This window comes from Giraffa tippelskirchi, chromosome 4, assembly GCF_054371585.1.
Source record: "Giraffa tippelskirchi isolate mGirTip1 chromosome 4, T2T-mGirTip1v1.2.pri, whole genome shotgun sequence".
NCBI lineage: Eukaryota > Metazoa > Chordata > Mammalia > Artiodactyla > Giraffidae > Giraffa > Giraffa tippelskirchi.
The window spans coordinates 140,001-383,204 of NC_137278.1; the positions used below are offsets into that span (position 1 = coordinate 140,001).

Consider the following 243,204-nt stretch of genomic DNA (forward strand, 5'->3'; position numbering starts at 1 on the left):
ATTGGCAGGTGGGTTCTTTACCACTAGCACCACCTGGGAAGCACCAAGCCACATGAACATCAGTGGATTTTGGGATCCACGGGGCATATACAGAACCATTCCTCAGAGAAAACTGAAGAAGGACTTTAACATCTCAAACAAAACATAAGTAGACGTGTTCACAACCTTGATGTAGCAAGGGTTTCTTCAATCTGACAAGTGCCATGGACCGATGAAGCACTATGTGAAGAATACTTCAAAGTCTATTTGGCAAACACAGCATAGGTTGGCTATATTTAGTCCTCAAGTGAATGAAAATGTCATTAATAGTGGTCATTTCAAATAGGTAGCGTGGGAAGCTGTTTACACTTATTGTGATTCGCGGTATACCACATTCACAAATTTCAGTGGCATTGGTGCAAAATCTATACATTTCTCAGTGTTAGCTTCTACATGGACTGTTGGGATCAGAGCTCTAACTCACACAGGCATACTTTTACTTTTAAAATGATCCTGCATGATAATCAAACAAAACACTGGATGAACACCTAGACAGTGTTTGAGCTCTGCACTAAATGATTTTAAAGCTAGTAGATGGAATGTACTGATGAGGAAGACTATGAACGAGTCATGTTCTTCAACTTGGTCAAACTGCTGATAGTCATACAAGTTAATGAAAAGTTAAGCCTGTTGTCATTAAATCGGTTCAAAAGAAATAGAATAATAAAACAAAGTAGTAAATCTTGTTTTCTTAATAAACATTGTATTATTTCTGGACAGCTTTGTTACTGGCATTAATAGAATACCTTAAATAATAACTTGTCACAGTGAAACGGATCCACATCTTTAATTGATGCCATTGCTATTTGATACTATTGCTTGAATGAACAGCATGATTCATACTGGCCAACAAACAGAAGCAATCTAAGTGTTCATAGCAGCCAATTCCATAGACAAACTGTGGTATACACACAATGGAATATGATTCATCCCTTCAAAGTCGGTCATTCTGACAATGCTACAATGTGGACAAACCTTATGGTCATTATATTAAGTGAAATAAACCAGACCAAAACGGGACAAACGTTCTGTGATTCCACTAGTATGAGATAGCCAAACAAGTCAAATCCAAAGCCAGAAAAAGCAGAAAGTGATTCCCAGGGATGGAAGACAGTTCATGTTTCATGGACCCCACCCAGTTTCCCTTGGGGAAACTGACTTCCCATGACATCGCCAAAACCAATTATACAAATAATTGGAAGCCACATCCAATCAAATGAATGTAGACATAATTTTACAGTGTACACCAACCTCACTCAAACTTCTCAATAGGCAAAAGCCAAAACTGTATCTATGGTAGTTCAGCTTTGCTTAAAACTGTATCTACAGTACCTCAGTTTTGCTTATGAAATTTAACAGCAAAAAAAACCACTAAAGTCTATCCAAAAAAGGATATAAAACATATATAACATGAACTTTAAAAAATTAGAAGTTTAAACTGTGAAAAACCTTATTCACAAAACTTAAACACAAACCACATAAAAATACATTTACAAAATACATATCTGATCAAGGATTGTACTCCAACTATAACAAAAAATCTGGAACAAACAACCTCATTAAAAATGTATAAATCTGAACACCTGGCCAAAGAAAATATACAGATAGTAAATAAGGATGTCAAAAATACTCAAAATCATATATCATTAGGAAATTACAAACTAAAGCAACAGTGAAGTAGCACTGCACATCTATTAGATGCAGTAAACTCAAAAAAGGGCTGGGGGGGCACTTCTCTGGTGGCTCAGTGGTAAGGAATCTGCCTGACAATGCAAGAGACTCAAGTTCGATCACTTACCCAGGAAGATCCCACAGGCCACAGAGAAACATAGCTGGATTTTTCCACAGCTAAACAAGGCTCACCTGTGACCCGAACACTACACATCTAGTACTTAGTAAACAGCTTTGAAAAAGGGTCCAGGCAAAAACTATCACACAATTATACACAACAGCTCTACTTGTAATAGCTAAAATCTTTCAAATATCACGATGTCTTCAGTAGATGACTGTGTCAACAAATGGGGATACTTCCAAAGTGAAGGGGGGCAAATGCTACCCCAAAATATACCGCTTCAGCATGAGAATTAGTTGGACCTAATTAACTTTTTTTTTTTAAGAGGACACATGATCATCTCTGAAACCGAAGTTCAAGACGGCTCTTCTGTGAGTCACATTTACCAGAGAAATCTCATTTCAAAGGAATCTTCTGTATATACCAGATAGAAGGATGACAGTCTGTGAAACTATTTTTTATCAATAGGGAAAGCTAAGACGTAAATCTGTACAACAACCAAACCCTTCCTTTCCTTTGGTTTTATTTTTTTAATATTTATTTGTTTTTTATTTGGCTATGCCAGGTCGACCTTCGTTGAGGCAAGCCAGATATTTAGCTACAGCATGCAAACTCTTTGTTGTGGCATGGGAGATCTAGTTCTCTGATCAGGGATTGAATCTGGGCCTCCTTCTTTGGGAGTGTCCAGTCTTAACCACTGGACCACCAGGAAGCCCCAGTTTTGTTTTTAGATGAAGATAGTACCTAAGGTGATATCTTGGGCCACTTCAGTCACTGGCTCAGTTTCCTCAGTTTCTCCAAAGCACACACAAGGTACACATTATTAAACTGGTTGGCAAAACAAGTAAAGGTAGTTCATACTACAACACTGTATGCTTACAAAGATCTAAATGGTAAATGGCATGTTATTTATTTTTAATTACTATGGGGAAAAAAGAATGCAGTATTCATACATGTTACAACATGAATAAACGTTAAAACCATCTTTAGTGGAAAAAAATCCATATAGAAAAGACCACCCAGATCCCATATTCACCATGTCTGCTTTAAATCCATCAAGTTTGTCCAAATAACTGAAAATCTCAGTAACACTCTAAAGAAAGAAAAAAGGATGAGGATGGAAAAAAAGATATACAATTGAACAATTGCTAACAGTGGAAGTGGGGTTGTGGAATACATTATAATGGAGAAACCACATGATTTCCTGATTTTGGAGGTTATGTGCTGGTTCTGCAAGAGAATGCACCCATTTTGGATAAAACACATGGAGTATTTTAGATGATGTGGCAAATGTGAGTACTTTTTCCCATTGCTAGGAATTTTCTGTACATTTTAAATTACTGGAAAGTAAACTATGTTTCAAAACAACCATGTCAATACCACAAAAGAAAATTAGATCAGAAAGGAATGAAACTTTCTTATACAGACCAAGACTTACCCAGAGGAGGTTCAAGGGAAGCTGTGATGCTCACTGCCATTGTAGGAGTCCACATGGAATGAAGAAGTACTGTGGAAAGTCTATTAGTAACCACTATGTCTTGGGTCCTCTGCATGACCTACTGCAGGAGAAACAGATTTTACAAATAAAATTTTCCACATAACTTCACAAAAAGTTGTTAGACTATATTCAGTAAAGCTGAATAATTTCGGATCAATTTACAATCATATAAAATATTAAAATTTACAATCCCAATCAATATGCAAACATCAGTTGCGTTTCTCTACACTAATAACAATCAGAAACAAAATTAGGAAAATCCCACTTATCATTGCATCAAACAGAATAAAACATCTAGCAACAAACTTAATCAAGGACATAAAAGACCAGTAGTCAGAAAACTAGAAAGCACTGATAAAGAAACCAAAGAAAACACAAATAAACAGAAAACTCTTCCATGCTCAATGCACTGCAACAATGAGGAATTAAAGTGTCCATTCCAGCCAAAGCCATCAACAAATACACTGACTGCAATCACAAAATAATATTCAATGGCATTTTTCACAGAAATAGAAATATGCCTAATATTAGGCTGCTAATATTGAACAGGACTTTAAACAGCCAACAAGACTGAGAAAAAAGAACACAGCTAGAGGCATCTTCCTCTCCGACTTCAAACTACCTCCCGGAGCTGTAGTAACCACCACAGTGAGGAACTGGCACGAACAGACACACGGACTCGAGGAAAGAACAGAGAGCCCAGGAGCGAACCCCCATGTACTGGTCAGTTCATGAAAATCAAACCAGGAACGAGCGAAGAGGAAAGGACAGTCTTCTCGAGAGACAGTGACAGGAAAACTGGCCACCTACACTAAAGAACATCACTGGTCATCCTCTAGATCATCTAACAGAAATCTAACTAAAAACCCACCATTTTGCACATGGAGCTCTTTCCCCCCTGAGTCCTCTGAGATGGACCTCCGGTCAGCGCTCAGCTGGACACAGGAAACGTCTACTTCATCCTCATTTTTCCCTCTTGCAGTGCGTCCGTGCTGGCGGGCACTGAGGCAACCCCACTCCTCTCAGCCTGGGCTCAGCCCCGTTATCCAGAAGCCTTAGCCCTGACGCCCCTGAGGAGACAAAGCTCCCACCAGTTGGTCACCAATCCGAGTCTGAAGGCAAGGCGTCCTGTGCCCGCGGGTCAGAGGGGCGTTTGGCGCCCCCCTGCGGGCCGCCAGAGAAGAGCGGGCAGCCCCGCGCTCACAGAGCCCAGAGGGCTCACCCAGAAGCAGCTCTGCTCTGAGCACTCAGACTGGAAGCCCAAACTGAAATGGAGCAGAAGAGCTCCATGACCCTCCTCAAAACATGGCTAAGGAACAGTTAGAGACTATATGGAATGCAGCCGTAAAAAGGAACACATTTGAGTCAATTCTAATGAAGTGGATGAACCTAGAGCGTATTAAACAGGCAAGGCAGTCAGAAAGAGAAAAACATGGAATCTAGAAGGATGGTACTGATGAGTCTGTTCACATGGCAGCAATGGAGATACAGACATAGAGAACAGACTGACGGACAAGGGTGGGGAACAAGAAGGAGAGGGTGAGATGAATGGAGAGAGCAGCATGGATGCCCGTGCACCAACATTTGTAAATAGACAACCAATGGGAATTTGCTGTATGACTTGGGGAACTCAAACTGAGGCTCCGTAATAACCTAGAGAGGTGGGAATGCATGGGACGTGGGAGGGAGATTCAAGAGCGAGGGGACACACGTACACCTATGGTTAATTCATGTCGATGTATGACAAATCAAACCAATATAGTAAAACAACGATCAATCAATAAAAATAAATAACCGTTAAAAAAAAAACATATGGAATGAAATGAACATATACACAAACTTTGCAACACTGTAATTCAATTTTAAAAACTATAAAAATTTTAGAAAACAACAAAAGACCTACGTGACCTTTGTTCTGGTGATGAGTTCTAACACAACAAAAAAGCCAACTTACCAAATTATTAACATAAATTACTTACAACATTGACTTTTACAATTTTATACATTTACTCTGTGAAGGACCTTACTCGAGAGAACCAAAAGACAAACTGTTAAACGAACCACTGACCACCCGCCCTTGCCAGGCCCCAGAGAAGAGAAAACACTTGCAGGAGTCGTCTTACAACAGGAGGTCCTGGTAAGGAGCCAGGAACTAACCAGCTACCACCAACCAGGACTCAGGAGAGGTCAAAAGGAGATGGGGGACTCCAGTCCAGAGGTCCTACCAACCTCCCAGGATCCTCCTCGCTGGAATCCTTCTCAGCTGAGGGATGCGTGTGCCCCCAGGAAGGATCTCAATTCAGAATGACGGGTAAGAGACAAACCAGACACTAACCCAATGACCATAAAACCTGAGACTGTGAGCCGCGTGGCAGAGCAGTTCTCTCCGTTTCCCTCGCCCTCCCGCCCTCCGCCCCGGCAGCCCTTCCCAATAAAGCCTCTCGCTTGGACAGCGCTCCGGCCTCGGACAACTCACTTCCAAGTGTCAGACAAGAACCCACTCTCAAGCCCCGGAAGGGGTCCCCTTTCCTTCATCAAAACCAATACCCAGGAGAAAATATCTTCAAAATGCTATCTTGTGGAGAAGGAAATAGCACCCCCTCCAGTATTCCGGCCTCACAAATCCCAGGGACAGAGGAGCTTGGTGGGCTACAGTCCAACAGCAGGGCATTTCTGAGGGGAGGAAACAGTCCCAGGAAAGTTGAGGCGCTCGCCAAAGGGCCCAGAGCTTTTGATAGCACAGCCAGAACTGTGCCTGAGGACTCCCAGCTGCCAGGCCTCTTGATCCTGGCCTCTTTCACCAGACACATGTGTGGAAAGCTAGAATCTAAAATATGCCCTGGTGGCTCTGTGGTCAAGAATCCGCCTGCCAGTGCTGGAGATGCAGGTGTGATCCCTGGTGTGGGAAGATCCCACATGCTATAGAGCAACTAAGCCCGTGTGCCACAACTGCTGAGCCTGTGCTCTAGATTCTGGAAGCCACAACGCCGAGCTCACATACTGCAACTACTGAAGCCCGTGAGCCTGTACCCCACAATAAGAGGAGCCACTGCAGTGAGGAGCCCTCACACCACTAGTTATAGCCCATGCTCACCAAAACTAGAGAAAAGCCCACACACAAAGACCCAACACAGCCAAAAATAAATAACATCGTTTTCCTAAAAAATGCATATCTGACAAAGAATCTGTACTCAAATTGTCCAAGAACACTAGAGCAAACAAGCCCATTCATAACTGGCAAAGACTGACATAGACACCTGGCCACTGAGGGTATACTGATAGTAAACTATCATACAAAAACACACTCAAGACACTGGTGGGATGCATGCACAGCCCCCTTTGGAAGACAGTCTGACAGTTTTTTCAGTAACCCCATGGGACAAGCACTGAATTCTATACATGACAAGTGGTGGAAGCCAGGTATCTTACCGTTGGAATGTGACGTTACAGATACACAAAAGGAAAGGTTACAATATCCATGTCATGGTGGATCAAGTTGGAGACATCATCACAAATTACCTTTAACTGAATATGTTCAAAGGTAAGCTGGAATACATGTATATATTTCCATGTATTGTCAGCCAAGCATATTTAGCTCCTACATGTATGTTTTAAATATCATTCTCTAATAAAAAGGAACAGGAAACGTCCCTGGTGGCCCGGTGGTAAAGAACCTGCCTACCAATGCAGGGAACACGGGTTCAATCCCTGGTCCTAGAAGATTCCACATGCCCAGGGGCAACTAAGCCCCCGTACAACTATTGAAGCTCGCATGCTCCAGAGCCCAAGTTCTGCAACCAGAGAAAGCACTGCAATGTGAAGTCATGGGACGGCAACGAGAGGGTAGCCTCTGCTCACTACAACTAGACATCTAGCAACACAGACCCAGCATAGTCAAAAATAATTTAATGTTAAAAAAAAAAAAAGGACAGAAGTTCTTTGAAGAAATGACTGAGACTAGGGGTGAGACAGTAAATATATAAGCCAGGGTAATCTTAAATTATGAGAAAGTAAAGAACGTAAAGACAACTATCAAGCTGTCCAAACTGATAAAAATGAATGATTACACAGTTCTCTCTGTATACACTAGCAAATAACAATCTGAAAAGGAATTTAAAAAAACAATTCCCTTTCAATAATATCAGCATTAATAAAATACTTTGCCACGGATGTAATGAGGATGACAAGACAGGCACACTGGAAATTATACAATCCAGGGCCAGTGACGAAGCTTGATTGCTCAGAGCTTTTGTGTCATAAGGTTTTATTAAAGTATAAAAGAGATAGAGAAAGCTGCTGACATAGACATCAGAAGGAGGCAGAAAGAGTACCCCCTGCTAGTCTTTAGCAAGATGTTATACGACCACTAGCAGTCTGCTAATTAAATAAAGACAATGTCTCAGAAAACGGCACCAGGCCCCTCACCCACAACATGCATGACATAACATTGGCAGCAGGTGAGTCATCCCGGGCCATAAAATGATTGACATGAATCTTGAAGAAAGGCAGATTTCCAGGAAAATATATAGTTTCATTAACGTAGATTAGGAGAACAAGGTATGAGTAAAACATACTGGTTTGTCAAGTCAGTTCTGAGCCTTTAGGAGGAACCAACTTGAAGACAGAGTCTAGGGTAAACACATAGCACATTAACATAGCTTAAGACAAACATTTCCATAAGAAAAATGCATTGCTTAGCTCAAGGTTTGAGAAAAGTTAAGTTCAGGTGGAGCCAGGAGTCATCATGGCAACACAGGTTTTTAAGAGAAATCTCCTTTTAAATTTGTATCAAGAAGGGGAAAAAATGTAACACTAGTTTGTTTCCTCCTGCCTCTTAAGAGAGAGAAAACGACCGACACTTGCAGCCTGTTCCCTCTGTCTGGAGACCCCTGGCCTTCCTGCCTGTTACCCTCTCGAGGCCTTTAGGAAGCAATACACAAGCTGATCCTAACATACACGTGGAGTGACAAGGGACTCCAAGGAGCCAAAACAATCACATGAGTCTGCAGTTCAAAGGGCCTCCGGTGTGCTGTGCTAAGTCGCCTCAGTCATGTCTGACTGTCAGAGCCCGCCAGGCTCCTCTGTCCAGGGGAATTTTCCAGGCAAGGATACTGGAGTGGGTTGTCGTGCCCTCCTCCAGGGGATCTTCCCAACCCAGGGATCGAATTCCTGCATTGGCAGGTAGGTTCTTTGCCACTAGCACCACCTGGGGCAAAAGTGCCTAAATGGAGATCAGGGAAACCCAGCTAGGAGATGAGAGGAGGCTCAGAGAAAAGCAAGTGAGGGAAGGAGACTCCTAGTCACATTCAGAGAAGCCCAGCAGGTAGTTCTCCAGGAGGTAGAGGAGGAGGAAGCAGGCTGGAGCTACGTAGAAGACGAAAGAGGGAACTAAAGCAGGGGCCCCCAACCTCTAGGATCTGATGCCTGATGATCTGAGGTGGCGCTGATGAAATAATAATAGAAACAAGTGTTCGCTCACTCAGCCAACCCTTTGTGACCCTATGGACTGTAGCCCACAAGACTCCTCAGTCCATTGAATTCTTCAGCCAGGAATACTGGAGTGGGCTGTCATTTCCTTCTCCAGGAGATCTTCCCGACCCAGGGATTGAACCCGGGTCTCCGCATTGCAGGCAGACTCTTTACCAACTGAGCCACCAGGGAACAGAAATAGAAACAGAGCGCACGGGAAACAGACGGCACTTGACACATGCTGGGGAGGAGGCTCCTTACAAACCCCGGAGCCAGGGTTCCAGGAAGGATATCCCATTCTCCCTTGGACCGTCCTCCGCCCTCTCTGGGTCTCAGTTTCCTCATCTGTAAAATCATGGACAACTGACTATAATTCATTCCTGGAACCCAAGCCTATTGAGAGGGATGGGATATATTACTCCAAGGCCGGGATGATAGACCAGATTTACAGAAAAATATGGCATTGCTGCTTTTCAAACAGACAAATACAATAAAGGAAGGAGTCCCTGGCCCTGCGGGATTTGCCTAGGGGTCTAGTCTGGGAAATTCTTACATATCAGGAGATGGCTCCGAGCTGGATTTCCATAAACAAGAACATCCATGCAAAGGACAAGCCTTCAGAGCTCTGTGCCCATCAGCCACAGGAAGAGACTGCCTCCTGACAGCCAGCAGCATTTATGAGTGACCTCCTAAGGCCTTCACCAAACTACAGGGGCACCTCTGGGTTTTCTGTTTCCCTCACTTTTCTGACTCTTTTCTGAAAAACACGCACATTTCTTCATAGAATGCCACAGTGGAAGGAAAATAGGCCTTCAATTTTTAGACCTCAATTTGCAAAAAACTTGGAGCTTTTGTGTTTTTTTAATTAAAGCACCACATAATTTAAAAATTTTACACGTTCTAATTATTCAGTTCCAAAACACCACACTTATTGCACAGGGTCCCCATGGAAAGGCCCCCCTCTCAGCAGGACAGCCACAGATGCCACCATGAAAGGGCAGCCAGGTGCCCTCCTCCCTTCTTTTCCGCCTGGGTGGCCGCCAGGCTTTTAAATCCATGCACCCTACTAACTTTCTAGGGTGCAATTCGTGGACCCCTCCCTTTCCCATCCCAGAAGGTGGTCAAGGGCCCGCTGGGCTGCAAACTGCCGGAAGCAGGGCTGGGCCAGCAGGCCAGCGGAAGGGTTGTGGAGTCCCAGCAGGTGAAATCACCAGGCAGGATAAATCCCTTGGACTTCCTGGGGACCTCGCTGCAGGCACTAGGCTGCTTGGGAAAACCACGTGGGTCTGAGCTTTAGGCGACGGGGTAAAGTGGTAAAGGCTTTGACCCCATTGGCGAGGCCTTTCTGCCACTGCCAGGTTAGGGGGCTCCGAGACTGTGCCAACAGACAGGGCGGAATACGTGGTTCCCTACTCCGCCCCGCGCCAGAGCCGCAGTTCCCTTACCTGTGGTCCGCACCCCTCCGCTCCGCTCACCGGATGTCGATCGATGCGGACCCAGGAGCCCACGAAATGGGCCTTCCCAGCCGCAATGGAGACCCCTGAGACCCGAGACACACAGCCTAGGAGCTCGGAGGAGGCGCGCTCCGCCCCCGACGCGGCCAGGTGTGCTCCGCCCAAACGCCCGCTCCCAGGAGAGGCCCGCGGGCCTCGCTACTGCCGCCAGGTGAAATCCATCAGCGAGCAAATCCACCCCACCGAGACAACCCGAGCTTTCTATCCGCTGATCTGTCTATAATTCAGGGATAAAACTATGACTACAGGAAGGAACGATGACCTGTCCTAGGATGGCCATGATATTCTATAGAACCAGAGAAAATTGGTTAAAATAAAAAAAAATTTCTTGGAAATTGTAAAGCTGGTTCTTTTGCATATGCAATTAAGAACAATTAGCTTGTTAAAAAGCCCTGCCTAGGGCAAAGCTTGAAGTTAATCCTTTCCTTGAAAAATACTGCCCACTTTGCCTGAGAACTCAGCCTTCGGCAAATGAGAACTTCAAGCCCCCCCCCCCCAAAAAAGAAGGTCAAAGAGATATTTTAAATCTTGGGCGGAAAACTAGAAGATCTCTGTCTGTCTGTCTGTGTGGTTTTATGTATGTCTCAGTGTGAGTCTTCTGTTTTTTGATAATATTGCTGAAGTTTTAAGTGAGTTCTTATTTAAATAATCTAAAGAAAAGAAAGCCCTTACAAATCAAACAGTTCTAAATACAAGAAAAAATTGACCTAAATGAATTTTAGATTCATGTGAATTGGGAAATAGTCAATATTAAATATCTACTATTTCTTTTTTTTCACTACTCTAATATAGACATGTCTAAGAGTCATTAACATTAAGTACAAAATTTTCATAGGGCCTAGGTTTATTATAAGTTAAATATTGCTATATTGTTATGTTTGTCACAAGCTTGTCAACAAAGAAAGTACCTCTAAAAACAAAGAAAAAAAACTCCTAAAAAAATGTAAATGCGATGAGCTTTTAGATGAACTATTAAAAATAATTATACTTTAAAATATCTGTCTATAAAAGTCTCAATTGAAGGCAGAAGAGAAGAGGACAACAGAGGATAAGATAGTTGGATGACATCATTGACTCGATGGACATGAGTTTGAGCAAGCCCCGGGAGTTGGTGATGGACAGGGAAGCCTGGCATCCTGCAGTCCATGGGGTCGCAAAGAGTCAGACATGACTGAGCAACTAACTGAACTGAACTTACAATAGTTTCTCCAGATTTTGGTTATCTGATTTCTATCGTTGTGCTAAACTATGTGATGACAGTGTATTGAATAGCTAGGTCATTTCCAAATAAATTAAAGTTCTGAAACATTCACTACTTGACAGGACCTTCCTCTTACACAGAAACTAAAAAGATGTTTGACTATCCATGAATAGTGTCTGGTGCCATCCTGAGATGTTCACTATAAGAAACCAAATTATTTTTTTAGATGCGATCACTGATACGTATGTTCACCAATCTATAGAATGTCAATTAAAAGTCAGTTCTTGGTTGCTTAAGGAAAATGTATGTCTTGTTATTACAGAAGGTATGAGGAATGAAATCACACTTTATGAAGGAAAAAGAAGTTCTGACTTACAGGTGGCAGTTTCAGGATGGGAGAAGCAAAGGAATAGGTACAGAAAGGGATAAGGAGGTTTTATGGAAGGTGGGCCCCTGGAAAAGAGCTTTGTGCCTAGAACAAGTTTTCCTGAGATGCTGAACTGCCTTTGCTAATGGATTTTAAGTTTCTTTACCTCTTAAGTGATCTGTTCTAGGTTTACCTTTGAAATCTTTTCTTAACTTTGGCTAAGTGGATAAGTATTGTTTCACAGTGACTTATGTGATCCTATCTGACTGTTATAAACCCTTTTGATATTTATGAACAAACCTTCCTAAATAATTGACTTCTAGCTAGCTTTGGGATGCTTCAGAGGGCCCCTGAGAACTCCCAAAGAGAGATATTGAACAACCTGAGTTCATTGGGCCTGTTAAACTGTATGGGAAGTGTTGTCAGAAGGAGTGATGAATCTTCTCAAGTTATATTGTATGGTTGATGATACCAATATAGATATCCTAGAAATTATGTGACATTCGTGAAAATCTGATATGTTCTGGTAAAATGCTGTCAGTTATAATTCTAGTTATCATATTAAAGTGTTTCAAGTCATAGCAATGACCAGATTACTTTGTCAATTTCAATTCAATCAGGTTTTAAACATGCCTTCTATGGTTTCACACTGATGCCTTTGCAAAAATACTGCTACTTCAAGATATATGGAAAAGACTTTTCTAAGCTTACCCGTAAACAATTTTTTTTGTTTGTTATCTGGTAAGCTGGTACCAGACTGGAATTTAGTCTACTCTCTAGGTTAAGAGAACACAGTTTTCTTAGAATGCAGCTTTTGATCACAATATGAATTTCTTTACCTTTCAGTGATTTATATTTGTTCTTATAATCTTTTTTTTACTTTGGTAAAGTAAATAAGCATTATTTAAGATTATGGTACATGTAGGATGGACCAAGCTTTCCCCACTCCTGCAAATTCCCTTAAGCCCTCAGATTCTTCTGATGGGACCAAGGTCTCCCTTCCCTCCAGAGGGACAATCCAAGCTTTATCAGCTGATCTACCCCTGATATCAGAGTCAATTTGAGCACTATTTGGTCTATAATTTAGGCATGAAACTATGACTGCATAAAGGAAAGATGACTTTTTGATGCAGAATGGCCATGATATTCCTTGGACTTCAGAGAAAATTGGTTAAAATGAAACTTTTTTTTTCTTGGAAACTGCAAAGCTGGTTCTCCTAGCATATGCAATTGGAAACATCTAGGTTGTTAGGACAGTTTTCATTCCAGTCCCAAAGAAAGGCAATGACAGAGAATGGTCAAACTGCCGCACAATTGCACTCATCTCACACGCTAGTAAAGTAATGCTCAAAATTCTCTAAGCCAGGCTTCAACAATACATGAACTGTAAAATTCCAGATGTTCAAGATGGACTTAGAAAAGGCAGAGGAACCAGAGATCAAATTGCCAACATCCGCTGGATTGAGGAAAAAGCAAGAGAGTTCCAGAAAAACATCTATTTCTGCTTTATTGACCATGCCAAAGCCTTTGACTGTGTGGATCACAATAAACTATGGAAAATTCTGAAGGAGATGGGAATACCACACCACCTGACCTGCCTCTTGAGAAATCTGTATGCAGGTCAGGAAGAAACAGTTAGAACTGGACATGGAACAACAGACTGGTTCCAAATAGGAAAAGAAATATGTCAAGGCTGTATATTGTCACCCTGCTTATTTAACTTATATGCAGAGTACATCGTGAGAAATGCTGGGCTGGATGAAGCACGAGCCGGAATCAAGTTTGCTGGGAGAAATATCAATAACCTCAGATATGCAGATGACACCACCCTTATGGCAGAAAGTGAAGAAGAACTAAAGAGTGTCTTGATGAAAGTGGAAGAGGAAAGTGTAAACGCTACCTTAAAGCTCAGCATTCAGAAAACTAAGATCATTGCATCTGGCCTCATCACCTCATGGCAAATAGATGGGAAAACAGTTGAAACAGCAGCAGACTTTATTTTGGGGGGCTTGGAAATCACTGCAGATGGTGACTGCAGCCATGAAGTTAAAAGACGCTTGCTGCTGCTGCTAAGTCACTTCAGTCATGTCCGACTCTGTGAGACCTCATAGACGGCAGCCCACCAGGCACCCCCGTCCCTGCGATTCTCCAGGCAAGAACACTGGAGTGGGTTGCCATTTCCTTCTCCAATGCATGAAAGTGAAAAGTGAAAGTGAAGTCGCTCAGTCGTGTCCAACTCTTAGTGACACCATGGACTGCAGCCTACCAGGCTCCTCCATCCATGGGATTTTCCAGGCAAGAGTACTGGAGTGGGTTGCCAGTGCCTTCTTCGAAAAGACACTTACAACTTGGAAAGAAAGTGATGACCAAACTAGACAGCATATTAAAAAGCAGAGACGTTACTTTGCCAACAAAGATCCATCTAGTCAAGGCTATGGTTTGTCCATGTGTCATGTATGGATGTGAAAGTTGGACTATAAAGAAAGTTGACCACCAAAGATTTGATGCTTTTGAACTGTGGTGTTGGAGAACACACTCGAAGGTCGCTTAGACTACAAGGAGACCCAACCACTCCATCCTAAAGGAAATCAGGCCTGAATATACATTGGAAGGATTAATACGAACCTGAAACTCCAATACTTTGGCCACTTGATGCGAAGAGCTGACTCATTTGGATGTCACTTGGATTTGCCTGTGAGTGTAGGAACCTAACCTAGGCGTAGGGCCTCAGGGGCTATTGCCAATGAATAATGACGTTAAAGCAAGCGAGCGTTCCACCCTGTGTGACTCTCAGCACGCAAGAGACTGGGAAAGCTATCTACCTTGGAGGAAGGAAAGGCAGGTGAGAGAATGTTTTCAAGGCTCTGCTCGCAGCAGGGGTTTGGCTCCTCAGAGGTCAGACCTCCAAGCCTGCTCCGAGGGCCACAATTCCCAAGTCAGGGCCATGTGTCACCCTGCACTTTCCGAGCCTTGCAAACACATTTCTAGGTCAGTGCAGTCCTGCCCATAGGGAAGGAGGCTGCGGGAGAGTGTCTGAGGGGTCCGGGTGCCATGCTGGGGTCATCTAGCCGAGGGAACCTGGCACCTCCCATGGGACCCCGGAGAGGAGTGGTGGGCCAGCCCTTGGCTTTCGAAAAACCGAAGTGGGGAGCAAAGGTAGCTCTGGCAGAAGGAAGCAAACAGCAACAGGATGCCTTTGCAAGCAGTTGCTGGGCTGCCCCGCGTTAGGGCTCCCTGGGAAAAAAATGCCAGTTTGGGCCCCTAGGCCCAGGATCTAGGTGGGTGCCCAGGGTGTTCTCCCCACAGGATCCGAGCACAGTGCAGACAGGCCTAGTCTCGCGAGCTCTCTCCTGCAGAGCAAACGTGACGGAACAGCCGTGTGGAGGTTGCCTTGACATTCCCTGGGAGTGTGGGAGCCCTCCCCGGGAGCGGGACCACTGAAAAATGACCTCCCAGCCAGTGCTTCCCAGCCGGGGGTGACTCAGCCCGAAGGCGGCTGGGAAGGCTATGTTCCTTGGAGGCAGGAAAGGCAGCCCCAGAGAGTGGGTTTTCAGGCCTCTATCGCGCAGCAAGTGTGGGGCTCCTCAGACGCCGGACCTCCGAGCCTGCTCCCAGGGCCTCAATTCCCAAGTCAGGGCCGTGTGTCTGCTCGCACTCTGGGAGCCTTGCAAACACGTTCCTAGGTCAGCGCGGTCCTGCCCATGAAGAAAGGGGCTGCAGGAGTGCATCTGAGGGGGCCGGGTGCCATGCTGGGGTCACCTGGCCTAGGGTACCTGGCACCTCCCATGGGCCCCCAGAGAGGGGTGGCGGGCTGGCCCTTAGCTTACCAAATGCCGAAGTGGGAGAGCAAAGCTAGCTCTGGCAGAAGGAAGCAAACAGCAACAGCATGCCTTTGCAAGCAGTTGCTGGGCCGCCCCACGTTAGGGCTCCCCGGGAGAAAAATGCAATTTTTTCCCCTAACCCTGACCCCGACCCTGACCCCAACCCTGACCCGAAACCCTGACCCGCAACCCGAAACCCTGAACATGAAACCCAAAACCCTAACCCTAACCCTGACCCTAACTCTAACCCTAACCTTAACCCTAACCCTAACCTTAACCCTGACCCTAAACCCTGATCCTCACCCTAAAACCCTAACCCTACACCCTGACCCTAAACCCTGACCCTAAACCCTGACCCTCACCCTGACCATCCGGTGTTCAACAGACAGTGGTGCAGGCGCAGGTGTCAGAGCCCCAAGCCCTGCACCCCTGGAAACCCCCTGGAGTCCACTAGACCCAAGCCAGAACGAGAAAGGAAGCCCCTTCTCCCTTCGGAAAACACCAATGCAAGTGTCCACCCTCCTCTCCACTCACTGGGGCAAAGGGCACATGGAACTGGAGAGGGACGGGGTTTTGGTGGGAAATGTGGGGTTTGGAGCCTAGAAAGGACGGTTTTCTGAGGACGATGAGGCCCCAAGGAGCAGAGGAGGCAGGAGGACATTCAGTGAGTGCCTGGCACTGGAGCATGTCCCTCCTCCCTCAAGCTGGCCCCCTCCCCAGAGGTCTAGGTCTATAAACACAGGGGCCCCTGGAAGGTGGTTTTCTGTCTGCCTGGCTCCCTGTGGTTGGATGCTTGTGGGGACATGGGCCAGTCTGGCAGCCCTGATGGAGACATCGCTCTCTCTGATGGAACGAGGTGAACACTTTGCCCTGTTCTCTAGGTGTCACGTCTCTTCTTAGGGGTGACTAGGGCTTTATCCCCACTCCGAGGGATACAGGATGGGAGGGATGGATTTGTTCTGGCCCAGCTGTGCCTGGGCTCTTGGGGAAGACCTGTCTGGCCCACAGAGTCACAGGCCTCGGTCACTACTGCACTCGCAACACCCTCCTCCAGGAACGAGGCATGAGGACTTACCCTGTAAAATGGGGCGCCTGGATCTGGGGGGCTAGTGGGTCACTTCTCAGATGGCCATGCTCAGGTCTGGGGTGGGATGGGGGTGGCCTGCAGGCACTTGCCAAGCTCATGGTCACCACTGTTGCTTCTTTCTGGGGTCTGAGATGCCCGGGGAATAGGCGGTAGGTAGCCATAACAGGGAAGAGTGGAACGGGGGTCCTGTACCTCAGGTTCCTCCCCAGGAAGAGTGGGGGTCACATCCAATGGGGGAGGCAGCCAGCGACAGTCCTGGGTCTCAACAAGCACAACATCCACCACCCCCGCTCCCACACAGGCTGGGTTTGGGATTCCTGTGGCCCCATCACAAAACCCCCGATGGGTGGGGGGATGTAGTGGGGGACACTGACCCTCAGGCCTGGAGCCCTAGACCCAGGTGGTGGGGGACCGCTCCCGCAGGCTCTCTGAGCGGTCAGTCCCGGGTCTCTCCCTGCCCCATCTGTCTCTGCTCTCACCTTGCCTTCTCCCCCATGAGGGCTGCTCCCCAGTCACACACAGGTCAGGGACCTCCTCTCAACCTGCACAGCTCTGCAGTGGCCCATCTACACAAAAAGCCCCATTCTGAGGTCCTGGGGAGTCCATCTTCCTAGGGCCTCTTGAGGTGACCAATCCTGTTGGTTGACACAGCTCATGGGGACATCTGGTGGGGGCTCCAAGGCTGGAATTCAGGAGCCTCATGGAGGAAGCAGTGTCCTGACTCAGGGAAGATGTGTGAACAGACAGGCAGAGGCAGGAGGGAGGCCGGGGGGGTGGGGGGGTTCACTCTTGCTCTCTGGGGAGTGAGCAGTCTCTAGAGGGGTGGGCAAGAGCTGGCAGGGCCAGGATGTCAGAGGCAGACAGCCGGGTCAGCAATGTGGGGGTCACATGATGGCAACCTTAACCCAGCCCCAGCACCCACACCAATTCCAGCCCTAATGCTAACCCTCCAAACCACCAACACCAAGCCAAATCTAATCAAATCACACAAGCACATCATAAAAAAACTAGATCAGCATACTTTTTAAATATGAACACAAGAATCCCCCACAAAATTGGAGCAACATGAAACCAAGCTACATGATGCCATAAGCAAGTATCTCGACACCAGAAATATCAGGTTGCTCCACATATTAAAACTAAGTAATGTATTGAATGACCAGAAAGTGTGAAGTAAAAATACATGATCAAGACAATTATTTCAGAAGCTGTAGTCAAAATCCAGGGCTATTTCATGATACAAGCACTTTAAAAAGTAGGAATAAAAGGAAACTCATTCATTATGAAAAGGAGCAGAATGCAAAGCCACGACAAACACCGTGTTACAACCTGAGATCAGGAGCAAGACCAGGAAGCTGGCCTTCACATCTGTTACTCGGCAGGGCACTACAAGTTCTACCCAGAGTTTTGAGGGAAGAAATAAAAGGCATCCATGTGTGCATGGAAAAATTAAAATTGTGTCTATTTACAGATCACATTATCTTATATATAAAATGTCTTATAACAAAAACTATTTGAGCTAGTCAACTAACTCAGCAAAGCTATAGGAAAAAATATCAATTCACAAAACTGTATCTTACATGTATACAGTAGCAATAAATAGGCTGAAAGCCCAAGAATTGATGCTTTTGAACCGTGGTGCTGGAGAGTACTCTCGAGAGTCCCTTGGACAGCAAGGAGATCAAACCAGTCAATCCCATGCTAAAGCCTTTGACTATGTAGATCACAACACAAACTGTGGAAAATTTTTAGAGATGGGAATTCCAGACCACCTTACCTGCCTCCTGAGAAACCTATATTCAGGTCAAGAAGCCACAGTTAGAACTGGACATGGAACAACAGACTGGTTCCAAATTGGGAAAAGAGTACATCAAGTCTGTATATTATTACCCTGCTTATTTAACTTATATGCAGAGTACATCATGTGAAATGCCAGGCTGGATGAAGCACAAGCAGGAATCAAGAATGCTGGGAGAAATCTTGATACCCGGTAAATCTATGACACTACTCTTATAGCAAAAAGCGAAGAGGAATTAAAGAGCCTGTTGATGAAAATGAATGAGGACAGTAAAAAGGCTGGCTTACAATTCAACTTCCAAAGAAACAAAGATCATGGCATCCATTCCCATCACTTCACGGCAAATAGATGGGGAAACAATAAAAACAGTGACAGACTTTATTTTCTTGGGCTCCAAAATTTTCTTGGATTTGATGGTGACTGCAGCCGTGAAACTGAAAGAAGAAAGGCAATGACAAGCCTAGCCAGCATATTAAAAAGCAGAGACATTATTTTGCCAACAAAGGTCTGTCTAGTCAAAGCTATGGGTTTTCCAATAGTCATATATGGACATGAGAGCTGGACAATAAAAAGGGCCGAGCACCAAAGAACTGATGCTTTCAAATCATGGTGCTGGAGAAGACACTTGAGAGTCCCTTGGACAGCAAGGAAATCAAACTAGTCCATCCTGAAGAAATCAACCCTGAATATTCATTGGAAGGACTGATGCTGAAGCTGAAGCTCCAGTACTTTGACCACCTGATAGGAAGAGCCGACTGAATGGAAAAGACCCTTGATGCTGGGACAGATTGAAGGCAGGAGGAGAAGGGGGCGACAGAGGATGAGCTGGTTGGATGGTGTCACTGACTCCAAGGACATGAGCTTGAGCAAACTCTGGGAGTTGGTGAAGGGCGGAGAAGCCTGGCATGCTGAAGTCCACGGGGTCAAAGAGAGTTCAACAAAACTGAGCAACTGAACGACAACAACGATACAAAGTTAATACACACAAATCAACTGCGTTTCTCAAGACTAATAATGAACCATTGGAAAGAGAAGAAAAAAAAAAAAAACCTATACACAATTGCATCAAAAAGGACAAAATACCTAAGAACAAATTTAACAAAAGACATGAAGGACCCGCAACCTGAAAATTTTAGGAGATTGATGAAGAAACTGAAGACACACATCACTGGGAAGATGCTTGTGCTCACGGGCGGCAAGAAGTACTGTTGCTAAAACGTCCATCCCACCCAGACACACATTTACCCAGGCTCCTCCCTCTCTTAAAACGAGCAGAGACTACTTGCTCAGTGAAGCAGTCGGAGGCTCAAGGGTTGCTCCACATCATGGAATCCAGGACTGGCAGCTCTCAGAGCTCCCCAAGACCAGGCAGCCTCAGCTAGATCTCCCCTGCGGAGGCACAGCTGCCCTCATGCCATCTTTGAGTTGTAATGAATATGAGTGTCAAAGTCTGTGACACCTGGCAGGCCAAAGGATTGCAGGACCGTGGTCTGCTGGACAGTTGTTGTGAACAAGGACACACAAATGTTTAGAGTGCTATTGCCTCTCTTGGCAGGCTACAAGGCTGTGAGAGGAAAACCCTTTTCTCAATCACCTGGATGTTGGTAACTGAAACACCCCGAGGGGTTGTCCACACTGCCCGGGTAGCTGTTCATTTGCCCAGAAGCACGGTCAGCTCGGTAACTGGCTACAGGGGCTTGACAGGGACCAGGATCGCTTGCGCTGGTGGACCGCAGATGACTGCCTGAACGGTCAGAGGTCAAGGGCTGTCCTGAGACTTGATGTCTATTGATGCCCACTCTAATGGGACAGGGGGTGCCTGTGGGCCCAGAAGGGCCCCACAAGCACTCAGGAGGCAGCACCTGAGGGTTGGTCAGTCGCTGCACCAAGTTCTGAATAAATACGCACATGACCATTGAGTGCCCTCAGTCAGGCCTGTGCTGGGCCTGGTGTTGTCCAGACAGAGTGGGGCAGGCACTGCCCTTCCCAGATCACATGGTGTGAGGGAACCCTGTGGACAATAACAACCTTCTGAGAAGAAAGGCAATGCCAAAGAATGCTCAAACTACCACACAATTGCACTCATCTCACATGCTAGTAAAGTAATGCTCAAAATTCTCCAAGCCAGGCTTCAGCAATATGTGAACCGAGAACTTCCAGATGTTCAAGCTGGTTTTAGAAAAGGCAGAGGAACCAGAGATCAAATTGCCAATATCCGCTGGATCATCAAAAAAGCAAGAGAGTTCCAGAAAAACATCTATTTCTGCTTTATTGACTATGCCAAAGCCTTTGACTGTGTGGATCACAATAAACTGTGGAAAATTCTGAAAGAGATGGGAATACCAGACCATCTGACCTGTCTCTTGAGAAACCTGTATGCAGGTCAGGAAGCAACAGTTCGAACTGGACATGGAACAACAGACTGGTTCCAAATAGGAAAAGGAGTCCGTCAAGGCTGTATATTGTCACCCTGTGTATTTAACTTATACACAGAGTACATCATGAGAAACGCTGGGCTAGAAGAAACACAAGCTGGAATCAAGACTGCCGGGAGGAATATCAATAACCTCAGATATGCGGATGACACCACCCTTATGGCAGAAAGTGAAGAAGAGCTAAAGAGCCTCTTGATGAAGGTGAAAGAGGAGAGTGAAAAAGTTGGCTTAAAGCTCAAGATTCAGAAAACTAAGATCATGGCATCTGGTCCCATCACTTCATGGGAAATAGATGGGGAAACAGTGGAAACAGTGTCAGACTTCATTTTTTTGGGCTCCAGAATCACTGCTGATGGTGACTGCAGCCATGAAATTAAAAGACGCTTACTCCTTGGAAGGAAGGTTATGGCCAACCTAGATAGCATGTTTAAAAGCAGAGACATTACTTTGCCAACAAAAGTCCGTCTAGTCAAGGCTATGGTTTTTCCAGTGGTCACATATGGTTGTGAGAGTTGGACGGCGAAGAAAGCTGAGCACTGAAGAATTGATGCTTTTGAACTGTGGTGTTGGAGAAGACTCTTGAAAGTCCCTTGGACTGCAAGGAGATCCAATCAATCCATCCGAAAAGAGATCAATCCTGGGTGTTCATTGGAAGGTCTGATGTTGAAGCTGAAACTCCAATACTTTGGCCACCTCATGCAAAGGGTTGACTCATTGGAAAAGACCCTAATGCTGGGTAGGATTGGGGGCGGGAGGAGAAGGGGACGACAGAGGATGAGATGGTTGGATGGCGTCACCGATTCGATGGACATGGGTTTGGGTGGACTCCGGGAGTTGGTGATGGACAGAGAGGCCTGGCGTGCTGCAATTCATGGGGTCTCAAAGAGTCGGACACGACTGAGCGACTGAACTGAACTGAATTGAACTGAGGCCCTACCAACCACTGACCGAGGCTGAGCTGGATTTGACACTGTCGGCGACCAGAAGAGACATTTCATTCTTCTGCCCCAGATTTCAAGACTCAGAAGATGAGCGCTCCAGGTCAATCCCACCCCCACGAGCAACCCAGGGAAAGTCCTGTTCACCCCAGAGGGCTCAGGGTTATGGGGGAGAGGGAAAGGGGGCATGGATCAGTTACGCTTAACCCCAGCATTATTACAGTAACTCAAACACCTAAATCTCTACCATTAACTCCCTAACACTAACCCTCTAAACCTACCCTCCTAACCTCTAAATCTAAACCTTAATACTCCTTAATCCCTTACCCCTAGATACTGGACTTAACCCCTAAACTCCAAACCCTGACCCTGACTCAGACCATCTAACCTAACCCCTGACCCTGACCCTCTAACCTGCATCCTTTGACTCTGGTTCCTCAAAACCTCATCCTCTTACTGTTCTAATTCTGTCCCTGATCTTCCAACCCTGACCCTGACCCTACCTTCTAACCTTGAGCACTGAGCCTGAATTTCTATCCTTAACCCTGATCCTCTAACTCTGAATCTTACAGTACTCCCTAACCCTAACCTCTGACCTGACCATTGTCCTACACCACCCTTGACTCTAAGCATAGGCCCATATCAGAACAGGCTAAAAATTTGAACCCTACTCCAATCCCTTTTTCCAGTATAATCAGAACCATAATGTTTATTTTTGCCTGAAACCTAACACTGTTCAATTATGTCTTTTCTAAATGAACTGTAAACTGAACAAAATCTTAGTTTTTACACCCACATAACCCTATATTGTTAGTGGTTATATGGATAAACCCTTTGCTTATACCTAATCCTAAGCCCTAATTCTTAACTCTAACTTACACCAACCTCAACCCCAAACCTAACTCTAATCTAACACTGTCACTCTGATCCCTAACCGCTAATGTAGCTAACAGTCACCCCAAACCTCAGCCAATGCCTGCTCACCCCCAACCTTAACCTGCCCACCACTATATTCCTAACCCTAAAAGACAACCACATCCCCTGTAAAGCCCTACCCTGGCTCCTCCAGCCACAGGTCTACCTTGATCCTCACCCCGAGGCTGAGCTAACCCTTGCATCTTAACCAGGCCCAGAGCAAGTTGAAGAGGTTCTCAGCCTCTTCCGAGCTCCGCTCACTGCGCACTCGGCCGCGTGCCCACGGAGACAGCTCACCCATCTGCCTCCACGCCCCCTGTATACATCACCCGGCAGCGTGGTAGGGTTTTGTTTTTGATTTTTTGCTAAGTTTTATTTTAATCCAAGGACTTTGCTTCATACAAAATGTCATTGTAGAAACAACAGCGGAATCCAAAGTTTGGCTGATAAATATTACTCAGGCAGCAAACTAGTCAATCACAGAATTTTTTTAAAAGTGAGTCCCAGTTGCGTTGCATGGTTGGGACTTCTCTTTTTTTTTTTTTTTTTTAACACTGTTCTTAAATATAAAGTTTTGCAACAAACCTTTGATTTATATCAAATATAATTAAAAATTAACAAATGAATACATTGTATCAAAAAGTACGAAGATATACATTTCATGCACATACTTGAATATATGTATATATGTATATATTTTACATGCACACATAACTTGTTCAAACTACAGCCACTGCTTGACTGGTTCCAGATGCAGACAACTGGTTGATGCATTTCAAATTTGGCAACTCACTATGAGATTTTGAGGGAAATATGATAGTTGAGAAGAGACAGCACAGAAACAAAACACAGAGTTGGGAAAACAAGACACAGTCTCTCCCTCACTCTCCGTAATTTTTCACCAATTCCAGTGTCTGGAAGGATCCAGACAAACTAGCAAGGCTGTGTGGGTCTAGCAAAGTGGCTTCTCTGCCCAATATGGTCTGGGGAAGCAGCTATGGTTCAGCACAGAATGAATACATTTAAAATAATATGGGCTGGGGGGACCAGAGACAAAACATCAGTACCAAGAAACACATCCTTCTGCTTTGCAACCGGAGCCAGTGGTCACATGCACAGTCGGCGATTCTCATTTTCGTTGTATCCTATTGGAGTAAAATACTCTGTTATCGGAAAGTTTCAGAGTGTTGTGCCTTCGAGTAAGGAAATTCTATAAAAAGGTTTGGTCACAATCATGCTGAAACCCTAGAACAGGTGGCGGTCTTGTGTGTTTTATTTCTGTTAAACGTGTGTCTTTTGTTGCATAGCCCTATGGGTTAACGGCATCCACTCACTGGGACACACAAGACACACACACACACATCACACACCAAGTTTCTTTAGGAGAATCATGGCGTAAAAGCCAATGGGCGCACTCAAATGATCCAGCAAAGAGATCATCTCACACTTCAAAATACGGAGCACACACCAGAACCGACTCATCTAGATGTTCCTGACGTTCACAGAACAAAGGGTCTCCCAGTGTTTTATGTGCCACACCCTAACTGCGGTCTCTCTGTTTTGAACATGGCCCTGAAGCTGGACTTCCCTTTGCTGCCTGCTTTCCCATGTCTTATGCCAGAGCCAGTGTGGGCTCAGACGCCCAGCACACGGCCACAGCCGAGCTGCTCCTGCATCCAATTTCTGGCCCCGGCTCAGTGTTTCCCAACTGCCCTCATCTGCTCAGACCTGGACACTTCTGTGCCCACCCCCCCCGTGCCATCTCCCCCTCTGCACCAGCCTCTCCCCGATGAGCCTTCTGTGGAAAGGGACTTGCACAACCACAGAGACCGCAGCCTCATCCCTGAGAATCGAGCGGAGAGCGGACTGACCGCCCCCACGGGCCGCTCTCCACACACCCTGCAGCCTCTCTGCTGGTCTGAGGAAAAGGGGCGACAGCCGCTTCCTCCCCGCTACGACCAATCCACTGGGTGTTTTCTGCACATTCTCCAGTACGTCCGCCTTCTACTCAGTTGCTGTTTGGAATAGTCTCCACAAAGCCCGCTTGCGGTGATGGGCCCCTGGGAGCCTGCGCGAGGGGCTCGGAGGTCAGGCACTTGGTCGAGAGCAGCAGGAGCTGGGTGGTCCTGTCGGCCGCTTGTACTGGACACAGAGCATCTCCTCGAGCAAGCCAGGAACACGCATCCTGAAAGGCTGAGATCCTCCTACAGGTTGGATGATTTACTGTTACGTCACTGTTCCCTTCCCCATTATTCTGGTTGTTTATTTTTTGATTGAGTACATAGAGTCGACAAAAGAGTGAAGGGTGTTGTGACTAAAAACCGAAACCAGCATCAAGTGTGCTGTGCAGGCTTGGTCCCTGTGAGGGCGGGCGTCTGGGAGGGGCCGTGTCTGCGTGTGTTTCTACCGCTCGTTTGCCGTTTCAGGCGTGACGGGCGCCCGGACTGTCGGGGTGAGGATGCTGACGAGACCTGCTCAGTTTACCACTGACTCTGTCCTGAGGTCTCACCTGCTCCTCTGTACCATACATTTGGATAAAAGATGATCCCTACAAGATTCAGACGTCCTACGGAACGTTCCCAGCACACACCCTGGATGCTGGGTTCTTCACCAGGTCCCCCTCAGCACACACTGCCGCCTCCTGTGTGCCGAGACTCAGGGAGGCAGCGTGGGAGGGGTGGAGAGGGAGCAACCTCCCTCCGCAAACTGCTCGTCCCGCTGGAGGAGGAGAGACGGGGCAGGCCCTCCTCCCAGGGCTGCTGCCCACCTCGGTGCCCCGAGCGCCCTCGGGGCCCAGCGTGGATGATAAAACTCATCACCTGGACGCGCCCGCCGGGCAGTGCGGCTAGCACCAGTGGTCTTGGTCAGGATGGTGGTAGCTGTGCCGTCCCCGGCCGCCCCCGCCCGAGCTGAGCCCCAGAGTGCAGTGGTAGCCGTTGGGCACCCGGCGGAGGGGGTGGGACTGGGAGGTCAGGGAGGACACGTAGGAAGTCCGGGAGGAGCGGCCCGAGTTGGTGGCCACAGCCTCCTCGAAGGTGAGCGTGTCCTCAGGCTGGGTGCGGGCCGCAGCCTCGCTGTCCAGACGCTGCCCCAGGTAAGGGTCGGAGCCAATCCGGGAGCTGGGGGCCAGGGGCTGGCTGAGGGGGTCTCTCTGGAGCAGGGCGTTGTGTTCTGAAAGGCCACGGCTAAGCCGGCCGGGGGAAAAGGCAGGGAGGCTGGTCTGAGCCCCGGCAAAGTGGACAGGCGAGGAGTTGGCCGTTTTATAGGTGATGCTGGGACGGGGGGTCAGTGGGGTCTGGGGGAGCTGCCTCCGCCCGCCGCGGCCAGGGGTGCTAGCACCAGATGTTGACAGCAGGGGGCTCCCGTTCACGGAGCCACTACCCTGCAAGAAAACGGAACAGAGCAAACCCAAATCAAAGGACGGGGTGCACAGAGGGAAGCCAGGGAGCGAAGGTAGGTGGGATGGATGCGGGCGGCCCCAGGAGGGTGGGAGGGCAGTGCCAGAAGGGGCTGGGCACAGGGCCAGGGAAGAGGGGAGCACCGCCCAGCCCATCTCAGGCGGGAAGGAGAGAAAGAAGGCTCTGGGGAGCAAGAGGGCCAAGGCCCCGCCAGGGAGGATGGACAGGCCAGGAAGCCAGGAGCGGGCTCTGGCCTGGGAACCAGGACAGGAGGAGGGCTCCCTCCCAGGGCCCGAGGGGGCGGGGGTGGGGGTGGGAGCACGGGGGGTTCCCGAGGCCCACGTACCTGTCTCGGGGGTCCTGGCTCCTGCCCAGCCGTAGGTGATGTGGGATGGCTGCTGAGAGAGGGCTTGGGCTGTGGGGGCTCACGGCCCCCAAAGCGGTCGCAGGAGTAGAAGCGCTGCTTCTCAGAGGAGGAGGAGGAGGGCTGCCTTCGCTCCTGGGACCGGCCCCGCTCCTGCCTGCGCTCCCGCCGGCAGCCTGCTGCCCCATCCCCTGGGGGTGGCGGGGGCCCCGGCCCCGCGGTGCTGTAGGGTGCTGGCCGGGGGAGAAGGGAAGGGAAGTCAGCCGAGTGGCTGGGGGTGGGGGTGGGGGGACACAGACCTCACCCAGGCATGGCTCCTCAGGGCCAGCAGGGATCCCAGGGAAGGGCTGGGAGGTGGTCCTGTCTCCACATTCAGGGTTGGCCGTGGGGTCATGAGTTACAGAAGGGAAGAAGGTCTCCCAGGGATTCTTGGACCCCAACTGGAGCCACCACCCCTCGAGAGCCCCCTCGCACGCACCGCCATCTGTGTCTGCAGACAGGCTGGGCCCCTTCTCCAGGGACTTCTGCTTCCGGTCCCTGCGGCGATGGCAGCGGTGGTGGTGGTGGGGGGCGGCCTGGCTGGCTGGAGCACGGTCCAGGGCCGCGTTGCAGAGATGAGCCACATGGGGCCTCTGGGGTGCCAGGGTGGAGATGGAGCGCTTCATGGGGCTGGCATCTGGGGGTGGCTGTGGGCGGGAACATGTGTGGGCTCACAGCCTGAGAGTGGGGTCCAGGGAGGCCCAGCAGCCATGCCGTGGGGACTGGCTGACCACAGGACACATCCCATCGGGAGGAATGGGCCTGGGGTTCCATTCCCAAAGCTGGTGTATCTCCCCAGACCGGGCAGGCTGAGTCCCCAGGAGGGTGGGGGCAAGGGGAAGGATGGTACCTAGGAGGGCCTTGCCTGGGGAGGACCACTGCGGGGCTGGGGTTCAGGGACCGCGAGGCCTTCTCTCTCCCTAGAATACTCTTCCCCACCTGAGATCCACCCTTTCTTCAAAAGCACCCTTTGCACAAGTTGCCATTTATGTGTCTGTCTCTCCCAGGCCAGGTGGAGCCCAGGTGGCCTCTGGGCCTCAAAGTCCTTACAGGACAGGGAAGGCGCTGGGAAGAGGGGCTGTAGGCCTGGCTGGAAGGGTCCCAAGTGGGTCCCAGAGCTGCCTTGGCAGCCGTGGTCGACCACTCTGCCAGGCCTCTGTCCATCCAGGACTGTGAAGCTGTTCCTCCAGGGCTGAAATCAAGACCCGTGGAAACGGGCTCACCTGTAGCCACCATCAAGGTCAAGCACCACGGAGGGAGAAGAGGTGCCAACATGGCACCAAGGGGAGGTGGCCGGGCCAGGAGGGCACTGAGCACAGTGGGCAGAGACGGGGCAGGGAGGGACTGGAAGAGGAGTGCTCTGCCTGGGGACTCAGCCCAGGAAACACACGTGCACAGCCCCAAACCAGGGGCTTCCTGCCAGGCTGTCAAGTGTCCCAGAGAAAGAACGGGGTCACCCCCTGGGCCTCTGAGAGGACACGAAAGGGGAAAGGGTGGCTGGAGGAGGCGTTGATTTCTCGGGGAGGGGCAGGGCTAGGGTGGGAGAGGTGTGTCCCAAAGAGAGGGAAAGGCTAGGTCGGGGACACGGGACCGCCTGTGGGCTGCAGGCCTTGGTGCCCAGACACGCGCTGAGCACAGTGGGCAGTGAAGACTCTAGATGGCCTGACAACACCTCCAGAGGGTTTCCAACAGGGCTGAAGGTGTCCTGGATACAGTGCATTTGGGAAGCTTCACCCCAGCAAAGCCCACCCGTGGGATACAAACTCCTCCTTGCCAGGTCTCCTCACCTCCAACCCCCTCCCACGACCCCAAGCCTCCCAGACCACCCACCTGAGTCTCTGCTGCCAGGCGGGGCATGGAGGCCGCTCGGCCCTGGCTCTCCAGCCCGGGTTGGGGCTCCCCGTCAGGGCCTCTCAGGGCCATGCTCTGCATCTGGACGTCCACAGCCTGGGGGCACAGCAGCCCCCCAGTCACACCCACCCCATCCCACTCTCACCCTCCCCCACATCCCAGCCTCATCCCCATGCTGCTCTCCGCCTCCCCCACCCACTCTCAGCCACCCCCACCTCGGCCCCCCAGCCCTGGGAGCCCTCACCGGTTTTCCTGTCTGCACCACTGGGATCTCTGTGGAATGGCCACGCTCCAGGGGTGTCCTCACCTCACAGGGTACCTCCTGGGTCCTCTGAGTGCCCCAGGAGACAGACTCCTTGATGCCGCCCTCCTGGGTTTGTCTATGGAGGACAGAGGATCATCCTGTTGGCCTGGAGGCCCATGGGACATAGAACCTGGCTCCCACCCAGAACCAGGCTCCACCTTGCCAGGAACCTCCACCTTGACCCTCTTCTAGGCTAGAAGGAGCCCAGAGGGATGAGACCCCTTGAGTGTGGCCACTCCCAAGCGGAGGTACAGCAATAGCCTCACCAGGAGGTACAGGTACAGTGGACCCCCTGCCATGGCCCAGAGTGGATAGGCAGAGAGGAGACCCTAATCCGGGGGCAGCTGGCCTACACAGGGGCTCACGTGTGTAGTGGAAGCAGAGATTGTCCACGACAAGGCCAGGGCCACACGTGCACATGCAGAGGCATCCAGCCTGTGCTGCAGCTCATCAGCCCTGACAACCAGAGCTCCTCCCTACTCCCCTGACCTGAGCCTTTCTGCCCTGAGGTCACCTTTGGAGAGACCACTTTTGGAGGCCCTCCCAGCACACGCAACCCACCCTCACCCTGTCAGTGTATTTTATTACGTCTCCCATATGGCCCAGCATTTGCCTGGGTTTCTGCTTGCTCTAGCGTCAATGAAGCATCACATACATTCTCCGACATCCAGACTGAGTGGTAACAATCACACTCTGAGCTTGGAGGTGAAGCCTGATGACCTCAGCTGGCCACACGAGTGACCTGACCCACCATCGCCGGGGTTTCTGAGAACACCCTCATCTTCCCAGGTTGCAAGCACCTCCCCTGTACTGTGCTGTCTGGAACTCCTGCAGCCTCGGGAAAGGCTGACCCTGAGGGGAGGCACAGCCAGGAGGACAGACACTGGCCCCAAGGCCTGGTCACCCCTGAGGTCACACCATGCTGAGGCCAGGCAGGCACTGATACCACCCGTCAGAGGGCTCAATAAACACCCCCACTGCCTGGTCCCAGTAGACTGGGCCCTCTCTCACATGCAACAAACAGTGGTGGTAACTGATTTGTGCAGACATATAACCACGAGAAAAAGTGATACTCATTCTCCTGAACTGAAAGCTCAGCTCAGATCAATCCACAAAGACACTTCCCTACCCCATCCCCTCCGACACACACAAGTACACTCAGAATCCACTGTTTAAGTGCACAAACAGGATCTTAACCAATATGGAGAAAGGCCAGTGTCCCTGGGGCCCACACTCTTCAGGAGCGTGGTTTTCCTGCAGGAGCATTCCCACTTGCGCTCAAGTTCTCCCAGTGCCCTATGGCATCTCTACCTCCGGACTTGGGCCTTGCAGTGCCACCGCCCACTCCCCATCACACCAGCTTGGGCCTGGGAAATGACTTGCTTTGGCCAATAGGGCACAGGGAGAGGCCTGAATGCCTGCACCCTGGACTTCCCCTCAGTTTGCTCTCTGGCCTCACAACACAGATGCACCCAGGACCCAAGCCGTCCTGACCCAGGACCAGGTCTGGAGCACTGCCAGGCGGGCTCCCTAAATACGGCAGTGTGTTACTCAGCAAAAGCTACTTGGCTAGCAGCCCATGAACCCAAACTCGGCTTCAAAACAAGTGTCTAAAACATACACAGGAGAGGAAGGAACCAGGAGCCCTAGCCATGCTTGCTGCCGACCTTGTTGCTCTCCAGGACAGCAGGTGGGTGCGAGGCCCATCCTCAGCCCCTGCCAGCGAGGCAGAGTGCATGTTGTTTGGGCTCAACAAATGAGTTGCTTTGGCCAACGGGATATTAGCAGATGTAGGACCCCTGGCCTGGAGGGTGTCTGAGAGAGTCCTGCCGTCTAGTGCAGTTCAACCTGGTACCACCTTCTGCCCCTCTGCCAGAGTCCCATGGTGATTGCTATTTTACATCACTTGGTTTTGGGGTCATTATCAAGAATTACCGAGGGTCAGTACCAAGAGTTACATGATATGGAAGGATCTTACCAATTTGGCTACAAAATGCAGATGTCAAATGGAGGGACTCCCCTGGTGGTCCAGTGGCTAAGACTCCGGGCTCCCAATGCAGAGGGCCCAAGTTCAATCCCTGGTGAGGGAGCTAGATCCCACAGGACACAACTAAAAGTTTGTTTGCTGCAGCTAAGACCCAGCGTGACTGTGTGCTCGGCTGCTCAGCTGTGTTTGACTCTTTGCCACCCTATGGACTTGGGGATCTTCCCGACCCAGGGATGGAACCCATGTCTCGTGCATTGGCAGGAGTCTTCACCACTACTCCACATGGGACACCGAAGACCTCGCACAGCCAAATATAACCAAAATGGAGATCTGAGGGGAAAAGTCTCATAAAGGAAGATAAAAACACTAAATGGCCATTACTAAAAAGCGGTGAGAAGCTGAGGTGGAAACAAAAGCTTCTTAATGGTCTGCAGGCAACAAAGGCCAATGAGAAAGCAGAGGGGAGGCTTCACCTGACAGAGAACAGGAGCACACAGCGGGGGCACAGGCCGGAGTAACAGCTGTCTAACTCAGGTGCCCCCATGCTATAAGGGCACCGTCTACGGATACAGGAGTGAGATTCAGATCAACCACAGAACCAGCTCTGGTGGCCGCCGGACCAGCTGGACCCACAGTAAAGCGACATGATGGCAGTGGGTGCAGGTGGGTGGCGATACGACCTGAGGGCTCCCCGTCCTGGAGCGCTGCCGGAAGGAGCCCCGGGTGCCCCCGGGTGGGCACCGGTGCGGCAGGGGTGAGAGCGGGTGGAGGCTTGGGAGCCCTGCCCTCCTCCCATCGCTGCCCCGCGCCCGCCAGCGGCACTCACACTGCCCCACCGTTGCTGAGGGAGGCCGAGCTCTTCTGCCGAAGGAAAACGCGGGCTCCTCGGAGCACAGCCGGCTGAGTCTGCTCCAGCGTGGCCTTCAGGGGGTGGAACAGGGACACGGGGCCCATCTGCAGAAGGGCACAGGGAGGGGTCTCTGAGGCCTGGGACGCACCGTGGACAAGGGCGCCGCCGTGTTCAGCCACCCGCCCAGACCCCCCAGCGTGGGATGGGGATCCCTGGGGCTGCCCTGTGCCCATCAGGAGCCCCTTCCCAACTGGGCCTGTAAGTGACTTCAGGAGAGTCCTTTCATTCCTTGGAACCTCAGATTCCTTCCTACACAATTTGGGGACTGGACCTCATCATCAACTTGGACTGCCTGGCCGAGACCACTAGAGTTGAAGGTTGAGAAGAATTTGGAGATTTCAGGGCTGGGGTGTGGGCGCCAGACACTTCACAAGCCAGGGGTGAATGTCCTGTAAGCTCTGGACACCAGACAACTTTAGAGATGAGGGTCTACACACGCTCATTCAAGGTCAGGGCTGTGATGAAGTCATCATCTTTGGAGGATGACCTCTGGAAGACAGGCCCCAACTCCCCCCACTCGGAGGCGTGAGTGGGACCCTCATGACACTGGGCTGTCGGGGGCCCTGCCTGTGTACCCCTCCCAGACGACCTCAAGTACTCTTCAAAGAAACAGCACTGCCTGCGGCCTCTGTTCTCAGCCCACATCTCTGCGCTGGACACGACTAGCTCTCCACACAAGGGGCTCCCTAACAGCAACAGGCAACCAGTCAACGGGAGCAAAGGCGGTGCGGGGTTTCCGACTTTGGGGCTGGGGAGGCAGCCACAGGAACCTCCCATCTTCCTCTTCCCAGTGCACTTTCTCCGAGAAGGGGCTGGGTCCCCTCTGCTGCCAAACAACAGAAGGCGCCAGAGTCTCAGGGTTACTGGTACCTGGGCCAGGCCTCCAGGAGCTTGGTGAATCTGGTCTCTGGTGGTTTTGTTCTGTTTGTAGAAGTCGAATATCATCAGAGCTGCGTACACCTTCCCCACCGTCATCTCGTCGGCTGGAGAGCACGACAGGCAAGGGAGGGAATACAGAGAAAGGGGACACGCGGTGGGGGGGGGGCTGGGTGAAGACTCCTGGGCTCAGGACAGGCGCTACACTGGCCCTTCCCCAGGCCCCGCCAGGCTCCACCCACCAACGTGCAGCTCAGTTTAACCCCAGACGTCACCCTGGCTGCTCCAGCTGTAGGAGTCTCCCTGCCATTTCCCTGGATTTTCTGCAGGGAAGTCCCCACACGAACAGTGTGGGTGACTCCGCTCGAGGGAATACGGCCTCGGTATCTCCTCCCACAGCCCCTGTGCACCCACTGTGGAGACCAGAGTTTTGGGCTATCAAGGAGGTGAGCCCTCCTCTCCAAGGTGACTCAACAGTCGCCCTCACCTAGGACTCTCGGCTCTGCCTCTGAGTGGGACATGAGAGGGGGCGGGCAGGGTGGGTTTCTCACCCTACTTACGTTTATGGGGTGGCACCAGTAAGTCCAGGGTCTTCTGGGGCAGATTGGCCCACACGGAGGAAATCTCCTTCCTCAGCTCTGCATCGCACTGATGCTGCTTCGTGCCAGCTGGGGCAGGACAGGGTGGGGAGGGGGGAAGGCCGTCAGGAGCCATCCCTTAGCCCACAGGGGAAAAGGCAGAGCTGGGTGGGGAGAGACCCGATCCTGGGGGCAAGCTGCTGGGTAAGAAACACTGCCGTGAGGGCTGGTCAGAGAGCTCCCAGTCAAAATGTGTCTCAAGAGGTGTAGTGCTGAGCGAGGGTGCGTGGGCAAGCAGGAGTGATGGGCAGGAGCGGGGAGGGGAAGGCCCGCCTCAGTGTTCCAGGCATTCATTCGTCATTCCATTAAGTGTACTGAGCACCTACCGCATGACAGGTGCTGTTCTAGGTGACAGAACAAAATCAAAAGAAATTGCCCTGAGCAATCACATGATTTTAATCTACAATACAGTAGCAGTAAGTTAAAAATCCAGTAAGTTGGATACAGGAAACACCAGGAGGGAGGGATGGGAACTCTCAGGAGGGGAACTCTCTGCCGTGTGGACAGAGTCAGGAAGGTGTTCACAGGACCCTGGAGACAGAGGAGGCCAGGGAGCCAGTAGGGCAAGGCCACGGCAGCAGGAGCAGAAGTGCAGGTGGGGGCCGCTGAGAGAGGGAGCCGCAGAAGGACCGAGCAGAGGGGTGATGTGCTCTGATGTAACTTTCTTCAAGCATCGTGGTGATGAAGATATGATTGTCTATAAGGACATTCTCCTTGTTAGTTCCTCCACTCTGTGAAGTGCATGCAGCTGTGGATTCACCACAGTTCAGGCAGGAGCACAGCACCCCTGCCTAACTCCCTCTGCACCCTTTGTGTTCCACCCTTCCAACCCCTTCCAGGGCCCTGGCATGACCAGTGTGTTTTCTGTCTCTACTATTTCAACTTCTCAGAACGTCACACAGATGGCATCACATAATATGCTGGCTGTCGAGTCTGACTTGCCACCCAGCACGCTGTGTCTGAGACCCACCCATGCCAACACATCAGCGACCTCTTTTTCAGTTGCTGAGTGAGAACTGTCTCATCACGAAGACACACCAATTTGCTTATCTGTCACCGCTTAGTTGACACCAGAGTTGTTTCCAGTTTGGGTTGATTATGAATAAAGCTGCAAACATCAGCGTAGAAGTTTGTATGTGTGTCTTTTCATGTCGTCACCCTTAGGCGCGGGGTGGCTGGGCCCCGTGATAAAGAACCACCAAACTTTTCATGTCGTCACCCTTAGGCGCGGGGTGGCTGGGCCCCGTGATAAAGAACCACCAAACTTTTCATGTCGTCACCCTTAGGCGCGGGGTGGCTGGGCCCCGTGATAAAGAACCACCAAACTTTTCCAAAGCAGCTGCACCGCTGTGTCCACACTAGGAACACAAGAAGATGAGTTTTCTGCATTTTCCTCAGTACTTAATATTGCCATTTTTTTTCTTGTTTCTCAAAATTGTTTTTGTCATTCAAGTTTGTTTGCTTTCTACATATATTTTAGGGTCAGTTTATAAATTTCATCTCAAAAAGCCTGCTAGGATTTTGATTGGGATGACATTGACTCTACTGATCAATAGGAGAAGAACTGACAATACTGAGTCTGCCAAGGCATGAAAATGGCTTATTTATTAAAGAAGATTCTTTTGGTCAATATTCTGAAATGTGCAGCATACATGCTAGCGTATATATTTTTAGAGTTAGCCAGCAATATAGAAATATTCGATGATTTTGGTGGAACATTTTTCAGTTTCAATAGCTAATCTATAGAAACATACTTGTTTTTTATATATTGACCTTGCTATACTCATGTTTCAGTTTTAGTCATTTCTTTTTACAGCTTTAAACAACAGAAATATACCATCTCAGTTCTGGAGGCCAGAGAATCAAGGTGTTAGCGAGGCTGTGATCACTCTGAAGGCTCCAATGAAGTGCCTTCTTGTCTCTTTCTAGGATTCGGTGGTTCCAGCAATGCTTCACGTTCCTAGGCATGTAGATGCTTCAGTTTTGTTAACTTTTTATTCTATTCTCTGAGATTTTCTACATAGATGATCAGGCAATTTTCTTTCGTCCTTTCCAACTGGTACACCTCTTGTCTCTTTTTCTTGACTTGTCACAATGGCTAGAACTTCAAGTACGATATTTCACAAAAATGGTGACAGCAGACATCCTTGCCTTGTTACTCATCTTAGGGGGAAAGGAGCCAGGCTTCTTTGTTAAGCATGTCATTAGCTGTAGGTTTGTCATAGATAACCTTGATCAGACTGTAGAAGTTTGCTTTAATTTCTAGTTTACAATAGAATTTGTGTATCATAAGCAGATGCTGAATTTTGTCAAAGCTTTTTCTGCATCTATTGAGATAATCATATAGTTTTTCTTCTTTGATATATTAAGTTGTATTGATTGAGCTCAAATTTGCATTTTTCATTCCTGGGATAAATCCTACTTTAGTCATCATATTCAGTTTGCAAACACTCACTGAAAATTTTATTGTCTTCATGAGGAATGTTGGTCTATCATTTTTGCTTGTAATGTCTTTGTCCAGTTTTGGTATCAGAGTAATGCTGGCCTCATAAAATAAATTGGGAACTATCTTCTCTTTTTCTATTGTCTAGAGGACTTTGTATACAATTATTTCCTCCTTACATGCTTGGTTGACTTCATCAATGGAGCCAACTGGACCCATGATTTTCTTTCTTAGAAGATTTTTAACTATGAATTTAACTCATTTAATACATACAGTATTACTCAGCTTATCTATTTCCTTTTTTCAGGTTATCTATTTTTGAAAGAGCCTCATAGTTTGTGTCAAGGCATTTTTCCATTTCATGTAAGTTACTGAAGTTACCCACATAGGGTTGTTCATAAAATTTCCTTGTTATCCATTTAATGTTAGCAGGATATATAGCGATACTCCCTCTTTCGTTCCTTATATTGATTACTTTTATCTTCTATTTTTTGTGATCAGGCTAGCTAGAGGTTTGTTAATGTTACTGGTTTGATTTTTAGCATGACCATTCTGGCTGCTGTGTTGAAGGGAGACTGAAAGAGGCAAGGGCAGAAGCAGACTAGTGAGAAGGCTACTGCAACAATCCAGTCAGGACCTGACAGAGAGTGACGTAGACCAAGAGGTGGCAGGAAGAGAGAGTAGACATTGATCATATTCTGGGTGTATTTTGAAGGTGGAGTCAGAAGATGTTGCAAGGGTTCAGAAATATGGATCAGAAATAGGATAAGAAAAAAGTAGGAGATTAAAATGATGCCCAAAATGTTGGCCTGAGTAACTCTAAGAGTGTTTCCACTGATGGAGACAGGGAGGAATCTGGGGAGTATCTGGAGCTCAAGGGTCAGCACGTGGATTCTAGATGCTTATTGGGCCTCCAAGCAGAGTTGGCAAATGATGTGTGCTATATCTATACATATATATATATATATATAGGCCTGGGGTTTCGGAGCAGGCCTGGACTAGAAATACAGAACTGGAATTCACACCATGTAAAGCCATGGGAAAAGGTGAGAATGTGTGTCTGAAGCACACAAGGACCTTCAGAGGCTGGGGAAAAAAAACAGATAAAAAAGGCACAAGGGGTTTTACACCAAAGGGAGGGACAACTACGGACAGGCTGTGGACAGGCCCACAGGGCAAGGGGAGGTCCCTGCAGAACTTGACAAGAGCGGTGCCAGCAAAGCTTTGTGTTGTGAGAGCTGGACTGCAGACTAGGAAAGGAGAAATCAGGGACAATGCAGACCCATTTCTCCTGTTGCTAGGAAGGAAAGAAGAAAAACAGAGAAGTTGATGGGGGGTGGGGAAAGAGAAGAACTTTGAAAAAATAGGAAAAATAACAGCACATTTACACATTGATAGAAATAACCCAGAAGAGAAAGTTGATAGGGCAAGAAATAGAAGATAGAATTTGGGGCATGACATCCTAGGGTAGATGATGAAAGTAGTACAGAATGTGCAAAGAGGGGAGACTGGCCTCAGCTCATCTGTTTACACAAGAGAGGGCCAAGCTCAAGGGCATGGATGCAGGGAGAAAGCGACATAGGGAGAGGGCCCTTCATTTTCTCTGCAAAGGGGAAGCAGTCACCACATGAGGCGGGCAGGAGAGGAGGACAAGCGGGAGGTCCATCTCCTCCCTGATCCGGTGGGGGCTTCGCGGTCCTGTCGGGAACCCAGGAGAGGTCCTGAGGTGGGGACTAGGCTCATGATGGGGAACGGGCACTCTTCACCTTGTAGGGGGCACTGGCTCATGTGATGCAGGCTCCAGCACTGCACGACTAGGGGTAATCTGGGGTCATTCAATTTCACTCCACCTCAGCTTCCTTACGTGAAATGGAGTCACTGCTGCGCTAACGTGCAGGATGGTTTCAGGAGACGAGGTCAGCGTGTGACAAGGAGCTGTCCAGACAGGCCCCTGTCCCGGCCCCGCAGAGCTGCCTGGGGTGGCTCCCGGGGGTGGGGGGGCGCGGTCACATGGCCCCGCTTTGTGCTCTCCCCTCCAGGCTGCCTGTCTCACCTGGAGCCAGCTTGATCTCCAGTGCAGTCCGGATGAGGGCCATCAGCGTGGATGTGAAGTGGACGGTCATGTCGTCATTGGAGATGGGCATGTTCATTCGAACCAGGCGCTGGGGATAAGGGGGCAAATCAGGCCAGGCTTCCCAGGGTTCCCAGGACCAGGAGACGTTGGGTGGATGGGAGTTTTGCCAGCATTCACACTATCCCTGGACCCCTACCCTCATCTGAGCTGAGGATTCCCTTGGCTACAGCAAGACAGCAGTCCAGGTAAATACTGTCCAATGGGGCCAGGCCAGAAGCCTGGATTCCTCTGAAAGAACAGGCTTGTCTCAGCCAGAGGGACCCCAGCCCACTGCCCGTGAGAGAACAAGGGTGTGGCCTAGGCGAAGAGGGGCCTGGGCTGCAGGACCCCTGGGACAGCCCACAGACAGGAGCATCAGGCGAGCGGTGGGGCAGCCAGAACTGCAAGCTCGGAGGTCAGTTCCCAGTGAGGAGACACAAGCCCCGGGACGGCCTCTGTGTCTCACCACCTAGCTAGGGGCTAGGGAAGGATGCTCAATGGCACCAGCCCAAGGCAACAAGGAAAGTCTTAGAGACCAGCTCCTTACAGGGGAAGGACCCAACAGATGTGACTGCAAGGGCCTCGGGCTCAGCCAGCTGCACAGGGGCCCAGAGTCATCCCACAAGGACACAAGCGCTCCACCAGACTGGGGGCCGTGCAAGCTTTTTCCCTGTTTCACCATTAGGTGAACAGCCCCCTTCCCTCACTTCCATTTTCTAGGACAGAACAGCTGGAAATAGGAGTGTGTCTGTACCAAAATCCCCTGGTAACAACCAGCAGCTGCCCAGAGCCTGAGGCTTTAAGAACTTAGGTGATCTCCAGAAGGAAAATGGTCTCAGATGTGTCTGGAATGTCCTGATCATGGGGTGGCCACCTTGCTGGCCAAGTGGAGCCCTTGGGGGCACTGTGACCCCCTGTCCTCTCCCAGCAGCCTCTTTATTCCTTATCAGGATGCGAGCTAGAGGTAGGGGTACAGGGCCCCTCCCTGGGGTATGCTGTCCTCTGCCAAGCCTGAACCCTGTGACAAGGCAGCCTCTCTGTCCCTTCTCTGGGTAGAGCCACTCTACTCCCAGCATTCTGGAACCAAATCCCAGTCTTCAGCCTGATGGAGGGCAGGTGGCTGGAGACAATACCCACACTCTGTCCCCTAATGCTGGCAAAGCCCCACTTGGCACCTCCAATCATGGTCCTAGGACCTCACTCATCACCTGTGTGACACACACACGGCTCCCAGAGCACAGTGTTCCTGCAGACCAGCACCAACAGCAGTGGGAGAGGCAGAGGGATTCCTCTCGAGGGGAGCCAGGGAGGCAGGGCCAGCATGAAGGAGGAACAAGCAGGTGTTTTCCCAGAGAGGAGAGCTCCGTCCAGGGCACCTTTACCAGAGCCCCCCATCTGCCTGCCCAGGCCCCAAAGGGCCAGGAGTCTGGGAGCAGAAGAGGGGCAAGACCAGGGTAGACAGACAGGCATCTCTGCCTGGGCCTAGACCCTCTGGCCTTGGCACTCTGTGCATCTCCTGGGCCCTCCCTAACTCACCAAGACCATCTACTCTCACTAAACTCAAGGCCTCCCCTGGTCTCTTCACACCCAGAACCTTGGAGTTGGCCAGAGCACCTAGGAAGGGACTCCAAAGGCTATCCCATCACGGCCTTCCCTGGCTACCCTGGTCCCGGGTGTCAGTGTGGACAGAGCTCTCCTTCTTGAGGACAGTGTTACAGCCTTGCATGCAGGGCCTCAAGGCAAGCTCGACATGCGTGCCGGGCAGGGGAGGACCAAGGAGTACACCAGAGGCATCACGTATGGCCCAAAGGAGCCGCTTAGCTCCCAGAGGCTGTGCTGAGCCAGGGGACAGATGCAAGCCCGAAATCAGAGCACAGAAACAGACAATGTGGACAGAACCAGAGAGATGAAAGCTCTGTGGGAAGCCTGCTCAGAAACAAGGAGATGGCAGCTAGGCTCCAGATTCACGCTGGCTGAGTCATGTGACCACCGGGGCTGCTGGAGGGTTCTCGGGCTGGGAGTGCTAGAGGGATGGAAAGCGCTTACTCACCAAGCGGCGTGACTGGGGATGCAGGGGCAGTTAGGAGCAGGCTTGGGAATGGGGCCATGTGGCCTGCTCAGTACCCGGGAAGAGGCCTGGTAGTGTCCTCAGTTTACCCCCTCTTTGCAGCTCAGCCCACTGGGCCCTCGGCAACAGAGGGGGAGGGACATGGGACCACTCAGGCCCCAGAGGTTGTTCTCACCCCACAGGACCCTCTGGAGGCCCAGGAATGAGGGCAGGATGCCTCTCTCCAGCACCCTTCCTTCTTGAGGCTCCATGGACTCATGAAGCTCTAGATAATACTCCCGCCCCAGCCCGGGAAGTTCAGCGCATGCAGAGATGGGTGTGGGTTCCACAGATGCACCCTGCAGAGGCCTTGCAGGGCTGGATAACTCTGCCCGCATCAGAGGCTTGGGGGACCGAGGAGCCGAATGTGGTCCTGAGCTCAGAACAAAAACAGTCTCTGTCAAAAAAGCTAGTTTGTCCCCTCCTTTCTGGGGAAGAGAAGGGAAGGAGAAAAGGCAGATGTTGGGCTCTGGCTCCATCTTCCGGAGTCTCTTGGGGGGCTCTCAGAGGGGGCAGCCCTATGGGACAAGGGGCCAGTGTAGAGACACTTCACAGTGTCTGTTTCCGTCTGTTTGGGAAGGAAGCAGAGAAGGTTGGGACAGAGAAAAGAAAGAAATAGAGGGACGGTAGAGCAGCAGACAGACAGACAGATAAGCCCCGGAAGAGATGGGAGCCCAGCACAGACAGCCTGTGGGGTGCAGGGGTGGGGTCTACCTTGTACGCAACGCGAGCAGGGCATTTCTTCCCCAGCCCCAGGGGCGGGGACATGTGTTTCAGCATCTCAAACATGTCATTGTAACTGATGCGCCCACTGGAGACCCGGCCCATAGGACAGAGGCAGAGTGGGGTCCACAGGAGGGGTACAGCAGGAGGGTGGGGGAGGAAGCAGACAAGAAAACAGAGCCAGTTAACCAGCGTCGGATTAAATGCCAGAAGTCAAAACAAGCAAAATGAGGGCTTTCTGTCGGGGGCTCAGTCCCCTCCTAGCCCCCCAGCCTCACCTCCACACTCTGGCCCCACGCAGGGAGTGAGCAGGGTACATCTGAGCTAATGAACATGGAGAGATGACAGAGGCTGCATCAGGGTGGCTTTGGGTTGTCAACTCTGATTTTATACTTTCAGAAGCCATGGATAATGCCAAATTGGAAAAGAGCTGTTTCACCATGCCAGCTGGGAGACAGCTGTCCAATGACCAAAGAAGCTGGCTGGAGAACCACGGCAGAAACATCAGCTTTCCTTCATGCCTAATTTGCTTCCAAGTGAGCCAAGAGGCTTAAAAATTGGAGAAAAGCCTAAAGCAGGCCAGAAAACTAGTGTGGGAGCCACACTGTTCTGCAGGGGGCCCTGAGGCTCTAGAGACAAAGTCTGTGGGGGCAAGCCCTGCTACAAGCCCAGAGACACCCAAGGCCTGCCCAGAGGAGGGTTGCTGCTGGGTCAGGGCTGGGCAGGAAACTGTGGTGTTGGGGTCGCTGCGGTGGGATGTGGCTTGGTGCCACTCTTGCAGCCTCCTGACAGCACACCAGAAGGGCTGGGACCAACGTAAGGGATAAGGCTCCAGATTCAGGTAGGTGTTTAGGGTTGATGGCTGTGACCTCCTTAGGCAGACTGGCCACCTCCACCCCTGGAGCAGCTGCTTGTGGGACCTGCTTGGGTTCCCAGAGATATGGTCAGGTTCACACCGCCCTAGAGAGAAGAGTGACAGCCTTCTCCAGGCAGGTGGATCCACCCCAGATGGTCCTGGGTCTGGTCCTCCTCCCAAGACTCCTGGGCTCAGCTGAGCGGATCAGTCCAGAGGTGAAGCAGGAGGACCTGTCTTTGGGTTCCCAGTGCATCTCCCCTCTCCTCTGCAGGAATCTGAAACCCTGGGTTGTTGGGGCCACTGCTCCTGGTCTACTTGTGCCCATACCCCCTCCTCTGGGGCCCCTGGCCTCTGGCCTGTGGGACCATCGGTCTGCCCTCAAGAGTCCAGAGGCAAATCTGGGTGAGACGGCTGCTTCCCTGGCATGGGGGGGACCTGGCCTCCGACTCCCACCAGCAGCTGGTCCTCATCCTCATGGCCCAGCAGAAAGCCCTGTGTGCACCGTTTCACAGGGCTGCCACCCCCAGCCAGCTGGAGGGCTCAGGAGTTAGATGAGAAACCAAAGTGTCCAGAGGCTTGGGGTGCGGGCAGGACAGGGCAGGAGGAGCAAGAGGGGTCGTCACTCCCACACTAGGCAGGGAGTGTGTGCTGTGTTTGTGTTTCGGGCGGGGAAGAGTGTGTCGGATGGAGGCTCTGAAATAGCAAACCTTGCAGATTAACCTAAGAGGGCAGTTCTTCCCTAAGCCAACGGCTGGCGCAATACAATGCAACCAACTGTGCATATCCTTATAACGAATCCGGCAACTGGAAAGGAAATGGCACAGGTTATGGCAACGGAGGCATGAGGAGCCCATCCCACCCACCCAGCCTTGCGCTGCCTGGAGGTGGATCCAGGGGAGGCTGGACAGGCAGTGCCCAGCTGGGGGCCCAGGGGTGGACAGATGGAGTACCCAGGAGACATGGCACCCCAACAGTTTCCAGAGCCCCCAGCAGGCAGGAGACACTCCGTGCAGACAGTGTCGGGCCAGAGTGTCCACTTCACACACAGCAGGGCCACTGGTCCGTCTACACTTGGGTCTCCTTCATCGGCTCTCTGACATCCCCTTCCCTTACTCCTTCGGTGCCTGAGGTCTCAGGGCCTCCTTGGTCCAGCTAAGGACCCCCTTGTCCCAGGGTGGGCACCCCAGCCAATGCCGTTGCTTCCCTTTCCTGCACCATGGCCCCCTCAGTCCAACTAGCTCCAAACTGTGTTGCATTTACTTCTGGAAAAGAGGAAATAAAGGGGAAGCCCCACTCTGGCCTCACCCAAGTGCTTGCTAACCTCATGGACCCAAAGGATGCCCACAAAGAGGCTGGAAGCCTGGCAAAGCCCTAGTCCCTCCAATGACCCCATTCCTCTCCTCTCTTCTGCTGTCAAGACCCTCAGATGCCACCAGAGGAAAAGTGCAGGCCTGATACTGTCACTCTGATTCAAAACTGTTCCTGCTGTCCATGAAACAAAGCCAAAGGCAAGTGTTTGACCCCAACGTCAAGGCCTTTCTCAGCCCATCACAGCCATCCCCCCAGCACCTGTACGGTGCGTCCTCCCCTCCAGACAGGCAGTCAGCTCCCCCTTCCCTCTGCCCCTGCCCTCCCCCGCAGCTCCACCCATCCCACCCCCTTAGTTCAGCTCAGCTGCCACCTCCTCTGACTCACCAGCCTCTCCCCGCTCAGACAGGCCCTGGCCTCACACTGCAGCTCCTCTGCCCACGGCCGGCTGGGCGGAGCAGAGCTGAGGGTGCAGGCCCCAGCGCACGGCCCAGGCTCAGGATGCTTACTGGACAGATGGACGAGTGTGAGGATGAGCAGACTCATCACTCAGGGGCTGGTCCTGACTCTCCATCAGAGTCTCTGCACTTCACCACGAAGTGTGGAGGCAGCAACACAAGGCAGGGTGGGGGAGGCGGCACCAGAAGGCAACAACTCCATGCTCCCTTCACCTTCCCACAGCGTGCGTGTGCACACACGCACACAACTACATGCCCATGCACACCTGCATTCACACACACATGCACACACACACACACACGCAAAGATGTGCTGCACTCCCATGCACGCAAAAGCACATACACACACACGTATGTGCCTGCCTGCACATAAACACACACACACTGGTGTACACAGATCTGTGCACAGAGAACACACATGCACACTCTTGTGCACACACACATAGTATACACACATACACACAAAAGCTTGAGAAATTTTCACAAAGCTCGTTTTTGTTTCAGGCTCCCCAAGAATAAGGAGACGGTAGATGGTCCCTGGGAAAAAAAGATGGTTGGGGCCCTGCATCGGTCACAGAGGCTAACGGAAGGCTCAAAGCATTCCCCGGCCTGCCCAGATGAGGGCTCCAAGCCTGGTCTGCTCAGCCATCTCCACCCACCGGAGCAGCAGGTCTGAGTGTCACCTGCAGGTCACGTCTGTGCTTCTTCCGGACCGCAGATCGTGTGTTACCTTGCATGGTGTTGTGCTCTGTGGTGAGGCTCACGTGTTGCTCCCTACTCTTCCATAAGCTCTTCACCATATTCCTGAATGCCCATGTCTTCCCGAGGCCCCAGGTCTAGAACTCTGGGCTTGGGAAACAGTCAGCACCTCTGTGCACAATCACAAAGCTGCAGCCTGGCCCAGGGCCTCTTCTTGCACGTCCTGAATCAGTTTTGGGCTGTTGGGGGAGGTGCTGGGTCTACAGTCTACAAAGATCTGACGGATGTCACTTCCCTCTGGCAGACCTGCACTGACCTTCCTTTGCCTGTTAGTCCAAGTCACATTCTACACAATCTCTCTGCTTTCTACAATACAAATCTCCTCTAGGAAAAAATATGCCCAGAAACAGCAGCATCTCTTTAGACCACAGTCAGGAGGATCCTCCTGGAATGAGCCTCAGTCCTGCCTCGACTGGACTCTCTCCTGCCCTTGGCTTGACGAGGACCAGGTCTCAGGTGCGATCAGTCTCTCATTCACTCTGACTGGGCCTTCCTGACCGGACAGTCCAGGAGCGCGTTTAAGCCTGTGAACTCCGGCACGTGCTATGGGCAAATGTGCCAAAAACGACAGGACTCTCTAAGACCATGAAAAGTCACATACAACATGAAACATAAACAACAGGCAGGCGTGTTCTGCACTGTGTGAAAACTGTAAATTCTTCATTGCAGTGAAAAACACTCAGAGATGCTCTAGGCCTAGAAGAGCCCCAGGGCCCTGGTGCTGCCCAGGCTGGAAAGGGCCTCACACAGCACCTTCTGTATCCTCACTGTGACGGGGTGGGAAATCGAAGAAGACTGGCTCAGAAGCAGCTACAGAAGCCCAGCCAAGCTCCCAGCCCTTTGGGGGTCTGGGGGATCAGAAAGCTCCTCAGTGCTCCCCTTGTTGAGCTTGGATTCATAGTCCCAGGGTCCTCCCACGAGGACACTGACCACCTCCTCCAGGCCTCTACCACACAAGGGGTGACCGAACGCAGAGTCATGAAACAGGGACGCAGGCAGGCTGGGGCGCCTGCGAGAAAGAAGGGGGAAGCACCCCAGTTCCACGCTCTTCTTGTCTCCCTGGAGCCCCCCTCCCCGGTACATATTCAATCCTGGGCTCACTGTGAGCAAGGCACTGAGCAGGCCTGGGTCTCACCCAGCAGCCGTGTCTCTCGGGCCTCCCTCCACATCCCGTGTTTTGCTGTAGAGGGCACGTCCTCAGTGACTCCTCAAGTCACAGCTCTGGAGGGTGCCTGAATGAATGGGCAAGGGAACGAGTACGTGACAAAGGACAGACAAACGGGCAAGGGACTGAACTCAACAAACGGACAGACAAATGGGCAGATGGCGGACCCAAACTGCTGTGCTGGGCCCAAGGACAAAATGTCACAGGTGTGCAGGACTCCCCCAAGAAACACACAGTCTTCACTGTCTTCTGACCCAGCCACACTCTTCAGGAGACCCTTGCTTTGTCTGGAAGCATTTGGCCCTCACTTATGAAACAGCAACGCATTAACAGTTTTGCACCGTGACCAAAGGGCCTCAAACACACTAGACCTTTTCTGGCAGTTCATCTGATTTCAATAAAAGTTTACTGAAAACCCTCTAGTCACAGCCTGGGCTGGTGACACAGAGGGGCACTGGCTCTTGTCCTCCAGGAGGTAGCAGGCAGACGGGCCCTGAGCCCATGGAGGAAAAGAACTAAGGCCTCACGTTGTTTCTGGCCACAGAGGCCTCAGAGCCTGATGAGAGAATGACGCCCTGTGACCTCTCACAACCCAGATGTGACATGCCTTGTGAGAAGACAGTGAGCTCCTGCCCAATAGGAACCTGAATGTCACAACCCCCTGAAGATCTTCCATGACCCCCAGGCAACTTCCTAAGGGCTGGACTGCAGGCCTGAGAAGAGGGTTTCTCAGCCCAGGGAGCTGTACACAGGGGCTTCATGAGTGTACCTCCCAGGAGGAAGCTCAGCAGCACCCCACGTGGATAGGGATGGAACCCCGACCCCCAACCAAAACCCAAAGAGGGTCGCTCACTCAAAACATGCCTGTAGCCACTCGGCCCTGTGCTGAGACCCGCGGGTGGTGTGTACCAACCCTGAGGACCACGCAGTACAGGGGCTTACTCACCACGCAGCTGGGTCGTACTCAGCCCAGACCCGGATGAATTCGTCCAGGTGGTGAGGCCCTAGGATGGAAGAGTCCCGCGTAAGGTACTCAAAATTGTCCATGATCACAGCCACAAAGAGGTTCAACATCTGCAGAACAGGAAGGAAAAGAGGTGAGGTCCAGAAACCTCAGCCTGCCCACTCCCCTCCCCCTTCCCTGCAGCAGAAGTCCCTGTGTGAAGCAGTTAGGGCAGCAGAGGTCACTGACTCAGGCAGAGCCTGCCCCAGCTGCCCCCCAACCATGACCTCTCAGAGGGCTTCCCAGGCCCCCTGCACATTGCCACCACCAACAGCAGCATCCTTCCCTGGTTCCAGGTCCCACAGGCCAACCTGAGCCCAGGACCTGGTCCTCTGAAGGCTTCAGTCTCTACGTCTCCTGCGCCATCCTCACTCAAGCCCGTCAACTTCTGCCCACCGTTTGTCCCGCCATCTGGGTTAATCTTCCCCATTGTGAGGTCCCCAGCTTTCCCTTTCTCACCTAAGCCTTCAAGAAAAGTGGAGACTTTGGACTTAATTACTTGATCTCTAGAGACCTAAAACTCAGGCATTTTGTTTTGTTTTTTTAAACTGAGTTGAAACGCACTTAAGATACAAGTCAGTCTACAGTTCCGCGGCATCCAGTGCATGCGCAATACTGTGAACCACCACTTCCCTAGTTTCACATTTTTTTCATACTCCTGAAGAATACATGGTACTAAGTAATCATTCCTTACACCTCTGTCCTCCCATTCCCTGGAAACCACCACTTTCCTTTCTGTATCTAGAAAGTTATCTGTTTTGGGTATTTCAAACAAAAGGATCCATACAACATATGACCTTTGTGTCAGGGTTCTTTCACTTAGTGTGATGTTTTTGAAGTTCATCCATACTGCAGCATTTTTCAGAACTTCATTCTTGTTTATGGCTTAATAATATTCCTTTGTAGGTCTGTACCACAACTTGTTTATGACATATGTGGTAGATGACACCACCCACCACCCTTATGGCATAAAGTGAAGAAGAACTAAAGAGCCTCTTGATGAAAGTGAAAGAGGAGACTGAAAAAGCTGGCTTAAAACTCAGCATTCAAAAACTGAAGATCATGGCATCTGGTCCCATCACTTCATGGCAAATAGATGGGGAAACAATGGAAACAGTGACAGACTTTATTTGGGGGGGGCTCCAAAATCACTGCAGATGGTGACTTCAGCCATGAAACTAAAAGACACTTGTTCCTTAGAAAAAAAGCTATGACCAGCCTAGACAGCATATTAAAAAAGCAGAGACATTACTTTGCCAACAAAGGTCCATCTAGTCAAAGCTACGGTTTTTCTAGTAGTCATGCCTAGATGTGAGAGTTGGACCATAAAGAAAGCTGAGCGCTGAAGAATCGATGCTTTTGAACTGTGGTGTTGGAGAAGACTCTTGAGAGTCCTTTGGACTACAAGGAGATCAAACCAGTCAATCGTAAAGGAGATCAACCCTGAATATTCATTAGAAGGACTGATGCTGAAGCTGAAACTCCAATACTTTGGCCATCTGATGTGAAGAACTGACTCACTGGAAAAGTCCCCAATGCTGGGAAAGATTGAGGGGAGGAGGAGAAGGGGATGACAGAGGATGAGATGGTTGGATGGTATCACCAACTCGATGGACATGAGTTTGAGCAAGCTCTGGGAGTTGGTGATGGACAGGCAACCCTGGCATGCTGCAGTCCATGGGGTCACAAAGAGTTGGACGTGACTGAGCGACTGAACTGAACCACAATTTGTTTATCCATTCATCTACTGATGGACATTTGGGCAGTGCCCAGAAGTAGAATTGTTGAGTCATACTATAATTCTACATTTAATATTTTAAGGAATCACCATACTGTTTTCCATGGTGGCTATACCATTTTACATTTCTATGTGCAGTACACAAGGGTGTCAATTTCTCCATATCCTCACAAAACTTGTTATTTTGTCTTGTTTTTTCAAATAGCAATACTAATAGGTATGAAGTGGTATCTCGTGGGTTTTGATTTGCTTTTCCCTAATGATTACTGATGTTGAGAGTATTTCTATGTACTTGTTGGCCATTTGTATAGTTTTGTTTTTTTTTTTTAGAGAAATGTCTCTTTAAGTACTTTGTCCATTTTTATATGGTTCTCTTTGTTGTTGAGATGCAGGAACTCTTTATATATTTTGGATATTAACCCCTTATCATATATATGATTTGCAAAACTTTTCTCCCATTCCTTGGGTTGCCTTTTCACTTTGTATAATAGTGTCCTCTGATGCACAAAAGTTTCAAATTTTCAATAGTCCATTTTTTCCTTTTGTTACTCAGGATTATGATGTCAAATCTAAGAATCCTTTGCCAAATCTGAGGTTATGAATCTGAGACTACAATGTTTTCTTCTAAGAGTTTTATAGTTTAACCTCTTGTATTTAGGTCTTTATCAATTTTGAGGTAATTTCTTTTCTTTTCTTTTTTCTCTTTTTCGGCCATGCCCCATAGCATATGGATCTTATTGCCCCAACTGTGCCTGCTACAGTGCAACTGTGGGGTCTTAAACACTGGACCACCAGGGAAGTCCCAAGCTAATGTTTACACATGGTGTAAAGTCAACTTCACTTTTCTTTGCATGTGGATATCCAGCATCATTTGTTGAAAAGTTTATCTGTCCTAACTAAGTGGTTTCAGCAGCAACGTGTGAGAAATCTTTTGACCATGCATGTGAGGATTTATTTCTAGTCTCAACTCTATTCCTTCAGTTTATATGTTTGGATTTATGCCAGTATAATACTGTTTTGATTATTGAAAGTTTGGTGTCAATTTTTAAATCACAAAGTATGAGGCCTCCTATCTTGTCATTGGGTTTTTTGTATTTAATTTTAAAAAGTTTTTCTTAAAGTATAGTTGATTGACGCTAAGTGTTCAGCAAAGTGTATGTATGGAAGGGAGTAGAGGCAGCCGAGAGATTGTTAGAACTCAGACTCTTGGGTCCCTCTCCCAAAGACTCCAGTATGTTAAGTCTTAGAAGGGACACAGGAATCTGAATTTCTAACAAGTGTTCAGGTGATGCTTAAGTCATGGATCTCTGGACCACACAGGGACCTAGAGGGCATCATCCAGCCTGATTGATACACCAGACACTAATGACAATGAATTCACATCTCCAGTCAGAGGCCCCCATATGCCTCTACTCCCTCCCTCCCTCTCTATCCCTACACCTGCAGCTCCCCACCCTTTCCACGGGGGCAGAATCATTCACTGCATCACCCCAGCAAACCCCAGAACACAGCTTTCTCTCCCCTTTTTCTCTCACGCCCATGTTCAGTCACCAACCATGTAAGCTCTGCCTGTACAGTGCGGCCCCATCCACACAGCTTCCTTCACACCCACCCTTCTCCAACCGTCACTTCCGGTCAGCTCCTGGCCACACACAGCCTCTCTTGACCAGAAGCAGATGATATCACTGTGCATAGTCTCCCAGAGGCTTCTGCTGACTTGTAATAAAATCCACTCACTGCGACGTGGCCCACTGACACCTCCAGCCTGACCCCATGAGTTTCCTGAACCCCCTCAGGGACAGGCAGGCTGGCTGCAGTGCTGCTGGTTGTATCCTGTCACCACCGTGCAAGTCCTTCTAGCTGAGAACTGAGGGGCAGTGCCCCACGGAAATGCACAACCCCTTCCACGCAAGTAAAGGTAGGCCCACAGGAGCTCATTACTGAGTGGGTCCTTTCAGGATTAACATGGTCCTCATCTCCAGGGAAACAAGGACCATCAACATCAAATCAGCTTTCATGCATCACAGGTCAAAATCAGATGTCAGCAAGAGAGCAGGGGGACTCAAGTTGGTCTGAGACAGGCAGATGTGTCAATGGGGTATGCACGGGGTCCAGGACTCACCAGAAAGGAGCAAAGGAAGATGAAGGAGACAAAGTAGAAGTAGGCAAAGTCACTCCCACACTCCGTGGCATTGGCGAGCTCGTCGCAGGCCCGGCTGCTGAGGCAGGACAGCATGATCTCATGCCAGGCCTCCCCGGTGGCACTCCTGAGAGGAGGGCAGAGCGTGAGGCCAGAAGGGAAGTCCCTGGACCGGCCGGGAAGGAAGCCCAGGGATTTAGGAGAACTGCGTTCCCTCCCATAGGGATCCTGCACAGATGTTAGGTCTGGGTAACAGATGCTGATTCTTAACAAGAAACCTCTGGCATTAGATTTTCAAGCTGATCCTAAGTGGGAAAGCACGGGTTACAGGAAAGAAATCATGGCACCGAGGTCAGCACCATGGTGAGCTCCCTCCGTGGCCTCTGATCTCCTCCCCAGTGTGTGACACCTAGTCCTCCCGGATTCAGGACACGGTGACTCCATCCCTCCCAGTGCTCGGCCACAGACACGGGAGCCATCCTTGCCTCCTGTTACCACATCTTGATGTGCCTTCAAAAACAGCCAGGCTCTTACCTCCCTGGGCGGAGCAACAACCACTTCTGAGCTGCAGCAACAGCTCCTTAACTGGATGCTCCCCCGCCCAGTAGCCCAGCAGATCAGATCACAGACCTCCCCAATGGCCCCCTACATGAGTGCTCAGAGCTCTGTGGGTCTGCAGCTGCCCTTTCCCTGACCTCACCCCCTACCACGGTCCGCACTCACTCTGCTGCAGCCACCCCAGCCTCTACTGTTCCTTGAACACATCAAGAACCCTCGGCTCCGAGCAGCTACTGCAGAAGCCCTCCTGTGTGGCCTTTTGTTCCTATGCATGAAGCCAGCACAGGGGCCAGATGTGCATCAGACTTGCAGGTGGGCCAGAGTGCCCCTGTGTGGTCAGTCCTGGGCAGAAGCTGGGTCCACTCCCCACTGACAATGGCTGGTTCAGCCTGTGCCAGGCCTGAATGATGAGGGTGCCCATGTGATGAGGAAGGGACAGAGATCTTTGAGATCAAAGGTTGAAAATCAAGGCTGCCTTCATACCTTTTGTGACACAAAGCAGGATATTAATAAACAAAGAAATAAAGTGGATGTAAGAGCTGAAGTCCAGAGAAATGACACTACTCGGGGAAGTGTCAGCCTAAGGATGCTGTTTATCTAATGCAAAGAGTAAGTCAGAAACTCTCTCCAGGCAGCTCAGTGAAGCAGGCCTGGGCTGAGCTTACCCTCCAAAAAATGAACTCCCACACCCCCCAAATGCATCTGTATAGGGTCAGCTGAGCTGGGTGGCCCCAAAGGTGGACATAGCAGGGAAACCTCAGGAAGGGGCCCAAGGTGGCGTCTGCTGATTTATTAATTAAACATTAATTTATTATGAGGCCCCTAATCATAAATTATTAGAGCACTTTCCCCCCTCCTCGAGGATCACAGTGAATGAAGGAGACACATTCGACCCTCTGGGCTCTACCCACGAGCACATTCTTTCAGCAGGGAGGCCTCTGAGCTGACACAAGTATGTGCTCCTCAAGGCCCTGCCCTGGTGCTCCCCTTGACTGCACCCTGGAGCCATGGGAACTGCAGCTCCTGTGAGCGACAGAGGCAGATGGAGCTGCCCTCAGACCCACATGTCTGGCCGGTTTGGTTCCTTGGGTCACTGGGCGGGTACACCCTGTCGACAGCAGCTCTCCGCTGCCCGCTCTTCCTGATCCTAGAGATCCATGAAATCACTGAGGCAAGCTGATGGGAAGCTTGGGGCTGACACACCAAGAAAGGCTCTTTAGACACCTGTCCTTCAAGACCTCGCTGGGCAGCAGAGACAAGGTAGGCAAACCAGCCCGGCCCAGGGCTCCAGGCTGACTGCCTCGGGGGCCTCCCTTCAGGCCCAGGAGCCATTAAGGAAGAACAAGCAGAAAGGGAGGAGAAACTGGAAAGGTCCACCATACAGTGGCCAGTATGACGAGGAGTGGAGGGTTGGGTCCATCTTGAATGAAGGAGTCCCTGAGCCTGGACCTCCCCGTACACAACACACTGAATGAGGGGCCTCTGAGTCTGGACCCACCTCTGCCTCCCAGAACACACCTGAAGAGCAGCATCAAGGCCTGAAGAAACGTCCGAAAGTTATTGTGACGGTTGATGCTGCTGTCGTCGTCCAGAGCGATGTTTCCAAACACCTGAAATGGGGAAGAAGGCGGACAGGGCTGCAGACCAGCACCGCTGGGTCTTTAGGGGCCGTGGCCAGGCACGAAACTGTGGGTGTGCGTGTGGGGACCCCACGGGCCAGGACTGCCCTCACCCAGAGACCCTGACCAAAGCTGCCACTACTGCTGCTGGGGCTGGAGGGTCAGGGTGTCTGGCTCCAGCAGCATCTGTGCATTTCTTCCCAGGGAAGAGAAAACCTCTGGGAAGTCTAACATGCCACTGTCCCACAGCCCAGTTCGCGCAGGCTCTGGCTCCGAGCCTGACCAGGATCGAATAGCATAACCAGTAAAAAGGGGGGCCCAGAGCTCAGTTTAGGTGGGCTCTGCTAGACAAAAGGAGGGAATCATTTTAAAAGCCACTCTCTTATCAATGACCCCCAAACAGTAATTATGCTGCTATTCTGACAGATCACTTGAAAGTTTTTTTTAACATTTTTGTGCAAACACCACAGTGGGCTTTCTATCCATTTTAATTTCTTTCTTTCAGGGTTACAAATGCAAATAAGTCCCTCACTCTAAGTAGCTTAAAATCTGGAATCCAGCTGAAAATTTATGAATTATCATATATCCATCAAAAACAAAGACCACTGGGCTATGTTTTCGTATGTCCATAGACCAAAGCAAGAAAAACATGTATTTGTTTTAAATAACATCAGATCTCAGTACATTTTAAGCAAGAGAATTTCAATCCCTGAAAATAGAGCTTAAAAATCAGTTTTCAGCTGACCTTTAAGACACTGTCTCCTCCCACCACAAATTAACATTTGACACCACTTCCCATCCCTACGTCCTTCAGAAGTGCTCCTGGGCTAAAGGCATGACCAGCTGCTGCGGCACAAGCCACATGGGCCATGCGGGTGTGCTCAAACACTCCACACTGTGTGGGCCCAGCACCCAAGCAATCGTGCCCACTGGCGCCCTGACACAGACCAGAGGGATTCCACACAAGAGCGGGGCCACGCATCTGCCCACAAAGGGTGGCAATGCTTGGCCTCAGCGACAGGACAGTCTTTCTAAGAATTAAGTTCACAAAGTGCTCAGACTGGCACCTGGCTCATAGAAACACTGCTAAGTGCCAAGCAGTCCCTGTCGTCCTGTGAAGGCCCTGCGCACACCCACCTGCATGCCGATGATAGCGTAGATGAAGAACAGCATGGCGATGAGCAGGCACACGTAGGGCAGGGCCTGCAGAGACACAGGGAGGGCAGTTCAGCACCAGGAGAGCCACCCACCTCCTTGCCTGCACCACATCTGGAGAGTACATGCTGGCTGGGTCTCTGGGCCGCATCAGCCTTAGCTGACTACAGACCCACTGACCACCAAGTCCCTTCACCAAGTACCCATCAACTTCATTTACAAACCAAGTCATAAAAGCCACCTCAGCCCTTTGTGAGCATAAACAAGATACTCTCCGTAAAACTGAAAGTGTCCTTAAAAACTATCACAGGAACAACGGAGGCCATGGGAGGGGTGGGCACCCACCCTGGTCCTCCCAAGGAGAGTGCTTGGGCGGTGGGGCAGAAGCTTCACCTCTGGCACAGCGAGGAAGCGGTCAGGCCCCGCCTGGCCCCGCCGGGCCTCACCTTGAAGGACTGGACGAAGGTCCAGAGCAGGATGCGGATGGTGTAGCCTTGGCGGAGCAGCTTGATGAGTCGGGCAGCGCGGAAGAGGCGGAGGAAGCTGAGGTTGATAAAGTTGTTCTGCAGGGAAAAGAGGTTGTGCTCTGACCTTCAGAAACCAGCCTCCCACAGGCACAGGGAGGCTGCTCCCCACCCACCTCCCCTAGTTACTGTGTCCCGAAGAAAAGCAGGTGAAGAGAGAGGCTGAAACAAAAAGTCACTGCTTCACAGTCTAAGCAGCAATCAGCCACCAGAAAATCTTCCAGAAGTAAAGCTTGTCATTGCAAACAACTTCTCATGCAGCAAATCAGAGACGCTCCCTCCACAGGGAGGGACAGAGACGTCCTGTGAAGCAGCTCCCTGCTGCCAGGTGGAACGGGAGGCTGCCCGTGGCCAGGCCTCCGACACTGATCGCCTCTCGCAGGACACGGCTGAGCAACCCAGGGACTGGGTGGGGCTGCCTCTTCTCAGACTCGGTGGCCACACCCTTGTCTCCCACACGCCAGCAAGGCCCTGCCACCCAGGGCCCAGCAGGGGGCAGACATGTCCTCTGGGGCCAGGCAGGGACCTGCAGACAAGTCCTGGCAGGAGGTGTAGGTGGTGGCAGCCCTGCTGCCACCCGAGAAGCCCCCTCTGTAGCCCCCAGAGAACCCAAGATGTCCCGCGGCACGCCCTTATCCAGAGGGTCCGAAGTCAGGCACAGAGCAAACCAATCATCTCTGGACTCCACAGATGACCCGGGAGTAAGGCTTCCACCCTGGCCCGGGGGCACCTGAATCCCTGGCACATCCCTTTCAGGGGACCCGGCTCTGGGCGGTGTCCCTGAGTAGAAAAGGTGCTCACAGGCACGGGGGCTTCCTGCCCTACCTGCTTAGAGACCAGGTGCCCTCTTCTGCCCACCCACACGCAGCCTCCTCACACGTTGCTGTTTTAAAATATGCAAGCAGCTCAGGCTAGACACATTGTGTTGCCGGATTCAGTGGTCAAACACAGAGAAAAGAGAGCAGGTGTTGAATGAGGCAGCAGCGGCGGTGAGCGCATGCAAGAGGTGGCAGGGCCTGGGCAGAGCAGCGTCCCACTCCAGGGCTGCCCATCTGATCTTGGCTGGGACGAAGCATCCATCGGGGAACGGGCCTCACTCCACCCCTTGCTTGCCTCATCTCAGGGGCTGGCTTCTTTACTTCCCACCCGGGACTCTGGACTGTCTGCTGGTGAGGGACATAAGCTACCCTGGGGGGTGGTGCCGAGTTTTAGACAATGCCACAGGGGGACAGGGCAGTTGGCAGGCACAGAAGGGCTGACTGTGGTCCAGATCAGCAAGAAGGCAGAGTGGACCTCGGGATGTGATCATGGAGGGTGTTCTCATTTGCCTGCAGCTCCCTCACTAGCTCGTGCTGGGGAAAGAGATCCTCAGGGCAGACAGGATGGATGAGATACATCCACACTCTCTATCTGAGGCCCCCGGGCCTTGAGGACTCAGGTGAGCCAGTGATCTCAGGAGGATGGAAGGGGGACTGTTGACGGCGTCAGGGAGCCCTCTGTACAAGACAAGGAAGCCCAGCAAGGGTGAGGGCTGCCTCCTCAGGCTTCTCCACCTTGAAACCACCTGCACGTGTGGATCTGGAGGGACCAAGACAAAAGCAATTTGCTCAGGCAACTGGCACAGACAGGATGATTTCCTGAAAATCCTGGGAGGAAATACAGTCTTCTGGGTAATAAAGAAGGGACGGATACCAGAGCAGAGGAAGGTGCTGTCCATTCAAGTCCCTGGATGCAGAGCTCAGCCACGTAACACTTCCCATTGATACCCAGGCCCCACCCATCCTCCCAGACTTCCTCCTCAGGGCTCCAGTGGGCACCTAGGAGAGGGTGGGAGTGCCAACAGACAGACAGCCCTAGAGAGTCATGAAGGAGGATGGTGAGGCAGCTACAGATGCCGCAAGCAGTGTGATGGCCTGAGTGCATCATGGCTGCACCCAGGGCACAAGCCGCCAGACACCACCATGTGGGCTGCATGCTGGACGGTGGGGGCAGCAAGCACATGGCGGCCTCCCCATGGCTGAGCACGGTCACCCCTGGCCTCAGCCAACCCCCTGGAGGTGGACACAACCTTGCCCATCCCCCAGAGTCCACGGTTTCTGTTGTACCCTGGAGTAGACATACCTGCTTTCAAGTCAGGTCCCCCCTTATCACCCCTGCCTCTGAGCCAGAAAAGTCAGCGCTGCACCCCTCAACGCGGCAGCTGCTTTATGCCGAGGGGACACTGGTCCCCAGCTCCACTGAGTGCCTGCTTCCTCCTCCCCATGATGGCGGTGTTAGGATGTCATGCCTGGGGGTGAGGAATCATTGAGAAAAGGAGCTTACAGTGCACGCAGCACTGAGATGGGAGCCACAAAGGCAAGTGGACCCCAGGCCAAGGCCCTCATCTCCTGTGTCCAAGCACATCACTGCGTCTGGGCAGACTCACAGCAGAATGAGGGGCTCCCCCTCAGACTGCGCACACGCCGGGGGCCCCACACGCGCTGGGGAGGAGGTGCAGCCGCATGGGAACAAGCTGCTTTCCTACTCAGCTTCGTCCTCAAGGGGACTGGTGATGGGGGAGACAGGAGGAGAGACAGAGAGAAAAGGAGCAAGCCCGAGGGGCCTGCTCAGGGGTGGCAGGAAAGGCTGAGCAGAGGCCTGATGACACCAGGGGAGCCTGTGCTAAAGACACAGCCTGGTACTTCTGCAGCTTAAACGCCTTTTTCTCAAAACTCAAGCGTCTCTGCTCCAATTGTGAAATGCTTTACCACATTCACTTTCTGTTCAGGAATCTGAAATATTTGCTCTTTGCATGAACTTCCAGCCGAGGCCTCGGCTCAGTCTGCTCCAGCATCCCCACTCTCCCTCAGATTTTCCTGAGACCCGGCAGGAGGCCCTGTCCACACCCCTTGCACCGGCTCCACACACGCTCACTGACCAGGGCACGTGGGAACCCGCGGTGCTGGATGGAGGCCAAGCTCTCTGCTGCCTCCTGGGGCAAAGGCCCTCTTCCTACTCAGTCCGGACAATCTTCCAAGGCTCTGCCCCCCAGCCAGGCCTCCACGGAAGGTCTGTCCAGGAAGGACCCAACAGGAGACTTCGTCAGAGGTGGACCCGAGCCCACCCGGTCTGCGGGCCAACAGAGGCAGAGCAGAAGGGAGATGACTATGCAGCAGAAACCGTGGACTTTATGGGGAGCAGGTCCAACCTCACATCCAGCAACCACCCCAATTCTGACCCAGTCTCAACACTTACCTGCCTCTCACTCAGAAGACCCTACCTCCTCTCTTGGCGCAAGGCCAGTTCCTGTGATCGAGTGGTCCCTGAGGGCCCTCAGAAGCCCCTGCTGGGCCCCGGGAGCCAGGGAGAGTGCATAGAGGCCAGAGGGGGCGGGTGCAGCTGGGCTCCGAGCGCAGGAGGGCGGTGGTGAGGGTGACAGGAAGCAGAGGAAAAGGGGAGCAGAGCAAGCAAAACAAAGAGCTCGAAGAACCGTATAAGTCACGAAACCAACCGTTTCCTATATGTGATGTTTTCATGGATGGATATTTGCGTGTTATTTACAAATTGGGATGTTTGAGCAGCAGGCGCGCAACATACAGACGGAGACATGGTTTTCGCATTGTATGTTGGTTGGGTGGCGTGAGTCAGCAGGTAGGTTAAGGTAAATCAAGAACAAAAACAGAAAACAAAAGAGAAAATGAGTCATCAACACAAGCAAAACTCAAACTCTGAATACTTCACTGGAAATTTTTAGGATTTTGGTAAACTGCATATTTAGCTTAAAATGAACCAAATCAAAACACATTTTTGAAATCTGTAGGTTACGCAGACAGAGGCATCATTTGCATTTCTGTTTGTAATGCAAATCCAAAGATGACTCACAGACACTTATTTTTTTATTCCAGGCAAAGAAATCAATGTCAGTTCCATGCTTGTTTGGAGCCCTCTCTCTACGCGACCCTGGTTATTAAGACTGCTGCTCTATGTGACTTTAAGCTGGGAGTGGGAACTGACACTCATATTTTTGCCTCAGGAAAAAAAAGTGCATCCACAAAGTAACAAATGAAGTGACTACAAATGGAGAAAGAAAAACAACACGGAAATCCACGGGGTGGCTTGCTTTCATCTTTCCTCCTCCAGGCAGAACAGCGAGAAGACTGCCCTCGGAAATCATTAGCAGCTGGGCAGCTGCGCTTTGAGACCAAGCAGATTCTGAACCCTCCCGCCAGACCTGCTGGGTGTGCAGCATTGAGGGAGGCTGCCCTGGAGGGTCTCAAACATCTGCAAGCTGCCCCTCAAGTGTCCAGCAGCTGAGGGGCCTCTCTCTGGAGAGGCATCCCTGGGAGACAGCACATCTATGACATAAGCCACCTGAGCCACCATCCACTGCTGACGAGGCACACACGTGCCCAGACCCCCAGGACTGTGCCCTTGCAGTTGGAAGCCCAGTGCTTGGATCCTTTTTTCCAGGGTAATAAAGATTCCTGTGTCCAGGGAAGCAGAGCACCCATCAGAAACCACACGGGGGAAGCCCGCAGGGAACGGGTAGCTCCCAGACTGTGCTGCAAGGCCAACGGCTGGTGCAACAAACAACCTTGATTTTTTTGTTAAAATGGCAGCTTTCAGCTTTCAGCCTGGATTACTCAAATCATTAACTTCTCAAAACCATGAAACATCTCATGTAAACAAAACAATATATGTAATTATATATACACACATGTATTTTAAATAAAGGTAATAAATCATCCATATATTCATCGCTCAGCTTAAACATTAGAATGTCACCATTACTCTGAAAGCCCTTCCTGTCTCTCTCTTCCCCAAATGTAGTTGTGCTTAGTCGCTCAGTTGTGTCTGACTCTTTGTGATCCCCATGGATTGTAGCCCACCAGGCTCCTCTGTCCCTGGGGATGCTCCAGGCAGGAATACTGAAGTAGGTTGCCATGCCCTCCTCCACCAGATGTAGTAACTACACTTAATCATTGTTAATAATTGCTTTTATTTACTGTTTTAGCTCAAACTCTTAAAATGCACTATACTTGTCTCTTCTTAACTCTGTGATGGGATTAGACTATATGTAGCCCTCTTGGGCCCAGGCGAACTTGTGCTCTGACTCAGCAAACATCGATTTGAGAGGCATCCTCTTGATGAAGATGTCATTCACTGTGTCAACAAACCACTTCTGCTGCTACTGCTGCTGCAGACACTGCCATGAACATCAGAGTAAAAAACATCTCAGAGTAAAAAACGTCTCCAGGCTCGTCTGCTCAGGACCCTGTGCACCTGTACCTCGGAGGGTGTAGCTACAGACATGCCCGATCTTCCCAGACACCCAGCAGCAGCGTCCACATCCTCACCCACTGTTGGCAACATCTCTCACCTACTGTTTTACAAACCAGTAGGTGTGAGATGGCATCTCAGTGCCATTTCACTTTGTATTTCTTTGATTACAAATAAGGTTGAGCATCTTTCCATGGCTATTTACGTCTTCTATTTTGTAAGATGCCCAACCATACCTTCGGCTCACAGAAGAGCCTTGCACACTTGGGACACTAACCTCCACTGGAGTCTGGAAGGCCTCTGCCCTCCAGCCTTGGTCACTACGTGTTGGCCTCACACTCTTTGCTCCTGTGGATCTCACACCATCTCATCTTACAGGCTCACAATTCCCAGCCTTACGTTATTGGCCTGAGTCTCCTCTGGCTGCCCATGGACGACTCCAGGGAGGGCGGCCGGACTGAACTCTAACATGGGTAAGGTGCAGCCAGACCGTCCTCAGAAAACCTATTCCTCGCAATTTTCTCCCTTTTCAATGAAAGACCGACCACTTCTCCAAGTGCTCAGATAAAAATTCTGATGCCATCCTTGCTTCATCTCTCAACACTCCCATCTGATTCATCTATAGCTCTACCTTGAAATTACACCCAGAACTTGACCATGTCTCACTGCACCCCAGCTCCCCTCCTGGCTCATGGCAGTAATGCTGGGCCACATACACATCTTCTGTGGCCCAATATCCAGTTGTCAGAGCTTATATCTTTGTTCCTGAAAGCTTTCCCAGGCCAGTACACAAGGCCTACAGCCTAACATCAATAAAGGGTGAGTTGTTATTCAATCACTAAGTCATATCCAAATCTTTGCCACCCCATGGACTGTAGCCTGCCAGGCTCCTCTGTCCATGGGACTTTCCAGGCAAAACTACGAGAGTCAGTTGCCATTTTCTTCTCCAGGGAATCTTCCTGGGATTGAACCCAGGTCTCCTTCATTGGCAGGTAGATTCTTTACCCCTGAGCCACCAGGGAAGCCCAATAAAGGGTGATTCTTTGGCCCGCTCTACCTGTGGCAGACAATGCCTGGTGGGGATGCCCAGGGATGTAACAGCAGCTGACCTGCCAGCACCTTCCACGAGCTGCCCAGCTTCCTTCCCACTCCCTCCCAGAGAACAACTTGAACCACATCCTTGTCTCGGGTCTGTTTCTAGGACCACCCAGCTAAAACAGCCTCCGCTTGAACCTGCACACGCTTCTCGACAAAGCCACCAGGGCTGTGGTCTTACAGGCCAGATCGTGTCACTTCTCCGCACAAAAACCTCCAAGTCCTCCCATCTCACTCAAAAGAAAAGCCAGGCTCTACTGACTGCAAGGCCTTCCCTGTGCGGCCACCATGCCCCCCCCCCCAGCCCTGAGAGGGCATCTGCCGCCCCCAGCCCTGAGAGGGCATCTGCCGCCCCCAGCCCTGAGAGGGCATCTGCCGCCCCCAGCCCTGAGAGGGCATCTGCTGCCCCCAGCCCTGACCGGCTGCACTCCTCACGAGCCCAGCTCCCGACCTGGGGCCTCAGTGACACACCATCAAAGCACCCAGTCCTCACACCCTCTGCTTTGTCTTCTCTCCAGTCACTAACCCTGTGTGTCCTGCCCACTAGGACAAAATAGGATTTTCATCTTTTGTCCCAGCACTTAGGACAGTGCTGAGCACATGACAGGCACTGCACAAACATTGTAACACATATACATGAAGGAACGTGATGTGACTATCCTTTCCCTGTTCATGGATTGGCATTCCTCCTTTTGATAAACAGAAACTATATTTTATACAATGTTTTCCAGTTATGGCTGGTACTTTACATATATTTTGCTTAACAAATCAGTCCCTATCTCAAGGTCTTAAAGAGAATCTCTTGTATTTTCTTCTAAGAGTTTTAAAGTTTTGTCTCTTACATGTAAGTTTTTTTATCCATTTGCCGTATTTTTGTGAATGGTATGAATCAAGATCCAATTTCTCTTTTCCCCTGTGTTGTTCATCAGTTACATCCACAGCGAGTCACACACCAAGTTTCCAAATACAAGTGAGTCTGTGTCCAGGCTCTTGAGCTATTCCTGTGCCAACACCACACTGTTTTAATTGCTACAACTTTCCAGGATGTCTCCTCACTGTCAGGAGCAGCCTCCCCACCACAGCCCCCCAGGAGCACCTTCTTCTCAAGTATCTTGGCCATTTGTGAGCCTTTCTCTTTCTTACAAATGTTCAAAACAATTTGCCAAATTCCATAAAAAGAGACAAACAAAAAGAAAAGCAAAATAATCGGTATTTTTATTGAAATTGCATTGAATCTATAGATCAATTGGGGAAAATTGTCATCTCTATGACATTGACACTACTTATCAACATTATGTACAACTCCATCTATTCAAGTCTTCTTTAATATCTGTCAATAAAGTTTAATAATTCTGCACAAAGAGATCTTACACGCATACCTTGTTAGGTTTATCATCAGGAGTGCTGATGTTGTAATGAAATACAATACACTCTCTTGAGTAATCTCAAATTTAGTTAGTTTTAGATTATTCTAGATCTTATCCACAGATGATGTGTCTTCTTTGACTAATGGCAGTTTACTTAGTCCTCTTCTGAAATTTAAATATTTACTTTATTTTTTCTGTTTTATTCATTCAGCAAGTATTTACGAATACCTGCAAACTGTCAGGCCCTATTTTAAGCACTGGAATCAGCAATGAGCAAAACAGACAAAAATCTGTTCTTATGAAGCTGGCATACAACTTACTGAACTGTTGATATATTGTTCAGTGTTGAAAAGAAGTAGTGGTTACAGACATCCCTGTCCTTTTCTGATTTTAAAGGGAATTGTTTCCAAATTTCACCACTGTAGAAATTTGCATAGGACTTTTTGGTAAATGCTCTTCAGGTTAACACATGCTAATAATTGTCATCATGAATAAACCTGACCTTTGTTGAGTATCTTTTCTGCATCTGTGACAGGCTCATTAACAGCGTCCTTTGACCTATTCATGTAAATTGCAGTGATTGACTTTCTGTGTGGAATCTGGTGCTCCTGGGATAAACCTGATTGCACTTCTTCCTGGACACTGCAGGATCTGGCTTGCTTACATGCTGTTTTGAATTCTGCATCTATGTTAATGAGTGAGTATGGATTATGATCTTCCTTTCTTACACTCTTTTTAAAATTTTTGATGTCAAGATTATACTAGCCTCATACAACTAGTTAGGAAATGTTCCCTCTTCTATTCTCTAGAACATATTTAGGATTGAAATGGTCTTTCCCCATGTTTTAGGTAGAAATCTAGTGTACAAGACTGTCATAATCCAGTGGTGTGAGCCATGCCCGAACATGGATCCCAAGGTTAAGAACAAGCTACTGATTGGACCTCACACCTCCTACTCTCGGAAGACTTCTGTGGGTCCTGGAGATAGCATGCACAGCTAAGGAAAGACTGCTGCGTCCCATTTATCAGGTGCCTCAAAGCTACCAGGTTCCAGAGCAAGAGAAGGCTCTCTAGCAGGTCCGCACTGCAGTGTCAGGAGCCTGCCACTCAGGCCATAAGCCCCAACGGGCCCCATGGTGCTAGGAGTATCTGTGGTAGATAAACACCTGTGTGGGGCCCTCAAAGCCCCCACAGGAAAGTCAATATAGTCACCTAGGCTCCCGGAGCAAAGATTCACGTCATCTGCAGAGATGTCATGCCTGGCTACAGGGTCCTACAGAGACTGTCTGACCATGAGACACCATATCTATGGCACCAAAGTTGCCCTCACGAGTCGTGTGCTGCAGGCCCAGCAACAGCCCAGGGTACAATGGACACGCCACATCTGGAGCCACACAGGAGCAAGTCTAGAGGCCATAGTCACGTGACAGGAAGGCCCAGCCCAGGCTCTTGCCTCTGTCACACCAGTCTCTTCTCAGGTCACCCTTTCCCAGCACATCATGGGGTGGTCACTAAAACTGGGCAGTAAAACTCAAAAACTCCTGGGATGGTTATGGAGCGACTGGCTTGATATACTAGTGCAGCCCTCATCGGAGCCCCAGGCAGGGTCACCCAAGAGACAGTGTGAGGCCGAGCTCTGGGTGGTGAGCCCAATCTACCACGGCATGTGTCCATGCATGCGCATGCTAGTGCACACGTGTCTGCATGTGTGTGTGCGCGTATGTGTGTAGGAAGAAGTTGTCTCTGATAAGGCAAGGACTCCAGCTTGCTCAGGCCTCTGGAGGGAACAAGGTTTGGGGCAGAGGCACCTGCTGGACCTGGGAATGGATACTATGTGTCATATGTCAACATCCACCCTGGCACCCACAGCCACAGAAGCACTAAAACCCCACACATCTTGGACATGCTGGCCGACAGATGTCAGCAGGCCTCCGCTCACACAGCAGACCCACAAAGGCAGGGACTGAGACGGCTGGGGGCAAGGCTGTGCCCAGGCCCAACGGCCAGGTTCCTCCTTAGCAAAGCTAATAGAGCCACGCACTCCTGAACGCCTGCCCGTTACAGGCAGAGGCCGCCTCCAGGCCTCGAAGGGGGGCCACACTGGGTGCTGCCACCAGTCTCTCTGTGGGGAACTTCCACCTGGAAACAGCAGAGACTGGTCACATCTCAGTCAGGCCTGCCTTGGCTGATGCACTAGCGTCAGAGATGCACCAGAACGAGATTCCACACGACATCCCCTTACAGGACAAAGGAGGCGCAATAGGGTGAGAGACCCAGGACCCACTGGCATGTCAGCCTCCACATCACTCGGGTGTCGGCCAGGTGAAATGCTGGGACAGCCTCTTGCAGGCAAAGAAAAGACGCTGGGGTGGTGGGGCTGTCCTTCAAGATGAACTGACGGCCAACAGACATACTGGATGCCCAACCCAAAAAAAAGGCATGGATTTAGGAAACAAGGAGCCAAAGTAGAGGTGGCCCCTGTCACCCACAGGAGCCCAGTGGGACTCTGCACCACCATCCCACAAACTCGAGTGAGGCACATCTAGGAGTCCGGACTCAAACAGGTGGAGACAGCTTCCTCTGTGGGACCCAGAAGGCCACTGTGGCTCCTGTTACTCTGGGCTCTTCACAGCCAAGGTGCAAAGGGCAGAGCCGCTCTTGAATAGGGAAGGGAGAAGTGTGTATGGAAATCAGGGGGCTCCCGGGGGCCTTTCTAGAAGTTTCTGGGACCAGTCTGAACTGTGCCTGCACCATCATGGCAGCCAGAGCCACCACACAGCACAGCAAGCAGGGCCTTGGCAGTATAGCATGAAGGCTGGCTCACTTGGTATGACCAGCAACCGGAGCAGCAGAGGGCTGGCCACAGCAAAAGGCCCCAAGATGACGTGGGTCCCCATGGCAACCGTAGGCGCCCTGTTCCTCCCATTAACTCCCTCCTCCCTGAGGTCATGACCAGCACCACCTGAAGCCGGAGACGGGGGCCGACATGAAGTGTGGGCAGAGCTGGGTGGGGCCAGGGCTGCAAGCAGATGCCCTGGCCCTGCATGTGGCCCTTAGGCCCAGCAGCACAGGCCGCTTTACCTGCCTCAGGGCACTCGAGTACCTGGGAATCCACACCCCAGGCAAGCCTTTAGCCGAGGCCTGGTGGGCACAGAACTCTGCAGCTCTGATCTGTGACCCACTCTGTCTCCACAGCCTCTGGGGGATGATCCAACTCACCCGACACGTGGCTGGAGCCTCGGCCCCTCTGGTTCTTCTCTCCCCACCCACCTCCCCAAAGCTCTCCTCACAGTTCTGCCTCAGAACATGTGCTAAAAAATAACTTTCACAAGAACTCTCACCTCAGTGTCTCTTCCTAGGGAATTCAACTTAAGAAACATAGATGTTTTTGCCTTTGATTCTATCAATCTGTTGTGCTTAAAGAACACAGCTTTATGACTCAGCTCTTTCAAATTTGTTAAGACATGTTCATGCTCTAGCACTCCGTGCACAAACACACACGTATGTAAAACAAGCCTGATATTTTAAAATACTCCCAATCCTTATTGGCTTTAGTTGTATCTTTTTGGAACCAGTTGTCAGGTGCCTACGGATCAGACACACACGAAATTACAAGATCCTTATCTTCCTGGTCCCTTACACTCCCAGGTGATTCTCAGGCCATCAGCCTGGAAGACCTTGTGGGAACCAATTTCTTATCCAAGATAAAGCATTTGCCTATAGGACACCCAGCCCCCAAACTCGCCTCTGGGGAGGAGCTTTGTGGGGAAGCGTCCTCTGAGGAGGAGCTAACCCCCCGGCCTGGAGGCATAGTGGGGAGACCGCTCAGGGCCTGCAGGGGCAGGAGAGCTACTCACCGCAATCTCTGTTACTAAAATATCAGTAATACTTCCCAACACAGTGACAAAGTCAAAGACATTCCAGGCGTCTCTGAAATAGTTCTGGAGAGAAAGAAGGGCAGTTAGTGCTGGGCTGGCGGGGGTGGGGAGGCTCTGCAGTCAAGCTGCAGGAGGTGGCCTCTCGTCAAGAAGGTAGCAGAGGATACATGTCCTCCCTCATGGGCAGGTGGGCGGAGCACAAGGCCGCACATCCCCTCCCCTCCAGGAACAGGGTGGGGGCAAAGGTGGGGCAGAACCCGGAAGTTGCTTCCCTGGGGCCTCTTCAGGGTCATATGTGCTCTGAGGGTTCAGGGAATCCCAGCTCCAAACAGTGAACACCCAAAGGTCCGCTACAGAGGGGTAGCCAGAACACAGATACCAAAAGGCCAGGAGGGGCTAAGGCACATACCAGCACTCCAAAGGCAATGATCTTCAGCACACACTCCATGGAGAACATGGATGTGAACACGATGTTCAGACACTTCAACATCAGCTCGTACTCGTAGGGTGCGTCGTAGAACTGCCCAAGGAAGAGGTGCTGTTGGCTATGGACTCAGCTGCCCCGACACACCCCACGGGGCTCACGAAGACCTCCCGTCACAGCATAGCGGGCAGGGACACCCCTCCCTGCTCCCCGTGTCTTCTAGAACCTTCTTACGATCTCAGCCCATGGATGACCAGGGAATCAGGATTGCATAGGCAACCCAAGCTGATCAGCACTCAGGGTGGTATCACTGCTGCTCACGCCCCAGGAGGAGGCGGGCTCTCCACCCGGCTGGAGTCGAGTCCCCATGTCCACGGGCGCCCGCAGTCCATCGTGCAGGCCTCACGCACCTTCATCATCAGCACCACTGTGTTGAGGGCTATCATGGCCATGATGAAATACTCAAAGGGTGGTGAGACCACGAACGTCCACGTCTTGTACTGGAACGACTGCTTGTTCTGGGGCATGTACCGCGTCAGGGGTTTGGCGCTAATGGCGAAGTCGATACAAGCCCTCTGCGAGGGAGAAAGGAGCAGTGAGAACTTGGACCCCTTGGAGCCCCTGCACACCCCCTCCCTCAGCCACACACAGAGCCCCGATGAGAGAAGGCCTTCTCCAGGCAGCCCTCTCCACCCCATACTGGCCAGGGGTCCCCACACAGAAAGGAGGCCCAAGGGCCCTGACCACATTGCCCACCAGGCAGCTGCTTGGAGATGGAAAGGCAGGGAATCAATCCTACCTCGTTCTTCTCCAAGCTGCACTCAGACATGACCTTGTCCCCCTGCTCCTGGAAGGTGATGATGATCAAGGCCACAAAGATGTTCACAAAGAAGAAGGGGAAGACCACGAAGTAGACCACATAGAAAATGGACAGTTCCATGCGGTACCCAGGGCTTGGGCCCTGCTCCTCATAGGTGGCGTCCACCGAGTGTTTCAGCACCCTGGGCCAAGAGCCAACACCAAACATTAGGGGAGCCCAGGAGGCCATGGTCCCGGGAAAGACGAGATCCACGTCACAGGAGGGCTTCTGTGGCTGAACCAGCGATGGTGCCATGCATGGCCAGGCCTGCTCCCCAGGAGAGCCGCGTCTCCCAGCAGCAGGCTGCCCCTCCCAAAGGGTTTATACTCAGGGCTGCTGGGGACCTCCAGGAGGAGGCCTTGGCTGCCTGAGGTCCTACCCCTACAAGGAGAGGCAGGAGAGGCCCAGCAGTCCTGTGCTGCCCGGCTCTCTCCCATCTCACACCAGGTCACCTACCCACAGCCTACTTCACCTGTTGTCAGGAAGCCCTGGGCTCAGCAGAGTCTCCTGGCAGAGCATCGATCCTACCTTCTGAGGGGTGGTCCTCTCAGCCCTAAAGGAAGCCCCTGCCATCCAGTGCAGCACAGAACACATGCGTCCCTCAGGCTCCCCTCAATGAGGCCAGCAGCTAGCTCAGGGCAATGCTGAAGGGATTCTCTTCCCTCCGGCGCCCTGCCACTGAGCAAAGATTTTTAGGAGCTCATGATACTGTGCTCTGGGCTTACTCTCCTCCTCCTCCAGGCTGCCCACTCCCAGAGGCAGGGCCTCCTCTCACCAATAAGCACAGAGCATAGGGCGTATCTGCTTAGTGACAGGTGCAGAGTCTGAGCTTCCCACCCCAGCTGCCCCCTCTCGCCTGAGCAGCCGTGACGAGCCGGGCAGCACTCACATGGGCCACCCTTCACCCGTGGACACAGTGAACAGAGTCAGCAGGGCCCAGAGCACATTGTCGTAGTGGAAGTCGTATTTCTTCCACTGGCGCGGCTGAGCTTCCACCTCCTCCTTCTCGTAGTCCAAATACTGGCCCCTGGGGGTGGGAACACAGAGGGAGCCAGAGGTCAAAGACAAAGGATCTAAACAAACCCCCGTGTCTGCAGTCAACGACTTTTGGAAAGGGTCGTCCATTCAGGGGAGAAAGACTGGTCTTTTCATCAGATGGTGCTGAAACCACTGGGTATCTACAGGCAAGAATATGAATGTGGACCCCATCTCACCCCATGTGTACAAATTAACTCAAATGGATCAAAGGCCTAAATGTAAGCAGTAACTCTATAAAACTCTCAGAAAAAAATATAGGGGGCCACAGAAAAAATAGATAAATTGGACTTCATCAAAATGGAAAGCTCTGTTTTTCAAAGGAAATCATCAACACTCAAAATGGGACTAAAGACGGAAAACCATCTGTCTGATAAGGGGCTTTCTATCAGCACTATACTAACAACTATTACAATCAGTTATAAAATGGATGAACATTTCAATTTAAAAAATGAGTAAAAGACCTGAATAGACATTTTTTTGCAAAAAAGACATACAAATTATCAATATGCACATGAAAAGAGGCTCTATATCATGAATCATCAAGGAAATGCAAATCAAACCACAATGAGATGCCACTTTATCCCCACTAAGATGGCTATAATTACATTTTTTAAAAGGAAAAGAACAGTGCTGGCAAGCCCGTGGAGAACTCGGAACTCTCAGACACTGTTGGTGGGAAACATTTTGGCAGCTCCTGAAACTGACAAAGAGAATCACCACGCAGCCCAGCAACCTCACCTCCAGGCTTATCCTTGAGAGAAATGAGAGCACCTGTGCACAGAAGCCCAAACGTGGGGACAACCCAAATGTCCACCAACAGGTAAGCGGATCCCTTCAGTGAGGTTTGACTACAGAAGGAACGACATCCAGCTGTCAGGGGAGGGAGGGCCGCTTGGGCCACAGCAGGAGCAACTGTGACGGCGGCAGCGGTGGCGGTCAGGTGCAGCAGACCACACAGACCACACGATTCCCTTTACGTGCAAAGTCCAGGACAGTGTTCACTCGGGCATCAGCCTTCCCCCGCCCCTCCCTGAGGGCACTTCTCTTGTCTGCTCAGCTGCGGCCCGAGGCCTCAGTGATGAGGAAGTGGCTTCAGCCCTGGGGCGGCCCCCTGACCTTAGGGCCCAGCCTGGATCTTGAGGGTTGACACAGCATCCAGCAGTGGCCGCACTGAGCTCCCTGAGGTGTGCGGGCAGGAAGGGCCCAGGCACAGCGCTGGGGACAGCGGAGGGGCCCGGTTTACCTGCAATCCCGCTCCAGCTCCTTGGACTCATCGGTGCAGTAGAAAAACTTCCCCTTGAAGAGCTGTACCGCGATGACAGCAAATATGAACATGAAGAGCATGTAGACGATCAGGATGTTGAGGACGTTCTTCAGGGAGTTCACCACACAGTCAAACACAGCCTGGGGAGGGGCAGGGCTGTGAGGGGGCGGGGCCAGCCCGGGACCTGGAAGGGTCTGGACCCAGGGACCAGGAGGGTCATCCTGGACCGGATGGGTGGGCAGGAGGTGCTAGCAGAGGTGGTGTGGTCAGGGGGCCAGACACCATGGAGAACTTGGGGCTGGGGCCAGCGCTAGGCCACTCAGCCAGGCCTCGGGCCAGCATGGAGGGAAGGCACAGGGCTACGCTCAGGACAGTGCTTGGCCTCTGGCCATCGGGGGCATTCGGGATAGGGGAGACAACCGGCGATGCCGAGCGCAGGTCAGGGCAGGACTTGGGGCACGTGCGTGAACCAGAGGGGACTCCCAGCTGTTCCCACGGCCCAGGCCGCCTGTTTTCCAGTGAACCTCTCCCTGCTGCCCTGGTCTGGTTGTTGCTGGCCGTGCACAGAGGCCAATCTGCAACTGGCTCTCAAGGCCCCGTGGGGCACACTCCACACACAGGCAGCTGCCTTAGCAGCCCTGCCCTGGTGCCTCAGTCATCCCTGAGCCGCCCCTTCAACATGGGCTCCAAGCAAACACCCCGAGAATCTCACATCGCTTAGTGTCTCCACGGCCTGCACGTCCAAGGTTCTCCTAACATTTTACTGCACAGTCTTGGAGGATGAAGTGAACTTAAGCGCAAGCTCAGCAACAATGAGACTGCAGCCCAACCCTAAAGCCACATCCCCCCACCCTGCTCTGCCGGCATCTCCCTGTGACCCTGACCCCTGCACTACAGCTACTGATGAAACACTTGGTCCCTTGGGCGCCCACGTGGAGGAAGAAGAGCCTCACAGGGCATGCGGAGAAGGAGCCCCCTCGGAGACGGTCCCAGAGCTGAGAGCCCACCCCCTGTATGCGGCGCAAGGCCTCCCTCGGGGGGCGTCCGCTCGGCTCTGCTCGTTCCCATCCCCACGGGAAGCTGCGGCGGGCCAGGCAAGATGCATGTGTGCGCCCACAGTGCACGCCTACATGTACGTGTGCACACACGCACACACGCGAGAAGTCTATATATGCACGTGTACACACATATGTACACGTGCACACACACAGCCCCCACCCCCCTCCAGGCCCCACTCCAGACTCTCACTTTGAGCTTGGGCAGCCGCTTGATGGTCTTGAGTGGCCTCAGCACACGCAGGACCCTCAGGGACTTGATGGTGCTGATGTCTTTCCCTTTGGAGCCTCTAGAAGGGAGAAGCCACCCATGTAGACAGGTAGGGTGCATACCTGTGCCCAGAGGACTGGGGACAGGGCAGCCTTGGTCCTGCAGACACCACAGGCCCGTGCATCTCCCCCAACAGGCTGCCTGAGTGGACAAGGGCTGGGGCCAGGTCAGCAGCACCTAGTGTCCAGGGAGAGCTGAGCTTCTGAGTGCGAAGAGTTCATTCCCCCAGAGCCCATCATTCAGCACTCCCACCCACCCCACACCAGAGTCGTCCAGACACCATGCCAAGACCCCAGGGGGAGTAAAGGTAGGTGGGCTCCAAGACGGCAGCCCCAGCCCAGGCAGCACGTGCAAGGCTATGAGCAGTGCAGACCCTGCCCATCACCATGGAGTCTTCTGGAAGGGCTGGCCTGCCTGCCTTTCCCCACTGATGGAGGGAGGGAGGGTTCACACCACCAGGACTGAGCCTGATGTCAGGGAAGCGCCCAGTTGACTGTCATGCAAAGGCAACAACAGCAGAATCTATCGAGGCTGTGGCACATGTGGGTGAAGTCCCTTCTTCTTCTGCCAAAAATGACCCTTCACTGCCTGCTGTCTGCCCTTGTAACATGGCAGCATCTGCTCCTGCCTCAGAAACATTAAAACGGACTAACGGTGGCTGTAAATTAAATAGCTGGCTGCCTGGTTCTTCCTGGCTCCATGGCAAACCCCACTGGTCTTTCACGTACCACAGGGCATCTAACATGACTCGAGTTATATAGACACATTGGTGGGGAGACTTCTACAAAACTGCAAAAATGGTATGTAGGATGACTATAATTGTTAAGACTATGTGTCTAAAATATTGCTGGTTTGTTAATGTTCTTCCAGATTTAAAGAAATCTTGTCCCTTAAGCTATCAACAATTTGGTAAGATATACCTCTGTGAACAGAGATGAAACATTTACTTTTTCTCCTTGATTCCTTCAGAATTCAGAGTATTTCAGTGAGTATTCTTACTTCCATGACAATATACTTATTCGCATAAGTTCAATAAGAACCTATTCTCCTTCTCCAGGACACAATTGGAAACACTGGCCATATGACCAAGGCTTTGACTGACAAGGGGCTGCAGGTAAAATCTGATGGCCATGTCCTTGGCTTGGTTTCCTGGCTTTGAAGGCTTTTGAAAGTTCAGTCTGAGACTCCTTATGAAAATTAGCAGCAACAAAGCCATCTTAAAAAGAACTTAAATGATCAGTCACTCTTCTTGCAGCACTTATATAAATAATCATACCAAATTTAATACAAACAAAATTACTTTTACTGTGATTATCTTTGATTTTTTTAGAAAGGGAGTATTGTAGAGAGAAAAAATATGTTTACCCCTCCATAGATATTAGATTCTAGTCCTAATAATTGTTGTTGAGGTTTTGCTACATACCTACAAACTTGTCTGGATCCTGAATTCTTCATTTCCTCAAATATCTGGCTCTGACTTACCAAACTCATGTTTCCAGTTTTATTCCACCCCTCTAATATGAGATCAATCAGAACAAAGACTCTGCCCCAAAATCTCCTTGGAAGAAACTGCACCAGGTCCCCCTCGCTACCCAGAGGGCAATGAACCTCAGGGACTTCAACCTTGGATAAATATTTCAAACCTGAAGAAGCCCCAGCATCCCCTTCTCTGGTCTGATCCCCTACAATGGTTTCTCAATTCCTGGGGCAAAGAGGGGCAGCAGGCCTCAGAGGGCCCCTGCGACAGTGTCCAGCAGGCCAGGCCCCTGCTGGTTTTAGCGGGCTCGTGCTGGAGCAATCCCAGATCCCCAGCCCCAAGGCTGGGGCTGCCTCATTCCTGTTGCTCTGCCCAGGGCTGATTCTGGTCTATCCCAACTGGGTAGATCTGATTTATCTCCACTCACTAGGAAACCCCACAGCAGTATCTGTCTTTGCAAGACATTTAGGGAGACTCCTTATTTCATGAGAGGAGATTCTCTTTCCAAATACATTAAAAACTAAGTGACCCCTGGCTTAAATGGGTAAACATAGCAAACCCTGTGAATAAGTCCATCACTTGGTTAGGAGCAAATATGCACAAGATATGATCAGAACCTCTCCTTAACTCTTGAAGACACTGCACGGTTCCCTGCTAAGACATCAGCTTCCCAAGAGACACCCTTAGACTCTGGCCGAGATTGGTCCTAATAACAGGATAGCCTTCAGTTATCTTTAGCGGAGCAATAAGTTGTCTGTGCTTTGGCCAACACCACCTACAGTACCTGGATTGACACTTCTGGGGAAGGTGAAGATCAGTTATATCAGATCATTGAGCCAGCTACTTGGCTCAAAACTGTGACTTCTTCATGGGATCTTTCTTTGATTGGTTTGGGACCATGACTCCAAAATACACTTCAAACATTAGAAATTATCCTGTTTAGAATGCCCCTGCTATGTTTGTCATAGTCGCTCAAAAACTTTAAATACATGTTTATAGCTGATAGCCACTAAGTAAGTGGTCTCCATTCTGACTGGAATGTCAGAAAAGAAGCAAAGAAAATGACCAACATAAGGATTATAAACCTAAAACTGTGATCTGTGTGAATGTCACGGGGATTAAGCAAATACATCATGACCTGTGGATACCATGTCTAAGATCAAAGCTGCAAAAACTACACAATGGGAGCTGAGTATGGTGCTAACATCTGTGAATAAAAAGTACTGCCTGCCATATCAGTAAACAAAGGATGCTGCCGCCATCAAGCCATCACATTACACCTGACAGTGAGCCCTGAGGAAATTTGGGATGAGGTAGGATGTCCCCCATCTACCAGTGAGCCAGCCCCCCTCAATGGGACACCTCGGGGAGACTCAGGAGGAGAAGTGCAGGACACTGTCCCCAGATAGCCGAGGTGCACATCAAAGAAATGACTTCAGTGAGCCCAGACTCTTGCATTTCCCATATATAGGAAAGCACTAAATTCCTTCAGATGCCTGCTGCTGCTGCTGCTAAGTCGCTTCAGTCGTGTCCAACTCTGTGCGACCCCATAGACGGCAGCCCACCAGGCTCTGCCATCCCTGGGATTCTCCAGGTAAGAATACTGGAGTGGGTTGCCATTTCCTTCTCCAGTGCATGAAAGGGAAAAGTGAAAGTGAAGTCGCCCAGTCGTGTCCGACTCTTAGCGACCCCATGGACTGTAGCCTACCAGGCTCCTCCGTCCATGGGATTTTCCAGGCAAGAGTACTGGAGTGGGGTGTCATTGCCTTGTTTTCTTTAATAGTAATCTTTTGATATTCTGACTACCGGGTCTCTGGTGCAAAAATTCCTACATATCGTGGCTCATGGCTTCCCCCTTGCCTCTTTGGTACAGTCTCTCAGAGTTATCTGAGATGTTGTGTCCCAGGCTTAAGTACTCAGTTTTGTCAGCCAAATACAAGGTAACTCTAAACTTACAGGTTGTAAATTTCTTTTCGGATGTCAAATACAAATTGGCACTTGTCATCTACCTCTACAAGGATTAAATCACATGCTGCTGTAGCTGCTGACTTTCAACATCCCCCTGAAAGGAATTCCAGGTGGAGAGCACAAATGAGGCCCTCGGTGCTCTAGGAAAAACTGGCAGAACAGCTCTTCAGACAGTTAGATATTTCCAGGAGCCGATTTTATGAGCCCAATTCTTGCATCTCCTCTTATCTAGAAAAGCACTAAAATCCTTCATGGCGAAGACTGCTCCTCATCACTAGCAGAAACCTTCTGCAAAATATATGTGCTTAATTGTATGTATTCCCCTTCACCAAAATCACATATTTACTGACCTTTCCCCCTACTTCTTTGGAGCAGTTTCTCAGAGCTATCTGAAATGCTATCTCCCATGATATAGTCCTCATTTTGGCCCAAATAAAATTTAACTTGCAACTCTCACATTGTGCTTTTTTTAAGTCAGCACAGTTGACACACCTAACATTTTTATCACATCTCTCAGTTGGGTTGACAGTTTGATCAGAAGGGGAGAACTGTTTAAAAAAAAAAAAAGAGGAGGGGAAGAGGGAGAGAAAGGAGAAAGAGGAAAATGAAGAAGGAGAAGAAGGAAAAATAAAAAGAAACAGGCCCAAAGTGGAGCCACTTGCCCCCAGGAGAGCAGACCAGGACCTAATTGCAGTTTTAACCTTTCCCAGGAATGAAATCTCTGGAATCACCTGGTGAGCACCATTGAGGTAACACTCCCTGAAGCAATCCTTTCTTTCCTCTTGTTAAAACCTTGTCTGGCTCCCTGTCTATAAAGGCCTTCCATTTTACACAACTTCCATCATGTACAGCCTTCCTAACTACTAGATGGGATGCTGCCTGTTCACGAATCACTGAATAAACCCAATCAGACCTTCAGATTCACTCAGTTGAATTTTGTTTTATAACAATGAGGGTCAAAGATGCTGGGCATTTCAGGGAAGTGTGGAAAGGAAAGAGCAAAGAAAGCCCTGTTTCCAGAGGAGACGAGTGGGAAAGTGTCTCAGGATGTCCAACATCCTGGCAGCTGGGGTCACACAGCTCCCACTCAGAGTGGGCACTGCCCTCCAGACCCAGGTGCCCAGCCTCCAGCGCTCAGTCAGGATGCCCTGCTCACCAAGGGGGGGCCATGCCCAGCCCCAGCCCCCAACCCAGCCCCCAGAGGTGAGGTGGGGACATGGGGCCGGAGTACATGGCTCCTGGCAGCATGCAGACCAGATGGTGGAGGAAATGAGCAGAGGTGAGGCATGGTGATGAAACGGCCCACGTGGGGTCGCAGCGTGCTGTGATGTGGGGCAGTGTGAGGGGGCAGAGGGGAAGGCATTACCCCATGAAGCTCCTACCGAGAGTCCAGCAACAGGAGACAAAGAGAAGAGAGTCAGTGAGGAGGCCTCCCTGTGGGCTCAGAGATGACCCCAACCCTCAGGATCGCTGTCCATTGAGGAGCTTACTTATGTCTTTGTCTAGGTAAGCAACCCCCTCCCCAGAATCTGCCCCCAGCTCCACCCAAGCCCCCACCCACCACCGTGCAGGGTCTGAGGGAGCCAATCTAGGCCCGGCCCCAACAGGGCTGAGTGTTGCTCACTAGGGAGCCACAGGAAACAGAGGAGCCCCCTAATAGGGGGGACATCCAGCCGCACCCACTTGCGCTGGCTGACCAAGCAGTGTAGCCTCCCCGGGGCACTGAGTTCTCTGCAGGATGCAAGAGGCAGACACCTTAGGCCAGAGCCTGCCTACCCAATCTCAGAACCACAGGGTGTGTCAGGGACGACGAGCCTGGAGGTCCTCCCAGCCCCACAGCCCGCCCCAGGCAGAGAGGGACTGACGAGACAGCGTGGTGGCTGTGGGGCCCCTTCCTCCCCCACCCCCACACTAATCATAGCTCTGGGGGGTGCAGTCCAGCAAGTCAGAGCAGACCCAGGTACTTACGAGAAGGCAAACGCCACCAGGGCCCCACTGACCACAATGAAGTCCAGAATGTTCCACAGATCCCGGAAGTAGGCACCAGGGTGCAGCAGCAGTCCCAAATCGATCATCTTTAGGGGAACAACAGACTTTAAGAAACAGACTATTTCGGAAAAGAAAGGCAGAGTCAGAGCCCAGAGACCAGCAGTTAGAGGAAGGATGCTGTTTCATGTTGTGTCCCACCAGCAGAGAGGACACAGTCCTGGTCGTGTCTCTCAAGGTGAGGAGCCACGGCCCAGGTCACGTCCCGTCGGGGGAGGGGCCACGGCCCAGGTCACGTCCCGTCGGGGGAGGGGTCACGGCCCAGGTCACGTCCTGTCAGGGGAGCGGACATGGCTCAGTTAATGGCCTCTTAAAGCCTCAGCTGGCATTTGGATTTCCACGCCCTTGACCCCAGTGACTTCGCATGGTCAAGACTGGCTGAGATCCTGCCAGGCCTCCAGCTCCTCTGGAGCCTGAGTCTCCTCCTCACTGGGCTGCAGGCACACCTACCCGGAACTCACCACCTGCAGACCCTCGGAGCGTCAGCCCCGCTGGGCAGGAGGAGGTGCTGTGGAACTGCCCCTTTGCAGCGGTGACTTCTGGAGGCGTATTACTGTTTCTGGGCCTCAGTGTCCTTGTTTGTAAATTGCAGTAACACCTCCCCCAGGAATTTGCGAGAGAAGCGAAGTGAGTGTGCTGGTGCACTCAGAAGCCACCCCGAGCCACCATGCGAGCACCCCCTCCCTCCTTGAGCTGCCCCTGTGGGGACGCGCACAGGCCCTCGGCAACGCCTAGAGAAGGGCCAGGGCCACACAGCAGTCAAACACCAGGGAGTCCTCTCCGCCCACCTGCTGCAATCTTTGAGCCTTGAGGCCACCGCCCTGTCCTCCTCGCTCTCCTTCCTCCAGCTGAGGTCCCGGCCTCCCTCTCTGCTGAGACAACCCCACGTGTGCTGGGCTCATACCACACAGGAGGGGAAGCCTGTCCGCCTCAGAGAGAAGGGTCTCTGCCAGCAGGTAGTGGAGACCAGGCCTAGCACTCATGAGCTCTCCTGAGACTGATATAACACTGTGGGGAATCCTTAGCAAATGTGACCTCATGTCTCCACAAAACACAACCTCTGCAGGTGGGCTCATCACCCACACACGTGTGCACACCCAAGGCACACTCGCCACATGCCTTCATCTCAGTCATGAGGGGGGATGAGCAAAGCCCCGCAGTCACCAAGGCAACCACATGTCTCACCTTTATCACCATCTCAAAGGTGAAGACACCTGTGAAGATGTAGTCCATGTACTTCAGCACCTGGAACCAAAAAGAGAGGCTTTTTTCAAGGGCAAGGCAGGAAGCTTGAGCTGGGGCCAGTTCAGCAACTCCAGGTCTTCTTCCAGGAGCCTGAACAGTTAACCCATCAGCCTGGGGCCTGTGGGCAAAGGTCATGGGGAAGTGAGGGAAGGCTTGGCCAGCATCCCATGGGAGGGGCCCCTGCAGTAACGGTCTTCACTGCATCCTGGACACGTTCCCAGACCTTCAGCCCCACACTCTGATGGGCAGACAGGGCCCTGACAGCACCAGCCCCTCCACAGCCCAACAGCAGCACTCACGTTGTTCCTGGGCGAGTCTGTCTGCACAGGATCCTCAGCGGCCAGGGCAATGCTACTCAGGGCAATGACCACGAGAATGACCATCTCGAAGTACCGCATGGTCACAATGTAGTGGCAGAAGCGGCGGAGCCTAGAAGGCAAAGCACAGGTCAACAAAGGCTTACGGAGGGCTTGCCTGGCCCCTCCCCGCAGAAAGAGCTGAGTTCTGCTAAATGTCCCTCTGTTCAGGTGACAGCAGCCAGGTGACTGATGGGGACTAAATTCCTGGGAGTGAACAGGAGTGGTGGAAGGCTGCAGAAACCCCAGGCAGGGCCAGCCACCACGGCTCACAGGTCAAGTTCGTCTGGCCCTTTTGCTACATTAAGTTCCACTGGGGCCCAGCCAGGCCTGCCTGTCTACCTGCTGTGGGGCTACCATGCCCTGGACAGGCTCCCAGCTCTGCTGTGGGTGGAGTAGAAGCCGAGCACCAACAGTCCCCGGGCAGCCCGCCTCGAACCCCAGTGCTGGGCATGGCACCCTCGTCTGAGCCCCCAGAGATGCGTGTGCACAGCTGCCCTTCAGTCGCCTGTCTGCCTCCACTCACTAGTCAGCGCCACTGACGACTATTCGGGTCTGTTCAGGTACATCCTGGACTGGGACACAGTGGCGACCAAGACACCAGTAAACAGTGTAGACAGAAATCGATAGAGGAGATGATCAGACATTGACAAATGCTACGACACAGCAGGGGACAGCGACCAGGAGACCAGCAAGGCCTCTCAGGGGGACAGTGAAGCCAAGCCTGGGTGACGAGCACACCAGACGTCACTTCTGCCGCCCCCAGAGACGTGCTCTCAGAGCCCCTCCTGCCTCCACGGGCTCGCCCTCCACCCGCCAGCCCCTGCCACCTCTCCTCTCACCGACACCGTGCTCCAAGGGACACCCGCGCCTCTGTCCCTTGCAGGGAACGGACCTCCTTCCCGTCGCCCCAGCAGCCCCCACCCCCCCAAGCTGCTCTTCCGAGACCCCGAGCGACCTGCTGGGACTTCTCCTTCCAAACTGAGACGCTTTCCTCCCCCCCACGATGCTCCATCTCAGGCTCTCGTCTACCCCAGCCCCTCTTTCCTTCAAAGCAACACTACCAGTCCATCTTGCGGCTGAGTTTCCACCCCTCCTCAGGCCCCCCAAGTTCTGCTGGCCACATGCCACCCACCAGCTTCCCCGGGCTCCGGGGCTCAGCCAGGCCTCCAGTCATCAAGCAGAAACCCTGGCTGTCATCCTTCACAACTCCACCCCCTTCCACCTCTATTTTGCCATCAAACCATGCAGATTCTGCCTCTAAAATTTCTCTCCAAGTACTTCACTCCCAAACCTCTCCACTCTGACCACCCTCATCCAATCTCCACGACCACCTTCCAACGGTCTCTCTGTGTCATCTCCATTCTCCCCACCTAAGGGCTCCGGTGCAGTCTGACCGAGACTCACCCCCACTGCTCACAGCCTCTTCAGCTTCTCTGGGTCCTCACATCACCCCGCTTCTCCTGTCTGCCTCTGTGCTTTTCCACCCAACTGTCTTCAGCTGTTCCGAGCCCGAGGTCTTTCACTTCGAGACCATCACAAGCTCTCTCCGCCCTCTAAGAACACTGTCTTCTCCCTCTTCACCTCGACTCTCACCCTTCAGGTTTCAGCCGAGATCTCTCCCTCCCTCCAGGAAGGTTCCCAGACACCAGACCTCCTGCGCTACCTTCCCATGCTGTCACGTGATGGACACACCAGTCAGTGCTGGAGGCATGGGCCATACCTGTCTCTACCGCCATCTCACTCCCAACCCCTAAAGAGTGCGCTCCCCACACTGGCATGCTGAGCAGGGGCACGAGGGGAGGGCGGGCAGCAAGAGCTGGTGGAGAGACTGCTACACGACCGAGGGCAGGGGGGCTGGCTGGACACGTGGGAAAGGGACGAGGCGGTGGTCCCTCAGATGCTGCTGCTCCGCCCCCGTGGAGAGTTCCGCATGTGATCTGCCTGCACCCCTGCCTGGCGGGCTCCCCTCTCCTTCCTCGTGCTCCGCTCTGATCCCACTGCACGGTGCAGCCCCACCGTGCACAGCTCCAGTCCCTGCTTTGCGCTTCCTCCCAGCCCTTCCCACCATGTAGTGACTTATGTCCCCGCCTGAGCGCCCTGTCTGCCGCCTGCCTCTCCACTTGCCCGTAGCTTAGAGGACAGACTCTCACCGGTGCTGCTCATCACTGTGGTTCCTAGCACCTAGAACACTGTCTGAACACTGGTCGTGCTAATGGAGCAGCTGGAGTGATGTGTGGATGAGTGACATGTGGGGGCTGCGTGACGTAAACAGAGGAGAGAGCTCTGGACAGACACGTGAGTGACTGCAACGCACGGCCATGGGCTCCAGCGGAAGGTGTCGATGCGGCATGAAACTGGGTGTGTGTATGCAGAGGTGACCTACGGCTGCAGTGGGGGTTAAAAGCAAGGCCCTGGGATGCCTGTCTGAGTTTAAACCCCAGCTCTGCCACTGAGATGGATGGGCTGTATGTCTGGACACCAGCGTTCCCTGTGGCTCCATGTCCTCATCTGCAAAGTGAGGCAACAGCAGAATGTGCTCTGTGGGAAGTTGCGATGATCTATCAAGATGTTAATACACGTAACGGGCTGGGTCATGTCTAGCACACCTGCTATCATATGCACATGGATCACAGGCCGTGGACTAGGAGACAGTGCAGGACATGGGCTGGTGGCCAGACTCACAGGTTGGTGGGGCTTAAGCAGAACATGGAGCTGTACGGGACAATGGGTCGGGGTCCGCTCCTCATCACGTCATCAGCTTCCACCTCCTTCTTTCCTTCTGCTTGGCTTTCCAGGTCCACGTTACCACCTACAAGCACAAAGGCCACCAAGTTGGGGGTGCAACTCATAAACCCACACCATGCAGGTCACCCCTGGGCAATACCCTCCGAGCTCCAGCCCCACAGGTTCATGGACCCATCCAGGGAAGGGCGTGAGGCCAAGAGCACAGCTTCACACAAGGCCCTGTCTAATCACAGCCAGATCACCACTGAGGTGGGTGATGCCAGGCTGAGCCAGCTCTGAGGATCTAGCTGTCTGCTGCAAAGACCCAGAGACCCTTCCTCGCCTCTGCCTCCACCGGGGCCTCTGGGGAGCAGCACCAAGCCTGCTGGGCGGCCCTGGCTGTGGACGCCTCTGCCTCCCTGCGTCTGGGCTGTGCTCAGTCGTGCCCGACTCTTTGCCACCCCATGGACTGCAACCCGCCAGGCCCCTCTGTCCATGGGGTTTCCCAGGCAAGAATACAGGAGCAGGTTGCCATTTCCTAGTCCAGGGGACCTTCCCAATCCAGGGATTAAACTCGAGTCTCTTGCATCTCCTGCATTAGCAGGTGGATCCTTTACCACTGCGCCACCTGGGAAGCCCTCTGTCTCCCTAGGGGCCATTAATCTAGATGTTCTAAGAATATCAAAGCCACCTTCAGCCCCAGACCAGGGCCAGTAGGCTCTCCCATCCCAGTTCATGGCTCACGCCTCAAGAAAAGGTATCCTGGGCTGCCCAGTGAAAGCTGCCTCTGCCCTGCAGGCGGCTCAGGCAAGGCCAGCAGGCAGCAAGGAGGGGGCCTGTCTGGCCTGCAGCCACTTTCCAGAACCTGCTGGTCGGGCCTGACTGCAGAGGACGCTGACCCAGGCAGGACGCAGCACTGCCCTCGTCTGCACCCTCGCTGGCGCCTCACTTGGCCCTCGTGCCCCACTCCTGGCTCCCCCATCCCGAAAGGGCATCCTCTGCACTCAGCACCCCTCCCCTACTTGGCAGCCATAAATCAAACTCCCCAGGGTTAAAATGGCTGTGACCACTGTGCTTTTTAAGTAGATTGTGCTCTTCATGCATAGTATGTTTCTCACAGCAGTGCTTCATTTTTAACTATCCTAAGGTATGTTTCAATTTTTCAAGTAATGGTTCCTGAAACCCCAGGGGCACCAGGGAGACAGTGCAGTGACTCAGAGCCAATGTCCACCATCCACCTCACTTTTAAGAAGCATAAAAGCAGAAATGAAGGTGATTCCCTCCAGTCTTCTTCCCCAACTGCTGGCCACTCTGAAGTCCTACAGAGACCGAATGGATGAGCCAGAGAAAACAGCCTTGGAGACTTTTGGATAGCAGCCATTCTGACTGGCGTGAAATGGTACCTCATTGTGGTTTTGATTTGGATTTCTCTAATGAGTGATGTTGAGCATCTTTTCATGTGTTTGTTAGCCATCTGTATGTCTTCTTTGGAGAAATGTCTGTTTAGTTCTTTGGCCCATTTTTTGATTGGGTCGTTTCTTTTTCTGGAATTTAGCTGCAGGCTATCCAAAAGTCTACAAGCAATAAAGGCTGGAGAGGGTGTGGAAAAAAGGGAACCCTCTTACACTATTGGTGGGAATGCAAACTAGTACAGCCACTATGGAGAACAGTGTGGAGATTCCTTAAGAAACTGGAAATAGAACTGCCATATGACCCAGCAATCCCACTGCTGGGCATACACACCCAGGAAACCAGAATTGAAAGAGACACGTATACCCCAATGTTCATCGCAGCACTGTTTATAACAGCCAGGACATGGAAGCAACCTAGATGTCCATCAACAGACGAATGGATAAAGAAGCTCTGGTACATATACACAATGGAATATTACTCAGCCATTAAAAAGAATACATTTGAATCACTTCTACTGAGATGGATGAAACTGGAGCCCATTATACAGAGTGAAGTAAGCCAGAAAGAAAAACATCAATACAGTAAACTAATGCATATATATGGAATTTGAAAGATGGTAACGATAACCCTATATGCGAGACAGAATAAGAGACACAGATGCATAGAACAGTCTTATGGACTCTGAGGGAGAAGGTGAGGGTGGGACGTTCTGGGAGAATAGCATTGAAACATGTATATTATCATATGTGAAACAGAACACCATTCCATGTTCAACGCATGAGACAAATGTTCAGGGCTGGGGCAATGGGATGACCCAGAGGGATGGGATGGGGAGGGAGGTGGGAGGGGGGTCCAGGAAGGGGAACACATGTAAACCCATGGCTGATTCATGTCAGTGTATGGCAAAAACCACTACAATATTGTAAAGTAATTAGCCCCCAACTAAAATAAATAAATTCATTGAAAAAAAAGAAAATAGCCTTGGGCTGAATGTGAAACCAGCTCCAGCCATAGCAGCTATAGTGCTTTGCGGACTGTCAGCTGCCACCACCCAGCACCATTCAATTCCTGGCTGAAGGCATAAATTATATAGTATCATCTTCTAAGAAAGCAACTGGGCAATACTTATTTAAAGTGCTAAAACAATTCTGTTTATTGATTTCATTTGTACAAAATTATATCCTAAGGAAATCAAGCACGTAAACATCTGTATTCACAAAGGTGTTTGTTATAAGTTCTTTTACAATAATAAAAACTATGAAACATATAACCACAGGAGATCAACTAAGTGTGCAACATTTACAGGAAGCATCACACTATGAACATTAAAAGTCCATACAAACAGCTTAAATGAGCAAAGAAGCTTATGATAAGGTAAAAAAAAAAAAAGACCGGCTAACACTTGTATGTACCAAATAGACTCAACTATGAAAAATAATATATACAAGCAGAGAAACAACACCAGAATAACAGGAACTGTGGTGATCTCTGAAAGCCTTTCCAGTAACAATTTTAATTCTCTCCACTATACTTTTAACATTAAAATATTTTTTTCTGTGATGAGCATGTATAACTTTTAAATTAAGAAAACATTTATAAATTTAAAATCACAGCTTTTCAGACTTCTAGAATAACAAGCAAGCAAACTGAAGGACAAGTAAACTGGGGAAAAGGAACCAATATACACTTAACGAAGATTTTTCTTCTGCTTAAAAGAAATGGAACAAAGATGCCAGAGCCTGGATGGAAATACTTCTCCTGAAATAAATTTACTACAACAACAAGAGAACTCATCAATAGATCAAAACAGACCAAGAAAACAAGGAGAGGATCAAAAGAAGAGCTACAACCAACGGTAACAAAAAATTAATTGAAACAGAAGACAATCAAGCCAGATGATCAGATATGGGTCTTTAGAGGGGTGGATAAAGAAAGGAGCAGGATGTTCACTGGAAACAACCATGTGCTGGCTGGCCCAGGTGCTTCCACCCTCACAACAGCACTTACCGGCCTGTGTTAGTACCTCCAGTTTTCAGATTAAGAAACTGAGGCTGAACTTAAGAATCACCCTGTGGGGACAAGACCGACCAAAGCTGGGTAAGGCCGGGAAAGTGAGGAACCACAATAAACTGCTCCCTCCTCCTCTGAAAGGAGTCCAGACAGGCAGTGCCCTGGGCTTCCGGGCAAGCATAGGTAAGTCAGCTCTGGCAAGAACATCCCCCATCTGCCCACAGAACCCCCACTGACCAAGGAAGCTGCTGCCAACTTGAAGAGAACGTAAGCCTAATGTCCCAAGGTGGCCACCATGTAGAAAGAATTTCTCTCCTAGAGTTTTGTACCATCCTCGGGAGAAGTGAAAAGCCAGCCAAACAATTCTTTTTCTATAGGGCTTAATTATCTCATAAAGTCCGACTCAGAAAGGGTGCTTTATGGTTAATCATATGTGAACTCATATCAACAAACACAAAAAGAAGTGAGGTAGGTGAAAGACAGCAGAAACTAGTAATAAATGTATAATCCCCAAGGGACTTCAGATACAAGTACCTTTAGATGAGGACTGTAAAAGAACTAAATATAAATATGCAAAGAAATTTAAAAATGAGTCTTTAAAAAATGAACAAGCAATAGAAGTCTATAAAATTGGCCCAGCATTTCCAGGCCTATGACAGAGAGGCTTACAAAGGACTCATCCTCCTACTACAGACAATTATAAAAGCAGAACAAAATGTGTAACTGCTTAAAGAACGCGAGAAGCTATAATCCCTGGGAGACGCCTGTGCCTGGGGGCCACTTCCCATTGGTAGAAGTGGAAAGCAGCACCCCGACTGGGAGGAGGCGTGGAAGACTGGAGGTGAGGATGATGGGATATCTGGGAATAAGGGGCAAAACCCCAGAGGGGAGAAAAGGACAGAAAAGCGAGTCCCCCAGTCAGCCCCGACAATTCCCCTCCAGTCTCTGCTGTACTGGTGCAAGGCAAGGCTGGTCTCTACTGGGAGCAAAGGGTCTCAAGGCAGAGGCAGGGCTGAAGGCTTGATACTGGGAACAAATGCAAACAGATTCAACTTAGCTATCATTTTGCATTCAGATTATTCTTGTTTTTATTAGTGTTCTGGTTAAAGAGTTGCCATACCTTGAATAATGTAATAAGGCCTATTATTTTCAATGCATGGCATTTTTAGAAATGCATGTATAATGTTATAGCAGGAAGGTCTATACTTTAGGAAGATAGAAAATGATATTAAAGGAAAGTCTGTAGGTAAGAAATCAGTAAATCTAAATACAGTCTCTATAAAGTTGTTGGGAAGGAAGAAAATTTTATTCTACATTCCTAGGTTCTTCTGACTGGTCTAAGAATTAAATTGAGACGAAACTAGTAACATGAAAAAATCAAATTTAACTTTGTACATACAGGAACCACACATCTGTGAGAGGTTCAGACAGAAAGGTAGAATGAGGTGTGTGTGTATATATATATATATATCACCCTAAGCTAAACAATGGGATGTGTGCCTCAGGCTTCTAAGGATATTCATAAGACAACATAAAACAGAGAAGATTTTTGGTTATTAGGTGCTTGCCCTTCCAAAGAGATGGGGCCACTTAGATAACACTTATCTCTGGTAATAACTCTTCCCTGGGAAAAATCTCCAATCTAAATGCTTCTAGGTGGTTAAGGCAGGAACCATTGTTTCTCTTGGACCGACAGGGTCTTGGTTGCCTTTAGCTCAAAAATAATTCTCATGCAAAAATGACACATTTGGGGGAGGCTTGTCTAGAACCCCTACAAAGTCCAAAGAATAATAAAATCTATTTTGCAGGCAAAAGAAGGACTAAAATGATGGATGCTAACAAGGAAGTTGGGAAAAATGTGATTGCAGTTGCTATTCTAAGGTCTTAGAACTTAATTTAAAAATAACTATAGATTTTGTTATGCGAGCATGATAGAATTAAAGGATAACTGCTAAAAAAAGAAAAAGAATTCATAGTTCATAAACTATTAGAGGGGAAAATGTGACACAAAAGCAATTATTCAGTACAAAAAAGGAAGGCCAACAAAGGTCTGTCTAGTCAAGGCTATGGATTTTCCAGTGGTCACGTATGGATGTGAGAGTTGGACTATAAAGAAAGCTGAGCACCAAAGAATTGATGCTTTTGAACTGTGGTGTTGGAGAAGACTCTTGAGAGTCCCTTGGACAGCAAGGAGATCCAACCAGTCCATCCTAAAGGAAATCAGTCCTGAGTGTTCATTAGAAGGACTGATGTTGAAGCTGAAACTCCAGTACTTTGGGTCACCTGATGCGAAGAGCTGACTCATCAGAAAAGACCCTGATGCTGGGAAAGATTGAGGGCAGGAGGAGAAGGGGACAACAGAGGATAAGATGGCTGGATGGCATCATCGACTCGATGGACATGGGTTTGGGTGGACTCAGGGAGTTGGTGATGGACAGGGAGGCCTGGTGTGCTGCGGTTCATGGGGTTGCAAAGAGTCAGACACGACTGAGCAATTGAACTGAACTGAACTGAAAAAGGAAGGAGAAGGAGGAAAAACAGGAAAAATTGGAACAAACATCACAAGTCCAAGTAAATTAATAATCACAATATATACAAGCAGATGTAACCTGGCTACTGACTGACAGAGATTATCCAGGTGACATTTTAAAAACTACAGTTATATGTAGTTTCCAAGAGACAGGCTTAAAACACAAGGCCACATAAAGGCTAGAAGTCATAAGATGAGGAAAGATACACTTGGCAAACATTCATTAAAAAAAAAAAAAAACCTCAGGTGTATGTTCACATCAGGAAAACACAATATAAGAAACCAACCCTGAGAGGACCACAAGGTGACAAACAGTGCAGCCCCAGAGTTGCTGTTCAGTCACTCGGTCAGGGCTGACTCTTTGAAACCCCACGGACTGCAGCCCACCAGGCTCCTCTGTCTGTGGAATTCTCCAGGCAAGAAGACTGGAGTGGGTAGCCATTCCCTTCTCCAGGGGATCTTCCCAACCCAGGGACTGAACTTGCATCTCCACATCTCCTGCACTGCAGGCAGATGCTTTACCATCTGAGCTACCAGGGAAGCCCATATATTCCTCTTGCATGCATGCATGCATGCTCAGTTGCTTCAGTCGTGTCCAACTCTTCATGACCCTATGGATGGTAGCCTCCCAGGCTCCTCTGTCCATGGGATTCTCCAGGCAAGCATACTGGAGTGGGTTGCCATGCCCTCCTCCAGGGTATCTTCCTGACCCAGGGATCGAACCACCGTCTCCTGCGGCTCCTGCATTGCAGGCAGATTCTTTACCACTGAGCCACCAGGGAAGCCCCATATTCTTCTTAAGCATACCTAAAACATTTACAAATGCTGACCACATGCTAAACCATAAAGCTGTCATCTCTTGTCTCAAAGATGACCCTACATGAAGGTCATCATCTCCAATCACAGTACAATTAGGTTTCAATTTAAGGTAGTAGTCAGAAACCAAAAGACAGATTAAGATTTAAATTTTACAATTGGAAGGTGAAAAGTATGCTTTAGTTAAGTCAAAAATTATATATCATAGGCAGTATAAACGTGTCTACATAGAAAACAGCAGAAAGATTATTTGGAATAAAAGAGTGGCAACTCTGGGTAGACACAAAATCAATGGACAAAAACTGCTTTTATTTCTATATGGCAGGAGCAAAAACACAATTTTTTAAACAATACTATTTTAAAAACCAAATAAGTAAAAAGACAAAAAGAAGGAATTTAGGGGCAGTGAAACTACTGTGTATGATACTGTAATGACACAGTTATACATTCGTCCAACATCATTAGAATATACACCACCAAGAGTGAGACCTACTGTAAACTATGGATTTTGGGTGAAAATGATGTGTTGCTAGGGGCTCACTGACTGTAACAAATGTACCACCAGGAGGGGGATACTGACTATGGGGGAGCCTGTGTGTGTAGGGGTAGGGAGTATACAGCAAATCTCTATACTTTCTACTTAATTTTTACCTTGAAACTAAAACTGCTCAAAAATAAATACAAATTTTTCAGGGTAACACAAAAGAGATACAAATATAAAATCTAAGTAGGTAGGTAAAAATCCTATAATCTTACATTTGAATTACAAATGCCAAAAGACTACATGGTACATTCTCTCTTAAAAAGAAAAAAAAAAAAGTCCCCAAAAGCCTGAAAGCAGTAAAAATGCAGGAGCAAAGATCATACGGGTAAATAAAACCATTTCTTACCAAAGGAACCGCAGCATCTCAGATCAGCATCTACAGAAGGAGACCATGAAATGAGGGTCCACAGGCAAGTGACTGAGGACAGACCCCCATAAGGAACTAGATGGGAGCAAGAAAGAGCAGGGCAGAGAGGAAGACCAAGAGAGGGCGCAGCTGCGGATGAGGTCCTGCCGTAGCATCAGTGCTTCTTCGGGGACCCTGGGGTCTGAACTAAGCTTTAGGGTTGTCAGACCTGAAGCCAGAGGGCTGGGTTTCCACCCTCCCACACCCCTTCCCCGGCGAGGGCCACCTGGGGGCATCAACCCTCAGAGAAGGACCCCCTCCAGTCCCCTAGGCGTTGAGACCACCTCTAGTGGTCCAGGGCAGCCCTCCAAAGAGGAGCTGAAGGTGAGGCCACTAGAGGCAGAATTACCCTGAAGGCAGGGAAGGGAGGTCTGGAGAAACAGCAGGTGTCCAGTACACAGGCCTCCTTGGAGAAATGGCCAATTCCATGTTTGGGCAAGAAAGGAACACAATGACCCTGGAATGAGTTGTCACAGATGAAAGCAGAAAGCTGTCAAAGACTACGATAGGCTGTGGGAGGGTAAAAAAGCCAACTTTAAAAAAACAAAAGTTAAAAAAAAATTTAATACATAAATAAAAATTTAAAAAGCCAACTTTAAGGGGAGCACTCTGTCCAGAGATGGAACAATTTGAGCATCAGAACTAACAGTGAGTCCAAAGGACTAAAACACAGCAAACATGTTAAAATCCAATGACTCATAAGGATAATTTTGTGAAAGCTCTCAATGACTGTATTTGGAGTTCCTAGGAACCAACTTGCTATTTTGAAAATTTATACATAAAGGGGCAGAATGAAGCATGTATCTTGCTATATACAAATACAAGTTGTATTTCAGGGTAACCAAAAAGTTGATGAAGAAAGTTTTTTCTTACAGAAAAAGTTGGAATAGTTGGAATAGAAAAAGTTGGAATAATTCAGAAAGCATGATGTAATTATAATTCACAACTGTACAATACCAAATAAAATCACAAATCTGGGTGACAATCATCAGTGCCTACCAGTTCACTAGGGGAAAAGCTGGTGGAGAACCTTACCCTGGACGGATCAGGCAATATCCACTGATCAATCTTAATGCCGCCCAAAGGGAAACAACAGATGCTATGTGGCTCCTGATGGGATGTGAGAGGAAGCACACAGCCACCTATGAAGCTTCCCTGGAGGTTTTACTCTGATCAGAATCAAGATCTGCGATTCACAGACAAGGGTGATTCCGCCTCCTAAGGAATACCTGGCAATGTCTAGAGACTGGTTTTTTGTGGGGTTTTTTTTTTTTTGGTTGTCATAACTATAGTATGTTACTGGCATCTAGAAGGGATGGATAGGTCAGGGACAGAGCTGAACATCTTAAAATGCACAAGACAGCCACCACCAACAAAATTTCAATAGTGCCAAGGTTCAAAAGGCCTGTTTTAGATCCAATTACCAGATAACAGGAATCCTAAGGATAGAGAAATGTGCTATAGGACACCATGAGGCAATCAACCAAATCCAGAATGTTTAAACAGGATAAATTCTACAGTATTTCAACAAATAAATGGCATGCATAAAATAATCACAGAGTAAAACAGACATAGACAGATTAAGCTAGGTCAAATGAGCAAATCTTGTTTGGATCCTGATTCAAACATACCAGCTGTAAAAAGCTATTTTTCAGATAACTGGTAAAATTTGAACTCAAGAAATCTGTATGTAGGTCAAGAAGCATCAGTTAGAACAGGACGTGGAACAACAGACTGGTTCCAAATTGGCAAAAGAGTATGTCAAAGCTGTATATTGTCATTCTGTTTATTTAACTTATATGCAGAGTACATCATGTGAAATGCCAGGCTTGATGAAGCACAAGCTGGAATCAAGATTGCCAGGAGAAATATCAATAACCTCAGATATGCAGATGACACAACCCTTACGGCAGAAAGCAACGAGGAACTGAAAAGCCTCTTGATGAAAGTGAAAGAGGAGAGTGAAAAAGCTGGCTTGAAACTCAATATTCAAAAAACTAAGATCATGACATCTGGTCCCATCCCTTCATGGCAAATAGATGGGGAAACAATGGAAACGGTGATAGACTATTTTCTTGGGCTCCAAAATCACTGCAGATGGTGACTGTGGCCATGAAATTGAAAGATGCTTGCTCCTTGGAAGAAAAACTATGACCAGCCTAGACAGCATATTAAAAAGCAGAGACATTAGTTTGTCAACAAAGGTCAAAGCTAGTCAAAGCTATGGTTTTTCCAGTAGTCATGTATGGATGTGAGGGTTGGACCATAAAGAAATCTGAGCACTGAAGAACTGATGCTTTTGAACTGTGGTGTTGGAGAAGATTCTTGAGAGTCCCTTGGACTGCAAGGAGATCAAACTAGTCAATCCTAAAGGTAATCAGTCCTGAATATTCATTGGAAGGACTGATGCTGAAGCTGAAGCTCCAATACTTTGGCCACCTGATGCAAAGAACTGACTCAATGGAAAAGACTCTGATGCTGGGAAAGATTGAAGGCGGGAGGAGAAGGAGACAACAGAGGATGAGATGGTTGGATGGCATCACTGACTCGATGGACATGAGTTTGAGCAAGCTCCGGGAGTTGGTAATGGACAGGGAGGCCTGGCACGCTGCAGTCCATGGGGTCACAAAGAGTCAGACACGACTGAACTGAAAAAATTATTATCAACTTTGTAGATGTAATAATGCTATTGTGATTGTTAAATCCTTAATTATTAGAGATGCTTACAGACACAGTTAAACCTAAAGTGATTAAAAGAAAAAAAAAAAAAGGAGATACACAAGTGAAACACAATTGGCAAAAACGTGGGTTATTACTTTGAGGGTGAGTGACAGCAAATGGGGCTTCATTATACTTGTGTCTCTACTTTCAGTGTTTTAATTTTCCATAATAAAAACGTTTTTATGTAAGCAGCCAAAGAGAGAAGACAGAGACATACTAAGGAACAACTTGGACTAACAATTAACTTCTCAACAGAAAACAGCAGGAAGCAGGAGACAGTGGAACAGTCTCAAAAGGCTGAGAGGAAATAACTAACCACCTAGAATTTCATACAAATTGAAACTACTTTCACAAACAATTTGAAAAGATGTTTCAGGAAAACTGAGAAAAAAATTGGGAAAGGAGTATGACAAGGCTATATATTATCTCCTGCTTATTTAGCTTATATGTAGAGTTCATTATTGTTCAGTCGCTCAGTCATGTCTGGACCTTTGAGACCCTATGGACTGCAGCACACCGGGCTTCCTTGTCCTTCACTATCTCCCAGAGTTTGCTCAAACTCATGTCTATTGAGTCAGTGATGGCATCCAACCATCTCATCCTCTGTCGCCCCCTTCTCCTCCTGCCCTCAATCTTTCTAAGCATCAGGGTCTTTTCCAGTGAGTAGGCTCTTCACATCAGGTGGCCAAAGTATTGGAGCTTCAGCTTCAGCATCAATCCTTCCAATGAATACTCAGGGTGGATTTCCTTTATGATTGACTAGTTTGAATACATCATGCAAAATGCTGGGCTGGATGAACCACAAGCTGGCATCAAGACTGCCCAGAGAAATTATCAATAATCTCAGATATGCAGATGATACCACTCTAAAGGCAGAAAGCAAAGAGGCACTAAAGAGCCTCTTGATGAGAGTAAAAGAGGAGAGTGAAAAAGCTGGCTTAAAATTCAACATTCAAAAAACAAAGATCATGGCATCTGGCCCCTTCACTTCATGGCAAATAGCAGCGGGGGGAAAGTGGAAGCAGTAATAGATTTTATTTTCTTGGGCTCCAAAATCACTGTGGACAGTTACTGCAGTCATGAAATTAAAAGACACTTACTCCTTGGAAGGAAAGCTATGACAAATCTAGACAGCATATTAAAAAGCAAAGACATCACTTTGCCAACAAAGGTCCATACAGTCAAAGCTATGATTTTTCCAGTAGTCAGGTATGGATGTGAAAGAAGGCTGAGCGCCAAAGAACTGATGCTTTCAAACTGTGGTGCTGGAGAAGATTCTTGAGAGTCCCTTGGACTGCAAGGAGATTGAACCAGTCAATCTTAAAGGAAATCAACCCAAATATTCATTGGAAGGACTGATGCTGAGGCTGAAGCTAAAATAGTCTGGCCACCTGATGCGAATAGCCGATTCACTGGAGAAGACCCTGATGCTGAGAAAGATTGAGAGCAGGAAGAAAAGGGAGCAACAGAAGATGAGATGGTTGGGTGACATTATTGACTCAATGGACATGAGTTTGAGCAAACTCCAGGAGATAGTTGAAGGACAAGGAAGGCTTGTGCGCTGCAGTCCATGGGGTCACAAAGAGTCAGACACGACTGAGCAACTGAACAGCAACAACCACCACCATCCAAGGGCTCAGTTGCTCAGTTGTGTCCGACTTTTTGCAGTCCCATGGACTGTGACCTGCTAGGCTCCTTTGCCCATGGGATTTTCCAGGCAAGAATACTGGAGAGAATTGCCATTTCCTACTCCAGGGGATCTTCCCGACCCAGGGATTGAACCTGCATTCCTTACACTGGCAGGCGGATTCTTTACCACTAGTGGCACCTGGGAAGCCCTTCACTGCCATGAGACCTTAGCAAAAGATATTAGAAAAAAATGCTCTTCATGCAGAAGGGAAAAACAAAAGCCAAATGGATGACCTGAAATACAAAGAGTGATAAAATACAAGAAAAAATAATGAAATCAACAGAAAAATTTTAAAGAAATCTCTGCTATTTGTAAATTCAAAACTGTACTTATAAATAACTAATGAATCAAATCATAATGAAACTTGGAAAAGATTTAGAAGTAAAAACTATGATGTTTCATAACTTGTAAAATAAAACTAAATTCTTCGAGTTGAAGCCTTAAACACCCTGGCAAAGTAGAAAAGCTTGTGTCACAGCAGAGTATTCAACTAATAAGTGGGGAAAGAAATCACAATAAAGACAACAAAAGCAGAAGAAAAGAAATAATAAATAAGAACATAAATTAATGACACAGAAAAAGATACAATAAAAAGGTTAAGAACACCAAAGTTGAGACTTTAGTAGCCTATTAAAATTGACAACCTCTAGGGAAAAAAAAAAGAGTTTATCAAGAGACGGAGAGAAGGAGTGAAGAAAGAAGGGAGGAAGGGAGCGAAGGATTGAAAGAAGAAAATGAAGAAAGAAAATTAGAAATGTAATATGGCCATAACTACAAATCCAGCAGAAACTAAAAAGATAAGAGGCTGGTTCCTGTTGATACTGACAGACTGTCACACTCAAATTTAAATTTCTCTCTACATGGTCCATAACACATATGGTTGATAAGGAGAGGTGATAAAATCATCCACAGTGCATGCCTCCAGCATACGGGAGATAAGGAAACTACAAACCTGAATTTACGTGTCAGTGGGAAAGCAAACTTTGACCTGCAGAATCAGGCAGAGACTGTGTGGAGAAGGGAGAGTGAGGTGGGTCCTAGTGATGCTGGACACAGAAACACCAACTTGCTCACTCACAGGAAACAAGCCCCACACCACCCTTTCCCTGCCCGGCAGGAAACACTGAGAACGGGACACCCGCTAGGTCAGGGTGTTGCTTCCGGGGACTTCAAAGGAAGGGCCTGGAAGGACACAGCACTGTAGGGGGCACACTTGAGAAGACGGTGAGAGATGCGAATTCAGTGGCTCAGTGATGGAAGGAAAGAAGAAACAAGTGTCCGAGATCCAGGGTCCTCCAGAGAAGGTCTAGAATTAGAATAGACAAACACCCCCCACTAGACGCCACTGAAAAAGAAAACGGGTTTCATTTTACCAACGTGAGAAGGTGTTCTTAACTAAGCTGCCTAAACCTCTCCCCTACTCTTCCCAAAATCACATGTAATTTCTGGTCCAAGAAATTGTAACATACTTCCTCATTATCAGAAAAATCAACCCAACATCCACACAAAGCTTCTACATAAGAACACAGAAAAGGAGGATGAAAACCTTTCAGGTAATAAAAACGCTCCACAAACACAACTGCCAAGCAGACAAAAACTTTCCAACATGAACTAAATATAGTTAAACAAACAGTTGTTGATAAGAAAAACACACCACAAATCAAATTCAAAAGCTCAAAATAAAAATGTGTGGACAATTAGATAATATGAGATGAGAGCTGAGCAAACTTAGGAGAGAAATTGAAAATGAAGACAAAATCATCTAAGAAATAAAGTTACAGGGAAAAAACAAAATCATCTCGGAAATTATGAGGAGGTAACAGATAAGTCCAAGGGAAAATACATATAACTGAAATTAATAGCAAGCAAAAAGGAATGTCAGAGTGAAATGAGCCAAGAGAAAAAATATGAAATAAGGAATGAGTTTTCAGATGGGTAAAAGAGAAATCCATACAGAGGACAGACAAAGGAGAGTCAACATTTAAATAACTGGAATGTCTGAAAAACAAAAATAAAACAATGTAATATAACTAACATTTAAAACTGTAATCCCAGAAATTTTTCCTGAAATGAAATAACATCTATAAACTGACTTTTGACAAAAGTGCCAAAATAATTCTACTGAAAAGGACTGCCTTTTCAACAAATGGTAGGGGAACAAACGGACATCAGTGGTGGTGCAGGGTGGGTAATAAAGAACCTCAACCCTTTCTTACCTCATGCCATATGTGAAAAGTAACTCCAAGACTTCCGCTTTCAGGAAGATGGACTAGGAGTACCTTCTTTCATTCATCCTCTGAGCACAACTAAAAACCCTGGACATCATATATAAGGCAAACCTAGAAGATTCTGAAAGGTGGAGAGAAGGAGGCAGGCTTGCTGGGAACCTGAAGAACAACCCAACAACAGGCCTTCTTTTCTGGGTTTTCTTTTAAGCCTCATAAACCCTTGGTTCTAGAGAAGCCAAGAACCCAGAAATGCCAGTAGGAAAGAGTTTTAAAGCTCTCCTAGTAACAGGACCAGGAAAGGTACAGCCTAACCAGGTGGGAAACTTACAGCCAAAACCACTCTACTAACACCACAGAAAAAAACTGCAGCCCTACCTCCACTAGTATTAATATGAGCGGAGGCCAGTGGGGAGCCTAGACCTCCACCCTCACCAGTCTATGAGGTACCCCAAAGCCAATGCTGAGGTGGCATCAGAGAGCGCCAAGTGGGTCTCAAGAGAGCCAAGTGAGCCAAGTGTGAAAGCGGGAACTTTCACAGCCACCCTGTGGTAATAATAAAACTTCCAAATCATGCAATGTCAGAAAAGATTATTACCCAAGTAGCCTGGACTTCAACTCCAGAGGTAAAAAGGATCCCCGTCCCTTTATTGGCTAGAGTGAATCTTTGTGAAAAATCGAGACTTTTACCACCACTCAGAGGTAACGAGGTCAACCCTTACTGTGTCAGTAGAGGCCATACTGGGAGCCATAACAAGGCCTCCCTTCTCTCTCAGACAAGATGGTATCAGTGGAGGCCCAGGGGTAACTAGGATTCCCAGAGAAGCCCAGCTGGGACAAGGAGCCCACTCCCACCAGGTGTCAATGGAGGTTGAGTGAGGAACTTGCATTTCACCCCTATTTGCCAATAATGGGGCAGTTCCCCAACCCTCTCCCTGCTGGAGGAGTGTCACAGCAGGCCAATCAAAACAGAAGATTTAAATAACACTCAGAGGCTCCTATCGGAGAAGGCAATGGCACCCCACTCCAGTACTCTTACTCTTGCCTGGAAAATCCCATGGACGGAGGAGCCTAGTAGGCTGCAGTCCATGGAGTCGCTAGGAGTCGGACACGACTGAGCGACTTCACTTTCACTTTTCACTTTCATGCATTGGAGAAGGAAATGGCAACCCACTCCAGTGTTCTTGCCTGGAGAATCCCAGGGACAGGGCAGCCTGGTGGGCTGCCGTCTATGGGGTCTCACAGAGTCGGACACGACTGAAGTGACTTCTTAGCAGCAGCAGCAGCAGCAGAGGCTCATATAATACCAAAATGTCTAGGTTTCAATAAAAAAAATCACTTGTCATACCAAGAACCAGGAAAATCTCAATCTGAATGAGAAAAAACAATCAATAAACACCAAGATAACACAAATGTTAAAGCATCCATCATAAAAATGCTTCAACAGATGTAAAAACACACTCAAAACAAATGAGAAAAAATCTCAGGAAAGAAACAGAAGATATACAGAACCAAACATAAATTTTAGAGGTGAAAAATACAGTAACTGAAATTAAAAACTTAATAGATGGGATAAACAGCAGAATGGAGGCCACAAATGAAGGAACTAGTGAACTGGACAGAACAATAGAAATCACTCAATCTGAGCAACAGAGAAAATAGACTGAAAAAAGTACACAGAGTCTCAGGGACCTTCGGGGCTATAACAAAAGATCTACCGTCCATGTCAACAGAGTCCTGGAAAGAAAAGAGGGAGCGGGCAGAGCTGCAGACGCGTTCAAAGACAGATGGATGAGAAATTTCCAAAATCAGCAAAAAGACAGAAACCTACAAATGTAAGAAGCTGAGTGAATCCCAAACAGGATAAACCTAAAGAAATTCATTCCAAAATACATCATAATCAAACTTCTGAAATATAAAGAAAAAAAATCTTGAAAGCAGCGAGAGAGAAACAACATCTTACCTATAGGAAGAAAACAATTCGAATGACAGTGGATTTCTCATCAGAAACCATGGAGGTCAGAAGGATGAGGCACACGTTTTTTCAACTGCTGAAAAAAAAAGAACTGTCAACCCAGAATTCTATACCCAGTGAAAATATCCTTCAGGAATGAAAGGAAAATCAAGACATTCTCAGATGAAGGAAAACTAAGAGAATTTTCACCTGTAGAACTACCCTAAAAGAATGGCTAAGGAAGGTCCTCCAAACAGAAAGTAAGCTATGAAAGAAGAAATATTGGAATATCAGGAAGGAAGAAATAAAGAACAATAGAAAGACTAAAAATACATCACACTTTCCTTTTCCTCTTGAGTTTTCTAAATTACATTTGACAGTGAAGCAAAAATTATAACATACATTGATGTACTTAAATATATGTGTAATTATACATGGGTAGGAAAAAGAGAGGCAAAATTTCTATACTTCATTCCAACTGATAAAAGGACAACCTTAGTGGATTGGAACAAGTTATATATATGTAATACTTAGAGGAACCATCAAAAAACCAATACCAAGAGACACACTCAAAAATACTATAGATAAATCAAAATGGAATTCTAAAATATGTACAAGTAACTCACATGAATGCAGGAAAAAGAAACCAGAGAAATAAAAAAAAAGAGCGAGAATAAACAGCATGCAACAGCATATGTAAGCTATAATATATATAATTACATTAAACATAAACTGTCTAAATATGCCTCCCCCAAAGAACTGACAAAGTGGATGAAAAATATGACCCAACAATATGCTGTCTACAAGAAACTAACTTAAATATAAATATATAGCTAGTTTAAAAGTAAAAACATGAAAAAGATATACATCTTATGTGGAAATATTAAGTTAAAAAACAAGAGTGGGTATATTTATATCAGATAAAGTAGACATCAAAGCAAAGACATTTATCAGGTACAGAGAGACACATCACACAATGATGAAAGGATCCAGTTTCTCAAGAAGACAAAGTTCTGAACGTGTCTATACTCAGCACCAGGGCTGGAAAACACGTGAAAACTAAATACACAAAAGCTGATAAAACTATATGGAGAGATAGTTATTTGATCTGGAAATTTTTAAAACCAAACTGAATGTAAATGTAAAGATGACATATCAAAATCTGTGAGACACAGCTAAAGCAATACTAAGAGGAAAATTTACAACACTAAATGTTTACCTTAGAAAGGGGGAAAATACTTAAATCAATCTAAGTTCCCACCTCAGGGTACTAATAAAGAACAAAATAAACCCAAAGCACACAGAAAGAATAAAATAATAGGGAGGAGAAATTGAATGCAACTGGAAAAAGAAAAACAATAGAGAAAAATGAATGGAACAAGAATCCATTTCTAGGACTTCCCTGGTGGTCTAGTGGCTAAGACTCCAAGCTCCAAATGCAGGGGGCCCAAGTTTGATCCCTGGGCAGAGAACTAGATGCCAAGTGCCACAACTAAGACCCGGTGCACCCAAATAAAAAAGTATATTTAGAAAAAAGAATCCATTTCTTTGAAAAGGTCAATAAAATAACAAAATTTTAATAAGACTAACAAAAAAGAGACAAGACACAAAGTACCAATGTCAAGAATGAGACAACAGCTGTCACTACAGATCATGATGACATCAAAAGATAATAAGGGAATACTACAAACAACTACTGGAGAAGGAAATGGCAACCCACTTCCGTATTCTTGCCTGGAAAATCCCATGGACAGAGGAGCCTGTCGGGCTACCGTCCATGGGGTCACGAAGAGTCAGACACGACTGAGTGAATAACACTTGACTAACACAAACAAAAAAGCTGAGCGCCGCAGAATTGATGCTTTTGAACTGTCGTGTTGGAGAAGACTCTTGAGAGTCCCCTGGACTGCAAGGAGATCCAACCAGTCCATCCTAAAGGTGATCAATCCTGGGTGTTCATTGGAAGGACTGATGTTGAAGCTGAAACTCCAATACTTTGGCCACCTGATGCGAAGAGCTGACTCATTGGAAAAGACCCTGATGCTGAGAAGGATTGAGGGCAGGAGGAGAAGGGGACGACAGAGGATGAGATGGTTGGATGGCATCACCGACTCGATGGACATGGGTTTGGGTAAACTCCAGGAGTTGGTGATGGACAGGGAGGCCTGGTGTGCTGCAGTTCATGGGGTTGCAAAGAGTCGGACATGACTGAGCAACTGAACTGAACTCAAACAACTATACATACATAAAATTCACAACCTAAACAAGATGGGCCAATTCATTCAAAAGCACAAGCTAATGCCACTCACCCAATATGATTGACTGACAGAGCCCTATTAAGGGTAATTTTTAAATTCTAATAGAAATGTTTCATCAGCAAATTTCTCCCAACATTCAAAGAATTAACACCAATTCTACACAATCTCCTCCAAAAAAATAATAAAAAATATTGTCCAATTCATTTTAAGAATTCAGTGTTATTCTGATACCAAAATCAGAAAGAGCACAAAAAAGAAAACTATAGAGCAATATCTCTCATAAATACAAAGGCCAAACTCTCTAACAAAATACTATCAAACAGAAATCAGCAATATATAAAATAATTATACACAAGTTTATCCCAGGGATGCAAGGCAGGTCAATACTTGAAAATCAATCAATGAAAAGTACCATGTTACAGAAGAAAAACCACACGATCACATCAACTGAGGCAGAAACTTTGATAAAATTCAACACTTTAATATAAAAACTTAGGGGAAAAAAGAGATAGAGGGGAATTTCCTCAACTTGAAAGAACATCTTAAAAACAGGAAACCTACAACGAATATTATACTTAGTGGTGAAAGGCTGAGTGCTCCCTCCTCCCACGAGATGGGAACAAGCACTGGAGGTGACATCCAGCGGCACGAAGAGGGGAAACAAAAGGCAGATGTATCAGAAAGTAAACAACAAACCTGCTCATTTGCACCTGATTCCTTATATAGTAAATATCCAGTCCACCCTAAAGGAAGTCAGTCCTGAACATTCATTGGAAGGACTCATGCTGAAGCTGAAACTCCAATACTTTGGTCACCTAATGTGAAGGACTGACTCACTAGAAAAGACCCTGATGCTGCGAAAGATTGAAGACAGGAGGAGAAGGGATGACAGAGGATGAGATGGCTGGATGGCATCACCGACTAAATGGACATGAGTTTGAGCAGCTCCGGGAGTTGGTGATGGACAGGGAGCCTGGTGTGCTGCAATGGGGTCGCAGAGAGTTGGACGGGACTGAGTGACTGAACTGAACTGAACTGAACTGAAGGAAACACTAAGGGGAAATACAAACTAAAATTGCATAATTCTTTTAAAATCTGGTGAAAAGGAAAACACCAAACATAGAATCTACAGGACACAATTAAATTAGTAATCAGAGGAAAATTCACAACCTTAAATAACCATATAATAAAAACTAAAGACTAAAATAAACTAAGCCTCCAACTGAAGCTAGAAAAGAATGACAAAGTAAAACAAAATGGCAGTAGGAGGGAAATAATGAGAATAAAATTAGAAAAAAATGATTAAAAACATAATATTAATAGAACGAATAAAGACTCTGGTTCTGTTTATAAAAATCCACAAAATTTATAAACTACTATTTTAATCAAGAAAAAGGAGAAAATATGAAATATACAGGATAAAAAATGAGAAGGGGGAAAAAAACACTGAACCAGAGGAAACTGTTTTAAAAACTTAAGCCACTTCTTTGTATCCATGTAAATACACTGGAAAACCTAAAATAAAAGGATCATTTCTAAGGAAATTATAATTTACCAAACTGATCTTAGGAGATAAAAATAAGTTTAAATAGACCAATATCTATTCAGAGGCAGATAAATTATCAAAGGACTGTCCAACAACAAAAACCAAACCCAGACGACTTCACAAAGGAATTACACTAAATCTTTAAAGATCAAGTAATCCTAATGCTACTTAAACTATCCCAGAAAAGAAATAGAATCAAACATTCTAATTGTTTTTACAGATCAATAATAGGTATATCCACAGAACATCTCCAGTAAAATTTGTCAACAGATCACCTCTTATTTTTATTGCTGTTGTTGTTTAGTCGCTAAGTTGTGTCCAACTCTTTTGTGATCCCATGAACTATAGGCTGCCAGGCACTTCCGTCCATTATTGGGTTGGCCAAAAAGTAAAGTCAATGGAAAAATTCAAATAAACTTTCTGGCCAACCCAATATAATACTCACACTTCAGGAGAATATATGTATCTCTCAATACAATGTTGCTGAGGTTTTCTTGACTGATGTTTATGTAGGAAAAATGTATAAATCCCCAGAATGCAAAACATTTTCTCTTAATGTGGGGGAGAACCCTCAGGCATGATTCCAAAGTCAGCTGGTTAGTTATCAGAGTCACGTGTGGATGTTTGGGGAAAGTGCGAGTCTCACTGAAGGAGGCATCCAGAGCTACGGCTTGCTAACAGCCATTTCAACTGTCATCAGCAGGAAACAATGCATTAAGTGTTTTATGTACTAATATGATAGTTTTTACTTTTTAGTGATCAACTGTGCTTGAGTTATATTTTAAGAAATTGGTTGGGGATTTTGAGTACAACCAATTATAATACATTACAGTTTTTATAGTACATTAAATTTTCCCACTTAAAATAATGGGAAATTGGACTCCAGTACAACATTTAATTTTTAGGAATGGATTAGTGAGGTTAAGCAAGAAATAACTATATAGCATTAATACCAAAACCTTGTGACACTTGAACATAATATAGGAAAGTTACAGAACACATCTCAATACCAACCCAGAAACCCTCCATAAAGTATAATCAAACAAAATACAGCATCACAAAAAAATTATTATGATAACCTAATGTAGTTTTTTGTAAGATTGCAAAGACAGTTCAAGATCTGAAAGCTTTTACTATAAATCCCCATATGTAAGCAGAAAATATATGATCTCTATGGATGCTGAAAAGGCTTTCAACAAAATTCAACATCTATTTCAGATAAAAGAATACTGACTGAAATAGACATTAATGAATACTATAACATGACTCCAGTGGTCACATACGGATGTGAGAGCTGGACGGTGAAGAAAGCTGAGCACCGAAGAATTGATGCTTTTGAACTGTGCTGTTGGAGAAGAGAGTCCCTTGGACTGCAAGGAGATCCAACCAGTCCATCCTAAAGGAGATCAGTCCTGGGTGTTCATTGGAAGGACTGATGTTGAAGCTGAAGCTCCAATACTTTGGCCACCTCATGCGAAGAGTTGACTCATTGGAAAAGACCCTAATGCTGGGTAGGATTGGGGGCGGGAGGAGAAGGGGACGACAGAGGATGAGATGGTTGGATGGCATCACTGACTGAATGGACCTGGGTTTGGGTAAACTCCGAGAGTTGGTGATGGACAGGGAGGCCTGGCGTGCTGTGATTCATGGGGTCACAAAGAGTCGGACACGACTGAGCAACTGAACTGAACTGAACTGATAACATGACTTTATACACACACACACACACACACACACACACACACCTCTCAAGCCCAAAACTATAATTTTACTTAGGTAGGCAAAAACAAGGTAAGGGGACCCACTAACTCCAATGTTAGGGTATTAGCTGGTGCAATCAGGCAGGAAAAAAGAAAGAAAAAGGAAGGAAGAAAACCTAAGATTTAGAAAGGAATAGTTAGAACTGTATTTCAAAGTTTTATATAATATACTTGGGGGGGAAAAAGACAATCAATGCTAAAACTAATGAACAATTTGAGGATTCAGGAAAGCAGTAAGACACAAAATTAACATATAAACGTCAATAGCCTAAAATTCTGCTTCTGGCAGAAGTACTAATAGGGACCAAATTAACCCTCCCATGAATAACAATCAAAAAAACCAAACATTTAGAAAATGAAAAGACAAGCCACAAACTGGGATAAAGTATTTGCAAATCACATATTTGAAAAAAGTCTTGTATTAAAATTATACAAAGAACTCTAAAAATTCAACAATTAGAAAACAAACAACCTAATTAAAAAGTGGGCAAAAAGTCTGTTTTCAGACCACAATGAAGTAAACTAGAAATTGATAACAGAAAGATAATTCTAAAAGTACACAAAAATTAAACAGCATACTTCTAGATAACATATGAGTCAAAGAAGAAATTCCAAGAGAAACTGTAAGATATTTATAACTAAATGAAAATGAAAACACAATTTTAACAAAGTTTGTTGGATAGAAGGAAATTTATAGCACTGAACACATACATTAGAAAATAAAGATCCAAAATCAATAATTTAGCTTCCACCTTAGGAAACTAGAAAAAGAAGAGGAACCTTAATCCAAAGGAAGCAGAAGAAAAGAAATAATGAGAATAGAGCAGAAATCCGGAGAAGGCGATGGCACCCCACTCCAGTACTTTTTCCTGGAAAACCCCATGGACGGAGCAGCCTGGTGGGCTGCAGTCGATGGGGTCGCAAAGAGTCAGACACGACTGAGTGACTTCACTTTCCCTTTTCACTTACATGCGTTGGAAAAGGAAATGGCAACCCACTCCAGTGTCATTGCCTGGAGAATCCCAGGGACGGCGGAGCCTGGTGGGCTGCCTGTGGGGTCGCACAGAGTCGGACATGACTGACGCGACTCAGCAGCAGCAGCAGCAGCAGGGCAGAAATCAATGAAATTGAAAGCAGCAGAGAGTATTAATGAAACCAAAAGCTGGTTCCTTGAAAGGATTAGTAACACTGATAAGCCTCTAGCCAGGCTAAGATAAAAGAGGGAAAACAAAAATTTCTAATATCGGAAATAAAAGAGGAGACATCACTACTGATCCCATGGACATTAAAAGGATAATAAATTAATACTGTGAACAACTCTATGCCCACAAATTTGATAAACTATGTGAAATGAGCCAATTCCTTGGAAGGATATGATCTGCCAAAACCCACACAAGAAAAAATAGATAATTTAAATATGTTTACAGCTATTAAAGTGAAAGAGCGAATCAATAATAACCTTCTAAAACAGAAAGCACCAGGCCCAGATGGGTTCACTGGTGAATTCTACCAAGTACCTAAGAAAGAAGTCATAGCCATTCTCTACAATATCTTTCAGAAGATAGAAGCAAATCTGAACAAATTCCAGGAGGCCAACATTTTACCCTAACACTAAAACCAGTCAAGACATCACAAGGAAACTATAGACCACTATCTCACATGAATATAGATTAAAAATTCTCAAACAAAACATTAGCACATCAAATCCAAAAAAGTATAAAAAGAATTATATACCACAACCAAGTGGGATTAATCCCAGGTATGAGAGACCGGTCCAAGAATCAAAAATCAATTGATATAATCTATCACATCAACAAACTAAAAAAGAAAAATCATACACTCATATCAACAGGTACAAAGAAAAAAAAAGGCATTTGACAAATTCAATACCTATTCATTATAAAAACTCTCAGTAAATTGGAATGGGGGAATTTCCTCAACTTTATAAAAAATATGTACCAAAAACCCTACAGCTAGCATCATACTTAATAGTGAGAAACTCAAAGCTGTCTTGCAAAGATCACATACAAGGAAAAGATGTCCCCTCTCACCAATCCTTTTCAACGCCATACCGGAAGTCCTCACTAATGCAATAAGGCAAAAAAAAAAAAGGAAATAAAAAGTTTACAGATTGGTAAGACTGAAAAAAAAAAAACCTGTATTTGTTAGCAGATGACTTGATCATCTATTTAGAAAATATGAAAGAATCAAAAAAATTCCTGGAACTAATAATTGACTTAGCAAGTTTGCAGGATACAAGTTTAACATACAAAAGTCAATTGCTTTCCTATATACCAACAATGAACAAGTGACATTTAAAATTAAAAACACAACACTATGCACATTAGCATCCTCTCAGACGAAATACTTAGGTATAAATCTAACAAAATATGTACAAGTTTTCCCCTATGAGGAAAACTATAAACTCCAATGAATTAAATAAAAGAACTAAATAAATGGAGAGGCATTCCTTGTTCATGGATGGAAGGATTCAACATTGTCAAGTTGTCAGTTCTTTCCAACTTGATCTATAGATTCAAGGCAATCTCAATAAAAATCCCAACAAGTTGTTTCCTGGATATCAGCAAAGTGATTTTCGAGTTTTATAAGGTGATATAAAAGACTCAGAATAGCCAACAGTTTGATATCAAAGAAGACCAAAGTTAGAGGATCACCATTATCCAACTTCAAGACTTACTACACAGCTATGGTAATCAAAACAGTGTGGTCCTCATGAAAGAATGAGCAAACAGATCAACAGAATAGAAAAGGGAGTCAAGAAATAGACTCCCACAAATTACAGTCGATACAATGGAACAAAGTCTCTTCAACAAGTGGTGCTGGAACAACTGGACATCCACATGCAAGAAAAAAAAAAAGAATCTAGAGAGATTTTTCCACCCTTCACAAAAATTAACCCAAAATGGCTTATAGGCCTAAACACAAAATGCAAAATTATAACACTCCTATTGCTGTTCAGTCGCTAAATCATGTCTGACTCTTTACAACCCCATCACTGATTCACTAGACATGAGTTTCAGCAAACTCACAGGCTTCCCATGGACTGCAGACCTCACTATCTCCTGGAGTCAGTGATGCCATCCAATCATCTCATCCTCTGTTGCCCCCTTGTCCTCTTGCCCTCACTCTTTCCTAGCATCAGGATATTTTCCAATAACATTCCTAGGAGATAATTAACAACTTCTGCTCTATGAAAGACATCAACAGAATGAGAAGACAAGCAACAAATTGAGAGAAAATGTTTGCAAAAGACACATCAGATAAAAGACTGTTACTCAAAATATACAAAGAACTCCTAAAACTCCTAACATAAAAATAACTACCTGAATAAAATATGGGCAAAAGACCTTAACAGACATCTCACAAAAGAAGATATACAGAGGGTAAATAAGCATATGAAGATGTTCCACGCAAATGATATCAAGGAAATGAAAATTAACACAATCTGATACCATTGCACACCAATTAGAATGGCCAAATTCTGGAACACTAGCAATACCAAATGCTGTCAAAGTGTGGAGCAACAGAAATTCTCATTCACTGCTGGTGGGAATGCAAAATGGTACAGCCAGTTTTGTGGTTTCTTCAAAACTAAATATATTCTTGCCATATGAACCAACCATCGTTCTCTTTAGTACTTACCCAAAGGAGCTGAAAATTTATGTCCACACAAAAATGTGCACACAAATGTTTATAGCAGCTTTATTCATATTGCCAAAATTTGGAGGCACCCAAGATGTTCTCAAGTAGTTGAATGGATAAACTAAGGTGCACCCAGATAATGGAATGTTGAAATGAAGTGAAAGTCGCTCAGTCGTGTCTGACTCTTTGCGACCCCGTGGACTATACAGTCCATGGGGTTCTCCAGGCCAGAATACTGCAGTGGGAAGCCATTCCCTTCTCCAGGGGATCTTCCCAACCCAGGGTTGAACCCAGATCTCCCACATTGCAGGAGAATTCTTCACCAGCTGAGCCACCAGGGAAGCCCTGGATAATAACATAATGGAATGTTATTCGGCACTAAAAAAAAAAAAAAAAAAAAAAAGAGCTATCAAGCCATGAAAAGACATAGAGAAACCTTAAATTGCATGTTGGTAAGTGAAAGAAGTCAATCTGAAGAGGCTACACACTGTATGATTCCAACTATATGGCATCCTGGAAGGCAAAACGATGAGGACAATGAAAAGATCAGCGGTGGGCGTCACAGCGGGATGAACGGGCAGAGCACAGAGAGTTTTTAGGGTTCTGAAAATATTCTGTCATGTTACAGTGAGCGATATGTATTATCATACATTTGTCCAAACCCACAGAATGTACAATACCAAGAGTGAACTCTAATGTAACCTATAGACTTTGAGTGATTATGATGTGTCAATGTAGGTTCATCTTTGGTAAAAAAAAAAAGCACCATTCTGATGAGCACGCATGGGGGCCGAAAGCATATGGAAATCTTGGTACCTTCCTCCCAATTTTGTTCTGAAACTTAAACTGCTCTTTAAAAAATTAAGTCTCTACAATTTTTTTCAAATAAAATACTTAAAAGTGGGCAAAAGATATTAATAGGCACCTAACCAAAGAAGATATACAGATATCAAATCAGCATATTAAAAGAAGCTCAACATCATACATTATTAAGGAATTATAAGCTAAAAAATGAAATATCATTACACACTTATTAGAATGGTGAAAATTCAAAACATGGGCACTACCAACTGTTGGAGAGGAATGTGAACCAATAGGAATTCTCATTTATTTCTGGTGGGAATGTAAAGTGATGCAGCCAATTTGTTAGACCAGGTTCTTAAAAAGATAAATGTAGTTTCACCATATAGTCCAAAAATCACACTCTTACATATTTACCCAAATGAGTTGGAAATGTATGCCCACACAAAAACCTGAACATGAATGCTTATTCATGAACATGAATGCTTTATTCATAATTGCCAAAATTTTCCAAACAACCAAGGTGTCCTTCAACAGATAGATGGATAAATAAACTGTGGTCCACGCCAACAACCATATATTATTCAGCACGAAAAAGAAATGAGCTATCAAGTCATGAAAAGACACGGAGGAATCTTAAATGAACACGGTAAGTGAAAGAAGCCAATATGAAGAGGCTACATACTATGCAATTCCAACTCTATGACATTCTGGAAAAGGCAAATGACAGAGAGAGTAAAAAAGATCAGTGGTTGTCGGGGTTAGGGAGGAGAGGCCACATCTAGATTTCTGTGGACAAAAGCCAGGTGGGACCCTCAAGCTAATCCAGAAAGAATCATACCCAGGGGCTCATTTTGGGAGTCTGGAAAAACAGACACACCACCACCTTGGGAGGTGAAACAACACAAGGGACCAGGGGAAGCTTCTTCCAAGGAGGCAAAGAGGAAGGGAAGGCTCAGCAGCCAGAGCATCCACCTGCACTGTCACGCCTGGCACAGCGCACGGGTCCATCGGCCCGTGAGAGCACCCCAGGTAAGAGAACAGGTGTGTGCTTGCATCTGTGTGGACAGGTCTGCACACGCGCAGGCGGGTGGCAGCACCGGGGTCTGCCTGAGACTAACCCTCCCTCTGGAATTCCACGTCACCTCTGCCCCGGGAACGTTTTCTCTACTCCTGGTGCTCACGGAACACCCGTGCACTAGCGCACAGTGTGAGGGGCTAGTCTTTGAGACCAGGAGGTTGGCATTTTTATCATCCTGTGCCCTCAGTGCCTGCACAAGGGCAGTTGTGGAACCACCGTTCCTTCAGGACCTCAAGCAAAGGCCTGGGAGGAATCGCAGAGCAGGGACCATGCAGCATGGAAGACCACCACCCTGAGACCCTCCTCCTCTCCCCTACTAACTCCCAACCTCAGTCTGGTCTGTGGCCATAGTTCCTGGCAGCATTGGTACGACTGTGAAGAGCTGTAACCATGTTGTGCTCTGTCTTCCTGACAAGACTCTGAGCCCCACGAGGACAGCCAGTCATGCTCCCTCCTGCTGGGCCTCTGCACTCTAACACCATGCCTGGCACTTACCTGGGAACTTGCAAATATTTTTGGAAGAGAGGCTTAAGTGACATGTAACAGTGACAGTGCTCCTCTGGGGCCCTGGAAAGCAAAGGGACATGGAGGCACAGATGCCGACAACAAAGACTCTCCAGCTGAGAACAATTCAGAGGCAAGCTCTATCGCCAGGTGGCTGCTGTGGAGCAGGAGGGGAAGAAGGAGCACAAACTGGGCCCACACAAGGGGGGCCCTGCCTAGCAGCTGTGGGGAGATACTCACTGGGAACATCCGTTGTCTCCCCGGGAGGCCCGGTCAGCGTCACTGGAATATGCACAGTGGTGCTCAGATCTGAGGGCTGACTGCCCATGCGAGTAACATTCCGCTGATTGTCTGCATCCTCTGGCTGTTCTTCCACCTTCTCTAGACAAGTGCTGGGCAGGGCATGCACAGGGCCCACACCAATTACCACACTGGCCTCCAGGTCACAGTGCGACTCCCTGCAACCAATAATGCACATCAGAGTGATGTAGCCCCAAACTCCTAGTCTGTCTGCAAAACCCAGCTTCTTAAACCCCTATCCAGATCAAATAAATCCCTGACCACCTCCTGTGTTCTGATTTTTATCACCCTACACATGCTGTGTTTTGGGGTCTGAAAAGTAGAGTTGCAGCTGACTCACCTGTTTTTCCCTGGCAAAAGGCCAAGCATGGCTGACATCACATTATGTGTATGTAACAGAACTGTTGGCAGAATGAAGAAGCCTGGAAGAGGGTGTTACCCTAAGCCACCCTGCCTGGGGCCCCACCAGGGCCAAGCACAGAGCTCTGCAAACAAAGACAGTGCCTAGGTGGAGGTGATCCTGAGCTGCAGCCTCTGACTGTGAGAGTTGTGGGTGGTCTGTGACCTGTTGGCAAGCGTGGAGATCGCTGGTCTCAGCCCAGCAGCCCCTGTTACCCCCAGGCTCTCACAGTCATCGTGGGATCCTGTCCCAGCCGGGGGCCAGGCTGGCTGGCCTGGGGAGGGAATAGGCCCGGGTCCTTTCTGTCACAGGCACACAGCCCGGCCCCCGGCCCTTCCAGCACTTGGTCTGGAGGCCTCCTCGGGGCCCCCCAGGCTCTCCTGACCCCGCCTCCTTCACAGCGTTCCCCAGTTTTCCCTTCTCTCTGGGTCACCTTGTTCTTTCCACGTCTTCCTGTTTCAAACCGGTCCCGACGACTTTGCCCTAAGCCTCCCTTCCGCCGGGCGCCTTAGGCGCGGCTAACACGCCCTGAGCCAAGCTCCCCAGCACGCGGGTGAAAGCGTTTCTCCCACAGCCCCGCCCAGGGCCGTCCCCCGGCCCGCGCCCCGCGCCGGCTCACCTGGGCTGGTGGTTTCGGGGCTCCCTGTCCCTGTCCTCCGCCTCGGCCTCCTTCTCCGCCTCCTCGTGTGCGGGCGGCGCCTTGTGTCGCGCTCGGTGCCGCCGGGCGGGCTCCTCGCCGCTCTCGGCCTCCCGGGGCCCGGCCCGGGCGCCGCCGCGGTGCCGCGCTCGCCGCTCGCCCTTGCTGCCGGGCGCCCCCTCCCGGCTCGGCTCCGGCGCGTGCCGGTGCGCGCGGTGGCGCCGGGGCTCGCGCTCCGTGGCCTCCTCCGGGGAGCCCCGCCGGTGGTGGCGCCGGCCGCCGTCCGCGCCCAGCCCGCGGCCTCGCTCGCTCCTGGCCTCCCGGGGGCCCGCGGCCTCCTTGCTGTGGCTGCGGCGCGGGCGCGCCCGCTCCTCCCGGGCCCCCGGGTCCCCGCCCTCCGCCTTCGGGGCGTCCGCCCTGTCCGGCTCCCCCGCCGGGGCCGCGGCCTTGTCCCTGTCCCTGTCGCGGTGCCGGTGGTGCCTGCGCGGCGGGTCGGCACCCTCGCCGGCCTCCCCGCCCTCGGGCCGGGCCTTGCCCCCCGCGGGCCCCCGCGCGCCATCCCGGCCTGGCTCCACCACCAGCGGCCGGTCCAGGTGCGTCTTCATGTCGGGCCGCAGGTGGCGGGAAGTGGCGAAGCGCAGCCGCTCCTCGGGGTCCATCTCGCTATACAGAGCTTCACAGCTGGCCCGCAGGTTCTGCAGCCGCAGCTGGCTGGCCCGCTGCTCCCACACCGAGCGCGCCTTGGCCGAGTTCTGCTGCCTGCTGTGGGGAGACCGCCCCTGTGAGCCCCCTGCGCTGCCTCCCACCTCTCTGCTTCGCAGGGGAAGCCACTGATGGACACAGAGCGATGGACGGATGGCAGAGGACGCAGGGCGAGAGGAGGGAGGAAGGCGGCAGGAGTCCTGGCCAGCCCAGCAGAGTGGGCGGGCTGAGCCGGCGGCAGATACCCCGGGGAACAGACCTCGTCCCTACGCCCCTTTGGGGAGCCCACAGGCTGTGAGAGCCTCACCTGAGGTGGGGGCCCCAAGCCGGAGAGCACAAGGGGTGCAGGGCAGTGGGAACGGCAGGCACTAGCATGAGGTGGTGGGCAGGCTTCTCGGGCAGGTGGGCCACCTGCTAGGAAGGCCGAAATGGGGCAAGGAGGGGGGCAGCGTCCAAATGGAGTGGGACTGGAGGGGGGGCGGGCTGCCCAAGGAGGGGCTTCTCCATCTCTGCCTCCAGGAGGAAAGCCACTGGCCAGAAGGACACAGAGGGTGTTTGAGAGGGAACTCAAGAAGAGGCGGGTCCTCAGGAGCAGAGGCGGGAGCGGCCCAGGGAGTGAGGGCCCTGGGACAGCTGGCCCTCTTAGGAGTCGGGCAGGCACTCTCCCTGAGCTGGTCAGACCCATTTAGGCAGCTGCCACTCAGCTCAATGACCATTTGCTGAGTGCCCAGGAGCCCAGCGTCAGGTCTGGGGCTGGACACCCCCTCTTGTGGTCACCAGTACTCCCTCTCTCCTGGCTCCACAGGGGCTGAGAGCTCTCCGGCACCAGGAATGGCCCGTGGCCCAGGCTCAGCCCTCACAGCACAGGCTTCTGAAGGCCCTGACTGCCGCCCACCAAGCTCACCCCCCTGGTCACGGGGCGTCCACAGCCCAGGGTGCATGGAAGCCCTTTGCATTCTTCAGTTTTCACTAGACAAGACCCCAGAGTTGGTGACCCCAACACCGCCTTGGCCAAGTTGAAACTGCCTCAGAGGCCAGTCTTGTCCTTCCCCTCTGGAGGTTCCTGGAACCCCCTGGGGCAGCAGTGGCAGCATAAGGACGAGGATGGCTGTGGCATCTGGATCAATGGGCACCTCCTCCAGCCCTCACGCCCACCTCTTGTCCCCACGGCACACTGAGCACAGAGCTGTGACCCACAGGGTCCACAGCAAGTCACTGACGGAGCCAGGACCGGACGCATGCAAGGAAGAGAGCGTCTAAAGGAGACATGAGGCCTTGGCCTGACTCCAGCTGCACTGACAGCACAGCCAAGAGCCACAACCCAAGGGCCCTGAGGGCCGAGGCTGGACAGGCCCCCACCCCCGGCTCTGGGCTGCGGCCACTGAGCACCACGCTGAGTCCTGTCCATTTGTAGGGTTAATCCAGGCTCAGGGTGGGGAGCCATCTCCAGGGGAGCACCTCGGAAGTATGAGAGCAGAAGAGCCTGATGTCTGTCCCTGGGGGCCCAGCAGGAGGGCAGGCAGGAGACACATGAGGGACAACTGCTGGCCTCTCCGGCCATCTGTTGACCCACATCTTTAGCTGCCACCCCAAGTCCTGCCCCGTTCCCAAGGTCACCTCCCAACAGACCCACCTTATCTTTCTTTGGCTTCAACCCAGAGCCCCAGGGGACCTCCCCATCCCCAGCTGGCATCAAAACAAAGGGTCGGACTCTGAACAAGGCTGAGCCTTGTACAGTGGACAACAGCCACCAGGGGGCGTTCCCCAGGTGCGGGAGCCCACGAGAGCTGAGAGCCGGCCTCTGGTCAGGCCTCCTCATCAGCCCAGCAGCCGGAGAGGGACTGAGCCATGTGGGCAGCAGGTGGTGGCCTGCTCAGACACAGCCATGAGCCCTGGGACCTGTGCTGTCAGAACACAGGCAGGCAGGCAGTGAAGACGATGGGGACACGCGGTGGCTCAGGAGGAACGGCCCTGTCCTCACCCTTCCCCTCAGACACAGCTCTGTCCCACCCAGGAACCAGCTCAAGTCCACGAAGAGACTAAAGAGTGCGTCCAGGCTCCCTGCATAACTTCCCAGCCCCGCTCCTGCTGGACGGCTGCCACTCTGGGCCTCCACCCCCTGGGACTATCTGTGCCCACCCAGCATGCAGCATGGCTGCCTCTTTGGACGTGTCTCTGGGTCTGAGCCTTGCAGAGGTGCACCCGCCCGTGGGCCGCGCTGTGCCAGCTCTGCCCGGCACGTGGCGCCCCGTGGCCAGTGCTCGCCTCCCACCTCGTGCCTCTCCACCGAGCTCCCAAGCAACTCAGGGCATGCGAGAATGGCAGGCGGCTCAGACCCAGGCAAAGGCCTCACTGAAGGAGGCCCAGGGAGGAGCCGCCCCACCACGTTCCAGCCCGGCTTGCCTGCAGAGCTGGGTTCAGCCACATGCTGACAGGACTCAGAAGGAGCCTCCATGGCATGGCCCTTCTTTGAGGTCTCTGCGCTGAAAAAGCCATCACCCCTCAGTCACCCCTAGCTGTGACAAGCAGAAGCTGCCCAGGTACAACACTGTTGGTACCTACGATGCATCATTTTCTGCCAGCCTGGAGTCAATCATTTGGGACCCAGCCTTCTTACCCTGGGGACATCAGGGGCCCAACAACCAGCAGCTCTGCATCCTTGTGGCCGCACCAAGCCCAGCTCTGTGCTGGCCCAGCAACAGGGGGATGGGGCTCAGGGGCCGCAGGAGCGCCAGTCAGCACCAGGACGCAGAGAGGGCACCCGGCCATCCCCAGGGACTTCTCACCTGCAGGAAGAAGCCCCTGGGGACAGTCAGACTGGTGTCAACCCCCTAGCAGGGCCACTCCGGTGTTCCTATGGCCCCACCTCAGGCTTTGCCTGTCTCTGCAGCCTTGCAAACAGGCAGCAGCTCTGCTGTCGCTAGAACAAGACTTCCTAAGGATCACAGAGACGTCCTCTCCCAGGTAAGGCAGGCTGCAGCAGGAGGGCCCCACAAATGCCCTGAGCCCCTGAGGACCCTCTACTTCACAGGAGCTGCAAGGAGACAGCCCAGCGGCTCCCCGTGGTGGTCACCTCGGGAGAAGCAGACCTGCTCAAGATGCCAGAGGACAGCACAAGGACAGACAGCAGAGAGAACAGAGACCAGGAGAGGAGGAGGGGCTGAGCTCAGAGAGCCTGATCCCAAGAGCAGGCTGAGCAGGATGTGAGGGCACCAGGAAGTGTGCCTGTGTCCCCAGCGGGGCAGCGGGAGGTGGTCCTGGAGCTGCCCCCTGAAGCGAATGACTTGAAGTGGGAAAGCAGAGTTAGGGGCGAAGGTGCTGGCGTGTAGTTATCATGAAGCCACAGATGGAAATTGTAGCAGAGAGACTCACGGTGAGTTTACGCTGGAGACAGATGAGCTGCGAGATACAGTACCTCGAGTTTGCTTTACCAAACTGCACATGCAAAAAACAGAACAGAACAAGAGTGAGAACCCGAGAGCTCTACGAGACGCCAGAGCGCGCGTGAGCCGCGTCGGGTCAGGACAGAGGCTCAGCACGCACCCAGGCTGGAGGCCAGGGAGGCTTCTGTCAGAACACCAGCCGAGACCTCGGGGTAAAGGAGACGCTGGGAGAGAGCGCACGTCCAGCAGAGCGGCAACCCCCATGGCTGGAGGGCAGGAAGGTTACCTTGAGCTGACCAACCCAGCTCTGTGTCCACTGCCCCTGGAAGGGCAGCAGAGTTGGAAAGAGCAGGCACCTCTCGCCCTGCAATTCTCAACAGCCCTCCTCTGTCGGACCCGGTGCCTCCATCCCCCGACGCTGGGGACCACTAACCCCTTCAAGACGGAGCAATGATGGCTGACACAGGTGCCTTACCTGCTTGCGGCCTTGCCTGGGCCCTGCTTCCTGACCACCGTGCTTGGCCCCCGGCCAAGGCTGCCCAGGCTCTAAGTCATTGCCTCCCACTCACCACCACCCTTCCCAGGGGCAAACAGGTTCCATCACCAGCCCATCTTCCCTTGAGTGTCTTTCTGGAAGCTTTTCCAAAATCAATAGAAACCAGAGATCTCTTTACAGTCATTTCCCTTCAAGGCAGCTTCCCCAGGGGAGGACCAGGTGGGTACCCAACGCTCCCTTGTCAAGGCTGAGTCGACAAACACATGAGAAGCTCACAACTACTCACCTGCCTGCTGACCCTGCATGCAAAGAGGCACGTGTGTCCAAGAGAGTGAGCAAAGCAGTGTGTATGACCCAGTGTGTGAACTGGTGAGTGTGTGTGTGTGACTGAGACTGTGAACATCAAGAGTGGGTGTGAGTGTGAACATGTGTGTAGGAGGGGCCACGGGCACCAGCGCTCCTAAGGCTGATGCAGCTGAGAACTCGGAAGACCGCATCGGCCTGAGTGTCCCCCCTCCAAGGAGCCCGAGAGGACTGTTCCCTGTGGCCACGCACACTGGGGTCCCCAAGGGGGCTCCAGGGACTCAGGCGCATCGGCCTGAGTGTCCTCCCTCCAAGGAGCCTGACAGGACTGTCCCCTGCGGCCACGCACACTGGGGTCCCCATGGAGGCTCCAGGGACTCGGGCACATTGGCCTGAGTGTCCCCCCTCCAAGGGGCCTGAGAGGACCGTCCCCCATGGCCAAGCACACTGGGGTCCCCAAGGGGGCTCTAGGGACTTGGGCACCCCCCTCAGGAGGGGCCGGCGCAGAGTCTCGGGCAAGATCCACAGAGCCCCTCAAACATCAGAGACACTAAAACTGCCCCGAGCATCTGAGGCCCACAGAGCACCTCTCGGCAGGCCCTGTTTCACAAGCCACACGGCACAGCTCCGGGAGCAGGTCTGGGCGGGGACACCCTGTCCCCTTCCTCAGCAGTTCAGACAGAGAAGTGACCGTGCGAGGCTGGTGCTGCCAGCAGAGCAGGGAGCTGGGCAGATGGACAGACGGACACGGGAGCAGCCGTCTCAGGGAGGCCCCACCCTCAGACGCCTCAGCTGATGGAGGAAAGTGAACAGCCACGCACAGTGGCCTCACCCCGAACCCCGTGTCTGGGGCCAGACCTCCTCCAGGAAATGGGACCTCGAGGGATCACATCAGAGCCCCTGCACATGCATCAGACCTGGGCCGAGGACCCAGAGCTGCATCCTGGGCGAGGCTGCAGGACCCACAGGAGGACCCAGGGACCAGCACCGGGACACACCCCAGGTTGGCCGCGGCGTGGACAGGTTGTCACCAAGCTCAGGGCCTGCTGTGAGGGGAGCACCAAGTGTCCCCCAGGCCCTGGGGACGTAGGTCCACAGCCTGGTTCCTGCGCAGCAGCGTCCTGAACAGGGCAAGGGTGGAGAAATAGGAAGAGCGTCCAGCCCTCCCTTCCTGGTGTCTGGACAAGCTCCCTGTGGCTGTGCCGGAGGCCCTTCCCCTCTGGGGTCTCTGCTCAGGTGGGGGTGGACGCCCTGCAGCACATCGCCAAGGAGCGGGCAGCCCTGGCCAGCAGCAGGGGACACAGGGCATCGCACTCCCCTCCAGAACAGCAGAAACCACACGAGGTCCACGTGAATAACCTGGTCCGCCACCACCACACCCCCCGTTGCAGACTGCCAGCAGCTTACACAGTTCGGGAGAAGAGGCTGTGACAGGAAGTCACCGGGGTCACTGTAAGCCCAGGACCGAGCAGACAGAGCAGGTGCACTGGCCAGACAAGACTCCAGGACGACCGGGCATCAAGGCCCCAGCAGCCGGTGGAGTGATGGCAGCTGTGTCCTGCCTGGCTCCCTGCAGGCCCCTGCCCCCACACCGTCACCCCCAGGGCCTGGGGCCTCCCTTTGCTTCTTCTCCCCCACAGGCTACCACTTTCTGGTCACCTTAGAGACAGGACCTCTGCAAATGCCCTCCTAGAAAACAGGCCATGGCCCTGTGGCTTCCAGGCGAGACCGAGCTGCTAAGATGACCCTCACCCATGCATGTACACACTTCCACAGACTTATCCCCCACCAGAGCACTCCGCACTGACGCCTGCATCACCACAGAAGGGCCTGAGGCTGTTCCTGGCGCTCTGACCTCAGTCAGCACAGCAGAGGGGCGCAGCTACCGAGCGAGGGCCCGTGGCTCAGCACGGGCAGCCGGAGGGGTCGTGGGGTGGTGAGCGTGGGGCCAGAGGCAAGGCCGGCAGCTCCAGGCGGCTCGGTCTGGCCCCGAGCCCCTCTGTGCTCTCTTGCAGTCACCCAGTGACTGGACCCTGGGCCAGGCCTTCCCACCTCCTTCCCAGGGGCCGACCTCCCCCAGCCACTGCAGTTTTTGGCCCTGGGCTGGGTGCTTTGCCCCGACTCTGAAGTCCATAGCGCACCAGCGGTGCTCCTGCAATGTGCCTGGAGGCTCCACAGAAGTCTCACCCCCACCTGACCTCCTCTCATCAGAGAGGCCACCTCTTGACCTCTGTCCCAACACCAAAAACTCAAAGATACTTTCGGAAACTGCGTTAAGACTCTTGGGCTGCTGAAGTACCCTGTTGAATCTTTCGCCTCACAAAACACACTTCTGAAAAAGCGAGCCTAAGTCAGACATACTAATTCCTTGGAGCCGCCCGAGACTGCACGGGGGAGTCTGAAGGGGGACCGCCTTGAGCAGGCCGCTCCCACCCACAGCACCGCTGCACCTCACTCACCCAGCGGGGAGAAGCCAGAGGCTCTACCCAGTGGCCTCTCTGCTCAAAGGCCCCTGCCGGGGAGGAGAACCGCTGCCCCCATCTCGGCTCCTGGGGAGGGCTGTGTCCTGAGAGGCTCCAGGCAAGGCAAGGGCTCCTCCCTAGAAGCCCCAGGAGGAGCCGGGCTCTGCCACAGCCCTGCCACCACCCCCTCACCCACTCCTAGAGCCTTACGCAGCAATGGAGATGTTCGCGGCAGACATGGGGCTGACTTCAGCCACTTCTTTGGCCTTTTGCAGGGCAAGCTTCTGATTGGCTGCTTCTTCCATCTCCTCTTCGTCCTGTTTGGACAGACAGCAAAGCATAGCTAGACTGAGAGTGCTGTGTCCACTCTGAGGCTCCACAGAAGCCTCGGCCCCCCTGACCTCCTCTCGTGCCACCAGCTCTTCATCCCAGAGCCTCTGAGTCCTTCCTGCCCCTTGAGCCCCAGGCCGGGCAGCTGGCTCCTGCCTCAGCACAACCCACCCAGGCTCCAGACTCCCCCGCTACGCCCATCTCTGCAGGCGACAGTCCCCAGTCAGCACCCTTCCCAGCGTGCTCGCCGCTGATAGTACTGCTCTGGAGCTCCAGCCCAGGAACACATTCCTGCCTGTCAGTCTCATTCTGTTGAAATGCAAACCCACCTCTCTATTCCCCCGCTCCCCCTCCTGCCTCCCCCCAGCAGCTGTCACACTGGAACGAAGTCCGTCTCTGCCCCAGAGCAGTGAGCCAGCGCGAGGAGCGGTTGGCTGCCCTGAGCCCAGGTGCCCCGCAGCACCGCCCACGGGAGCCATCCCTGGGAGTGTGTCTAGCAGGGCCACCTCAGGACCTCAGAGCTTCTCCGCCTGGACCTGCTGGGTCACATCCGACCACCTGTCCCCGGCGGTGACTGTGCCTAGCCATGGGCTCCATTCCTCACTGAGCTCCTGGAGAAGAGAGGCTCTCTGCCTCCGGGCCGGCATGTGACGCCTGAGCAGACACCTTGCCCCACCTCTGCCCAATCCACGCGGAGGAGGATGGACCCTCCAGCCCCGAGCCCACGTCACCAGGCAAAACCAGAATGCTCCGCTCCTCAGATCTAGATAAAGAGCTCTTGGCTGAGTCTACAGGCCCACCAGTCTCCATGTGGTCCAGCTACATCACTGGGACCACCCTTATTTCCCCGATTACCCCAACCCCAGGCCTACCTGGCTTCTCTGGAAGCTGGCATTCCCCACATCCCAAACATCCTTGAATTTGCTTTTAGGGGCACAGTAATGGCAACTAAGCCCCTGTGAGTTGTCTGTACATTTCCCACCATAGAGGAGAGGGCTTCCAGCTTCAGGCCCCAGAGGGCAGCAGAACTAGACCTACCACGAAGTCCCCAAGGGACGCCCTTCCTCCAGCCCCGGGCTCCATCCTGCTTTATGGCCCTCAAGTCATTCCAGTGGGTGTTCTACAAATTTGACGTGAGTTTATTTCCACTTCAAAAAACAAATGACACGACTGTGTATTAGCGGGAGCATAAGGGAGGGAGCATCAAGCCCCACTTTTTGGGACCCTCGGCCAGCCCAGGGGTGCCTCAGAGCCTGACACAAACAGGTCTCCACTTCCACCTCCAAAAGGGAGGCAATCCCTGAATTAGGGCAGTTTGTCCAAAGGGGCCACCACCCAGGGTGTCTGTGCATGGAGACAGGGCCCCAAGACATGGCTTGTCATTATGTCCTCCCACTGACAACCTTGAAGGAGCAGTGAGAGCTTTGACCCCAAACTCAGAACAGCTGGTGCCAGATCACCAAGGCTACTGGGCCCCCCTGGTTCACGTGGTTCCAGAAATCCTGACACCAGAAGTGTTCTGTGGCTGCACCGGTCCCCCCAGCCAAGGGCTTGGGCCACTCTCCAGCCGCTCCTGGATTGTGAGATTCAGTCCTGCAACTGACTGACAGCAGTAATAGGCAGGCCAGGGGGATTCCCAACCTTCAGAGGAAGGGAGGAACCCAGACCCACAGGCACAGCCCAGCCCAGTCGAGCGGAGGCAGAGGCGGGCGCACCGCACCAGCCCCGGGGGGAACATTCTTCCCAGGGGGCCAGGTGGGGAGGCAGGGCCCCTGCACAGCATGCGCCACCAGGAGCACATGGACACCAGAGTCTCTGCAGCCTGCAGAGACGTCCAGAATCCACCTTCCCCAGGGGAGACCCAAGTCAAGCCCCAGAGCAGGGATAGTGTTAAGAGTCTTGGGACGTGCAGGACTGAGAGGGTGCAACACAAGCGGAAGGCTGTCAGGGACAGTGGGGGCGAGCACGCAGACACAGACACACAGGTGTGCACCCAGGCACACGCGCAGACAGCATGTGCGTGCCTGCAAGGGTCAGAGCATCCTCAGACCTCTGGACCACAGCCCCTCCACGCCAGCAGCCAGGCTTCTCAAAGCACCAGCCCGAGGCTGAAACGGCGGGCGGCCTGCACCGTCCAGGACAGACAGCGTGAGAGTAACCAAGCAGGGGGCTGCGTCATCCGGAGTGACGCCATGGGGAGACATGTGTGATCATGTCCCCCACAGGCTCAGGGATGAGAGATGACAGTTAGCTGGCTCCCGCGGGGCACAGCCTGGAGAGAAAGCCATCCCACTGGGTGCGGACGTGCTGGGAACAGACACCAGCTGCTCCTCCAGCCACCAGCCTGGCCCAGAATCCGAGGGCAGCACCACACAAGGGCCACTGGAGCTCAGCCATCCACACAGGAGACCAAACACAGGGGTCCCCCACCTCCCAAAGAGGATCACAGGGTCCCCTCACCATCTGCGGATGAACACAGGGGACCCTCCCCTCCTGGGGATGACCACAGGGTGCCCTCACCACCTAGCGATGACCACAGGTCCCCTCGCTGCCCTTTAGGGTGTTCAGACCAGATGTTCCCGAGGGCCCACCTCACGATGGCTCTCTCTCCGAGAGGACATGGCCCCCACTTCACACGCTGAAGCCACAGTGCCCTTCAGTCCTGAGAACAGGGCAGCCCACACCCCCATCAGCCGGGTCTGCCTCTGGGCTGCGTCTCCTGTGGGCCACCTCCTGCTCCCACACTGCCTCCTGTTTTCCTGGTCATCCTTCCCAGGTCTTGACTTCCCAGAAGTGGCCCTCATGGTCACCCCCCTTCCTGGCATGGCGCCCCTGTCTCTTCAGTGCCCCCACACCCCTGCCCGTCCAGAACTTGAGATCCCCTGGACAGCAGCCACACGTTCCTAAAGCAGGACCCGGCCCTCCTCACGATGCCGCAGCCTCTCCAGAGCGACACAGATTGACCCCCATCCACCCATCCCTGGGCTGCGGGTGTGTCCCCACCCACGTACCTTGGTCAGCTCCTGAGCGTTGGCGAGGTTGTCCACGGCGATGGCCAGGAAGACATTCAGCAGGGTGTCTGGTGGCTCCAGGTAAGGAAGGACGTCTATGCCCCAGCCTCCCCAGGGTCAGGCCATAGCTTCCTCCATGCAACACAGGGGCCCATCTCCCCAGGTCCTGGCCAGCCTTGCCTCCTTCCTTGGTGTACCCCGATCCCCCAACCCTCCAGCCCTGTCAGCCCCCATCAGACACAGCCCATCCCAGCTGCTGGGCGGCGGCCCCCAGCCTCCTTGACGCAATCTCTGGGTAGGTGACCTGTAGCTCAGGCCCCACTGTCTGGCAAGGAGGTATTACTACCCTGGGACTCGGGGGGAACCGCACCCCAGGGTTCTGCCTCAAGGATGACGTTCTGCAAGGATGAACCTATGCAGGGCTGCAGCAGGCCCAGAGACAGCACTACGAGGTCAGCTGCTGCCTCCTGGCACTGACCACAGCCACGGGCGACCCAGAGGCCTCGCCCTGCCCAGAGAGCAGGATCAAGGTCGTGCCCCTCAGGGTCCAGCCACAGGGAAACACTCCAGTCAGGCAGGATGGGGGCACCCGCTGCAGAGCCTCCCCAGCTGGGCTTGCCCTGACCCTGCAGAGCCCCCACCCAACTCCAGACACAAGCCTGAGGAGCGTCCTCCCCACAAGACCTTCCCTTGTGCTTCCCTGCAGATTCATTTCTACCAGGGGGACGTTTTTTAAAAGCTTGGTGCCAAAACCTGATCATTAATTTAAATTAAAGTGAAAACAAAACAAACAGCTGCCCTCAGGGTCAAAGCCCACGTCTTTCCCCAAGTCCTCCCTCCCCACCCTGCCGGGGTGGGGGAGGAAGACAGGGAGCCAGGAGGCACCTACCCCCTCGCCCAGCCCACAGAGGATACAGTTCCCAAACAGCGTCAGAACAATGAAGTACACAGACGAGAACATGCCTTTGCTGACTCCACCCTGCGATTCAATCCCATGGTACATCACTGCGTTCCAGTCCTCCCCGGTCAGGATCTGCGGAGGGAGGGAGGGAGAGCACCCAGGCACATCCCACAGCCACCGGCGCCCACACGCATGCCCAGGGAGAGACGGCTGAGCCCAGGGCACACATGTGTGCACACGCAGGCTCCTGGATGACACTCAAGGCAGCAGCCCAGGGGCCTCCAAAGAAACTTCCAGAAGGGCCATGGCTGCTGGGCTGAGTCTCTGCCAAGAATGGAAAGGGAGCTTTTGGGAGAGAAGGCAAGCAAAGGTGAGGAGACCAGCACTGGGCTGTGTGGGGTCCGCCCAGTGGGCTCCCCGCGTCCCCAGCTGCCAGGTCACTGCCACACAGGTGAGGAACCCAGGGCTCAGGGCGGCGTGAGCTCTCAAGGCCAGGCAGCAGCTGCAGCCTCTGACCCTCCAATTTGCTACCTCCCTCAGTCCAGTGGGCCCAGGCTATAAGGGCGGCTACACGTGATCCTTGCCCCATCAGGAAACGGGTCTCGTTTTCATTTGTATTTTGGAAAAGTGCAAGGGGTAAGATAACAAACTTTCATGCGTCCACCACTCAAGATGGAGACTGCTGACATTTTGTCATATTTGCATCAGGTCCCACCACCCATGATCACCCTTGACAGGCAACCACAATTACAAATCTGGGGCTCATTCCCATCTACACAACACACATGTACACACACAAAATATGCCACGTGTGCTCTGAACGCGCAGAGAAAGGTGTCAGACTACACACACTATTCTGTTCACTCGCTGTTGCATCCCTGAAGTTGGTCCATGTGGACACACAAGCCCACTGCTCCTGGAAAGCGCTGCACAGGCCCCTCCACACGGTCACCCCTCTTCCTGACCGGCACGTCGGGGTTTCGCCAGTGTGCCCTGTGCACATGAGCTCTGTCTAGGACTGGGCCTGCTGGATCACAGGTTCTGCACGCTCTTGACTTATCTAGATGTTTCCAAAGCGCTTATCCCGAATTACTGTCCCATCAGCAACTCAGGCTGTGTCTTCCTCACACCCTCGTCCCTAACTGAGCACCGTCACACCCATTGATAGCTCCCAGCCTGCAGGGTGAAGAGGCAGCCGGTCGGGTGGGACGTCTGCTCAGACCTGCTTTCTGTGGCCCTTTCAACTCTTTGGTTTATATTTCTCGTGACTCATCTTTTCTTACTGACTTCTATATGTATATTCTTCTTTTCCAATTAAAATAAATAAATTAATTTAAAAAACAAATAAAGTGAGTCTTGTATACACTAGTCCTCTATCTCCAATGTCTGCTGGAAAAATCTGCTTGTGTCCTTTTGCTTTTAACTAACTTCTTGAATTATTAAAAAGTTTAATGAAGTCAAATATATCACTCTTTCCCTTATGGTTTCTGCTTTCTGCCTCTTAAAAAGTCCCTCTCCATCCCAAGGTCATGACGAATTTTCCTACATTTTCTTTGAATCATTTTAAAATTTGGTTTTTAGATCTCTAATCCAACTGGAGTTTGTGGTTATGTTCTGTCTACCATGGGGATGAAGATCGACTTTTCTCCCACACAGAAGGCTCATTTTTTGACCATTCCACCCTTACCTCCCACCCCACCCATCCCCCATTGATTTAAATGCCATCTTTTTCGTATGACCAACTTCCTACAAAAGCCTGGGCATGTTTCTGGGCTTCCTAGTCTGTTCTCTGATACTTTGTCTTTAGACGTCAAAACGTTCATTATGGTAGCTTTATAGTAAGTCTTGATACGCAGTGGGGCAAATCACTCCACGTTGAATTGTCTTTGCTATTCTTGGATATTTACTGTCCCATAGAATCAACATGCTGAATTCCAAGAGAAGTTCTGTTGGGATTTGAATCACTGATTAAATTAGGGAGAATTAATCCCTGTTACAACAGTAAGGCTTCCCATTTAAAAACATTTGTTTTCAGCTCTTCAGGTCTTTTAATAACAAGATATCATTTCACATGTAAAAGTCTTGCATACTTCTTGTGGATTTATTTCTGGGTAACTCATAGCTTTTGTACCTACTGTAAATGAAATCTTTCATTTTAATTGAATATTCTAATTTAGCGACACAGGTATACAGAAAAGCTCTATCTTTCGAATGCTCCTCTTGTGCTCAGTAGTACTGGTGAATCCTCTTATTATTTCTAACTGATTCTCTGGCTTTCTATGTAATCACATCATTTGTCTACTCCTTTCCAGTCCTCCTATCTCTTCCTTTTTCTTATTACATTGACTTCAACTGCCTGAATACTAGCTACCCTTGGTTTTTCTCTAGTCATAATGCTTTCAACCTGTATTAGTCTGAGTTCTCCAGAGAAACAGAAGCAACAGGAGATGTCTGGATATATCTTATCTTGTGATTATGGAAGGTAAGTCCCAAGACCCACAGCTGACTGGGAGAGATGACAGTGTAAGTTTCAGCCCAAATCTGAGTCCAAGGGCAAGAGAAACCGAATGTCCAGCTCCAACATATCTGGGCAGCGAGAGTGGACTCTCCCTTACTCAGCCCTTTGCTCCACTCAAGCCCTCAGTGGACTAGATGAGGCTCCCACATCTGCTTTCTCAGTCCTCCAAGTCAAATGTTCTTGTCATCCAGAAACACCGCCACAGACACACCCAGAAACAGTGTTCAATCTAGGCATCCCACGGTTCAGTCAAGTTGCACATGAAATTCACCATCAACAATCTTTTATCTGCAATGTTTGCTATGGTCTTTCTAAAATAACAGTTTTATTTAGATATAGTTTATTCAGTCGCTCAGTCGTGTTCAACTCTTCGCAACCCCTTGGACTGCAGCCTCCCTGTCCGTCACCAACTCCTGGAGCTCACTCAAACTCATGTCCATCGAGTTGGTGATGCCATCCAACCATCTCATCCACGGTATCCCCTTCTCCTCCCACCTTCAATCTTTCCCAGCACCAGGGTCTTTACCAACGAGTCACTTCTTCACATCAGGTGGCCAAAGTATTGGAGCTTCAGCTTCAGTCCTTCCAATGAACATTCAGGATTGATTTTCTTTAGGATGGACTGGTTGGATCTCCCTGAAGTCCAAGGGACTCTCAAGAGTCTTCTCCAACACCACAGTTAAAAAGCATCAATTCTTCAGCACTCAGCCTTCTTTACAGTCCAACTCTTATATACATACAGGACTACTGGAAAAACCATAGCTTTGACTAGATGAACCTTTGTCAGCAAGGTAATATCGCTGCTTTTTAATATGCTGTCTAGGTTGATTATAGCTTTTCTTCCAAGGAGCAAGCGTCTTTTAATTTCATGGCTTTAGTCACAGTCTGCAATGATTTTGGAGTACAAGAAAATAAAGTCTGTCACTGTTGCCATTGTTTCACCATCTATTTGCCATGAAGTGATGGGACCGGATGCCATGATCTTTGTTTTCTGAATGTTGAGTTTTAAGCCAACTTTTTCACTCTCCTCTTTCACTTTCATCAAGAGGCTCTTTAGCTCTTCTTCACTTTCTGCCATGAGGGTGGGGTCATCTGCATATCTGCTGCTGCTGCTGCTAAGTTGCTTCAGTCGTGTCCGACTCTGTGCGACCCCATAGACGGCAGCCCACCGGGCTCCGCCATCCCTGGGATTCTCCAGGCAAGAATACTGGAGTGGGTTGCCATTTCATTCTCCAGTGCATGAAAGGGAAAAGTGAAAGTGAAGTCGCTCAGTCGTGTCCGACTCTTAGCGACCCCAGGGACTGTGGCCTACCAAGCTCCTCCATTATTGATATTTCTCCCAGCAATCTTGATTCCAGCTGGTGCTTCATCCAGCCCAGCGTTTCTCATTATGTGCTCTGCATATACGTTAAATAAGCAGAGTAACAACATACAGCCCTGATGTATTTCTTTCCCAATTTGGAACCAGTCTGTTGTTCCATGTCCATTTCTAACTGTTGCTCCTTGACCTGCATACAGATTTCTTAGGAGGCAGGTAAGCCAGTCTGGTATTCCCATCTCTTGAAGAATGTTCCAGTTTCTTGTGATCCACACAGTCAAAGGCTTTGATGTAGTCAAGAAAGCAGAAGTAGATGTTTTTCTGGAATTCTGCTTTTTCGATGATCCAATGGATATTGGCAATTCGATCTCTGGTTTGTCTGCCTTTTCTAAATTCAGCTTGAACATCTGGAAGTTCACGGTTCACATACTATTGAAGCCTCGCTGGGAGAATTCTGAGCATTACTTTGCTAATGTATGAGATGAGCGCAATTGTCTGATAGAACATTCTTCGGCATTGCCTTTCTTTGGGATTGGAACGAAAACTGACCTTTTTCAGTCCTGTGGACACTGATGAGTTTTCCAAATTTGCTGGCATATTGAGTGCAGCACTTTAAAAGCATCATCTCTTAGGACTTTGAATAGTTCAGCTGGAATTCTACCACTTCCACTAGCTTTGTTCGTAGTGATGCTTCCTAAGGCCCAGTTGACTTTGGACTCCAGGATGTCTGGCTCTAGGTGAGTGATCACACCATCATGGTTATCTGGGTCATGAAGATATTTTTGTATAGTTCTTCTTTGTATTCCTGCCACCTCTTCTTAATATATTCTGCTTCTGTTAGGTCCATACCATTTCTGTCCTTTATTGTGCCTATCTTTGCATGAAATGTTCCCATGGTATCTCTGATTTTCTTGAGGAGATCTCTAGTCTTTCCCATTCTATTGTTTTCCTCTATTTTTTTGCATTGACCACTGAGGAAGGCCTTCTTATTTCTCCTTGCTATTCTTTGGAACTCTGCATTCAGATGAATATATCTTTCCTTTTCTCCTTTGCCTTTTACTTCTCTTCTTTTCTCAGTTATTTGTAAGGCCTCCTCAGACAACCATTTTGCCTTTTTGCATTTCTTTTTCTTGGGGATGATCTTGATCACGGACGGCTTCCTATACAACATCACGAACCTCTGTCCAAGGTTCTTCAGGCACTCTATCAGATCTAATCCCTTGAATCTATTTGTCACTTCCACTTTGATTTAGGTCATACATGAATAGTCTAGTGGTTTTCCCTACTTTCTTGAATTTAAGTCTGAATTGGGCAATAAGGAGTTCATGATCTATACCACAGTCATCTCCCAGTCTTGTTTTTGCTGACTGTATAGAGTTTCTCCATCTTTGGCTGCGAAGAATATAATCAATCTGATTTCGGTGTTGGCCATCTGCTGATGTCCACGTGTAGAGTTATCTCTTGTGTTGTTGGAAGAAGGTGTTTGCTGTGACCAGTGTGTTCTCTTGGCAAAACTCTGTTAGCCTTTGTCCTGCTTCATTTTGTACTCCAAGGCCAAACTTGCCTGTAACTCCAGGTATCTCTTGACTTCCTACTTTTGCATTCCAGGCCCCTATGATGAAAAGGACATCTTTTATTGGTGTTAGTTCTAGAAGGTCTTGTAGGTCATCATAGAAATGTTCAACTTCAGCTTCTTCAGCATTAGGGATTGGGCATAGACTTGGATTACTGTGATATTGAATGGTTTGCCTTGGAAATGAACAGAGATCATTCTGGCATTTTTGAGATAGCACCCAAGTACTGCATTTTGGACCCTTTTATTGACTATTAGGGCTACTTCATTTCTTCTCAGGGATTCTTAGAAGAAATTAAGAGATATAGTTCAGTTCAGTTCAGTTCAGTCGCTCAGTCGTGTCCGACTCTTTGCGACCCCATGAATCGCATCACACCAGGCCTCTCTGTCCATCACCAACTCCCAGAGTCTACCCAAACCCATGTCCATCGAGTTGGTGATGCCATCCAACCATCTCATCCTCTGTCGTCCCCTTCTCCTCCTGCCCCCAATCCTACCCAGCATTAGGGTCTTTTCCAATGAGTCAACCCCTCACATGAGGTGGCCAAAGTATTGGAGTTTCAGCTTCAACATCAGACCTTCCAATGAACACCCAGGATTGATCTCTTTTAGGATGGATTGATTGGATCTCCTTGCAGTCGAAGGTACTCTCAAGAGTCTTCTCCAACACCACAGTTCAAAAGCATCAATTCTTCGGCGCTCAGCTTTCTTCACCGTCCAACTCTCACATCCATACATGACCACTGGAAAAACCATAGCCTTGACTAGACGTACTTTTGTTGGCAAAGTAATGTCTCTGCTTTTAAACATGCTATCTAGGTTGGCCATAACCTTCCTTCCAAGGAGTAAGCGTCTTTTAGTTTCATGGCTGCAATCACCATCAGCAGTGATTTTGGAGCCCAAAAAAATAAAGTCTGACACTGTTTCCACTGTTTCCCCATCTATTTCCCATGAAGTGATGGGACAAGATGCCATGATCTTAGTTTTCTGAACGTTGAGCTTTAAGCCAACTTTTTCACTCTCCTCTTTCACCTTCATCAAGAGGCTCTTTAGTTCTTCTTCACTTTCTGCCATAAGGGTGGTGTCATCTGCATATCTGAGGTTATTGATATTCCTCCCGGCAATCTTGATTCCAGCTTGTGTTTCTTCCAGCCCAGCATTTCTCATGATGTACTCTGCATATAAGTTAAATAAGCAGGGTGACAATATACAGCCTTGACGTACTCCTTTTCCTATTTGGAACCAGTCTGTTGTTCCATGTCCAGTTCGAACTGTTGCTTCCTGACCTGCATACAGGTTTCTCAAGAGACAGGTCAGATGGTCTGGTATTCCTATCTCTTTCAGAATTTTCCACAGTTTATTGTGATCCATACAGTCAAAGGCTTTGGCATAGTCAATAAAGCAGAAATAGATGTTTTTCTGGAACTCTCTTGCTTTTTCGATGATCCAGCGGATATTGGCAATTTGATCTCTGGTTTCTCTGCCTTTTCTAAAACCAGCTTGAACATCTGGAAGTTCACGGTTCACATATTGCTGAAGCCTGGCTTGGAGAATTTTGAGCATTACTTTACTAGCATGTGAGATGAGTGCAACTGTGCAGTAGTTTGAGCATTCTTTGCCTTTCTTTGGGATTGGAATGAAGACTGACCTCTTCCAGTCCTGTGGCCACTGCTGAGTTTTCCAAATTTGCTGGCATATCGAGTGCAGCACTTTCACAGCATCCTCTTTTAGGATTTGAAATAGCTCAACTGGAATTCCATCACCTCCAGTAGCTTTGTTTGTAGTGATGCTTTCTAAGGCCCACTTGACTTCACATTCCAGGATGTCTGGCTCCAGGTGAGTGATCACACCATCATGATTATCTGGGTCATGAAGATCTTTTTTGTACAGTTCTGTGTATTCTTGCCACCTCTTCTTAATATCTTCTGCTTCTGTTAGGTCCATACCATTTCTGTCCTTTATCGAGCCCATCTTTGCATGAAATGTTCCTTTGGTATCTCTAATTTTCTTGAGGAGATCTCTAGTCTTTCCCAATCTGTTGTTTTCCTCTATTTCTTTGCACTGATTGCTGAGGAAGGCTTTCTTATCTCTCCTTGCTATTCTTTGGAACTCTGCATTCAGATGGGAATATCTTTCCTTTTCTCCTTTGCTTTTCACTTCTCTTCTCTTCCCAGCTATCTGTAAGGCCTCCTCAGACAGCCATTTTGCTTTTTTGCATTTCTTTTCCATGGGGATTTTCTTGATCCCTGTCTCCTGGACAATGTCACGAACCTCTGTCCATAGTTCATCAGGCACTCTGTCTATCAGGTCTAGACCCTTAAATCTATTTGTCACTTCCACTGTATACTCATAAGGGATTTGATCTAGGTCATACCTGAACGGTCTAGTGGTTTTCCCTACTTTCTTCAATTTAAGTCTGAATTTGGCAATAAGCAGATATAGTTATAGAGATATAACTATGTAACTATAGAGATATAGTTAACATACCATATAAATCATTCATTTAAAGTGTACAGTTCAATGGTTTTTAGTACATTCACACATATATACAACCACTACCACAGTCAATTTTAGAACATTTCTGTCCCTTCAAAAAGGAAGCTCATCCATATTAGCTATCCCACCTAGCTGTGGGTTTGTTTTGGGTTGCTTTTTTGTTTTTGAGTCCTCAGTATTTTAAGTTCTTTGTATAACATGTTTCTCATCATCATGTCAATGTTTTATCTTTCTACATCTATTGATATGCTTATTTTTCTCTTTAACATGTAGAGATCAGGAAATTATATTGACAAATAACTATATTACCAAGATAAGTGCAGTTTAGCTATGAGGTTCTATTTTATACAGAACTGGATTTGGTTTTTGAGTCCTTTATTTCAGACTACTTGCCTCTGCCTTCACTGAGCAAACAGAGTGCCTGCTGTGTGTCAGGCAACCTTCAGGCACTTACGATCATCAGTGGACACAGCAAAGCCCCTGCCTCACAGAGCAGTGGAGGGAGAGATCTGCGAGCCAGGAGGCTCGCATGGAATCTGACCTTCTGATCAATTACTGTCCTAACACAGGCCTCCAGGACACCTGTCACACACTCAAGACACCTGGAGACCCCAACCCAGAAATGCCTGGTGGTGCCACCCCTGAAGGATACGCATCTGTACACATCTGTACCCCTCAGAGGGCTACAGTCCAACAGGTCGCAAAGAGTCAGACATGACTGAATGCCCATGCCCTTACTGATAATTAACTTTTTATGATTTTGTTATCTTGGTACATCAGTTTTCTGTGTCACTAACATCTGCTCTTAGCATTATTTTTTTCCTGCTTTCAGTTTCTCTTTGGTTTACTCTATTATTCTTTTTTTTATTTTTAAGATGAGTATTTAACATATTTATTTTCAGCCATTCTCTTATTTTTAGTCATTTTCTTATTTTCATAGTTGATTCTGAGATTCTAAATTTTTCTCTAAGCGTTGCTTCAAACTCATCCTGTAAGTTTTGCTAATTATTACTCAGTTCTAAGTATTCTGTAGTATCCACTATGATGTCTCCTTCAACGCAACCCCTCAGCTTTCAAATATGGGGACGATTTTATGTGATTGTTTACTGGTAGTTTCTATTTATTTAAGTGATACCAAGGATGTGCTCTGGGACTTCCCTGGTGGTCCAGTGGTTAAGACGCCACGTTCCAATGCAGGGGGTGCAGATTTGATCCCTGGACAGGGAAATAAGATCCCACATGTCACAGAGTGTGGCCAAATTTTAAATAAATAAAATTTGTTTTTTATAAAAAGAATGTTCACTGTAGGAGAGCAATTCTTTAACACTTGTAGGAATTTCCTGAGTGACTTAACAAGTGGTCAATTTCTGGAGAAGTCCTCCATGCCCCCAAATGAGTGTTTTATCCACTATCAGTTGTGCAAGTTCTTGTACGCATCAGCTGATTTCTGATCCTTTCTAATCTCTTAGCAGCTTCATCCTTCAGTTTGATGGAATTATATATCTCTGAGAAGAGAATGGACTTTTATTTCTCTTTGTAATTCTGTCAGTTTTTGCTTTTGGGGGCCGTGTTCTTACACTGCATCTTCCCTTTATTGTTATACAATGTAGTTTCCTCTTTTTACTAAAGCTTTTTTTCACCTTCTATTTCGGCTGATGTTATTATTACACCAGCTTTCTCTTGGTTAATGTTAACTTAGTTTATCTTTTTGTATTCATTTAATTTTAAAAGTATGTATGATTTCAAACACTCAGAAAGGTACAATGAATAATATTTAAAGCTCTACTCCCAGCTTAAGAAATAAAACATTAAAATGTAGCTGAAGGGGAAGGGGATTCAAGAGGGAGGGGACATACCTACACGATGGCTAATTCACGCTGAGGGACGGCAGAAATCAAACCAATATTGTAAAGCAATTAGCCTTCAATTAAAAATAAACAAATTTTTAAAAATACAAAAAAAGTTTAAAAAAAAAATAAAAGCATTCAGTATTTGCTTTGAGTCACCTCATGGCTAACAGCGATGTATAAGGAATATGAGAAAATGTGCCTGAAGGTCCTTGAGGAGAACCCCCAGCCTCATTTCTCCTCTCCCTGCACCCGCCCAGCCCTGACTTTGGCGTTAATCGTTCCCATGCGGGCTTTTATACTTCTACTTGTACATATACCATAAATAATATTGTTACACAGTGTTTGGAAACAAGATGTTTTCATCCTTATTTAAATAGTATCATATGCTAAACCAGAATGAAAAAAAGAATATATATATATATGTATAACTGAGTCACTTTGCTATACAGCAGAAATTAACATAACACTGTAAATCAACTCTACTTCAATTTTTGAAGTTAATTAAATAGTATCATATGATCTGCATTATTCTGAATCTTGCTTTTTTTAGATTAACACTGCTTCTGATCCATGTTAATATAGGTAATTCCAGGTCATTCATTCATGACCCTGCTGCCCAGACAGAACACACTCTTCTCATCACTCTCCTGAGGATGAACAGTGAAGAGGTTTCCAGGGTTTCGCTACCATATGTGATGCTGCCTCGATGGTCTCACAGGTCTCTGTGCATTTGGCCAGGGATCTTCCAGGGCATGTACCCACAACAGGAACTACTTTCATGTGAGTGCCAGTGGGTTAGATACCGTGACATTAGTTTCCAAAGCGGTTCTATCAACCCATCAATACCACAAGGGAATCCTCATTTCTCCACATCCTCTCTAAAACTTGAGGCTTCCCTTGTGGCTCAGCTGGTAAAGAATCCACCTGCAATGTGGGAGACCTGGGTTCGATCCCTGGGTTGGGAAGATCCCCTGGAGAAGGGAAAGGCTACCCACACCAGTGTTCTGGCCTGGAGAATTCTATGGACTGTATAGTCCATGCGGGTCACAAAGAGTTGGACGACTGAGTGACCTTCACTTTCACTTTCTCTAAAACTTGAGACTGTTAGGTTTCTTAATTTCAGCTAAACTGAGAGGTGGGTTTAATTTGCATTTCCCTGACTACGAGTAATAGATGATGGTTTTATAGGTCTGCTCTTCAGCCCACTTTCTTATCCTGAGTTCCCTCTTGCACACTTTGCCCTTTCCTGCTACATCTTCCTGCTGCTGTTTTCCCTTTTGGATTTGTGGAAGGTTTTATTTATTCTGATTGCCCTCCTCAGCTGTTCAGTCATGTCTGACGTTTTGCAGCCCTGCGGACTGTAGCCCGCCACACTCCTCTGCCCATGGAATTTTCCAGCAAGAATATTGAAGTGGGTTGTCTCCTACTCCAGGAGATGTTTCCAACCCACAGATGGAAACTTTGTCTCTTGAGTCTCCTGCATTGACAGGTGGATTTTTTACCACTAGCGCCACCTGGGAAGCCCTCGTTCTGGTTGCTGGTTATTTATTCTGGTCGCTGTTTATTGGCTGATGTTGTGGAAATGTCTGCTCCAGCCTATGACTTATTTGACATTCTATGGTGATTTTTGGATGCAGAAATTTGTATTTCAATAGTCAAATTTGCCAAAGGTTTCATTTATGATCTGTGCATTTTTATCTCTTCCTTAAGAAGGCCTTCAGTTAGTAACAGTACTCTCCTGTACGTTCTAAAATTTGAAATTTGCTTTTCACATTTATGTTTTAATTCATCTGAGCTGATTTTCAAATCTGCTACGAGGTGGAAATCCAACTTCCTTTTTTTCTCTATGGATAACCAAACTGTCCCACACCATCTGCAGTGACAACACAAGTGTTCTGAGTACATAAATATTTCATCTGTGAATAATGACATTTTTCTTTCCTCCTTGGCAATCCTGAGAATTTTTATTTCATCTTTTTCTTATTCTACTGCACTAAGACCACTGATACCGGCATAGTCTGCTAGGAGCTTCTGTCTGGAAGAGAGCTGGGTTTCATCAAACACACGCAGAGTACAGGGTGTGATGCACCCCCACACACTCATCACCCCGCTTCCACAATTAACACAGTTTGCTCATCTCATTCCGTCTGCTTCTCACTCTGGTGTTTGGTTGTGCTTTTGCTGGAGCTCAGATGCTCTTTCTGATGGTTCCCTCCTCTCCCTCTTCAGTCTGTTGAGATGATGAGCTACAGTAATAGACTTTCTAATGTTTAGTCATCTTGCATTTCTAGGGTAAATTTTTCATTTCTAGGGTAAATTCAAGTTGATCATAAAGATGATCTTTAAGTACATCCAGGTTGGATTGGTTCTTATTTCCCTCAGGATGTCTTGTCTCTCTCTGTGTGACGGTAATAAATATTTTTCTTCTCTCATATTGTCTTTGTCTGGCATTTTCATATCAAGATTAGTCCACTTTCATAAAGGGTGGCTATTTCCTTTTTATCTTCTCTGGAGTCATCTATATAAAATTGGAGTAACCGTTCCTAAACAGTTGGCAGAACTCACTTGTTAAACTGTCAGCGTGGTGGCCAGCATAGGTAGATTTTTCAATTACTTTTCATAAATTATTCCATTTCTGAAACCGTCTGGGTTTTCTGCTTCTTCCTGGGTCACTGCCTCTCCCCCACCTCCGCCGCCCTCGGCGCACCCGCACGGCGCCCGCAGGGCGTTCAGCACTCGGCCATGACCCCCCCACCCCCGGGCGTTTGCGTCTGGGTGTGTCTACCCCACCTCAGGTCGCGCTCTCTCTTCCAGAACAACAGGGACTGCCCTTCAGCACCTTATTCACTTCTCCCCAACCTCCTGCCCTCAGACTGGCACTCTTCACAGGAAATCCTTCTTGCTGCAACAGATTTTAAGATTTTCTCTTTACTGTCTCAGCTCTTTCTGGAGGGTCGCTGGCACCTTCTCTGCACCTCTGAGCCACAGTGGGCTCCATGCCTGCCAGCTCCCCCACTCTCACGAGGATCACATCAGTGTAGGGTTCACCCTCTATCTGTTTATTGAAATAGCTATATTTTTACTGCCAGGATTGTTAGTTATCTTTCACATTAACCCGATATTCTTGGTTCTGAGGTGCCCCTCCTCCTTTAAGCTTCAGCCATCTGAGGGTTGACGGCACCTGCATTCGCCTGCTGTTTCTGTGTCTTAGGAGTGGCTCCCCTCCACCTGTGGGCATGGTCGGCCCTCTTCCCCAGGGGCAGCCTCACTGGGAGCGGAGTGCAAGCTGTCCTCCCACTCCACCCCAGCCCCATCGCATGCCTTCCTGTGCCCTCTCCAACCCCATTCAGAAGCAGGGGATCCACCCTGGGCTCTCAGGGCATCGGCCCAGTGTCATCCTGAGGGCGTTATATGCCTGTCCCTGGCGATCTACTCAGCCTCGTCCAGCCCTAACTACTGTCTCAGCCTCCTTAAAAGACCAGACACTGCTCTGAGTCACCTGTGGACGCCTTGACAAAGATGGTAAGAAGGGCAGTGCACTCACGGGCACCCCAACCCTTCGAGCTCAGAGGAGGAGAAGCCATAGGACTTGAGGTGGGGTCAGGTGGGAAGCGGGCGGCGACACTGCAGGGTCTGGGGTGCTGCCAGGCCGGCAGCGGATGACCCCCTGGAAGGAAAGGACTCTACCCACTGTCCCTGGGGGCGGAGGAGCTGCAGGACTCCCCCAGGCTGGGAGGGCTCAGGGGGTGAGATCACCAGACTGACTCACTCCGTCAGCAAGTGGTCCAAACGGTTGGCCACAAAGTCCCCTTCCTCTGAGAGAGGGGCTCCAAGGTCCCCGCTCCTCACACTCGTCGCGGCTCCGGCAGTGGCTGAGGGTAGGCAGGGCCCTGGCCAGAGTGCCTGTGGTGTGGGGGATTCTCTAAGCTCCATCATGGGCACCCACCCCTGCCCTGGCCCTGCTTGGTCTCAGACGTGGCCAAGGGCACTGCGTGGGACACAGATGTGTGCCTTATCACACGGGGGAGGCCCGTCGTGGAGGCACAAGGGAGCCATAGCTCTGTGATGGGGAGAGCGCTCAACCTAGAGAGTTCTCAGGAGGGAACACAGATGCCACCAAGAATGGGGCCCCTGACCTACGTGCCCCCAGGGGCCGTGGGAGTGAGTATCCAGATACCAGGAGAGCCGAGGGGCTGCTGGGCCAAGCCCCTGGAGGGTGAAGCCTGGGGACAGCTTTCCGCTGTGTTTGCCAAGGACAAAGACAGCCGTAATCAGTTCCAGGTCTCTGGCAGAGCGCTAAGCGACGACCTGAAGCCAGGGCCTCCCGGGGCCTCCACCTGCTCCTGGCAGGCTCGCTCCCAACCTGGGGCCTCACATCAGAGGCCTGCTGTGCCTGTGTCCTGGCGGGCACTGAGGGGCTGACAGCAGGCTGCCTCCCCCACGCCCACAAAGCCCCGCGGCCACAACTTAGTCCAGAGCCGGGAGCCTTACCTGGAAGACAGTGAGGATGGCGGCAGGGAAGGTGTCAAAGTTGGTTGTCGGAGTCTCATCCTGGAAGTTGAACCTGAAAAGAACAAGGGCTTTGGACAGACAGAGGCAGGTCCACTGGGCCCAGGAGGGCTGGCACCTGGAGGCTGCGTCTGGGCCAGCAGCCCTCCTCGGGGCCTTTGTGGGGGAAGCAGAGTGGGAGCCCAGCAGCACTGTCCCCTGAGCCCTCCCCTCGGGGGCCCGGCCTCACTTACTGTCCCCCGAAGAGCTGCATGCCCAGCAGAGCAAAGACCACGATGAAGAGGAACAGCAGGAAGAGCAGGCTGATGATGGACTTCATGGAGTTGAGCAAGGACACCACCAGGTTCCGCAGGGAGCTCCAGTACCTGTGGGGGAGGCCTGGTCCGAGCGCGCCAGGACACCGGGACCCCGAGGGCCACACCTGCGGCTTCCGGCACCTCCTGCCCTGAGGGCCCCACACTCACTTTCTCCAGGGGCCCACACCCCATCTGCACTGCAGCCCACCACCCGGCCCAGGGTGACGGCAGAGACTGCACGTTCAGAGCTGCGCTCACGCGCACCTCCCACCGGCTCTCCGGTCTCCCTCCTGCGGCCACACCTGCTTGCATCCCTCAACTCCCCTAGGCCAGCACGCGGGAAGTGAGGGCCACAGCTGTTAGCTGGGCAGAGGGGCTGCACTGGAGCGTCCGTTGGCACCACCACCCTCAGCGAGCAGGTTCGCATGCAGGGTCTCAGCGAAGCAGGCCGGGCTCGGGTTCCCCCAGGGCGCGAGCCACGTAGCACGGAGCAGCCCTCCAGGCTCAACACCCCTCCGGCCCACCCCTCAAACGCTCCTAGGGGCCAGAGACCATGGCCCTCTCATTCAGCTGAACCCCTGTGGCTCACAGGCCCCCTGCAGTCTGCGGATAGTCTTGCTGTGGGCTTGTTAGGTAACGGGTCCCTCCAGCTGCAACACCAGGACAGCCCAAGCCCCAGGGAGGCAGGCCACGTGCTTCTCTGCCTTAGCACTTGCTGTCCTCCGCCCTAGCCTGGGGAGAGGCCTGGGACATCCCTGAGACCTCGTACCCAGGGCTGTGTCACAGAGAACCACTACTCTCTTCCTGGGTGCGTGACAGTTAATAAGAGATGGACTAGAAGACTCCAGAAAGCCTTCTCCTGACGGGCAGGATCTAGGTCAGGACAAGAGCCACCCACTTTCCAGGAGGAAATGGAGCTGCTAAGACGCCAGGCCCACAGCCAAGGCGCGGGCAGCACCGCACCACCTCGTGGAGCCCTGCCCCTGCAGAAGCAGCGGAGGACGCAGGGCAAGTGTCTGTGGGCCAAGCCAGACGGGAGTCCTGTCCAAAACTCCTCCTCGTTACACCATCCTGACTTTGAATGGCCTCAGGTATGGATTTAAAACAGACTAGAAAAGATCTAGTCCAGCCTCCCCAGGAGGCTGAGGAAGTCACTGCAGGTGCTTGGAAGCAGGCCACCTGCGTAGGCTTGATCTGGACCATCCCGCAGCCATCACGAGCTGGGCATGTGTGGCCCACATGCTCCAGGCACCCCGGGCTGGGAGCCTCAGAGCCTCAGGGTGGCTCGGGACCCACCGTGGAGTCACTAGGCCCACAGCCAGCAGGGTGAGGGCAGCTCTGCTGCTGCCATGACAGCTGTGCACAGGAGCAGCCCCCTCCCACCACCGCTCCGGCAGAGAGGGGGAGGTTCAGCCCCCTCACGGGCAGAAGGGAGCAACCTTTGTTCAGGGCTGTGGAGCCAAGTAGGATGAACCTGACACACGGTCAGGGCCGCATCCTATCACGGAGGCCAGCCGGCAGGGTCAGCCCTGAGTGGAAAAGGCAGGCCTGGGAGTTCAGGTCAGAAGGTCAGAGTCCCGCTGGGGCCAGGACAGGGGCTGCAAGGCAGGGAAGCAAACTTGGAGGCAGAAAGATAGGAAACCTCTATCTGATAACCTCTGTTTTCTACATTAACTAGGGAACAGACATCCTTCGAGGTTGAAAGATGGGCTTGTGGCTTTCAAGACAGGAGCCAGTGTGAAACTGTGGGGAACAAGCTAATAAGAAAACCAGAAATGCTGGGGCAGTGCTGAGGCTGAAAACAGCCCCGCGGGTAGACAGGCCACCAGGGCCCAGACAGAACCACACTGCGCCGCCAGCCTCGCACTCGCTGCTTTGTGGCTGTCGTCTGTGTTTACCCAGTTAAAAGCCACATGAAGCGATTCCGCACGGCTGAGCACAACACCCCTGCTGCACATCCGTGTGCTCCAGGAGTGGGGTGGGAGTTCCTCGTCCATGTGCTCTGGGGCTGGGGGCACAGGCAGCGTGGGAGCTGGGCCAACACAGGTGCTGCTCCTGGGGCGAGCTCCACCACCCTCACGGCACGAGGAGGAGGAACTCCTCCCTATAGCCTGAGCACAGGGAATCCCCCCCCACGCCCCGGAGAACAGGGACAACAGGAATCCCCCCCCACGCCCCGGAGCACACGGACAACAGGAACCCCACACACACAGATGACAGGAATCCCCAACACCCCGGAGCACACGGACAACAGGAACCACCGCCCCCACCAGCACACAGACGACATACTTGGTGACTTTGAAGATTCTCAGCAGCCGCAGTGCCCGCAGCACACTGATCCCGAAGGACGTTCCTGGCTTGATGGCCGCCCAGACCACTTCGAAAATGCTCCCCACAATGACCTGCAACAGAGATGGGGTCGGCCCTGGGCACGGTGTGGCCACGGCTCTCTGTAAGCATCGGCCCTGGCTCCACGTGAGGCAGGGGCCTCACACGGAGCTCCTGCAACCTCTGGGAACCACAGATGGTGCCTGTCCTTCCCCAGACACACCAGGAGGACACAGGACACGGAGCGGGTCTGGCCTGCAGGTTTCTCGGTGAATCTTCAAGACTCTTTGTGCAGTGCCTCCCCTGCGGCTTATCACAGCCAGGTGACCCCTCCGGGCCAGCAAACCACCTCCGACAGCCGTGACTGTCAGGCTGTGTCCACGCAGACCAGCAGACTCAGCTTCCTCGTAACATCCCGTTTGGTCTTGTCCCCTCCGAGATGTTCCAGTTCATAACTGTATATTGTCTTCCCCTGAATACTAGGAGCCAGAAAGTGCCACCAGGGACAGACGATAACTAGCCTGCCCTCTTGTTTCACCAAGGGTCATCCTGAGCACTGACCACACTGGTGGACTGGGACTTGCAGGCAGGAGGCCTGCCCCCGCTCCCAGTCACTCCCAGCATCGGTGTGTCTGGTGCGAGGCCCTCAGAAGGACAGAGCGGTGGGGCTGGAGCACAGCGGATGCCTTGCCAACGGCGCCCAAATGGAGTTCCCTCGCTGGCACTGCCCTGGCTGGGCACACCCGATCAGCGTGAGTGCTGTGTGTGGCCAACCCTTACTCCTGCTGACCTGGCTTCCGCAGCTGGTGTGGAGAACCCCCCGCGAAGATCAGTCTCCCAAACTCCACTCTGCCGTGTGGCTCACTCACCACCCAGGTTTCAGTCACTTCCACCCATTTCATACCAACTGCAAACACAATCGGCCTGACATCAACATCCTCGCCAAGCCTGACAAGCGGTGGCTACCGGGGCAGTGGCTTCTGCAGGCTGATGCTGGTCCACGCCCTGCACGCCTGCTGAGCTGGCTGCACCAGCTCCACGTCACCAAACGCACAGCCTTCCGCTGCCGGCCTCCCCAGCCTGGACACAGCAAAGAACTCAGAGGGCTTCAGACCTGCCCATAGCTGCCACGTCCACTTCACCCCTACAGAGCAGCAAATGGGATGAGCTTGGCATGTTTGCCCTTGGCACCCCAACCGTCACCACCAATTTTTCTCAGCATCACACATCCCCAGGGTCCAACGCTGTCATTGTCTAAATCCACTTTCTTCCCATTGTCAGTCTCCCAACGTATCTTCTATTTTCCATTAATCCTCAAAATTTGCTCACATTGGTTTATAATGTAGGTGGCCTTTCAGATAGTCCCCAGTGACCCCACTGCCTGGGGTTCACCCCCTTGTCCACCCCTGTCCCCTGGAAGGTAGGTTGGACCTAGTGAGCTGCTTTAAGCAAATAGAACCCAACAAACATGATGGGATGGCACCTCCGAGAGGAGTCACAAGAAGACCGGGGCTTTGCCTTGGCGCCCTCAGCCCTCTGAGGACAGGGGGGCAGCCTGAGCAGAGGCCCACGCGACCAGCAGCCACCAGAGTGGGCCTCGAGAATGCCTTCCCGAGGTCTGTCAGCAGCCACGAGCACAAGCTTGGAAGGGGCTCTCACTGAACCTCGTGAGGGACCCAGTGAGCCACAGCCCCACTGCCAACCCGCCAGAATGAGAGGACAGACGCTGGCTGCTTTAAGCCACTAAACCCTGGGGTAAACTGAAACCCAGAAAGGGAAGTCAGCATCAACTTTGGAAGCAGGCACACACACAGTGCTGCTAAACTAGAAAGCCCGATGTAGGAGTGGCTCTAGGGTCAGGGAGCGGCGCCGAGTAGCACGCTGAACACATTCGCCCACCCTGAACACATTCCTTCAAGGATTCTGGACTCTGAAGATTCCGCAGGTAAGGTCTGCAGCAGGGTGAGGGGAGTCATGGGAGACTACAGAGGGGAGAAGGCAGAGAGCCCCATGGGGCCCACGGACACACAGACGGCAGGAAACGTGCCTCCCGAGCTGGAGCTCTGGCCGGGATACATCCATGCAGTGCGTGCCTGCTGCTGCCCGGTGTCTCCGCTGCTCCTGGTCCATCCAGCCAAGAGGAGGGGGAACCTGAGGGAAGTGCTGTTAAGTAAAGAGAGGCCACAAGTGGCTAGTCTGGAAAATGCTCAACTTCTCCAGAGCAAATGAGGCCATGTTTAGAGATGGCATGCCATTTCAGTCAGTGCTAATGAGGTGGATGAATCGAGAGCCTATTATACGGAATGAAGTAAGTCAGAGAGAGAAAGAAAAACGTCATACATTGACACATGCATATATAGAATCTAGAAAGATGGTACTGATGAACATATCTGCAGGGCAGCAGTGGAGATGGAGACAGAGAGAACAGACTGAAGGACACTGTGTCATCTGTATATCTGAGGTTATTGATCTTTCTCCCGGTAATCTTCATTCCAGCTTGTGATTCAACCAGCCCAGCATTTTGCACGATGTACTCTACACATATGGAGAAGGAAATGGCAACCCACTCCAGTATTCTTGCCTGGGAAATCCCATGGACAGAGGAGCCTGGTGGGCTACAGTCCATGGAGTTGCAAGAGTCGGACAAGACTTCGTGACTAAACCACCACCACCACCCCTCTGAATATAAGTTAAATAAGCAGAGTAACAATATACAGCCTTGATGTATTCCTTTCCCAATTTTGAAACAGTCCATTTTTCCATGTCTGATTCTAACTGTTGCTTCTTGATCTGCATACAGAATTCTCAGGAGGCAGGTAAAGTGATCTGACATTCCCATCTCTTTAAGAATTTTCCACAGTTTGTTGTGATCCACACAGTCAAAGGCTTTACCATAGTCAATGACCAACCTAGACAGCATATTATAAAGCAGAACCATTACTTTGCCAACAAAGGTCTGTCTAGTCAAAGCTATGGTTTTTCCAGTAGTCATGTGAGAGTGTGGGTGTGAGAGTTGGACCATAAAGAAAGCTGAGCGCCGATGAATTGATGCTTTTGAACTGTGGTGTTGGAGAAGACTCTTGAGAGCTCCTTGGTTCTGCAAGGAGATCCAACCAGTCCATCCTAAAGGAAATCAGCCCTGAATATTCACTGGAAGGACTGATGCTGAAGCTGAAACTTTGGCCAACTGAAGCTAGCCAGCTGAAACTGAAGCTCCAATACTTTGGCCACTTGATGTGAAGAACTGACTCATTGGAAAAGACCCTGATGCTGGGAAAGATTGATGGCAGGAGGAGAAGGGGATGACAGAGGATGAGATGGTTGGATGGCATCACCAACTCTATGGACATGAGTTTGAGTAAGCTCCAGGAATTGGTGAAGGACAGGGAAGCCTGGCGTGCTGCAGTCCGTGGGGTTGCAAAGAGGCAGACACAACGGAGAAACTGAACTAAACTGAACTGATAGTCAATGAGGCAGATATTTTTCTGACCCAGTGGATGTTGCCAATTTGCTCTCTGGTTCCTCCGCCCGTTCTAAATTCAGCTTGTACATTTAGAAGTTCTTGGTTCACATACTGTTGAAGCCTAGCTTGAAGGATCTTGAGCATTATCTTGTTAGCATGTGAAATGAGCACAAATGACAGAAAGTGAAGAGGAACTAAAGAGCCTCTTGATGAAAGTGAAAGAGGGGAGCGAAAAAAACTGTCTTAAAACTCAACATTAAAAAAGCAAAGATCATGGCATCCAGTCCCATCACTTCATGGCAAATAGATGCGGAAAAAAATGCAAACAGTGACAGACTTTTTTTCTTGGGCTCCAAAATCACTGCAGATGGTGGAAGTCAAAGTCACTCAGTTGTGCCCGACTCTTTGCAACCCCATGGACTATACAGTCCATGGAATTCTCTAAGCCAGAATATGGAGTGGGTAACCTTTCCCTTCTTCAGGGGATCTTCCAAACCCAGGGCTCAAACCCAGGTTTCCCGCATTGCAGGCAGATTCTTTACCAGCTGAGTCACAAGGGAAGCCCAAGAAAGCTGGAACGAGTAGCCTACCCCTTCTCCAGCAGATCTCCCCAACCCAGAAATCAAACCAGGGACTCCTGCATTGCAGATGGATTCTTTACTAACTGAGCGATCAGGGAAGTCCTGCAGATGGTGACTGCAGCCATTAAATTAAAAGATGCTTGTTCCCTGGAAGAAAAGCTATGACAAACCTAAACAGCATATTAAAAAGTAGATGCATCACTTGCCAACAAACCCAAAGCTATGGTTTTTCCAGTAGTCATGTATGGATGTGAGAGTTCAACCATAAAGAAGGCTGAGCTCTGAATAATTGATGCTTTTCAACTGTGGTGCTGGAGAATACTCTTGAGAGCCCCTTGGACAGCAAGGAGATCAAACCAGTCAATCCTAAAGGAAATGAATATTCCAATGAATATTCATTGGAAGGACTGATGCTGAAGCTGAAGCTTCAATACTTTGGCCACCTGATGTGAAGAGCTGAATCACTGGAAAAGATCCTGATTCTGGAAAGATCAAGGGCAGAAGGCGGGAACAGAGGATGAGATGGTTGGATGTTATCATCAACTCAATGGACATGAGTTTGAGAAAACTCCGGGAGATAGTGAAGGACAGGGAAGCCTGGTGTGCTGTAGTCCACGGGGTCACAAAGAGTCGGACACGACTGAGTGAACACCAACATGGACAGGGGGCAGGAGAGCGGGGAGGAGAGAACGTCATGAACGGAGAGAGCGGCATGGAAACATATACGTGACCGCATGCGAAAGAGATAGCCATGGGAATTTGCTATGTGACTCAGAGAACTCAAACTGGGGCTCTATGACAAGCAGGGCGGTGGGACAGGATGGGAGGTGCAAGAGGAAGGGGACATATGTATACTTACGGCTGATTCGTGTTGATGTGTGGAAGAAACAAGCACAACATTGTAAAGCAATTATCCTTCAATTAAAAATAAATAAACTTTTTAAAAAGAGAGAGATGACATGGTCTAAAAATGAAGCCAAGGTACGCAAGATCCCAAAAGATGAAAGGTGGGTCTCAGAGCACATTCCACGGCTTTCTAGCCTTTCAAAGAGATGTAAAGTAAGCCTCCAAATGGGCCCCACAAGTCCTTTCCTCTCCAGGACGTGGAAGGGTGTTGACCTTAGCCATCTCAGCAGCAGCTCAGGCCAAGGAGGCTGATCTCTAAGAGAGTTGTGGGTACGGCTTCCATCCAACAGAGGGAAACACAGGAAGACACACCACATTACGCTCTAAACGATTATATGTGCACAAACACCACTAGCTTGGGTCAAAATGCAGAGAACAGAGTGAAGCTTTTGGATTCCCCAAATTCCACTAAATATGAAGTGGGTCAAGAAAACCTCAGCTAGAATGTTTACCACTTTTAAGGAAAGAAGACCAGGGGACTCCCAGACCTAGAACTAAGAAAGGAGACTCAGAAGGCTCCCAGACCAGGAAGTAGGAAAGAGGCCCCAGGGGGTTCCTAGACCTGAGAACTAATCAGGGATTTCCCCAACGTTTGCTGGACTCCAACCAGCCCTCCCATATGCCCAGTGGCCCCATTTTGAACAAGAAGGTGTAGAACAGCTACCCCTGCCCACCCTCCACCATATGCTGGGTGTGGGGCTGGATAGCTTGTCTCCCTCGTTTCATGGCTCTAAGATCTAGAGAAACTGTGGAGCCTCAACCAGACCTGGGTCCCATTTGGATGATGAGATTCTGTCTTTGAGCTGATGCTGCAGTAGGGTGAGTCAGAGAGCGGGGAGTGCACGTGAGTGTATCTTACACGAGAAGAAGCTGGATCAGCAGACCGTGGCAGGCAGCCCCAAGGATGGCCCCCACAGACCCCTGGATCCTGGTAACATTCTCCCCCTTGAAAGGTGGGCTGGCCCGCTGACTCCCTCCTGACAGATACAATAGCAAAGCTGACAGCTCTTTCCCCTGGGACTGCTTTCTGCAGCCTCTGTCTGGTACTCACGTCATGAGTTACGGCATGGTGAGGACACTCAAGCAGCCCATGGAGAGGCCGTGGAACTGGGAGGCAAGGCCAGTCACCGAGCACAAGCCAGTCTTTTCAACAGTCTCTAATGGGCCTGAACGTAATCCTCCAGTCCTAATCAAGCCTCAGGCTGGCTGCACCCCTGGCTTCAGCTGGACTGTGACCTCGTGAGGGACCCCAGGCCACAGGTACTCTGTCAAGCCACACCTGGACACCTGACTCTTAGGAATTGTGAGACAATAGATAGTTGTTTAAAGCCAATAAGTTCTGGAGTAATTGTTAGCTTATATGCAATTATTCCCTGTCCTGGGACCTAGCTGGTTCCCAGATGACCATCACTCTGAAGTCTGCTCCCCGACTGGGTCCCTTCTGCCCACATAAGCCAAGCTTTCTCTTTTCCTTTGTGACCAAGAAGGCAAAGGAGCAGAAGCGTTGGCTTGCTCCCAACCGTCCACAAAAGTCACACGTGTCCACGTGTCCCAGAGAGCACTGAGGCAGTCATTGCCTTCCCCGCCAAAGCGCAGGCAGTGTGGCAGGTGTACGACCAGCACCCTGGGCTCCAGTGCGGACTGTCCTGCATACGAGCTGGGCAGCCCTGGGCCCATCACACAATGTCCCCCGTCACTCAGGTGTGAAGTGAGTCACCGTGAGGACCTGACAAAGTCACAGACTACGTCTGTCGGCTGCGCTGCATCGTGGAGAGGAAAAGGTAAACTCCACTTCAGGTCGAAGCTTCCCTTGGACCAAGGTCCAGCCTCCCTGCCTGGCTAGTGAGTAGTCTGCAGAAGTGCAAGGCCTCCTTGGGCTGTGGCATGGCCGCTTCTCACTCGGGCCCTCCACCAGCTCAGAACCCAGCTGTGTGCAGCTGGGTTCAACAGTGCCCATCCTCGGGCTCTGGGGTCAGCACAGGGCAGCATCCTGCACAACTTCGGGGCACAGGGAAGGGGCTTTCGTGCTGCCCAGGACCTGTGCTCGTCCACGGTGAGCCTCAGAAGCACCTGCCTTCCAGGCCTCCCTCACTGCAGACTGGTGAAGGGATCTGGGCCCACTGCTCCCCTCTGGCTTCCCCAGGAAAATCTGGTACACGTGTCCAGGCCTGCCCAGGCCAGACCTGCAGGATGAGGTCAGGACCACAGCCTCCTTGAGCCTCCACGGGATAGCAGCAGCACATTTAAGATCATCTACCATGCACGGAGGAGGCCACAGAGGCTTGAGCTGATCTTGAGACTACAGACAGGTCAGGACGGAAACGAGGCTGCCCCGTGGCCAACACCCGCACCGGTAAGGACCTGACCAGGATGGGCCTCCCATGTCTGCAGGCTGCCTTTCTGACCCAGGGGGATCAGTCCCCCAACCCATGGACTCTGCTCCAGACCGCAGCTCACACTGGGTATGGCATCGTGGGAGGGGGTTCTCAGGCCAGGACACGGTGGGCCCACCTGGACCCACAGTAGGCATCCCTGACGAGGCGGCTTACTCACCCCAAAATCAAAGCAGTTGAAGGAGGACCGGAAGTAGCTCCTGGGCCCCAGGCCATACATCTTCAGGGACATCTCTGTGAGGAAGAGACCCAGGAAAACAAACTCTGCAAAGTCTAGGAGAAGCCGGAGAAGAGGGGGATTAGCTCGCGGCCTCCTCCCGCCTGGCTCAGTCCAGACCGGAGGGCACCAGACCTCTGGGCCGATCCAGAGGGCAGCTTCCAGGCCTGGTCTGCGGCTCTGAGTTCCAGCCTCAGCCCAGGACAAAGCAGCGAGCAGAGAGGACGTGACGCAGAGAGGTGCTCCTTCCAGCCTGCAAGGCGAGTGCGCAGTGCCCTGGGGTACGGAGGCAAGCTCCCAGGACCAGGTTCAGGAGTGAGGACTTAGGTGGTCAGGCAGGGGGCGCCCAACCCCCCGGAGACGCTGGACGGCCTTGGACCCTCCCTTCCCCCTTCAGTCTCATTCCCTGATCCACACACCGACTGCAACTGGGGTCCCTCTGCCAGGACCCTGGGCCAGAACCCCAGTTTCTCTGCAGGGATCTCCCTGACCCCCTTGGACTCACAGCACCATGTTTGGTTTTAACTCTGTTCTCAGGCTCACCCCACTAAAGGCAAGCATCCTTACCACCTAATACCCCCCGATCCCCACAGTACAAGTCTCCAGGAGGTGCCCACACTTGCTAGGGGCCCTGGGGAGCCACAGAGAGACCCCTGTGGGTGTGCTGCCTTCAGCTTCCCGCAGGCTGGGCCTGGCAGGCAGCAGTGGTGAGCAGGGCCTGCTTCAGCCCAGGGATCCTGCCACTGGCAGTGCCGACACTGCTGCAGGACTGAAGGGAGGCCACACTGGCCCTGGGGGCCATCCTGGGAATTCAGGGCAAAGAGACACTACCCCAGCCCAGCCTGAGCAGAAGGCAGGGTCAGAACAAGAAGAACAGTCCAGAAGCTGTACGAGACCACAGACTTCAGGAGACACAGCCGAGCTTAGCCCCTGACTGGCTGGCCAAACCAGGAATTCTAGGCATCAGAACAAGGCCGCTGTTTTTGATCCTCCTCTCAAAGCTGGAATCCATGTATCATTTCAGACAGTGAGCCAAAGGCACTGTGGCCTCTGGCCCCAGAGCATGGGGCCAGGGAAGCAGTGGAGCATGAAGGGCAGAGCCCCCACAGAGGGCCAGAGACACAGGGGGTCCAGTCACCAGGCAGTCACTGCCCAGTGGCCCCAGGGTCTCTGGCATCCAGACTGGTTGGGAGACTGGCCCTCAAGCAGCTTCTGCTCAAACAGATGGTGGAAGAGAGGGTCACACACTTCCTGCCCTCCGTGTGTACCCTGAAACCGTTCTCCTCCATGTGCCGCACCAGGCAGCTCTGCAGCAGCTGAGACCCCAGATGAGCGGCGACACCAGTTCCACTGCCCACTGGGCAGCTTGCCTCACAGACGTGTGATGGTTCATATGGCTCAAGAAGGTCTCGGGTAGGCGACCCAGGTACATGGACAATCAGCACCTGCCTGGCCTCTGAAGCCAGTCCAAATGCTTGCAGGGCACCCGAGCCGTGCCCAGGATGAGTAAGGTGATGGCACAGTAGCCCTCCTGGAGCAGCCACGTAAGGCTGTGCCCCGAGTCTAGCTCGGAACATGAGCCCCTCAGCCCCTGCACGCCAGGACCCCACGAGGGGGGCTCAGGTCTTGGGAGGAGAGACCACAGAGACGGGGCCCCCAGCCGCCCCACCCAGACCTTGAAGCTGAAGCTGCCCAGTGGCCCGTCTTGCTCCCAGGAGATCAAAGCGGGAACCCTTTATAGGAACAAGCCAGGAAGTGCTGAAAGGGAAGCTTTCCAAGAAAGGGGGCACCTGGAACAGAGCCTCCACAACATGCCCACTCCTTCCCTCTCCCAAGGAAGAGACCCTAAACTTCATGTGCTCAGCACCCCCTTCAGAGCCCAAGAAAGGGCGTCCACACGTCCCTTCCTAAAGTACTCATTCAGCTTGCAGACCCTTGCGCTGCCCTGAGCTGGCCCCAGAGACAGCGGCCCCCTCCCTCCAGGAGATCACAGGCTAGGGGAGCAGAGCAGCTACATCCCAGTGTCTGCGTTATAACAGGGAGACAGCAAGCTGTGGGGACAGAGGGACAGAGGACAGGGTGCTCAGGTCCATCCTGTCAGGCCCAGGGGTTCACGGCATGACAGCCTCCACTCCCATGCCCCCTTCACCATCTGAGCACGTCTCGGGGTCCTTAGTGCCTTGGGGGTGGTGCATTTGACGGGCAGAGAGCGAGGTGCATGGCCAGCCTCAGGCCAGGGCCCCATGGTGAGCTCTGAGGAAGCTGGTCCTGAAGGGAGTCCCCACTTCTGCCTCTACCTCCCGCAAGGGCTTCCCTCCTGTGCTGAGTCAGCCCGCCTCAGCTCCAGCCCAGCTGTGAAGGGCAGAGCCCCAGGCACTGAGCAGATGCCTCCAGACCCAGCAGAGGCCACCCCTCCCTCCAAACATTTTCCCTGGGGGATGCTGATGAACACAGAAGTTTCCAGGAAACCACAGAGAAGATAAGGCAGTGAGGGGGCAGCCAAGGACGCCTGCGGCCCGGCCAGTACCTAGGCACTTCCAGCCTCGTGCTCCTAACATCAGACATGCGACCAGGCCGTGTAGGCCCCTCCAGCCCACTCATTGAGCGAATCTCCAGGAAAAAGGAGCGACCACAAGACAGACTCAGTACCACCGGCCTCTTCTAGGAAGAAAAGGCCTAGCTAGGAAGCCCCAGGGAGCAGCCACACCATTGGCCGCGTAAGGAGGAAGCCCTGTCTCCCCAGCCCCTAGCCCATCCCCCAAGGGTGGGATACCGCAGCCCGAGGACTCAAGGAGACACTGAATTCAGTCCCAAGCCATGTCCCACACCAAACCACGGGCCCAGGACACGTGAATCGGGGCAGGGCGCCCGGCTCAGTGCACACACTTTGGTTCCTTAGCCCACCCTCCCCACCCGGGAGCCAGCCAGGGCCCCTCCTGCTTCTCCTCTCTCTGCCCTTTCCCATCATGCCAGCAATGGATTGCAGTCGAAGTCTGGGAAACAGCCTGGAGCCAGCCCCAACACAGCCCTTCCCACTCACATTTTCAAGTGACCTTGGGAGCCGTCCATCCAGAGCCCAAAAGAACCCAGCAGCAGCAGCCCAGGCTCCTGGTCAGAGCTGCGTAGGCTCCGTGTGGCTGGCCCATTGGGGGCCAGAACTAGGAGCCAGGAGGGTTCTCTGGAGAAAGGCTTTCTTGGGCATCTAGGTGGCTGCACGCATGCAGGGAGAGGGAGACGGAAAGGAAGAGAGGGAGGCATGTGTGGAAGCCTAGAGCAGGCTGTTTTCAGATCAGCCACTAACACGCGCAGGCTGAAGGCGGCTGACCCCGGGGAAGGGGCAGGAGGGAGCCCTGACCACAGGACAGAAACCATTCACACAGTGTCTTTGAAGCTCTCGTGAGCAAAACAAACAGGCAAGACCTTTCGTTGCACATGCCCTGCAGGGCCCTTGGGTGTGAAGGAACCTGGTCCCTGGGAAGGGGTCTCAGCTCTCTGCCTCCTTGGAGCCGTAACCAGGGCTGGACGGGTCACGACCCAGAGCCCCTGCCGTGTCCTGAGGCTCGTGGACACGTGTGCAAGGGACCCCTGGTCACGGATACCTCCAGACCCGGCCAACCAAGACGAAAAGCAGAAACGACTAGAAGAGCCCTGGGAGACCCCCGGGAGCCAAGACTCTTTCCCCTCAGGAACCCAGGGCAGACGGATCCCTCCGGCAGGAGACATCATCCCAGGTGCCCAGACCCCTCACTCGCTTCCCACTACACAGACGGATGGGGTCGAACCAGATCAGCCGGCTTCCTGGAACCTGGGCCCAGGCCTGGGCACAGTCAGGCCTCCGGCAGAGACCCCAGGGCACTTTGGTCAGCACAGGGGTCCTACCCAGGGCACCCCAACACAACAGGCTGTGGACAGGAAGTGGTCAGGAGAGGGGGGCCAGGGGAGGGCCGGGCCCAGCTACGTACACAGCGCCGTGGTGAGCCGCTGGGGCTGGTTGTAGTGCACCATGGCCACGCACAGGGTGTTCAGGGCCACCACGCACAGCACCGCCCAGTAGAAGCTCTGCGCCTTCACCAGGCGCCGGATGAAGAACCGAAACATCTTCTCCTTCCGGCGGAAGTACGACGAGCTCTCCGTCTTCCCACTCTTGAGGCTGGCTCGGGCGAAGGGGGACCCTGCAGGAACAGGGGCTCGCTGAGGGTGTGGGGGGCCAGCGGGCCCCAGGACACCCTCTCCCTGCGCCAGTGTGAGCCCTGCAGACGCGCCCTCCGGGACACGTGCCCTCCACCCCACAAGGACACGTGCCCTGGCCCGGCCTGGCTCAAGGCACCAGCTTCCATCACAGGCGCCAGCTGTGTCAGATCCACCACCAACATTGTTCTAAAGGCCCCTGCGCCCCCTGGGGCGGGTCCTGGCCACACCCTTGCTTCACAAATGAGGGAACCAAGAGCCTGGGTGGTCTCCACAGCTGCTGGGCTCTGGTCAGGAGGCCTGCGTTGAAACAGGCCTCTGGTCCCCAGCGCCCCAGCCACCTTACATGAGGGCAGCCCGCACGCTCTCAGGCCACTCTGACTCCTCACGCGACCTGGGGAGTCCTGCTGCTTCTGGCCCTTCCTCCCTCCGTAGCTCCGGGGCCAAAAGCCACTGACCGCCTGCTTTTCTAGGAGTTGTCCTGGAACACAGCCAAGCTTCTTCATTTGTGTCTGGCCTGGCTGCAGACTGTGGCCCACAGAGCCCAGAAAGTCTGCCCAGGAAGCTGCTCCTCTGCTCCGACTCACCCGCCAGTCCCAACCGCCCTCTCCCGCTCCCATGCCCACGGCCCCCGCACTGCCCCCCAAGGGGAGTGCCTTCCCACCGGCTCCTTCTCAGCTCCAAGGCCACCCTTCTCTAGGCTCCAGTAACAGGCCTCAGTGCCCCAACAATCACACCCTTGCACCAACTGCACTGCGTGGGCTTGTCAGTCTGTTCTGTACCCGAGCCCCAGATCAGACTGAGCTCCGGGGCGCAGGGCCTCCCTCTGCACCCCCAACCCCTTGTGCCACGTGACAATTGCGCAAGTGGACTTCGTGAGGGCCTGGAGGCTCTGAGTGCCCCCGAGCCCTCAAACATAGGTGGGCCTGAACACCTGGCCTGCGATACACGATGGCGGGCGTGTTTGCACAGGGGTGTGTGCGTGTGCGGACTTGCCCGCACAAGAGCATTTTCAGGCTGCTGTCTTCTTGGATTCACCAAACGAAGATGGGCCGAGATGCCACATCACACAGAGATGCTGCACACCAGACACAAGACAGGTCCTGAGGAGCGCCTGTCAGTCAGCCCCGGGCGGGGTGTGCAGCAGGGCCCTCGAGGGGAATTCCCAGCACTCTAGATGCCACACCCACACCCCATCCACACCTGCGGAAGACACTGTTCCATCACAGCCTCCGGCTAAGCCAGGACACAGCTCCCAGTCCATGACCTGACACCAGCCAATGCCGAGTGCTGGTGACTGGTCATTCAACAAAACCTCTTGGCCAGCCTTGCCAAGGGTTGCAAAATGCCAAGGCCACAGCCAGACACACCCACTCCCTCCTCCAAGACAGCCATGGGGCGAAGAGGGAAGACAGGGAACCAATACAGACAAGGAGAGGCCTGCACACAGGCAGAGCCCACAGACCCATCAGGGAGCCCACACATGCAAAATCCCCAGACACTGTCATTGAGAAACAGTCATACACACATGCTGCACAGCACACCCCGATGCTGACCACACCCCCAAAGACACACACAGATTCACGCAGGTGCACACCAGCGATCACACACAGGCCCACTCTGGGAGGGAAGGTCAAGAGAACATGTGACTCATGAAAGGCACTTTGTGCACACGTGTGGCCAGTGAGACAAGAACACATTCTCCAGGGAGACTCCCTGCTGGGCAAGCCCCGTGAGGCCAGCTGGCCCGAGCCAAAGAGGGCCTCAGGGCTGCTGTCCTCTCACACCCCCAGACCCTGGGGACTCAGGGTGTCCTGGGCTGGGTCCCTGAGGACAGGCGGCATTTCCCACGAGCAGCGCCTGTGTGCTCACAGCAGCTCTTTGGTGAAAGGAGGGGTTTGCAGTAGAAGTGAAAATGTGTCACAGTCAGAATCCCTGCTTTGGGTGGAAACGTGCAACGTCAGGACTTCTAGGCTTTGTGCACTTTCCAGGTTCCACTTAATCAGCACATGTTCTTCATGATAAAAAGGCTTATTTCACAAAAAATACACATCTTCAAGCTAGGGGGCAGTCAAGAATGAATGAACTGTGAATGACAACAGAATTAAGCCCCAGTTGGAATGACATGGGTGCCTGTGCACCTGTGGGGTCTTCACACCGTGCCCAGGCAGGGTCTCATTAGTCAGCATAATGTCTACGTCAGCCCTGCTTAGCGTCAACCCTTCAACAACTGCCCTGAGTGGGGCACAGACACAGGGTAACCATGACCTGCCTCTGTCCCCGCCATCCTATCAGGGCACAGGGCACAGATCACAGGTGACAGGCAGGAAGTGCAAGGCCCCTTCCTGCTTAGCAGCTGCATTCCTCGGTATGGGAGGCAGAAGTGATGTGGACTGGACACCAGGCATGTGGATATGAACCCTGTCCACCCAACGGGCACATGGCTAGTACATCCTCACAGCTGAAGAGTCCTCACTGGAAACAGATATGGGGTCTCATGGGGTTCTGGGGGTTAAGGGAAACCATGCAGGCTGGCCCATCAGGCCTCAACCAGCAGCGAGCATGGAGCTGGGGGCACCCAGGAGGTGCCGGGCCCTCTATCCATACCCGAGGGAAGCAGACCGCCTGCAGAGCCTGAGGCCCCAAGTGCAAGGAGACCCTTGGTCTCTGCTGGGGACTTGGCGCAAAGTCTACAGGGTCCCGGATATGGCACAGAGCCAAAACAACCAGAACAAAACCAAGAGAGAAAATAAAACTCCTCCCAAATCATTCCGCAGTTGAAAGGAAAGAAGTTCACTCTTAAAAACCCAAACTAGGAGCCTGAAGAGGCAGCAAAGCAGTGTCTCAGATAAACACTTACAGGAAGTATAAGCGGGGAGAAATCAGAGGAAAAGGCTGAGAGGCACAAAGGGGCCAAGGAAGAAGTGACACAAAGTAACAGGAATTCCAGGAGCAAAAAGAAAAAGGAAAGGAGGTTAAATAACTGAACAAATGGAAAAAAACATTCCTCGAGTAGGAATACTTGAGCTGCAGGCCGAGAGGCCCCCTGGGCTTCAGACCCCAGGCAGAGGGCATTCCAGGCGGGGCCGTATCTGCAACCAGGACACTAGGAACAGGACAGTGACCCCCGCAGAACAAGACAGAACAACCACAGCAACAACAGCTCTCTTGTCAGGAGAACAACAAAGAACGCCTGAGCATGTGCAGAAGCCAGTCACTCACACGCCGTCCAAGCGGAACCCTGAGAGACAGCGGAGCCAAGAAGGAGCAAAGCCCTTGTGGGACACAGTGACTGCAGAGGAGAGAGCACCCACGTGGCCGGTCAATGGAAGGGCCAAGGCAGGCCTACGCCTGCCCGGGGTGACCACAGGGACTAGTGACACCGAGAACTAAACAAGACATCTCCCCCCAGGAGTGGGGAACAAGGAGGGAAATACTGCAAACACTTACTGGGTTGAGGGTGCGGCAGAGAAATGGGAAATACAGCGATTCAGTTACGGAAATACTGCATCTTGGTGGTAAAGAGGGTATAAAAACACGAAAATAGTAAAGAAAATGTTTCTAATTCTTGGAGCAGGGATGGCAGGTCATCATTTGTGCAACAGAAGCAGGAAGAATCAGAAATTAGCAGAGGGGAGAGCATGAACAGCAACCTGGTCAAAGAGCAAAGCAGGAAAGACAGAGACCACAGTATCAAACATCAACACCAAATATCAAAGGAGGAGGAAGAAGTCACGGATGCCGACCCTTACACTAAGCAGGGACAGGCTGGACTCCCCCGTTAGGAACAGAGACCCTAAGACTTGGTTAAAAAAAAAAGTAAAACCCAGCTAAATGTTGTTTGTAAGAAGAACGTTTAAAATACTTAACACGATAAAGAGTTGAAAATGAAAGGAAAAGCAAAGATACCAAGCAATGCGAACTAAAACCCCAAAATAATGGTAGTAATGAAAAGTAAGACATTTGCTATCAGACAAGGAATCGTCCAATGGAGGAAGTAAACGGATAAAGAAGGTATTGTGTGATGATGAAACACACGATTCACAAAGAAGATGTAACAGTTATAGAAGCATATAGCGGCCAAATATATAAACAAAAGCCATGAGAAATACAGAAGGAAGCATCGAGAAAATGCAAATCACAACCATAAGATTTATCACCTCACACTTGTCAGGGTGGCTACTTCCAAAAAGACAAAAGACACTTTTATTGAGAACATGCAGAAATTGGACCTTTGTGCTCTGTTGATGGGAACGTAAATGGGGAACAGTACTGTGGCCCCTCAAAGGTGAAAAATAAAACTGCCTGATGGCCCAGCAATCCTGCTGCTGGGGGGACTCTCTCTCTCTCTATCTCTCTGTCTCTTTCTTGGGCTCCACAGGTGGCAGTAGTGGTAAAGGATCCACCTGCCAACGCAGGGGACATAAGAGATGCGGATTCAATCTCTAGGTTGGGAAGATCCCCTGGAGAAGGGCAGGCAACCCACTCCAATATTCTTGCCTAGAGAATCCCATGGACAGACGAGCCTTGTGGGCTACAGTCCACAGGGTAACAACCACTCGGACACACCTGAGTGAGCACAGCATGTCTATGTATCTATGTCTGCATCTAGAGAGAGAGAGAGAGGTCTCCAAAATAACTGAGACCAGAATCTTGAAGAGCTCTGAGCTCTCCCATGTTGACCGCAGCACAATTCACCACAGATAAGGCATGGAAACAAGCCAGTGTCCACTGACGGTTGAATGGGTAGAGCAAATGTGTTCTGTACATCCCACAGAGTACTGCTCAGCCTAATAAAGAAGGACATTCTGCAGTATGTACCCACACGGATGGGCCTTGAGGATGTCATGCCGAGTGAGATGAGCTACATTCAGAAAGACAAATACTTCATGAATGACTGCGTGCAGATGAGGGATCTAAAGTACTGAAATCCACTAAACCAGAGACAGGACAGCGGTGACCAGGGGCTGCTGGGGGGGGCCGGGGAAGTGTGCTCAGGAACAGAGTCCCAGTGAAGGAGGGTGGACAGGCTCTGCAGACCCGCCGCCCAGTGCAGCGCCTGCGGTCAGCAGTGACCCACCGCACACCTGAAATGTAAGAGGAAGGGTCTCACGATGTGTTCCAATCATACACACATACACAATTTTAAGAAAAAAATACAAAAGAAACTTATTAACAAAAAATGAAGTGGGAATGTTCCAAACACCTCTTTCAGAACTGAACAGATCTAGACGATAAAACTCAAAGACCTAAAGAACTGGAAAACACAATCAACAGACTCGGCTGTGAGAGACACACATATAACCTGGTAACTCTCAATAGCAGTGTGATCACAGAGCATGCTTCTGTCACTGAAGCTTCTTACAGTCAGTCATGGGGTCAGAATCTGAAAACTTCTAAATGTAGCGATTTACTGGCCACATTTCCCAATCATTGTCTGATAAAATTAGACATAATAAAAAGATGGTCAAAATATTGCTACTTATAACTCAGAAGCACATTCCCAGATAACCTTTGCCTCAAGAGGAAATTCTCTGGAAACCAGTACAGAGGGGACATCATCATAGCAAAGTTCTGTGCAGAGGAAAATATGCAGCCTTAACTGCTTTCGCTGTTAAAGAAGAAAGAAAAAAGAGCAAGTTATACATTTTAAGAAGTTACAAAAATAATAATAAAATAAATCAAAATAATGTAGAAAGATAAACCTAAAAATGACTAAAAATAACAAAAATGAAAACAAAAAATATAAGGTAATCTAGAATCTGTTTATTTTAAATGATCATTAATACATACTAACCTTACATGATCCTAATTAAGAAATTAGAAATCAAAGATAAATATACTGACAACCAGAAAAAAGCAAAACCCAACTCTACACAATCTACTCAGTCTCAGAGCTTTAAATACCTTCTGCAGCCTGAATGCCAGCCCCTAACACATAAAGTGCCAACCTGACACCCCAATGCATCTCCAACATGCATCTCAGACTCAGCACATCTGAACCAAATTCTAGTCATTGTCCCCCAAAATGCACGGGTTTCGGGCCCCATCCTCTCGGGCAGGGCTCCTCTGTGGACACTCCCTGCAGAGCTGTCCTTGATGTCCCTCTTTGTCTCACCTCCACGTCCGACTGGTCAGAAATCCTATGGGCTTGTCCTCAAAACAGATCTAGAATCCAGCTACTCAGTACCCCCGCCCCCAGCGCTGGGGTCCTCACAGCAGCCCCTGACCTGGTCCTGCCCTGCCCTCTCTGTGTAGCGGGCTGTCTTCAGCGCCCCCCTGCACCCAGATGCCACCCTCCTCTGCAAGCCACCATGGCTGGCAGAGTCCTTGCTGGCTCCAGCCCCCCGGCACTCATTTCCTCTCCTGCTGCCCTAGCCCTCCACTCTGCTCCAGCCGCACTGGTCTCCTTGGACTCTCCTGTCTCGGGGATGCTCTGTGCCCTGGTAAGTTCACCTGCTCAATTCTTCATCTTTTTACTCAAAGACGACCTTCCCAGGGCCTGTTGTAGCCACTCTGTTTAAAATCCCTACACCCCCAGACCCTTCAAGCCCCCTCCTTCTCTACTTTTTTCCTTTTCACACCTAGCACTGGAATGGAAATTCCAAAGATGAAGGCCGCTGCATCTTCCTCAATGCTGTAGCCCAATGCCTCGGGCACTTCCCAACACATCTGGGCACTCAGTATCTGTTGAGTGAATGGACCAGCAAAGAACTGAATGAAGGAGAGATGAGAAGAATACAAGAGAACTCTACAGGCAGTTCTATAGAAACAAGCTTGAAAGGCAACAAAATGGAATATTTCCTAACAAAATATAACACTGGTTCATACTCTTTTCCCTGGTGGCTCAGACAGTAAAGAATCTGCCTGCAATGTGGAAGACCGAGGTTCAATCCCTGGGTTGGGAAGATCCCCTTGAGGAGGGAATGTTTATCCACTCTAGTATTCTTGCCTGGAGAATTCCATGGACAGAGGAGCCTGGTGGGCTACAGTCCATGGGGTCACAAAGAGTCGGACATGACTGAGTGACTAACACATTCTTTTCATTTCTTAACTAGATGGGTTCACATTTTTATCTTACCTTTAAAGAACAGGTAATTTAGGTGTTATTTATACTATTCCAAGCTACAGGGAAAGATTTTTTTACCTCCCTAATTCATTTTACAAAGTTACAACAGAAACTTTTTTAAAAAAATCTTTAGGTAAAATAAGAATAGAGGGACCATTTAAATATTAACACTCATGATAAATTTGAAAAAAATTAAGATTCAGATCCACAATATACATTGGTCTCCTATTAACAAACCCAAACAGCCCAGCAGAGAAACATACAGGGCACCTTCAAGGTCACCAACACCCACATTCAAACGGGAAACAAACATTTAAAAAGAGGTTCAAAATCACTAGTAGTGAGTGAAATGAGAATTAAAAGTGCCACAAAATATCACTTTATAATCATCAAATTCCCCTCAAACTGGGGAAAGTCAAGAGGAGCTGCAACCTCCAGGCAGAAGGAGAACAGAGGTGTTTCTGCGCCGGGGTGAATGTGTGGTCACAGACCCTGTGGATAGCAGCGTGCCGGCCGCCCTGGGAGGTGCTGGCGCACCCTCACTGCAGCTGCCCTGCTCCTGGGACCCAGCCCATGGGGGCAAAAGCTCTGCTGAGGAAGGACAGATGTTTAAGCAGCTGACTACCGGACAGTGGACACCACACCATGGACACCATACAGGAGCAAGCTCTAATTAGACCAGTTGATCAGGGTGGGGGGTGTTCCAAGAGGCACTGATGAGAAAATTTTGTATGAAACTATTTCTGTAATATGAAAAGACTTCAAAAGTCTACAATACGTATGTGTGCATGTGTGTCATGTGTATCTGTGTGTGGAGGGGGGGCGGGTATGAGTGTTATCTGAGATGAGCATCTAGAAACAGGAAGGAGAAACTCCAAACCATTGACATGGGTTTACTGAGGACAGAGAATGGGAAGTATAAATAGATACACAAATAAACAAATGACTTATTAGAGAGCTCAGTCTTACAAATGTAACAATATAACGGGAAGCAGCTCGTTCAGCTCAAGTCCACTCGGGACCACTGGAGAGCAAGGAGGTGCAGCCTGGACCTGACTTGGGGCCTGTGATGCAACGCGGTCACTGCCAAGTGCACCCCTCCCCATGCTGCCAAAGGTGGGGGCCCAGGGCCGAGTCCTCCTTTGCCACAGAACGCACAACCTCAGGGCACCCAGCGGGAAAGGCCCAGGCACTTCGGGTGCCAGGCTTCGGGTACCAGGCTAAGAGGAAGGGAACTAGAAAGATCAAAGAACCAGGTTTCGCTTTCACTCTCTGAGAAGCACGGGATGAAGTCAAGGCCTCAGAGGCAGCAGACCCAGCAGAGACCCAAGGAGTACGGGAGATACACAGAGCTTACAAGAGAGACCTAAGAAACTTGCAGTCCCTACAGCAGAGACACAGCGGTCCCGGCCTCGGGATGGGCCAGAGGTCTCCAGTCCGCGCGGGACAGCAGAGCCAAGAGGAGCCGGGGACCGGCAGTGCACTGAACTGGAGCAGCGAGAGGTGTGAGCAAAGAACTGCAGGAGCTGCGCACGCAGCCCGCCTCAAGGCCTGGCCCCAGGAAGACATCCGCTCACCGGGCGGGCGCTGTGCCTCCTCCTGTCCGGCAGACACACCACCCTGGGGCTGGCTGAGCTGGGGGTGGGGGAGGTGGGGGAGGAAGGAAGCCGGGGCAGCAGGGAGGGAGCGGGTGCGCACTCCGCACGTCGTCCCACAGACTCACCCACAGCACAGAGGTCTGCAAAGCGGTCCTCTCCCTCCTCCGCGTGGATCAGGTCGTTTCGGCTCTTCTTGGTGGCTGCTCTCTTCAGCACTGCTTTAAACAAAGGGTGGGCAGGCGGCATGAGTGCAGCCCGGCTGGCCGACCGGCCTCAGGGCTGGGCCGTCTCTCAGTCGCCCACTCCCTAATCTCCAGGAACCAGCAGCCTCTCCAGATTCCCTCTCCTGAAGCCAAGGCTGCTGGCTTGAAGGACGATGCCTGGCCCCCATGGCCCCTCTTGGTCCTCAGAGCAAAAGGGACAAGGGATTTTTGAGGTCCTGCTTGTCCTTCTCTCCGTGATGATGTCTGTGGGGAAAGCCTGGCTACCATGGAGACCAGGAAGCTTCCAAGTAGGGCAAGGCCAGGGCTGTAGCCGGCTGCCCCAGCAGCCTGCACTCCAAGGCCAGGTGAGACAAGAGAGATGAGCTCAAGGCTGCAGAGGAACCAGCGAGACCTGCTCAGGCCCCAGGAGTGGGCCCCACGAGACCATGGCAGGCGTGGCACCCTGTCTGGTCCTGTCCCGCACGAAGATGGCAGCCTTCCTTCCTGCCACTGGGGCTGTGCTCGCCCCTGTCCCTGCTCTGGGGCCCCACGTTGCATTAGGGGTCTCCTACGGCAAGCTGGGGTCAGCACCATCCTGAGCCCTGGGGACAGACACGGCTTGGTTTAAACCTGCAGCCTTCTAGAAGCAGTGCGGTGCCACAGAACTTTCTAGGATGATTTGAAACGAGCTGAGGAAGACTAAGGGACTGGATTTTCACTCCTGTTTCACTGTAACAGGGGCACCTGCAAACTCACACAGTCACGAGCCCGCCACCATGCTGGACAACACGGCTCTCAGCCTGTGCTGTGAGCACAGGCTCCTGAGACCCCGGGCTGAGCCCACTGCCGGCTACACCCACTCTGCTCGTGGCCCACAGCTCCTCAGGAGCATCCGGCTGACCACCAAGTGCTGCTGACCCATGCAGAGCCTGCCTCCAACAGGCAGGCTCCCAGCAGAGCAGAAGGCATCGTGCATCACATGCAAGCGCGCACACGTGCCACTGCCCGCTGGCCCCCAAAGCCCTGTGACCAGGCAAGGAATGCTGACAGCAGCCACCTACCATCCAGAGGGGACTTCTCCTCCGCGTTCTTGTCCTCCTCAGCCAGCATGACCTCCTCTGCGAGCAAGACACAGCCTCAGGCCGGAGCCTACCATGCCCACCCCTGACTAGGGCTCGTCCCCCAGAAACACAGCAGAACGGAGGCGAGGCCCTGCCTGCTTGGCCTTCCCACTTCCAGAAGCCACTGTGGCCACGGCTGAGCTCGTCCCACTGAGTCAGAGCCCTTGGTGTGTCCCACAGACAGAGCGCCGTCAAGAGGGCCTGGCTCGCTCCTCCTCACGTGGCCCTCCTGCGAGCAGCCCCCACCCCAGGGGAGCTCATTCCTGGAGGGCCCTGGTGGGGGGGCAGGGAGCCAGCAGAGCCCAGGCCAGGAGCACCGCACACCCTGTCCTCACCGGCCTTGAAGATCCACTCCAGGTACCCGTTGAGCTCCCGCTCGATCTGCTGCTGCCGGCGGAGCTTCAGAAAGGCCCGGCGGTTCTCCACCCGCTCACGCTCTTTGGCAAACTCTCTGTGATGGGCAAAGCCAGGGCAGGAGGCAGATCAGGTGGGTATAAGCTCACCTACAGGCCCCACCTATACAGCCAGAGGCACCAGGAACCAGGAAGAGGCCGGGACAGGGCAGCGGGCCACGGGCCACCCCGCCCGATGGCTCCCACCACCCTGGCCTCTGCCCACCTGAGCACTGACAAGGCCCAGGCAAACGCTCCCCCCTCAGGCCCCTGCGGTACACAGGGACAGCACCCCAGCACCCAGAGAGGGGCTCCACCGCCCCCCAGCCGAGGGCAGGTCTGGACGCACGCCCTCTGAGGGCGGGGCCCCGTCCCCTGGACAGAGACGCACAGGGACCTTATGGACAAGAACCCTCCAGAGGTCTTTCACCTTTTCTCTTCGGCTGGTTCAGACCCTCGGCCATGCTAGAAGGAGGGGCACGGAGGAACCAGATCAGCTCAGGGCGGCCAGAGACAGGGAGACACTCTAGCGTCTCGAGGCCCCTCTGCCACCCGGGGCCCTCAGCAGCTGCTCCACTTCAGCTGAGCTTCTAGGCTCAGAGGTCCAGAAGGAAGCCCTGCGCGCACACACCACACACACACCACACGTGCACACACCTGAGCTCAGGCGCCCCAAGTGCAGGCAGGCAGGCAGGCTCCCAGGGCGAAAGAGCATGCCCGTTCTCCCTGAGGAGCAGCAGCTTCTGGGCTCGACAGAGGGGCAGGCCCGGCAGGCCAGACTCCTCTCACGGCCCTGGCAAGGGAGAGCGCTTGGCTCTGACCAGGATGGACCCCGAGCCTGAGACCACCGTCTAGCAGGGCCTGAGCCACCTCAGCCCTGGCCATGAGAGGTGATGGCTCCCTCCTGGACGTCTCACCCCGCCCAAGCCCTGACTAAAGAGATGGAGGGCCCCTCACGGTCTCCCCACCAGGCCAGCCCCCTTGGCCACACCTGAGTGCAGAGGCCTGAGGGCAGGATGAGACCACACTGCCCGGGTGGCCTGAGAGTCACCAGCAGGAACTACCTGCAGTGACTGACCCAGCCGCCAGGCACCCACTGCTTGGGGGCAGCTGGCTGTGAGCCTCCCCTCCCCAGGCTTCTGCCCCTCCGGGAGGGAGGACTGTGAGAGGAACGATCCATTCTGCTTCTCTGGGCACTGGGAGGGTGAGAGCCCGAGGCGTGGACAGGAGCGAAAGCTGAACCACCTCCAAGCTGGCCCGTCCAGCAGCCCTCATGCAGCCGTGGCAGAGTCACACGTGTGGTGATCACCAGCCTAAGCGGCCGTGCGGTCTCCAGCCTTTCTAGGGCTGGAGGAGAACCCTGGGCCCTGCTGAGACTGATTAGGAAAACCAGCACCCGCAGGTGGGGGAAGGGCTGAGAAACACAGAGTCCATGGGCCTCCCTCAGGCTCCACTGGCAGCCCCGTTCCTCCTCCCGTCCTCCAGAGCAATCCTGAGCAGGGCCCACTTGTGTCCTGCCAGCCTCCCCACCTCCTCACAAGCCTGGCGGCTCCAGCTCTCGGCTCCCTGCATCGCAGGCCCCACCCTCTCTGCACCGCCACCCCAGCAGCTCTCCGCCTGCAAGACCTTCCTCCCTCCTTGCCAAGCTGGGCCCCCTGCGTCTCAGTTGAGCTGCCCCTTCCCCAGATGCTCCTCTGAGCCCAGGCCTCCCTTGGCTTCCCCATCCCAGCTCAGACTGCAGCTTCCACCTGACGGGGAGCTCCCACCATCACCGGCGCTGCTCTGGGTAGAGATGCTCAGAAAGGCATGCTCCTGACAGAGCCTCACAGGAGGGAGCGAGGCGGGAGCACACATCAGAGCCAAGCAGAGCGAGGGGCCCAGATGCTGCCCTCTCAGCGGCGGCACCTTCTCAGATGACAGGACAGCTGCCCACGGGTCCCCCAGGCTCCCCCCGGGCTTCCTCAGGCCAGTCTGAGGGGGATGGTGACATTCCCCTCCAGCTTTACAGGGATCTGATGCCCAGGTGGGGGCAGGGTGGCAGGCCAGGCCAGACGCCCTCTAACTCTGTCCCCCACACTGCCTCCTCAGCCCCAGAGAAGGGTGGAAGCCCCAGATACTAGCCCCGGTGGTTTCCTAAAGCCAACGGCACTTCTTCAGCCTCAGCCTCATGTAGGCCAGGAGGGCGCTGTGGGCCACAGGTTGCTGCACCTCTCTCCCAGGGAGGGTCAGGGTCCCTTTCTCCAGGAGGGACCCTTGCCCTGCGCCCTCTCTTGTCCTCTCCTTGAGGTCAGCAGGGACAGGCGCCCAGAGAGGAGGGTAAGCCAGGGGTCGGGGCTGGGGTGCAGACCCAGGGCTGCGCCATTCCTTCTCCAGTGTCGCAGCAGAGGGCTCTCTGGCCCCCAGGGCTGCTCCTGCAGAAACCCCACCACGAATGCAGGTAACAGGCAACAGCAGCCCCTCCCGACTCAGAGGCCGGGGTGAAGGCCAAGAGTGAGAGGTAAGGAGGCCAGGGGACTGCCCAGGGAGAGGTCAGATGGCAGCCCAAGGACAGGCTGGCTAGAGCTCAGGGCTCTAGGAGCAGCCACCCCAGGGCCAGGCCGGGCCCTGCCTCCCCCATATCACACAGGCCACGTCCAGTCCCATCACCCAGCCCTGGCCTGCAAACATAGAGGCACGCGCAGCCGCAAGGCCCCTTACCCTGAGAGCACGCCCAGCACCAGGTTGAGCATGAAGAAGGAGCCGATGATAATCAGGGGCAGGAAGTAGAGCCAGTTCCAGGTGTTGCCGGCCGCATCGTTGGTCTGGAAGCAAGAGCGGATGAGCAGGACGGTGGGCAGGAAAGCTCCCTGGTCTCACACACCAGCAGAGTCAGGCACAGGCGGGGCCGGACAGGAAATCCAGACCATGCCTGCCTGCCCTTGCCTCCTCTAGGACTGGGGCCCCCGAAGGACCAAGGAGCTTCGCACTCCTGGCCTGCCCAGCAGCGCCGAGAAGCCAAGGGCTTCACCACCCAGGTGCCCCACCTGGACACCTCCCCTCCACTTCCCAGGCTGCTGGACACACCAGGCAGCTTCAGAGACAGTCCTCCTTCGTGAAGCCCATGGACCCCAAGGTCCAAGTCTGATCTGTCTCCTGCCACTCCCACAGCACCGTGCAGGGAGCCTGGGCCACACCCCATCAACAAGCAGGCAACTCACCGTTGTTGCCCCCAGGGAGGAGCTAAGCTGACAGAACCCCGCACTCGGGCCGGGTCTAAATAACCCAATGCAGGGGGGCCTTTCCCCAAGCCTTCTGACTTTTAGAGCACAGCCCACAAAGGGATAAGGCCCTCTCCATCCAATTCTTTTCCACTGTTGTTTTGTTTCCAGGGGCCCCTGTAGGCCCCTGACTGGGGTAGACCTCTTTCTCCACACGAGTCTGCTGCTAGAAGTGAACCAAGAGGGGTGGGCATTGTGGGCAGGCAACCACCTGTCCCCTCTGCTCCTCCGTTCAGGGGCGGCTCATGAGCCAAGGGCCAGGCCTGAGCAGGACAGAGGCAGAAGGATGTCCTGGCCCTGCCCTGAGGCTGGACTGACGTCCAGGGGCTGCTGCTGGGACTCCTGCCCTCCAGTGCCCGCTGGCCCGGGCAGAACTGCAGACTCTACCCCTGCAAGTCCTGAGTCCCCCTGCCTGCCGGCTGCCTGCGGCTTCTGATTCCTGGACATTGATTCCAGGCTGGCCGCCGAGAACCCCAGGCCTTGACCAAAATAGACACTCAGACATCTGACTTTGCTTGCTGCCCCTATTCCCTGACCAACCTCTGCCAGCTCCAAACAGAGCTCCAACCTATGGGCTACAATGACCGCCAAAGCCGCCAGCCTCCCTGAAGGGCATCCTCAGAACCAGCTTCCTTCTGGGAAGAAGGAGAGATGTGCCGCCGCCTCGGCTCCTCCCACCCACTTGTCAGGGGTTTGGCCCCGCAATGATGCCCCCTGATGGGCCGTTCCCACCAGCGGAGGCCGGAGCGCTCTATTCTCCTCTTAGGAAACAAGCAAGGACTTGCACTTCTGGGAAGACGGAGCAGACGTCCTCGCTCCTATTTCTCCCACCGAGTACAATTAGTAACCTGAACATTACATCTAGAGCAAATATACATTTCACGGAAGACTCTAAAAAGTGGAGAAAAGAAAGCAGATCCGCTGGGACCTCTGGACACATGATGAGTTCCCTGTGTTTTTGTTTAGTTTTCCCCTCATATATCCCAGACCTGGGGCTCTTAAAACCTACAACCTGGAAATGCCAAGAAACAGACAAAAAATACAGCACCAAAAGCCAATGCCCTCTCTCTCTCACCAAAGGGCCAGGAAGGGGGCCACCTAGTAAGACAGACGATGACTGCACTACTCCAGCCAAACAGGGCAGAAAAAACATGATGCCACCTCCACCCTGGTCAGCAAAGACCAAGGAGGAGCCTAGACAACACCCTCCCCAGACTGTAACAGGTAACCAACCTCCCCACACCCCTGAACCATGGACATGTCAGACAAAGACAAGCAGGGAGGTGGACATCTTCCCAAGGCCCCCACCCTACCCTCCCTCTGCGGTATCAGTGGAGACCACACGAAGAGCCCGGACTTCCACCCCAGGCGGCAGTAATGAGACACATTACCCGCTCCCTACTGAGGTGCTGCTGCCAGAGGGGCCCTAGGGGAAAGTCAGACGTTCACCGTCACCCAGCAATGAGGCCACACACAGCCCACCCACACAACGTGCAGGGACCACGTGGTGAGCACAAACGGGGCACACCTGACCCTCCCAACCAGGGAAGCATCCTAGAGGCACCGTGAGAGCCAGAATTGGCACTCCGCCAAGCAGAATGCGTCCGTGGAGGCCAGGGGAGAACTAGCCTTCTATGCCCACCTCGCAATAGCAAGGCAGCAGCCCCTGCTTCTCCTGGCAGAAGGCAGAGGAGGTCGGCTAAAACAGAGGGTTTAAATAAGGTCCAGGGTCTTGGAACAGGATGCCAAAAGTGTTCATCTTTCAGTTGACACTCATTTGCCAAAACAAGAACCAGGAAGAGCATAAACTGAATTAAAAAAAAAAAAAAAAAGAATAGATGCTGTGAAATAAATAAAGAATAAAAAGCAAACAAAATATTAGATGTTGTGATGATTAATTTTACGTGTCAAATTGACTGGGCCGTGGGGTGCCCAGATGTTTAGTCAAACATTCTGGATGGTTCTCCAAGTGTGTTTTTGGATGAAATTAACATTTAAATTGATACAGCAGATTGTTCTCCATAATGTGGTGGGCCTCGTCCAATCAACTGAAGGACAGAATCGAACAAAAAACTGACCCTCTTTGAAGAGAAGATTCTCCAGAAGAGAATGCAGACTTTATCTGCACCATTGGCACTACTGGGTCTCCAGCTGCTTTCAGACTGGAACTGCAGCACAGGCTCTCCTGGGCCATGAGCCTGCCAGCCTACACTTACTGCACATTTGGACCTGACAGCCTTCATAATCACATGGGCCAGTTGCTAATTATAGAGATCTTTCTTTCTCTCTGTCTCACACACACACACATACACACATATGTCTTGTTCGTTTCCTTTCTCTGGAGAATCCCCAGAGATCACCAACACTAAGATGACAGAGATGATAGACGCATCTGACAAAGATTTTAAAGCAGCCGTTGTAAAACTATTTCAAAGGGTAATTGTATACACATTTGAAACACATGAAAAAAATAGAAAGTCTCAACAAAGAAACAGTATCATCAAATAAATAAAAGATACAATGAAGACTCAAATGGAAAATTTAGAACTGAAAAATACAGTAATCAAAATTAAGATCTCAATGGAAAGGCACAACAATAAAGACAACAAAGGAAAGAATCAATAGGCAGTAAAACAGAAGAAGAGAAATTACTCAATATAAACAGAGGGAGAAACAGACTTTAAAAACTCAAACCAGAAGAATCGGAGCAGAGCTTCAAGGACCCGAGTGACAGTGACAGACGCCTGACACTCACACATCAGGGCAGCGGGCACAGGAGAGAGCAGGGGACGCTGACAGTGTGCAGAGAGACACTGGCTGAAAACCCCCTCACTCGGCAGAAACACTCACACATCAGGGCAGCGGGCACAGGAGAGGGCAGGGGACGCTGACAGTGCGCAGAGAGACACTGGCTGAGAACCCCCTCACTCGGCAGAAACACTCACACATCAGGGCAGCGGGCACAGGAGAGGGCAGGGGATGCTGACAGTGCGCAGAGAGACACTGGCTGAAAACCCCCTCATTCGGCAGAAACACTCACACATCAGGGCAGCGGGCACAGGAGAGAGCAGGGGACGCTGACAGTGTGCAGAGAGACACTGGCTGAAAACCCCCTCACTCGGCAGAAGACATAAACCTACAGATTCAAGAAGCCGAGTGCAAACCCAGCAGAACGGACCCAAAGAAATCCACAAGATATTTCATTGTCAAACCAAGAAAAACTAAGCACACATGAAAAATCTTCAAAGTGGCAAGAGATAAACGGCACCTTACTCATGGAGGGAGACAATTCACAGGCTTTCTCATCACTAACTACTGACAGAATGAAGGGGCACACTGCTCTCCAGGTGGTCAGAGAAAGAGACCGCCCACAAACACCCACGCCCATCAAACACACCCTGCAGGGGTGAAGGGAACATCAAGACATTCTCTGCATAAAAGCAGGGTAACTGGGAGAATTTGTCTCCAGCATATCTACCCTAAGAGAATGACTAACGAAACTCTCTAAGCAGAAAGGAATGATTTAAAAAGGAATTCTTGACCATTAAGAAGGAAGAAAAAACAATGAAAAGAGTAAAAATAAGGGTAGACGGATTTTATTTGTCCTTTTGAGTTTCCTAAATTATGTTTTGACAGTGGAAGCAAAAATTGTAACGCACTATGATGTGGTTATAAATATATGCAGAGGAAGTGTTTAAGATAATTGTATTATAAATAGGGGAGGATAAAGAAATGTAAAGAAGATAAGGTGTTCATATGTCACTTGAATTGATACTATTATGACACCAGTAGATTAGAATAAGATATAGAGCAACTGACGTTGACAATGACAACATGACATTGTACAGGAGACAGGCAGCAAGACCATCCCCAAGAAAAAGAAATGCAAAAAAGCAAAATGGCTGTCTGAGGAGGCCTTACAAACAGCTGGGAAAAGAAGGGAAGCAAAAAACAAAGGAGAAAAGGAAAGATATTCCCATCTGAATGCAGAGTTCCAAAGAACAGCAAGGAGAGATAATAAAGCCTTCCTCAGTGATCAGTGCAAAGAAATAGAGGAAAATAACAGAATGGGAAAGACTAGAGATCTCTTCAAGAAAACTGGAGATACCAAGGGAACATTTCAGGCAAAGATGGGCTCAATAAAGGGACAGAAATGGTATGGACCTAACAGAAGCAGAATATATGAAGAAGAGGTGGCAAGAATATGAACTATACAAAAAAGATCTTCATGACCCAGATGATCATGATGGTGTGATCACTCACCTAGAGCCACACATCCTGGAATGTGAAGTCAAGTGGGCCTTAGGAAGCATCACTACGAACAAAGCTAGTGGAGGTGATGGAATTCCAGTTGAGCTATTTCAAATGCTAAAAGAGGATGCTGTGAAAGTGCTGCACTCAATATGCCAGCAAATTTGGAAAACTCAGCAGTGGCCATGGGACCGGAAAAGGTCAGTTTTCATTCCAATCCCAAAGAAAGGCAATGCCAAAGAATGCTCAAACTACCACACAATTGCACTCATCTCACACGCTAGCAAAGTAATGCTCAAAATTCTCCAACCTTCAACTCCAGGCTTCAACAGTACATGAACCGTGAAATTCCAGATGTTCAAGCTGGATTTACAAAAGGCAGAGGAACCAGAGATCAAATTGCCAACATCCACTGGATCATCGAAAAAGCAAGAGAATTCCAGAAAAACATCTATTTCTGCTTTATTGACTATGCCAAAGCCTTTGACTGTGGGGGTCACAATAAACTGTGGAACATTCTGAAAGAGATGGGAATACCAGACCACCTGACCTGCCTCTTGAGAAATCTGTATGCAGGTCAGGAAGCAACAGTTAGAACTGGACATGGAACAACAGACTGGTTCCAAATAGGAAAAGGAGTCCGTCAAGGCTGCATACTGTCACCCTGCTTATTTAACTTATATGCAGAGTACATCATGAGAAACGCTGGGCTGGATGAAGCACCAGCTGGAATCAAGATTACTGGGAGAAATATCAATAACTTCGGATATGTAGATGACACCACCCTTATGGCAGAAAGTGGAGAAGAACTAAAGAGCCTCTTGATGAAAGTGAAAGAGGAGAGTGAAAAAGTTGGCTTAAAGCTCAACATTCAGAAAACTAAGATCATGGCATCCGGTCCCATCACTTCATGGCAGATAAATGGGGAAACAGTGGAAACAGTGGCTGACTTTATTTTTCTGGGCTCCAAAGTCACTGCAGATGGTGACTGCAGCCATGAAATTAAAAGACATTTACTCCTTGGAAGGAAAGTTATGACCAACCTAGACAGCACATTAAAAAGCAGAGACATTACTTTGCCAACAAAGGTCCGTCTAGTCAAGGCTATGGTTTTTCCAGTGGTCATGTATGGATGTGAGAGTTGGACTATAAAGAAAGCTGAGCGCCGAAGAATTGAGGCTTTTGAACTGTGGTGTTGGAGAAGACTCTTGAGAGTTCCTTGGACTGCAAGGAGAGCCAACCAGTCCATCCTAAAGGAGATCAGTCCTGGGTGTTCATTGGAAGGACTGATGTTGAAGCTGAAACTCCAATCCTTTGGCCACCTCATGCGAAGAGCTGACTCATTGGAAAAGACCCTAATCCTGGGAAAGATTGAGGGCAGGAGGAAAAGGGGACGACGGAGGATGAGATGGTTGGATGGCATCAGCGACTCAATGGACATGGGTTTGAGTAAACTCCGGGAGTTGGTGATGGACAGGGAGGCCTGGCGTGCTGCAGTCCATGGGGTCGCAAAGAGTGGGGCACGACTGAGCGAATGAACTGAACTGAACTGATAGAGCAACTACTAAGAGAGCAGAGACACACTGAAAAACAGCCGGACAAATGGAAATGGAATTTTTTCCAAGAAAGCAGGAAAAAGAAAACAAGCAAAAAGCCAAAACAAACTACAAACAAAAATAAATAAATAAAATGGCAGATGTGAGCTTTAACATATCAATAATTACATTATATGTTAATGGTCTGGATATACGAATTAAAAGACAAAGATTAGCTACTGAATTTAAAAACATGACCCAACTATGTTTTGTCTACAAGAAACTCATTTCAAATATAACAATTTAGGCAGGTAGTTCAGCTGGTGAAGAATCCACCTGTAATGCAGGAGACCCCGGTTCGATTCCTGCGTCAGGAAGATCCTCTGGAGAAGAGATAGGCTATCTACTCCAGGGTTCTTGGGCTTCTCTGGTGGCTCAGATGGTAAAGAATCCACGTGCAATGAGGGAGAGCAAACCTGGGTTCGATCCCTGGGTTGTGAAGATCCCCTGGAGAAGGGAACAGCTACCCACTCCAGTATTCTGGCCTGGAAAATTCCATGGACAGAGGAGCCTGGCAGGCTACAGTTCATGGGGTTGCAAAGAGTCGGACACGACTGAGCAACTTTCACGTGATAGATAGGCAGGTTGAAAGTGAAATATGGAAAAAGAAATATCATATAATCATGTATCAAATGAAAACTGTAGTGGCTATATTAATATTAGATAGAGCAGACATTAGAACAAAAAAATTTCTCCAGAGACACAGAAACACATACAGGTTTCCCCCATGATCCGAAAGCAGTGCATTCCTATGAACCTTTCCTAAGCCACAATGGTATTAAGCAAAGAAACAATCAATCACCACAGGATACATGTGCTAATAGATACAGAAAATAAACTGAGGTAAAGCACAGATGCTCATGGACCTGACAGTCATGGGCTGTCCGAGCCCGAGATGCCAGTGTGGTTCCCAGGGATGAGCTGGCAGGGCTGCTCTCGCTGCGTGGGGTGCGCCCTGACACGATGATAGCTGGCTGCAAAACAAACGCTGAATGCTATTTCCTCTTTTCACCTATTTTCATAAAAGCGTAAATCCTCCACAGGTTTCTTTTGGTTAGTGGGAACAGGTACGAATGTAGGTCTTTCATAAAAGTGAAGTGGCATTAAGAGAACTTTTGAAAATCGGGGGATATATTATAATGATGAAATGGTCAGTTCATCAGAAGACATAGCAATTCTAAATGTGTACATACCTAACAAATGAACCATACGCACGTGAAGCAAAAACTGACAGAACTGAAAGGAGAAACAGACAAATGCACAATTACAGTTGAAAACTTCAACACCTCTCTCTCAAAAATTGATAAGGCATCTAGACAGAAAATCAGCAAGCATATAAAAGAACTCACCATCAACCAACAGGATTTAATTGACATTTATACACACAGTTCACAATAACATGTTACAAACATTCTTTTCAAGTATACCTGACACATATATGAAGACAGACCATATCCTGAGCCATAAAACAGGTCTCAATAAATTTAAAAGAATTGAAAAATTTTTCAAATTTAGTATATTCTCTAACCCTAATAAAATCAAACAAGAGACAAATAACAGAAAGATGATAGGAAACTCTCCAAACACAAAATAAACAAACAATTCTAAATGATGTATGTATCAAAGAGGAATTCTCAAGGAAATTTTAAAATATGGAACTGAATGAAAATGAAAATATAAGACATCAGATTTGAAGGACATGGCTAAAGCAGTTGTAAGAAGGAATTTATATTACTAATTACTTTACAAAAGAAGGAAAAGTCTCAAATCAATAATCTAAGCTTCCACTTGAAGCATTTAGAAAAAGAAGTGCAAAACAAACCCAAATCAAGTAGAAGAAAGTAAATAACAAGGATGAAAACAGAAATCAACAAAGTTGAAAATACAAACAATAGAGAAAATCAATTTTTGAAAATGTTTGCTTTTTGAAAACACAAATTGACATACCTCTGGCAATACTGACCAAGAAAAAGAGAAGATATAAATTATCAATATCAATAATGAAACAGGGTATCGCACTACAGACCCAAGAAACATTAAAAGTAAACATAATTAAGGAATACTACAGACAACTCTAAATGCATTAGACAACATGGATGAAATAGATTAATTTTTCCAAAAACACAAATTACTACAACTCACCCAATATAAAATATAGTCCAATAACTATTAAGGAAAGTGATATTGTCATTTTAAAACTTCCCCTAGAAAAGGACAGACATACTGATCAATGAAATAGAATTGACGATCCAGAAATAAACCCTTATATTTATGATGTAAATTTTTTTAGAATAAGTATGCCAAGGCAATTCAATGGGGAAAGTATACTCTTTCCAACAAATGGTGCTGGGACATGTGGCTATCCACAGACAAAAAAAATAAAATTGGACCCTACCACACATCAAAAATGAAGTCAAAATGGATCACAGACCTAAATACATGAGCCAAAACTAGAAAACACAGGAGTAAATTTTCATGACTTTGGATTAGGTAAAGGATTCTTAGATATGACACCAAAAGTGCAAAGAAAAACAGGAAAATTGGACTTCATCAAAACAAGTCTTTTTTACTTCAAGTAACACCATCAGAATAGTGAAAAGATACCTCACAAAATGTAAGAAAACATTTGCAAATCATCTGAAATATCTGGTAAGGGTCGACTGTTCATAATGTATAAAGAAATCTTACAGGCCAATAATAAAATGACAAATAACCTAATATTTAAGTGGGCAAAGGATCTGAATACACATTTCTCCAAAGAAGATATAAAATGGTATAATAATCATGTAAAAGATGCTCAACATCATAAGTCATTAGGAAAATACAAATCAAAGCTAAAATGAAACCGCTTCACTTCATGGTTGGCTGGTTAAATTTAAAAATACATTTTACTGGGATGATCACAGTTAAAAAGATAGACAAGTGTTGGTGATGTGTATGTGTGTGCTCAGTCACCATGTCTGACTCTTGGCAGCCCCATGAACTGCAGCCCACCAGGCCCCTCTGCCTACGGCATTTTCCAGGCGAGAATCCTGGAGTGGGGTGTCATTGCCTTCTCCAGGGGATCTTCCCAACCCAGGGATTGAACCCTCGCCTCCTGCACTGACAGGCGGATCCTTTACTACTAGCGCCACCTGGGAAGCCCAAGGGTTAGTGAGGATGTGGACAGTTTGGAATATTTGTACAGTCTTGGTGGGAATGTAAAATGTTGCAACCACTTTGGAAACCAATCTGGCAGTTCTTCAAAAGGTTGAATATGGAGTTACCATATGACCTAGAAATTCCACTCCTAGGTGTACATGTAAGAGAAATGAAAACATGTTCCACACAAAAATTGGTACACAAATGTCCATAGCAGCATTATTCATAATGTAAAACAGTGGAAACAACCCAAAAATGTCCAACTGATGAAATCTAAACAAAAGGTGGTGCATCCACACAATGGAATCATCTTTGACAATAAAAGCAATGAAATACTGATACTTGCTATAACATGGAAGCACCTTAAAAACACAAAATTCCACATCTTGTAGGAGTCCATTTGTATGAACTGTCTGGAACAGACTAATATAAAGAGACAGAATATATTAGCGTTTGCCAGAGGCTGGGGGAATGGAGGAATGGGAAGTGACTACTAATAGATACAGGGTTTCTTTTTTAGTTGACGAAAATCTTCAAAAGTTAGTAATGATACTGGCTGCACAATTTTGTGGACATACAAAATGCACTGAACCATTTACCACTTTGATGAATTTCATAGTAGTTGAATAAAAATAAAATCATTATTTGAAAAAATAAAAATAAATCTCTAGGCCCAGAAGCTCCAATACTTTGGCCACCTGATGCGAAGAGCTGACTCATTGGAAAAGACCCTGATGCTGGAAAAGACTGAAGGCAGAAGGAGAAGGGGTGACAGAGGACGAGATGGCTGGATGGCATCACCAATGCAGTGAACATGAACTTGGGCAAACTCTGGAAGATGGTGAGGGCCAGAGAAACTTGGCGCGCAGCAGTCCATGGGGCTGGGAAAAGTCGGACTCAACCAGGTGACTGCACAACAACAGGCCCAGATTATAGAATTCCACCAAACATTTTGTTTCTTTCTGCAATCTTTTTTTATATTTTATTTTTAATTGTAGGGTAATTATACTATTGTGATGGTTTTTGCCGTACATCAACAAGAAACGGCCATGGGCACACATATGTCCCCTCCCTCTTATACCCCCCACCACCCTCCCTGTCCCAACCTTCCAGGTTGTCAACAGAGCATCTTCTTTGGGTTCCCTGCGTCATACAGCAAACTCCTGCTGGCTATCTATTTTACATATGGTTGTTAAAAATTAACACCACTTATATGCAATCTCTTCTAGGAAAATAGAACAGGAAGAATTACTTCCCAATTCATTTTATAAAACTTGTATTATCCTTATTTAAAAAAACAGGCAAAAATAGAAGAAAGAAAGAAAGAAAACTAAGTATGATCAAAAGTCATCATCAATATAGATACAGGAAATGATGTGACAGATAAGGGCTTAATCTCCAAAATATACAAACAGCTCATACAACTCAACAATAAAAAAACAAACAGCCCAGTCAAAAATGGACAAAAGACCTTAATAGACATTTCTCCAAGGAAGATATACAGATGGCCAGTAGGCACATGAAAAGAAGCTCAACATCAATAATTATTAGAGAAATGCAAATCAAAACTACAATGAGGCGCCGCCTCACACCAGTCAGAATGGCCATCGTAGAAAAGTCTACAAATAACAAATGTTGGAGAGGGTATGGAAAAAAGGGAGCCCTCCTTCACTGTTGGTGAGAATGTTAGTTAGTACAGCCGCTATGGAAAACAGTACGGAGGTTCCTCAGAAAACTAAAAATAGAATCACCATAAGATCTAGCAATCCCACTCCTGGGCATGTATCCAGCCAAAACGCTAATTCAAAAAGATACAAGCACCCGGATGTTCACAGCCGCACTGTTTACAACACTTGGGAACAACCTGTATGTCCAACAACAGAGGAACGGGTAAAGAAGATGTGGCACATCCATACAATGGAACACTACACAGCCATAAAAGGAATGAAATGATGCATTTGCAGCAACACAGAGGCACCTAGAGTTGATCACACTAAGTGAAGTAAGTCAGAAAGAGAAAAACAAGTATCATATGATACCCCTTACACATGGGACCTAAGCCATGGAACAAATGACCCAATCTGCTAGATAGAGGTCTCTGCGAGAAAACTGAAGGTGCCAGGGGAACATTTCATGCAAAGATAGGCACAATAAGGGACCAAAATGGCAAGGACCTAACAAGAACAGAAGAGACTAAGAAGATGTAGCAAGAAAACACAGAAGAACTGTACAAAAAAGCTCTTAACGTTCCAGATAACCACAATGGTGTGATCACTCACCTAGCACCAAACATCCTGGAGTGTGAAGTCAAGAGGGCCTTAAGAAGCATTACTACAAAGAAAGATAGTGGAGGTGGCTCAGCTGGATGAGCGAAGTAGCTCAGCTGGATGCAGCTGAGCTACTTCAAATCCTAAAAGATGATGCTGTGAAAGTGTTGCACTCAATATGCCAGCAAATTTGGAAAACTCAGCAGAGGCCACAGGACTGGAAAAGGCCAGTTTTCATTCCAATCCCAAAGAAGGGCAATGCCAAAGAATGTTCAAATTACCATACAATTGCACTCTTTTCACATGCTAGACTATGCTCAAAATCCTCCAAGCTAGGTTTCAGCCAACAAAGGTGTTGTGTTCTTTTTCCAACAAAGGTCCATCTAGTCAAAGCTATGGTTTTCCCAGTAGTCATGTATGAATGTGAGAGTTGGACCATAAAGAAAGCTGAGCACCAACAAATTGATGCTTTTGAATTGTGGTGTTGGAGAAGACTCTTGAGAGTCCCTTGGACTGCAAAGAGATCCAGCCAGTCCATCCTAAAGGAAATCAGTCCTGAATATTCATTGGAAGGACTGATGCTGAAGCTGAAACTCCAATATTTTGGCCACCTGATGTGAAGAATTGACTCATTTGAAAAGACCCTGATGCTGGGAAAGATTGAAGGCGGAAGGAGAAGGGGACAACAGAGGATGAGATGGTTGGATGGCATCACCGACTCTATGGACATGAGTTTGAGTAAGCTCCAGAAGTTGGTGATGGACAGGGAAGGCTGGCATGCTGCAGCCCATGGGGTTGCAAAGAGTTGGACATGACTGAGCGACTGAACTGAACTGACTGAGGTTTCAGCAGTTCGTGAACCGAGAACTTCCAGATGTACAAGCTGGATGTAGAAAAGGCAGAGGAACCAGAGATCAAATTGCCAGCATCCACTGGATTATAGAAAAATCAAGGGAATTCCAGAAAAAAGAATCTACTTCTGCTTCACTGACTACACTAAAGCCTTTGACTGTGCGGATCACAACAAACTGTGGAATATTCTTAAAGAGACGGGAATACCAGACCACCTGACCTGTCTCCTGAGAAACCTGTGTGCAGGACAAAAAGCAGCAGCTAGAACTGGACTTGGAACAACGGACTGCTTCCAAATTGGGAAAGGAGTATGTCAAGGCTGTATATTGTCACCCGGCTTATTTAACTTATATGCAGAGTATATCATGCAAAATGCCGGGCTGGATGACTCAGAAGCCCGAGTTAAAATTGCCAGGAGAAATATCAACAACCTCAGATATGCAGATGGCATCACCCTTATGGCAGAAAGTGAAGAGGAACTAAACAACCTCTTGATGAAAGTGAAAGAGGAGAGTGAAAAAGCTGGCTTAAAACTCAACACTCAAAAAAACGAAGATGATGGCATCCGGTCCCATCATGTCACGGCAAATAGATGGGGGAAAAGTGGAAACAGTGTCAGATCATTTTCTTAGGCTTCAAAATCACTGCGGACAGTGACTGCAGCCACAAAATTAAAAGACACTTGCTCTTTGGAAGAAAAGTTATGACAAACCTAGACAGTGTATTAAAAAGTCAGAGACATTACTTGCCAACAAAAGTCCATATAGTCAAAGCTATGGTTTTTCCAGAAGTCATGTATGGATATGAGAGTTGAGCCATAAAGAAGGTTGGGCACCAAAGAATTGATGTTTTTGAATTAAGGTGCTAGAGAAGACTCTTGAGAGTCCCTTGGACAGCAAGGAGATGAAACCAGTCAATCCTAAAGGAAATCAACCCAGAATATTTATCGGAAGGACTGCTGCTGAAGCTCCAATACTTTGGTCATCTGATGCAAAGAACCAACTCATTAAAAAAGACCCTGATGCCAGGAAAGATTGAGGGCAAGAGGAGAAAGGGGCGACAGAGGATAAGATGGTTGGATGGCATCACTGACTAGATGGACATAAGTCTGAGCAAACTCAGGGAGACAGTGAAGGAAGGGGAAGTCTAGTGTGCTTCAGTTCATGGATCGCAGAGAGTCAGACGTAACTTAGCAACTGAACAGCAACAACAAAACCAAAACAGACTCACAGACACAGAGACCTGTGGTTGTAAGCAAGAGGGGGAGGGAGAGGGGTATACTGGGAAGAGGGGGCTGGTAGGTAAAACCATAAGGGTTAGAATGGATAAACAATGAGGTCCTAAAGCATAGTACAGGAAACTATATTCAATATACTGTGATAAATCGTAATGGAAAAGAATATAAAAAAGAATGTATATATGTATAATAATTGAGTCATTTTGCTATATAGCAGAGATTGGCACAACATTGTAAATACATATATATGCAGGCTTCCTTGATAAAATATTAGCAAAGAGAATTAAGCAGTATATAAAAGAACTGTATACCATGACCTTATGGGTTTATTCCAGGAATGCAATGTTGGTTCAATATTCAAAAGTCAATCAGTGTAATCCGCCATTAACAGGCTAAAGGGAAAAAAATCACATAATCATGCCAATGCAGAAAAAGTATTGTACAAAAGTCAACACCCATTTATGATAAAAACTCTCAGAAAAATAGGAATCCAAGAACTGACTCAGCTTGATAAAAAGCATCTGCAAAAAAACTGACAGCTAACATTGTACCTTAGCAGTGAAAACTGAATGCTTTCCCCCTGAGATTGGGAGCATGAAAAGTATGTCGGCTCTCACTACTCTAAATTAATTCCTGCGAAGTGGACGTTTTAGCCACTGAAATCAGGCAAGAGCCAGAAAATAAAAGGCATACAGGGGAACTTTCCTGGTGGTCCAGTGGTTAAGCCTTCACCTTCCAATGTAGGGGGTACAGGTTTTATTTCTGCTTAGGGAACTAGACCCCACATGTCTCATGGCCAAAAAAAAAAAAAAAAACCATGAAATGGAAGCAATACTGTAACAAATTCAGTAAAGACTTTAAAAAATTAAAACATAAAAGGCATACAGGTCAGAAAAAAATAAACCATTCCTATTTGCAAATGACACGTCTACCTATACAGGAAATCCCAAGGAATCTCCAAAAAATCTCCTAGAACTAATAAGTGAGCTCAGAAAGGTCAGGAATATAAGATCAACTTACAAAAACCAGCTGTATTTCTATATATGTTTGTGTGCTCAGTCATATCTGACTCTTTGCAACTCTGTGGACTGTAGCCCACCAGGCTCCTCCGTCCATGGAAATTTCCAGGCAAGAATACTGAGTGGGTTGCCATTTCCTCCTCCAGGGGATCTTCCCAACCCAGGGATCAAACCCTCCACTCTTGTGCCTCCTGCTTTAGCAGGTGGATTCTTTACCCCGGGCCACCTCTGAAAACCATATTTCTGCATACTAATGATGAAAATACAGACATCAAGATTTACAGTACCATTTACAATCTAACAAACATATACAGGACTTGTATGCTGAGGACTATAAAATTCTGATTGAAGAAATCAAAGACAATCTAAATAAAGGGAGAGATATACCATGTCATGGATTGAAAGACCCAACTCAGTAAAGATGTCAATTCTCCCAAACTGAATAAAATGGGAGGAGTCGGTCTATCTGGTTTAAAAGATTTATTGTATAGCTACAGTACTGAGGACTGTGTGACACTGGCAGAGGGACAGACACAGAGATCAGTGGGACAGAAATGGACCCACGCAAGTATGCCCAACGGGCTCTTTGCAAAGATGCAAAAGCAACTCAGTGGAGGAAATACAGCATTTCAACAAGTGTTGCTGGAGCAACTGGATGTCAAAAGCCAGAGAAAGGAAGAAAGAAGGGAGGCGAGAGAAATGCAGAAAAAGAAAAAGGAAAGGAGGGAGGGAGGGGGCATCCACACTTCACACTTTATACAAAAATTAATGCAAGATGGATCACAGACTTACATGTAAAATAATAAAAATGTTAGAAAAAATACAGGAAAAATATCTGATTTAGGACTAGGCAAAGAGTTATTAGATTTTATGCCAAAAGCCCAGTCCACAAAAGAAAAAAACTGCTAAACAGGACTTTATCCAAATTAAATATGCGTGTTCTTTCACAGGTGAGGTGAGGAGCATGAAAAGAGAAGCTACGGACTCAGAGAACATCTGCAAACCATACATCTGACCAACAATTCGTATCTAGAATATGTATATAAACTCTATAGCAAAAGAACAATCCAGACCATGAGCTAAAGATAGGAACAGAGCTTTCACTGAAGAAGCTGCACAAACAGCAAATAAGTATGAGAAGATACTCGGCGTTCTCGGCCACTAGGAGATCCAGGCTGACACACGTCTGCACGGTCAGAATGGCTAAACTTAAAAACCCCAAACATCAGTAAGGCGACAGAAAAACTAGATGATTCATACACTGCTGGTGGATGCAAAAGAATACAGGTCTCTAAAAGGTGTTAGTTTCCTAAAAAATTAAACATACAACCCAGAAATTGCACTCTTGAGCACTTAACCCAGAGAAATGAAAACTTTCATTTGAATAAAAACCTGCCCACAGGACTTCCCTGGTGGCTCAGTGGTAAAGAATCTGCCTGCCAATGCAGGAGACACGAGTTCGATCTCTGATCCTGGAAGATTCCAAGCAACTATTGAGCCTGTGCTCTAGAGCCCGGGAGCTGCAACTACTGAGCCCGCTCGCCACGACCACTGAGCCCGTTCGTCATGACCACTGAGCCAGTTCGCCACGACCACTGAGCCCGCTCGCCACGACCACTGAGTGTGCTCGCCACAAGTACTGAGCCCGCTGGCCACAACTACTAAGCCCGCTCGCCACAAGTACTTAGCCCACTCGCCCCACCTACTGAGGCCCGCACACCCTAGAGCCCACGCTCCACAACAAGAGAAGCTACCACAACAAGAAACCTACGCACCGCAACTAGAGAATCAACCCCAACGAAGACCCAGCACAGCCAAAAATAAATAAAATTTTCAAAAAAAATCTGCCCACAAACATGCAGAGCAACTTTATTCACAATAACCCCAAACAGAGACAACACAAATGTCCTTTAACTGACAGGTGAGTATTAAACACTGTGGTCCACCCTCACCTGCAGGACCACTCAGCAAAAAAAAAAAAAATGAAGAAACTGCTCACATGCAATGATCCAGATGTGTCCCCACAGAATTGTGGTGAGGGAAAAATAGCCAATACCCAAAAGTCACACAGGGTACGGTTTCCTCTACATAACGTCCTTGAAAAGGCAGAACTATCGATGTGGCAAGGAGGCAAGTGGTGACGAGGGGTGAGGGCGAGAGAGAGGCGGGCGTGGCCATCAGAGGGCAGCGGGGCCCCTGCCGACGGGACGTTCTGTCTCCGCTGCAGCAGGGTCACCGTCCTGGTTCTGGGAGGCGCCTGTTGTGCAGGCGGTTGGAGGAAGCAGCCAAGCATACAAGGGCTCTCTCTGTATTAATTCTGACAACTGCATGTGAACCTACCTTCACCACAGACAAAAAGTTTCATTTAAAAAAAGAGCCAATTCCCACACGTCCCTGCAGGTGCCTCGCGGCCCTGCCATCTCAGCTTCAACCGTCCCCCTTTAACCTGTGCGATCCGAGGCTCCACCCCCACTAAACGCCCGGCTCCCGGGCCTTCTCGGCGACAACTGACCTGGTCGATCCCTCTGGAAATGCTTGCTCTGCTTCCAGGGCTCGGCACACCTGTGGGGCTTCCGGCTCCCCTCAGGCCCCGCCTGGCGCTCTTCTCTGGCTCCTTCTTTCCTACTTGGCTTCTGAATGTTGGAAGTCTCCTGACAGCCAAAGGCTCACACAAGCTCCATTTTTAGCCATCTTGCTTCTAGCTCCACACATTCACACTGGGCAATGTCATCCTGTCTTGTAATTTTGAACATCACCCTAATTTTGACTTCACACACGCACCCTCAGCCCTGCTGTCCACCCAAACCCCCTTCTCATACACTCAACTGTACACTCAGCACCTCCACTTGGATGAAATAGTGTGTTCCGCCTCCTAGGGCCAAAGCAGAGTTCTCAGTGTCCACCACAACATTCTGCTGAAACAAAATTCCACAATCACCTTTCTCCCCTTCTCAGTAGAAGGCACCACCCTTCCGAATGGCCCAAGTCACAACATCTTTGATCCCTCTTTCTTTCACATTAAACATCACACTGAACCAATGAACAAGTTCTGTCTGTACTAACTTCAAAATGGAGCTTTGCACCTACATATCTGAAGGCCCCTTCCTCAGACCTTCACAAAACTAGTGCAATGAACAGATGCAAAACCACATGTATGTAACCATAAACCCACATTATTTACCTCCTATGGTCCCTCTGAACATAGTCACAGCCCGGGATGAAAATGTGGATAGGTCCTGTGGCAGTTCTGATAACTGGGTAATAGATTCTACAATCAATGCAAGTAGAAAACACAGGCTCAACTCAGTAATTAAGCGTCCCGTCCCAGCTGACGTGCTTCTCACTGAGATCATCGTCCCTCCTCCACAGGCCTGCACAGCTGGCTGCTTTCAGAGGGAAAGGACAGCGTGGCCCTCTCTGCCCACCACGTCTCGCATGTTCCTCCTTCCAGGGCCTCTGACCCCAGCGCTATTGATGCAGCGGAGGTGGGGGGACAGGCAAGTCCTCCTCGCACGGGGCCCACTGTCCTGAGATAACCCACCTCTCTGGCCTGGCAAGAACTCCCAGCTGACTCATCCCTCACAAGACACTTGTGTGGGCTTTCAGGACCCATCTGACCACACTCCTCAGAACCCAGAGGGCCATCTCTCCTCAAGATGGAGACCCGCCTGCCACCACCGCCAGCGCCTCAGCAGCCAGTCTCCGTGAGGCGCCCCCACGCCTCCCGGGCCGGGCGGCCTGGTCTCCCCAGGCGGCACAGGCGCTTACCACCCCCCAGCCCAAGGTGCAGGCCTGAGGCTCCGCCCCTCGAAGGCTCCATCAAGGAGCATATGTCCGAGGCAACCACAAACGCCCCATCCCCGGGCTGTGGGAAGAGGCAGCCTCTTCCGCCAAAGAACACTCTTCAAATGTCCTGTCTGGGGACGTTCCTGGCAGTGCAGTGGTTAGGACTCTGCACTCCCACTGCCAAGGACCTGGGCTGCACCCCTGGCGCGGCCAGAAGAGAGCAAAGTCCTGTCTGATCTCCAGCAACTGGCCCTGTAACCCTTCCGTGAGGAGCGGACCCAGCGTTCTCGGCCACCGGCTCCGGGCACCAGGCTCATGGCCCACGCCCTGCACGGCATGCCGGTGCCCTGCAGACTCCCCAGCGCTGTCCCGCAGGCTCTGCATGTCTGGCTTCCGGACCCTGCAGATCTTGCTTTCCCAGCGCCCCCAGCCTGTTACCCCTGCCCCTCATCCTCCTGCTCCCTTCACAGAACTTGCTGTTACTGACTGGCGTTATGTATTGAAAGCCTCCTGCCACCACTGTGCCTGCAGTGTCTGCACCCGGTGTGTCCCCTGGAAACATGTGTCAGGGGAGCCTCTGTGGCCCTTCCTGACCAGCGCCTCCCACCGACCCCTCCCCTGGGGGCACAGGCCCACCAGGCAGAGTCACCTGGGCTGTGGCCAAGTCCCACGGCTCAGACAGCGCCCTGCTCTGTGGGGCTGGCAGGGATGTGGGCATCTCCAGTTATGTTTAGGGTTTGTCTTTGTGGAAATTGTTCCTGGATGGCTGCAGGGAGAGAACCACCAAGCTCCTCATCACCGCCCTTGTCTCTGTTTCTCCCTTGATCAAACCAAGCCTGTCATCAGACACGACTCCATCTCCAAGGAGGGCTCTGGCTCGGTGGACCTCGGGCCCGCTTTTCCATAACTCACCCTCGGCCACCTTCCTGCCCAGCCAGCACTTACCAAGCACTGCCCGATATCCAGCCCTGAGACCCATCAAGTCTCCATGAACTCTAAGATGAGTCGCAGAGCAGAGGGTGCCAGCCTGTCCCCCCCGTCCTTGTTCGTGCCGGAAGTACGTGGCTACTCCAGAGGCTGGCGGCCCAAGCCCCATCCCCAGCACACAAGTGACAAGTTCAAAGTGAAGTCCTCGCACTCCACCAAGTCGCCTCCACAGCTCCCAGGCACAGCGTACCCTCTAGCGACCAAAACACAGCCATCCAGCAGCCGGACCTTCCAAAACCCCTGTTTCAAATGCACTTTCTCCACTTCCTCTAACTTAACCGTTCTCGTGCCCACGATCACAGAACTCTAGAGGGCAGAAGGTAGCTCTGTGGGGGTGGAGGGGCCGTCACATAAAAAGACAGAGAGAGCTACCCAGGAGTCCCCAGGAAGAGCCTCAGAGGGAGGGGAGGCAGGCATGGGAGGGGTCATCAGGAAGCCCCAGAGGGCCTTACACCCAGCTTCTGTCCCCAGGCACCAGCCCCCAGACCACTCTACACTGCTGGGCTGGACTGGAGTCCTAACGACAGGGAAGACGGGGACGGCGGGCAGCAGAGCACGAGGGAGACTCAGAAGGAAGCCAGCAAAGGTATACAATGCAGTTCCCACCCCCGGGATCTCCCCAGACCCCACTTCCCACCCCCAGGTCCCTGGCCCAATCAGTGCATCTTCCCTGCACCTCAGCCCTGCTCCTCCCATTCACGAGGCAGCAGCCTGCTGCCTCAAGCCCAGAATGAGTTAACTAGCTTCTCCAAGCCTCACTCCCACGTCTGCATGCAGGGCTCTTGTCACCAGCAGTGGCAGGTCCAGCTTCTCTGGAATTTTCTTTTCTAACCTGCACCACCCAGCCCTCACCTTCACTTTAAAAACAGAAGTTGCCTGGAGACTCCAGAACCCAGGTCAGCAGCCCTGCAGGGGAGCTGCCCGGAGGAGCCTGTGTTCCCTCCTGGGGGGAGGAGGGAGCCAGAGGCTAGACAGGAGCCTTGCCCCAAGGGGGCCCGAGGAGCCCCTGGACCAAGACGCAACTCACGTTGTAGAGGATGTCGGTCCAGCCCTCCATGGTGATGCACTGGAAGACAGTCAGGATGGCGAACAAGATGTTGTCGAAGTTGGTGATGCCGAAGTTGGGGCCCGCCCAGTACTCCCGGCACTCGGTGTCGCCCTCACACAGCCGGGCTGGGGCCTCCCTGCCGCACGGGAAGTCGCCTACCGGCTCTGCGTCTGCGAGGAGAAGGAGCAGGCAGGGCTGAGCTGAGACACAGGGAGCTCTCCACCCCTGCTGGGACTGCGGCCCCGGAGACCTCATCACGGGAGAAAGGGGTCAGGCATCAAGGGAAACCGCCTCCTGCCACCCCCGCGCCTGCCCCGCCTCCATCCAGATCCACCCTCAGAGCCACCCTCTCAGGAACAGCTGGTCCACCTCTCCTTCCGCACAGAAACTGCCCATCACTATGTAAACACGCTGAGAACTCATTCACCTTAAAATCAACAACAATCAACTCCTAACCTCCTACTCTTTCTATCACCACCACCCTGACTGTCCCATAGCCGAACCTCCACCAAGACTTCCCGGACGTGAAGGTCTGCCTGTCACTCTGGAGCCAGAACCAGGCTAGACGGAGCGCTGAGCTCTGGTGCTCTTCAGGCAGGTTGACCAACACAGGCCCAGAGCATGGCCGGGCCTCAGCGCCCAATCCTCCTGGCACTGGCCCCAGCAAAGGGGACACGCTCTTGCTGGCAGCCAGGAGCCACAAAAAGAGATGGAATAAGGGGGTAGGCAGCTCATGCTGATCCTTCCACTCCCAAAACCTAAAGAAAAAACTATTCTTAAAAAATGCCTAACAACACATGGAAAAGCTCTCCTATCGGGATAGGGGAAATTTTTAGGAATAGCTAGGATGGGAAGCAAATATTCCCAGATTTAGAAGGCAAAACTGATCACACAAGTTTATTCCTTTCCTTCCAACTGTCTTAATAAATGATCATAAAAAAACCAGGAAGTCATTGTTTGTCTATTTGTAGACAATTGTATTCTCTGTGAATAATGAGCTTTATTTCCTCCTTTCATATTCTTCTTAGAGTTTTTGTTCTTTTTCTTGCCTCTCATCACTGGCCACGACCACCAAGGCTACATGGACCAGAAGTCCATGTGTGCCTTTATCTCATGTTTGACTTTAAAGGATAAGCTCTCAAGACTGATGACAAAGTATGACGTCTGAAGGGAATTTTAGGAAGTTTAAGAAAATTCCCCTTATTTCCAGTTTGATTAAGAGGGTTTTTTAAATTATGAATGATTTAAACTTTAATAAAGACTTTTCCTGCATCTATTGAGATGATCATACAGGTTTTCTCCTTTAATGTGTTTGTAGCTCAATACACAAACCTTTGAGTCACCCTTATCTCTTCGCTTTCTCTTACTCCACATACAATTGCCCAGAAAACCCAGTTGGCCCAGTAGGCCTCACTGCAAAATATACCCAGAAACTGACAGATTCTAAGAGCCAAACAGCTTCCCAGGTGCTCAGTGATAAAGAATGCGCCTGCCAGTGTGGGAGACTTGGTTTCAATCCCTAGTCTGGGAAGATCCCCTAAAGAAGGAAATGGCAACCCACTCCAGTATTCTTGCCTGGGAAATCCCACGGACAGAGGAGGCTGGAAGGCTACAGTTCTTGGGGTCACAAAGAGTCAGACACAACTTAGTGACTAAAACAATACCAACTGCCAAACAGCCTCGCCCCAGCCTCCATCCATCTCTCCTGGACCGAGATTTGACTCTCTGACTCTCCCCTGTTTGATCTGCCTCCCCAGAGCAGCCAGAACAATCAGAGGGTACCAGCGCTCACTCAAGGCCCCACTGTCCTCCCACGTCTCCAGGAATCAGATTCAGAGTCCTACCATGGCCTGAACCCACATGACGCCCCTGCACTCACTGCTTCTCACTCTGGCCTTTCTCACTTCCTATTCTTTGTAACCGGAGCTTCTGGCAGGCTGCTGAAAGGGCTCCCTCTCACCACACTCAGGTCGCTGTCCAGCTGTCACCCCAACAGAGAGGCCTCCCCAGGCTACTCTCTGTGGAACAGGCCCCCAGATCATTCTATTTCAGATACGTTTCTTGTTTCCCTCCTAGAAGTTACTACAGTAACTTCTGTAATTACTTCATGCGCCTGTGTTTATCAGATTCTTGCCTGTGTCCACTTCCTTTGTCTAGCACCTAGAAGGCCCCCTCAGGGCCCAGAACAGTGAATCTCTCCGGGACGAATGAGTCTGTGGTCCTCCTCTGGGTCCAACGGGTACTTCAAGGCCTCACCTGTGCTGTTGGGGAAACAAGCCTTGTGGAATTTGCCCATGTAGAACTCGAGGCCAATGATGGCGAACATGAGGATGGCGAAAAAGAGAAGCAGCCCAATCTGCAGGAGCGGAACCATGGCCTTCATGATGGACTTGAGCACCACCTGCAAACCTGGGCAGGGCAGGTGAAGCAGGCAGGTCAGGAGCACAGTGGGCAGAGCAGGGAGTGGACTGGGGTGTGGACAGAACAGCAAGAGCCTGGGTGGGCAGGGCTGAGAGTCCTGGGCAAAGTGTGGAGCAATGAGTGTTCATGAGGCCAAAGGACAGAGCTGGGCCCTCAAAGCGGGGGACAGAGAGAGGGTGGTGGGGAAGCAGGACGGAACAGTGAGTGCCTACACGGGGTAGGGCTGAGCGTCCTTGAGGTGAGGGACAAAGCACAGGGGTCTCATGGGGGACTGGACTGAGCAGAGTCCCCGTTAGAGGGAGGAACGGTGTGTGGGGGTATCAGTACGAAGTACTGACGAGAACCCTGAGTCTGTGGAGGGCTCAGGGTGAAGCAAAAGCAGAGAGTCCTGAGAGGAAAGAGGAGGGACTTCTGGGAGCTGAAAGCAGGGGATCCTGGGAACTAAGAACGGGGAATGCTGGGAATGAAGAACAGGGGATGCTGGAAGGGAAGAGCAGGGGATCCTGGGAACGAAGAGTAAGGAATGCTGGGAATGAAAAACAAGGGTTCCTGACAGACCCACTCCTGAGGGAAAGGAAATCAGGGGGCCTACTCCTAAGGAGGGTTTTACCACTGACTGCAGGGCATAAGTATGCCCAGGCCAGAGGAACCGGGCAGAGGGTATGAAGCCCACAGTCCCCACTTCCAGCCTTGAACTCACTCCTGGGTACAGGCCTGAACCTCTTCCTGGCAGGGTCTTGGGGCAGTACAGGGGGCCGACCAGCAGTCTTCCCTGAAGTGGGCTCAGGTGACACAGCTCTGGGCCTGCCACCCAGGCCCTGAAGGAAACCCAAACTTCCACTGGCCTGGAGGAACATGGGCCCAGGCGGTCACCACTCTCAAGGCAGCCTGGCCACCCTCTGCCCTCACATGGCCTCTTAAGCCACCCAGTGCTAGAGCACGTCTTAACCAGGTCACAGGTCTTGACAACCCTGCGTAGCCTGAGCCAGGACAGAGGGCCCTCTGCAGCCTCTGAATGTGTTCCCTGCCCCACCACCTTGGTTCATCTCTCATCCGCCCGTTAACCCCAGGAAAAGAAGCAAAGAGCTGGGAACACAGCCAAGGGTGTGAGGAGGAGCAAAGCTTCCATGTAGGAAGCCAGGTTACCCTCTAGTCTTTAAAGGAGATGGGAGAGACTGGAGAAGGGCCGTTTCTCCCTTCTTCGAGCCTGGTTCCCTGGGGCTAAGGGTGGCAAGCTGAGTCACCAGAGGGTCCAGAGGTCAGGGCCTAACTGCGGCTGTGACGGGGATAGGGGAAAGGGTCAGTATCCAGGTAGGCTGGGCCTGATTGCTTTCGCCAGACTCACTTGGAATCCCAGACACCAGCTTCAGGGGCCTCAGCACACGCACAGCCCGCAGGGTTCGCAGGTCAAAGTCAGTGCCAGCTGTGGCGAGGATCCTGGCAGGAACAAAGACAAGGGGGAAGTAAGGGCTTCTGCATGGTGTTAGGAAGAGGGCACGCCCCACCCACCACCCATGTCCTGTCCTCCAAGAGTGGTGACATCCTCATGCCTGTGTCCCCCGCTGTCCGAGTACCAGGCAGGGGAGGCCAGGAACTGAATTCAGACATCCTCGCCAGTAATGTTAGTGATGGCTTTTACCAGCATGACCATCCCTCCGGGCATCACCCCTGCAAGAACATCTGGTCTCTGGTCCCTGGCCCGGCCTTGAATCTGTCCTTGAATTGAGTCCTAGCCTGAACCATGTCCCCAAGCAACCCCAGCTGCACTCCAAGTTGCCTCTTGAGAGGTGGTGATAGTGAGAGCAGAAGAATGAGCTTGAGGGACTTCTGAACAGATGCCACAGGGCCCTTTCCCCACTTTACCACAGGAGAACACGGGAATGAAGAGTGGAGAAGGTGAACAGAGGGTTCAGAAAACCCCACTAGCATAAAAGCATACCCCAGTGTCTCCCATCTTAAAACAAAACAGAAAATTCCGTATCTGCCTCCTACCCCAGCAACCTTCTCTGCTCCCTTCACTCCAAAACTCATTGAAAGTGTCAATCCTTGGTCTCCCACTGTTAACTCTTCAGCCTCTCTTCAGCTTTGTCCAACTACATTCTCACTCCCACCATTCCACTAAAGTGATTTGTCAAGCCTTCTTGCCAATATCAATAGTTAAGTCTCCTATAAATGGTTCCTTCTCTTGCCCATTGGTCAACTCTCTCATTTTCTTCTTGACACCCTGGGAGCCCCTTTGTCAGCTTTGCCTCCTCTACCACACTGAAAAGTTGAATGCATCAGGGCTCAAACCATACAGAATCCACCCAATAGCTTTGAATACCACTGAAAGTTCATTCCTCCCTAATTTATATCTTTAACTCAAATCTGGAACTCTGGGTTCGTATGTCCATCCATTTGCCTTTTTTAAAATTTCCACTTGGATAGCAAAAATAGCATATCAAACATTAATAAAACTAAAGAATACTTTTAAAACTTTAATGTAAATATTAAAGCATGTATTATGTTTAAGTTCAGAGTTGTTACATGATGGTGACCAGAGAACTTTTTACTCTTTCTCCCAACCTTGCTTCTCCCACAGTGTTCCCCGTCTCTGTGAACAGCAGTAATCAACTGTTACATAAGCCAGAACCAAGGCTCCCTACCTGACCCCTCTCTTCCTCACACCCCACGTCCAATTCACTAACAATTCTGTTGGCTCTACCTTTAAAAAGTCCTGGACTCTCAGTGAAAAAGCATTGTTGCCTGCCCCTGCCCCCAACTCTCGAGACACAGCAGTAAGGAATAACATTTGAGAAGCAGCTGGGGTAAAACAAGATGAAACGGGATGCAGCTGGGGTAAAACAAGATGAAATGGCAGGGGAAAGAAAAGGGCAACAAGAAAATCTGTTCAAACCGAAATCCCACAGCACATGAGAAAACCCAGTACTAAGAGGGATATTCAACTGCTGGAAGATAGCTAGAACTTTTGGAAAAAACAAATATTTATTTAAATAATATGAATGATAATCATACTCTAAGCTGGAGACATAGTTGGAGAGTACTAATGGTTTAGGAAACAGTACTAAGGAATCACTCACAAACATCAGAAAGACAAAGAAAAAAATGGAAGAAATGAAATGATATGGAGGTTAGACCATATACCTAACACACATCACATGTGGGTTCCAGAAAAAGAGAATAAAGGGAACATGGTGAAGAAGCAACATGTGAAGAGACAACAGATGAGAAATTTCCAGAGTTAAAGACTTGATTTCTCAAATTTAAAGTGTATTAGGAGTACAACCAGATAGATGAAAGACATCCAACTAGAAATGGTGTGAGTAACTACAAAATATCAAGCGTAAAAAGAAAGCATTAAAGGCTACCAAAAAGAAAGATGAAATACCTAGGGGAGAAAAATGATAGTTAAAAGGGGAGAAAATGTCACCTCAGGAAAAAAAAAAGAGAGAGAGAGAAAAAATATGCTAGAAGACAATTAACTAACACCTTCAAAGAGCAGCAGGAAAATAATTGACATCTTGGAACCTTATGTCCAGCTACTGAAGAGTGATGGCAAACACACATATTTTCACAGATACAGTGAGTCATCACTCCAGACCCTCAGTAAAGCAACACGGGAACCGAACCCAAGGGAAAGCACAGTATACAGGGGCAGCGGTGGGCACAGAAAGCAATCGTTAAGTGATTAATTGCTCGTTGATTTTTAAAATTATGATGTCCAATTTTCCACTATTTTTTACACACAAAACTAACAACCTAGGCAATAACAAAGCTATTTACAGAAGGGGTTGTTCCGTGTAGAATCGCATCAGACTGTGTTGTGGAGGTTAAATCGCTCTTCACTGCGTTAGGCCAGAGGGTGGCAAACATTTTCTGAAAAGGGCCAGTAGTAAATATTTAGACTTTGTGAGTCATAAGATCTCTACTACAACCACTCAAATCTGCCATGTAGCATAAGAGATAATATGTAAATGAATGGACAAGACTGTGTTCCAGTAAAATTTCAATTATAAGCACAGGTTGCCAGGCAGTTGGGCTATAACCGTCTGTCCTCAACGTTAGACAAATGTGTGTGTGCGTGCATGCTCAGCCGTTCAGTCATGTCTGACTCTTTGCAACCCTACGAACTGTAGCCCACCAGGCCCCTCTGTCCATGGGATTTTCCAGGCAAGAATACTGGAATGGTTTGCCATTTCCCCCTCCAGGGGATCTGCCCAGCCTGGGGATTGAACCTGTGTCTCCTTCTCGGCAGGTGGATTCCACCACCGAGCCACCTGGGAGGCGCAGACAAACGTATAGTTATGAATCCATCTTTGAAATGTTGGGGGACCTTCCCGGCAGCCCAGTGGTTAAGACCCCAACTTCCGATGCAGAGGGTGCAGGTTTGATCCCCGGTCAGGGAGCGAAGATCTTTGCGGCCAAAACACCAAAACATAAAGCAGAAGCCACATTGTAACAAATTCAGTAAAGACTAAAAGATGGTCCACATCAAAAAAATGTAATAATAAATTAAAAAATTAAGTGTTAAGGATATCTAACAAATGGATAGAAATACAGTCTATTTCAGAACCAGCGGGAAGGGAGAAGGTGTGTAGGGAACAGGTAATACAGAACATTTAGTCAAATTACAGAAATCAGACAAAGACGCCTCAAAAAAGGCTAAGAAGCAATATGAAAAGAAAACATAAAATAAGACATTAGAATTAAGTCCAAATATATCATAAGATATATAAATGAATTTTAATTTCCTATTAAATCATAGATTACTAGATTGGGGCTTTTAAAAGTCCAAACATATGCTACTTACAAAAGACATACCTGAAAACAATACAGGAATGTTGAAAATAAGCAGATTTTTGCATTTATATTCATCAGTGATATTGGCCTGTAGTTTTCTTTTTTTGTGGCATCTTTGTCAGGTTTTGGTATTAGGCTGATGGTGGCCTCATAGAATGAGTTTGGAAGTTTACCTTCCTCTGCAATTTTCTGGAAGAGTTTGAGTAGGACAGGTGTTAGCTCTTCTCTAAATTTTTGGTAGAATTCAGCTGTGAAGCCATCTGGTCCTGGGCTTTTGTTTGTTGGAAGATTTCTGATTACAGTTTCAATTTCCGTGCTTGTGATGGGTCTGTTGAGATTTTTCTATTTCTTCCTGGTTCAGTTTTGGAAAGTCGTACTTTTCTAAGAATTTATCTATTTCTTCCAAGTTGTCCATTTTATTTGCATATAGTTGCTGATAATAGTCTCTTATGATCCTTTGTATTTCTGTGTTGTCTGTTGTGATCTCTCTGTTTTCATTTCTAATTTTGTTGATTTGATTCTTCTCCCTTTGTTTCTTGATGAGTCTGGCTAATGGCTTGTCAATTTTATTTATCTTCTCAAAGAACCAGCTTTTGGCTTTGATTTTTGCTATGGTCTCTTTTGTTTCTTTTGCATTTATTTCTGCCCTAATTTTTAAGATTTCTTTCCTTCTACTAACCCTGGGGTTCTTCATTTTTTCCTTTTCTAATTGCTTTAGGTGTAGAGTTAGGTTATTTATTTGACTTTTTTCTTGTTTCTTGAGGTGAGCCTGTATTGCTATGAATCTTCCCCTTAGCACTGCTTTTACAGTGTCCCATAGGTTTTGGGTTCTTGTGTTTTCATTTTCATTCGTTTCTATGCATATTTTGATTTCTTTTTTGATTTCTTCTGTGATTTGTTGGTTATTCAGCAGCATGTTGTTCAGCCTCCATATGTTTGAATTTTTAATAGTTTTTCTCCTGTAATTGACATCTAATCTTACTGAATTGTGGTCAGAAAAGATGCTTGGAATGATTTCAATTTTTTTGAATTTACCAAGACTAGATTTATGGCCCAGGATGTGATCTATTCTGGAGAAGGTTCCATGTGCACTTGAGAAAAAGGTGAAATTCATTGTTTTGGGGTGAAATGTCCCATAGATATCAATTAGGTCTAACTGGTATATTGTGTCATTTAAAGTTTGTGTTTCCTTGTTAATTTTCTGTTTAGTTGATCTGTCCATAAGTGTGAGTGGAGTATTAAAGTCTCCCACTATTACTGTGTTATTGTTAATTTCCCCTTTCATACTTGTTAGCATTTGCCTTACATATTGCGGTGCTCCTATGTTGGGTGCATATATATTTATAATTGTTATATCTTCTTCTTGGATTGATCCTTTGATCATTATGTAGTGTCCATCTTTGTCTCTTTTCACAGCCTTTGTTTTAAAGTCTATTTTATCTGATATGAGTATTGCTACTCCTGCTTTCTTTTGGTCTCTATTTGCATGAAATATCTTTTTCCAGCCCTTCACTTTCAGTCTGTATGTGTCCCTTGTTTCGAGGTGAGTCTCCTGTAGACAACATATATATAGGGGTCTTGGTTTTGTATCCATTCAGCCAGTCTTTGTCTTTTGGTTGGGGCATTCAACCCATTTACATTTAAGGTAATTATTGATAAGTATGATCCCGTTGCCATTTACTTTATTGTTTTGGGTTCGAGATTATACACCCTTTCTGTGTTTCCTGTCTAGAGAAGATCATTTAGCATTTGTTGGAGAGCTGGTTTGGTGGTGCTGAATTCTCTCAGCTTTTGCTTGTCTGTAAAGCTTTTGATTTCTTCTTATTTGAATGAGATCCTTGCTGGATACAGTAATCTGGGCTGTAGATTATTTGCCTTCATCATTTTAAGTATGTCCTGCCATTCCCTTCTGGCCTGAAGAGTTTCTATTGAAAGATCAGCTGTTATCCTTATGGGGATCCCCTTGTGTGTTATTTGTTGTTTTTCCCTCGCTGCTTTTAATATTTGTTCTTTGTGTTTGATCTTTGTTAATTTGATTACTATGTGTCTTGGGGTGTTTCGCCTTGGGTTTATCCTGTTTGGGACTCTCTGGGTTTCTTGGACTAGATGCCCATCAGCAGACGAATGGAAAAGGAAGCTGTGGTACATACACACAATGGAATATTACTCACCCATTAAAAAGAATACATTCGAATCAGCTCTAATGAGGTGGATGAAACTGGAGCCTATTATACAGAGTGAAGTAAGCCAGAAAGATAAACACCAATACAGTACACTAACACATATATATGGAATTTAGTAAATCGGTAAAGATAACCCTGTATGCGACACAGCAAAAGAGACACAGATATATAGAACAGTATTGTGGACTCTATGGGAGAGGGTGAGGGTGGGATGATATGGGAGAATGGCATTGAAGCATGTAAATTATCATATGTAAAACGAATCGCGAATCCAGGTTCGATGCATGATACAGGGTGCTCGGGGCTGGTGCACTGGGATGACCCGGAGGGATGGGACGGGGAGGGAGGTGGGAGGGGGGTTCTGGAAGGGGAACACGTGTATAGCCATGGTGGATTTGTGTCAATGTATGGCAAAACCAATACAATATTGTAAAGTTAAAAAATAGATAAATAAACTAATTTAATAAAAAAAAGAAAACAAGCAGATTTTAGAAAGAATATACTAAGTAAATGCTACAGGAAATGAAGCTGATATGTATTACTAAAGACAAAATATAATTTAAAGCAAAAACAATACTAAGGCTAAAGAGAGATATATAATAATGAAAACAAAATTACACCAATGAATGCAATCATCATTAATTTTTATGCATCTAACATCATAAAATTAAAACAGAGAAAGAAAAAAATGAAAATTCCTCCAACTTAATGGAAGATTCTTGCAAAGCTCTCAACAGAATCTGAAGGACTAAACACCAAAATGCAGTAATGCTGTGCACAATTACAACAGAATCAGCCCCTTGATCATTTTATTGTTTTGTCTTCTGTATCTTCCATATATTTCTTTACCTGTCTATCTACCTATCATCTACAATCTATCTACTTTTCTATCAAAATGTGTTCCTAAAAAATAGAAAATACATATTTTTAGAGTACACAGGAATAGCTTTGAAAATATTCTACATCACAAAAGAAGCCTCAGCAAATTTCAAAAAATTAGTGACTTTTATTATTGCACCTCTGCAATTAAACTAATGCAATTAAATAAGAATACAACAAATGCAAAGTGAACAATACAAAGAAATAGAGGAAAACACTAGAGTGGAAAAGACTAGTGATCTCTTCAAGAGAATTAGTGATACCTAGGGAACATTTCATGCAAAGATGGGTACAATAAAGGACAGAAACGAATGGGCCTAGCAGAAGCAGAAGGTACGAAGAAGAGGTGGCAAGAATACACAGAAGAACTATACAAAAAAAGATCTAATGACCCAGATAACCACAATGGTGTGATCACTCATCTAGGGCCAGACATTCTGGAGTGTGAAGTCAAGTGGGCCTTAGGAAGCATCACTACGAACAAAGCTAGTGGAGGTGATGGAATTCCAGCTGAGCTATTTCAAATCCTCAAAGATGATGCTGTGAAAGAGCTGCACTCGATATGCCAGCAAATTTGGAAAACTCAGCAGTGACCACAGGACTAAAAAAGGTCAGTTTTCATTCTAATCCCAAAGAAATGCGATGCTTAAGAATGCTCAAACTACCGCACAATTGCACTCATTTCACACACTAGTAAAGTAATGCTCAACATTCTCCAAGGCAGGCTTCAACAGTATACGAACCAAGAACTCCCAGATGTTCAAGGTGGATTTAGAAAAGGCAGAGGAACCAGAGATCAAATTGCCAACATCCGATGGATCACAGAGAAAACAAGAGAGTTCCAGAAAAACATCTACTTCTGCTTCACTGACTACACTGAAGCCTTGTGGATCACAACAAACTGGAATATTCTTAAAGAGACAGGAATACCAGACCACATTACCAGCCTCCTAAGAAACCTGTATGCAGGTCAAGAAGCAACAGTTAGAACAGGACATGGAACGACAGAATGGTTCAAAATTGGGAAGGGAGTACATCAAGGCTGTATATTGTCACCCTGCTTATTTAACTTACATACAGAGTACATCATGTGAAATGCAGGGCTGGATGAAGCACAAGCTGGAATAAAGATTGCTGAGAGAAATATCAATAACCTCAAATATGCAGATGACACCACCCTTACGGCAGAAAGCACAGAGGAACTAAAGAGCCTCTTGATGAAATTGAAAGAGGAGCGTGAAGAAGCTGGCTTAAAACTCAACATTCAAAAATTTAAGATCATGGCATCTGGTCCCATCACTTCAAGGCAAAGAGATGAGGAAACAATGACAACTTTATTTTGGGGAGCTCCAAAATCACTGCAGATAGTGACTACAGCCATGAAATTAAAAAGACGCTTGCTCCTTAGAAAAGCTAAGCAAACCTAGCCAGCATATTAAAAAGCAGAGACATTACTTTGCCAACAAAGGTCCATCTTGTCAAAGCTATGGTTTTTCCAGTGGTCATGTATGGATGTGAGGAGTTGGACCATAAAGAAGGCTGAGCAATGAAGAACAGATGCCTTTGAACTGTGGTGTGGAAAAGACTCTTGAGAGTCCCTTGGACTGCAAGGAGACCAAACCAGTCAATCCTAAAGGAGATCAACCCTGAATATTCAAATATTGGAAGGACTGATGTTGAAGCTGAAGCTCCAATACTTTGGCCACATGATACGAAGAGCCGACTCATTAGAAAAGACCTTGATGCTAGGAAAGATTGAAGGCAGGAGGAGACGGGGAGGACAGAGGATGAGGTGGTTGGATGGAAAGACTAACTCAATGCACATGAGTTTAAGCAAGCTCCAGGAGATGGTGAAGGACAGGGAAGGCTGGCATGCTGCAGTCCATGGGGTCCCAAAGAGTCAGACACAACTGAGTGACTGAACAACAACAACAGAGAGTGCTACTATAAAAACACATTTTAAAAGAAACCTTGCATTACAGAAAGCTTCAAAATGCACAACTAAATAACTCATTAATGAAAGAAGTAACAGTAGACATTACCAAATATTTAGACTCATCAACAACTAAAGCACTACATATTAAACATGTAGGGTTCAAGCAAAGTGATGCCTTAGGGGAAACTGATAACCTTAATGGATTTTATTTTTCAAATATTAAAAATTAATAAACCAAGTATTGCTATGTCTCAACAGTCTTAGAAAAGAATAGCAGAGTAAATTTAGAAAAAGCAGAAAAATGGAAATAATAGACATGGTGAAAAGAAAAAATAGAGAAATAATAGAAGGCTGAGTCCTTGAAAGTTTGATAAAATGAACAGGCTTCTGGCAAGAATAACCAAGAAAAAGAGAGTGCACAGGCATACATACACAGCTACACACACACAAACGCACACAGTGTACGCGTGTGTGCATATGAATATAGATACACACACATGGAACACAACTACAGACAGGAGAGGTTTTAAGAATCACAAGAGAATATGACTAACGATTTTATGCCAGTAGATGCTAAAACTTGGATGAAATGGATATATCTCCCTGAAAAGCAAAGCAAATTACCAAAAATAATTGGAGTAGATAAATCTGAAGAAATCATGAACAATTATATTACTTTTCTATTCTGTAAAAACTTTTCCCAAATCTAGTGATTTGGAACAGCACCCCTTCATCAGCTCACAGTTCTGTGAGCCAGAAGTCAGGCACATGTGGCTAAATTCTCTGCCTTGGGCCTCACGAGGCTGAGGTCAAGGGCATGGCCAGCTGCGTCCTCATCGGGAGGCTCAACTAGGGAAAGGGGTGCTTTCCAGCCCCTTCAGCAGGAACAGAGGTCCTTGCCTTGGTGTCACCCAGGCACATTTCTTAGCCTTTGGAGGCCACTCTCAGGTCCTTGCCACTTGCCTCCTCAACGGTCCCTCTCACACTTCTAAACACTCTGACTCTAGGAAGAACCCAGTCTCTTTAAAGGAATCACCTGATAAGGCCAGTCCCACCCAAATAATCTCCCTTTTGGTTAACTCAGAGGCAAACCTAGTCATAACCTAATCACAGGAGTGATATCTCATCATACCCACAGGATCTACCCGCATTCTAAAGGAGATGACTGTGCAGGGGGGCACACAGGGACCAGAGGCTTGGAGTTATCTTAGAATTTTTGCCTTCCAAAACCATTTACCAAGAATTTACTTTGGATTCATGTTTCCTCGTCAGAATATCAGATCTAGACAATTTTACAAGTGTGTCCCTATAAACATTCAGAGAAGAGATGATTCTACATTATACAAACTGTTTCAAGAACAAAAATACAAGAAAAGCTCCCAGTTCATTTTATGATAAAGGTATTATCTTGATATCAAGACTGGGACTATAATCCAAACAGATACACGCACCCCAATGTTCACAAGCAGCCAAGATGTGGGAACAGCCTAAGTGTCCATTGACAGATGAGTGGATAAAGAAGATTTATATATTTACACAATATAATATTACTCAGCCAAGACGTGGGAGCAGCCTAAGTGTCCATTGACAGATGAGTGGATAAAGAAGATTTATATATTCACACAATATAATATTACTCAGCTATAAAAAGAATGAAATAATTCCATTCATAGCAACATGGATGGACCTAGAGATTATTGTACTAAGTGAAGTAAACTAAATAGAGAAATACAAATATCATATGATGTCACTTAGACGTGGAATCCTTAAAAAGGATACAAAGGAACTTTTATGCAAAGCAGAAACAGACTCACATAGAAAACAAACTTATGGTTACCGAAGGGGAAAGAAGGGGGAGGGAAAAATTAGGAGTTTGGGATTAACATATATACACGATTACACATAAAATAGATAAGCAACGAAGACCTACTGGTTAGTGCAGCACACTACGCTTAGCCTTTTTAATAACCTATAAGGGAAAAGGCTCTGAAAACAACAGACATACCTGTATGTGTAACTGAGTCACTTTGCCACACATCTGAAACTAACACGACATTGTAAATCAACTAAGCTTCAATTAAAAAAAAATAAAAATTTTTAAAAGACTAGAAAAGGACAAGAAAAATTTATACACATCTCAGTTATGAACACAAATTTTAAATATCAGAGTAAATAAAATCCAAAGGCACATATTTTAAGAGCGTATAATGACCAAATGAGCTGTCATAAGAATAACTCAACAGTAGAATACCTATTAATGTAATCCACCACACTAAAACTAAAAATCATACAATCACGTCAAAATTTTCAGAAAAATTATTGATAAAATTTCAGTATCATAACAGAGGGAGCTCAGCCTGGTGCTCTGTGACAAGGCAGAGGGGAGAGATGGGAGTGGGTGGGAGGGAGACTAGAGAGGGAGGGATAGATGTTTGCTTATGACTGATTCACGACATTGTATGGCAGAAATCAACACAACGCTGTTAAGCACTTATCTTCCAATTAAAATTGTTGTAAATACTAAAAAATTCCAGTATCATTCATGATAAAAAGAATTACAATTAGAAAATTCCTTAAAATGACAACGTGTGCTGTGCTGAGTCGCTCAGTCGTGTCCCACTCTTTGCAACCACATGGATTGCAGCCCACCAGGCTCCTCTGTCCGTTTTGGATTCTCCAATCAAGAATACTTGAGTGGGTTGCCATGCCCTCCAACAGGAGATCTTCCTGACCCAGGGATCAAACCCAGGTCTCCCACATTGCAGGTGGATTCTTTATCCACTGAGCCATCAGGAAAGCCCAAAATGACAATAGGTATCTGATAAAAACCATGAGGAGGATTTCTGCTTACGTTCACGGATAACACAAAAATATCATTTATATTATACGGAGGCCCTAGCCAAGGTAAAAAGACACAAAACAGAAATAAAATATATAACTTTAGAAAGGAGGAGACAAACTGTCTTATTCACAGATATTGTGATTTCTACATAGAAAATCTAAGAGCATATACTGCACAGAAAAACTATTAGAACCTAATATTTAGGAGGGTTATGAAATACCAAATACATATACAAAAATAAATTATTTTCATTAACAATTAGAAAATAAAAATTTTAAAAGCTCTTATTCCAATGGATGTGGGACTCCTTTCTGGGTAACATAACTGCTCTAAAATTAGCGGTGAGGTTGTCCACCTCTATGACTATACTGAGAATCACTGAATCGTATACATTAAAAGTATGAATTTTATGGCATGTGAAGTACATTGCAATAAAGCTGCCATAAAAATATTGTTTAAAATAGCAACAAAATCTATAAAGTATCTAGGAATAAGCTCAATAAAATAAATGTAATATCTGGATAATAAAAGTCCTAAAACATTCTTGAAGAACAAAGAGATAATAGAGATGAACCATATTAATAGATGAGACAATTTGACATCTTTAGATATCCCTTTCCCAAAATTAATCTACAAATTCAATGAAATCCCCCAAAAAATCTCACAAGATTTTATGTGTAGAAAATCATACTTTGTAGAAAATCCACCAAAAATTACCAGAACTAAGAACTCAGCAAAGTTTTAAGATATGAAGTCAACACAAAAAATAGGTTGTATGCTGTACACTTAAAATGAACAACTTCAAAAGGAAATTTTTTTTAAATCCATTTACAACAGCACCAAAAAGAATAAATACTTAGGAATAAAATTAACTAAGGAGGTGAAAGACTTGTATACACTAAGAACTACAAAACAATGGTGAAGAAAATTAAAGAACACTAAACAAAGACATCCCATATTCATCAGGACTTCCTGGTGATCAGCTTCCAATGCAGGGGACTCGAGTTCAATCCCCGGTCGGGGAACTAAGATCCCACTGAGCCCGCACACTCTGGAGCCGACACACCACAACTGGAGAAGCCTGCGCCGTAACAAAGGGCCTGCGAGCAGCCACAGAGGTGCCTGCAGGCCCCGACGAACATCCTGCAGCAGCGACCAAGCCCCGATGCTGCCACATAAGCAAATGTATTTTTAAAAAGGAAAAAATACACCCCCTGTTCATAAATTGGAAAACAATATTGTTAAGATGTCAATACCCAAAGCAACGTATAGTAAACCCTATCAAAGTTCCAACTTCTGCAAAGTTCCTTTGCAGAAACAAAAAAACTCATCCTAGAATTTATATGGACTCTCAAGGGACTCTGGGTAGCCAAAACAATGGAATAATAACCCAAAAACGAATCCTCATATATACAGTCAATTGATTTTCAAAAAGAATGCCAGGACCATTCAGTCTGGAAAAAACAAGTCTCTTCACCAAACTGTGCTGGATATCCTCCTGCAAAAAATTAAGTTGGACCTGTATCTTATGCAATATATAAAAAGCAACTCAAAATGGATCAAAGATCTAAATGTAATACCTTAATCTATAACACTCAGAAGAAAATACAGGAGAAAATCTTTATGACGTTGAATTTGGCAATGATTTCTTGGAAATGACACCAAAAGCCCAAGCAATTAAAAAAATACAAAAATTGGACTTCATAAAATTTAAAACTTTTGTACAACAAAGTAGTGAAAAGACAAGCTACAGAATGGGGTACAATATTCACAAGTCATTTATCTAATCAGAGATTAATATCCAGAATATATTAAGAACTCCTACAACTCAACAACAAAAAAATACCCAATTTTAAAATAGGCAAAGGACTTGAATGGCTATTTCTTCAAAAAAAAGATATACAAATGGCCATTAAGCACATGAAAAGGTGCTTAACATCACTAGTTATTAGGAAAGTGCAAATCAAAACTATAATAAGATACCAATTACACCCATTAGGATGACTACTACTTAAAAAAATAAAAAGACAACAGTGTTGGGTACGATGTGCAGAAACTAGAACCCTTGTGAATTATTGATGGAAATGTAAAATGGTGCAGCCACTGTGGAAAACACTGTGTTGATTCCTCAAATAGAAAACAGAATTACCACATGATCCAGCAGTTCCACTCCGGGGTATAATCCAAAAGAACTGAAACAGGGTCTTAAAGGGATTTATTTGTTACACCCAGAATCACAACAGCATTATTCACAGGAGCTGAAACATGGAAGGAACTCACGTCCTCAATGGATGAATGGAGAAGCAAATGTGTTATATATATATATATGCTGGAATATTACTCAGCCTTAAAAAGGAAGGAAATTCTAACACATAATGCAACTTAGGTGAACCTTGAAGCTATTATGCTGAGGGAAACAAGCCAGTCACAAAAAGACAAATACTGCAGGACCCCACCTTAATGAGATACTCAGAGTAGTGAAGATCATAGAGACAGAAGGTAGAGTCGTGGCTGCAGGGTCTGCAGGGAGGGAGAGATGGGGCTTGTTCAGTGACGACAGAGCCTCACGTTCCCAAGATGAAACGAGCTCTGGAGATGGAGGGAGGTTATAGCTGCTCAGTAATATGAATAAGCTTAATACCACTGAACTACACACTTACAAATGAATAATATGGTCAATTTTATGTTATGTGTATTTTGTCATGATTTCTTAAATTGTCAAATAAAAGTAGGCCTAAGTGCAAAAGGCAAACTTTAAAACTTTGGAAAAACAAAAAAAATCATGTGGTAACATTTGTACAGCTGTGAGGTGGGGAAGGGTCTCTAAGGAGCACATAACAATGGCAACCCACAAAGCGGCACACCGATAAATCTACAATAAACTTTATATGACAGAAGAGACAGAGACAATGTCTGCAATGAAAACAACTGACAGAGGACTGGTTTCTGAAATACATAAAGAATTCCTATAAATTCATATGAAAAATACAGATCAGCTATGAGAAAAATAAGCAAACTACAAAAGAGAAAAGATGTTCAAAACCACTGCCTGTCAGGGGAATGCAAATTAAACTAACAGAGATATCATTTCACATCCTCCACTTAGCAAACAGTGTTAAGCTGGTGATGCCAAGCAACAGCTCAGCTGGCAGAAGAGAAAGCTGTAGAATCATTAGGAAGAGCATGTGGCCACTTCTAGATAATTTTTAAATGAACACACAGACTAGACTTGCCACACAAATGTTTGCAGAAACGTATGCAGGCATGTTCGTTGCAGCGCTTGTCTGTAATAATGAAAAATGGGCATCACCTACTGCTCATCACATGAAGACAGAAAACACTGGTGATAGAGCATGACTGTGGTCAAATGCGATGAGCACATAAAATTAAGTGAACTACACGTATTAACATGAAAATGCCTAAAGCAACGTGAAGGGGTAAAAAGGCAAGCTGTGAAACAATTATATATCTATGCATAAACACATATATACACTCATACAATTAAAACCACACAAACAAGACTGCATGTTGTTTATGGATATGTACATATTTAGTAAAAGCTGGAATTCCCCCTGCAATCCACACACACACATGCACTGGATAATGAACACAGAGCAGTTGTTTCCATCGGAAGGTAAAAGGAAGGACAGATAAAGAGAAGACAATTTGGTTGAGGGATTGTAATCAGAAGACTTCAGTTGTATCTGCAATGCTTTATTTCTCTAAGAGAAATCTCTGAAGCTAGGTGCCAACTTACAGGCAGATGCAAAGGAGGGGAACACATACTTTAAAACAACACACGGGCAAGCTACCCTCAAAAGACATAAACAATCTGCCAGAAAAGGGCAGTGGAGCAGCTCCATTCCATGCCATCCCAGGAGCAAATAAGCCACACAGAAGGAAAAGCCATCTCTCCTTGGCCTGTGGCTTCCTGTCTCCCAAGCATCAGGACACTCGGAGTCATCACAACCCAGACGAGTCAGAAAAATGACCTGAGAAGTCACGCTGCTGGGACACGTGCGACGCAGAGACTGGCTTTGCCACGTCAGTTTCATGGGCCTGTGAGGCAGGAAAACAACTCTTTGTTCTTTAAGAACTCTACGATTTTCAGACCCAGGCAAGAATGTCCACGATCTGAAGAAACACAAGAACACAAAATCTACACAAATGATGTAACCACCTCCATAAACCACAACCCGACTGCAGCCTGGGGGCCTGCCTTGGGCTGCGGGGCTAGGGAAGGGTCCATCCTCAACCACCAGGGAAGTTCTCTGCAAAGGCAACAGGGCCACAGGGCATGGAAACTCAGCCTTGTTCCTTCTGAGATGACAGCTTCCTCAGTGGATCCGCAATGAGGAACTCCCAGGGAGAATCAGAATCAAACACAGAAATGTTCATGAAAATCAAACTTTCTGCATTATTATTACAGTTCAGTTCAGTTCAGTTGCTCAGTCGTGTCTGACTCTTTGCAACCTCATGAACTGCAGCACACCAGGCCTCCCTGTCCATCACCAACTCCCGGAGTTTACCCAAATCCATGTCCATCGAGTCGGTGATGCCATCCAGCCATCTCATCCTGTCGTCCCCTTCTCCTCCTGCCCCCAATCCTTCCCAGCATTAGGGTCTTTTCCAATGAGTCAACTCTTCACATGAGGTGGCCAAAGTATTGGAGTTTCAGCTTCAACATCAGTCCTTCCAATGAACACCCAGGACTGATCTCCTTTAGGATGGACTGGTTGGCTCTCCTTGCAGTCCAAGGGACTCTCAAGAGTCTTCTTCAACACCACAGTTCAAAAGCATCAATTCTTCGGCGCTCAGCTTTCTTCACCGTCCAACTCTCACATCCATACATGACTACTGGAAAAACCATAGCCTTGACTAGACGGACCTTTGTTGGCAAAGTAGTCTCTGCTTTTAAATATGCTATCAAGGTTGGTCATAACCTTCCTTCAAAGGAGTAACCGTCTTTTAATTTCATGGCTGCAATCACCATCTGCAGTGATTTTTGAGCCCAAGAAAATAAATTCTGACACTGTTTTCCACTGTTTCCCCATCTATTTCCCATGAAGTGATGGGACCAGATGCCATGATCTTAGTTTTCTGAATGCTGAGCTTTAAGCCAACTTTTTCACTGTCCTCTTTCACTCTCATCGAGAGGCTCTTTAGTTCTTCTTCACTTTCTGCCATAAGGGTGGTGTCATCTGCATATCAGAGGTTATTGATATTTCTCCCGGCAATCTCGATTCCAGCTTGTGCTTCCTCCAGCCCAGCGTTTCTCATGATTGTTACAGCAGTGGGATTAAGAGAACTTATCAGAGGACACACACGCTAAACAGGGTGAGTGCAGCACCGCGTTAGCGTGGGATTCCAGTCTGTTAAGTGTGATGGGAAAATTGATTTAGATGTGTGATTTCAAGTTGAAAACTTCATAAGTTTCTAAAAAGTATTGACACATTTAAGTAAATGTATGATTCACCATATTTACAGTCTAATATGCTGGGTATACAATACTTAGGAAGATCAAGTTACAATAAATTTATAAATGAAATATTAAATGTTTTACATTAACTAAGCATATGAAATGGAATAGAAAGCCCATTTAGAGTCTCCTTGAAAGTGATTGTTAAAAATTGCAAAATGTGTCATTTGTGTTTCCTTATTAATTTTCTGTTTTGATGATCTGTCCATTGGTGTAAATGGGTTAAGAAAAGTCTCCTACTATTATTGTGTTACTGTCAACTTCTTTTATGTCTATTAGTGTTTGTCTTATATACTGAGGTGTTCCTATGTGAAGTGCATAGATATTTACAATTGTTACGTCTTCCTCTCGGATTGATCCCTTGATCATTATGTAGTGTCCCTCTTTCTCTCTTCTAATATTTTTTATTTTAAGGTCTATTTTGTCTGATATGAGGATTACTACTCCAGCTTCCTTTTGATTTCCAATTGCATGGAATACATTTTTCCATCCTCTCACTTTCAGTCTACATGTGTCTTTAGGTCGAAAGTCAGTTTCTCGTAGACAGCATATACATGGGTCCTGTTTTTTTATCCATTCAGCCAATCTGTGTCTGTTGGTTGGAGCATTTAATTCATTTATGTGTAAAGTAATTATTGATAAAGATGCTCCTGTTGCCATTTTCTTGCCCTCAGTCAACAAAAGAGTCTGAGCTGCAGTCCTTGGTGTGACCTCAAACTGACAGGATGTCCTTGCGCGCGACCTCAAACTGACAGGATGTCCTTGGGCGCGACCTCAAACTGACAGGATGTCCTTGGGCGCGACCTCAAACTGACAGGATGTCCTTGGGCGCGACCTCAAACTGACAGGATGTCCTTGGGCGCGACCTCAAACTGACAGGATGTCCTTGGGCGCGACCTCAAACTGACAGGATGTCCTTGGGCGCGACCTCAAACTGACAGGATGTCCTTGGGCGCGACCTCAAAACTGACAGGATGTCCTTGGGCGCGACCTCAAACTGTCAGGATGTCCTTGGGCGCGACCTCAAACTGACAGGATGTCCTTGGGCGCGACCTCAAACTGTCAGGATGTCCTTGGGCGCGACCTCAAACTGACAGGATGTCCTTGGGCGCGACCTCAAACTGACAGGATGTCCTTGGGCGCGACCTCAAAACTGACAGGATGTCCTTGGGCGCGACCTCAAAATGACAGGATGTCCTTGGGCGCGACCTCAAACTGACAGGATGTCCTTGGGCGCGACCTCAAACTGACAGGATGTCCTTGGGCGCGACCTCAAAATGACAGGATGTCCTTGGTGTGACCTCAAAATGACAGGATGTCCTTAGGTGCGACCTCAAAATGACAGGATGAGCGCTGTTCATTTCCAAGGCAAACTATTCAATATCGCAGAAACCCAAGTCTACGCCCCAAACACTAATGCAAACAAGATGAAGTTGAATGTTCTATGAAGATCTAAAAGACCTAGAATTAATACCAAAGAAAGATGTTCTTTTCATCATACGACACTGGAATGCAAAAGTAGGAAGTCAAGAGATACCTGGAGTAACAGGCAAGTTTTGTCTTGGAGTACAAAATGAAGTAAGGCAAATGCTAACAGAATTTTGCCAAGAGAACACACTGGTTATAGCAAACACCCTCTTCCAACAACACAAGAAAATACTCTACACATGGACATCACCAGATAGTCAATATCGGAATGAAACTGATTATATTCTTTGCAGCCAAAGATAGAGAAGCTCTACACAGTCAGGAAAAACAAGGCTGAGAGCTGGCTCAGATCATGAACTCCTTATTGCCAAATGCAGAATTAAATTGAAAAAAGTAGGAAAAACCACTAGACTATTCAGGTATGACCTAAATCAAATCCCTTACAATTATACAGTGGAAGTGACAAGAGATTCAAGGGATTAGATCTGATAGACAGAGTGCCTGAAGAACTATGGATGGAGGTTTGTGACACTGTAGAGGGGGTGGTGATCAAAACCATCCCCAAGAAAAAGAAATGCCAAAAGGCAAAATGGTTGTCTGAGGAGGTCTTATGAATAGCTGAGAAAAGAAGAGAAGTGAAAGTAAAAGGAGAAAAGGAAAGATATGTCCATCTGAATGCAGAGTTGCAAAGAACAGCAAGGAGAAATAAGACAGCCTTCCTCAGTGATCAATCCAAAGAAATAAAGGATAACAATAGAATGGGAAAGACTAGAGATCTCTTCAAGAAAATTAGAGATACCAAGGGAACATTTCATGCAAAGATGGGCACAATAAGGACAGAAACGGTATGGACCTAATAGAAGCAAAAGATATTAAGAAGAGGTGGCAAGAATAAACAGAAGAACTATACAAAAAAAGATCTTCACGATCCAAATAGCCATGATGGTGTGATCACTCATCTAGATACAGACATTCTGGAGTGCAAAGTCAAGCGGGCCTTAGGAAGAATCACTAATAACAAAGCTAGTGGAGGTGATGGAATTCCAGCTGAGCTGTTTCAAATCCTAAAAGAGGATGCTGTGAAAGTGTTGCACTCAATATGCCGCCAAATTTGGAAAACTCAGCAAAGGCCACAGGACTAAAAAAGGTCTGTTTTCATTCCAATCTCAAAGAGAGGCAATGCCAAAGAATGCTCAAACTACCACACAATTGCCCTCGTCTCACACACTAGAAAGTAATGCTCAAAATTCTCCAAGCCAGGCTTCAACAGTAGTTGAACTGAGAACACCCAGATGTTCAAGCTGGATTTAGAAAAGGCAGAGGAACCAGAGATCAGATTGCCAACATCAGTTAGATGATAGAATGGCAAGAGAATTCCAGAAAAACATCTACTTCTGCTTTACTGACTACGTTAAACCCTTTGACTGTGTGGATCACAACAAACTGTGGAACATTCTGAAAGAGATGGGAATATCAGACCACTTTACCTGCCTCCTGAGAAATCTGTATGCAGGTCAAGAAGCAACAGTTAGAACCAGACATGGAACAACAGACTAGTTCCAAATTGAGAAAGGAATACATCAAGGCTGTATGTTGTCACCCTGCTTATTTAACTTATATGCAGAGCACATCAAGCAAAATGCTGGGCCGAATGAAGCATCAGCTGGAATCAAGATTGCTGGGAGAAATATCAAAAACCTTAGATATGCAGATGACACCACCCTTAAGGCAGAAAGCAAAGAGGCACTAAAGAGCCTCTTGATGAAAGTGAAAGAGGAGAGTGAAAAGTTGGCTTAAAACTCAACACTCAAAAAACAAAGATCATGGCACCTGGTCCCATGGGGAAACAATGCAAACAGTGAGACTTTATTTCAGGGTGGGGGGGGCGCCAACATCACTGCAGATGGTGACTGCAGCCATGAAATTAAAAGACGCTTGCTCCTTGGAAGAAAGCTATGACCAACCTAGACAGTGTATCAAAAAGCAGAGACATTACTTTGCCAACAAAGGTCCATCTAGTCAAAGCTATGGTTTTTCCAGTAGTCCTGTGTGGATGTGAGAGTTGGACTATAAAGAAAGCTAAGCACTGAAGAACTGATGCTTTTGAACTGTGGTGTTGGAGAAGACTGTTGAGAGCCCCTTGGACTGCAAGGAGATCCAACCAGTCCATCCTAAAGGAGATCAGTCGTGAATATTCATTGGAAGGACTGATGCTGAAACTGAAACTCCAATACTTTGGCCACCTGATGTGAAAAACTGACTCATTGATAAAGACCCTGATGCTGGGAAAGATTGAGGGCAGGAGAAGGGGACAACAGAGGATTAGGTGGTTGGGTGGCATCACGATTCAATGGACATGAGTTGGAGCAAGCTCTGGGAATTGGTGAAGGACAGGGAAGAGCGGTGTGCTGCAGTCCACGGGGTCGCAAAGAGGCCGACACGACTGAGTGACTGAACTGAACTGAAAGGGAATTGCCACTTTCTTAATTGTTTGGCATTTGTTTTTGAATATTTTTTTCTTCTCTTGCATTTACTACTATATAAAAGTCCCTTTAAGATTTGTTTTAAAGCTGGTTTGGTGGTACTAAATTCTCTTTACTTTTGCTTGTCTGCAAAGCTTTTGATATCTCCAACAATTTTGAATGAGATCCTTGCCAGGTAGAGTAATCTTGGTTGTAGATTTTTCCTTTTCAGTACTTTAAATATATCCTGCCATTCCCTTCTGGCCTGCAGTTTCTGCTAAAAGATCAGCTGTTAAACATATGGGGTTTCCCTTGTATATTACTTGTTGCTTTTCCCTTGCTGCTTTTAACATCTTCAGACATTCCATCCGAATGCAGAAGAATACACTTTCTTCTCAAGTGCACACGGAACTTTCTCCAGGATAGACCACATCTTGGGTCATAAATGAAACCTCAGTAAATGTAAGAAAACTGAAACCGTATCAAGCACCTTTCTGGCCACAGCGCTATGAGACACATGGAGATTAAACAATGAACAGGTTACTGAAAAAATCAGAAGAGAAATAAAAAATTCCTAGAAACAAATGACAATGAAAACACGACAACTCTAACCCTAAGGGATGCAGCAAAAGCTGTCCTCAGAGGGAAGTTTTCAGCAACACATCCCTCCTCAAGAAACAAGAGAAACACTGAATAGACAACCTGACTTTACACCTAAAACAGCTGGAGAAAGAAGAGCGAAAGAACCCCAAAGTTAACAGAAGAAAAGAAATTTAAAGATTAGAGCAGAAATAATTGAAAAAGAAATGAAAGAAACATGGTAAAGATTAATACAACTAAAAGCTGGTTCTTTGAGAAGGTAAAGAAAATTGACAAACCTTTAGCCAGATTCATCAAGAAAAAAGAGGGAAGGATCAAATCAACAAAATTAGAAATGAAAAAGGAGAGGCTACAGCAGACAGTGCAGAAATACAAAGGATTATAGGACACTATTATGAGCAACTATATGGCAATAAAATGGACAACCTGAAAGAAATGGACAGATTCTTAGAAAAGTTCAATCTTCCAAGATTGAACCAAGAAGAAATATAAATTATAAACAACCCAACTGCAAGCACTGAAATCGAAACTGTGATCAAATATCTCCCAAAATACAAAAGCCCAGGGCCAGAAGGCTTCACAGGTGAATTCTATCAAACATTTAGAGACACACTAATGCCTATCCTTCTAAAACGCTTTCAAAAAACTGCAGATAAAGGAACACTTCCAAACTCATTCTTCGAGGCCACCATTACTCTGATACCAAAACCAGGCAAAAACAACACAAAAAAAGAAAATTGCAAGCATCCTCAGCTAAATTCTAGCAAACAGAATTCAACCACACATTAAAAAGCTCATACACTATGATCAAGTTCCATTTATTCCAGGGATGCGAGGATTCTTCAGTATACACAAATCAATCAATGTGATACACCATATTAACAAATTGAAAGATAAAAACCACATGATCATCTCAATAGATGCACAAAAAGCCTTTGACAAAATTCAGCACCCATATACGATAAAAAAAACTCCTCAAAAAATGGGCATAGAAGGACCTACCTCAACATAATAAAAGCCATATATGATAAGCCCACAGCAAACATTATTCTCAGTGGTGAAAAACTGAAAGCATTCCCTCTAAGATCAGGAACAAGACAAGGGTGTCCACCTTCACCACTATTATTCAACATAGTTTTGGAAGTCCTAGCTACAGCAATCAGAGAAGAAAAAGAAATAAAAGGAATTCAGATCAAAAAAGAAGCAAAACTCTCACCGTTTGCAGATGACATGATACTATATATGTAGAAAACCCTAAAAAGGCTATCAGAAAATTACTAGAGCTGATCAATGAATTTAGCAAAGTCGCAGGATACAAAATTAATACACAGAAATCACTTGCATCCCTATATACTAACAATGAAAAATCAAAAAGAGAAATTAAGAAATCAATCCCATTCACCATTGCAAAAAAAAGAATAAAATATCTAAGGAGACAGAACTGTATACAGAAAATTGTAAGACACTGATGAAAGAAATCAAAGATGACATAAACAGATGGAGAAATATTCCATGTTCCTAGGTTGAAAGAATCAATATTGTGAAAATGACTATACTACCAAATGCAATCTACAGGTTCAATGTGATCCCTACCAAATTACCAATGGCATTTTTCACAGAACTAGAATTCAAAAAATTCACAATTCACATGTAAACACAAAAGACCCTGAATAGCCAAAGCAGTCTTAAGAAAGAAGAATGGAGCTGGAGGAATCAACCTTCCTGATTTCAGACTATACTGCAAAGCTACAGTCATCAAGACAGTATGGTACCGGCACAAAAACAGAAATATAGACCAATGGAAAAAAATGCAGAGTCCAGAGATAAACCCATGCACCTATGGTTACCTTATTTTTGACAAAGGAGACAAGAATATACAGTGGGGCAAAGACAGCCTCTTCAGTAAATAGTGCTGGGAAAACAGGACAGCTACATGCAAAACAATGAAACTAGCACCCTTCCTAACACCATACACGGAGATAAACTGAAAGTGGATTAAAGACCTAAATGTAAGACCAGAAACTATAAAACTCTTAGAAGAAAACATAGGCAGAACACTCGATGACATAAATCAAAGCAAGATCCTCTATGACCCACCTCCTAGTGTAATGGAAATAAAAGCAAAAATAACAAGAGGGACCTAATTAAACTTAAAAGCTTCTGCACAGCAAAAGACACTATAAACAAGGTGAAGAGACAACCCTCAGAATGGGAGAAAATGATAGCAAATGAAACAACAGACAAAAGATTAATTTTCAAAATGTACAAGCAGATCATACAACTTAATAACAGAAAAACAAACAATCCAATCAAAAAGAGGAAAAAAGACCTAAACAGACATTTCTCCAAAGAGGACACAGAGATGGCTAACAAACACATGAAAAGATGCTCAACATCACTCATTATTAGAGAAATGCAAATCAAAACTACAATGAGATATCACCTCACAGCAGTCAGAATGGCCATCACCAAAAAGTCTACAGACAATAAATGCTGGAGAGGGTGTGGAGAAAAGGGAACCCTCTTGTACTGTTGATGGGAATGCAAATGGATAGAGCCACTATGGAAGACAGCATGGTGATTCCCTAAGAAAACTAGGAATAAAACCACTATACGACCCAGCAATCCCACTACTAGGCATATACACCTTGTGGAGATCAAAACTGAAAAAGACACGTGTATCACGATGGTGTGATCACTCACCTAGAGACAGACACCCTGGAATGTGAAGTCAAGTGGGCCTTAGGAAGCGTCACTACGAACAAAGCTAGTGGAGGTGATGGAATTCCAGTTGAGCTATTTCAAATCCTGAAAGATGATGCTGTGAAAGTGCTGCACTCGATATGCCAGCAAATATGGAAAACTCAGGAGTGGCCACAGGACTGGAAAAGGTCAGTTTTCATTCCAATCCCAAAGAAAGACAATGCCAAAGAACGCTCAAACTACCACACAATTGCACTCATCTCACACGCTAGTAAAGTAATGCTTAAAATTCTCCAAGCCAGGCTTCAGCAATACGTGAACCGTGAACTTCCAGATGTTCAAGCTGGTTTTAGAAAAGGCAGAGAACCAGATCCTCTGGATGTTGGACCAGATCCAACATCCGCTGGATCATCAAAAAAGCAAGAGAGTTCCAGAAAAACATCTATTTCTGCTTTATTGACTATGCCAAAGCCTTTGACTGTGTGGATCACAATAAACTGTGGAAAATTCTGAAAGAGATGGGAATACCAGACCACCTGACCTGCCTCTTGAGAAACCTGTATGCAGATCAGGAAGCAACAGTTAGAACTGGACATGGAACAACAGACTGGTTCCAAATAGGAAAAGGAGTACATCAAGGCTGTATATTGTCACCCTGCTTATTTAACTTACATGCAGAGTACATCATGAGAAACGCTGGGCTGGAGGAAGCACAAGCTGGAATCAAGATTGCTGGGAGAAATATCAATAACCTCAGATATGCAGATGACACCACCCTTATGGCAGAAAGTGAAGAAGAACTAAAGAGCCTCTCGATGAAAGTGAAAGAGGAGAGTGAAAAAGTTGGCTTAAAGCTCAACGTTCAGAAAACTAAGATCATGACATCCCGTCCCATCACTTCGTGGCAGATAGATGGGGAAACAGTGGAAACAGTGGCTGACTTTATTTTTCTGGGCTCCAAAATCACTGCAGATGGTGACTGCAGCCATGAAATTAAAAGATGCTTACTCCTTGGAAGGAAAGTTATGACCAATCTGGACAGCATATTAAAAAGCAGAGACATTACTTTGCCAACAAAGGTCCATTTAGTCAAGGCTATGCTTTTTCCAGTGGTCATGTATGGATGTGAGAGTTGGATGGTGAAGAAAGCTGAGCACCGAAGAACTGATGCTTTTGAACTGTGGTGTTGGAGAAGACTCTTGAGAGTCCCTTGGACTGCAAGGAGATCCAACCAGTCCATCCTAAAGGAGATCGGTCCTGGGTGTTCACTGGAAGGACTGATGTTGAAGCTGGAACTCCAATACTTTGGCCACCTGATGCAAAGAGCTGACTCGTTGGAAAAGACCCCGATGCTGGGAAAGATTGAAGGTGGGAGGAGAAGGGGATAACAGAGGATAAGATGGCTGGATGGCATCACTGACTCGATGGACATGGGTTTGGGTGGACTCGGGGAGTTGGTGATGGACACGGAGGCCTGGCATGCAGTGGTTCATGGGGTCGCAAAGAGTCGGACATGACTGAGCAACTGAACTGAACTGAACTCCAATGTTCATTGCGGCACTATTTACAATAGCTAGAACATGGAAGCAACTTAGATGTCCATCAACAGATGAATGGATAAAGAAGCTGTGGTACATATATGCAGTGGGATATTACTCAGCCATAGAAAGGAACACATTTGAGTCAGTTCTAATGAGGTGAACGAACCTAGAGCCTATTATACAGAGTGAAGTGAGTCAGAAAGAAAATGATAAATATCATATACTAATGCATGTATACAGAATCTAGAAAAATGGTACTGATGAATTTATTTGCAGGGCAGCAATGGAGAAACAGACTCAGAGAACAGACTTATGGACACAGCAGGGGCGGGGGGAGGAAGGAGAGGGTAAGATGTATGGGAGAGTAACACAGAAACTTACATTGCCATAGGTAGAATAGATAGTCCATGGGAATTTCCTGTATGACTCGGGGAATTCAAACAAGGGCTGTGTAACAACCTAGAGGGGTGGGACGGGGTGGGAGATGGGAGGGAGTTTCAGAGGGAGGGGAAATATGTATACTCATATCTGATTCATGTTGATATTTGGGAGAAAACAAAATTCTGTAAAGCAACTATCCTTCAATGAAAAAACAAATAAAATTTTTTAAAAGTGCAAAATGTATATATACAAATTTTCATCAGCTGAATCTTAAAAATGTTAATATTTTTGCAGTTTTATTGAAAAATAATTGACATACATCACTATGAAAGTTTAAGGCATATAGAAGAGTGGTTTGATTTCCATATATTGTGAAGTTATTACCTCAATAGGCTTAGTTAATATCCATCATCTCATGTAGATACAATGAGAAAGAGAAAAAAATTCTCTCTCAGGATCTACTGTCTCAAGAGCCTTCTTCAGTTCAGTTCAAGTTCAGTGGCTCAGTCGTGTCTGACTGTTTGTAACACCATGAATTGCAGCACGCCAGGCCTCCCTGTCCATCACTAACTTCCAGAGTCCACCCAAACTCATGTCCATGGAGTCGGTGATGCCATCCAACCATCTCATCCTCTGTCGCCCCCTTCTCCTCCTGCCTTCAATCTTTCCCAGCATCAGGGTCTTTACCAATGAGTAGGTTCTTCACATCAGGTGGCCAAAGCATTGGAGCTTCAGCTTCAGCATCAGTCCTTCCAATGAATATTCAGGAGTGATCTCCTTTAGGATGGACTAGTTGGATCTCCTTGCAGTCCAAGGGACTCTCAAGAGTCTTCTCCAACACCACAGTTCAAAAGCATCAATTCTCCAGCACTCAGCTTTCTTTATAGTCCAGCTCTCACATCCATACATGACCACTGGAAAGACCATAGCTTTGACTAGACGGACCTTTGTAGGCAAAGTAACACCTCTTCTTTTTAATACACTATCTAGGTTGGTCATCATTTTTCTTCCAAGGAGTAAGCATCTTTTAATTTCATGGCTGCAGTCACCATCTGCAGTGATTTTGGAGCCCCTCAAAATAAATTCTGTCATTGTTGCCATTGTTTCCTCATCTATTTGTCATGAAGTGATGGGACCAGATGCCATGATCTTAGTTTTATGAATGTTGAGTTTTAAGCCAGTTTTTTCACTGTCCTCTTTCACTTTCATCAAGAGGCTCTTTAGTTCTTCTTCACTTTCTGCCATAAGGGTGGTGTCATCTGCATAGCTGAGGTCATTGATATTTCTCCTGGCAATCTTGATTCCAGCTTGTGCTTCATCCAGCCCTTCATTTCGCATGATGTACTCTGCATATAAGTTAAATAAGCAGGGTGACAATATACAGCCTTGATATGCTTCTTTCCCAAATTTGAACCAATCCATTGTTCCATGTCCAGTTCTAACTGTTGCTTCTTGACCTGCATACAGATTTCTCAGGAGGCAGGTCAGATGGTCTGGTATTCCCATCTCTTTCAGAATGTTCCACAGTTTGTTGTGATCCACACAGTCAAAGGCTTTGGCATAGTCAATAAAGCAGAAATAGATGTTTTTCTGGAACTCTCTTGCTTTCTCGATGATCCAGTGGATGTTGGCAATTTGATCTCTGGTTCCTCTGCCTTTTCTGAATCCAGCTTGAACATCTGGAAGTTCATGGTTCACATACTGTTGAAGCCTGGCTTGGAGAATTTTGAGCATTACTTTGCTAGCGTGTGAGATGAGTGCGATCGTGCGATAGTTTGAGCATTCTTGGCATTGCCTTTCTTTGGGATTGGAATGAAAACTGACCTTTCCCAGTCCTGTGGCCACTGCTGAGTTTTCCAAATTTGCTGGCATATTGAGTGCAGCACTTTCACAGCATCCTCTTTAAGGATTTGAAATAGCTCAGCTGGAATTCTATCACCTCCACTAGCTTTGTTCGCAGTGATGTTTCCTAAGGCCCACTTGACTTCACATTCCAGGATGTCTGGCTTTAGGTGAGTGATCACAGCTTTCTTACAGATAATATACTCATGTGAGCCGAGGTCACCACTCTGTACATCAACTCCCCAGGCTTTATTTATCTCATACCTGTTATCTGTACTTTACAACAATAACAACTCCAATTCCCCTGCCCCCCTCTCTCATTCTGGGAACCACAGATATGACCTCTTTTTCTATAAGTTTGGGGTGCGTTTGTTTTTAGATTCCACACATAAGTACAGTATTTGTCTTTCTCTGTCTGACTCATTTCGCTTAACATAATGCTTTCAAGATCCATCCATGTTGTCACAAATTGAACCTAACATTTCTTTAAAAGAATTGCAATTTTGGATTTGTCACTTTAACAAATAGAATCCTGATTTTTAGAAATTAAAAGTTTTCTATGCATAAAATCCACTCTCAAGAGTACCAAAAAACCCTCATGTATCATGAAGGATTTCCTTTTAAATCAGATAATAAAATAAGAATAATTGCCATAAATCTCACTGAATCTTATTTCAGGAGTTCTGGCTAACAGAGCAGAATGTGAATAAGACATAAGGAAAAGAATAGATAGAGTGATTATTTCTGGATGACACGGACAAAACTCCCAGGAAGTTGGTTGAGAGCAGTTTCTCAAAGGTGACCTAAATGACAAGGAAAAACAAGGAAGAGGGGATCGATGCATATGTGTGGCTGATGCAGCAGGAAGTACCATGACGCTGCAAAGCAACTACACTCCAACTTAAGACGTATACATAAATATATATATATATATAGAGAGAGAGAGAGAGCCAGGCCCCGACACCGGCAGTGTCAGCGCCCCGGGAAACGGCATCGGCGGTGAACTCTGGGCCGCTGGACCTCAGGGGGTGGGCCCAGCACCAAGACCGCAGGAAACGCTGCAGGCAACTCTAACGCACACTCACGTTGTGCGGATGCTGGGCAGGAGCATCGCCTTGAATCCCTTCCTGCAGGTTTGCAAATCCCACTCCCCACCCCCAGCTTCCAGAGGACAGAAAGTAACACAAAGCCTTGAAAGAAAAATGCAGCACGGAGCAGTTATAGGAAAAAAAAAAAAAACAGGCACAGAAAAGCAATCTTTAGATGCTGTCATCAGAGTGCTGAGAAAGCTAGGCCGAAAAAATCACAACCTGGCTGCAAGCCCACAGTCCATCAGCAAATAGAGACCAGCTCAGCTCCCCTCAGCAAACCGTAGGGACCAAGCCCAGGACCAGGACAAGAGCACAAATTCCCCAAAGCTGATGTGGCACCAACATGACTGGTCCGAAACCTAATGAAACAAAACTCCTCAACCACAAGGACTCACACACAAACCACTGAGGAATAACTCCAAAATGTGAATGACCTACACCAATAGAACTGCAGGATCTTATCTACCAGGAATTGAACACATACTAAGACACACGCTACTCCTGCATAGACAGACAACATGTGGGTTTTTAAAACCTGATTCTCCACAAATCAACTCCGAGATTCTCAATAGTTGAAACAACCTCCCAAAAGGAATTCTTTGGACTACAATAACATGATTTCAAAATTATCTAGAAACTTAAATAGGTAAAATATTAAACAAATATTCAGAAAAGAGAGAAGGTCCTGTTTCATGAGCTACTGAGATATTACTTTGAGCTCAACTCCTGGACCGCAGGCCAGATGGGTTCGAACCCAAACAGAAGCAGCATGGGTAAGCGCAAGACCACTTCAGGGCGTGATAAAGGAAGCACCACCAAGTGACGCGAAAGTTACCCACAGAGGAAATAAACTGCCACCCAGCTTCTAGGCATTTGTCTCGAGGAAACAGGCAGCGTGTGGCACAGATGCAGCTGTGCTTTTTGGTCCTGTCTATAAAAGAAGCTTTGAAATAATTTAAATGGTCAACAAGAGGGAGATGACTGTGGTCGGTCCACATGGCAGAAGAACCGTGTCTTCAGCACATACTCAGCGGTGGGGGTGCCCAGACGGCCCCTGGGGATCTCGTGCAGCCCTGCACAAGCCGGCCTGCCCGTGACAGCAGCAGAGTGCCCTCTGCCCCCAGAGTAGGACCCCAGCTGTGTGTTTCAAAAGCCTACACATAGAGAAGGTTCAGGATGAAAAAGCTCAAAATATTAACAGTGGTTATCTCAGGGTGGTGGGACTGTGGGTCATTTTTATTCTTTCCAATAGGAGCATTTTCAAGTGAGAAAATCAATATTTTTATTTACATGGCAAAGAAGAATGTGTACCCTACACTGAAACTGTTTAAAATAATAAAATAACTTTGAGGCACTTTAATTAAAAATGATATATTAACAACAATAACAGAAGGGTGATTATAGCATATATCTTTGTATTCAACACGCATTTTCTGTGTGCCTATGATTCCCAAAGTCTTAGGCTCTAGGAGATGCTGGAGAGCAAGGCAGGTGGTCAGCCTGGGGAAGGGGAGCAGGACTGGCTTGGAGCTGGAGGCCTTCCTTCTGGGTTCACCCCCAGCCTCCTGGTAGGAAACACGTGCTCAGTGTTAGTGAAGAAGCCCCGAAGTTCCCAAAAGGAAACAGCCGAGAATCCACACACACAACTCACAAAAGAAAACATAATGCAGTAACATGCAAACACGTCCAAACCATCAGTCATGGAAACAAAAGATAAAACAGCAACAAGGCAAGGCCTTACACCCAAAAATCATCAAAAGGGTTTAGAAACATAACACCCAGGAGTGGCAACGCAGATGTTAAATTTAACGGAATTAGTAGGAATGTTGGAGGAGGCATGGCAGCCCGCTCCAGTATTCTTGCCTGGAGGACTCCATGGATAGAGGAGCCTGGCGGGCTCTAGTCCACGGGGCACAAAGAGTCAGACACAGCTGATCAGCTAACACACACACGTAGTAGGTGTTGCGGTCTTTTACAGACCGGGACCTGGGGACCGGAGTCAGCAAAAAGAAAGAGAGAGAGAGAGCAGGGTCTCTCGGGTTACGTGGGAAACCAACAAAGCCCACGCACAGGACTTGCACCGCTCACAAAGGCACAGGGCGTCCTCTCAAGGGGGTCTTGAAAGCCCGGGTGAGAAAGTGAGCTCGGTGGGCTTCCACGCGCCGAAGAGAATGAGGACAGAAAGGAGGGCGCGGGGGACCCAGGCCTCTAGTGGAGCAAGGGTATTTTATTAGCAGAAATGCAGGCTTATATACCTTCAGTAAAATGATTACTCAGCCATTACAAAGAATGACATTCCATCAGTTGCAACAAAATGGACCATCTAATACCTGCAAGGCCGCTGAAGAGAGTCGCTGAGGGGAGTCACTGAAAGGGATCCAGGCGCCCTTCCCCGTGATCTCAGTGCCGAGACCTGCGTGCAGCTCTGCTCACTCCTGGACTAGGGACGGATAAGGGACAGAGGGTCCCTGAGAAATGGCACAAAGGAAGAAACTGAGACACACTGGATTCCTGGAAGCTGAACGTCCCCTGACAGTAGGAATGTACAGTAATGCATCACACTTGTAAAACAACTTGCAAAATAAAATGCCGTAAAATGCTTAAGACTTCCAATTAGTCCACTCTGGGAATCTGCCCCATTGAAATAATGGGGAAAAAAAAAAAAGAAACCAAAGTTGAAAGATCCACATCACACTATTGAGATTAAAAGAGTTGGACCATAAAGAAGGCTGAGTGCCGAAGAATTGATGCTTTGGAATTGTGCTGGAGAAGACTCTTGAGAGTCTCCTGGACAGCAACGAGATCAAGCCAGTCCATCCTAAAGGAAACCAACCTGGAATATTCACTGGAAGGACTGATGCTGAGGCTGAAGCTCCAATATTTTGGCCCCTGATTCGAACAGCCAACTCACTGGAAAAGACCCTGATGCTGGGAAAGACTGAGGGCAGGAAGAGAAGGGGGAGGCAGAGGATGAGATGGTTGGATGGCATCGCCAACTCAATGGACATGAGTTTGAGCAAACTCCTGGAGATAGTGAAGGGCAGGGAAGACTGGCGTGCTGCAGTCCATGGGGTCGCAAAGATTTGGACATGACTTAGTGACTGAACAACAACAACCATCTTTGTGTTCAATGACAGTGGAAGCCTGGGTGCTCATCACAAATAACGCATCAGACCTAATGTGTTTGTGAAATAATGTTAAAGGAAACAGATGAACTGATCCCTGGGTGAACCTTCGAAATACTGCACTAAGTGAAAGGAGCCAGATACAACGGGCCACGCAGTGTGTGGCGGCACCCGGAGTCACTGTCCAGACAGACGCGGCCCCACAGACAAACCCGAGGTGAGCGATTCCTGGGGCCGGCGGGGAGGGCATCAGGGAGTGACCACAACGGGAAGGGGCTCCCTTCTCGGGAACACGGACGGCTCTAAAATCAGAACGTACTGAAAACTGCTGAATTGTACACTATAAAAGGATGAATGTTACGCTACGTGGATTTACCTCGATATGCTGCTATACACAGAAAGGTAAAAGGCAATTTTTATGCAAACTATGATGACAACTAGATAAAACACGCAGAGACTCGGGCCCTGAGCGCACACTCGCCAGCTGTGACCACTGCAGCCCGAGCCCCAGGCCTGCCACCTCGCACACAGAACGGCAGGGCATGGAGACAAGGCGTGGACGTGGGGACACACAGGCGTGAGGCACATGCTCAGACACACAGCCCCACAGGTACACAAGCAGCCATTGTGGACAGCAGGAGCCACGGACACACTGGACCGTGATCATCCATGGAGCCGGGACCACGGATGGTCAGCAGGGACCAGAAACACACGGTGAGGACACACCAGCCAGTCCCTGCCTGGGGTCCCACCCACAGGCCCCCGAGGCGGGGGCTCCCAGCCATGGAGAAACACGGGACCGCTCGGTACAGTGTTGGCCTGGGACCCGACCCTGACCCAAGCACCCCCAACCCAGATTCTGGGGTCCCCAGCTGGGTCTTTGTAGCTGCATATTCAACATACTGGCTCTGTAGGGTCACCCTGCCTTTCCACATCTGTTTTATGATGCAGGATCACCTCTGCCCCTCCACAGGCCGAGCTGGGAGCGCTCCCTGAGGCCTCCCGTCCATCAAGTCCGACAAAGAGAGCAGAGATGCCCACGACAGCCTCAGTCTGGGCTGCCAGCCCCACACAGTCGCTATGGGCATCTCTCTGACTCTCAAAACATAGCAGTTTGGAGAACAATTCAGCAAGAAGGGTCTGGCGTGCGGCCTCCTTGGAATTGTTACTGCTGTCATGGGGGAGGGGTGGGGCGGGACTCCAGGGAAAGCCAGGAGCAGATTGTCTGGGGGAGGCTTGCACCTGCTCGCCCCAGCCTTGGCTCACCCTGGGTGAGTACACGGTCTCCAGGTCAGGCCACCACCCAGGGAGACACGAAGCTGAGGGCAGACATGTGGCAGGGGCAGCACCATCCCCAGGAACTTCTTTGTCACCGACTTTCCAGATGCTGATTCTTGCCTAGGAGGCTGAGGCAGTTGCCATGGATACAGCCTCTTGGTCTCAGCCAAAGATGCCTCAGGCTCCACCGTGCTCCCCACTCCAGCCCCGCCCTGGGCTGCACATAAAGCACTGGGCCCTGCACTAGAGGCCCTGAGCCGGCTCCAAACCCTCAAGACCCCAGGCAAGGCTGAAGAAGGGCCAGCCCTGCAAAGTGCAGGCCCCCAAGCCAGAGAATATGACATTCACAACTCATTCAAATAAAAACATCACTGCTGTCTACCTCATACCAAGGACACTCGGAGGTCAGCACCATTAGTCCCATTATACAGAAGAAGAAACTGAGGTTCAGGTGACACATCCAAGTGTCCAAGTGCACGATCCAAGAACAGGAGGAGCTGGGGCATGCCCAGAGCCCAGGAAAGTCCAGCCAAATGCTCTCACCTCCCCAACCACTCCTCTAGGGCTAGAGGGCAGGCAGGGACCACACAGAGTGGACATCAGGGGCACCAGGCCCCCAGCGTCTTTGGGGCATGGTGGTGACCACTGTAGAGATGCTCTACAGTCCCTCCCTGACCACCACCCAGCTGGACACTGGCCCCATGTGGACACCGCATCCTTAGACTGGCTGAAGGGTCCTGTCCAGCTTGAAAGAGGCCTACTACTTTTGTCCACTACAGCAAAGCTCTGACCAGGGAGGTCAGTATGACCCACTGCAGCCATGGAAACCTTGGGAGTGGATGCCTTCACGTCACTGTCATCAGACCCTTCATTTCAGGGGAAACAGTACTCCTACACTCCTAAGGGGCGGGGTGGCTGGTGGCTACGAGCTGGGACTTTGGCTTAGTCTAGCTGGAATCTGCACTGGTTCCTGCAAAATGTCTGAGCTTCTCTCAGTTTCCAGTCTGTAAAGTAAGAGTGTCGCCTCCTCCCTGTAAAGATGAGGGGCTCTGCCAACGATGGTTGAGCCTGGAACCTGAACTTCTACTCCATGCAGAAGTGGCAAACCAGAAAACCCTGTCTCCTTACTGAGAAGGATCAGAGACCCAGCTAAAACAGGGTTAATAAGAACCAGAGTCTCAGAAAAACATGTGGAGATGTCCAGGTTTCAATCATATCTCATTCATCAAAAAGCCAGGAAGATCTCAAACTGAATGAAAAAAGACAATCATAGATTCTGACACTTGAGATAACACAGGTGCTAAAATTTTCTGACAAAGATTTTGCAGCAGTTATGATAAAGTCTTTCCACAGACAACCACACAGAAGAAAGTATCCTGAACAATATAAAGAAGAATTAAATGGAAAATTGCAATAGCCAATGCGAAAAGCTGAGGACGGGCTCAACTGTAGCAGAGAGGGAACGCGGGGAAGAGCCAAGGGGCTGAGGGCAGGAAGGCCCGAGACATCAGGCCCAAAGCCGCAGCCGGGCCGTCCGGGAGCCGCGGGAAGAAGAGCCGGGGGAGGGGTGCCGCGGCCCTAAAAGTCGGTCGGAATCCCAGGCAAGGGGAAAGAAGACGAGCCTCCAACAAACCCTAATCTTTCAGGAGGGTCTGAAATATTCCAAAAACTAAAGAATCATGACACAGAGACAGAAACAGAGCCAACACTTTTGAAAAAACGGTGCTAATGGACTTGCTCAAAGCAGGGTCACCACAAGCCTCCAAGTTTAAAAAATGCAATAAAGTGAAGCTCAACAAATGATGTGTGCCTGTATGTACTCAACAATGGAGCCACAAAATATGTGAAGTAAAAACCAATAGACGCGTAAGGAAGAATAGACAAAAGCACTACTATAAATGGAGACCTCAGACAGAACAATCAGACAGAAAACCAGCGAGGATACAGAAGACTTATTAACACCTTCAACAGAATCTAATCCACATTTATAGAACATGCCACACAAAAACAGCCATATACACATTCTCGCCAAGTGCCCATGAAACATAAACAAAGACAGACCATATCTTGAGCCTAAAATAAACCTTACCAAATTTAAAATACTCAAAATCATACAGAGTGTGTTCTCTGACCACATGGAATCAAGCTAGAAATCAGTAACAGAAAGATACTGGAATATTTCCAAACATTTAGAAACTAAACAACACATTTCTAAACAATCTATAATCGAAGAAAAGTCTAGAGAAAATTCAGGAACACTTGACACTGAATTAAACTGAAACACAACATACTGACATGTGTGAGACACAGCTCAAGTGTCCTGAGAGGCCAATTTAACACAGCATGCACACACACCAGGAAAGAAAGAATGTCTCAAACCACCGACCTAAGCTCTCACCACAAGAACTGAGAAAAGGAGGAGTAAAACAAACTCAAAGCAAACAGAATGCAGAAAATAATAAACATAAGGGCAGAAAAAGTAAAATTGAAAAAAAGAAATTAAAAAATTATTGAAACTAAGAGTTATTTCCTTGAAAAGATCAATAAAACTGACAAACTTCTAGCAAGACTAATCCAAACCTCCCAAAAGAGAGATATTAAGAGAGAAGACATAAATTACCAAAATAAGAAACGAAACAAGGGCTGTCACTACAGATGCTGCAGACATCATAAGAAAAATAAGGGACTACTGTGAACAACTGTATACACACAATCTTGCCAATTTAGACTTAATGGACTATGTCCTCAAAAAAATACAGACTACCTCAACTTACCCAATAGGAAATAGATAATTCAAATATCCCTTTCACTATTAAGGAAATTGAATCCATAAGATTAAAACTCCCTAAAAAGAAATCTCTAGGCCAACTGGATTCACTGTCGAATTTTACCAAATATTTAAAGAAGAATTCACAGCACTTTTACACAATGGCTTCCAGAAAATAGAATGGGGAAGGAACACTTCCAATTCCATTTTTGGAAGCCTGTATTATCCTGATATCAAAGCCATACAAAGACAGTACCGAAAAAAAAAGAACAAAACAAAGCGAAAAAAAAAAAAAAAACTGACAGATCAACAGCCTTCATGAATACAGATGCAAACATCCCTAAAAGATATTAGCAAATGCAATTCAGCAGTATATAAAAAGGAATTACATACCATACCATGTTCTTTCCAGGAAGTAAGTCCGGTTCAATACTCAAAAATCAATCATTGTAGTTCACCGTATTAATAGGCAGAGGAAGAAACGGTCATGTGAGCATATCGGTGTAGAAAGAACATTCGATAAAATCTGACACTGACAAGAGGAAAGCTGATTCATGACAAAAACTCTCAAGAAAAAAAGGAATAGAGAAGAACTGCCTCAATAAACAGCATCTACAAAACCGACAGCAAAGTGAAAGTGAAAGTTGCTCAGTCATGTCCGACTCTTTGCGACCCCATGGACTATACAGTCCATGGGCTTCTCCAGGCCAGGATACTGGAGTGGGTAGCCTATCCCTTCTCCAGCAGATCTTCCCAACCCAGGAATCCAACTGAGGTCTCCCGCACTGCAGGCGGATTCTTCACCGGCTGAGCTAGGGGGAACAAAAATCTACAGCAGACATTATCCTTAACGGGAGGAGTTCGACTGTTTTCCTCCCAAGAATGCTTTCCTCCTTGGAAACAAGGCAAAGGTGTCTACTCTCTCTCTCAGTGTAGCACTAGAAGTCCTCGTTGATGTAATAAGAGAAAAAAAGGAATGAGAAGGTAGAAAGACATAAAACTGTTCCATTTGCAAATGACATACTTGTCTACATAGACAACTCCAAAGAATCTTTTTTAAAAAATCTCCTGAAACTAATAAGTGCATTCAGCAAAGTTATAGAAATAAAGATAAATACAATATAAAAAAATGTATTGCTTTTCTACATAGCAATAGCAATGGACATTTGGATACTGAAATTTTAAATATTATACCATTTGTACACACATAAAAATAAAAGAAAAACTTTTAGATGTAAATCTAACAAAACATGCACAGCTCTTGAATCCCAAAAACTACAAACTACAGAGGAAAGAAATCAATAAGGTCTACATAAATGAAGAGACATATCATGTTCATAGATTGGGAGACTCAACATAGGAAAGATATTAATTCTCTGCAAGTTAACAAACCGACTTTACGCAACTCCTATGAAGATTCTGTATATATATTGACGAGATTATTCCAAAAGTTATGTGGAAATAAAGAAACTAGAATAGCCACACAGCTTTTAAAACAGAATAAAGTGGGAGGAATGAGTGTGGCCAATTCTGAGACTTAAATAGTTCTAGTAATCAATACAGTGTGAAACTGGTAGAGAGACGGACACAGATCAACGGAACAGCAGCAGACCCACATGCACGCGGCCAAGCGACTTCCGACAGAGGGACAAACCCTGCAGCGGTGGAGACACGCTCCAGCCTTTTCAGCCAGTGCTGCAGGGGCACCGGGACACCCACATGCAGGCAGAAAGCTAACAAAACAGAATCTCAACGGAAAGACGCCTCGCTCCTGAGACAAACGCTACCTCAGAACGGATCCCAGACTCACATGTAAAACACAGAACGATAAAACTTTCATGGGAAAATCGTAGGCGAAAATCTTTATGACGTAGGTCTGGCAAAGAGTTCTTAGACTCAAAACCACAAGCCCCATCTATAAAAGGGAAAACTGATTAACTGGACTTCATTGTGATTTAAAGCTTTTGCTCTGCAAAAGTCCCCGTCACAAGGGTGAAAAAAAATTAACTACAGATTGGGAGAAAATCAACTAGTATCTAACAATCCAATTAGAACCTGAAGAGAATACATGAACTGACATTTCACCAAAATGGAGATACAGACGGCAGACAAGCCCATGAAGAGATGTCCAGTATCAGTGGCCATTAGGGGAATGCAAATCAAAACCACCATGATATATCACTGCATACCCACCGGAATAGCTAAAATAAGAAACAGTGACAACAGCAAACGCTGGTAAGGATATGGAGAAACTAGATCACTCATACATTGCTGGTGGGAATGTAAAAAAGTGTAAAGTGGTACAGACACTTCAGGTAACCGTTTGGTAATATCTTAAACAGTGAAGCGTGCACTACAGTACGGCCCCGTAATTGCGCCCCTAGGCTTTCATCCAGGGAACTTCTGTTGCGCCCAGACGTGCACAGCAGTCTTGTGGGTGACATTTCAAAAGCTAGAAACAAATCACGTGTCCTTCAACAGGTGAACAGTTAAAGAGACAATGGGCAGTAAAGAGAAACAAAGTACAGACATGTGCAACAATGTGACTCAGCCAGCCTCAGGGAGACATCCTGGCCAACAGAGCCAGTCCCAAAGGCACGAGTCCATTAACCAATATTTAATGCCCGTGAAGTAACAAAGTGATGGACATGGCTGCCGGATTATGGTCATCAGGGATTAAGGGGCAGTGAGGCTGGAGGAAAGTGGAAGCAGGTACAGAAGGGCAACAGTGGGGTCCTGGTGGGGATGGAGTTTCTGTGTCTTGACAGTGCTGGGGTCAACACTCTGGTTGTGAAACCATGCTATAGCCTCACTGGCAGCACCCTCGGCACCCTCTATGCATACTGCAAATCTGTGATGAGCTCAAGAGAAGATATTTAAGTTTTTACAAGGGGATGTTAATAATAGCATCCAGCCCAGGAGAAGAAGAGCAGCCAATACCCAGGAGACTTCACAGAAGAGCCAGCTTCTAGCTTTCGCTCTCCCTTCTTGGTCTAGCCCCACCTGCTTGGTGTTTCACCAGAGGGCTCTGCACCCACGCTGCCCACTTGCCAGGCCAGGGACCCAGAGAAGCACAGGAGTGAGCACACCACCCCAGGGGGCCTCAGCCCAGGGAAGGAGCCACTCACGGAGACCAAAGCCTGGCCACCCGGGGGCCTCGCGCGTGCCCCTGCTGTGCCCCTGCGTCAGGGTGTTGCAGGGCTGGACAGTGAAACACCAGGCCCCAGGACTGACCAGGAGATGGGAAGAAGGACGCTCTCGCTTCCTGCCCATTCCCTGCCCCCACGCTGCATTCACAGAACCAGGGCCCAAGACAGCAGGTGTGGGGAGGGGCTCACAGGCAGAGGGGGCGGGTGGTGCTGGAGGCCCCCTCGGGGATGCTCACCCTCAGACAGGAGGCTGCAGGACATCCAGGACACCCCCGACCTCCCATGGGCTCAGCAGTGCCCTCCCCAGCCCCCGCCCCAGTCCAGGCTGCAGAGGGTCTGGGGGAGTGGGCAGCCCTGCCTTCAGCCACATCAGTCCGCAGTCCCTGCTGTCAGACCCGGGAGGCTGATGACCGACCGCGAGGAATGAGAAAGGACCTACAGACAACTAACCCGGGCCAGCACACCGCAGACACCGCAGACCCAGACTGGTAGCCACGCGGACACCTGGGATCAGTCACGAGCCACCTGGGCCCATGGCGGCCGAGGGGGGTCCCCGCTCCCCTGCTGGATTTCAGTCCCACAACACTCGCTGCACACTGGGAACTGCGGCACCGAGGCGAGGGGCAACAGAGGCCCACCAAGGAGCCTGGGGTCTGGGCACAGCCTTTGCAGACTGACCTGTGTCCCCCCAAATTCCTCTGTTGAAGCTCTGACTTCCAATGGGACTGTATCTGGAGATGGGATTCTTGGTAGGTAAATGGTTAAGCGAGGTCCTGCGGATGGGCTTTAATTTAAAGGATTAATAGAACAGGAAGAGACAGCAGAGACCTGTGTCGGCACACAGAGAAGCAGGCCCGGGAAGACACAGCGGGGAGGAAGCCGCCTACCGGCAGGAAGAAGCCTCACCTAAGGCAACCCCACGGGTGCCTTGATCTTGGACACCCAGCCTCCAAACTGAGACAGCAAGCACCTGCTGTTTCGGCCTCTGACCCCCATCTCAGGCATCTATGCGGCGCCCGAGCTAAGGAGAAGGTTCTGCAGGGGAAAGTCCATCTGAGGAGCCGGCCAGGAGGGAAGCCCCTAGGACAAGGGCAGAAAGGCTGTCAGGCAGAGAAACACAGGCCCACATCCCATCCTGCTGGAAGCAGCGGCCCCGTGATGCATGGGCTCTTGTACTTTGGGAGCAGAGAGGGAGCCACCAGCTGGAGCGATGAGGGCTCCAAGAGGAGCTCCCCAGAGAGGCTGAGACCTGGAGAAAGCGGGGCACAGTGGGGCGGCCAGCCGGGTGAAGACAGGACACCCAGAGGCCTGTGCAGGCGGCCTGCGGGGGTCCGCAGATTCCAGGTCTCTGCGACTCAGATGGGCTGTGGGCGGGGGGGGGGGGGGGAAGCGGCCCATCCCGGCGGCCCCCCACTGTTCAGCCAAGGAGGACCTGCTCTCCAGCCTTTCCCCGTCCAGGGACTGGGGCTGGCATTGGCTCCAGGCCTGGCAACACGAGAGGACACTAGCAACCATGCTCACCTCCACGTGAATTTGCCGCTCTGGGCTCCCCAGCAGGAGATGGGGTGAGGGAGGCACCTGGAGTTGAACAGGAAGGCAGACTCCAGCCCAGCTGCCCCGCCCGCCCGGACAGCTGCAGGTATATCCACCAGTCACAGGTAAACACTGCCACTCCCACCAGACATGAACTCGACCTCCTGTGACCTCTGCAGGTACACCAGGCACAAGACACATGGATAGATGAGCAGCTGCCCACGCCCCCCACCTCTGCAGAAGGTGGGCTTCCCTGGGGGCTCAGATGGTAAAGAATCTGCCTGCAATGCAGGAGACACAGGTTCAATCCCTGGGTCGGGAAGATCCCCTGGAGAAGGAAATGGCAACCCACTCCAGTATTCCTGCTTGGAGAATTTCAAGGACAGAGGAGCCTGCAGGCTACAGTCCATGGGGTTGCAAAGAGTCGGACACAACTGAGCGACTACCGCACCTCTACAGAGGCTACCGGGCTCAGCATCCTGCGGGCACCAGCTGCAACAGCCCCAGGGGGCCCAGCACTCAGGACCCCGCAGTGCAGCACAGCAGAGCTCCGGGCCTGAGACCGGCAGCCTGCACCCCCTGTCCTGCCAGGATCCCCAGGCCCTTAGAGCTGGGCGAAGGGGGCTCTCCTTCAACACATGGGGTGGCAGCTGCAGCAGCAGCCAGGAGGGGCCCGGCTCTGGCTCCCCACAGCCCTCCAGGAGGGAGTGAAGAATCCTAAATCATAGAAGAAGGGGGAGGGGAACTAGGAGGGCAGACACTGAGAGGCGGGCAGTGGAGTGAGCCGCCCTCAGCGGACACCTAGCTGGCAGGGGTGCAGACACAGGGAGGCGGGGAACCCCCTACCCCCGCCTCTGGCGCCAGCACGTGGCTGGCAGCCCAGTGGGGCCACTGTCAGGAGGCAGGCACCTAGGAGCCAGGCAGACACAGCGGCCAAGCCTGTTCTGAATTATCAGCGATGCCTTGGGGATGCTGCCTGGGGAGAGTTTAAAGATGGGGTCCCCAACAGCCTCCCTCTGCTACTCCAGGGGCCACTGGACAGAACTCAGGCCCCTCCCCTGTCCCAGCGATTCCCAGCCTCGGGTGGGGATACAAGAGAAGGTCCAGCAAACCCTCAACCTGAGCAGGCATCAGAGACCCCGCCTGCAGGACCACATCACAGGACAGAGGAAGAGCCCACACGGGTGGCTCCGGCCCCAAACATGAGCTCTAGGGCCCGAGGTCGCAAGCTAAGGTCAGTCCACCTCCAGACCCAGTGTCCCTGGTCTCATAGTGTCTCTGGTCACCTGTGGCTAGGCACGGTGTCCTTGGCTCCCACACGTGGGCACAGGTTCACTGCTCACCTTGGCTTCACCTGCTGGACCCCTCGTCATCGAAGGCGGTGTCCCCAGGGCCCAGCCTCCCGGGACCACATTCCCACGCCCTCTGCCTGCGGTCCCAGCCAGGCCCCCAGTGCTCGGGAGGCAGGGCGTGGACAGAGACGTCCCTCCCTAGGCAACGCGGGAGGCTCAGACCAGCGACAGGAGACCCTGAGTTCTAATTACATGTCCTGGAAAGAAATCCCAGCTTAATTTGGAGTAATATGAGACGCTGTGGTTAGAACTGTCCGCAGGGAGCTACCTGCTCAAGCTGGGACAGACCTCTCCTCCCCCTAAGGGAAGCTCCAGGCTGGGCCATAACTGGGGGGGCCGGGGGGGACTCTGGGCTCAAGTCCCCATGGTCTGAGAGGACTCTGCCCCGATTCCCAGCTGCAATCAACCCCTCGGGACCAAAGGCTGGTATGGGGGCTCCCTTGGGGATGATGAGGGCAAAGGTGCAAGGTGGGCACAGCAGCAGTTAGGACAGGAAGGCAACATAGGTGCCACACTCGGGGTGCCAGCAAGCTTCCTGAGGACAACCAGACAGCAGTGCTTCCCACAGCCCAGCCCATCCAAGCCCATCACTTCCTCCTGGGCACTGCTCCCCATGGTCAGCACCCCACCTAGGTCAGCCCCTGCACCCAGAGCCCCAAGCAGTCCCCACGGCCTCCCAGCATCTTTGCCCCCGCCCCCTTCCAGGTTTAGGACGCCCAACCCCCTCCCACCTGCTGCTCTGCTCCAGGTCCTCCTTAGGGACCTTCCCTAAACCCCATGAAGGGGAATTTCACCCCCCGCCGCCCGGCTTCCTGCTAGTCACTGCACTTCACACCCATGTGGACAGGCTGTTTGTCGCCTGTGTCCCCAGGAAATGCAGCCTCCATGTCCACTGCTGTGTCCCCAGCAACCAGGGCATTTGACAGATATTTTCTACACGAACGAGGGGATGGGCAGTCAGCCAGAGGGTCAACGGGTAGAGAAGGGAAGGTGACCAGCCAGGGGAGCCCAGGAGAAGGCGAGAGGCCGGGCTGCAGCATCCTCACTCACTCTGCCCACAAGCCCATCCCTCCATCGTACACCACCTGCTTCCCATGCCAGCCTCAGCTGACGGGCACGCAGAGCACCAGAGGATGGCTCTCGCCCCATCCCTGCTTTTTCATCTGACAACCCAGCACCCGCACCCAGCTCGACCTCGGGTGTACTGAAGTCACAGAGAGATGAGCGTGGGCTCCAGGGTCCCGGCCGCCCTCATCCACCCAGACGTCACTCCAGTGCACTGGCTGCACCGCCGCTGTCCTGCCTCCTGGGCCAGGCTGTGGCCTCCGCCTGATAAAACCCTCTGCCCCTCCTCTCCCTCCCACCACTGCCCAGTTCTCTGCCTGGCTTTGCTGAAAAACTCCCCCGAAGGTGGAAGAGCTGCCCTGGGTGCTCACCACAGACCCTCCGTGCCTGCAGGAGCCTCCGTGCAGGCCATCTGTGAGGACCTTTCACCTGCAGGCTGCCTGTCTCTGCGCTCAGCGATCCATCCTTCCCACACTCCTGCTCAAGAAGGACACGTTCTTCCTCCCTAAAACACCATCCCCAGCCACCTCACTAGCCAGCCCCAACCTGCCAGCTCTGGAGTCCCCAGGCTCACCCACAGGCAGCTTCTTCTCCAGACCCCATCCCTGGGGGTCCTGTCTGATCTCGAGCTCTAAAGGCCATGGAGACACCCGTGTTCTGGTACTGACGCCGTCAGACACGGCCTCTCACCAAATATCTAGATGGCTCAGCCCCTTACTACTGAGCCTACACCAAGCAGCCGCTTTCCAGACCACACCGTGTTCTCCTTAACCCCTTTCCTACATGGGAAAACGAATGCATCACACACTATCAGTGAGGCATGGTCTCCACAGCACACGAACTCCCAGGCCCCACGATGCAGCCATGACCTCCCCTGCTGAGCCTCTGGGCACCTAGAGGAAATGGGGCAGGGTCAGGGAGACCAAGTCCCCAGGGAACACAGCCCGCAGGGCAGGGACCAGGGGGCCTTGTTCACTGCTGTGTCCTAAGCACCGATTCTGAACAAATAGCAATCAACGGATGACCAGTGGGCGGAGCAGCACCAGACGAGGGCAGCTCAAGTGGCTAGAAATGTGCAGACAGGGGACTTCAGATAGGACAGCCCCTCCCCCACTCAGTGGGCAGGACTGGGTGCTATATCGCTCTCCCCCCGCAATGCCAAGGGTGTGCCCAGACATAGTTTACAGGTGAGTGTACGAGGTTAAGAGGCTTCCCCGACGCAGGGTAGGGCCGCAGTCCCATCCAGGGCACCTCCCACGCCCCGCATGCCAGCCCTAGAAGCAGAAGCAAGCCCAGCTGGCCTCGGGGACAAGTCAGGCTTCACCAGGCAACAGGGCCTTCCCTGTTCACCATGGGGCTTCCAGTCCTCTGAGTATCAATTAAGTAAACTCTAATTAAAAACAACAAAGTGATGAGAAACAATGCCCCCATGGCTACCCACAGGCACCTCAGCTCAGGAGGATTAGGGTTCTTCTCTGGATTCCCCAGGCCCAGCACTCACCCCAAAAACAGACAAGGCCTCCTTCTATCATGCACCACACATACACATATGTACACAAACATGCATACACACATACATGTGGGTGCTCAGGTGCATGTGTGCACACATACATGTGTGCACAGAATCACATATACACATGTGCACATGCGTGTCTGGATACACACATGCACACATACAAGTGCGTGCACACATGTTTACATGTGTATGCACAAATGCATGCACATGCATGCACACATACGTGCATGAACTGATGTGCAGTGCACACATACATGTGTGCACAGGTGCACACATATGAGCACACACATGCACATGTATGCACCGCTGCACGCATGTGTGCATATACATGTACACACGTCGCCAGTCCCCAGGTGCTGCAAGCAAGAGCAGCAGAGCAACTCCCCACATGACTCTGGGCAGCATGTGAGCCCCCATGGCACCCAGACCACCTTCCCCATCTGGGGGCTTCCCTCCCAACCCAGAACCATCCCTGCGGACAAGGTGCAGAGAGAGGGAGCCTGGAAACCATCAGTGCCAACTCCCAGCCCTCCTCTCACAGACAGTGAGAGCAGAGACTTCATGACCCATACAAGAGGCACAGAACAAACAGAAAGAGAAAAGCAAAGAAAGAATAAGAGAGAGAAAGCAAAAAACAGAGAAGGAGAAACATCGAGAGGTAAAGAAATAGAGAAGATGAAGACAAGATAAAAAAGCAGAGATGCAGAGAAGCTTAGAAATGGGGAGACAAAGACCAAGAGATTAAGACAGGGAGAGAGGGAGAGAGACAGAGACACAGAGGGAGGGTGGGGCGGGACAGAGGCCCACGTGAAGGTAGGAGAGAGGAGATGGAGAGACAGATGGACTGAGGGCAGGATCTCCGAGGCCAGGCTGGGGGCAGAGTTATGGTCTTGGGACCCTTGGGATTCCCCCTGCTGGAGCTCCAGGAAGGTGAGCCGTCCTATTCTCTCCTGTGCCCAGGAGTGTGGTCAACAGGCAAGAGAAAGCAGCCGCCCTTGGAGGCCTCTCAGCCCTCACGGGGGGACCGGGCTCCCTGAACCTGGAATCAGGATATGTTTGTTGGAAGACTCGAGGGTCCTGCCAAAGGGTTGGTGTGGACCTCCCTGCCTTGCTCCCAGCAGCCCAAATAGCACCATGGACAGCATCCCCAGAGGTCGGTCCCACCACCCTCACCAGCTCCCAGGTGGCTCAGGCACAGAGCACCCGAGCTTCAATAGCCCATTAATTCAGCAGACACTCCCTGACCCTCCTGGGGGCCTGCCCCAAGCTACGCTCTAGGGATACTCTGAAAAATAAGATGTTCACATCCTCAGGGACACAGGTCTAGAGGGAGAGAGACGTGAACAGCCAGTGACACTTCTCAACAGCCCACGCAGTGCCCAATGGACTGCGAGGCGTACCCTGCCCTCCAAGGGGCCACACTCGCCACCACACGCCATCAATGGGACCTCAGAGGGCTCTCTGTACAAACCCACACACCCCACCCCCAATCCCACCCCCCCACCCCGCCCCGCAACCACCTGCCCTCAGGCAGCGGATGGGTGTGGACGATGAGCGCCACACAGCAGGATGGCACACCTCCCAACAGAAGCCTCCCTGCTCCCTTCCCTCCTTGGTCATTAGGAAAAATGGAACAGATTAGAAAGTTGCCCAGCCTATTATATCGAATTTCAGTGGTGCCCATCCCATCAGAGCCGGTGACAGGCTGGTGCCACAAGAGCAAAGACCGGGAGGGGAGCTGAGGCATGAGGCCCACGGGCCCCTCGGTCATCTCCAGGGAGAGACACTCTGAAAGCGAGGCACCTCGATTCTGGCCCGTGGTGGGCACCGCTGGAGCCACCACCAGCAGCGCAAGCAGGCAGAGAGCCAGCCTCCGAGGATGGGGCAGGGGACTGAGGGGGGCTTGCACAGAGGGCCTCATCTGGGAGGCCAGAGGCCTTGTAGCCAAGTCTGTTTATCCTTACATGTAGCACAGGTGCCCTGGGCACAGCCACCTGTCCCTTGGAAGGAGAGTTCTGGGCCACAGTGGGGCGCCAAGCCTCCCTGGGACCACAGGCTCCAGAAGGAGTGGCTGCAGCCCCCGGGGTTGGGGGGGGGTGCTCTGGAACCTGGGCTGTGCAAACAGGTTTCTGGAGCAAACCCCAGGCACTTACCCCTACCCAGCTGGGGGCAGAGGGAAGCTCAGAGCTGGGGCAATGGCAGCTCAACCTCAGAACAGGGCAGAGGCCTTGAACACCTCAGGCAGGTGGAGAGACTGAGGCCCCGAAGGCTGGAGGCCTGTGATGAGGAGGCTTTGTCCACTCTCCTCCCCCTCCCCGGCCCAGCCTCAGGCGACTTTCTGGATCCGCTGGATTGTTTGGGAACCACAAGCTGGTGATTATTAGAGTCTATTTGAGAAGGAAAGTGGGGGATGGGACACTGATTAAGCACCTTCCTGGAACCAGAAGCTGTGACTACAGAGTCACAGCCTCACCAAAGCACAGCTCCAGGAGCACATGCCCACGAACCCTTCAGGCAGGAGACTCGGACACGCACATGTGCCCCCAGGTCATGGGGTGAAAGAGGCCAGGCTGCAGCCCAGGATTTACAAAATCAGGCCCAGTGCCCTTCCTGCCCTGCGGACCTGACCACAGCACCAGCAGCTCTGGAAGCAAGCTCTGCCTAAGACAAATCTCCTCGATGGCCCCTCAGCCAAGCTCACCGCCCAGGCTCTTCCCGGGGAAGAACAATGCCTATCCACCAGCATCCACCCGTGAGGACCACCACGAAGCCGGGGCCCTAGAGTGGACACTGCGGCTCATGCAGAAGGCACCTCAGGCCCAGCACCCACCCATGAAGACCACCAAGAAGCACCAGCCCCCAGTGTGGACGCTGCCGTCTGAACCCGCTGCATGCAGAGGGCACCCCAGGCCCAGCACCTACCCTGTAAGGACCACCACGAAGTCCATGACGTTCCAGCCATTCCGCAGGTAGGAGCCCTTGTGCAGGACAAAGCCCAGCGCGATGATCTTGATCCCAGCCTCAAAGCAGAAGATGCCGATGAAGTAGGGCTCTGTGTCGTCCTGAGGAGAAGCACAGAGCAAGGTCACCACCGCCCGGACGCGGCCAGCAAGGACCCCTAGCCCTGCCATGACACCCACCGATGGTCCTTTCAGCACGGGCCTGGGTGCTCTCTGCCAGGCTCCCCTAACACAGCAGGTGGCCCTGTCCCCACGGCCAGTGACACCCAGTCACATGAGGAGGGGCTCCCACCCCCGACACCCTGCCAGAGTGAGCAATAGTGCCAATAACAACATGTGAGGGCTTCCTGCAATCACCAGGGCAACCCTCTTACACCATCCCACAGGTACGGAGCACGATCATCCCCATCCGAGGGGGAGCTGAGGCACACAGAGGTCAAGGAACTGGGCCAGAGCCTCACAGCTTGTTAGAGGCAGAGCCAGATTCCAAGCCAGAGGTGACCTGGGTCCGACCCTGGTCAGGGACCCACGGCAGGGACCACACCCAGCTCCCTGGAGCATAGCCCAGGACCCACCCGCTCACTCAGGACACACCTGCTGGATATTCACACCACGCACGCTCTGGTGCGATCAAGCACGGCGGGCCTCAGGGAGCCCCTGGAGGGCGAGGCGTCCAGCTGGGCGGCCGAGACAGGAGTTCCGCGTGGGGACGACAGAGACAGAACCGGGACAGGGGAGCACGGAACCCCGACGGCCCGGGCCCGCCTGGTGCCAGCACGTGGCGACGGGCTGTGGGGACTCGGGGAGCACTGGGCCATCACACGCTGGGGGCAGGGGGCAGACAGGCCCTCTGTGCACGTGAGCCCAGGAGCTGGACCAAGTGGGCACTGGAGGAGGAGGAGGGTCAGCAAGGGAAGCAGCCTGAGCTCAGACCACGGACACAGAAGAGGATGCAGCGGAGGCGGGCAGGTCCTGCTCTCAGGACTGTGGGACCTGTGACCCGGAGCCTGCTCTGCCAGGGGGAGGCCTGGCCCCAGGGCCCAGGGAGGGGAGAGCCAGGCTGACTCCTGCGGGGGCTGCTCATTCCCACTGCGGCCCAGCAGCCTGTGCCTTCCTCCCGCAAGGAGCCTGGCCTCCAGGGCTCTCCCGTCTGACCTGGAGCACCCTCAGCCTGGCCTCCTGGCCCACGGCTGCGGGTAGCAGCGTGCAGCAGAGGCTGCTGCCCCCAGGGACCAGGCAGTAGAGCGTCCATCGCTGCCCAGCTCCCCCATCCTACCGTCCTGACGCTGACTCACGAGATATTCCCTCCCCAACGCTTCTGGTCTGGTTCAGTGAGAGGGTCCCCTTTCCCCAAGAGAAGAGGCTGCCGACCACCTATCCTGAATAAACACAGGGCCCCAGCAAATATGTCCAGAGAAACCCTGGGTTCGCAGGAGAAGAGCCGGCCAACGCAAGGAGATGGGGTGGGGCCCCTTCTCAGACCCTTTGCTCCCAGCCCCACCCTTGACCACACTCGGCACGGGCTGGCTCGGGAGAGGGGTGAGACTGCGAGCTGGGGGCTCCAGCTAAAGGCCATGTGGGAAGTCGACAGGTGGATGGAGGCAGAGCTGTGGGGGCCCCGCCCCAGGGCAGGCTGCCTCTGCACCACGAAGCCCCTCCCAGCCTCTGGCAGCAGCACCAGCCTCCAGACCTGATCCTGGACCACCACTGCGCCTGCTCCCCAGGCCCTCTGTGTTCAGCCTCCATCCATCTCAGGGCCGCCAGGCCTTGCGGAGGTGAGCACATTCTGCTGAACCCTCAACCCTTACAAGTGTACAGACCCCCATCACCACAAAGCAAACTGTCCCTCACCTGCGAGGCTGGATGCCCGCTGGCCTACTCAAGCCTGCTGCCTAGGAGGAAGGCCCGAGCCTGACTGCCGTTCACAGGCCTCCCTGCCCCTGCCACCCCCAGCCTGTTTCCCTCTGGCCCCACCCTGCCACGCCCTGTGGCCTGGCATTCAAGGCTCCCTGCCAGAAACCCCTGTTTCCTCTCACTTTCACCCTCTTCTCCAGCCTTCAGAATGGGCACCCACCACCAAGCTCACAGCAGGCCAGGGGACCCTCCACCGGCAGGAACCTGGGTCCCAAAGAGGGCGAGTGAGCCTGTCCAGCTCTGGGCAGGAGTCACCCATGGGGACCACCCTCCACTCTGTCAGGATGCCCTTCACAACCCTCCCCCTCCGAACCCACAGCTGAAACCCCTCAGCTGTTCTCATGCCTGGAGAAACGACCGACCCACAAACCCCCATCTCTTGGCTGGCCACCCTGGCTGTCACTTCTTTGCCTTCTCGAGGTGCCCACCCAAAGTAGAGCACCCCCAGGGCAGCCTGCTCTGTCTCCTCTGCTTCACCCCTTGGCCTGAAGTTCAAGGCCCGCGCCAAGCACAGGACAGGCTCTGCTTCATCAATGCTTATCTCTGCTCAAGTAAGGGAAAGAAGTCCGGAAGAACAGTAGCTTGCCAGGATGTGGAAAAAAGGGTTCAGCCTCTGGATGGCTGGTGCCCCCAGAAGTGTCTCCTTCCTCGGGGACCCCAGGACTGCAGCACTCTCCAGCCAGGCCCTAGGCTCCCTCTCCAGCCTCTGCACGTGCTTTTCCTCCTCTCTGCTCCGAAGCTCAGTCTCTCAGGCCCCAGTGAGCCCACATCAAGCCCGGGCAGAGGGGCCAGGGCAGCTGGGATGCTGGGGGCTAGGAGACGTAGCCTCACCTTCAGAATGGGGCTTGCCTCCTCAAGCAGCACCCTGCCTCTGCCCCAGCCCCTCCAGATGCCCTGACCTGGCACCCTGGCTCCCGTGGGCTCAGTGGTTCAACAGGAGAAAACACGGGGTCTGGGAGCTCCTGGTAGGAGCAGGTGAGAACTATGTTTGGGGATGTTTGGGAAGAAAGCCTGGGAAGGAGTGCATCCCATGGGAAGCAAATGCCCCACAGGGAAGGAGTCCCAAGCAGAGCCAGAGAGGGAGACAACTAGGGCCGCACCTGGGCCGGAGCCCAGCACAGCCCTGGAGGGAAAGGGGCAGCCCGGCACTCCAGACCCTGGGCCATCATGAAGGCCCCTCTCACGTGCCAGCGTCAGCTCTTAGTTTCCGAGGTCACGGCTAAGTCCGCGTGGGCGGGACACGTGCAGGGGTGGCTAGTGTCACTGGGCAGGGCAGCTGCTGGCTAAAATGGCCTCCCTCAAGCCACCGGTCCCCAGCAGGGGCTGAGCGGGCTGTCCCACTTCTCCTGACCCTTGAGGGAAGTGTTAGCTGCCCAGACTACCCAGCCCGAGGGAGCTGCCCCGTCAGGAGCTGCCCCGTCACGGGTCCTGAAGGGTCGTGGAATCAGACAATCTGCCGCCACCGCACGCCCCTCCCTCAGGCCCCGCCGCCACAGCACTCACCAGCCGCTCAGACATGGGCGTCTTGTCTCCGTCTGGGAGGTGCTGCTCCAGGGCCAGCACGATACAGTTGGCGATGATGGTGGCCAGAATCATGTACTCAAACGGAGTGCGTGGGTTAAGGACTGGCCAGGAGGCGCCAAAGAGAGGCGAAGAAGCCAAGGCCGGCAGCGCGCAGTGCAGCAGCCGGGCCTGGCCGCCACCAGAGGGGCTGAGAATGGCCGGGTCCGGAGCCCAGCCCACCCTTGCCGCCCCCATCCTCCCACATCCTCGGGGCGCCGCGAGGGCCGCCTCCGCAGTCGCAGCCGCCAGCCCCCAGCTCGTCCCCGCGGCCGTCAGAACCGCGGACAGCGCTCCCTCCGCGGCTCCGCCCGACTCCCAGCCCCTCAGCTCGTCCCCGCGGCCGTCAGAACCGCGGACAGCGCTCCCTCCGCGGCTCCGCCCGACGCCCGAGCCCCGCGGGAGGGGGCCGTGAGCCCCCCGCGCGCGGCGGGAGGAAGGACCCCGCGCAGGCGCACACTCTTACCTAAAGACACGCAGCCACATGTACCTACACAGGCACGTGAACACCCATGTACCGAGAGTCCCGAGCGCACGCACGCGCAGCACCGGGTTCACGCTCTGCCCTCACACACTCAGGCACCTGCAGTCAGGCGCGCGCACGGGCTCGCCTCCACCCGGCGCTCACACCTACACGGACTCCGATTCGCCCTCGGGTGCCCTCCAGGCTGGCTACGCGCTCTGCGCCGGCATCGAGGGAGAGAAGGGACGAGCCCAGGGGCAGGGGGCTCCGCCCAGCGCCCACCCCGCTCCCGCGGCCGCCGCCACCACGACCACACACACACACACAGAGAAACACAAACACGCAGGCACACGCGGCGCGCCGAGAGGGGCCGGAATCCGCCCCGCCCCCTCCTCGCCGAGCGACCCGATGCGCCTCTCCCCAGGGCGCACCCTCCTCCAGCCCCGGGAAAGATGGCCACTGGGCGCAGCATGCGGCCGGCCCCCTCCCAGGCCCCCCGCCCAGGCCGCCCCTCCCAGACCCCGCAAGGCGCAGACGCCGGACGCCGCGCCCGTCCCCGTTCCCGCGACCTCGGGAGGCCCCTGGCCCCAACCCGGCCCGGCACCCGGCAGGATATGGCCACTCGGTGATGCGCTTGGCGTATTTGCGGACGACGTTGTCCTCGCTGAAGACGAAGAGAGAGCGGTTGACGGTGAAGCAGTTCTGCTTGACCGGGATGGGGTTGTACAGCGCCATGGTCCGCGCGCGCTGCGCGATTGACTGCTTGTAGAGGACCCGCTGGCCCGGCTGCAGCCCCCCGGGGCCCGGGCCGCCCGCCCCGCCGGCCCCGCCGCCCCGCGCCCGCTCCCCGCCGCCGGGGCCCCCATAGCGGCCGCCCAGCTCGTCCCCGAAGCGGACCATGGCTCCTGGGCGCCGAGCGCATCCCCCGGCCCGGCGGCCCCGCGGGGATCGGAAGGCGCGAGGCGCGCCCGGCGCTCTAGCGGAGCAGCCGCGGAGCCGCCGGACCCGCACCAGACCTCGCCCGGCCGGCAGCCGCCGCACCCGACTCGGCCGCCCGCGCCACGCCCTATATGGGGCCGGTCACGTGGCGGCGCCAGGCCAATCCGCGCCCGCCCCGCCCCCAGCTGGCCGCCCCCGCCCTGTCCCCTAGCCCCGTCCAGCCGCCGGCCCCGGGGACCGCGCCTTGGCCCCCGGGTCCTCCCGGCTACGCGAGAGCGGTGAGTGTGCGCCCTCCGCGCGTCCCGCCTCACTCCCGGCCGGCAGCTGACCAGATGCTGAACTGGGCGGCTGAGACGAGGAGCTGGGCGGGGCTGAGAGTCCTCGACGGCGAGCTGAGCGGCGCAAGCGACACCACCCCCGCCCCCCCCCCCGGAGGCATCGCCAGCTCCTAGATGCTGTCGCCCAAAGCGGGGCGGGGGAGCCCCTCGTTCCCCAGGTTTTCACACCTCACTCCTCCCAGCGACCACATCGCCCACTCCCCTCCCCCTCACTGGGACCACCAGGCTCTTCCAAGAAGACCTTGAACCCCAGGTTCTCTCCTGCCTTCATTTCGGGGTCTTAGGCGTCAAGAGAGAGGATGCTGTCAACTCCTGGCCTCGGGTTTTCAGAAGGCACGGCCCTCTCCTGGGCCCCTGCTCCCTCAGTGGTGTCCTAGACCTTCCCATCAACACACACTGAATCAGCTCCAAAACCTCAATTCAGAGATTCCTGTGTTTCACCATTCTCTCAATAAAAATTTAAAGAGAGCTTGTTGTATGCTATTCAGCCAACGTCTCCACCAAGCACTATTAGATGCCAGGCGCTAAGCTCCCAGCTCTGCCTTCAGGGAGCAGAGGTTCTTATACAAGGGCAGTGTTCACTCAGGGCTTATTCGTGCCCAGCCCTGTTCTCCGGGATTCACTCACTATTTGCTCATCCGGACCTCACAATGTTCAAATAAGAAGCCTTTCCCGAATCAGCGACAGAGGAGGTAAGCCAAGCCTCCCTTCCACCAGGGCACAAACAGCCAGTCAGCGCCACCACAGCATGGGCCGCAGGGCTGTAACAGGAGTCAGGGAAGACGACTTTCAGGAAATGGTCCTTGGGTGGGCCTGACCGTAGGATGAGACAGGACATCAAGTGCGGCGACGCAGGGATGGCCGTCTCGGGGCCAGACAGACTGAGGGCTGGCCTCTGGCTGCCGTTTTTAGTGTGATGGGAAGTCAGAGGAGAGTTTGGCACAGCCAAGTCGTCATTTGACTCCTTCTCTAAAAGGATCCCTCTGGCTGCTCCGTGGGGAGCAGACCACAGGGGTGTGGTGCGTGCATCGCCTGGGATGTATTCAGAGGTAAGCAACCCAGCTCCCAGGTGTCAGTGACCATGCAATAGAGTTTTAACCTCACTTAATCAAAAGTCATGAAGCACACCGTTTCAGGAACACAGACTCCTCCCATCTCTCTTCCCTCCTAAGGTCACCATGTACACTTTTTGTCCTCAAGCTTGTCACCTCATGGCCCAAGGTGGCTGCCGTAGCGTGAGGCATCATGTCTTTACACCACCATCTCAGATAGGAAGGAACAGGCATGTGTAAAAAGGACATTTTTTTTTAAGTATAGTTGATTTATAAAGTTGTGTTAGTTTCTGGTGTACAGCAAAGTGATTCATTTATATCTATATATAATAGTTCACATCTGCTAATCCCAAACTCCCAATCCATCCCTCTCCTACCCTCCTCCCCACTGGCAACCACAAATCTAGTCTCTATGTCTATGAGACTGTATCTTTTTCATAGAGAAGTTCATTTGTATCATATTTCAGATTCCACATATAAGTGATATTATATGATATTTCTCTGTCTGACTTACTTAGTATGATAACTTCTAGGTCCATCCATGTTGCTGCAAATGCCACTATGTCGTTTTTATGACTGAGTAGTATTCCATTATATTTTCTGCTTCAAGATGGCGGAGTAGAAGGACATGTGCTCATCTCTTCCTGCGAAAACACCAGAATCGCAACTAGCTGCTGAACAACCATCGACAGGAGAATATCGGAACCCACCAAAAAGAGATACCCCACAACCAAGGACAAAGGAGAAGCTGCAGCAAGACAGTAGGAGGGGCACAATCACATTTAAAATCAAACCTCACACCCGCCAGGGATGCCTGGAGGGTGCAAACAAAACCTTGTGAGCACCAGGACAGGGGGAGAGGAGCAGTGACCCTCACAAGACACTGAGCCAGACCTGCCTTTGAGTGTTCGAGAGTCTCCTGCAGAGGCATGGGTCAGCAGTGGCCTGCCCCAGGGACAGGGGCTCTGACAGCAGCAGTGCTGCAGGCACGGCATGTGGCACAAGTCCTCTTGGAGGAGGCCGCCATTAGCCCCACTATAGAGCCACCGGCTTTAAAACTCACCATCCAAAAAATGAATATCATGGCATCTGGTCCCATCACTTCATGGCAGATAGATGGTGAAACATTAGAAACACTGACAGACTTCATTTTCTTGAGCTCCAAAATCACTGCAGATGGTGAGTGCAGCCATGAAATTAAAAGACGCTTATTCCTTGGAAGAAAAGCTATGACCAACCTGGACAGCGTATTAAGAAGCCAAGACATTACTTTACTGACAAAGGTCCGTCTAGTCAAAGCTAAAGTTTTTCCAGTAGTCATGTATGGATGTGAGAATTGGACCATAAAGAAAGCTGAGTACCGAAGAATTGACGCCTTTAATCTGTGGTGCTGGAGAAGACTCTTGAGAGTCCCTTGGACTGCAAGGAGATCAAACTAGTCAATCCTAAAAGAAATCAACCCAGCATATTCATTGGAAGGACTGATGCTGAAGCTGAGGCTCCAATACTTTGGTCAAAGTATTGCATCCAATATTCTGATGCAAAGAGCTGACTCATTAGAAAAGACCCTGATGCTGGGAAAGATTGAAGGCAGGAGGAGAAGGGGACGACAGAGGATGAGATGGTTGGATGGCATCACCAACTCAATGCACATGAGTTTGAGCAAAGTCCAGGAGATAGTGAAGGACAGGGAAGCCTGGCGTGCTGCGGTCCATGGGGTCGCAAAGAGTCAGACACAACTGACCAAGTGAACAGCAACAAACAAGTATTCCATTGTGTGTACACAGCACACCTTCTTTACCCACTCAACTGTCCATGGACATTCTGGTCGCTTTCATGTCTTGCCTGTTGGAAATAGTGCTGCTGTGAACGTAGGGCTGCATGTATCTTTTCAAATTAGAGTTTTTTTGAATATATATCCAGGAGTGGGATTGCTGGATCATGTGGCAACTGTATTGTCAGTATTTTGAGGGTGCTCCCTGGTGTTTTCCACAGTGGCTGCACCAACTTACATTCCCACCGACAGTGCGGGGGGCTCCCTTTTCTCCACACCTTCTCCA

General features: G+C 49.5%; 1 protein-coding gene and 1 long non-coding RNA gene across 4 annotated transcripts; one reads left to right on the top strand and one right to left on the bottom strand.

Annotated features, from left to right (window-relative positions):
• Positions 1-23,460: 23,460 nt before the first annotated feature.
• On the bottom strand, positions 23,461-239,715 carry CACNA1B (calcium voltage-gated channel subunit alpha1 B). 3 transcript variants are annotated; one of them, XM_081593189.1, is made up of 47 exons: positions 239,432-239,715; positions 238,296-238,401; positions 234,841-234,980; positions 187,312-187,403; positions 185,802-185,954; positions 183,525-183,715; positions 162,803-162,906; positions 160,049-160,164; positions 159,654-159,710; positions 158,515-158,604; positions 149,497-149,706; positions 145,478-145,590; positions 137,936-138,048; positions 135,584-135,715; positions 135,333-135,405; positions 121,101-121,218; positions 120,186-120,253; positions 117,055-117,161; positions 109,481-110,260; positions 108,402-108,619; positions 80,198-80,324; positions 77,456-77,585; positions 77,097-77,156; positions 75,834-75,940; positions 70,343-70,439; positions 69,074-69,234; positions 67,682-67,819; positions 66,733-66,934; positions 66,344-66,508; positions 65,919-66,029; positions 65,489-65,572; positions 57,401-57,406; positions 53,833-53,949; positions 53,369-53,434; positions 52,131-52,222; positions 50,037-50,181; positions 46,120-46,247; positions 40,619-40,715; positions 37,738-37,846; positions 33,164-33,271; positions 32,598-32,710; positions 31,644-31,771; positions 28,771-28,906; positions 28,506-28,622; positions 27,115-27,322; positions 26,619-26,869; positions 23,461-26,256 (listed from the first exon to the last, which is right to left on the bottom strand). In XM_081593189.1, exons 1-47 carry the CDS (start codon positions 239,713-239,715, stop codon positions 25,720-25,722), a joined length of 7,005 nt encoding a protein of 2,334 aa, XP_081449315.1. In that variant the 3' UTR covers positions 23,461-25,719. The 3 variants fall into 3 exon arrangements, with proteins under 3 accessions (XP_081449315.1, XP_081449314.1, XP_081449316.1); XM_081593190.1 differs by having other exon boundaries at positions 25,845-26,089; positions 26,615-26,869; XM_081593188.1 differs by lacking the exon at positions 57,401-57,406.
• Positions 186,426-189,997, top strand: LOC145546425 (uncharacterized). The gene is made up of 2 exons (XR_014082922.1): positions 186,426-186,482; positions 188,548-189,997. It is a non-coding gene; the product is annotated as an uncharacterized LOC145546425 (long non-coding RNA).
• Positions 239,716-243,204: the final 3,489 nt, after the last annotated feature.

What these genes read in the sequence shown, in the direction of transcription:
- CACNA1B (XM_081593189.1), bottom strand. Translation starts at nt 239,715, where the DNA reads ATGGTCCGCTTCGGGGACGAGCTGGGCGGCCGCTATGGGGGCCCCGGC. An exon ending in TCAACTGCTTTGATTTTGGG is followed by an intron (nt 138,049 to 145,477) that starts GTGAGTAAGCCG and finishes TCTCTGTTGCAG; the next exon opens with GTCATTGTGGGGAGCATTTT. An exon ending in ACGCTATCATCGGCATGCAG is followed by an intron (nt 52,223 to 53,368) that starts GTGGGTGTGCGC and finishes TCCCCATTTCAG; the next exon opens with GTGTTTGGAAACATCGCTCT.